This window comes from Stegodyphus dumicola, chromosome 9 (assembly GCF_044657685.1).
Source record: "Stegodyphus dumicola isolate Sdum_Otavi_A_Nest chromosome 9, ASM4465768v1".
Classification (NCBI taxonomy): domain Eukaryota; kingdom Metazoa; phylum Arthropoda; class Arachnida; order Araneae; family Eresidae; genus Stegodyphus; species Stegodyphus dumicola.
Genome location: NC_140776.1, coordinates 110,178,424 through 110,466,781, shown reverse-complemented (window position 1 = coordinate 110,466,781; position 288,358 = coordinate 110,178,424). Strand labels below are relative to the sequence as shown.

At 31.8% G+C, this 288,358-nt stretch overlaps 2 protein-coding genes and 1 long non-coding RNA gene across 7 annotated transcripts; all 3 read right to left on the bottom strand.

Moving 5' to 3' along the window:
- Positions 1-89,320: 89,320 nt before the first annotated feature.
- Positions 89,321-114,972, bottom strand: LOC118197993 (uncharacterized). The gene is made up of 3 exons (XM_085823116.1): positions 114,904-114,972; positions 106,284-106,639; positions 89,321-93,326 (listed from the first exon to the last, which is right to left on the bottom strand). Exons 2-3 carry the CDS (start codon positions 106,632-106,634, stop codon positions 92,907-92,909), a joined length of 771 nt encoding a protein of 256 aa, XP_085679242.1. The 5' UTR covers positions 106,635-106,639; positions 114,904-114,972; the 3' UTR covers positions 89,321-92,906.
- LOC118179849 (uncharacterized) lies at positions 109,356-218,359 on the bottom strand. Of its 5 annotated transcripts, none has more exons than XM_085823899.1 (5): positions 217,902-218,350; positions 204,038-204,203; positions 186,646-187,453; positions 179,232-179,367; positions 109,356-128,178 (listed from the first exon to the last, which is right to left on the bottom strand). In XM_085823899.1, the coding sequence occupies exons 3-5, from the start codon at positions 187,414-187,416 to the stop codon at positions 127,772-127,774; spliced, it is 1,314 nt and encodes a 437-aa protein (XP_085680025.1). In that variant the 5' UTR covers positions 187,417-187,453; positions 204,038-204,203; positions 217,902-218,350; the 3' UTR covers positions 109,356-127,771. The 5 variants fall into 5 exon arrangements, with proteins under 5 accessions (XP_085680025.1, XP_085680024.1, XP_085680027.1 ...); XM_085823898.1 differs by having other exon boundaries at positions 217,922-218,350; XM_085823902.1 differs by lacking the exon at positions 109,356-128,178 and adding an exon at positions 141,876-151,950 and having other exon boundaries at positions 217,922-218,359.
- Positions 218,360-243,480: 25,121 nt separating this feature from the next.
- LOC118204397 (uncharacterized) lies at positions 243,481-248,621 on the bottom strand. The gene is made up of 4 exons (XR_015043061.1): positions 248,440-248,621; positions 246,734-246,771; positions 245,038-245,091; positions 243,481-243,999 (listed from the first exon to the last, which is right to left on the bottom strand). It is a non-coding gene; the product is annotated as an uncharacterized LOC118204397 (long non-coding RNA).
- Between the last annotated feature and the right edge of the window lie 39,737 nt (positions 248,622-288,358).

Genomic DNA, 288,358 nt, shown 5'->3' with positions numbered 1-288,358 from the left:
AGTAACAAATCTGGGAGGTGCACTTTTGATTTGTTGATTTTCGCTAATCTTAATAAGCTTATGGACATGAGTAAGCCAAGAGATGGGATCAGAGGGTGCGTTGATCGTCATTAAAGATTTTAATTCTATAGGAAGGCCATCCGTCAGACCCTCCAAGATCATTTCATGAGTTAGATTTAATTTTTTACCAATATCTAATTTTTTGCGAAAATATTGCGTTATGTCCTCTTTATGATTGTACTTGTAATTGGCAAAAATCACCAAACGTAGTTAAAGTGGGGTCGAAAAAATTTTCCTTTAAAATTTGGACTAATTCCCCATATTTAGTAATTTTATGGCAGTTTTTGACATATACGCTAAGTGCATTACCTTTTAGATATCGAGCTACATTATTAAGCTTCCACGTTTCATCTTTATCTAAATGAGTTTTGTTAAAGTACTCAAGCCATGAATTTATATCCATATCATTCTGCGCGTCAAAGGGAATTATACTTGTTTCAGGTTCAGTGCTAGCTGCCCTTAATGAATCAACAGGATCAGAGAGGTTTTCATTAGCCATTATTCTTTTAATAATACTTTCATAAATAAAACTAATAATACTTTATAAATAAAACTAATAATACTTTCATAAATAAAACTAATTCAAAAATAATACTCTTTAAATTTTCCCAAAACAATATTAAAACCAAAATACATCCTTTAAATACCAAATTTAAAATACATTTATACCAAAATAATACTTTTTAAAATTTTCAAAATAAAAACACTATTATTAAATCAGTAATTATAACTCAATAGTAACATCATTTGCATCGCCAATCTTTTTACTAATTGCTTCTGTTTGACTTATTGTGACGAGAATACGAGTGATGAAATCGACACGAAAATACACATTTTTGTGCACTCTTGATTAGATTTTCGCAAAACACGATCAATCACCACACAAGCACAAAGCTCTCGAGAGCAACACAGAACGGCGTAGACGTAGGGAAAGATTTCCATCCTCAAAAGTAGGTCAACGGTAAGAGCACATTTGATGAACGACGAACTTTTGATGGAAACACAAATCACACATCACAGGGGGCAGAAGGATGCTTCTCTGGACGTAAAATAATCTGCAGTATACCAGAATACAAGTAACAGAAGGATGATTTTCTTGAAGCAAGAACGCCTAGAGAAAAATGTAGAAACATAGAAGTCGCACAGCGGCAAATTCATCTAAAGTGCGTAACATTTTATTCGTATAATCCTTCGGGTATTTTCTTTTTTTAGATAATCCCTTTGAAGGTGGTATCCTACCGGCTTTCTGAAATGTAATTTCTCATACATTATTTGTTTTGTGCAGCCGGGGCAACAGGAATGACACAAATTTTGGAATATAAAGTGGTAGGTTTATTTTAGCATCCATCTCACAAGCGTTCTCCTCGTAACTTGAGCAGAAGCCCTACTTATACATATGTGTGCGTCACGAGGCTCCTCCAATCAGCGATATTAATTGAAATCACGAGGTGACGCTCTCTTCTCATCAGGAGTGTTCTTAAGTACTTTATGTAATATGACAGATTTATGAGTTTGGCGATTTGGCGGGCGCCAACAGGTTAATATATTTTATACTAAAGAAAGGATTTCGCCAAAACTTAGAAACAGGGATGCAATTTAGGTAGAGAATCGCCAACACATTATTAAGCAATATTAATAGAATTTAATTTAATCAATTGATTTAAAAATATCATTACATATATATATATATTTATACATATTAAAGTGACCGATTGTCACGAAAAAGCGAGGAGTACAACTATATGTTATAGCACTCCCATATACTAAAACATTCCACGTCTACTCATTCTCGAGTTAATCGAGATACGTATCTCTTGAAACGAAAATACTTGCAAATACCGAAAAATCTCTTTGCTGAATTCATTTTACAATCCGTTATTGGAAAAAAGAGCTCCATACTTATTCTGTCCAAAAACTATGAAAAAAAATCATTTCAATTCATTTATAGTGGGTTAAATTGAGTCACAACTACAGAGGTTTCTTGAAACCTGGTACCCTAAAGTTTTTGCAATTACAGTTCTTACTTTAATTTGTACAAGGAATTACAAGGTGAGAGTTTCGTATCTTCCATTCTACAAGGCCGATTAACGAAATTTAGCTTGCATTTTTTATACCAGAAAAGCGCTTCTTTCGCAAACTTGTATAAGAGTTTTAACACAATATTAAAAATTATCCAAATTGAAATAAGAATTTATAATTGAACAAACTCGAAAAATAAAAATGCGAAAGGGAAAATATACAAATTGTAAACATATAACAATAAATCTCCTTTTAAAGAGGTCGCTTACCTAAAAAAAATTTTCTGAGTTACATGAAATTCGAATTCAAATTACAAGAATTTGTTAACTAAATTGTTCTTTATTTAAAATCATTCTCTGGGATCTGGATATACTTATGGATTACGAGAAAATGGAAACCCTTAGGGCGGAGTCTGAAGTCTCGTAGTTTTGCCTCAAATGCCAATATTTTATGATTCATGCAGTTTTTCAAGAATAAAGCTTTGAATATTATAATAAATCATAAATGAATATAAATAAAAGAAAGTCTTTAACACAAATGATATGAGAAGACGAATGATTAAAATTTTATTGGAGAGCTAAAAGTGTTAATTTTACATTTAATTTTTAATAAAAGTCTAAACTTTATAACTAGTTCGAAATTTTTTTGAAATGGTAATAATAAATGAAATTGTAATAAAAAATGTAATCAAAAATTTAGAAATAAGTAAATCAAATACAAAATTAAGATAATAATAGTAATAATATTAATAATAATAAAATTAATGCTAATCAAAATAAAATATTAAGGAGAAAGAAATATAAAATTTAAAAAGTAACAATAAGAAAACACAAAAAACATAAAAGTAAATATTAATAAACAAATAAGTAAAAATAAAATAGCATTTAAAAAAGAATATAATATAAACATAGTAAAAAATGCAGTAATTGCAAAAATATAATAAAAATAATTCTTAAGCTTTAATTAAAAGCCTTAATTTTGGCAAAATGCACAGTTTAGTCATAATTAAGCCACTCCCCAATTAGTATCCCCAATTAGTATTTTTTTATTAAATAAATATAGGTTCTGCTTATGAGCTCAGTTTTTCAGTCAGTCATCACATAACCAGTCCCTGGTCAGTAAATGTCCAAATTTATTCAATCAATGAGATCGTCTCTTATTTAGTCAAAGTCAGTCAATGTCCTATATTTATTCAGTCACTTCAGTCACTGGTCAATTAGTGTGATCGTCAGTTAGTCAGTCTCTCGTCAGTCAATGTACAATTTTTAGTCAGTCAATTAGATTGGTGTCATTTCGAACAAATTTATCACGAACATAAATTGAAATTATGTAAACTTAGATTTTGATATGATGCTTTCAACTGTTATGTTTATTTTTGATTTTTTTAAAGCGAAAATATTTCAGTAAAGCTTTTCTTAATTTTGAAATTGTGAAACGCTTGCAGGGCTGTGATGAAGGATGTTGAGTATTCTCGTCATCAACGTAGATAACAGCGACGGTATCAACGACGATATCAATAAGGCGTTCTCGAAATTCTTGAATTGGTTTCACTTCTATTCTGTCTACTTGATCCATTTTGCTATTTATTTCTGGTTCATTATTTGTGTTGATGAGATTGCCGAAATTGATGTCCCCTTGTGCTCCAAGATCGGTATGCGATACAATGCATTCAGTATCCAATGATTTAATAGAGGCATTCAAACTGGGGTTTTCCTGGTTGCAGATGGTTATACTGCTATTCATGCCTGTTTGATTACCTGAGTTATCAGGTTTTGGGTAATCAAAATTCCTTTCTGCTTCTTCATGGAGGTAATTCAATTGATTTCCATCACTTATATGGTAAACTTCAGTGGGATTATTATTGAAATCTTTGGCAAAACGTTCGATGTGGTCAGTGTCACTATCAATATGCAAATTTAGAAGATTATTATCAAAAGCTTCGTTAGGAATTTGGAGAAGATGGGTGTCATTGTCTATATCCACATCAAAGGAATCGTCATTATGTTCATGAATATCAGCACATGAATCAAAGAAATCTAAATTATGTACCTTCTTTCCGGCACTATAGTTGTGTTCATTAAGATTAATGGTATTTTCATCGTTACTTTTTCGAGTTTTCTCTTCTCTTCGAGGAAACAAAATGAAGGCAATCGCAAAACAAATAAGTATGCCCAATAGGCTGTCGATAAACGGTGTTGGTATAAAAACGTAACATAATACTGTCAACAAAAATAAGCCCATTTCTAAAAATGGCCCGAATTCGTTTTCAGCAGTAAAAATAACAAATTTAAGCAAATGTGATCCACACGTAAAATTTTAGCACCACTAGATTTGATATCTCTAATGATTATGGTTTATTAGCATTGTTAAAAAAGTATTCATTAACTTTGTTGTAATTCAACAAAAGCCTAAAACAATTATTAGTAACTTGATTGTTACAAATGTTATTAAAAGGATTCTTTGAATATGTAGCAATGAAAGATGTTCTGATATATAACTCTACTCATAATATAAAGGAAATTTCTGTGTGTATTTCTTTCGTTCATGCTGCGTGTTAGCTAATAGACCCAGAGCTACGAATTTGGAACATAGGTACACTGCTCAAAAAAAAAAAAAAAAAAAAAAAAAAAAATGGTACAGTCCTATATCTCCCGATCTACTGGGCCGATTGACAAAATTCAAATTGCGTTCTTCATGTCTTGAAAGCGCGACTTAGGGTATATATTAGATTTATATATAGCACTATTCTAACATAGCTATTTTGACACAAAATCGGACTTCTTCTGAAATAACATACCAATTTTTTTACATATTTCGATTCTACGACTCAAATTACGCCTAAATATGAAATTTTGTAAAATTTGGAGCGAAATTTACGGAGATATTCACAAATTTATGTTGGCACTTTTTTGTCAGTTTGCGCCAAGAATACTTTACTTGGCGAACTTCTTAATATATGGCAACCTAGCTTCCTTTTCCGTGAGAGGAAAAAAAGTCACCATCGTTCCTTTTTTCCAAATAATATTCTTATATTATATTTTTAATTATAACTCCTTATTTTAAGTAATTTTTTCTTTTTCGAATTTCATTTTAATTGTTTAAGTTGCACTTTTTTTTTTTTTTTTTCGAATAACTGTTTTAAAAATTTCTATTTACCTATTCGAACTGCGTAAATAAAGGTGCAGCGTTTATTTTTTTTTTTCAAATAGTTTTCTTTATATATATTTTTCGTCATAGTTATTAGTTTAGGTCATTTTTAAATTTTTTTACTTTTATTTTAATTGTTTGTGTTGCATTGTCTCTTCAGATAATTGTTTTAAAATTTTCTATTTATTCCTTCGAATTGAGCATTTTAAATATATTTATTAATATCAACTTTCCAGAATTTGATTTTATTTATTTGAACTACGTTTCTTTCGGAAGAATACTTTGTAACCCAGACTACGATGCGTTTGAAAACTGCATACGATATTAAAAGAGAAAATACAGTAAAGCACAGTTTTACACGCCTTTCAATGTTCCGTTCAGAAAAAATATATATAAATAAGAGAGATGTATAACCGATATTTTAACTTAGGATGACTTGCATACACTGCTTTAAACAGTTTTATCATTGTGCCCATTGCTTTACACAATTTTATCCTACATTTGGTTTCTTAAAATGTTATTCATATTTTAGTCAAATATTTTATTTTTGAAATCGCAAGAATCAAATATCATAATATTGAAAAGTTTTAAATTTAAAAAAATACGAATACTAAATTTTACGAAAAAATTTATTTTTCTTCTCTTTTTCTTTAAGCATTCTGAAAGTATATTGAAAAGTATCCAACTTTTCGAAACATTTTGGTATTTCTGACAATCATTTTAAATAAAGTTATCGCCTTCCATTTCATAAAGGCCCACAAACGGCCGAGCGGTAAAGTTGCTGAGCACTGGTAGTTCACTCCGGGGTTCGAACCCCGGTAAACGGGCTGTTTGCATGGGCGTTTTCGTGGATTTTCTCATGTGTACCGCGTATGACAACTGGTTTCCCTTAGAAAGTTCTTCACGAAGTATTTCGTCAGAGCCTTTATCAGTCTTTAGAGGCTAAACATTTTGAAGGTATGAGATGAAAGCAAAGACTGGTTTCATCAAAAGGTTTTGGTTTATTTTATTATGACAAAGCACACTACGGCTATCTGCCTAAGGGGACGGATGCCTTCCTGGAGGACTTTCTAAGGGAAACTGGCTCGCATACACGTTACACATGGGGAAAACCACGAAAACACCCATGCAGCCAGCCCGTTCGCGGGATTCGAACCTCGGACAGAACTACCAATGTTCAGCCACTTTACCACTCGGCCGCAGTTTCATCAGGAAGGGAAAAAAACATCTTTAGGTGATATCCACATACATCACTGGACAAAATCCTGAATCTTCAAATAATTCGACTGAGAAAATCATGGGTATCACCATTTATGATATGATATGATTAAGACACAATAACACGCCGAATAAATACTAATTCAGAAGTCAAACAACAAAAATCAGCGTTATATTTACAAAATTTTCACAGGACTAGTTTCGATGGTTTTACCGAACCACCATCTTCAGCTGCAAAACCGCAAATGAACAAGATAGGAAATAATGATTAGATAAGATAAGAAAGCCTGGACAAGAATAAGCAAGTGGCGCCATCTATTGTTGCAAGTGGCGCCATCAATAAAATTCCGAATTCTATACTCAAGGACCCCATTCCGGATATGAATTCCTGGGGTATTTATAGGATTCCTTGCCAGTGTGGTTTAATTTACATTGGCCAAACTAAGAGAGCCTTAAAATTTCGCGTCAAAGAACATGAGGCATATGTTAGAAAAAAGGAAGCACAGAAGTCTTCTGTTGCTCAACATTGTTGGTCCGAAAATCACACTTTCAATTTTTCTGCTGCCAAAATTATTCAAAAAACATCTTCCATTGGAGAACTGGATTTTCTAGAGGCATTTCACATTCATAATCTGTTCTTTAATTATCTATTCTGTAATAAATCTTTCTGTTCTAGTTAACGATCCTAATTCCAATCCGAATTTGCCTTCAGCTTTTAGAGAAATTATGTTTTAGTTCTGGTTTCGCCAACAGATGGCGCCACTTGCTTATTCTTGTCCAGGCTTTCGTATCTTATCTAATCATTATTTCCTATCTTGTTTATTTGCGGTTTTGCAGCTGAAGATGGTGGTTCGGTAAAACCATCGAAACTAGTCCTGTGAAAATTTTGTAAATATAACGCTGATTTTTGTTGTTTGATTTCTGAATTAATACGATATGATGCTCTATAACGTAATTTACACAACCATATAGTTTAAAATCAGTCGCTCTTCACTTTAATCTGCAATGATATCGTTTTGACTTTTCTGTTAACACAAGCTCAATTGATGGTATTTGCTGGTGTACACGTCCAAGTGTTTTCTATTTGAACACCTAAATTCTTTGAAGTATCCTGAAAGTATATTCGAAAGCGTCCAACTTTTTGAACATCTCGGTATGTCTGACAGCTAAATTTCCCTGCAAATTTTTGCTTACTTTTCTCCCTAATTTTCTTCTTTCCTTCTACAGTTATTTTCAGTGCTCACACAAGAAAATTAAGATTTTTCGACTGCTAGACTTCCATACATTTTGCATTCTTGTCAATTTTTTAAAATATCAATTATATGAATTGCGTTTCAGCTAAAGACAGCTTTTCATTTTCTAGTCATTTTAGCTATAAATAAAGTTTAAAGCGAAGTCCAAAGGATAAATATTTTAATTAAAAGATTTTTGCTAAATGACAAAGAAATAAAACAGTCCAGCAGGGTTTATTCTGTACCACAGAGTGACCCGATTCTTATATCGGCTGAAACAATCTAAATCATACTAAAGATCATGTTTTTTTTAACAGTCTATAACGCGAGAGAAAAATTAGCTTCTTAAAACATTCTTTCTAAGAGAATTAATATAAAAGATTATATTTATATATATATTTTTAAAGCTGGGAATTGAACCAAACTGTCAAACTTTTAAAGTTTAATTTACATGGTGGTTATTCAATTTGAAATGGTCATAAAAGGAAAACTACCGGACTAAATGTTATCAAACTTGGGAATCGTGTAAAGGAGGTTATGGGAATTTATTTTGGGCGGAAAAAAAAGAGTTCGAAAACTCACCATCAGGGGAAAAATGGCGCTGTATACAATACTGTTAAATGAAATAAGACACGAAAACATCTGTTTAAAATGTGTTTAATATTTTCCGAAACGTGTTACAAAGCATGTTCAATGTAGCGTCCAACATTCTCAACAGCAGCTCTTAGCATATCAGGTTTGGTTTTTGTTTGGTTTATTAGATTACGGCAAAGCACTCGAAGGCTATCTGCCTTAAGGGAGGGATGCCTTCGTGGAGGACGTTTTAAGGGAAACTGGCTCGTATACACGTTAAACATAGCATATAAGGAGGAATGTTATCAGTGTATCACATTTTTCATTTCTGCCAAATTGTTTAGATTATCACCATAAACAGTGCTTTTGAAATAACCTCATAGACAAAAGTCACAGAGGTTGAGGTCTGGTGGGAAGAGGGGAAATGTTGGCCTATAAGACGTTCATTCGTGAAATGTTGCCTAAGTAACTATGCGACACTCTTGAGGTGGTGCCCAGCCCTGCATAAAAATCGTAGTATCTAAAATGCCATGTTACTGCAGTTCATGTATCACGAAACATTTTAATATTGACTCTAATTGAGCTACAATCGCAGTGGTCCAGCTGTCGACTGCTCTTCAGAAAAAAGTGGTTCATTTATAAAACTAGCTGTCATTCAACAGTAAACGGTGTGAAATGACTGTTATGCAATCGAATGCAGTAGGAGAATGCAATGGAACTAGATAGATAACATGAGAGATTTCTTTGGCCCAAATCGATTAAAAGCGTTTTCAATCAGTATCTTCATGTTTTAGTGCCGAATTCAGGCTTAAAAAATTACAAATTAGCGATCTGTAATAAAACGATTTCCAGATTGTACGCACTTGTGAGAGTGATTTGCGATCTCACATTTTCTAATCGCTAATTCGTGGTTTTCACGGACGAAATTCTCACTCACAGGGATGGCGCACTCGACATTTATCGAATTTAACGCCTTTAAATGGTAATTTGTCTACTTCAAAGTATCTTAAGGGTATACAACATATTAAACCCGTTTAACAAAAGGTTAAGTTAGATTCCGACTTATATTTCGTTTAACAATATTGCATACAGCGCCATTTCCCCCCCTGGTGGTGAGGTTTCGAACTTCTTTTTTTTCGCGGAAAATAAATTCCCATATATAACCTCTTTTACACGATTTCCAAGTTTGATAACATTTGATCCAGTAGTTTTCCTTTTATGACCGTTTCACTGTGGTACTTTAATTATAACCACTCTGTATATTATTAAATTTTAATTTGAAGCTATGCGTTATATATATACCATGCGTAAAATTTTCGCTTTTATGGAAAAATAAAAAATTGAAGCAAACATACTTAGTATAATGGACCAAAACTGAAAACATTTCCCCTCCCTCCGAATATAAAATATTGAAATTTCGAACTTGAATTTATTGGATTATCGAAATATTTAATTTGACGTATCTTCTATGTCCTAGGTCCGACAACAATTCCGTCAAAAATTCCGAATTACTTAAGCTAAAGTAAAAGATTTAGTATATATTCACTGTATGTTAATAAAGTAATCAGAGTGTAATAAAAAAAGATTAGAGAATTTACGCTGATGTAACTTTTTGTCTGACTGCACAACATGTAATGGAAGAAAAGGCTTGTAGAGATATGTTTTTGACATGCCTCTAAAAGTAGATGTCATATTAATTTTGTCTCTTCAGTGTCAAAAAACGTTCCTTTGAGAGGCAACTTTAGTTTTTGGGAAAGAAAAAAAAATCACAAGAAGACAAATTTGAAGAACATGCAGGACGATTCAGTACACATACTTATTTTCCGAACACAAGCGGTTCTCCGACTGGTTATTGAATAATGAAAAGATGCATTGTCATGCAATACAAAACATTTGGAATACGTTTTCTGGCTGAATAACGTAAGTCATCTGCTTAATTCACATCCATTTACAAGTCAACTACTCGGGCAATTGCAGAATCGTTTTGATCCTGAGCTTGTAAGACAAACCTAATATCACTGGATTTAAACACTTCTTTAATCTTCCGAGAACGTTCCTTTTTTAGCTCATATTCCAAGAATATTAAGTGAATACAATTATTGCAAAAGAAATTGAATATTCATTTGCACTACGGCTTGGTAGTTTACTAACGAGTTAACAAAACTTAAATTCTCCTTTTTGTGTCTAAGAATAGAACAATATTTTAAATATTTAGAAATAAAATATTAAATTGGAGATTTAATTGGAGCCTCACCAGTTGCCTAGCATTTGAAGATTGTTAAATACTAATTGTTTGTTGCGAAGTCTAACCCAGGCTATATGGTTGGTTTTCGTAGTTTTTTAGGTTCTCTTTACAAAGATTCTCTATGAAAGCATCTTAATCAAATAGCTTCCATGTTCTTTCTAAGTTCAAATAACCAACTAACCTAGTTTAAGCGCGAATTCCAAGTGAAGTTACTAGTAAAATCCGAATACTCATTAAAAATCATGTAGCTAGCCAATCGGAAGTAACATGAAAGATACGGCGCCAATAATTGAAATGTAGTTACGGTACGCTGTTTCTTAACTTAGATGGTCATTTCTTAATTAAATAGCCCACCAACGGCCGAGCGGTAAAGACGTTGAACACTGGTAGTTCAGTCCGACGTTCGAATCCCGCGAACGGGCTGGCCGCATGGGCGGTTTCGTGGTTTTCCCCATATGTAACGTGTATACGAGCCAGTTTCCCTTAGAAAGTCCTCCACGAAGGCATCCCTCCCTTTAGGCAGATAGCCTTCGTGTGCTTTGCCATAATTAAATAATCCAATCTAATCCTTAATTAAATATAATTTATTTGTAAATTCTACTAGAACTGACGGTAAGAATTGAAGTGGAAATAAGTAATATGGTGTGCAATCTTGATTAATATAAAATTAAAAATATTTGCATAGAAAAATGTTTGCATTGAGACAGAAAGTTTTTTGAAATATTTGCAATTACTTTATAAGAAGGATTTATTAATAACCGTAATAATTACTTATTATATTACTGATGATTAGGATTCAGTTCTTGACAATTACATTCTAAATTAGAATTTTAAGGATATAAGGAAAATACGCTACGCACAAAAATACATTTTAGGAAAAAAATGAGTTGCTTTTTTAGGTTTTAAAACTTCTTAAATTCATTTAGTAAACATCGTATCCTTGTTGTTTATTGAATCCAGAATGTTGGTGTCGTTTATATAATTATTCTTACTTGTCCACAGAATCTGCTGACTTATCCAGCCATTAAGTAGCTGCAGATCGTTTCTACATATCCATTGAACTTCCAATAATTCATTCTCTAGAGGGTTGTATGTTTATATCATAATTTGACTTTTATAAAAAATGATTATTCTAAATATTATGTTTCTATAAAAATATATTGTGTTTAAAAATATGGATGATAGTATCAGCCGCTCTTTCAGCCACTTCAAAAGCAACAGTCTGCTTAGAAATAAATTATGCAGTTAATGACATAAAATTCAAATAAATATCAAACGAAAATTCTCAGTTTTAGACAATTCGATTTAAACGAAGTAAAGAAGCAGGCGATGAAACGCCGAAGGTAAAAATTTACTCTTACAAAAACTTACTCTTAAATTTTTTAAAAAAAGAAAAGATACGAAAGAAATTTAAAAAAAATAGTTAAAAATTTGAATAATATCATCTATAATTTAAAAAAATAGCCTTTCATATAGTATTAATAAATATTTATTACGCATCATTGAGGGAAAAAATGCCATATAATTAATTCTCCGTAAAATTTTACTTGAAGTTTAAGGTTAAAAATAGCTGTGGCAATTCAGTGTAACAAAAATCCATAGACCACATTTGGCGTTATTATCGCTCAAAAAAAAAAAAAGGTGCCAAATTTGAAAACGCGAAATTATGTAAATTCGTGTATATCTTAGAAAATTTTGAATAAAAAAGTCTAATTTTTTGCAGATACGCTTAAAAGTACACCTTCTTTAAGATGATGGTAAAAATTTTATAGGTTATAATTCAAAATTTTTTTAGAAAAATCTATAGAAATTATTTAAAAATAGAAATTTAAAAAATAAAACGCAAAAAATGGGTAAATTTTATTTGGAATGAACCAAAATTTCGACATGTGAAAGAAAAAATCAAAAAAGTTTAATAAAAAAAGAGATATTAATAAATATTTGTTAAATTCAATTAACATTGAGGAGCTAAACTTTTGAGAGCTAATATTTTAAAAACTATTCGTACGATTTTTACAAAGCTTGGTATTCTGGAATAATTTGAGTCGTAGAATCGAAATATGTAAAAAAAGTGGTATGTTATTTCAGAAAAATTCCGATTTTGTGTCAAAATACCTATGTTAAAATAGTGCTGTATATAAATCTAATATATATCCTAAGTCGCGCTTTCGAGACATGAAAAACACAATTTGAATTTTGTCAATCGGCCCAGTAGATCGGGAGATATAGCACTGTCCCCCTTTTTTTTTTTTTTTTTTTTTTTTTTTTTGAGCAGTGTACATGTACACAAAAGCCAGTATACCTCGAACAGAGTTTTAAGCTCAACAATATGCTTCCATAAAAAACAATACTATCAGACGTCATTCTGACATCATATCAGGCGACGACATTTCATACGACCATCATAACAGACATTGTGAACATTGAAAACCGAGTGAATAGAACATATCGTTTCAATTCTCTACATTCCTCAATAACAAGATATAATAAGTTGAGACAACATGGGGTTTTCAGAACGCTTGCCGTACTAAGGGATTCAGGGAATGGAATTAAGGTAGCTCGTGCGATGGTCACTTTCTCATCCAACAGATTATGACTAGAGAGCGGAAACGAGAAAGTGACTTATATTTCATCTTCGGTGAACCAATAGAACTAAATTATGCGTCTGCTTAATGCAGTTGGCTGAACATCCTTCTAAAACTTATACACATGCCTGAAAAAATTCATGACACTTAGAATCGAAATCTTTATTATCTTCACTGCTTATTGGGTCACAATCACAGAGTTAAGGGAAGTGGGAGTTTAATTAAACTATTCTTTTGTCTTTTCTCTAAAATCAGTGCATTGTTTTCAGAATATTATATTCGATCTAAAGGTCTCACATCGCTTTTCCTCCTACTCAAAACTTTCAATTTTTATTTACATAAAAAATCATAAACACTTTCGCTCACCAATTACCTAACATGAACGTATATTTAAGTTAGGTACATACACCCAATAAAATATCTGATGTGGCCACCACACGACTTCTCTGTAGGGACTATTAAAACACCTTCACTAATAACTGTAAAATATATAAAAATCTAAAACCTTTATTACAGTTAAAAACAATTTTTACAATTAAAACTAGAGTTTCTGCATCAAAACAAGCAAATCAGCCAACAGGCAGACAGACCAAAATTTTGGTATACAATATTGAAAGTTAATGTTTAGTCTCCCTATGTAAACGGACATGGAAGTTGGCGCACCAAATGACTTAATTCTCTAACTCTACTAATTCTTTCAAATGCAAATAAATGGTGGCCTCGTTGCTCCTACCATCACTTTTACATTGCTCATAAATCGATAGCTATCCCATGCACTAAAGTTGTAAAATCCGTAACCGCAACATAAGAACAACATAATTCTACCCCTTTAAAAGGCGAAAATGCAAAATTTACTAATAGATAAGAACACAAATACAGAGCTGAACGAGACGGTGTAACAGGACAGGAATATATATATATATATATATATATATATATACATGTTAAAGTGAACGATTGCCACGAAAAAGCGAGCAGTACAACTATATGTTATAGCACTCCCATATACTAAAACATTCTACGTCTACTCATATTCGATTTAATCGAGATACGTATCTCTTGAAACGAAAATACTTGCAAATACCGAAAAATCTCTTTGCTGAATTCATTTTACAATCCGTTATTGGAAAAAAAAACCTCCATATTTATTCTGTCCAAAAACTATGCCATGTTGCAACTCAACTCTTGCTGAGATCCGATTGCTGAGTGACGTCATCTCGTACTCTGAACTCTCGCTAGGGATCACCAGAACTCGGGACTAAGTCGCACGCTGCGTCGTGCGAACATTTAAACCTTTCATTATGTAAATACCCTGTAACCGTTTGCGTCTTCATTAAATATGTTTGTGTTAAGAAAGTTTATCATTTATGGATTATCCCTCTCAAGATTTTGCAGATGCACAACACAGAGGAATTTCAGCCCATTGGCCCTGGCCGAACCCATTGGAACAAGGTAAGCAGTTTTGTTTTACCTTGATTAATTAGTTAGAAGTAAGATAAAGAATATAAAATAATAATATTGTGGCGCCCAACGTGAAGCCATTGGGTTGAATTTGAACTGAAATTTAATAGATTTTGCTTAAGCAAAAACATGGATTTAGAAAAATTAAAAAAGAAACGATCTGCTATAAGAGCAGTAGTTACGAGGCTAATAAATAAAATAGAAAAGAAATTGCTAATGAGGGGGATAAAAATGTAATTGAAGAAACGGTTGCTCAGTTAATTAGTAAAGAAGAAGAACTAATCTTAGCGGATAATGGTATTGAAACTTTAATTGATGTACCAAATTTAGAAGAGGAGATAATGTCTAGAGAAGAGTATAAAAGTAAAATTATTATTTGGAAATTACGCGCGAAAAGATATTTAGATACTAATTCACATAGCGCTAATTCTACTTCATATGGAAATGTCACTGAATCGCAGAACAAAATTAAACTCCCCAAATTGGCACTGGAAGCATTTTCGGGAAAGGACGTGTGCAGTTGGCCCGGGTTTTGGGCACGATTTGAGACAACTGTACACGAAAACGAAAGTCTGCATGCAGTAGATAAATTCAACTATTTAAAGTCAATTCTTACTTCCGATGCAGAAACTGCAATACAAGGGTTGACGTCAACAGCAGAGAATTACGAAAAGGCTGTGAAAATATTAAAAGATCGCTTCGGACGCAAAGAACTAATAATAGATACTCACATGAACAATTTATTAACTCTGACTCCGGTTAAAAGGTCTTGCGATGTGACAGCACTTCGAAAATTATATGATCGTTGTGAAGTACAAATTAGAGGATTAGAATCGTGTAATATTTTACCGGATTCGTACAGTACCTTATTGTATCCGATATTAATAAAGGTGATTCCGAATGATTTAGCATTAGAATTTAATAGGAAATATGAAGATGATAATCAGACAAAAATTACGAATTTGCTCCATTTTCTAAGAAAAGAAATAGAAAGTCGACAACGTACAGGATTTTTAATTAAGCCAACAGATTCTGAAGTCACTGAAAAGAAATCCCATTTGGAAAATAAGCGGCAGTTTGGAGAACGTTTTCGAGACAGCGAAAGAAATCGGGATTATAATAAGGGTAGAATTCCTTCAGCGGCAGTGTTAAACACATCACTATCTAATAGCTGTTTATTCTGTTCTGAAAATCATACGTCAGATTCATGTCAAAAAACTGTGCCAGAAAAAAGGGAAGCGTTAAGGCGAAGGGGATTTTGTTTCAGGTGCCTCAAAAGACGCCATTTAGCTAGGATGTGCAAATCGAAACTAACTTGTGGTATTTGCGATCGGCGACATCATACATTGATACATTCTGACGAAACGAATGCGTCAGACAAGAGTCCCGTCCAAAGGGCAGTAGTCTCTTCTGTTTCCGATTGCGCAACAGCAAATAACTCATTTCTTCTGACAGCACGAGCTGAAATTATAAACACAGGCAATTGGCGCCAGCAAAGCGTTCGCTTGTTGTTTGATTTAGGATCGCAGCGAACATTTATTCGAGAGGACATCTGTAAGAAATTAAAACTTCCCGTCATTGGAGAAGAAAAAATAAAAATATTCTCTTTCGGCTGCACGACGTCTGAAGCGCAGAATGTTAAAAAAACCAGGCTCATTTTGCGTAATTAGAAGAATCGATATGAAATCAAAATAGAAGCTTTAATTATTCTTGTCATTAATGGATCACATATTCATTCCCCTAGAAATGAAATAGTTAATCATATTAAAAAACAGGGCATACAACTTTCCGATGAATGGGGACAAGGGAATAAACCGCCGAAAATTTCTTTACTGATAGGAGCGAATTTTTATTGGAAGATAGTTACGGGTAAGGTTCACAGACTGTCTAATTCCTTAGTAGCGGTTGAAACAAAATTTGGTTGGACCATTAGTGGAACCGAAAGGGCTTACGGAATTTCACAAACTAATGTGAATACGATGAAGGTTGTGGTTTATAATAATAAAGATACACAGAACGAATCACTGTCTAGTTTGCTGATGAATCTCTGGGAGCTCGATTCTATGGGGATAAATTATGATTCGGATAAGGAACTCGAATTAGAAGATAATTTAGTTTTCGATAATTTCAAAAGGTCTGTGAAGTTTGAAAACAATCGTTATATTGTGCGCCTTCCTTGGAATCATAATTCAAATGAGCTAGGAGATAATCTGGAGATTGCTAAAATTAAATTTAAGAGTTTAAGTCGTAGATTTCAGAATAATCAACAGTTCTATGACAGAAATCGCGAAGTAATTGATAGGTACTTAAAAGAAGGAATCGCCGAAGAGACTAACATTGAAATTGGACCAAAAACGTATTTTATGCCGCATCAAGCCGTTATAAGTGAAAACAAGGAAACTACAAAACTCCGTGTGGTTTTTGACGCTTCGCCACATGCGGAGAATTGTTAGTCATTAAATGACTGTTTACATTCAGGTCCTAAGATGTGTCCAGACATACTGGAATTGCTCCTTAAGTTCCGTCAAAATCGAATTGCGTTTACAGCTGACATCGAACAAGCATTCTTGCAGATGAAGACAGAAACGCAGTCAAGTTCCTATGGAACGATGGTGAATTAAATGGAACCAAAATAAAGGCTCTTCGTATGACAAGGGTAATTTTTGGAGCAACATCTAGTCCGTTTCTTCTCAGAGCAACTCTTAATGTACATGTTGACAAATACAAGTTACAGTATCCGAACGTATTTTCCATGCTAACTGAAAATATGTATGTTGACGATTTAATCGCTGGAGCAGATGAAGAATCAGAAGCATACCAGGAATCGTAACATATTAAACGCATACTGAAAGAAGGTGGATTTAACATGCGGAAGTGGAAAACGAATGAAACGAATTTACAAAGGATATGGAATGAAGAAGATTTTTCACACGATTCGACTTGTTCTAAAGTATTGGGATACATACGGAATAGGTCAAATGATACATTTTTGATAGAAATTGAAGAGTTTGTAAAAGATGCCAAAAGGATAGATAACATACCAACTAAAAGGAAAATCTTGAGATTTGTAGGCCGTTTCTTTGATCCACTGGGGTTTTTAAATCCATACACCAAGGGAAATCTTGAGATTTGTAGGACGTTTCTTTGATCCACTGGGGTTTTTAAATCCATACACCATTCGAGCTAGGATTTTATTACAAGATTTATGGGAACAAAAGATAGCATGGGACACTGAAATACCAGAAAATCTCAGAAAGAATTGGCAAAGCTGGTGTGATGAATTAACTCATATTTCTAGTTTGGAAATACCAAGACATCAGTTTTCAGGTGCTGGGAAAAGGGATATAAAGGATGGTCTACAGTTACACTGTTTCACAGATGCGAGTTAGAAGGCCTATGGGGCTGTTCTGTATTTTCGTTATTCGAAAAATGGAGTCATTCATGCAAGTTTCATTACATCAAAATCACGAGTAGCACATTTGAAAAAATTATCACTTCCCAGATTGGAATTGATTGGTGCTTTGATAGGCTCGCGCTTGTCAAAATGCATCCAAAAGAAACTTCGGGGCATTGATTTAATCGTATATATGTGGACTGATTCTAGTATAACGTTACACTGGATTAGAAGTGATGTGAAAAGGTGGAAGCCATTCGTTCAGAACAGAGTGAAGGAAATACAGAAGAATTCAGATGTCTTGAACTGGAGATATACGCCTGGTGAACATAATCCAGCTGATTTACTAACTAGAGGTGAAAATGTCAAACATCTGAAGCAGAATAGCATATGGTGGGAAGGGCCCACGTGGTTGAAAGAAGAAATGGAACACTGGCCAAAACCGAATTTATGTTCCACAAAGAACATTGAAGATTCCAACAAGGAACTAAAAAAACATCAAAGGAAGTTTTCGTAAATGCATGCGTTACCGAACCTTCCGAAGATTTATTTAAAACCCAAAATTACAGCAATTTACACAGAATTTACCGAATTACTGCGTGGTGCTTAAGGTTCATCAACAATATTAAAAATACCTCGAAATTATCAGGATGTTTGCAGGTTACCGAATTGGAAATGGCAGAAACTTATTGGATCAAACGTGTTCAGGAGCGAAATTTTACAAATGAAATACGGGCATTGAAGAACAAGGATGAATTAAGTTCAGAATCAAAACTAAGGTCCCTCAGTCCATTTGTAGACAAAAGTGGTGTAATTCGTGTTGGTGGACGATTAGAAAATTCAAATTTGGATTACAAACAAGCACATCCAATCGTGTTGCCCAACAAAGATCATTTGACTGATCTAATTATTCTTCACAGTCATCAGGTGGTAGGGCACGGAGGAATAGCAGATACTTTAAATCAGATAAGAGAAAAATTTTGGTTGCTGAAGGCTCGTCGAAAAATTAAAAGTGTTCTGTACAATTGCAATGTCTGCAAGATATTTCGAACTAAACCTGTCATGCAAGATATGGCACCTCTCCCACCAGACAGATGCCGAGAAGCCTTTCCGTTTGAAAACTCCGGGATAGATTACGCGAGTTCACTGTACGTGAAAAGTGGAAAAGAATTATCTAAGACATACGTTTTACTGTTTACCTGTGCTGTAACCAGAGTCGTGCATTTAGAACTTACGGCTGACCTTTCCACAGAAAAATTTTTGCTTGCATTTAGACGGTTCATAGCGAGAAGAGGTTTGTGCCGAATAGTGTACACCGATAACGCCAAAACCTTTAAAAGAGCGAAAAAAAATTAGAGCTATTGAACGAGGTGATGAAAAGCAATAAAGTTCAAGACGAGTTCTCTAAGCAAGAAATCAAATGGAAATTTATAGTTGAGAGGGCGGCATGGTGGGGAGGCTTTTGGGAGCGTATGGTTCAGTCTCTTAAAGCTCTTCTGAAGAGAATCTTAGGAAAATCATCCTTGACATTCAGGGAATTAGAGACAGTCATAACAGAAGTGGAAGCTATATTGAACTCCAGACCTTTAACATTTACATACTCGGATCTAGGAGAGCCAGAATCTTTGACCCCTGGTCACTTCTTAATAGGAAGACGATTACTATCATTGCCCCAAGGAAGCTCTAAATTAACTTCAACAAAGGAGAGTCTTACACGTCAATTTAGACATCAACAGATACTGGTAGAAAGAATCTGGCGAAAATGGAGGCAGGATTATTTGATGAATTTAAAATCTGCTCATCATTCCAAACTGGCGAAAACAGGAACCTGTTTGAATAAAGGAACTATTTCACGGCTGATGTGGAAGATGGGCATCATAATGGAAGTCTTTCCTGGGAGAGATGGCAAGGTGAGAGCCTGTGCTGTTAGCTTGCCCAATGGACATACGATTCAAAGATCAGTGCAATTACTATATCCGGTGGAGCTGGAATGTAATAAGGACAATTACCGCAATTGTCCTTCCGGGCGGGAGGATGTTGCAACTCAACTCTTGCTGAGATCCGACGGCTGAGTAACGTCATCTCGAACTCTGAACTCTCGCTAGAGATCACGAGAACTCGGGACTGAGAAGTCGCACGCTGCGTCGTGCGAACATTTAAACCTTTCATTATGTAAATATCCTGTAACCGTTTGCGTCTTCATTAAATATGTTTATGTTAAAAAAGTTTATCATTTATAGATTATCCCTCTCAAGATTTTGCAGATGCACAACACAGAGGAATTTCAGACCATTGGCCCTGGCCGAACCCATTGGAACAAGGTAAGCAGTTTTGTTTTACCTTGATTAATTAGTTAGAAGTAAGATAAACAATATAAAATAATAATATGCCAAAAAAAATCATTTCAATTGATTTATAGTGGGTTAAATTGAGTCAACACCACAGAGTTTCCTTGAAACCTGGTACCCTAAAGTTTTTGCAATTACAGTTCTTACTTTAATTTGTACAAGGAATTAGAAGGTGACAGTTTTGTATCTTCCATTCTACAGGGCTGATTAACGAAATTTAGCTTGCATTTTTCATACCGGAAAGCGCTTCTTTCGCAAACTTGTATAAGAGTTTTAACACAATATTAAAAGTTATCCAAATTGAAATAAGAATTTATAATTGAACAAACTCGAAAAATAAAAATGCGAAAGGGAAAATATACAAATTGTAAACATATAACAATAAATCTCCTTTTAAAGAGGTCGCTTACCTAAAGAAAATTTTCTGAGTTACCTGAAATTCGAATTCAAATTACAAGAATTTGTTCACTAAATTGTTCTTTATTTAAAATCATTCTCTAGGATCTGGATATACTTATGGATTACGAGGAAATGGAAACCCTTAGAGCGGAGTCTGAAGTTTTGCCTCAAATGCCAATATTTTATGATTCATGCAGTTTTTCAAGAATAAAGCTTTGAATATTATAATAAATCATAAATGAATAATAATAAACGAAAGTCTTTAATACAAATGAGATGACAAGACGAATGATTAAAATGTAAAATTAACACTTTAGGAGAGCCAAAAGTGTTAAATTAACATTTAATTTTTAATAAAAGTCTAAACTTTATAACGGGTTCGAAATTTTTTTGAAATGGTAATAATAAATGAAATTGTAATAAAAAATGTAATCAAAAATTTAGAAATAAGTAAATCAAATACAAAAGTAAGATAATAATAGTAATAATATTAATAATAATAAAATTAAAGCTAAGCAAAATAAAATATTAAGGAGAAAGAAATATAAAATTTAAAAAGTAACAATAAGAAAACACAAAAACATAAAAGTAAATATTAATAAACAAATAAGTAAAAATAAAATAGCATTTAAAAAAGAATATGATATAAACATAGTAAAAAATGCAGTAATTGCAAAAATATAATAAAAATAATTTTTAAACTTTAATTAAAAGCCTTAATTTTGGCAGAATGCACAGTTTAGTCGTAATTAAGCCGGATCCTTGGCTCCCCAATTAGTATCTTTTTTATTAAATAAATATATGTTCTGCTTATGAGCTCAGTTTTTCAGTCAGTCAAGGAGATCATCACATGACCAGTCCCTGGTCAGTTAATGTCCAATTTTTATTCAATCAATGAGATCGTCACTTATTTAGTCAAAGTCAGTCAATGTCCTATATTTATTCAGTCACTTCAGTCACTGGTCAATTAGTGTGACCGTCAGTTAGTCAGTCTCTCGTCAGTCAATGTACAATTTTTAGTCAGTCAATTAGATTGGTGTCATTTCGAACAAATTTATCACGAACATAAATTGAAATTATGTAAACTTAGATTTAAATATGATGCTTTAAACTATTATGTTTAGTTTTGATTTTTTTAAAGCGAAAATATTTCAGTAAAGCTTTTCTTAATTTTGAAATTGTGAAACGCTTGCTAGGATGTGATGAAGGATGTTGAGTATTCTCGTCATCAACATAGATAACAGCGACGGTATCAACGACGATATCAATAAGGCGTTCTTGAAATTCTTGAATTGGTTTCACTTCTATTCTGTCTACTTGATCAATTTTGCTATTTATTTCTGGTTCATTATTTGTTTTGATAAGATTGCCGAAATTGATGTCCCCTTGTGCTGCAAGATCGGTATGCGATACAATGCATTCAGCATCCAATGATTTAATAGAGGCATTCAAACTGGGGTTTTCCTGGTTGAAGATGGTTATACTGCTATTCATGCCTGTTTGATTACCTGAGTTATCAGGTTTTGGGTAATCAAAATTCCTTTCTGATTCTTCATGGAGGTAATTCAATTGATTTCCATCACTTATATGGTAAACTTCAGTGGGATTATTATTGAAATCTTTGGCAAAACGTTCGATGTGGTCAGTGTCACTATCAATATGCAAATTTAGAAGATTATTATCAAAAGCTTCGTTAGGAATTTGGAGAAGATGTTTGTCATTGTCTATATCCACATCAAAGGAATCGTCATTATGTTCATGAATATCAGCACATGAATCAAAGAAATCTAAATTATGTACCTTCTTTCCGGCACTATAGTTATGTTCATTATGGTTAATGGTATTTTCATCGTTACTTTTTGGAGTTTTCTCTTCTCTTCGAGGAAACAAAATGAAGGCAATCGCAAAACAAATAAGTGTGTCCAATAGGCTGTCGATAAACGGTGTTGGTATAAAAACGTAACATATAACTGTCAACAAAAATAAGCCCATTTCTAAAAATGGCCCGAATTCGTTTTCAGCAGTAAAAATAACAAATTTCAGCAAATGTGATCCACACGTGAAATTTTAGCACCACTAGATTTGATATCTCTAATGATTATGGTTTATTAGCATTTTTAAAAAAGTATTCATTAACTTTGTTGTAATTCAACAAAAGCCTAAAACAATTATTAGTAACTTGATTGTTACAAATGTTATTAAAAGGATTCTTTGAATATGTAGCAATGAAAGATGTTCTGATATATAACTCTACTCATAATATAAAGGAAGTTTCTGTGTGTATTTCTTTCGTTCATGCTGCGTGTTAGCTAATAGACCCAGGGCTACGAATTTGGTACATAGGTACATCTACACAAAAGCCAGTATACCTCGAACAGAGTTTTAAGCTCAACAATATGCTTCCATAAGAAACCATACTATCAGACGTCATTCTGACATCATAACAGGCGACGACATTTCATACGACCATCATAATATACATTGTGAACATTGAAAACCGAGTGAATAGAACATATCGTTTCAATTCTCTACATTCCTCAATAACAAGATATAATAAGTTGAGACAACATGGGGTTTTCAGAACGTTCACCTTACAAAGGGATTCAGGGAATGGAATTAAGGTAGCTCGTGCGATGGTCACTTTCTCATCCAACAGATTATGACCAGAGAGCGGAAACGAGAAAGTGACTTATATTTCATCTTCGGTGAAGCAATAGAACTAAATTATGCGCCTGCTTAATGCTGTTGGCAGAACATCCATCTAAAACTTATACACATGCCTGAAAAAATTCATGACACTTAGAATGGAAATTTTTATTATCTTCACTGCTTATTGGGTCACAATCACAGAGTTAAGGGAAGTGGGAGTTTAATTAAACTATTCTTTTGTCTTTTCTCTAAAATCAGTGCATTGTTTTCAGAATATTATATTCGATCTAAAGGTCTCACATCGCTTTTCCTCCTACTCAAATCTTTGGATTTTTATTTATATATAAAATCATAAACACTTTCGCTCACCACTTACCTAACATGAACATATATTTAATTTAGGTACATGCACCCAATAAAATATCTGATGTGGCCACCACACGACTTCTCTGTAAGGACTATTAAAACACCTGCATTAATAACTGTAAAATATATAAAAATCTAAAACATTTATTACAGTTAAAAACAATTTTTACAATTAAAACTAGAGTTCCTGCATCAAAACAAGCAAATCAGCCAACGGGCAGACAGACCAAAATTTTGGTATACAATATTGAAAGTTAATGTTTAGTCTCCCTATGCAAACGGACATGAAAGTTGGCGCACCAAATGACTTAATTCTCTAACTCTACTAACTCTTTCAAATGCAAATAAATGGTGGCCTCGTTGCGCCTACCATTACTTTTAGATTGCTCATAAATCGATAGCTATCCCATGCACTAAACTTGTAAAATCCGTAACCGCAACTTAAGAACAACATAATTCTACCCCTTTAAAAGGCAAAAATGCAAAATTTACTAATAGATAAGAACACAAATACAGAGCTGAACGAGCCGGTGTAACAGGACAGGAATATATATATTGTTCACTTCCACGCCTGTCAAATTAATTTCTACCTTTTCGTTGCCTTGCGTTGGCAACATGATTTTGAGATTTGTCGTTCGTAGGATTCGGTCGCTATAAGCGTAGCTGTCCTGTAACAGTTATAATTCTTATTTTATGCTTATCCGTACTCCTGAATTATTACTAAATGTTTACGTGTGAATGTTCAGTTATTAAATGTATTCAATTTGGTTTAAATAGACGTGAGTGACTGAATTTATTAAGTATGTTTAAAGTAGAAACTGCGTCATCCATGTCGGCGCCATTCTAATACGAGGTAAGTAATCATCATTTTGGAGGCACGCCGACGAGATCAGATCAAGAATTCGTCAGCAGTTCAAGTACAGATAAGTATCTACATTTTATTCTTGAAGTTTTATATCTTTTTTGTATTGATTTTGGTTTTGAACTCGAATACTTCCATTACTTATTATGGATCAAGCTACTGTCATTAGATTGCGTGGTAGGGCAAAAGCGGCCTTCACAAGGCTTCAGAATACTATTTCTTCCGATTTATCTAAAAATGAAGTAATTTTGCATCTGGAGAGCTTAGAAAGGATTTATTCAGATTTTGATAAATTTGATGCCCAATTACCAGAAGAACAGTCAGAAATTGAAGATTTTGAATCGAAGTATTTTGGTTTGAAACTTCAGTATCAAAATTTATTAGATGTATTAAATGCGGCTAATGTGCCAAATGTTACAGGAAATTCTAATATCAGTAACTTTAAGTTACCTAAGTTGAATATTCCTATTTTTTCGGGTAACTTTAATGACTGGATGAGTTTTAAAGATTTGTTTGTTTCAACAGTGCATAATACTTCTTTATCGAATATACAGAAATTTCAGTATTTAATCGGATCACTTGCTGATGAACCAGCTTCTATAATTAAACATATTCCGTTATCAAATAATTCTTATGAAGAAGCATGGGCAAAATTGCTCGCTAGGTACGATAAAAAGAAACAAATCGTACAATCGTTAATTAAAACATTTATGGATCAAAAATGTATTTCACAGGTTGATAATGTTAATTTACGGCTAGCTGATACTTCCGATGAAGTTATCAGAGGTTTAAAAGCTCTTGGTGACAAAGCAACTTCTAGGGATCCATGGTTAATATTTATGTTGCTTTAGAAGGTAGATTCAGAAACTCGAAAGTTATGGGCACAGAAAACAGCGGAAGATGATTTTCCAACATTGGAATCATTTTTTGAATTTTTAAATTTAAGGTGTTCTTCTCTCGAAATTATCATAAATAAAGAAGCGGAAGCTAAAGTTGTTGATAAAAATAGTAATGTTAGTTCTAAAACATTACAGAATTCTAAATTTAGTAATACTAAATGTTCGAAATGTAACGGACTTCATGCGTTATATAGATGCGTTAAATTTAAGAATTTAGATGTTACTGCTAGAAAGAACTTTGTGAAAAAACGAGGATTGTGTTTTTTATGTTTAAATTCACATCTAATCAAAAACTGTAATTCACAGTTAAAGTGTAATTTGTGTAATTCAAAAACGCATAATTTGTTGCATGAAGATATTAAAGCTAACAACGTACAGCTTTTAAAAGCGCCAAATGAACACGAAAGCCCTCCAGAGAGAATTTCGAATGAATCATGCGAGGGTCAAGGTCAGGTAGCTGTCAGTAATACGATTCAAAATTGCAACTCGGCGATTTTGCCTACAGTTCTCGCACTCGCATTTTCATCCAGTGGCGAAACTATCGAAATTAAATTATTATTGGATTCCGGAAGTGAAAGTTCATTTATTTCTGAACGAGCTGTTCGAAGATTAGGATTAAAAAGAACAAATCAAAGGTTACTTTTGCGTAGAATTGGCGGAGTGCCAGCTTCCAAAACTCGTGGTTTTGTTGATTTTAAAATTCAGTCAAAGTTAAATAATCAAGTAATTGATGTTAATGCATACATTTTGGATAGGTTAACTTTGCCATTGCCGGAACAAGTGATTAATGTAAAGCATATAGAATACATTAAATCTATTCCGTTAGCGGATCCGAATTTTGCTCAACCCAAAGAAATTGATTTGATTTTAGGAGCTGATTATTTTTTCTCCGTTTTAAGATGTGGCCAAATATATGGTTCGAAAAATGAGCCTGTAGCTCAAAATACAATTTTCGGTTGGGTGATTGCTGGGAAGGTCGGAAATAATATGGAAGGCCCAAAAACAGCAAATGCACACTTCATAAAGTTAGAAGATAATATAAATATTGATTACGAACTTAAACGTTTCTGGTAAATGGAGGATATTGTCGATGTTGGGAAGAAGGAATTTCTGACACCTGAGGAACAATTTTGTGAATCACATTTTCAAAACACTCATGCTGTTAATTCAGATGGGTGATTTGTATTAAAAGTTCCATTTTATAAATCGCATTTGAAGTTCGGTGATTCAAAACCGGCAGAAATTTCTAGGTTGCGTTCCATGGAACGAAAATTCAAAGATAATCCGGAATTTGAAAAACAGTATAAAGATTTCATACGTGAATATGAATAGTTAGGACATATGACTGTGATTAATGATGATTTATCTAACAGATCGGATACAGAAAAGTTTTATCTTCCTCATCATGCGGTAATTAAACCTTCTAGCACAACGAAAAAATTAAGAGTAGTTTTTGATGCATCCTGCAAATCTGAAAATGGTATATCATTGAATTCTCTTTTAGGGGTAGGTACGAAATTACAAAGAGATATTTTTGAGATTTTGATTAATTTTCGATTTCCTAAAATTGTTTCCACAGCCGATGTGGAGAAGATGTATCGTCAGGTGATGGTAGCCCCTGAAGATCAGAATTATCAATTAATATTTTGGCGATACAATTCCAGTGATAAAATGCGCACGTACAAGTTGAAAACAGTTACTTATGGTCTTTCCTCTGCTTCATTTTTAGCAACTCGATGTCTGAAGCAGGTAGCTTTAGAGTCTAAAGAGGAATCAGATGTATCTCGTATATTGCAAGAGGATATGTATATGGACGACTTATTGTCGGGTGCAAATACAGTTGATGATGCAGTATCTGTCTGCAAGAAAATATCTTCAATTTTACATGCACGTGGTTTTGATTTGAGGAAGTGGAATTCAAATTCTGTAGAATTCTTAACTGAATTTAAGGAACATTGTTCATTGAATTCTGATTTTGAGATATCTCCTAATTCGAGTTCGAAAGTCTTAGGACTTTTTTGGAATTCAACTACTGATACCTTCAGTTTTAAAGCTACAATGCACATCAACGCACCTATAACAAAAGGACGCATATTAGCAGAATCTGCTCGCATTTTCGATCCTTTAGGTCTCTTATCTCCTTGCACTACATTGATTAAAATATTCTATCAAAAACTATGGTTAGTTAAAGGCGACTGGGATTCAGTTGTTCCCCAGCATATCTCAGATGATTGGTTTAAATTTCAAGAGACATTCAGTCAAATCAATAATTGTGAAATTCCGAGATGTGCATACTTACAACGGACAGTGTTATCCAACTACATGCATTTTCTGATGCATCTTCGCAGGCTTATGCAGCAGCCATTTACTGTCGCCAAAGGTGCAATGGTACGGTTAAGGTTAATCTTTTGGTATTCAAAGACTAAAGTCGCGCCTATAAAGCAAGTATCCATTCCTCGATTAGAACTTTGTGCTGTGTATTTGTTGACCAGATTAATGCGATCTCTATTGAACATTTTAAAAAAGTTTGATTTTGAAATCTTTGCGTGGACGGATTCCAAGGTAGTTCTGTCTTGACTATCAGCTCATCCACGTAACTGGAAAACTTTTGTGGCAAACAGAACATTTCAAATCATAGAAGTGATACCTATTAAACACTGGAATCATGTTCCCTCTAAACAGAATCCTGCAGACATTGCTTCTCGTGGTATTGAACCTCAACTCCTACCAAATTGTACTTTGTGGTGGAATGGTCCACCATGGTTGCGTCAGGAAGAGGAAAAATGGCCTGAATATGAATTAAAATCTGAAGATGATGCTGAAGTAAAGGCCGAACAAAGATCTGATCCTATTTTTATTTCTCATATACGTGAATCGAATGATTTATTAGCTAATTTGTTCGAGCATCATTCTTAGCGTTGTAAAATTGTTCGTATTCTGGCTTACTGCCAAAGATTTATTACTAATTGCAAGAAGCATCATGTTACTCAGAACATTTCACGTAGTGGCATTAACTCCAGCTGCCTTATGCCGCTAACATTTCTAGAGATTCGAGTAGCAGAAAATTTCATTATTCGTTGGATTCAGAATCATCATTTCAAAGATGATTTACAATGTATTAAAGAAGAGAAACCTTTACCCAAGAAGAGCCAACTACGTTCTTTGTATCCATTCGTAGATAAAGATGGTCTCTTAAGGGTGGGAGGACGTCTTCGAAATTCATCTTTAGCATGTAACATCAAACATCCTGTCATACTTCCTTCTCGACATAAATTTAGCGAATTACTAGTGAAAGAACTTCATATTACTTACCTTCATGCTGGTCCTTCTTTATTATCACACCTCCTCAGACAATCTTACTGGATAATTGGAGGAAAGAAACTGATACGCAGTTGTGTCAACCATTGCTTAATATGTCATCGATTTAAAGCTGCTTCAAATCCGCAATTGATGGGTGACTTACCTGAACATCGTGTGACTTTGGAACGACCTTTTTACGCATCTGGTGTGGATTGCGCTGGTCTTATTACCATGAAATTTAATAAGGGTCGTGGCTCTAAAACAACGAAAGGCTATATAGCTCTGTTTGTTTGCTTGTCGACTAAAGCTGTGCATATAGAAGCAGTCAGTGACCTGACGGCAGACTCGTTTATCGCTGCACTTAGACGTTTCATTTCACGTCGCGGTGCACCACGGCACATTTACAGTGACAACGGTACCAGTTTTGTGGGAGCATGCCGAAAACTACAAGAACTAAATCAGATTTTGTCTTCCTTGTATGCAACGGAATCGGTTTCCCGAGAACTAACTAAGTCATCTATTGAATGGCATTTTATACCGCCTGCTTCGCCCCACTTCGGAGGAATATGGGAAGCCGGCATTCGCTCAGCGAAATTTCATCTGAGAAGAGTATTGAAAGAGACTGTTTTAACCTACGAAGAGTTGTCAACGCTACTTACCCAGATCTAGGCTATTTTGAATTCACGCCCACTTACGTGAACGATACTGATATTGACTGTATTAATGTTTTAACCCCTTCTCATTTCATTACAGGTGATACTTTAACTTCCTTTCCAGGGACCCAGATCATCGAAGATGGATCTCCACCGCTAGCTTGGCCTATAGGGAGGATCATGGATGTCCATCCGGGCAAGGACGGCTTAGCTCGCGTAGCCACTGTCAAAACTAAAACTGGTGTTTTCAAAAGTAGAATTAATAAACTTTCACCGTTGCCTGTGTATCAGGACTAAACCTGATAGGGTGGAAATATGTTCACTTTCACTCCTGTCGAATTAATTTCTACCTTTTCGTTGCCCTGCGTTGGCAACACGCTTTTAAGATTTGTCGTTCGTAGGATTCAGTCGCTAAAAGCGTAGCTGGCCTGTAACAGTTATAATTCTTATTTTATGCTTATCTGTACTCCTGAATTATTACTAAATGTTTACGTGTGAATGTTCTATTATTAAATGTATTCAATTTGGTTTAAATAGACGTGAGTGACTGAATTTATTAAGTATGTTTAAAGTAGAAACTGCGTCATCCATGTCGGCGCCATTCTAATACTAGGTACGTAAACATATATATATATATTCATATATATATATATATATATTTATACATGTTAAAGTGACCGATTGCCACGAAAAAGCGAGGAGTACAACTATATGTTATAACACTCCCATATACTAAAACTTTCTACGTCTACTCATTCTCGAGTTATTCGAGATACGTATCTCTTGAAACGAAAATACTTGCAAATACCGAAAAATCTCTTTTCTGAATTCATTTTACAATCCGTTATTGGAAAAAAGAGCTCCATATTTATTCTGTCCAGATACTATGCCAAAAAAAAAAAAAAAAATCATTCCAATTGATTTATAGTGGGTTAAATTGGGTCACAATCACAGAGTTTTCTTGAAACCTGGTACCCTAATTTTTTTGCAATTACAGTTCTTACTTTAATTTGTACAAGGAATTAGAAGGTGAGAGTTTTGTATCTTCCATTCTACAGGGCCGATTAACGAAATTTAGCTTGCATTTTTCATATCGGAAAAGTGCGTCTTTCGCAAACTTGTATAAGTGTTTTAACACAATATTAAAAATTATCCTAATTGAAATAAGAATTTATAATTGAACAAACTCGAAAAATAAAAATGCGAAAGGGAAAATATACAAATTGTCAACATATAACAATAAATCTTCTTTTAAAGAGGTCGCTTACCTAAAGAAAATTTCTGAGTTACATGAAATTCAAAATCAAATTACAAGAATTTGTTAACTAAATTGTTCTTTATTTAAAATCATTCTCTGGGATCTAGATATACTTATGGATTACGAGGAAATGGAAACCCTCAGGACGGAGTCTGTAGTTTCGTAGTTTTGCCTGAAATGCCAATATTTTATGATTCATGCAGTATTTCAAGAATAAAGCTTTGAATATTATAATAAATCATAAATGAATAATAATAAACGAAAGTCTTTAATACAAATGAGATGACAAGACGAATGATTAAAATTTTATTGGAGAGCCAAAAGTGTTAATTTTACATTTAATTTTTAATAAAACTCTAAACTTTATAACGGGTTCGAAATTTTTTGAAATGGTAATAATAAATAAAATTGTAATAAAAAATATAATCAAAAATTTAGAAATAAGTAAATCAAACACAAAATTAAGATAATAATAGTAATAATATTAATAATAATAAAATTAATGCTAATCAAAATAAAATATTAAGGAGAAAGAAATATAAAATTTAAAAAGTAACAATAAGAAAACACAAAAAACATAAAAGTAAATATTAATAAACAAATAAGTAAAAATAAAATAGCATTTAAAAAAGAATATGATATAAACATAGTAAAAAATGCAGTAATTGCAAAAATATAATAAAAATAATTCTTAAGCTTTAATTAAAAGCCTTAATTTTGGCAAAATGCACAGTTTAGTCATAATTAAGCCACTCCCCAATTAGTATCTTTTTTATTAAATAAATATAGGTTCTGCTTATGAGCTCAGTTTTTCAGTCAGTCAAGGAGATCATCACATAACCAGTCCCTGGTCAGTTAATGTCCAATTTTTATTCAATCAATGAGATCGTCACTTATTTAGTCAAAGTCAGTCAATGTCCTATATTTATTCAGTCACTTCAGTCACTGGTCAATTAGTGTGACCGTCAGTTAGTCAGTCTCTCGTCAGTCAATGTACAATTTTTAGTCAGTCAATTAGATTGGTGTCATTTCGAACAAATTTATCACGAACATAAATTGAAATTATGTAAACTTAGATTTAAATATGATGCTTTAAACTATTATGTTTAGTTTTGATTTTTTTAAAGCGAAAATATTTCAGTAAAGCTTTTCTTAATTTTGAAATTGTGAAACGCTTGCTAGGATGTGATGAAGGATGTTGAGTATTCTCGTCATCAACATAGATAACAGCGACGGTATCAACGACGATATCAATAAGGCGTTCTTGAAATTCTTGAATTGGTTTCACTTCTATTCTGTCTACTTGATCAATTTTGCTATTTATTTCTGGTTCATTATTTGTTTTGATAAGATTGCCGAAATTGATGTCCCCTTGTGCTCCAAGATCGGTATGCGATACAATGCATTCAGCATCCAATGATTTAATAGAGGCATTCAAACTGGGGTTTTCCTGGTTGAAGATGGTTATACTGCTATTCATGCCTGTTTGATTACCTGAGTTATCAGGTTTTGGGTAATCAAAATTCCTTTCTGCTTCTTCATGGAGGTAATTCAATTGATTTCCATCACTTATATGGTAAACTTCAGTGGGATTATTATTGAAATCTTTGGGAAAACGTTCGGTGTGGTCAGTGTCACTCTCAATATGCACATTTAGAAGATTATTATCAAAAGCTTCGTTAGAAACTTGGAGGAGATGCGTGTCATTGTCTATATCCACATCAAAGAAATCGTCATTATGTTCATGAATATCAGCACATGAATGAAGGAAATCTAAATTATGTACCTTCTTTCCGGCACTATAGTTGTGTTCATTAAGGTTAATGGTATTTTCATCGTTACTTTGAGTTTTCTCTTCTCTTCGAGGAAACAAAATGAAGGCAATAGCAAAACAAATAAGTATGCCCAATAGGCTGTCGATAAACGGTGTTGGTATAAAAACGTAACATAATACTGTCAACAAAAAGAAGCCCATTTCTAAAAATGGCCCGAATTCGTTTTCAGCAGTAAAAATAACAAATTTAAGCAAATCTGATCCCCACGTAAAATTTTAGCACCACTAGATTTGATATCTCTAATGATTATGGTTTATTAGCATTTTTAAAAAAGTATTCATTAACTTTGTTGTAATTCAACAAAAGCCTAAAACAATTATTAGTAACTTGATTGTTACAAATGTTATTAAAAGGATTCTTTGAATATGTAGCAATGAAAGATGTTCTGATATATAACTCTACTCATAATATAAAGGAAGTTTCTGTGTGTATTTCTTTCGTTCATGCTGCGTGTAAGCTAATAGACCCAGGGCTAATAATTTGGTACATAGGTACATCTACACAAAAGCCAGTATACTTCGAACACAGTTTTAAGCTCAACAATATGCTTCTATAAGAAATCATCCTCTCAGACGACATTCTGACATCATATCAAGCGACGACATTTGATACGACCATCATAACAGACATTGTGAACATTGAAAACCGAGATAATAGAATATATCGTTTCAATTCTCTACATTCCTCAATAACTAGATATAATAAGTTGAGACAACATGGGGTTTTCAGAACGCTTACCTTACTAAGGGATTCAAGGAATGGAATTAAGGTAGCTCGTGCGATGGTCACTTTCTCATCCAACAGATTATGACCAGAGAGCGGAAACGAGAAAGTGACTTATATTTCATCTTCGGTGAAGCAATAGAACTAAATTATGCGCCTGCTTAATGCTGTTGGCTGAACGTCCTTCTAACACTTATACACATGCCTGAAAATATTCATGACACTTAGAATGGAAATCTTTATTATCTTCACTGCTTATTGGGTCACAATCACAGAGTTAAGGGAAGTGGGAGTTTAATTAAACTATTCTTTTGTCTTTTCTCTATAATCAGTGCATTGTTTTCAGAATATTATATTCGATCTACAGGTCTCATATCGCTTTTCCTCCTACTCAAATCTTTTGATTTTTATTTATATATAAAATCATAAACACTTTCGCTCACCACTTACCTAACATAAACGTATATTTAATTTAAGTACATGCACCCAATAAAATATCTGATGTGGCCGCCACACGACTTCTCTGTAAGGACTATTACAACACCTGCATTAATAACTGTAAAATATATAAAAATCTAAAACGTTTATTACAGTTAAAAACAATTTTTACAATTAAAATTAGAGTTTCTGCATCCAAACAAGCAAATCAGCCAACAGGCAGACAGACCAAAATTTTGGTATACAATATTGAATGTTAATGTTTAGTCTCCCTATGCAAACGGACATGGAAGTTGGCGCACCAAATGACTTAATTCACTAACTCTACTAACTCTTTCAAATGCAAATAAATGGTGGCCTCGTTGCGCCTACCATCACTTTTACATTGCTCATAAATCGATAGCTATCCCATGCACTAAAGTTGTAAAGTCCGTAACCGCAACATAAGAACAACATAATTCTAACCGTTTAAAAGGTTGCTAGATAGAAATTTAAGAACCGCGCGTTTCGGCCTGTGTGCCTACTTCGGCTGTTAGTTGAATCTTTCATCTTCTTATTCAGAAAGTTTGCTGAAACGTCAGCTGTATCTTAGAACGCGGTTAAGTTAGTCACGTTTATAGAGCCTCGTAGGTAGTGACTTGTTATTTATTCATCCTGTTATTTATTTTTAGTTGTACATTTCTATTTTTATTTAACCGCCGGGTCGGCGTAGTTTGTGAGCATCAAGTGAACGCATCTGTAACTTCTAAAGTGGAATAAAAAGGGAGTTAAACCCTTCTTAAGAGTTTGTGTAATTTCCAGTTCATAGCAGTCACTACTATTGTTGCGGGCAAGTTAGGGCCACGCAACACCAGAACGTTAATGTTTGAGATAGGTGTGGTATTTCTTTTAATTTTAAAATTATGCAGAATTTTATTTTGTAGAGTCCTGCCACAACATATCGCAGTTCTTGTACAAATTATTTAGCATAATTAATATGGCCTTTTTGTTGTATCCACTTTTGAAGCATTCAAAAGGGGATACAGTTCTAAAGCCTCGACTTCTAAAGAATCTTCTTCAGCAAGGTAATTACGCCCTCTCTGTGAATCCAGCATACTCTCTATAATCCAATTCAGTTTGATTTCATATATCTTAAGAAGGCTTCTGTCTAATTCTTTGGTTGTTTGAATCAAAATATTCGGCTGGTTAGAGCTGGAGAGGGCTTGTAAAACCGAGAGACAATCAGAAATACATAGTAATTTTCCTATTACAAGTTATCGCTTTTTGTACCCACTGCAATGCTTTAAAAATTGCAAGAAGTTCCGCTTAAAAAAGAGTTACAATTTTCGAATTTAAATTATTCATCGTTTATTTCAATAACGCAACAAAAGCACAGCCCAATTTCTTCCCAATCCCGAACCCATCTGTGTAAATATCAAACTCATTCTCTTTTCGCCCAGTCTTATAGTATTCCAATGAGATTCTATTCTTGTGATGAATTAAATTCACATCTAGGGTTTTAAAAGGGAAACTATAATGATACAGTCGTCGATCTCGAGTATATTCAATGTTCCAATGCTTAATAAAAAAAATTTTTAGTAAAAATTGTATTGAAGTGCGGGCGGCAGAATGCCAGCTAACACACCCATGCAGCCTCCGTTGGAGCAGTTCTAAAAAGTTGTGTGATGGCCAGCTCCTCTGGATGGAATCTAATTTTGTCCTAATCCGCTGCACCTCCGATGCTGGAGCTTCCCAAGTACCAATACGCTAAAATACATTTTATAAAATCACATTTTTAAAGATCTTTCGTAACGTGGTGCTCTTTTGAGCCAGAATCTCATCTGGGAAGGTTCTCTTACAAAAATTGCAGAATAAAATAATTTTCTCTACGTACATATATAAAATGGTCAACAAATATAAAAAATATCTCTAAAAATCTCAAATCCTTAATTAGTTCAATTTTTTTTATTATAAAAAAGATGAGGTTTCCTTATGCTTTTACTTCTCTCGGGGAAAAATATACCTTTGATTTTCTTAAAGTTGAACTCCAATCTCTGTTTCTTTCTCCAGCTATAAATTATCTTTACAGCATTTTTTTCTCTAGCCTTTCGGGAGCATTCTCACACAACAAGCATTAAGTCGTCGGCATAGCAAAATATTTCCACATGGCCGGGGGAACTCCTTAATAAGTAATTCATTGATAACAACATTCTAAAGTAGCGGTGAGCTGCATGACCCCTGACGGCAACCTCTCTTCACGTCATATAACTTTTTACCTGTCTTACCTTACTTTTTTCGTTGAAAATAGTTTTGCAAAAGTTTCGAAATGTAAACAGGGACTCTTAATTTTAACAAAAGTTTTAAAGGTATACTCCAATTCACTGAATCAAAAGCTTTTTTAATATCAAAGAAGACAGCTACCACATGAAAAAATGTTTCTTTTCTTGAATATGGTTTACAAAATCATATAATGCAACATCAGCGGAGCGGCCCGTACGAATCCATATTGCCTCCTTGATATAATTTCTGAGGTCAATACATAATGGTAAAGTCTTTGTTGGTTGTGCATTAGCACTGAAGGCGTAATGAGTACGTTTCCTCAAGCACAGAATTAAAGAATCATAAGTCAAAAGATTAACTACGAATACTTTATTTAATAAAATAGGATAATTCTGCTTAACTTAAGCATAACAATAAAGTAATAATGTTCACAGACATTAAAACACTGAAGTATTGAAAAGAATAACTTACAGAGAATCATCATCAGTCCTAAATCATCAGGCTTACCTATATTATGCAATAAGAAAAATAAACAGTAATATACTTTGCCATCGTACCTGAAAGAGAAGAAAGTACTACTGGATTAGACCTTTGGCCAGGTACAAGTAGCTAGGGTGAAAATCAAATATACTGCATTGCACACGAGCTTTACTTTCTCTCGCCAATATATACCTTGGCGCACGTTCGTTTCGTATGCCTTTCGAGTTTCATTATGCAAAATACCTAAATTTATGCTAACAGTCTTTTTATACATAATTTGTCTAAAATATCAGGAACTTTAACAAAAAAAAAAAAAGTTCGTATACATTTTCCATCGTCTTTCCGAATTAGGAAAACTCTCCCAACATTTAGAGAAAATACGATATTTAAAATATTTATTGTATAAAAGACCCATAAAATCAGAATAAAAATCAAACATACTTTTTCCAATGATGGCTGTTTTTACATCTGTACGTGGAGCAGTTCTAGGTTTCAGTTGACTAATCACAATCTGGATCTCGGTTTCGAGAATTCTCCCACTGAAGCACAGCAATAATATTCTAATTTCACATCTTTTATATCAGTCACCTCAGGATAATCATCGCCATCATTTATATAATGCAATGTGATATGCGAGTGTGCTGCAACCCTCCTGGCCGATAATAATCGACCTTATGGTTAACGCTTCATATCCAACAAAGATTAAAATAAAAATACAGTTAAAAGCATCAAATCAAAATTCCCAATATTGTTCTGTTGCCATTTATAGAGTTTATCAAATCCTTTGCAAATCTAAACTCTTTCATGCAAAGGAATGTCTTTATGTTATCATGTTTATTTCTTAACATGTCGCAATAATACACAGTCTTGGACGAAATGTCGAGCATTGCCTTCAGGGCTACAAAAATTACCAAATCTATTATTTTGCAAACTAAATGTTTTCCCGGTACGCTGGGAAGTACCAGTGTCCAGTAATTATTTGACTGTAATCAATATCACATATTATTCTCATATTTTTAGAAACTTCAAAGTTCAACAAATAATATTTCCTTTTTCCCGAAATGCTTAATTTCTGTTTCCAGCAATCATACCAGAAATGCTTGATTTCACCAATAAGAGTTTTTTTAATGCCTGAACATCGAACGCATCCCCGGCGTTAGCCACAGGCGCCTCTTTGGCCAGCATGTCGGGACTCTCTCGTTGCCTATAACACCAATATGGGCTTTCACACAAATATGGATTCCACCTAGTTCATTTGTACTTCATAATATTTTCTCAACTTTTTCAAGATCTTTAGCATATGAGACCAAAATATTAGTATTATTAGCATCTGCTAGTGCTTTCAATCTAGATAATGAATCTGTATATATATTAATACATGTTACTACAGTCATGTTTTCATCAATCCATTTAAGAGCAAATACGATAGTAGCCAATTGCGCTTTAAAAACCGAATTGTAAGGTTAAAGTCTAATTTTTTCGTAGTCTATTTCTGTGCCAAACAAGTAAACCATATATACCACACCAATTCCACTGTCATAATCGGTACAGTCAGTAAATATATCCAATTATCCTACGCATACATTTGGTCTCTGATATTCTACTGCTTTTCTTAATGCAGGATGTATACTGTAAATATTAAAGTCAAAGACAAAAAAATTTATTATATGCAAGTGACAAGTGACGGAGAACGCCAGCACAATCCCTGTACCATAGCGGTTAACAGGTGACAGGTGGCGGAAGACGGGGACGCCCGGCGGAAGACAGTGGTAAACAGGCATATGACCCACGGCTTCCCCTATCTAGAAGCAGCAACTCGCTAGTCCCCCATGGAGCTGCATCGGGAGTTTATTGAAATTAATAAAAGTATTGACAGTGCAAACAAAGACTGATGAGTCATTGTATTGCATTGCGGTTTATTACACATAACCATGTCATAAATAAGCACGTGTATGACATAAAGAGAAAGGGTTAAAAATACAAAAACAACACATTAAACACATGAACATAAGGCGTAATTAGATACCAATATCTCTCACTCGATACATAAACGTTAAGCATATTGCAAATGCGTGATAGTGTTGTATATTGGGAATACTGAGGTATCTATAGATTCTATACTTACTATAAAATGTACAGACAGTGAGCAAAGGCTTAGAGATAAGCATGATACTTGATAAAATACATAAAATACATGCAGTACATTCATACAATATATGAGACACGAAATACATTTTAAAATACATGAGTCAGGAAATACATTGATAAAATACATGAAACATGATGCAACTTTAGAAATAGTATACAACACTAAAACTGGGGTATGCAGAGCAGAATGCGTATACAAAGGTATTAACAGAATACGAAATAGAAGATGGTGCATTAAAGATTTAACTACAATGATTATGTACATAATGCGCGGATGCTATTGCAAAGAAAATTTGAGTTTTATAGAATTTGCGCTGTTCGTACAAGTTACAAGAACAGATGTTATAACGAATGCAGATACATTGTTACAAGTGCAAGTGCTAACATTACATATTACGAGTTTAGATAATATATGCAAAGCAGAAGACATATATACATATTACAATTAAAGCATGTCAGAAGCAGCAACCAGAGTCGTCGTATCGTATCTAATTTATTTCTGATTCGCTGCAGGTCCGCGGCTTTCGAACCACAAGCTCCAACATCATATGATGTAATGGGAGTAATAACTGTTTTGTAAATTAATCTAATAATGTTACTTTTCAGTGCTAATCACATAGCTGAGAAATTTCTTTTATGATAATATAAAGACATTAGGTATTTTTTGAAAGCAGGAGTGATGAAAAACGAGCAACGCCTTCGCCGGGACTCCATCCACGGACCTCACGAATACAAGCCAAGCGTGCTGACTACTACACCGCGAAGGCATGCTAAGAAGGCGGGAGAAATACCTTACATACTCCCCCTTTAAAAGGACGACTGGGGATTAGGGGACCCAATCGCCAAATCCCAAATCTTTGTGGTGGAGAATCATCGTCCAGCACCGTTTTTAGTTAAGGTGCCACTGTACAGCGACATTAGGTTATTTTAAGCAGGATACATGAAAAATGGGTGTACTTTCGCAACTTGGAATTCCTCGTGATTGTTATCAGAACTTTTGTGAAAATTTCGGATATTATAGAAGAATGGCGTTTGAATAGAAAATTAAATATTACCAAAACCAAGGCTATGTTCTCGCGGGGAGGTAAACATACTAGATATCCCAGATTGCGATATAAAGGTGAGAAGGTAAAGATAGGAAGGAATTTAAAGTTCCTTGGAGTTATTTTTGATGATAAGTTACCGTTTAAGGATCATTTTGATATGGTCCATTAAAAAACGGATACTATTTTACAATTTTATAAGAGATCCTTCTCTGGTGAGATTTTAGCCATTAAGAGTAGAACTATGAAACAAATTTATGAATGTGTTATTGCTCCTATTATAATGTACGGCGTTGGAGCTTGGGGTTCTAGGGCGGCGGAGTTGCTGAGACTAAGGAACAAATTGAATTCTATCCAGAGAGGCTGGCTGCTGGCAATCACAAGACTTTTTAGAACTTGCTAATACGGAAACTGCTAATATACTTGCGGGCATTCCGTTGTCCTATGACTTTTATTATAAAATGTTTTTATTTATTTTTGAGATTAAATAAGATTGACTTTTATACATATACAGATGATATTGTTTTTAACACTGCTTTTTATATTTTTAATTGTCATCTTTTGCATCCAAGGAAAAGAAGATCAATTACTTTTAATAGATGCATTCCTATATTTAATGATATTGATGTCTATACGGATGGCTCGGGGTTGGAGGGAAAAATTAGCTTAGCATTTGTAGTGTTCTATCATGGACTGGAGACTGAACATGCGAAGTTTAAATTAGAAAAATATAATTCGGTGTATCAAGCCGAACTGATTGCTATACAAAAAGCCTTGGAGTGGCTTGCAAGAAATCTTAATGAATCACACGTAATTACAATACATTCTGATTGTATGCCAGTTCTTCAAGCACTCTCTGATCCCGAGCAGCAAAATTTAAATATTCAAATTATTAAAAAATTGGTGGTACAATTGGAGGTAAGGCATCAATTGAATTCTAATTGAGTTAAAGCCCATATTGGTTGTTTGGGCAATGAGAAGGCGGATGTCTTAGCAAAGGAGGCAACAATGAGTAATGATATTGAAACCATGGAGGTAAGATAGGAAGGAGTGGCCAACCGGCACTAAAAGTGAAGCACTGCTTCGAAGCTCCGGTCACCAGATGGGATGTTCTTTGTTTACATTCAGAAGCTCGCTTGAAAGTGTTCTGATAGTATTTCGACACACGACAGTTCCAAACAAATAGAAAAAGGGACGTTTTCACATGAAAGAAACATTCATAGTGTGATTAGATAATAGCAATTTATATAGTTTAGTGACATTTACGCAAAAATCACATCTTGGTTATTTTTCGATAACTAATAACAGCGATTTTGATTATGAATTTGTTTTATAAAATTCTAAGCTGTTGAACTATAAAAATATAAATTTTAACAAAAATGTTGCGCTTAAAGAATGAAAAATACCTTACGGTACCTTTAAAATTCTATACGTCTTTCGATACTCTTGATAGAGTATTCGCTACTTTTATTTTATGTTTCAAACGCCAAAATGTTTTAAATAAAATAATTTTTTTTCACATTCATATAGTATTGTAACACGTACCTTTTAAAGTTTTTTAGAGGAGAGGCTTTACTGTTGCTCATTTTAAACTCATCATTTTAATTTTATATATCTGAAAAATAATCCCTTTGGGCTTGCACGTTTTACTTATTTGGGTTAATTAAAAATAAAATATAGTGAATGCACAGAAATTAAAGATTTGCACATGCCAGAAATGAAAAATATGAAATATGTATAGGTATTTATGCATGTGCTTGCAAAAAGCATGTATCTGCCTTTAACAAAATACATAAATATTCATTAAATTATTTATAAATGTATTTGAAATGAGGAATTTATTCATTTATAAAAAACTGTGAAGAAATCTAATTATTAAATGTATCTAATTTATAATGATTATAAACGAACGGGCTGGCTGCATGGCTGTTTTCGTGGTATTCACCATGTGTAACGTGTATACGAGCCAATTTCCCTTAGAAAGTCCTCCACGAAGCCATCCCTCCCCTTAGGCAGATAGCCCTCGAGGCTTTGCCGTAATTAAATAACCTAACCTTTAAAAAGTCCTCCACGAAGAGACCCTCCTCTTAGGCAGACAGCTCTAGTATGCTTTGATGTAGTCAAATAAGCCGAAACATTCTGTTGGGGAAAAAGCAAGATTGCATTTTATCGTGAATAATTTCTAATGCAAAAGTTATACTTGTTACTAAGGAAAAAATTTATTTTTGTGCAAAATTCAGATTGCCTGAATTTTAACAATTCTCAGAAACGAAACACAAATAACAAGAAACTAAAAAAATATTTATAATTAATTAGGACATATAAACGATATAATCATTAAGCATATTTTTAGTAAGAAAGAATATTTTGTAATAAATAAATGAAAAATATATTTAATATTAAAGAATCCTCTATATATCTCTACAAAGTATAAAAATTACAAATATTTTTCAAGGTGCATGTGTATATGTACCTGATAAAAAGATTTACATTGTTTATTATTCTAGCGATATTTTTAACCAGATGCATATTTTCCGTGAAGCATTTTCCGGAGATTTGTTTCACCGATATACATTTTCAGGATATTTTCTTGGCATTCGTTTTACTCAAGTGGTTAGATTAAAGTGTTATTTTGTATGCTGTGAAACATAACTAGAATTTATTTTCATTCCATAGTTGCATCACATAAATTTTCGATTTCATGTAATATTCAGTTTCATAATGGCATTTTGAGATTTACTATACTTTTCATTTTTTTTTTTTTTTTTTTTTTTATTAAATGTCGTCTACAACTACTTTCAATAAAATACTGATATGTAATAGGTAAATATAACATACACGCGCACTCATGCTCACAAACATACATCACCATATGTATACACAGTGTTTTGTATGTGTGTTTACATATATAGTTTACATACAAAACCGTTTTAATAATTCCTACGAAAAATGTGATAAATTTTCACGAAATAAACTGCTTGCGCTTTCTATAGTTTAACATAGATGAAGATTTTAAAGTCTGAATTTAAATAATGATATTGTGTTTATATGTACTGTAATTACTGATGAAAGGATGTTTCTGAATTTAAAGCCAGGGTAGCTTAAATACTAACAGACAGCAAATACACAACATGAAATCAGTCTTTGGAAGAAGCAATAAATTTAGAATTTACGGCAGCTCCATTTCTCGTCATAGTTAACAAAAGGAACAAACTGAGAAAGATCAGAATTATAGATAGCGGATGCTTTTTTGTCCTTGCACAAAGGTAATGGTCACCCATACAAAGTAGAAAATGTACAAAGGTGGTAAGCTTTCAGTTCATTACACCCTGGAGGTATATTTACGTTGAAGTCAACTTGGAGATTCCGCTATTAGGTGTTTTTTTTTTTTTAAAGGGTAATATCTTTTTCAGCATATAACCAGAAATAAGAGTTAATGTTTTCATTACTTAATCTTCAAAGCTGTATAATTTGGAGCATCTGCTCGGAAAACTGTTAGCTTATTTTTCATCATTCATGAAAAAAATACACACCTGCGTAAATGTCTTGGAGAAATAATATCGTTAACAATTTTGCTACAAAGAATTTTTTTTTTTTTTGATTTTTTATTAACATCTCGATAATGCACGTAGTATATAAATACTTGCATTGTAACTCTTATATAGTTAATTACAAGGAAATTGCATTGTAACTCGAAAATACATTTATTTTCTCAAGAAGCTCCTTTGACCAAGCTATTTACTTGTTTTCTACCCTCAAAATGATTTTACTCTATAAAAGCCGAACTGCCTGATCTCATTCATCAGCCACTTCATCTATTCTGCTGTTGTGTTATCTGCTGCTGCTATTTCGTGCTGTTTTGAAAAGAAGCATATATGGCTAGTGAATCTGAAGAAGAAAGTTTATTATCTAACTCAGAAAGCGAGTTTTTATCTGAAACTGAAAGTGATTCAGATGAAGAGCAATTAAGCAAAGTGCGGGATTGGTGCAAGATAGACACTTCTAAAACTCAATCTGTTCCTCCTAAATTTCCATTCAGCGCTTATCCAGGTTTAAAAATGACCATAAAGGATGCGAATGATCCTTTACAATTCCTCCTTCTCTTTATTCGATGACGAAGTTGTAAACATTGTAGTTGAAGAAACTAATAGATATGCCTCCCAGTATTTGGCCGCAACTATATTAAGTCCACGAGCAAGAACACGCGCATGGACTGAAACAAATCCAAGTGAAATAAAAGTGTTTTTTGCATTGCTGTTATTGCAAGGAATTATGCAGAAGCCAGTGGAGAAATGGTTTTGGTGTGTGCGTGTGTGTATTTAATTATGGCAAAGCACACTAGGACTATCTGCCTAAGGGGAGGGATGCCTTCGTGGAGGGCTTTCTAAGGAAAACTGGCTCGTATACACGTTACACATGGGGAAAACCACAAAAACACCCATGCAGCCAGCCCGTTCGCGGGATTCGAACCTCGGACCGAACTACCAGTGTTCAGCTACTTTACCGCTCGGCCGCTGGTGGGCCGAAATGGTTTTGGACTCAAAGACCAATAATAAGCACTCCATCTATAGGAAAAATAATGACAGAGAGGCGATACAGTCTCCTTATGAAGTTCTTACATTTTGAAAATAACGAAACTTTCGACAAAAGTGTACATCCTCAGCCTAAACTGAAAAAAAAATTATACCTTTTCTGAAAGGCTGCGACAAAAATTCAAATACGCATATATCCCAGACAGGGATATAGCTATAGATGAATCTCTGCTGGGTTATAAAGGCCGCCTAGGTTGGAAACAATATATAGCGACTAAAAGAGCTAGATTCGGAATTAAAATATTCCAATTATGCGAATCGTCAAGTGGATATATTTGGAATTTCGTACTTTATACCGGTGAAGGTACTAAATTTGATCTGCGATGCGAACAATTTGGAGTTGCAACGAAAAGCGCAATGACGCTGATACATGATTTACTAAACAAAGGTTATAGCTTAACGCTAGACAACTTTTATACTTCACTTGAACTTTCGGAATTACTTATCGCGGGAAAAACAGATATATGTGGCACTTTGCGTGCAAATAGGAAAGGTCTTCCTCAAGAACTGAAATCAGGAAGATTGAAGAAGGGCGAAATTATGGCCTTTCAGAAGGGCAAAATATGCGTTCTGAAATGGCAAGACAAAAAACCCATTTCATTTTTAAGTACCTACCATGGTACAGATTTCGAAACTCTTTCGAAAAATGATAAACTCATACGAAAACCTACTGCTATAATTAACTACAATAAAAAAATGGGAGGAGTGGATAAAGCTGACCAGTGTCTAGCGTATTATCCAGTCATAAGAAACCAATAACGAAAGTATTATAAAAAGATTTTTCGGCATCTCTTAGATCAAGCCGTATGGAATGCTTTCGTCATTTATACGAAGTGTGGAAGCCTTAACAGGCATCTTGAATTTAGACTGAGACTGATAGAGAGATTAATTGAAGAGCATTTAAACACAGTTATCGCACCCAAATGACGCATCACAATATGGTAGCATCGTACGTTTAACTGGAAGACATTTTCCTTCTATTATTCCTCATACTGGTGCTACTCGAAACAACCCTTCGAGTAGATGTGTTGTGTGCAATAATCAAAGAAATGATAAAGGAAAAAGAATTAGACGCGAAACCAGATACTGGGGCGAAGAATGTAATGTAGGACTATGTGTTCACCCATGTTTTAAAACATTATCACACTGTTCAGGACTTCTAAATTATGGTATGTTTCTTCATTACTTTTACTTTTAAAGTGAAAATGCTATTATATTTTAAATTCATCTTATCATTTTCATTACCATAACTCAGATATTTAGATAAAGAACTTTGTATTTTTAGAAAATCTTAAAAAAAATTTTGGTTAGATGTATGCGAATTCAGTGAAAAGAAGAACTTTTAATTGGTGGTGAAACCCTGTCATTAAGTATCAAATCTGAGTGTAAAATATTTTAATTTTGAACGTATGTATTAATTATATCGTAAATTTAAAGATTATTGTAGAATATTGTCAAGCGTTAAATTTTCAAGAAATATGAGTCAAAGCTAAGTACAACAGTAAGAACTTTATGCTTTTGCTAGTTAAAGAATAACTATTTATTTTCCCATTTTATTTTTAATTCACAATATATTTCATATCATTGTACTCATTGAATGTACTTAGTTTGCCTTAGATTTTGCTGAAGTGTATTTTTGTTCCCTGTATAATTTTTTACTTCATTTTAAATATATTTTAAGTGTCATCATTAAAAATATTTCATTCTTTGTCTTTGATATTTACGTTATAAAAATATTAAATTAATTTTTGCATTATATTTTAGAAATGCTTTGCATTTTCATTTTAATTGAAAGTCATTTCACCATATTTATAATTGTAAATACTAATCTAATGAAACATAAGAAAACTTTTCATTATATTAAGCAAAATCTGCCTATGTACGATACTTAATATTTTTAGTGACTCAAAGAGATATAATACTTAAATAATAACTGTATCGTGTCAGAGCTCTATTCCTGGTAAAGCGGAATGGCTACATTAAGTATTTCGCGGTATTTTTTACATTTAACACGTATTTAACGAATTGTAATCCAAAAAATCTGCATGAAGGGAATTTTATACTAATTAGAAGCCAGAACTACTATATTTGACTGCTACTAAAATGCTTCAGAATTTTTTTTTCATTTGTTGGAACTTAAAAGGAAAGGTAGCAGCCTAAGTAACAATTGTTTTCTCATTCGTAAACATTCTTTGAATTATGATTTTAAGGTTTTGTTAAATAACAAATATTAGCGTATTAATTCTTCGCTTGCATTTCCTTGAAAATACATTTCTAAATCAATGAAAAAAGGCAACTAAATTAATAAGCTGAGTTTTTTTAAAGCTTTAATGTTATTCTTTATTAACAAGTTTGATATCGTAACAAACCTTGAACTGAAGAGGAGGCTCATACAAATAGCAATTAGGGCTAGAAGCATTACTTATATATATGTTAGATGCAGAAAGTTGCTCAAATCTCGAGGTAAGCTAAAAGGATAAATTAATGAAGGATGCTGTAAAAATTTGACGTAAGTTCCCAAATCAGTTGGGTTGGATTAGATCTGTAAATTACGGAATAACACATTGAGATTATGAGAGGGACTTCTTTCAAAGAGGGCGTTCTAAGGAGAACTTACTTAGGTTACTTATGAGAAAATAATCATAACCTTTTCATATAGGCTCTAGATTTTATTTTTTTTAAATACTGAAGCCATTTAGTCAACTATTCAGTCAACAAGGGATAGAAAAACCAATCGACATAAAAGTATATTAAAAAAGACATATATTTTCTAATTAGCCTTTGATTAATTCAGAGCGAAGTGTCAGATTTTGTTTAAGAAGGGGCTAACCAAATTAAAGATTCAATCTTTGACATGTTTTTATGTGTAAAGTACCATAGATATATACTAAATTTTTAAGCATGTATTTACACAATCTTACATGTTGCAAAACATATTTTGTGAATATCCATAATCAGTATGTAAAATATAACATATTAAAATAAATTAGTATTTTAGATAATTAGATTACATTTATTGATTAGTAAGGAAGCGAAACAACTTTCTAAATTATCGATATAGATAAAACCGACAATTGAAAATAAATTAATCACGAATCCAAGGCAGCAAGCAATACACAGTGCTAGTGTATTTTTTAGAAAGGAATTCTTTTTTCTTTAAAAAACAAGCCGTATATTCACAAATCCATCGATTGTTTCTTAAATATTTACGTATTAACGTTTGTAGCATTCTTCGTTGTGATTAACTTCATTTGAATAAAATCGGGTATGACGCTTTAGATCAGACCATAACTTATATCATTTCTGAAAACGTAAAAGGACTTGTGAACAGAAGAAATATTTCAAATGAACTAACAAGGATTTAATAGTTTTAAATCATTGTTGTTATTTTAACATAAATATTCACATACAAATAAATGACCCTTGAATTTTTTCTGTGTTAAGGTAAATATTTTTCTACGCTATGGAATTATTAGATTTGTCTCTGCTATATTAAAAACACTTTTTTGGAAACAAATGGGGGGCATTTTGTTACGATTTCCAATTTTTTTCTGTTTATTGGAGTTGCATGAATGAGTTGAATTTTAAAGGAGTAACCTTTAAAATGAGTGTATTGGAGTTGAATGAATGAGTTGAATTTTAAAGGAGTAACCTGATCTTTTAAAAAAAGACATAATTGTCTGTAATGTAAAAGTTTTTAATTCGAAGGTAAAATAATGTACAAATGAGAGAAGTAGAATCGACGCTCTTTACTTTTGTGCACTTTTCAGGAAAAAATAAGGACTGCGTTTCATTATATCTTATTTTCAGGAAAAATAAGATATAATGAAAATTAAATTGTGAAAATTTGAAAATATAACGCTGATTTTTGTTGTTTGACTTCCAATTTAATGTTTGTTCGGCTTGTTTTTGTATCTTAATTGAACAAAGCAATGTTGTTACTTATTAGCTCACAATTTAATTTATTCAATATGGTATTTTTGTAAAGAAAGAGTGTGGCTGTACATTTGGTAAAGTATAAATAAGCCTTTCATTTAATAATTATAAAAGTTATTAATTATTTAATAATTAATCATAAGAATATGAATAATTAAATATTTTTTCGGAGATATATTTTCCGGCGATATTTGTTTCTAGGAATCCCAGCATACATTTTTGAAGCATTATGCTCTAAATAAATATCTTGTTTGAACATAGCATTTATTGTTGACAAATCTCCAACCAAAGGAAATACCTTACTAGAGAGGATATTCAAACAAAAATTTTTATTAGAGAATAAATATTTTCGTTATTTTAATACTACTAATAATATACAAACATTAGTTTAAGTTCACTATAGTTAAGTGAATAAGATTGCTGGATGTTGGTAGTTTGTTGTTGGCAACCGAACAGTTTAGCTGCTTGTGGTCTTTATGATTTTCCCGATGCGTAACGTGAATTCAAGCCAATTTTATTTAGAAAATTGCCCACGAAGGTGTTCTCTTAAAGCAGATAACCCATGACTTATTAAAAACTGTAAAATATAATCTGTGGATATTTTCCGTTATACGATAACACGAAGAAAATGATTTCCTATACGAAACATATGATCAGCGCTGTTATTGCGCGCCGTTTAATTAAATGCATCCATCTTATTCCTTACAATTAATTTACCTTTTTCAAAAAAGTTTCATTTCAGTAAAATGTACTATTTACAATGTGTCATTTTATTTTGCTCGTTTTTTATGCAAATATTCAAATTCAGATAGATATTGCGTAAGTTCAGAAAGCCAACTAGTCTCCAAGCGGTAAGATAGCTGAGCACCGGTAAATTCTAGCGGCTGCATGGGAGGTTCATAGGTTTTTCATAAGTACAATTGATTGTGAATTAACAGTTTGTTTCCCACAAAAAAAATCTACCCTGAAGACTTCCTTTCCCTTAGACATATAGGTCCTGTGTGCCTTATCATAATCCAAAATCTTAAGCGTAAAAAACTTTTATTATAGCCGATGATGACGATAAAATATTTTCTATCTGATGTGTCAAGTTAGCATAATTGTATATTTCTAGCGAAAATTGTTTGGCTCATGTTACCCTATAATGAAAAAAAGATTCAAATCGGTTTTTAGCTTAAACAGTATTTTCATTATTAATTATATCACGAATTTTATCAATAGTATTCTTAGTATTAATTGCAGGCATGTATTCAAGAACATAATATACACAAAGCTGTGTCTAATGATTACGGCTAATTTTTATATAAAATTTTATATTATAAAAATTTAGGTTCATAGGTCAGCCATATTTGAAAGAGTACTTGTGTATTATAAGAAAAGAGAGAGAGAAATTTAAGAATCAAAAAATTTACCACGAAGTAATATAAAAATGCAATTAGAATACAAAAGAGTACAATACTTTTTCATGTTTTGTGGATATACTTGAAGATAGAAACATGTTTCAGCTGTATTCGTTCATCGGAGAAAAACTTTTCATATGAAGCTATTTTTTTCAAATCTTTCACTATACAAGTAATACAAAAGCAGTATAGGAATTTCTTCTCTTAATACCCAACCGAAGAGCTGAGGGGACGTACAATGATTAACATACAATGGGTGCCTTGAATTATTTTGCTTTACATGCAGTTTCCTTATATATGTAAAACAAAATAAATTTTCACCCATTCCAAGATTTCAAGAACTCACAGAAAGAGAGAGAGAAATATCTACAACAAATTTTATTGCTGTTTGACTGATTGCTTCGGGAGCAATAAGTCTTCCAACTCCAGCTTTCAAGCTTCAAGCTATTCAAATACGAACGCTTCTCAGCAAAGCCATTTGGACCGCATCTGCTTTGTTAAAGAAAACCTTTTGGGGGTAAAATCATAAACTTCATCGGGTTTTTCAAACAAAGCAGTCAGTAGTCCTGCTACTACCTGCTAACCTAGAGAAATTTCTCAGAAACTTTTGTTCGAAAAAAACGAGTTTTATATTTTTAAGAATTTCCATTCTGACAGCAAGATTTTGTTATTTTTCATATATAGATGAAAAGAAACTTATTTGTTTTTAATAAAGACGAAAAAAATTAATAAGCTTATTTAAATTTTTTACACAGCACCGAGTAAGGAGACGAAATTTAATTTTCTTTATATATATTTTTCTCAGACAATACTTTAGTGTTTTTCAAATTACGAGAATAGCGCGTTAGTGCATGCATTTTCAAATCAGATTTATTCAATTAATATATATGGATATGCCGAACAAGCACACTTTCGCACACATACACTGTATATTAGTACATACATAAAAATGAAATAAAATTTGAAAACAAGCAATTTAAAAACTACTGTATTGAAAAATTATTGAAAATTTGTTTTTACCTCATATTTTTTTTCGTTATATACATTTACTTCAGTTTTTTTATATGCAATTACTTAATTTTATTTTCTTATATGCATTTACTTAATTTTATTTTGTTATATGCATCTGTTAGTCTTTTTGAAAAATTTTTAGATTTTTTGAGTATGGCAAAGGAAACGAGATCTCTCAGCCGAAGGCAATGAATGTCTCCATGGAGGACTTTCTAAGTAAAACGTACTCATGTTCATGTTACACATAGGGAAAATCACAAAATTCAACCAGTTCGTTTTTATGGGTTCTAATATGAGTCGAAATAGCGATAATCAGATATGTTAGCCAGGAAGCCATTGATTGGGCTTGACAGATTTGGAAACCTAATAAATAGTATTTAATAAATATAATATTATTAAACGAATCGGATTTATATAAACCAAATAAAATTCTTATATCGAACACAACTAAAACTCGATATAACTTACACTAATAAACTGATGTGTAATAACACTGATAAATTAAAATACTAAACGGAATATACATTAATTCTACATAGATAATTTTTTGTAATATATTTCGCTGGGAATGTCTGGCCGCAAAATTCTGATTATATATATCCTTATTTTAAGGTTATCACATAATCTGATGGTTTGACTTTTACCTCAAAACACAAAGAATCCACAAAATTCAGTAAAATTAATAACTTTATTTCCCTGCTGAAAATTCTCTGAATCTTTTCAAATATAAAAGCACACGCGCCAAACAGTTTGCTTTAAATAAATATATGCAGCAACGAGAAGATGCGCTTTTGACAGCAACTCGTTTCGAAAATCGAAAATTTTTCTAAATGTAAGAGAATTGTCGCTTAAATTAATTTTTCATTAAACAAAACAAAAAAAAACAAAAAAAAAAAAAAAAAAAATAGAATCGCATATTATTGAAAGAATTTTATTGATAATTGAGATTCTGAAAACAAGAACATTGTTGTTATAAAAAACAAAGAAAAAATAAACAACATATTTCATTCAACGGGGGCCAAATTTGGCGCATGAACTTTTCAACATAAAAATATTTGAAGCATGTTATGGATAAAGGTTTATTTGATTATGGCAAAGTACTCGATGGTTAATGGTTATTTGCCTAAGGTGAAGATGCCTTCGTCGAAGACTGCCTAACGGAAATTGGCTTGCATACATGTTACACATATGGAAAACTAAGAATATCATCCTGGCAACCAGCCCGTTTGCCGGGATTCGAACCCCGGACAGAACCACCAGTTGTTCCGTTAGACTCCGCTCAGTCGCTGGTGGGCTGTCCGATAACGGAAAAGTTCAAAATTTCATATTAGAGGAAAAGTGGTAGCATAGTATAATTCGAAGTTATTGCCATTTCAGTAATGTGAAGAGATTCCAAGAATGTTTAATTATTTTATTTAGCTTATGACAAACTAAATAAAATATTTAAACATTCTTGAAATCGCTTCTCTTAACATACTGGTAGTTTGAACTGCATTCAAACCCCCGTGAACAAGCTGATTGCATGGGCGTTTTTATGGTTTTAACTTTTTGTAGTGCGAGATTGTTTCCGTTAGAAAATCTGTCACCAAAGCATACCTTCCCTTAGACAGATCGCCTTCACGTGCTTAATAATTTAACAAGCCAAACCAAACACAACCCGAGCGAGGACTCGTAGTCAAGGCACATCATCATGAAAAGCTAACTAAAATTGGCTCATATTCACATTAAACATGGGCAGCAAAAATTCGCTAAAACTGGTATGCAGGCAATCCATTCGTCAGGATTTGAACCCGCTTTAAACTATTAGTATTCAACGATTTTATCGCTACTTGGTTGGCGGCCTTTTGTAGTATCTATAAGAAAAGTAATCGCAAAGACACAATCATTGCGTACCGACGGATGAATTAAGTTCGGAATTTAAAGAATAACTTTCATTCGTGCTATTGCTGTTAGCATTGACATTTGGACAGATGTTAATTTATTTTAAATTCTTTTAATGTAATTAATTTATATCTTTAAATAATTGATCTTCTGACTGTAATTTTTTGTGCGGAGTATTAAAAAAGTATTTCTTAAAAAATACATAACCTAAAAAAGTATTTCTTAAAAAATACATAACCTAAAAAGGTATTTCTAAAATAAAGAGAAAACAAATAGCAGAGCAAAAATAAGATGCTTTTTATTGGAATTATAAACTATAGCTATTTTTTGAACGACAGTATCGTGAAGCACGATCTCCTGATCACGACAACACTCACTGTTGCCAGAACTTTTCTAAACTATATATTATATTATTATTATTTTTATTAACATACTTTAATACTTCCCCTTGTAAAAAAATAATAATAATAAATTAAAAGAAAAAAGTCACAAAAGTCCTATCTTATCACAAAGAATTAACAGTCTCGGTTTAAATAAAGGTTTAGTCATTATGTCAGCAACTTGCGCCTCTGTAGGTACCTGCTGCACAATGATTTCCTTTTCTAGAACTTTCTCTCGTGTGAAAAAGTGCTTGATATCAATGTGTTTTGTGCGTCGATGAAACTCCCGGTTTTGTGACAGTCTCACTGCAGTGGCGTTGTCTACTTGAATTACTGGAGTTTCACGTAACTTGGTTACATCACTAAATAGTCGCTTTAACCAAATTACTTCTCTAGAACATTCACTAGCTGCAATTACTTCTGCTTCAGTCGTCGAAGTTGCAACAACTGATTGCCTTTGGCTAATCCATGATATAGCTCCACCACTATATAATATCACTACTCCACTCGTTGATTTTCCTGTTTCTTGACAGCCTCCAAAATCTGCATCACTATAGCATTCTAGAATTCCTGGTTTGTATTTATTCTTGTATGTAACACCTTTAGTTAGAAAACCTGCTATGTATCTGAATACACGTTTCACTTTTTTCCAATCATCTTTCGAAGGATTTTCTAGGTAACGTGATAGAATGCCAACACAGTAAGCTAAATCTGGTCTTGTGCCTAACATAAGATACATTAAATCTCCTACAGCTTCTCTATAAGGAAAAATTCCCCGTTTGATTTATCTTCCTTTTTCTTTTCAGTTAGACCTTTCTTCAGGATAGGAGTTGACACTGGCTCTTCCATCCCAAATTTTTGAAGGATTTTTCTTGCATAAGCTTGCTGACTAATTTTAATACTTCCATCTTCAAGATGTTTAATTTCAAGTCTGCTGGTTTAGTTGTGATTCTGAATCTCGACTTCAATTCTCTGAGAAATTTTTCAGATTCTTGTAGATCTGTTGATGCTACTAAACCATCATCTACATATAAACATACGATTAGCTTCTTGCTGTTATTGTTTCTTATATATAAGTATGGATCAGCTTCACTTGTCTTGAAGCCCAGCTGTGACACAAAATCTCCAAAATATTTATTCCAGCAGCGTGATGATTGTTTAAGTCCATACAAACTGCGTTTCAACTTACAGACTTTCTTCGAACCGTCACTATATCCTTCTGGTTGCTGCATGTATATAGATTCTTCAAGTTTTCCATATAAGAATGCTGAACCGATATCAAACTGAGAAAGATGCATTTTCTCATTGGCTGCGATGCTCAAAACTGAACGAATAGTTCGTAACTTTGTTACTGGACTAAACGTTTGATCATAATCAACTCCAAAACGTTGAGTACATCCTTTGGCAACAAGTCTAGCCTTGAATTTATCAACAGATCCATCAGGATTCCTTTTGATCTTATAAACCCACTTGCATGGTATAGCTTTAGCATCTTTTGGTAATTTTTCTAAATTCCATGTTTCATTCTCTATCAATGATTTCATCTCTGAATCCATAGCTACTTTCCAATTAACACTTTGCTTACAGTTGATCGCTTCTTCATAAGATTCGGGCTCTTTAGAATCAATAATAAAAGCTTCACTTATCATTATATAATCTTCAAAACGCTTTGGCTTTTTCAAGTCAGCTCTATCTCTTAGGTATCTTGACTGTGCATTATTTTGCAAATTAATATCTTCACATTCTTGTCTTTCAAAATGTTCTTCTGATATATTTCCAGATATTTCTTTGTTGTATTCTTTTTCTGAATTATCTTCTTCACAAAGAAACTTTTCTGACTTATCTTTTTCTGAATTTTGTTGATGTTCAGAGCCAGAAATTAGGCTATCTTGATCTTGAATGGGTAACTGCACCCTTTCTTCACAATTTGTGAGCTTTTCGTTAAATATAATATCACGTGAACAGATCACACTATTGGTTTCTTTGATCCATAGTCGGTATCTTTCGTCTCCATCATAACCAATTAAATAAGCTTTTGTAGCCTTATTATCCATTTTCCTTCTTCTTTGTTTAGGAATATGGGCATAACACACAGATCCTACTATACGAAGATGCTTAATTCGAGGTTTCTTTTTAAACCATAGCTCATAAGGACTCATGCCTTCTACTGATGATTTTCTAGTTCTGTTTAGTACATATATGGCAGTGTTGACTAGTTAAGCCCACATTGCTGCAGGATAATGAGCTTCAGAATTTGAGTACTTAAATGTTCTTGCCATTTCGATTATTGTACGTATGTCTCTTACACTAGAGCCATTTTGTTCAGGAGAATAAGGTGCTGTTAGTCTTTGAGTTATACCTTCAGAATGCAAAATAGCACGCACTTTGTCATTGTCAAACTCGCCTCCATTATCGCTGAGAAATTCTTTGACTGAATGTAATAAAATTTTAGCGTGTGCAAGCATGTGTTGTAACATATTTACAACAGCAGATTTTTCCTTGATAAAATACCCATAACGAAACTTTGTGTAGCTATCTTTAAACACAACTAAGTATCTTTTCTTCTGGAAAGATTCATCAAAAGGTCCACAGACATCAGCTGAAATTAATTCACCAGGCTTGCTGGCTGGCTTTCTTATGCCAAATGGTAAACGGTGTGCTTTGCCAAAAATGCATGGTTCACACAATTTTCTTTCAAATGGGATTTTAATTCCTAATTCTTTCTCAAGCATGTTCTTAATGTGACGTTTATCTTGATGTCCCCATCTCTGATGATATAGCTCTAACAAGGAATTGTCTGCTTCAGCAGCATGCACTTCTATAATTTTATCAGGCATAATAGGTTCGATAGCTGCTTTGTATAAAGTACCATATACTTAAGACACAATAACACGCCGAATAAATACTAATTCAGAAGTCAAACAACAAAAATCAGCGTTATATTTACAAAATTTTCACAGGACTAGTTTCGATGGTTTTACCGAACCACCATCTTCAGCTGCAAAACCGCAAATGAACAAGATAGGAAATAATGATTAGATAAGATAAGAAAGCCTGGACAAGAATAAGCAAGTGGCGCCATCTGTTGGTAAAACCAGAACTAAAAACAGAAAAAACAATTTAAGGTGGAAATATTGTGCGATATGCATTCTAAAACAATATTTTCCTCCTTAAATTGTCTTTCTGAAAACCGTAACTGGTTTTATATGTAATATTTTATAAAAGGATTTAAAGAAAATTTAATCAGTTATTCTTTAAAATTTCAACTTTCCTTGAAAAGAAAATGTATTTAATGTGTTTCTTCTCAATGTATGCTATTTAGATTATTTCTTGACTTCCTTGTAGAATATTTACAAACAAATAAAGCTGATACATTTGATATTCAAACCATATATTTATTTATTTTGAAACATCTTAAAAAATCTGATGCGGACACCACATGACTTCCTCGTACGACAAATAAATGAAACGCAATTTTTGCTAAACTTCATTTAAACCTATTTCCTTTGAAAATGAGATATGATCTTCCATTTCAAAATGCCCCTTTGGCTCTGCCAAAAGCAATAAAAAAGGGAGGTGCACAATTAGATGTTATACAGATGCCCCATACAGAAACTTTCAACATTCTTACGGTTAACCGTTTTTGAGTTATGCGATATACATGCATACATACGTACAGACATACGTCGCGCTAAAACTAGTCATAAGTCCCAAATATAAAATTTCAACATTTTATGTTAAGTTATGCGACGTACGTACGTGTAAACGTCATGATGGAACTATTCAAAATGGAAATTTCCTTTGAAATATGAAAATCGAAATGTTTCGATTATTTACAATACTTTATTTATTTCTCACAAGTCAAAAAATTTTGATGCAATCTAAAGAATTATTTAAATCTAACACTTTAAACTGGAATAAACTTATAATATTTGACAATTAAATATAAACATAATACTAAAATAAGTTGCGAATAATTTGTATTCGAAAAATTGGAACACGAGAGAAAAAAATTCTCACAAATTCCCTTTGTATATTAAAAAGTATTTCCTCAGAAAATAAGGATAAAAAAATGCAAGATTAATTTTTCACCATTATCGAAGCAATTCCTTAAAGAAACTGAAAATTTAAAGCATTTTACGTAGTTTCTCTTACTGATGTATATTGACTAACTTTCTGTATTCGGCACACATCTTGATTTAAGGTACAAGTAATATACAGCATATGTGTTAGTGTGCAAATTATAAAGTAGCCAAATAGGAGATAAAATACTATTTTAGCAACCAGTCTCGTGACGAAGATACCATAGGGAGAAAAACTAATTTCACTCGCTAAATTCAACGGAGGGGAGAATTAGCTTAATTATATCCACATGGTAAGGGGGGCCCGCTTTTGAAGCAGTTTGAGTAAAAATGCTTGCCGCTTTTGTGACAGTCCTGGTAAGAAAACACGATTATTTTTACGTCGTTTCCTGAAAAAACCCGTAACGCTCGGGGGGTTAACACAAAGTATCCATCTGTCTTAACAAAAAATCATAATTTGACTTGTTTAATTATGTTAGACCACCATATTCGAAACTTCCATACTGGAATACAAGCACTCTTGTATAGACAAAATTTTTGGCCGACAAGTGGACGCAATTTTGAAAGAAGGATCAGTAGAGAATGTGTAATGTGTGCCAAAGTAAAACCAGCATTGCTGGATAAAAGGATGACTAACTTACCATTAGATAGACTAAATTCTTCTTTATCCTTTAACTATACTGTTATTGACTTCTGTGGCCTCTTTTTAATAAAATATACAAATCACAGGAAAGGCATATTTCACAAGAATTCTGTTGCAATTTTTGTTTGCCTCTTGACTCATGCTGTCCATCTAGAAATCGTTTCAAATTTGTCTACAGAGCCTTTAAACGATTCATTTCTAAAAAAGGGAAATGTGCATCCATATTTAACGACAATGCCCGAAATTTTATTGAGGTTAACAGTGAACTGAAGCGACTATATAATTTAGTGAAATATTTCGAGGAATCCTTAACTACATATCCGACATCTGAAAGGATTCATTGGAACTTAATCCCCTTTAGATGTCCTCATTTTGGAGGAATCTGGCAAGCACGTGTGCACGTGTTAAGTGGTTTATCTTAAATGTGCGATAGGCAAGTTGACTTTTACATTTGAGAAGTTTCTTACAATTTTGAACAAAACTGAATGAATTTTAAATGCGCGTCCAATATCTCCTTTGGCCAATGACACCAATGATTTAGAAGCATCTGCACCCGCACACTTTCCATTCCGGCAACCCTTACCATCTATAACTGAGTCTGCGCTTACTGATTTTTTCGATAACTCTTTGAAAGCTGGCAATGCACCACTAGTGACCCAACATTTGTGTAAAAGGCAGTAAAATTATTATATTAGTAATTTAAAACAAATATTTAAATAATATATTGCTAAAGATTAAGTAAAAAAGGACACTATAGTTGTAGTAAAAGAAGACAACATGTCAATTTTTACTTATTGAGTGAGTGAGTGCACCGCTATGATGGCTTCCGACCACGGACATGAACCAAGCGGAATTATATACCATCACGGCGGGGAAGACTCCAAAGTAACAAGGTTGAATATTACATTCTAATAGCAGTTTTTACATATTGATAACTGCAAGACACCAAGCGTAATTCTGGTTATCTGCTTTAAGTTCTGAACATTTGAAACATAATATTATCCACGGTTGTTTCTGCTTAGGCAGTGTCTTGAGATTTTCTCTATTTTATCAAGGGCTATTCCGTTTTTGAGTGTGTTAGATGTCCACATTGCCCAGGCACAGGCCGCTGGTTTCTTCAAGTGCCAGGTTCTTGTATGTGCACAATGGAAGTAATAATGGTCCGTGTCGCCTTCCTCTCCGCATTCGCAGAAAGGAGTATACCTAAGTCTGAATCTGTTCAGGTATACTGGGGATGGTCCATGACCTGTCAAGAACTGTGTTAGGCTAGCACAGTGGATCTTTATTTCCATGTTAACTTTTGGAACTAAGCGAAATGTCCTTCGTCCTACCTCTGCCTCTCTCCACCTACTTTGCTAATTTTGTAGCAGACTTGTCGAAGTTGTTCGCTTAATATGAGACCAAGGAAGTTTAGTTGGTCTTTCTAATATATCCGTGCAGATGGCCAATAGGTCAGCGGCGTCATTGTCTTGAATCCCTGTGTGAGCGGGAACCCATTTTAAAGTGGGTCTTTGCGAAATAGACATTGTCAGAAGTTGTTTCTGAATTCGGTATACCAAAGGACTCCGGCTGTTTTGACTTGCGATAGCCGCCAGACTTGATGCCGAATCACTGAGTATGGAGAATTTCTCCTCTTGACATGTGCTCGCATATCTAATTGCAGCACTGATAGCTAAAAGCTCTGCTTGGTATACCGAGTTGTTCAAGCCTAGTTTCCTTTTTCACTCGAATGTTACAACTTCATTTTCCAGTCTATAGAAGGCGCTGCCCGTACCGTTCTCAGTTTTGAAGCCATCTGTGAAAAGGTTATTACTGTTCCTCTGAATTGGTTGGTCGTTTACGCTGATACCGTCGGAGACATTAAAAGCTGCTAGATGAAAGTTATTGCAGTTGTTTTGCTCCTCATAGTCCGAGTGGTGATAACTATGACCCCAGAGTGTTGAAGTTTGACCCAGCCTGGTAACCCTTACGATAGCTGCATCCCTTTCTACTATCAAATCTAGGGGAGGAATTCCTGCTAGTTGTTGTAGGGCTAGTGGTTACTGAGAAAAATCGAAGAATTAATTTAAGATAAAGATAAAAAGGTAAGACCAGGGTTCGGCAAACTTGTAGCTGTGGTTTGCAAACCAGTCTACGAATATAGTAATTCAAGATGCCGCACAGTAGGAAATATTTTAAACAATTCGATTCCTGTGGCAATGCATGCAGATAAAGGGAACAGAGGACAAGAATGCAGATGTAGAATTTTATTGAATATTAATTATACATCATTTAAAGATATTTATTAACACAAAAATAAACAACATATACTATTAGTATTCCTTCAAAGTAAATAAAAAGTTAAAATTGTACATATATTATGTCTTTTAAACGTATTGTTTAAAGTAAATGACATAAGTATTTTTCAATGTATTTAAATAAAAAATTACAATATTAATGCGAAATTTGGCCCTTTACCGCTCTACTTAATATCGCAATATCTGGGGCATAATTTGTGACCTTCAATTTGACACATGAGTCTGAATATTAGTTGTTAAACAACTTGTTTGTTGACTCAAAGTGCTTTTTATATGAGCAAAGATTTATTCACACACATATGTGTAACCGAAAGCGGAAAGCAGGACATATGCAATTTTAGTCAAACAAATAAATATCTCCGGCATTGGCATCCAGCAGTTTAAAATAACTGTCAATTTATCGTTAGAGTTATCTTCCCGATGTTTTAGTAATTTCAAAAATTTTGCTTTCCATAATTCTGAAGATGTTAGTTCAATAAGTTCCATATCAAATTTTGACAAATGAAATGGGATTATTAATGGATCTTTTAAATCTAAAAATATAAGGAAGGAAAATATAGGCACACAAGCTTCAAACCCTTTGCATCTTTTGGAAGCTTCCTACTTTACAGCTTCAACGTAGGTTGGAAGTTTATCTGTGTATTTCCAAGCGCTTTACATTTGGTAAGTATTTATAGGTACTAGTATTAATATGCCTGAAAATATATTTAATTTTGTAGCAAAGAGCCTTTCTAGTATTAAAACAATTCAAGCACTAATTCAGAAGTCAAACAACAAAAAATCAGCGTTATATTTTCAAATTTTTCACAGGACTAGTTTTGATGGTTTTACCGAACCACCATCCTCAGCTGCAAAATCGCAAATGAACAAGATAGGAAATAATGATCAGATAAGATAAGAAAGCATGGGCAAGAATAAGCAAGTGGCGCCATCTGTTGGGGAAACCAGAACTAAAACATAATTTCTTTAAAGGCCGAAGGCAAAGATGGATTTGTATTAGGATCGTTAACTAGAACAGAAAGATTTTTTTGAATGTGAAATGCCTCTAGAAAATCCAGTTCTCCAATGGAAGATGTTTTTTGAATAATTTTGGCAGCAGAAAAATTGAAAGTGTGATTTTCGGACCAACAATGTTGAGCAACAGAAGACTTCTGTGTTTCCTTCTTTCTAACATATGCCTCATGTTCCTTGACGCGAAATTTTAAGGCTCTCTTTGTTTGGCCAATGTTAATTAAACCACACTGGCAAGGAATCCTATAAATACCCCAGGAATTCATATCCGGAATGGGGTCTTTGAGTATGGAACTCGGAATTTTATTGATGGGAGAATAAAGACCCGAAAGTTAAATTTCTGCAAAATATGCGCAACTTTATAGCTAAGTGATGGAAAGAAGGGAATGACAACAGAATTTTTATTAAATAATAAAGTAGTTTAGTTTGTTAATTAGTTAGTTTAACTTAGAATTAAAGTCCATTTAATAATTCACCGGACCAGGGGCTACAGCTGCTCAAAGTTTTTTTTTTTTTTTGGAGGGTAAGAAGGCGAGGCGGTGTAGGCTACAGGTCGTTCTAATCACCTGAAATCAAAAATACAAAAACGCTTTCATATAATGTGAAATCGAAAGTTAAAAATCTAAGCGACACACACCAAAAGATTAAAAAAAAAAGGAGGAGAGATTAATTTATTTTTACAAGTAATTTATTATAAATATTTATTACTGATATTTTAATGGTATTTTAGGCCCAAGATATGGCCAATGAATTAAAAAATATCTGTAGAAAATTTGAAGTCAACTGGTCAATTATGTTTTTCAGTAGGATGAGCCGCGGACGAAAAATTATGTTCCGAGAAAATTCCTTTAAAGTTTTCGATAGAAAAAAAGTAGTACTCAAGTAATAACTAAGTAGACATGCCACTATGTAAGCATAATCTGCAAAGCGACGAACAATATAATTTGCCTTCCTTCTCTGCTGAAAGGTAAAGCGTTCCGGCACACGTGCTAATGACCTGTGATCTTTGCCATTCAGAATGCATCAATATTGTTACGAAATGTAAAGGCGCGGTGAGATGGCTTCCCCGCAAAGCAGTTTTTAGGGTTGCCATAAAATAGCAAGGAGGACAGGGTTGCCACATTTGGCGAGAAATCGCCCATTTGGCGACAAAATTGGTGATATACCACGGACGGTTGGAGTACCTTCTGGAACGAATTCTTACCGGTTTAGTCCAGAATGTTCCCGAATACAAGCCGAAAGCTATATAAACCCTGCTGGTCCGCAATCAGTTAGTGTGTCACAGAGGGTGTGCCTCGTCGAGAGGGCGCGATAGTTAGTTACGAGTTAGTTGGTGTCTCGTCTAGCGAGTCAGTCCGTGCGGAGTCGATCGAGTTGACAGCCGGGCAGCGAGTGCCGAGTGGGTCGTCGAGTTCACCGAAGGAGAGAGAGCGTGTTGAGCTCCGGGAACGACTGAACCCAAGAGTAGGGAACCGTGCTCTGTGTGTCGTCGAGTGCATCGTGAGTTGTAGCGTGGAGAGTCTGGAGAGTACGTGGAGTTCCGAGAACGATCAAGAAGAGTCGGGAGCTTACTCCAGAAAGCAGAGTTGGCTGCTTTGCAGGAAGCTGTCTCCACCATGATAGCCTGATAACCTGAAGGCTGTGTTGCTGATCGTGTCACCGTGTTTATAATAGATCTTCGACGACTGTAAAACGTGATTTGGAGCTGTCCTGACAATACTGGCAAATAAAGTGTGTTTCGATTCTTCATAAAGTGTCGTCGTTATTCACTCCAAATCTACGAACCCCGTACGAATATGAAGGAGAAAATAACGTAACAACTGGTGTCAGAAGAAGAAAGAGAAATAACGTAACAATATGAAGATTCCATAGGGACTTTCAAGCCTGCAATTTGTGTTTACTACATTAAAATTCATTCTTCAGACATTAAATGGATTTCATAAGCAATAATAATTTGAAAAAGTGTCAAAAATTCAATTCTACATAACCATTCCCCTTTAATATTATCATTATTTGCAAAGGTAACGCGATGCAAAATTAAATCACCAACAATGATATGTACACCTTTACCATCTTTACAGAACAACTTCGTTTCCTTTCGTTTAATGAACAGCAATTCCTGCTACTGTTTAACAAAAATAAATATACTTGCGACTTTTACTGATCGTAAAAATAATTTCCGTGTTGTACATAGGCTATTTTTGCAGAAAATCTGTTCGTAATGTTAATGATTAACCCTTAACCGATAAATATCCTTTTTCTTTTAGCAACATTGCTGACCTAAAATTAACTCCACATAAGAGATGGCGTAGCTGGATCTTCTGGTACCTGAAGCAGTACCTGAGTTTGCCGACTCTCTTGATATACAAACGAATAATTACAAAAATGTCAGCACGACATCCAAAGAAATAAATGAAAACCCTACGCTTATTTCTGAGAAAAACTTTAATTTCAACATTTAAAAATTATATTATTATTTCGCTTGCTTTTTTGTTTGTTTGTTTGTTTTGTTTTGTTTTGTTTTGTTTATAGAAACATCTATGACATTGAACATGTTTATTTGATTGCTCCATATGCTGTTAAGTAAACAGTACAGAAAGATTCCGTAAAATGCGAAAGATACATTTGTAGTACTTAAATGTTTCTTAAATAACTTTTAATTCTTATGAATGTCACCGTGATAATAATTTAGCTGATATTCGCAATTCGCATTCGAAAGTTTCGAGGGAATAATAAAGGTATTTTAAAAGTATGTCGCTGTTGAAATTACGTTAGATTTTTTCAATACTTCATCTAGAACAAAAAGTCTTTTCCTTTTAGATTTAATTCCCTATGGCAATTTAGAATTTAATTATTCTTCATCTGCCTCGACAACAGGCGGCAGAGCGATAAAAGCCATTGAACATTGATTAATTTCTTCCGGGGTTCGAGTCCAGGCCGAACGGGCCAATTTCCATTATAAAGTCCTCTAGGGCGTATCCCTCCCTTTCCGTACAGTGCCAAATAGCACAACACGTAATAAATAACCCCTGTAAAATAATGCTCCACGCAAAAAATTTGCCACCCCCTGGCTACACCGCTGGTAATAAAGCCACACAGAACATAATTCAAAGATGTAAACAATACAACACATGTCCTTATTAAGTAGCTAAAATATTTCAAAACATTTATCAAACGCGTTGACAAAAGTTACCGTCAAAAAGTTTTGGCTGTTGCCCCAGACTTGTTAGTCTTAAAGTGCAAAATGTTAACAACAACAACACACAGACACACAACCCCCTAAAAAAAAAAAAAAAAAAAAAAAAAAAAACCTTTTGACACAAACCAGAATACAGAAAGAATAAAAATTCAAACAAAAACATAAAACACTATTCAACACTCTTAAAACAAGCCATTCAAAATAAATATTTTACTAAAGTCGAATAATTATCATGCCATACAAAAATTCGCCAAATTTGGCGGGCGTCTCTTGTGACAGATCTGTATCAATATTTCCAGAAGACACATTATTTATGGTCTTAAATTTTATCAGTGAAGCAATATCACATTTACATTCGATATGGAGTTTGCATTTCATTAAAATTCATAACCTGAGACAGAAATTCATTAAATGGGATACAAGGAAAAGACAAAAAAAAAAAAAAAAAAAAAATACTGTTGTACTGCTGAACTGCAAACGATTGTACTATGTCTATAAATAATAAAGTTTCATCAGCTTTGTGCATATTTAATTTAATGTCAACACACAGAACACCATTCCAAAACAAGCTTATTTTTAAGTATATGCACATTTAAAGAAATAAACTTATTTTTAAAATACACTATTATAAAGACGAAACAGGATTTCTTACTGCAGGAAAAATAGAACCAGTGTCAAAAACATAAATTTTTGTTCCTGGTATGAATACGAACATGACGATTGAAGTTAGACTTGTCTGTAAATCTTCTGTTGCAGAAAGGGCACAGATGAGGCCGTTCTCCAGTGTGAGTCATTATATGTCGTTTGAAATGGTCAGATTTGTCACAGGAGTAGAAACATTCACCACATTGATATCGCAATGGATTACCAGTCTTGTGACACATCCTAATATGCTTCGCTAATTCTAAAGCTGAAGAAAATGCTGCTTGGCAAGAAATACATTCTAACACACATGTTAAGCCTGGAAAACACAAATTAAAAGAAAATCAGAAAGCTAAAATACAGCTAAAATATACGCCAGTAATTATCAATACACATAGGTAAAAAAATGGAACTATCAATTCTTATAAATATTAACTATTAATAACAAACAACATAATGTCATAAATATTAAACAATTTTAAAAACTTCTCAATTATAATGTTGCATAAATTATTTACGGACTGCCAATATGATGATTTCAGATATCCACTACATAACTGCTCAATTATTATTACAGGACCATCATATACTGATCTTATTACTTATTTATTTAGCTTTTTTAAATTAACAAGCTGGCACATGGGAGGTTTAAGTCTTTTAATTCAGGTTGTGGCAATGCACTGTATTTAAATAGTAGAGTTTGTTGATTAAATTTCAAAGATAAATATCTTACATTTTGCCGAATGGAAACAGACTATAGCGCTGGAGATTGAAAAGTTTTATTTCAAACAGCGTTGAAAAAATGTCGACCTCGCGGACTGGAGGAAACGGCGTTTGCCAAAAGCAAGAAGAAAGGCGATGAGGACTTTGCAAAAAAAGCAAGATTAAAAGCAAGATTGCTAAAGAAAACAGTGTTGCCCCTGTTAGTTTTCTAAGCAGTGTTGCCCCTGTTAGTAATCGCTGAGTTTGTTAATAAAAAATTATTTAAGTCATATAAAGCATGAAATAAATCAAAAACAAATTAGAAATCCAAAATTCGGGTGGAAGACTATGTGTATTCAAAATCTAGGTGGCTGTAGGTGACACCAATTTTTCATAATACGACGAACATACATATATGCATATAAAAATGAATCATTATTTAATAGCAGAGATATTAAGCCTTTATTTTAACCCTAATTTCAGTTTTATAGATTGTTTTAGCTACTGAATTCCAAAATAATCCTTAATTGGTTTATAATTAAAAAATTAGACAGAGTTTTATCCTACGAAAATATTTTTCATTGTAAATTATTATTGCAATACAATTTAACATTAAGAACAAAATTGAATGAAGGATATTTAGCTTAGCATTTTAATGAAATTTTATTAATATTCAAAAGTAATAAATATAAAAAGAAAATTAAAAGAGTTCCATGGTTTCATTTTACATACTTATAATTTTCACAATACTTTCACTTTTAATGTACTTATGCTTAAACATACAGAGCGACATACTATTTTCCATAAAATTACAGCATCATATAAAACGTATTTAGTTCAGATTACATTCTTTAATTTAAATTTCTGGCTAAAATTTTCCTTTCATATAAAATTAACTATTCACAATATTCCACTACTCATAATTAAATATACTAATTTTTATTTACTTAATAAAGTAATAATTTTTAAAATTACAGTCAAAAGTCTTTAATTCGGACCTCAAAGCTACAAACTTTCTGCGCATCCCTAAACGGATAATGCGTATACGCATGCGCATAATACGTCTACTGATGCGCGTTTAATGTAACGGACGGTATAAGCTAAGCTAAAGTTATCTAATTATCTATTTCAGTTAATGTTGCAGATTGCGTTGTTCCTTAATCTTCGAATTGGATCCGGCTTATTATTTTTTGCAGACTGTTAGAGCAATTTTCTAAAAGTAAGCTTGAACTTTCGATTATGTCAAAAAGAATTTCCAATTCTGGAGCTGCCAAAGGATCTACAAAGCGAAAGCATATTTCAATGCCCATCAAACAAAAAGTAGAATTGCTGCAAAAAAATGGATAAAGGCATATCCTTTGTTTCTCTAACCATTCCGAAATTTTTTTTATCAATTTCACGCTGCTCTTCGGGGGGGGGGGTAATGTCGCGGCGCGCTATGAACTGGAAGTTGATCTGTCAGCACTATCCTTATCTTCAGGACAGATGTTTTTATTTTATTCGGCTTATAATTCCTTACTAAATGTAGTATTTCATCTCGATGTCCTCCGTTTGGTATGATTTAAATCAAATTCCTCGTCATTATAAATATCAGGAATACACATCAAATAGTTTTCTGGTTGCAATTTTCTAACTTTGACTATGCGTAATGACGCATGCGCGCGCTGAAAGAAATGTTTAATAAAGTAAACAAATAAATATTAAGCTTTTTTTTTTATTTTTTTTATTTTGATACCTTTAGATCATAATTGCTCTTTATTTCATAAATTACGGTTTCATATTTTTAATTTTACAATTTCTGCATGCCATCTTACCAGATTTAAATTGATGATCTATAATCCGGAAAAACCGATAATCCGTAATCGCCTAAGTCTCGAAGAGTCCGGATTAAAGACTTTTGACTGTATTAATTTTATATATGAAAGTTAGTACAGTAATAATTATTACAGAACTAAATTTTAAAAAATTAAAAAAAGCGATTAGAAAATAACTTTATTCTAACTTACTTAATCAAGACAGATTACTAACATATAAAATTCGAAACTACACTAGAAATGTAAAAAAGTAAATATTTAAAAAAATTGACTACATTTTTAAACCAATAAAAAATTTTATTATTATTAAATGGTTAAATTATAAAAATACATTAGAAAATAATTTTTAATTATTTTAAGAAAAACGCTTTAAATGATAATGCTAGAAAGATACATGATAAAGCTAAGGTACACCGTTATTCAAAGCTTATTCTAAAGTGAAAATATAAGCAGTTTACAAAGTTCTGCAAATCTCGCTTTAAAAAATATTTGCCTGCTGCAAATAAATTTTTTGTTCGTCCGTATATATTCACTTGATTATTTAATCAACTTTCAGCGTTTCCGACATTGCAGTTATTAGTGAAAATGTATTTCATTATTTTTCTATCATTATTACACCTTCCAAATTTTTCATTTGTTATAATTCCATTACATTGTTAATATTCTACATTATAGGCAGTGTTAAATACTAGTGCTGCTATTTATAATTGTTACTCTACAGGATAATATATGAAAATTCATTTTATTGAAGAAAACTAATTAAAAACTAGTATGCATAAATAAAAGTTTATAAAATCGGAAATACGCATAAATCCGGAATAATACTCCGAAATACACATAAATCCATATAAATGCAATTTAATTAGACAAGTAAAGGAACACAAAGAATGGTTGTGCAGGAAATGCTTCCAGGACTAATTTCAGAGAATAATTGTTCCGCCGTTTGCAATTAGATTTGTTCGTGAAACCTTTTTATCATATTATGATGTCTCATGAAATTCACCAGTATGCCTCATAATATGCTTCCTGAAATTTACAGTTTTTGAAGATAAGCAGGAACATTTTCAATACAATGAAAGGTCCTGGGTTTCGCACATTTTTGCAATGTTGTTTGATATGCTGCAAGTGTTATCTACTTGCTAAGTATTTATTTATTTTAATATAAGCAGGTCATCTTATTGTTATTCTAAAAATGTAAGGGCCAGTTACGTTTACTTTTTTGTCAATGAGAATGCCGGATACTAGATTCTCTCAACTTGCTTGAAAGAATATATGCTGCAAATAAAAACGTCGTTATTTGGAAATATTTTGTGCGTAATTTTTCTTTATTAAAAGAACCGCCTTTATGCAGCTTGAAGTTCAAAGAGTTAGATAGTTCAGTAACAAAAATTAAATAAATTTTCCAATTGCACCTTATGCTGAATGGCAAGTAACACATGCTAATACATTTTTACAATGCTTGAAAAATGAAAACCATGATGTTAACATACCGCTCTAAAAAACTGAAAAGAAATTAAATTTGTAATACCAAATTAAAAATATCACTATTTTCTAAAAGGATTACCCGCAAGAAAAATGCTTCATAAATAAAGAATAGTTTCCAAATCCCCACACATATACATACATATTTCCATATGGACATTATCCCGAAGCATTTCATATGCAGTTTAAAGTGATGTACAATTAGAAAGAATAATTTCTGAAAAACATTAAAATTTAAGAAACGGGTGTCGAGGGAGTTTGATTCATAATATTTAAAATTAATTACGACCAAATCTCTCAGATAATTCTTAAATTTTATACTGCACATATTAATTTCTAAAATTTTAAGAAACTCTTGAAAATTATTACATTGTTTTCCCATTAAATGAAATTTTAAAATTTAACTAAAGAATTAAAACATTTAATTTCAAATGTTAAAGAAATATATTGGATGTATTCTTTTTAACGCCAAAAATGACCCAAACATGAAGAAAAAACAGAATCATTTATGGAGAATCATTTTTCATTACAACTATTTTTGGAGTAAAATTTATTTCTGATTTTAAAATTTTCCTTTTAATACATTCTCTCCTTCACTAGTGCTGCTATTTATAGTTGAATATTATATATATATTATAATTGAACACTTATAAAATTTTTCGATATAAGTAAGAAAGTTATCAATCTGGATATTCAGAAAATCAATTTATAACATTAATGTACAATGGTATCAGATATGCTCACTATTTTGTCCAGCAGATTTTTTTTTTAAGTAATGAAAACTTAAAAAACATGTACGAAAATATTTAATGTGAATTTTTTTTGTATTTTGATTTAAATAATAATAAAAAAAATATTCCACATAATGATTTTGCACTGAACTGAGTTATTCTACAATTCAAATAATTAAGAATAAATGAAAAGAACTGCATAATTTTAGAACAATCAATTACTACAATAAAAAAGCATATCAATTCGCACAGCCTAAATGATTGTTATTGATGTATGATGTGCTATACTTTAAAATTTTAATATAGCTGCTTGTATAAGATTACATGTAGAAAGTAAAAGGAAATTCAACACATATCAATACTTAGTACATATCACATTTATTGAGATTATTTAACTGATTATAATAAAAAGAAATACAGGGGGTCATACACTCTGAAGAACATTATCTACTTATTAATTCCTAATATTTTAAAGGTTATTTAAATATTAAGAATGATCTCTCTTTATTATGGGGGGGGGGATTTCACACAACTGAATTTGGAATTACCTCTTTTTTATTATGGGGGGGGGATATCACCCAGATAAACATTTATACCAAGATAGGATATTGAATCTCAGTTAATAAATATCTTAACTGACAAATATTTTTTTTAAACATTCCATCAATGTATTGGGTCAGTCCATAAATTCGTGTGCATTTTTTGGTAAATTTTTAAGTAATATAAAAAAACACAATTTAACATTTCAATCAATTATATATTTTCCTCCATTATCTACAATGTCTCGCTATCTTACAGACAGCTTTTTTATGCCATTGCTGTAGAAAGACTCTGTTTTGATGAAAAAAAACTTGAAAGTTCCTTGTGTACATTCTGTTCAGAATTCAATTTTTTTCCCAGTAAAAAATTTTGCAAAGCACGAAATAAGTGAAAATCACTTGGGGCAATATCTGGAGAGTAAGCAGGATGTGGCAAAAGCTCCCAATTAAATTCACTAATTTTTTGCAGTGCTGTTCGAGCCATATGCGGTCTAAAATTATCATGATGAAACAACACTTTCTTGATATTCACCATTCGTGGGCGTTTTTCGATCAATTCTGAATTTAGACAGCAAAGTTGTTCACTATAAACTTCTGAATTAATTGTTTGATTTGATTCTAACAGTTCAAAATGTCCTGAATGGGGTTCAGCATCAATGCTGCTTTTTCCAACTTTAAATTTTTTAAACTATTTCTGAGCAGTCCTTACATTAATAGTGTGTTAACTATGTACTATTAATTTTTATCGCTGCAAACCTGGCAGATTCACCACACGAAAATAAAAAATGTATATAAGCACGTTTGTACTTATATTCATCTTCTATGGGTACTAAAATGCGTTCAATATTTACGAAAGTTGGTGATGAACTGAATAATATGTTAGTCAAATGATGACAAGTTTCAACAGGTTGAAAATTGTATTGTTTTAGTAAATGCGTCATAGTGAATTCCACGCATACTCTTAATGCGCAGGAACTTTTGGACTCACCCGTTAAATATTCTAAGAATTGTCCTTTTTAAATAATCTACACATATAGCAGTTCCATGACATTTCTTTGTTTTTAAAGCAATCTATACATTTTTTATTATCTGTTTTTAATTATAAAATAACAGCAATACCATTGATGCTGTACCAAACAAAAATGTTGTAATACTTTTTTCTGACAATATTCAATTCAGATTTCATTTTTTAGCATGCTAATTAATATATACATACTAAAAGAATAAAATAATCTATTTTCAAAATATCCAAAAATGAATGTTATGTATGCAAATATTGTCTGCTCAGTATTAAAGAAATCATTAATATATTTATGTTTCCTCTTTTTCACTATTGCTCTAAATTAGTAAACATAAAATAAAAAATAAAAGTGAGGAAAATATAGGCGTGAATACAGTATGTTTCTTTATGAAATTTATTAGTAGCAAGAAATTAACTGTACATAATATGTGGAATGCATTAAGTTCTGTTTTTTTATTTTGTACATGAATGTTTAGAAGTTGCATTATGTAATGTGAGCATTGTAACTGAATCTGATATTGTAAAATATGATTATATATATTTACAATGTGCAAAATGTGATCTTGTGTCTGACATATTACATAGCCTTTGCAATAAGCCAAATATGTTTCTTTAAATAGCAAATTAATTAGTTACTAAACACAGATTTGATACTAAAATACATACTTAATACTTCTAAAAGCAAAGACGCATAGTAAACAAAAGTTTCTCACCTGATGCTACAGAAGTACATGCAAATATTTATGATACATGAATAATCATATTTTAGTATGTGTACGGTGATATAAAAATATTAATATATTTCAGGTATATATAATAAACTTAGAAGTGAGACATGCAAATGACAAACATCTAACAATATATATTAAAGAGACAAAAAGATACATGTAATTAGAAATATTATACATTATAACCTCATTAAAATGAAACAAATACTAACTAGATATAATAAATCAGGCTACCTACCTTAGTTCGGTGATTTAAAATGCAATTTAAAGTATTATGATCTACCAAAAAGGAAAAAAATTTTCTCTCTAATGCAGTGAAATGACAAACATGGTAATGGCTGTTTCAGAGCAAAATATCAATTACTATTTTTTATTATGTTACTCATAAGTAAACTATTTCAGTACGCTATGAAATTATATTTGCAAAAGTTCAGTGACCTCGCATTCAAATATTACAAAGTAATTCAAGGTTAATCATCATATATTACAATATAGAGATAAACACGTTACATGTACATACATAGAGAGACACTGTAAATCAGAAAAATTAAGCTAGCGTCAAGATATATTCACAGCAAAATAATTTTACTCCAGACACAGAGCAATGCAGAACAGTCTTAAATCAGCACAGTTAAGCATTTCAGGTTTAAATAAAAAAAAGGGGTACTTACATTTATCGCAACCACCTAAGTAAAAGTAGCCAAATTTTCTCCCAAACGTGGCAACTATGTGCATAAATATTCCTTCGGGCAATCATGCTCATAATGATCCTTCAGTCAAAGAACATGGCCATTTTTGTAAGTGTTCTTTTTTCTGTATTGTAAGTTACACCGGTTTTTATAAATAAATGGAGTGTTTTCCCCCCTTAAATTTTAAATATGCGCTTGTGGAATTTGCCAGCAGTGGAAGAAACTATGGTAAAATTTCTGCAGGAATACAGATTTTGCTGCAAAATTTCTTAAGAGAGCAAAAAGGAGATTCGTTTGGTAGACAGCTTGTATTTTTTATGTTGGCATGATGGCGATTCCGCGTTTCTCTAAATTATTTTTAAGCGAAAACAGATAGCTGTATACTTGGGAAGAAGAACAGCGCAGAAAAATTACAGAAATATTTGGAGAAGAATGTGTTTTATTTCCCTTTAATGCATCATGTATTACATTTTTTTAAAATTATAATTTAATAAAAATAAAACTTGTATTTTAAACTGCTAAAGTTGTGTTTTCTGTTCATATGTTTATAATGTTTGCCGATTTAAAATAAATAACGATAGTTTGGGAACCTTTTTTTAGGGAAAAAACGTCTAATAGCGCCAAAGTCGTTGCGTTAATATGTAAGTACCGAAAACGTTCTTAATTCAGAAGCATAAATATTAATGATAATTAACATTAACAGCAAACATTTTAAACAATGGGTAACACTACATAACAAAAGATGTAACACTTAAAAATTATAATAAGCCTGGATTCCAGATTAATACTTCCTATCATAAATAGTACAAAGTAAATAACTGGTAACTGAGTCTGATTTCCATGTGAGCAGATGCTAAAGTTCTCTAATTTCAAGGGGGCCTACACATTATCCTGTAGTATATAAAATATGCAAAGTAATAGTAGCTAAAAAATATAAAATAAGAAGCAGGAATAAAATGTTAAATTTTCTGTTTTAGATTTTTATGCTCTTCACAAATCTAACACCGGGCCTTTGAAATTTCTATGAAATATGGTATAAAAAATTACAATTCTTTTCCTTTAAAATTATGATTTATAATAAGCAAAATGACAATCCATTAATCAAAAATAAAAAAATTAATTTTTAAGTAGATCAAGATACAAATACCATACAATGACCCATCAAAAGAAATTATTTATCCACATTTGAAAGAAACTGAATTTTTTCTACATTTTAATTCATATACTTGATTACTGAATTGCATTATTTGGTCATATCTGCATAATCTAAGTACAGTTCAAAGTAAAATAAATAAGATTTCTTTAGACTTTCCCTTTTTCTTCAGGTTCTTAAAAAGGAGGTGCAAGATTCTGATTTCATACCATGTACACCATAAAACCATAAAATAGAAATGTGCAAAAAAACGGATGGCAAATACTTTTTGTTTAAATAAATTTAAATAATATTTAAATAAAAAATATTAAATTATAAATTTATTTCACCACATTCGTCACATGAAATATAATTTACATCAGTAACCTCAATGGTGTTGAAAAAAATTAGACCAGGAAGGAATCCTTCATAAGAAGTTTAGCTTTGGACTTCCAGATTTGTAAATCAGGCCCTGACTGCTAAGTTTTTTAGGAAAACTCAGTGCAGTACTGCAGACATTTTGGAAATGATGTATGCAATCTAACACTTTTAGTTAGTTGTTTATTTTTTACATGCTGCCACTAAAACAGGCTACTGATTTAATCTTCCCTCCCCCTGCTAACTGAGCGTTCGAATGTAAAATCAGTTGAGTTTTTAGTTTACAAAGCAATTTAAATTTATTGATTTTTGAAGTATATTAGGAATTTAATTTAAATTTAATTAATTAATGGAATCATTTTCATTTATGTTATTTGAATTCATTTCCATATTCTGTAATGTATTTGATTAAATGACTCATAAAATTGGCATTTTCAAGGGCCACTCCAGCTTTTGTTTTGCAAAATTGGAAGGAATTTAAATTTAATGGAATCAAAAACTTAACCGGTTATTAAATTAATTAATGGAATCATTTTCACTTAAGTATTTTTAATTGTGTATATTTTCATATTTAAAAATAACATTGGTACCATATGAGAAATAAATACAAGAGGTGTCGCTAAACATGATCACGTTTGATAGCTATTTTCATAACATTAACCGATGAGAAAAAACATCCTTAAGGAATTTAACTAATTCCATGTAAATACAACAAGAAACACATAAATAAGTACTTTACGAAATTTCACTAGGAAAATGCAAAAATTTGTTTATGAATTGTACATAATATCTTTCACGCACTAGTTCATTTATAGCATAACATTTCTGAATTCATTTTATAACATTACATTTTTATTTCATAACATTTCTGGAAATTATGTGACCCCTAACTTTAATACCCTGAGGGAAATACTCATTCACTAGAAGAGAACATACAAACGTAGAATTTAAATTAGGCAAAAAAGCAACCTAAGTTCAGGGAAAGTCCCCTTTTCTTATAAAGGAGCAGGGGGGGGGGAATTCTGGAATTTTTTTTTGCTCTTAGATAGGGACCTGCATCTAATCATCCTTAAAAACGAGACATTCAAAATCTAAGCCAAAGTAAGGTTGCTTATTGCCCAATTTTAAATGGTTGACTAAAATCCAAAACAAGCTGTTAGACATTATAATCCCCTACTAGGGGATATTTTTCTGATTTTTAGCAATATTTATAATCTATATTGGCCTGATTTGGAAACTTTACTTCAATTTAAAAAATTATTCGACAACACTTTGATCACAAAACCTTTTCATCCACAAATAGAGATTTGTGTATTTCACTCCATTTGTTGTTGAATTCTAGGAGTTTCCATTTGTAGAATTGTATTTGTGTATTTTATACACAAGTCTTCTGCAATTCAACAATAATATCCTACTGACAACATTAACCACAATCACGTGAAGAGGTATTTACTGTTACAAACTAAAAAGCAGTACAGCAAGCATCATTACCAACACACTATTTTCAACTTCTAAACATGAAACAATTTAGTAAATGGGTCAAGGATTCACATAAAACATATCACAGAAAACATGCTTTTGTCTCGCATGACAGCGAATGTGTCTATTATAATTGGATTTGTTCCCAAATCCTTTTTTGCATAAACCACACAAATAGGGCCGTTCTCCAGTATGAATAATAATGTGCCGTTTCAAATAGTCCAGTTTGTACGATGAATAACTGCATTCTTCACACTGATAACTCACATTACCATTATGGATTTGTCTCATGTGTTTTGAAAGTATCGGACGTGATGTAAAAGATGTTTGGCATGTAAGACACTCTAATCCTCTAGCTACACCTGAAAATATAAGCCAATTCAACATTTAGGATTGCACAAGAAAGATGTATGAAACAATGCATGAAATAAATATTTTTCCAGTACTTTAAAAGTACTACTTGTACGTAGCAAATAAATACAACAATAATCAAATTTGATGAATGGTCTTAAAAATTATTATTATTATTTTGCTTAGATAAAAAATTTTAGATGAGTTAAAAATACAATAAGTGTTTCAATGATTCTCAACCAGGATCTTAAATTTCTCAAGATGGGGGAGTTAAATTACAAGTAATTTTACCAAATAATACTGACTGATTATTTTGCCTTTCCTTTTTTTTATTTACAAGCAAATAGTTATAAAAACATGTCTATTTTCAGAACTGAAAATTTTCAGTTACTGAGTATGTAACTTAGTGTAATGCTTATAAATTTACATTGATATTTCACATCAAGAAAGACAGGATTCTGTATTACGCTTTCTTCCCCCCCCCCAAAAAAAATTAATGAAAAATGTAAACAAGAAAATAAATGCAACTTACATTCCTATTTTTTCACCAAACCATAAAAATGTACTTTTTAATTAGTAGCATAACACAAACAAATACTCAAAAAAAGAAAGCATAACTTTCATTAAAGAAATGTTATTGTTATGTATTTAAATTAAAAAAATCAAAGCTAATGCTTCACTAATGTACTTTTTCTAGGATTAAACATGATTAAAATGTTAAATAAAAAAATTAAGTTGTATAATTAAAAGAATATAAACATACATATTAAAACATAATTTACATGAATGAAACTGATATGATATTGAAAATTATATGACTTGAATATGGACATTAAAACATGAAAAAACATTTATATTGTAATTATAGAAAAACTAACCTATTAATAACCTAGTATAAAAGTCTATAATAATTAAACTTGCAGTTCCAGAAAATAATAAAAAGATGGAGTGACAACTGATGTTATCTGCATTCATTCTCTCTACAAGTACTTATCTTGAAAATAATAATAATAAAAAAAAAAAAAAAAAACTGTCATGCACAACAGCAATGCTTTCAATAAATTGGCTGAATCCAGAAATTTCTTTATCAGTCTGTAGTTTGTTGTTATATTAGGTTCATTTTCACGACAAAAGATTGCGCGAAGCATTTTAATAGACTGTGCTCACCATTCTTGTAATTAGTTTTTACAATCAAAATTTGCAGTTACTTTGTTTAATGCTCCATGTTGACTAAGCTGCAAAATGAGCTGATATTGAGAAAATACCATTCTTGGCAGGTCAAATCAAACCCAAAATTCTTTCAGCGTAATATCTGCTTATTGTAAATATCTAAAAATATTTTTAATTTTTAAAAAATAGAGTATTTTTGTGGGCACATTAAATCTGGCACGTTGAACACCTACATTTTATGAGTAAAATGATTAAGACGTCCTTTGGTATTAATTTTCTATATTGAACTATTTTATATAGCTACTTATTTGAAATTTTCAGTTTATGTTTTAATCTGTAATGTAGATATTTATGCACTTTATACTATCAGCAACTCATTTTCGATTACATTTGTTTTAACCAAATATGAGCACAGCAATCAAGGCTACATGCAAAAGAATGAGATGCAGATTTAGAACGCATATGAAATACTTCTACTGTGATTGATGTGAGATTTTAAAAATATGTTTTAGAGTTTCCTCAGGCAAAATTTCCATTCGTACTCTAAACATGACAAACTTATTCACATCGGTTTCACAATTTACTAGTTTTTGAATTTATATCTACATAATCTGAAGTCTACAAATATGTCTATATGTACTCAAAAGCTTAAAATAAATAATGATAATAATTATAATAACAATGATAATTAAAACAATAATAGCAAAATGCTAATGACAGTATAAAGCTCTAAGTAATGTAATGCAAAAATAAATAAAATAACCATACAAGTAAACATAATTTTCAAACAGACCACACAGGATTCAGCATACGTCAGAATCCAAGGCACACTAAACATGCAAAGATATTTGTATTGTACTGAAATTTTAATTCTTTTTAATTTAAATAGGAACTTAACAACGTCTAATGAGAAAAGAAAGAAAAATAAAGCAACTGAACACAAGGGCGGTTTTAACATTGTTTATGGTAAATATTATTCAAAAAAAATATGTTAACATAAAAAATTAGGAAGCATGTAAAATGTTTTAAGTCTAATAATAAATATACTTATACTGTACAGAAAAACATAGAGTAAATCAGTGGTCTCAAACTTATGGCTCATGAATACATTTTATTTACACATATGTAGCAAAAACAGTGCTTTTAGCTTTAAAGACATAAAAGATATAAATGAACAATATGTGCATAATTGCTACTGAAGGAAAAAAGATAAGAATAGATAGGTTGGAGCTTTGTCACTGTATACTTGTATGTCAGATCATGTAACGAGTAATGCGGATGAATTTACCACGTTGATATAGTCAGTAAATTCCTGGTGTTGCTTCAGTATTCTATATTCCTTTTCGGTTTTCTGATTAAAGTAAATTATTTAGTAATTAATTCAACATACTGGAATTACCTGAAATAAATGTCAGGCTAAAATTTAATATTTAGCTGTCAATGCACTTAAATTACAACATATAAGACTTAAGATAGAAAATAAAAAATTTGGATTTTTGCTTCTGTGTCATTATTATTATTGTTGTTTATGTTAGTTTTGATATATATTCAGTAAACAAAATATAAGATTTATTTATTTATTTATTTATTTTTTTTTTTGTTAAAAATATTTTAAAATTTTATTAAACAAAATGTTCTAGCCCATCAACTCCTTTCAGATCGAGCATTCAGCCCACAAGCAATTTCAATTTGAGAGCACTGGTATAAATGATATATCTTATTTCCATAACGAATTTAAATTCTTATTAAGTGTAACTGCTATTTTTTTTCTCTAGCTGTTTTTCAGTTTCACACTAGGCAAATAATTTTAAATGAAAATTTACTACAGTCAAAAGTCGTTAATCCGGACCTCAAAGCTACAAACTTTCTGCGCATGCTTCAACACAAAATGCTTTGAAGCATGCGCGTAATACTTTTACGCATGCGCATAAGCGTGTACCATGCGCTTTTAATGTATAACGGACGGTATAAGCTAAGATAAAATTATGTAATTATCTATTTTAGTTAATGTTGCAGATTGCGTTGTTCCTTAATCTTCGAATTGGATCCGGCTTATTATTTTTTGCAGACTGTTAGAGCAATTTTCTAAAAGTAAGCTTGAACTTTCGATTATGTCAAAAAGAATTTCTGATTCTGGAGCTACCAAAGTATCTACAAAGCGAAAGTATGTTCCGATGTCCATCAAACAAAAAGTGTAATTGCTGCAAAAAATGAATAAATTCATATCCTTTGATTCTCTAATCATTCCGAAATTTGTTTATCAATTTCACGCTGCTCTGCAAGGGGGGGGGGGGACACGGCGCGCAAAGAACTGGAAGTTGATCTGTCAGCACTATCCTTATCTTCAGGGCAGATGTTTTTATTTTATTCGGCTTATAATTCCTTACTAAATGTAGTATTTCATCTCGATGTACTCCCTTCTTTGATATGATTTAAATCCAATTCCTCGTCATTATAAATATCACGAATACACATCAAATAGTTTTCTGGTTGCAATTTTCTAATTTCAACTATGCGTAATGTATGCTTTACACATGCGCACGTTGAAAGAAATGTTTAATAAAGTAAACAAATAAATATTAAGCCTTTTTTTTTTTATTATTTATTTTTTTTTTTGTAAATTTTGATACCTTTTAGATCATAATTGCTCTTTATTTCATAAATTTCGGTTTCATATTTTTAATTTATAATTTCTGCATTCCATCTTACCAGATTTAAACTGATGATCTATCATTCGGAATCGCCGAAGTCCGACGAGTTCGGATTAAAGACTTTTGACTGTAGTATAAAAGTAAGGGTTTAGACTCATCCCTCCAATGACATATTTCCCCTAAAATATGCATCTACAATTATGAATACGCATCAGCTTCATAATTCCGTCTGCCAATCAGTCAAAGAACTCGAATGAAACCAAAGAACTAATCCAAACTCAATGGATGAATGATTGACTGAATTCATAACACAGTAGAATCTCCTAAGGCAGTGGCCTCAAATTCAAACTGCGTGCGAGCCAAATAGACTAACTGACAATAGCTGACAAGCCGCAAATGAAATAAAATAAATATATAAATATTTTTTTTTAACTAAGTTTAAAGATTGTTCACTTCACATTTGTCAAAACATACATAATGATGCAAAAAAAAAAAAAAAAAAAAAAATTTCAAATTTTAAGTGAGTTTTTTTTTCCCCCTACTTATTTTCTGCTTAAAATTTTAAAGTTGGGACCTGCAAAAAATTTCTGTTGGTCACAATTTGTACATAATTCAAGAGTATTGACAGCTAAAATTAAAATTCTCAGATTGACGTTTATCCAGATAACTGAAATATACTGAAGTAACCACTTACTTAAACTAAAAATAAATAAATGAAAACCTCCCAAGAGATATTTTTTCATAACGCATACAGAAAAATTTTTTGTTTCTTACTACATCTTTCAGCTACATCTCATGGTGCTTTGATTTTCATAAAATTTGTAATCTTGGAGGAGAATTACTAGAATGTATCTTCATCACAAATTGTAGCTACTCATCATCAGTCTGGTTTTGTAGCAGACTTATTAATTTTCAATTATGGGAAAAACTATTCACATGTAAATGTATTCCCAAACAAAGTAATTATTCTTACTGCAAAATTAGAAGCTGAGGATATTTACCTTTCAACAAGTACTAATAAAAGTTAATTAAATCTGCATCTTCAAATTTTTGAATAAGGTTTGTATCACAGGGTAAATTAATTAACTCGATATCTAGATTTTCCAGAGCGCTACTGACATTCACTTTTGGTAATGAAAATAAAGTAAAATTGAACTCCAAACTACTGGGCTGCATAAAATTTCTTCCGCCAGTTTGAAACCAATAAGGTGTGTTTACAGCGTGCTTTCTAAGAATTGAGTGCCAAATTGCTTCATGTAGTCTTTTGATTACAATACAGAGAAAGGTGGGGATGAAAACAAAATAACAGTAATCAAAAGGTGTCTTTTCTTTATTCTAATACCTCAAGCATGATGAATTTAAGCACTAGTTAATTTTTAAATTGAAAACTGCAAAAATTCTGCAAGAAAGTTTGGAAAATGGGGGAAAAAAAATCAGTCCAAGAGAGCTCTATCCGATTTTTATATGTTTGGAAGTTTACTACAGCTGGAATAGGAAATAGATCTATCTATAGGAAATAAGTCCGAACCAAACAATTGGTTTGCTACAATATGGGTTTGACTGTTATAGTTTACAACAGTTTAATTTTTAAATTCCAATTTTTAACAAGTATGCTTTAGAATTTTAAGATACCACAATAATCCATCCCTTTTTTAATAAAGTTTTGTATTTTAATGCAATAATTACAGCATAATTTGTACAGTACAAAGTCTTTAATCCGGACTCGTCGGGACTTCGGCGATTCTGGATTAGGTTTTTTCCCGGATTATAGATTATCAATTTAAATCTGGTAAGATGGCATGCAGAAATTATAAAATTAAAAATATGAAACCGTAATTTATGAAATGAAGAGCAATTATGATCTAAGGGGTATCAATCAAAATTTACAAAAAAAAAAAAAAAAAAAAAAAAAGAAGCTTAATATTTATTTGTTTATTTTATTAAACATTTCTTTTAATGTAAGTTGTTTAAGTTGCTTCGTTTTTTGTGCTAATACTTTGTCTTTAATTCTAAAAACAGACATAATTTCTTGTTCAGTTCCACTGTTCAAGTCCTGTAATTGGTGTGACAAGAATACCGACTAAATTGTCAATCGAAATTTTTTCGTTTTCAATAACCTCTCTGTCACTTTCTTCACTATCGGAAGCAGTACATTGAAACATGCTTTCGCTTTGTAGAGCCTTTGGCAGCTCCAGAAGCGGAAACTCTTTTTGACATAATCGAAAGTTCAAGCTTACTTTTATAAAATTGCTCTAACAGTCTGCAAATAATAATAAGCCGTATCCAATTCGAAGATTAAGGAACAACGCAATCTGCAACATTAACTGAAATAGATAATTGGATAATTTTAGCCTAGCTTATACCATCCGTTATGCATTAAACGTGCATGCATAAACGTATTATGCGCATTCGTTTACGCATGTGCAGAAAGTTTGTAGCTTTGAGGTTCGGATTATAGATCATTCCGGATTATGGACGTCCGGATTAAAGACTTTGCACTGTATTTGTTAACACATTCATATTTCAGTGCATAATTAAAAAAATGTTTGGGAAATAAAAAGAAGACTTGTCAGTTTTAATTCCAATAATGAACATTAATCAGAAATGCTGTTCATTTTGTAATCGTCCGCCACCTTTTACATACTACGTTTAATTTTTTTTTTTTCTTTCTCCTCCCTTTCAGTCAGTTGTTGTTGCTCAGGTAATTACTGCAACAAAGCCTGCCTGGAGAGGGGGAGGGAGGAAGCAATATAACTCAACTTTGCACATTTCAGACATGCTTAGTCATTTCAGTAACAATTTATACAAAACAGTACATAATTTGATATGATGCTTTTAAGAACGAGAAAATAAAAAAAAAAAAAAAAAAAAAAATTTACCCTAACACCTTATTCTTCATGCACAGCAAAAGCATAAAATGTTTGCCCACGTTGTTGTTTTTTATTTTATAATATTACAGTATTTATTATTAGAATAAATTGAAAAATAAAGCTGAAATTTACATTTTATGGGATATACATGTATTGCAAATAAAATTTAAATGAAATGAACATTTCAAATGCTTGTTACAATACATAATTAATACATTATAAATGTTTCCTATCACAATAAACTTCACAGAGACATTCAGAGGATTTTTAATATTTATACAAATACCGAAAAAAATTGGATTACTGAGAAAATGTAAAAAAAAAAAAAGAGCACACAGATATTAAACATTTAAAATGCGTATACTTAACAATACATTTTAAAAAGAATGACTCGAATAAAAATTGCACTTAATAAAAATATTAATTTATTAGTTTCCTTTGCAATATGAAACTGTTCTCTATACACATTCTATACACGTTAAACATGTTCCGAGTTCCAGTACTTCTTTTGACTGATATTTTCATGTAAATTACTGATGCTACTAATAAAAATTAGAATGATTGCATTAGATCAGTATGAAATGAATATTACATGAAAAAAATTATCACCATTCTCATTTTTGATGCAATAAATTAAAAAATGCAGAGTAACAAGAGAAAACAGTTCAGCAGAGAATTTCAAATTGAAAAAATGTATCACTGCATTAAAATATATAAAAATTCCATACTAAAATTAAAAGATATTAAATGAGCATATTACATATTCAGAGCAAAACAAGAAACATAAATAAAAAATGATAAATGTTAGCTTTTACACTTTACTAAAAGCAGTTCCAACCATTTCAGCTTTTTAGTATTTCTTAATATTTCTAATAGCAATAAAATTGTAATAATTAACAAAATATTAGGGAGAATCACACCTATTTTTTGAGCGTGTTCAACATTTCGAAACTTGACCAATTGCTACAATATATGGGATGATTTAATGCATGGCATGATGTTGCTGCTTATTTCAAAGTACAGTCAAAAGTCTTTAATCCGGACTCGTCGGGACTTCGGCGATTCCGGATTATAGATCATCAGTTTAAATCTGGCAAGATGGCATGCAGAAATTATAAAATTAAAAATATGAAACAGTAATTTATGAAATAAAGAACAATTATGATCTAAAGGGTATCAAAATTTGCAAAAAAAAAAGAAAGAAAAAAAAAAAAAAAGGCTTAATATTTATTTGTTTACTTTATTAAACATTTCTTTCAATGTGCGCATGCGTAAAGCATACAATACGCATAGTCGAAATTAGAAAATTCCAACCAGAAAACTATTTGATGGGTATTCGTGATATTTATAATGACGAGGAATTTGATTTAGATCATACCAAAGACGGAGTACATCGAGATGAAATACTACATTTAGTAAGGAATTATAAGCCAAATAAAATAAAAACATCTGCCCTGAAGATAAGGATAGTGTTGACAGATCAACTTCCAGTTCATTGCGCGCCACGACGCCCCCCCCCAGGCAGAGTAGCGTGAAATTGATAAACAAATTTCGGAATGGTTAGAGAAACAAAGGATATGCCTTTATACATTTTTTGCAGCAATTCCACTTTTTGTTTGATGGACATCAAAACATGCTTTCGCTTTGTAGATCCTTTGGCAGCTCCAGAATCGGAAATTCTTTTTGACATAATCGAAAGTTCAAGCTTACTTTTAGAAAATTGCTCTAACAGTCTGCAAAAAATAATAAGCCGGATCCAATTCGAATATTAAGGAACAACGCAATCTGCAACATTAACTGAAATAGATAATTAGATAATTTTAGCTTAGCTTATACCGTCCGTTATACATTAAACGCGCATGCGTAAACGCATATGCGCATGTGTAAACGTATTATGCGCATGCAACGCAGAAAGTTTGTAGTTTTGAGGTCCGGATTATGGACGTCCGGATGAAAGACTTTTGACTGTATACTGATTTCATATGTATTGCTGCTTATTTTAAAGACAAAAGTAACACAGTAATTACAAGAAAACAAGATTACATTCTTTTCAAAATGCAAATGAAATTTCTTGTTTCTTTATGCCCCAAATTATTCCAGAACATTTTGACCACATATTGGCTAAACTTATATTTTTATAGAATTCTTACCATATGCATATATTATCTTTCTGAACATGTTTTAGAACTACCAACTACCAATTAATACCGAATCCATCTTTCAGAATTATCACTCTTTCATAGATCTAAAAACATTCTGACAGCAGATGTATATGCAAACTGATGCTGGCAACAGACACCAGCTGATAAGCTGACGATGATGTTTTGGATTTGCATATTTCCTGAACAGCAGAGATTTCTGATGATCAGGAACTCCAAAAACTTTATGCACACACACACACATTCATATTTAAAGAGGGGGAAAACTTCGCTTTTTTGGATTTAACATTTCTCAGAGAATTTTGAATTTTACTTGAATGAGTGAAGCTAATCAAAATTTGGATGACCAGTGTTAAATTTAAATTTCATTTCATACGGTATTTTCTCCATCCTTTCCACATACCTTCGTGGTGTAACCTGGTTGCATATTCGGGAGGTCCACTGTTTGAACCCCAGCGAAGCCACATGCGGATTTTGTCGGTTCCTGACACTGAAAAATTCTAAAAGATTCTTCAAGTGGCGCCTGAACTAAAAGATTGTGGCCAAAAAATCGTCACCACCAGGATTTGGTGACTGGGTCCCTTAATTCCCTGTCGTCCTTTAAATGGGGAATATATAAAGTATTTTCTCCCTCCTTTACAGATGCATTCATGGTGTAACTGGAAGCATCCTGGTTGCGCATTCGGGAGGTCGGGAGTTCAAATTCCATGGAGAGCAATTGCAAATTTCTTCACTTTCCTGACATTGATAGATTCATATGCAAACTAGCACAAACTGAATTTTACAAGACTTTAGAAGATGTTTAAAAACAAACACAGTTGAAATATACTATCATACATAACATGTTAAAATGATTTGTTTAGAATATGATAAACAGCATGGATTTTGCATTTCATTAGAAATGTAACATTATATGAGATAATTTTTCTTAATTATTCTTCTACAAGAACTGAAGTCCCCATTTCTAAGCAATTCAGAAATACGAACATAAACATTTACAGATCTGCCCATGGGATCTACTTAGTACTACACTATTTTTTATTATATAAAACATTTCGGTAAATAGTGTAGCATACAATGCATTGCTTTCAGTTATTTATTTAATTTTCAGATGGCACCACTAAAATTGGTCACTGCATTAATCACTTTTTTTTAGCACTGTGCCACAGTGCAGTTAGTATAATCAGCAGGAAAAACAAAGTTTCCATCAATTCTGCAAATGGTACTAGAACTCAAACAAGTGAAACATGTAGGGGGATTTTGAAACTAAAGATTCTACGCAATATGTGGTGCACACCACCACAAATGTTTTCACATTAAATTTGCGGAAGCAAAATTGAAACCGTCAGTTTTATTAGTCATTAAAATAATAAAACTGATGACTGCTTTTGAGCCGTGCTGCTGGGCATTCATAATGTACGTTGCTAAACGATTCATAAAAAAGGCCCTTTTAAGCGGTCACTCTTCCTTTTGTTTTTGTAAAATAGAAAGGAATTTAAATTTAGAGGAATTAAAAATTTAATGGCTTACTGAATTAATTAATGGAATAACTTAAATTTATGTTTCTAATTATTTGGATTCATTTCCATATTTAAAGGTACAGATTTATATTTAAAGGTAGATGCTACTTAATGTGACTGCAGTTAATGTTATCATTCCAATATAGTTACTGAATTGCCGAAATCTTGCCCGTCTGTATACGAAAATACTTTGCTTATAGTAATAAACAATTCAGTTAATGTAATAAAAATATCATAAATTGTTAAGTGGTACAGAAATGTCCAAGTAAGGGATTGAATTACCAAACAGCTTATATTCAATTTCAAATGATCTTTTAAAATTATTAAAAAAAAAAAACTTAGTCTGACAGAGATTTTGAATAGGTTTATCAATTTTGAAGCAGTCAGACATAGGTTCCTCTTCTTGAGTGGGGGGAATTCTTCAGGTACCCCTTTTCTTTCCTAGTTAAAAAAAAAATCAAAACAGGTTACTTTTTTGCCTAATTTTTAACTTTACACTGTCTCTTTCAAAGAAATATACCTCCAAATTTTAGGATTACGTATTTAGCTTTGATCAATTAATTTCGAGAAACTTACGAAAGTTTCATACACAAATTTTTGCTTTTTCCGGATTAAAATGCTGTGAAAGTACCCATTTAAATGCTTCTGGTTAAATGATATTACATTAGTTATATTAATACATTAAATTAGTTCTATTCTGTAGAACATTTTATTTCACTATTTAATATTATCAAAATAGATGTGGGCAAAGATGATCACATTAACTAATGCATACTACAGTGCTATACATCTAAAAATAAATAAACACCTAAAAGCTGATCACATACTATGTCATTACTAGAATTTTAATATTTTTTTTTCCCTAACAAATCAGAAACCTACTGTAATATGCAATTTCTGAAAATAAAAGATAAAACAATATACCACATAAAACAAGGTATGTACGGTACACAGAATACCTCATTAATCAATACAGGGCATAGCCATTTCCAGGGTTAAACTGACCATTTATCAAAAACTTTTCCATACAATTATAATATTATTACTGGAAGAAATTCAGCATTAACTAAAAATTGCAATGATCATACTTGGAAAAAGAAAGAAAGAAAGAAAGACGTGGAACATTTAGCACCTACATTCGAAGCATGCTTTTGGTGGATACCCTCCTATGAAACATAAATATACAACAGATGATGAAAATTCAGCACCTCCAAATTTCACCAATGAGTGATGCCATGACAACACCAAAGTCAAAATTAACTTAGCAAATCCATCTTAATACAAATATTGATAACTCTGAGAATAATAAATAATGATGGGCATTTGACAAATTACTCTGCATAAAAGAAAATATTTTCAAAATTTACAAAAGCAAAATTTATTTAAGAATCAAGAATTTGCATGCAGAACCAATTTTGCATTTTTCATTGATATTTCAGTATGAATATGCCATTTAAAATTAGCCTTATTTGCAAAACTTTTGTTACAGTACATACATTTATAAGGTCTTTCCCCTCCTGAAACGATCAGATTTGATGAGTAAGAACATTCACCACACTGATACTGCCAGGGCCTTGATAAATTTTGTATTTAACATTATTTGCATTTAACATGCTCACAGAGAGCCAATGCATTGTATGCTGATACTGCCAGGGCCTTGATAAATTTTGTATTTAACATTGTTTGCATTTAACATGCTCACAGAGAGCCAAGAGGGAAGAAAATGTTTGGCAATATACAACACACTTAACATATTCTAAATCATTCATTAAAAACAGAAATAAATATGAAAATATATACAGCTCAATAAAAATGTCTGAAGTGAGATATCAGTGCAAACATTAAAATTATTTAACATGAATTATGATTTAACAAGCTTTAAATAAAGATCTTTACTTTGGAAAACAAATATATTTAAAACACTTTGGGGGGGGGGCATTGAAAAAATGACAGCATGTCTCTAATTCCACCAAAATAAAGCTTATTTAAGAATAACTTATTTCACACATTTAAGTGCACTATAGCTTAATTTATTATCAGATATCATCAATTATATTCCATCAGTGTAGCTAGTAACATGGAACAAATCTTAGAGCACAAACTTTAGATACACTACATTTTTCTTTTTTTGCTTGTCTGGAACAGCAGTTATTTAATAGGATACCTTCTACAGTCAGAAACTGTCTCCCTTGGTTACTGGACATTTACAGTGCACATATTAAGTTAAATCATTAATACTAATGATACTAATTTGAAAAAATATTTTTTGAGCTTCATTTCTGAAATTTTTTTTCAATTATCTCATGAGAATTAAGAATTTTTTATGTCAATTCCAACACAGATGCTATCTAATTGTTATTGCATATACATGAAAGAATTCTTATAAAGTGTATTCAGCTACAATAATTTTATAACAGCACGTCTGCTTTCACAGACCACACTCACATAGAAAAGGACTTCATAAATAAAAATTTACATTACACATTTTACAAAAAATACTTTAAAAAGTTTATTTGTAATGGAAAAAAAAAAGGGGGGGCAGAGTCTAAAACCAACCTCTTTTTAATTTTGAAAATTATGTAATTAAAAATTGTTTTATAATTCATCAGCATAATTTTTTTTCGCAAAATAGATTTAATATTTCCCTAAATTTTAAAAATAGACTCCAAATAATTAGGATTGCTGCCTGAACCAGTCAAAACATTATAGTCCTAACATATCTTCACTAATCACAACAGGCCACATTAAAATCAGAAAACCAAATATATGCAATTTATTCTGCATACAAAAAACAGAAAATTATTGCTACTTTTAACTTCCTCACCTTGTTTAATCGAAAAAAGTTTTAAATCGCCTCCAGTAATGGGGAAAATAATAATAATAATAATTCTAGAATAATAAAAGATATTTTTTTTCTTTCTAAGACTGTATATGGTTGGTTCAGACATAATGAATTTAATGCACATTAAAAATTATTTAAAAGCATTAAATTATATATTTATAACAATGTTTCAAATGAAACAAACTTTGCAAGACACACATCATCAAAATTAATGATTTAGGTTTAAAATTAATATATTTTCATTCTTTTCTTATCGTCTTTCATTTCTTTCTTACCTTATATATATATATATTAAATACACAGGAGTGAGAATGAAAACTTACTCCTTTTTTTATAAGAAAAAAAGATGCTTTAAAAAAGAGAAACAAAATAATATAAAAAGCAGTGTTATGAAAATGGAATAATTTATTACATAAAACATGATGCATGGATATTAAATATACTCAATTTAATACAACTGCTCAGTTATCATTGGACAGATTCTTTTAAATTTTCTTCTCCAAAGAGACTGAAAATCATCTGACAACAACAAAAGCAAAATATAAAATCAAGTGCTTAAAAAAATTGAATAATTCTCTTTACATAAAGCATGCAAAAAATTAATAGAAAAAGTTATAATATCTATATAAGCACAGTGTTTTTAATTTTTCCAAAAATTCCGAATAATTAATTAAAAATATGAGATTTTAAATTCTAATTTTAAGATATAAAGTACATAAACATTAATTTATAATTTGAAGTACATACATACTTTCAAAACATTAGTCAAATTTCATTTAATGAGAATCTCTGAAGAGACAAATAACAAATTCAAACAATTTAATTTATAAGATTTTGACCTTGAAACAACATACAAGTGTCCCATTCATAGTTAAGAATCTCAGTGGTCACTTGAAAAAGTTAAGATACATGCAGTGGTGTAGCTAGGTTGGGGCGAGGGGGGGACATCCATCCTCGGGCACAGCATCCAGGGGGCGGCAAATTGATGATATACATTTCAGAATGAAATGTTTTCTATTTTTGGAACACAGAAAGGGGCGCAAAATTTTTAGTTGTCCCCGGGCACTGAAAAACCTTAGCTACGCCTCTGGATACATGAGAAGAAAAGAAGATCAGATTATCTCAAATGCTCATACTCCTTTTCCTTAAAATTAGTGCTAATCTATAGCTGAATATAATTTTTTAATTTTAGCTCATAAAACTACACATTATACAATTTACATTATACAGCTAAACAGAAATAGATACAGCTTTGCAAAATAAATAAAACACAAATATTCAAGAGAGATATCTCAGGCTAGAGCCATTTAAGTCAGTTTGAGACTCTAGCCATATTAATTTTTCAAGAATCATCAATGCCAAATGATTTTCCCTTTATCAGGGAAAAAGAGTATTGGAAAACATACAATGCTGTGGTTGGCTTTGAAATACATGGGGTTCTTAGCCTACACATTATCAGGCCTTGTCAAGAATTTTATAACCTATTTTTAATATTTTGGGGTTATTAGTTTTCTGGATTGATTTGCTTTTAATATTACAATATTTTATGTGAAATTTATTTCACATTTTCTCACAACAGGAAAAAATAATATTATCTAGCTTTTGAAATAACATTAGATTTATAAATAATTGTTTAAAATGAATAAGTACCATTATATTTAAACAGCTCATGAAATACACTGAATAAAACAGATAAAATTTATAAACAGAACCAATATATGTAAAGCAATACAGTAAAAGAATTCAATATTTAAATAAAACCAAAAATATCTCAGGATAAAAAATGCAATTGTATTTTAAATACTAATATCTCCAGAAAAACTTTTACAGGAATGAAATTAGAAGTTTGCTTTGAATTGTTGAGCCATTAAAATTCTTTTATCCATTAATTTAACCAAGACCTACATTAAAATAAATTTATAATTTTAATGCAATAGTGAATCAGCATTTAAACAGAAAATTCAAGCTGACTGTTTTGTACTATATGTGAGATTCATTGAATCTCAATTATATACGTGAGATTCATTGAATCTCAATTATCATTCTGGACATCTTTTAGGTCTACCAATTAATCCATAACTCATTTTCCTTTCACTGATCTGAAAATATACACAAAAACTGATGCTAGCAACCGATAGATCCCAAATTATATAAGTTGGCAGTGAAGTTTTGAATTTTATATTTCCTGGATGGCTAAATGTACAGAGAAAGGATTTTGATGACTAAGGAACTTAAAAAATTTCACTACTATTTACAATTAATACAAACAGCTTGAAGATGCTAAGGGGGATGCTAAAAATCAACTTGATGCTGATTTTTGATATTAAAAAATAAATTGAGTAATTTAATATTAATGGCAATTTTGATTTTATTAGTTTTATATAAGCAAATAATTGTTATCTTCCTAAATGATCCTCATGTGACACTTTGATGGGGAAAAAGAATTAACAAGAAGGATGAAAATATTTTAAGATGTATCTAAAATTTCTTAATAATAACTGCCCATGCAAATGTTCCTTTTAAAGAAAATTAAGTACCATTTTTTAATTTCAAACATGTTTCCTTTTTTACACATTCATTATACAAAGAAGTGTTTTGCCATATGTCTTATGTTAAATACATTTTTTCCATGTTGTATGAGTCTATTAAACCATACATAAATTATGACATAAATCTGTTTGCAAATGATAAAATGTTACACAACATATATAAATTTTAAAACTATATAAAACACCTCACAGTAAAATGTACACATCTAGGAGCTTGCAGAACATCAGAATCAATTTGGAATACCATGCATATGATTAGTGTTACTGTGTAACTATAAAATAGATTTAAAAGTGGATAATTTTTAACTTTTCACTCATACATATAAAAAAAGAAAACCTTGCTTTTTCAGATTTAACATTTTTTCGGAGAATTTTTAAATTTTACATGAATGGGTGAAGTTCATAAAAATTTGGATGACTCATCAAACTTCACTAAAATAACCAATGATAAACATGAATTTCATTTGACTGAATGTTTTCGAATGCAGCATAAAATAAACACAAAAATAATACGATCACCTATTAAATACATATATATGTCGCATAACTGGTTTATAAGCAAACTGGCACATACTGATTTGAATTTTACAAGACTCTTAACTAAGTATCTTAAAAATCAATAAGAGTTGTCATATACAGCATGTTATATTGATTTATTTATAAATGTGACAAGCATTCTGGATTTTGAATTTCATCAGAAATATAAGATTACTTGAGATCATTTTTCTTAATTATTCTTCTACAAGAATTGAAATGTCTATTTCTAAGTAATTTAGAAATAAAGATTTCCAGCAAAAGCATTTAATGCTGCAAGTAGTGAACATTTAAATATGTACTCGTGAGTTCAACATCTACTTATTATCCTACCGAGCAAAGCTTTTTGATAGTTTCATTTTCTTGAACAAATCAGAAACTAACTGTAACCAGCAAGTGCTGAAAATAAATGCTAAAACAAAGTATCACACTAAACAAGATATGTAAGGTGACACACACACTATGAATGAATATTAGATACAGCCATTTGCAAGGATAAACTGACCAATATTCAAAAAGTTTTTCATGCAAATAAAAACAATTCTGAAATACTGGAAAAAAAAAAAAAAAAAATCAGCATCAACATTATAATTCAAGGACATTGCTTGCTGCCCCCCCCCCAAAAAAAGCATTTAGCACCTACACTCAAAGCCTGATTTTGGTTCAGTTGCTGTATATTCCTATACAATAGAACATATGAAGTTCAACAGCAGATAATGAAAACTCACTACTGCTGAATTCCATTTACAGATGACAAGATTCCATACCTTAACTCAGCAAGTCCACTTGATACAGATATGTATAACAACTTTGAGAATATTAATTAAAGATGGTCAGTTACAAATTAATATTACATATTCAAGAGTCGTTTCAAAATTTATCAAAGCAAAAAACTATTTAAGATATAGTATCAAAATGAATAAACTTGTGTCTAGATAATGTGGATTTGCGAGCGAAACTTGCAGAACATATTTCGCATACAAACGACTTTATTTTAGTATGAGTCAGAACATGTCGTTTGAGGTTAGCCATATCAGAGAAACTTTTGTTACAGTATGTACATTTGTGAGGTCGTTCACCAGTATGTGTCATTACATGTCTCTTGAGATGACCCAACTTGGCAGATGAATAGGAGCATTCACTACATTGATGCCGCAAAGGGTTGTGATCATTTCTGTGACCCCATTTAATGTGTTTTGAGAGAGCCAAGAGAGAGGAAAATGTCTTACGGCAAGCGATACATTCTAAATTATTCATTAAATCTAAAAAAGAAATTACATTAACATAAGATAAAGCATTTAATAAACTAATTGTTTTAAATAAATAGTTTCTTTATTAAAATACAGTTTGATAATAATATCTCACGTGACATGTCAATGTAAAAAATCAAATTACTTCTCAACACAAATTATGATTTAACAGTTTTAAAAAGATTATTATTTTGAAGAACAAAGAAACAGTAATAAGAAACATAGGAAAAAATGTAACCTATTTTTATCCACAATAAATAAATAAATATAAAACAAAGCCAATTTAAGAGTAACCTACAGATTTATGCATATTATAAATCAATTTATAATTAAATATCATCAGTTATATTTCATTAAGGTTATATTCATACATGAGATAAATCTTAAAACAATTTTAAATTAAAAAAATGACTAAATTTTTTTGCTTATTTGGACAGCAATTATTTAACTAAGATACTTACTGTACTGTGAAAATGTCTCCCAGGTTATCAGATGTTTGCAGTGTACATATAAAGTTAAATAACTAACATTAACAGCACAGATTAAAAACTATTTTTCAAGCTTCATTTCTAATTTTTTTAAAATTATATCATAAGGATTTAGAAGCTGTTACGTTAGTTTCAAGAGATAAATTGTTCTTAGACATTTAGGAAAAAAAATCAAAAATTAAATTCTATCATAATATTTATAATTATACCACTAGTGCTTTCACAGGCCAGTCACATGGGAAAAAAAATAATTTATCCCCCCAAAAAAGTACATATATTTGACAATTAAAAGCGGTGGCCTAAAACTGAAATGAAAACTTTTATTATTCAAAACTATGCAATTAAGAATTGTACATAATTTATTAGAATAAACACTTGCTTTCACATAACAGATTTTATATTTCCCTAAACTTAAAAACTAAAAATCAGATAATTAGGACCGCTGTTTCAACATTATTGTCCTTACGTATCCTTACAGATCAAGAGACATTGTATAAAATTATAAAACTAAACATATTGTTTCACATATAAAAAAACAAAAACTATTATTACCTGTAATCTACAAAAATATGACTGAACATGAAATCTGACATCATAATTAAGAATTCTAGAATAAACAAACTAGATTTTTGCACCCATCTAGGAACTTGCCGGATATCAGATTCAGTTTGGAGTTCCACATACATCACTAACTTTACCGTGCAATTATAAAATCTTATAAATAGAAGCAGATAATTTACTTTTCTTCATATACACAAACATATTTAAAAGAAAAACTGCTTTTCCAAAGAATTTTGAATGACTCATCAAATTTCACTTAAATGACCAATGTTAAATATAAATTTCACTTGACTGAACATCTTAACGCCTTTGAATGCAGTACAAAGAAAAACAAGAATAACAATAAAAATGAACTATAAGTCATACAGTTGATTCATAAGCAAATTGGCAAAAATCGAATAGTATTTTATAAAACTCCAACCTAACACTTTAAAAATAAATACAGTTAGAAGTTACTATCACATACAACATGTTAAATTGGTTTGTTTAGAGCATGATAAACAACCTGGATTTTGCATTTGATCAGAAATGTTAGACTATACAAGATCATTTTTCTTAACTATTCTTCTATCAGAACTGAAAGGCCAATTAAAAAAAAAAAAAAAAAAACTTTTATAAGATGTGCTCATCGGTTCTACCTCTACTTATTACTCTACTAAACATAACATTTTGATTTTTCATTTTCTTTAAAAATTTATAAATACTCTAAACATGATAAACTTGTTTACTTCTTTTAGACAATCAAGCCCCTTTTTTAATTTAGATATACACAAAACATATATAAATCTGCTTACACATACTTAATAAAATACTGCAATGCTTGAACTTTTGCAAAAATCTATAATAGGCTATCATTTTACCTTTGAGTGATTGATATTCTCAACATAATAATTCTTCCCTTACTTAAAAACTGTCAACTATTTAAAGTTAGGAAATATAAATTAACATAAAAATACAATGATTATTTTAACTGTAATGGTATAGTGATACTTAATTACACAAAAGGTTTATTTAGACTTCTGACGAAATTAAGAAATAAAATCACTTTTTTTTAACATAAACACTATTTTAATAATTGTTTTTAATTTACTTTTTATATGATAAAAGAGACAAGAACTTATAATTGTACAACAAACCACATTGAAAATCCAAAATATGGCTAGCAACATAATTTCTATGCAAAAAAGCACAATTTAAAATCTTTAATGAATGAAAAATGTACGCGATTTACATAAAAATTTAATGAAATATTATTTAATACAGCCTTTTGAAGCAAATTATTTTAAAGAAATCTTTTTTCTCAATAAATAGTTCTTCCATAAATATTCTCTAGCACAATTTTGGGGTTTAAAAACACAAATTTTTCTATATTAGTTAATGACAAAAATAATTAGACAAAAGACCTAAAAAATGTACTAATTTGTCCCATTCTTCGAAGAAGAATATCCTAAAGTTGTAACACATTAATTGACTAGTATATGATAAACCTAAGAGCAGTTTCTTCATTAAAGCTAACAGAAAAGATTAAACCATTTTATAAGAAATTAGATAAATCCTCTTATCACATCATAAATCAAGTTTCAAGAAAGAATATAATCATAAATCATCTAAATATTCCCATACCAAATGGAAAACTTTAAAAAAATTTTATGTTAACACTTGAAAAATCTGAATAGAATACAGATTATTTAAATTTATATCTTATCTAAAAGTACAGCTATTAAAAATGCAAAATACTTTTATCTGAGTTTAGAATCAAATACATACAAAAATACTTTTTGCACTAGACTTCATTTATGAGTTTACATTACAGAATCAAAATTAACAAATTTACTAATTACTTTAATTATTTAGTTCATATAAAACCTTGGGAAGGATGAAAGATGAGCTATTTATATTATTTCAAGTAAAACAAGTTCATGTTAGGATACAGAAAATTTTTCCTAAAGATGTTTAAAAAAAGAATATTGTCTTTTTAATTGTCAAAAATTGCTAATAGATCTTGCAGTGAAGTTGATATTTGCCACAAACAAGTAAATAGATCTATGATTTTACTCCTCGCTGTCATTTGAGTTTGGCTCATAATTTTTAACTGTGTTATCCTATTCTCCATTCACATATCCAGAAGTGATAGCAATTCCATTTCAAAAGCCCTGAAAACTACCCTGGAGTAAAAATCTGACATAATTCCAAATACTTTAGAATATTATTACAATACACATGAATGCACACGAATTTTCAAACAATGTCATCACTGAGGCAAAATGTATAGCCTTTTTTAATTTATTAAGTGTTAATTTATGTTTCTCTACACCGTTTTGCAAAATTATCTATTTCAGTTTCTTAACATTTAAAAAAATATTCACTACATTTAGCTTGCTCTTTTTTAAGGTGGGAGAGGAGGATTAAATTCCAGGAATTAAGGCATTTCCCTTTTTCTTTACAAACAACTGAAAATTGACTGCAATCAGCAAACCATTTTGACACAGAAAATGACTTTTGACTGATAATGCTTCATGTGTTAGATTAAAACTGTGTATGTATATAAAAAGGATCAGGAGATGTAGATTAAAACTGTGTATGTATATAAAAAGGATCAGGAGATGAACTGCTAGTAGAAAGAGAACAATTTTGGTAAGCTGTCTAGCTAATCAATAAGTTATTCCTAAAATCCCTACCTACAAGGTCCTTAAGAGGGATTTTCTGATCCAATAAAATTTGGATGTATTTTTTGTCTAATGAGACTAAAGATTTCACAGCATCTAAGCTGTCAATTTTTAAAGATGTTCTACATTTTACCATAATATGACTCGCACAAGTAAATGCACTCTCAAAATTAGGTCTATGGAAGTAAATTTAAAAAAATGTAACTAGTTTTGTTGATAGTAGATATTGTTGTTTTCCATCTTTTTTTAGCCTGAAAATTTTAGCCCAAAAGTTTACAATATCAGCTTTCTTTGTTTGTTTGCTTTTGTATAAGGAAAGTATTTGACAGTTTCTGACGTTTTGGCCTAACAAAAGCATTTCCATCCTCTGAATTATATTTGGTAAACTATCTGCTAATTTCATCAAATCAATGAATGCAGTTTTCCACATCATATAACAGGATTCGAGAGATTAAATTCAATGAAGACAGAGTTCTTTAGATGAAGATTTTTTATTCATATAATCAACACATCCTATTCACTCCTCTTTTGAAATAGATTTAGGCTCCTTTTTAAAGCACAATAATAATAATAATCTTTCTAGAATTCCTAATAACTTTTGCAACTTCTACACCAATAAAATATAATCCCAGAAATTAATACTCAAGATTACTCTCTGTGATGATTGTGACCATGCCATGACATGATACATATTATTTGGATTACTGCACATAACAAAGATTATGTGTACATACAGTTTCTCAAATCTGGAAATTTCAGAGTTGAGAAAGTAAAAAATCCAGAATTCTAGATATATTTGCAGGCAGTTAATGAAACAGTTGCATGTGAATGCAGTTACTGTGATACATGGCACTTCTTATTTTTAATGTAGTTTTTAATCATTTAAAGAATCTATTTCTTTTTACCAGTATTTTATGTAAATATTCAGAACCACTGATTAGTGTTAATTTAATGCACATACAGGAGTGTCGCTAAGGGGGAGCAAAGGGGAACATCTGTCCTTGGGTGCAGCATCCAGGGGGCGCCAAACTAATATTAAGATATTTTAGAATGAAATGTTTTCCATTCTTGGCAAATAGGAGGGAGGCACGAAATTTTCAATTGTACTCAGGCGCTGGAAGCCCTAGCTACGGCTCTGTGTACATATTTCTGCTAGACAGAAAGCTGCTTATATATGATTTTGGTTATTTAAAATATGACTCTGATGAAAAATGTACTAAAATTTAATTAGATATTCCAAATTTTGTGTTCTTCAGTTAATTTCATTCTTTAATTTTCTTACACTTTTATACTAAGAAAATCTTAAGTAATGGAGAAAAGCTTTTATTTATCAAAGTACTTTGATGAACTTTGAACAAAATGAAAATAAAATTAATAATTGGTGTAAATACTACTGGGGGATAAATACACTACTGTACTATAAATGGATGTAAAACAAAATTAAATACTGATAAAAGTTGAATCTTCATAAAAAATCCTAGTATCTACAGTAGATTAAGACAATTCAGATCCGATAAAATTTAATAAGAAAAGTGATGCTGAAAATTACTAGTGGTGATTGAATGAAATTTGCTCACTGTAAGTTTTATTAATTTAATAAATTTTATTTATTGTTTGGGAACATTTTCCTTAGAAAAAGCCAGTTATTATTGCAAATGTAACTTGATCAGCATTTTTTCTTCTTTTTAGTTAGCTATGTTTATTAAGACAGTTTCTGTGTGGTTTTGTAGTTAATGAATTTTGCTTATTAAAATAGTCTTGAATTACTTAAAAACATTAAATAAAACTCAATCACTATATACAGTCAAAAGTCTTTAATCCGGACTCGTCGGGCGATTCCGGATTATCGGTTTTTCCGGATTATAGATCATCAGTTTAAATCTGGTAAGATGGCATGCAGAAATTATAAAATTAAAAATATGAAATCGTAATTTATAAAATAATGAGCAATTATGATCTAAAGGGTATCAAAATTTACCAAAAAAGAAGCCTAATATTTATTTGTTTACTTTATTAAACATTTCTTTTAACGCGCGGATGCGTAAAGCATACCTTACGCATAGCCGAAATTAGAAAATTGCAACCAGAAAACTATTTGATTTGTATTCGTGATATTTATAATGACGAGGAATTTGATTTAAATCATATCAAAGACGGAGTACATCGAAATTAAATACTACATTTAGTAAGGAATTATAAGCCGAATAAAATAAAAACATCTGCCCTGAAGATAACGATAGTGTTGACAAATCAACTTCCAGTTCATTGCGCGCCGCGACGTCCCCCCCCCGCGCAGAGCAGCGTGAAATTGATAAACAGATTTCGGAACGGTTAGATAAACAAAGAATATGCCTTTATCCATTTTTTGTAGCAATTCGTTTTTTGTTTGATGGACATCGAAACATACTTTCGTTTTCTAGATCCTTTGGGAGCTCCAGCAACGGAAATTCTATTTGACATAATCGAAAGTTCAAGCTTACTTTAGAAAATTGCTCTTACAGTCTGCAAAAAATAATAAGCCGGATCCAATTCGAAGATTAAGGAACAACGCAATCATCAACATTAACTGAAATAGATAATTAGATAATTTTAGCTTATAAATTTTATAATTTAGCGTCTGTTATAAAACGTTAAACGCACACGCGAAAACGTATTCTGCATTTGCGCAGACGCATATGCGCAGTCGTAAATGTCTTGGGCGCACGAGTAAAACGCCTATGCTCATGCGTCAATGCGGCGCATGCGCAGAAAGATTTTAGCTTTGAGGTCCGGATTATAGATCATTCCGGATTATGGGTGTCCGAATTAACGACTTTTGACTGTATATATATATATATATATATACTTATTTTAATTCTGCCTAAGGCCGTAAAATTTCTAGCTAAGCCACTGATTGAATAGGACTGGCACTTTTCCACATTATTGGCAGTACGACATTTTCAGTGTTTTTTTTTCCCCCCTTTCCAAAAATGAATAAAAACAAAATTAATTTATTTGTAGAGTAATTTATTTTAATGCTATATTCTTGATGCAGAGCTGTGTTTTTTTAAACTTTGCAATTGATATTATACTTGTTCTTAAAACAAACTGAAAAATACACCAGACAATTATATTTTAATATGATGCAGATAGTATCTGATTGAATTAAAGAAATTAAATACATGTTACAGCACACTATTAATACATAATAAATGTATCTATCATGATAAACTAAACACAGAAATTAAAAATATGTATTGTAATATATATTAATGTTGCAAAAAATTAAGATAATTGAGTGTGAACAAAGAGCATACAATATTTAATATTATTAAAAAGTGTGTTAACATAATGGAATACTAATAAAAGAATGGTTAGAAATAAAAACTCACTGTAGTTAATAATTTTTAATTTATTATCTACTTTGGCAATATAAAACTGCTCTCGGTACATATTAGAACACACTGAAGTTTCAACATTTTTTATATATATTATTATACACCTTACTATTTCATAAGATAATCATTATTCAACAAAAAATTATTATGATTCTCATTTTTAATGTAACAAATTAAAAAATGCCAAGAAACAAGAGTATAAAGCAATAAAAGAATTCTTAAGTTGAAAATTATATTACTGCATTAAAATATGTACAAATGCAACACTTAAATAAATGAGTCTTTTACACATTCAGAACATAAGAATAAATATATCTGTAAAAATTTTTAAAAAAAGTTATAAAATGCATTTATTTATTATTAAAATTCTTCTTATATATTGAAGTTGCAACATATAACAAAGCATTTTAATGAAAACTAGGAGTACACTGTGGGAGACAGTTCTATATGTCCCGTTTTACTGGGCCGATTGACGAAATTCAACTTGCGTTTTTCATGTCTCAAAAGCGCGGCTTAGGATATGCATTAGATTTATATATAGCATTGTTCTAATATAGTATTTTGACAAAAAAGGTCTTTTTCTGAAAGAATACACCAATATTTTTCCCATATTTCGATTTTCCGATTCAAATTATGCAACACTCCCAAGTTTTGTAAAAATCGCACAAGTAGGTTTTAAAAAATTAGCTCTCAAAATTTTAGCTTTTCAATGTTAATTGAAATATATTTCCTAATGTCTCTCTCTTTTTTTTTTATTAAACTTGCTTGATTCCTTCTTCTAGAATTCGAAATTTAGTTTCATTCCAAATAAAATTCACCCATTTTTTATGATTTAATTAAAAATAATTTTTGTAAATTTTTCGAAAAAAAAATTTTGAATTTTAACCTATCAAAGTTTTACCATCATCTTAAAGTAAATGTAATTCTAAGCATACCTGCAAAAAATTAAGAGTTTTTTATTCACAATTTCCTAGGATATACATGAATTTACATATTGGCACACTTTGAAATTTAGAATATTTGTTATAAGCCATAATAACGCCAAATGTCGTTTACGCACTTTATTAAAATTATTTGAAATAATAAACGATGATTTTTTCCCCCGTTCGTTTACAATGAAAAAAGAAGGAAAGAAAAATAGGTTGCTATAAATTAAGAAGTTCGCCAAATGCACCAGATTATGGATTATGGATTTTCCAGATTATGGATTTTCTTTTACTATTCTTGACGCAAACTGAAAAAAAAATGCGCCAACATAAATGCTAAAATACCGTTAAAAGGTCTCCATAAATTTCGCACCAAATTTTACGAAATTTTATATTTAAGCATAATATGAGTCGTAGAATCAAAATCTGGAAAAAAAAGTGGCATGTCATTTCACAAAATGTCCGATTTTGTGTCAAACCCTTATATTAAAACAGTGCTATATATGAATGTAATATATATCCTATGTCGCGTTTTCGAGACATGAAAAACGCAATTTCGTTAATCGGCCCAGTAGAAACGAGAGATATAGAACTGTTTTTTTTTTTTTTTTCTCTCTCTCTCTCTCTCTCTCTCTTTTTCTTGAGTGTACATTCAATCACACATGTAAATACTACTCTGTTCCAAGGACAGCCACAGCAGTCAACTTCTGATCATTAAAATGACTATCTCAGCCTTTAGTTTTTCTTAGTACCTTTAAAAGCTATAAAATATAACAAATTATCATATAAGAAGAGCCTTTTGAATGTGTTCAACAGTTTGAACTTTAATCAGTAACTACAGTACCTGAGGGAAGGCTTCATGTATGTGCATAAAATTAAGAAATGCTGTTGCTTATTTAACAATGGCAAAATAAATGTTTGACTTACTTTTCTTATCACTTTACTACTACATATTCATTACCAAAAGACAAATTTCACTCTTTTTAAAATGCAAATAAAATTTCTTGTTTCCTTGTGCACCAAATTACTCCAGCAGACTACACTTGAATTTTTGCAAAATTCTTTATATGGACATGTATTATTTTTCCAAACTTCCTCCTCTTCATTCTTCTAAACATCTTTTGGAACTACTAGGTATCATTTACTGTACGTTCTAACTTATTGCTTTTTCATAGATTTGAAAAATGTTTTGGAAACAGACATAAACTAATGTATACTAGACTTGAATGACTTTATATCAGATATATGCGTAAGATTAAAAATATGTAAAGGAAAATTCTAATTTTAATTCAAAACAGTCCCTTAAGTCTTTATCTGAATTTCACTGTTTTCCCCCTTCTGTCCTAAAATTAGTAACTGCTTATAATAAATCTCTCTAAACTGTGATATTTCTAAATTACTCCATATACAGTCAAAAGTCGTTACTCCGAACTCGTCGGGACTTCGGCGATTTCGGATTATTGATTTTTTCCGGATTATAGATCATCAGTTTAAATCTGGTAAGATGGCATGCGAAATTACAAAATTAAAAATATGAAACCGTAATTTATGAAATAAAGAACAATTATGATCTAAAGGGTAACAAAATTTACAAAAAGAAAAAGCTTAATATTTATTTGTTTACTTTATTAAACATTTCTTTCAATGTAAGTTGTTTAAGTTGCTTCGTTTCATGTGATAATACTTACTCTTTAATTCTATTAAACAGACATAATTTCTTGTTTAGTTACAAAGTTCCGCTGTTCAAGTCCTATAATTGCTGTGTCCAGAATACCGACTAATTTGTCAATCGAAATTTTTTTCGTTTTCAATAACTTCTGTGTCACTTTCTTCACTATCGGAAGCGAATTATAATGACGAGGAACTTGATTTAAATCATATCAAAGACGGAGTACATCGAGATGAAATACTACATTTAGTAAGGAATTATAAGCCAAATAAAATAAAAACATCTGCCCTGAAGATAAGGATAGTGCTGACAGATCAACTTCCAATTCATTGCGCGCCGCGGCGTTTCTCCCCCCCCTGCTGCAGAGCAGCATGAAACTGATAGACAGATTTCGGATTTCAAAACATACTTTCGCTTTGTAGATCCTTTACATATTAGTAAATATATATTGGAAATTCTATTTGACATAATAGAAGGTTCAAGCTTACTTTTATAAAATTGCTCTAACAGTCTGCAAAAAATAATAAGCTGGATTCAATTCGAAGATTAAGGAACAACGCAATCTGCAACATTAACTGAATTAGATAATTTTAGCTTAGCTTATACCGTTTGTTATACATTAAACGCGCATGCGCCAACGTATTATGCGCTTACGCACACGCATATTCGCAGCTGTAAAGGTCTTACGCGCACGCGTAAACGCCTATGCGCATGAGTCAACGCGACGCATGCGCAGAAAGTTTGTAGCTTTGAGGTCCGGATTATAGATCATTCCAGATTATGGGTGTCCGAATTAACGATTTTTAACTGTAATATGATTCTTACATAACAGTACTGATAAATGCACTTGTCATAAATGCGCCATTGAATAAGATTTCAGTTGTGAGTCAAAATCTTTTTATTAATATCCAGTAGGAACACTGGGAACCATAATTTTCACACCTGCAGTTCCAAGCCTTCATTTTTCCTGCTCTTGCTTCCTGTCCAGCTAATACACTCACCTCTCTATTTTACCAGTGATTTGTCAAGATACAGAATAGACAAAAATGTGATTAAGCATGGGTATGCAGATTTTGCTCATTTTCATGAGTAATTCTCAGTATGAATGTAATTCTCAAGAACTGTTTTACCCAGAAATGAAATATGTTAAATCAGTATGATGGCTAAGGCTTCAGCTGCCTATTAATGTATCTTTACATGCCATCAACATCTACAGCATTTGCCATCACTGAATTTATCTGAATCTTCTCCATCTAAGTCACTATCATATACACACATACCTGACATAAATCCACACATAAATGATGCAGAAAATAAAAGTTGATTAGTAATAAATACAAATTTAAATATTTTAAACATTTTAAAGTGCATATGCAAGACAGCAGAATGAATTGTTAATTCTGAGCTTTATGATTCTGAGCTTCACTGTGCAACTACAAAAAATAATATTTAAAAACAGATATTTTATTTTTTGCGGTGAAACACACATATAATTAAATAGCTAATTTTATTATTTATTAATTAATAGCTTATTTTCATAAAAATTTGAATTTTACTAGAATGAATGAAATTCATCAAAATTTGGATGAAGTTCAACAAACTTCACTTGAATGACCAATGTTAATTTTGAATTTTACTTCACTCAATGTCCTTGAATGCAGTATAAAAGTACAGTACGAATAACACTATGTTATAAAATAAAAAAAAAAATGTAAGTCATACACAGCTGATTTATAAGCAAATTGGAACAAATCAAACGGAATTTAAAAGACTGCACAAATCAAACTGAATTTACAAGACTAAGTAAGTACATAATAAATACAGCTAAAAGTTACTATCATAAACAACATGCTAAAACTGATTTGTTTAGAATGTGATAAAAAGCCTAGTTTTGCATTTTATTAGAAAGGCAATAGTATATAAAATCAATTTCTTTATTCTTCTTCTACAATAGGTAAAGTGCCCTTCTAAATAATTTACAAATAAGGATTATGGGGAAAAGCATTTAATTCAGCAGATAGTAAATATTTATATACCTGCTCATGGGATCTACTTATTACTCTACGATGTAGAATATTTTGAGATTTCATTTTATTTAACAAATTACAAAACTTACAGTAATATATGACACAAAATGGGTACCTATGTATTAACACAACCACCTTGGCACAATTTGGTGATTTTTTACGATGAAAAGGTAAAAGTTACTCAATGGGTGTAAGATGGTGGTTTTAATTATTATTATTTTTTAGAAAGATGTCTAAATTATCGATATTTATTGTAAGTAGACAGACATCAACTTATGAAAGGAAATCATATTTCAGCAATTTAAAATACAAATTTTAATTATTAAATAAAAATTACATGATATATTAAAAAATAAAACACTTACATTCATTTCCAAATCTTTCTGTAATTTTTTTTTTTTTTTTTTTCACTATTCTTCTCACTAAATTCACAGTGTTTTTCTTAAAAATAGATCACAGAACTGCACAGATTCGACATCACACAAACTCCAATCACCAGCTATTTGTAAAACACATCTTCTTACTACTTCCTTTACAGATTTTGCAGCAAAATTATGTATTCTTACAGAAATTTACTGCAAATTCTTCCATTGCTGGCAAATTCCAAAAGAGCATACTTTAAAATTAAGGAAAAAGTATTATGACTTGTTAAAAAAATCAATGGAACTTGGAATACAAGGGAAAAAAAAAAAAAAAAAAAAAGCACAAGGAAATAGCAACATTGCTTCGTTGAAGGTTTGTTATGAGCATGGTTGTCTGTAGAATGGTTATGCATATGGTTGCAAGAATTTGGCATGTGCAAAAATGTAGCAACCACTATTAAGGTGGTTGGATAACACATATATACCAGAAAGCAAATACTAAAATGTTTCATAAAATAAGGTATGTAAGATAAAAAGAACACATCATGAATAAATACAAGATATAGCCATTCGCAAGGTTAAAGTGACCAATATTCAAAAAAGTTTCTTCAGGAATACAGTAGAAATACTGAAAAAAAGAAGAAAAAAAAAAAAAAAAAACTCAGCATGAACATATAATACTGCTTACTTGCAGAAAAAGATGGGGAACATTTAATTCTAGAATTGAAGCATACTTTGAGTTTATGAAACAGAAAATCTCATGAAAAAAACTAAGCGCCTCCAAATTTCATTTACAGATGATGTGTTTAGCATACCAGCTTCAAAATTAACTTAGTAAGACTACTTGAGAACTTCGGAAATAATAATTAATGATGGGGAATTCACAAATTATTGTTATGCATAAAAGGAAATATTTTCAAAATTTATCAACATAAAAATTACCTAAGACATATCAAAATGAATTAACCTGTGAGCTGATAATAAGGCTTTGCAAGAAAAACTCGAAGAACAGATTTCACACACAAATGACTTAATTTTAGTATGGGTCATAAGGTGACGTTTGAAGTTAGACCTATCTGTAAAACTTTTGCTACAGTACATACATTTATGTGGTCGTTCACCAGTATGTGTCATTAAATGTCGCTTGAGATGATCTGACTTGTCAGATGAGTAGGAGCATACACCACACTGATACCGCAAAGGATTGTGATCATTTCTGTGGCCCCATTTAACATGTTTTGAGAGAGCCAAGAGGGAAGAAAATGTCTTACGGCAAGCAATACATTCTAAACCATTCATAAAATCTGAAAAATAAAAAATTAATTAACATCAGGATAAACATATTACAAACTTACTGTTTTTAATAGATTGTTGATATACAACTTGTTTATAGTTTTCAAGTGACATGTTAATGTGACATTTATAATTATTTTTAAAACACAAATTACGATTTAACAGATTTTAAACAAAGCTCTTTATTTTGAAGAACACAGAAAAAATTTTAATAATACTGAAAAAAAATTATTTTAACCGCACCATAAAAATCAAAACAAACGTATTTAAGAAGAACCTATTTGTTTCAGCATATTTAAGAACACTATAAATTAATTTATCATGATATACATATAGCCTTAATTATATTTCATTAGGGAAAATTTTAGATGAAAAAAAAATGACTTAATTATTTTGCTTATTAGGGACAGCAGTTATTTAACTAGGACAGTGATCAGAAAAACATGGCTCTTTAGCTACTTCAGTACGACTTTGCCACGAATCAATTACGACTATGTGTGGACAGGCATGGAGGAGGCACATGAGACAAGCTAATCCCAACTTGTCCGTTAGTGTGTAGTGGTCATTTGCCTGACATGACGAAAAGGTCTCACATGAGGGACGAGAGTACCTACTCAATGCATTAAGTTACTTGTATCTTTCATCCAGATGTAGATCTTAAGATATTTTTGGCATACATTTAATAAGTTGTTATAACTTTCTGTTGTTGATTTAATTGATATAAATATATGTTTTCGTGGGCCATCTATTAGACATAGATACCAAAAAGCAAAGAAAAATGGCCTTCCGATCTAGCTCATCACTCAATAAAAATTGGCGCATAGCAAAAAAGAAATACTTTACAACTAAACACACACACATTTGGCAGTATATATCTCACCAGTGATGTGATGCAAGGAAGAAAGCAGTTGGGGGGGGTCTTAAAAAGAGTCAAGAAAAAATCAAGTTATGCATTGTATAAGTTTAGACATTGCCTGTTCCTGTAGAGCAAAGCCATCATATTTCCTATACTTTACATCTTCTCCCCCCCCCTCAAAACAAGAAGCCGGGAGAGCAAAGCATTAGTACATTAGTGAAGCAAGAAAAATTTAGAGTATGAGGAAAGATATCCAGGACATAGCTAACAGGCTTTAACTATGCCCTATCATAACTCATGATCTTTCTCATATAATTAGAAACTGCTTAATTACATTATCTTATAATGGAACTTATAATTTATAAATAAACATATAATTTATAACTAAACATCTAATTTAGAACTATGAGACAATAATATATATAAGAAAATACTAAACAATAAATTAGAATCATAAAAGTCCTCAATTTTCTTCAAAATGTCCAATGAAAAGTGAAATTTTTTGTTTTAAAGTCCCTTCACAAAAATTGTTGAAATTGAATGAAATGCTTTTTAAAGTCTTTTGATGCCAATAAGTCTACAAGATAAAAATAAGTCTATAACACTATTTTCAATCAAGATGGTTCCATAGTAAGTTTTGAATAGAAGATTGTGAAATTTCATGGGGAACATCTTTTATATAAAACTTAGAAGATATACAATTTATGCGTAATGTACTACTTGCATTCATTCTTCTCATCGTAGGTAATTAACAATACATTGAGATATTTTAAAGGAATATTAAAATTCAACACAAAACATTATGATATAATACCTTAAGAAAACAATAAAATATAAATTTCTAATAATATGATGTAATATTTAATATGACAATAACACCTTGAATTTTTCCTGATAGTTGGGGGGGGGGTGCTTAAGTGCAAAACATAAAAAAAAAAACCTCCGTTGCCTAGTAAAAGGTAACTGGTTTTTGGCATTCTACATTTCATTAAAGTGTTTTGTAAAAATACAAACTTAAAATCTAATAACTTGTGTGATCAAGTTAAAGTCTTTTTTAGAATTCTGGAAGCTAGAAATGAATACAACCCTACAACAAGAAGAAAGAAAAGAAAATTTTGTTACAGAATTATGTAAGAAAGAGAAATCAAGAAAATTTCTGTTTTCTAAAACTATGTGAAGTATATGTTTGTGTATGTGTGTGGTAGCACTTCTGTGCTAAACTATGGTCAGAGGATCATGGCTGGTATGGAAAGCATGCAAAAACCCAAGCCAGTTTTTAACCATAGTTGACTCTCCTAACAATAAAATAAAAAATATAAAATTTTGAGGGAGTGTTAGGAATATTACCTAGGGGGCATCCGGTATGTGCTATCACTTACTTCCTCTCTTAGTACACATAGTGTAAAATAATGCAAGAAATACATAACGAAAGAAGTAATACACATAGTGTGAAATCTAATGTCGAAAAAAGTATAAAAACAGGGAACTGTCAAAATTCTACGACAGTAATTTTTGTTTAATTTTGTTGTGTACAAGTTAATATGTTTTGTATTTCCAAAATTACATCTTTCATATTTTGCTGCTGTAATGCTTTTTCTTCCACCCTATTCTCCCAACCTTTCTTTTGAAAAGGGGGTGGGAAGGAAATATGTAAGATATAACAAAATACGATAGTTGTTTAAAAAAATAATTGCCGACCTCAAAATTAACATTATAAATTTGGTGATCTGCTCTTAAATTCGTCGCTTCTCCCAGATTGCACATTTTTCTATCTTATGTAACGTTTTAATGCAGATACCTCTTGTCCAATCAAATTAATTGTAAACTAAAACTAGGAACTGAAACTTTAAGCTCTGTTGCTGGCAAGAGGCTTTTCATCCATGCTGTTGCCGCTTACTTGCTTAACATGATGGCGTACTTTAAAATGGAACTTATTGTATTCAATTATAATTAAGAAATATCTTGTCTGAAAAAAAATTATTTGATACACGTAAAAAAATAATGATTGTGATTCTTCAAGATCCGTTGTGCTAAATGCGTCTTCATGCTTTTCCACTCAACCACCTTCAAGCCACTACAATCTTTTCAGTCATCTACACAACATCGTAACTTGTTAAAGTTCTAAAGCCTTCTTCTACGCATTTTGGAAATATTACATATAGATGACTCCTATATTTTCCAAGCAAGAAGCAATTCTTTAAAAAAATTAATTAACCGTTGAGATATCACTATCTGCTAAAACAGTAAAAATGTCTTCAAATATAACTAATTAGCAATCTATAATCTATAATCTGGTTAAGCATCTTTAATTTGTTTCAAAATTATCAATAGGTGATAGGTGTTAACAAAGCATAAATGACACAGAGCATCTGTACGTCAATTTATTTCATCTGTATGTCCTAAAGATGAAATTTTAGGATAACTGCACTGAAATGTCGAATACATGGTGAGGATATTGCAAATGCAGTCATTGAATGTATGGAGAAACATCAAATTCCAATTGATAAAATTGTTTCAATTTTAACAGATGGGGCAAAAGTATGACCAGATAGGTTTTGCTTCTATTTTGAGGGCGAAAAGTAATCATGAGATACTTATTTACCATCGCATCATTATCCAGAAGCGCTTTGTGTGCAGACATTTCCACAAGAAATTTGCAGTATTAATGGAATTGATGATCAAGATTGGCAATACAATTGTTGGCAAATTTCTTTATAATCACCAATTTAAAGAATTTTTAGTTGAAGTGGAAAGTGAATATACAGATCTGCTGCTGCATAATACGGTACACTGGCTTTCAAGAGGAAACAATTTGAAATGCTTTGCTTCTTTAGTACAGTACAAAGTCCGCAATCCGGACTTGTCGTGACTTCGGCGATTCCGGATTATACATCATCAATTTCAATCTGATAAGATGGCATGCAGAAATTATACAATTAAAAATATTAAATCGTAATTTATGAAATAAAGAGCAATTACTACCTAAAGGGTATCAAAATTTACAAAAAAAAAAAAAAAAAAAGATTTTAATATTTATTTGTTTACTTTATTAAACATTTCTTTCAATGTAAGTTGTTTAAGTTGCTTTGTTTTTTGTGCTAAACGCGCATGCGTAAAGCATACAAAAAAAAAGTTTGTAGCTTTGAGGTCCGGATTATAGATCATTCCAGATAATGGACGTACGGATTACACACTTTGTACTGTACTAGAAATTAAAAGTAGCTCTTAAGAACTATTGTTTCTGTTGAGAAAGATGTTAACTATCCTGAATTAACAGATCAGTGGATCCAAAATTTTATTTCATCATAGACATTATATCTCATCTAAATAACTGTAAACTATAGAAAGGAAAAAACATATTTTTTTCAGTGTTGAAGAAGTCATTTCATTTGAAAACAAGTTATCTCTTTTTGCTCATTTTGAAAGAAAAATATTAATTCCTTTTCTAAGCCTGCTGAAACAGTGGCAAGAAAATAATTCGGTCATTGACATTTACTATTTCAAGTCAACAACTTTTAAATGAGGGAAGCTTTTCTACAAAGTTATCTGGAATTCAGATAGAGCATAAATATGCCAGCCTTATCTAAAAAAAAAAAAAAAAAATCTCAGCATAACTTAACAGAATTGAATTTTTCTATCTTTACTGCTGTTATTCATGCTTTTGAAATACAATTACTGGAGTTAAAAAAACAAAGAATTATGGAGCTCCAAATCCGAGTGCCTTTATGCTGATAAGAAACAAACCAAAGAAAAATAAGTGTGATCAGCAAAAATGATCTGCTTTGAAAGACCTAGAGAAAGAATATGTAATTTTCAGTATCTGTAATGCTATTCATAAATCATATGATCAGCTAAAAAAACTCACATTTACCATTATTTCACTCTTTGGATCAACATGTTCGCGCACAAAATCTTTTTCAAGCAAGAACCTTATTAAAAGTAAACCGAGAAATCATCTCATTGATGAAATCCTGCTTAAAATTAAATCAATGACATATTAATCTGACTCACACAAACTTATTAACTAACATATTAATCTGACTCGCCAAAAGATATGATGCAAGATCATTGTTCACATTAAATGCATGTTTTACCATATTTTTGTTTTAATGCTATAAATATTTTTCACAAATAAAAAAGATTATAATTATTGCAATATTTAGTTTTATTTAATGTTAGTTTCTGGTTAAAGCTGACTCCTAATAACATGGTTATTAAAAAGAAAGTTCTCAAAAGAAATCTTATTTGTTGTATTGTTGATCTTTGGATCTTCTGACTAATGATTTTGCAGACCACTGAACTAGAACTTCAACAATACTGAGAGAATGTCTCCCATGCAGAAGTATTTTACAAGCCCCCCCCCCAAAAAAAAAAACTATACAAAGTAGACACACAGGTAATGGGGAAAAAGGGAGGAGAGAGTCTAATATTTCTTCCTATTATTAAAAATATATAATCAAGAACTTTTGTATAATGCATTATAATAAACATCTTCCTAACAGTTTTATATTTCCTAAGTTTTAAAAATAAACTTCGTATAATTAGGATTGCTGTCTGAACAGGTTAAAGCAAATTATGGACTGAAAAATCCTTACCTACCAAGACAGATTACAAAAAATTAGTAAATCAAATGTATGCATTTTGCTTTGTACAAGGGGGGGGGGAAGAAAGAAAGAAATTATCTAAGCAAACAAATACGCTATTTGACCGAATACAAAATCTGACATCAATCAATAATTCTAGAATTCCTTTTTTTTTTCAATTTCAATTTTCATTCTAAGACTAATAATTCCGAATTTATAATTTACTGCTCAAACAATATAAATGACTTTACTGCAATAAGTGTATACAGTTATAATAATGTTTCAAATAAAAGAATCTTTGCATGACATAGCATTAAATTAAATACTTGTAAATAGGCTTAAATTTAATACATTTTCATTTCTTGCTCACCTGAAACTAAATTATAAATTAAATATGTATGTTTACTAAGGAGTTGCAATGAAATTTATTTATGCAAAGGATTTTATGAATAATAATATAAAAAATGTTATGGAAAAGGAAAGTATTTTACTACATTATGCATATAATGCACACATCCATATTATAAATGCTTTAATGGACAACATTGAACAAATGCACCGAGTTTTAATACCACAAGAAATACTGTCACATCTATTTCAGAAAAGATGATAATTAAGTTTTTATTATGAATATATGATCAGTTTGTAATAAAAAATATTTAACACTTAATCATTTTAACATTTAATCATATTTAACACTTAATAATATAAAAATCACATTATTTTTGGAAATAAAATTCTTATTCCTTAAAATTTATCGAATGAATTTAGTCTACAAAATTAAGGTATGAATTCAATGTAAAATAAGAAGTTGAATAGAACAATGAATAAACTTTTCCTAGTTTAAGTGAAAGCAGCCTAATGATGCACATAATTGAAATTCAAAACTAAGAGAAATAGAAATTTTGAAAGAAATCTAGTTCAAGTTCATCCAAATTAAAACACACAAACTATATTTACTCACAAAATCCCCCATTCAGCAGAAGATTCAGAAACTTTTGATTTAATGGTAACAATGTAAAACAGATATGCACATATAGTAAAACATGTTGTATACATAAAAGGGATATTTTGCAATTAAAAACATTTTTGAAATATAGAATGAAGTAATATTAATTCGGCTATTTATATATGCTTTTTAATGTGCTGTGTTCTTAATTAAAATCTTCTCTTTAGAAATGGGACATATCCCATAATTTTTCCTTCTTGAATTTTTTAGAATTTAGTAAAAAAGACAGTCTTTTTTTATATAAACTTAACAACTCTTAAGTAGTTCTATAAAATTAAGCATGATTACATAATGTAGTACTAGTTAAGATACCATAATGAAAGTAGTTTAATTAAAAAAATCAGAAAGAACAATTATTTTTATAAATTAAAATGCTGCATTCTGATTTCCCAGTTTCAAAGACAAAAACTTATATTCAGATACTAAATTCACTATCTTGAATTTAATACAAAAATAACATAAGTACATATAATAAAATCTTAAAAATTTGAGCCCTTTGATTTAAAATATTACATTTAAATACTCAATACAATATATTTCTGAAAAAAAAAAAAAAAAGTACACATCAACTTAATAATATTATACATTTAATAAATTGAAATGCATTCCCACATATTTTTAAAGCAACTGACATCTATATTATTTTCAAAAATTATAGTACACAATGAAATGACATAAGATATACGATCTATACAGTAATTATCACAAATGATACAAGATCTATACAGTAATTAATTACAGTTATCTGTTTCAGATAGTAATACCAACTATTTTTTATGTATGTGTAAAAATGTGTTTTTTAAGGTTTTGTTTCTGCATAATTTGCTGCATTCTGATTCCCCAGTTTCAAAGACAAAAACTTATATTCAGATACTAAATTCACTATCTTGAATTTAATACAAAAATAACATAAGTACATATAACAAAATCTTAAAAATTTGAGCCCTTTGATTTAAAATATTACATTTAAATACTCAATACAATGTATTTCTAAAAAAAAAGTACACATCAACTTAATAATATTATACATTTAATAAATTGAAATGCATTCCCACAGATTTTTAAAGCAACTGACATCTATATTATTTTTAAAAATTATAGTACACAATGAAATGACATAAGATATACGATCTATACAGTAATTATCACAAATGATACAAGATCTATACAGTAATTAATTACAGTTATCTGTTTCAGATAGTAATACCAACTATTTTTTATGTATGTGTAAAAATGTGTTTTTTAAGGTTCTGTTTCTGCATAATTTGCTGCATTCTGATTCCCCAGTTTCAAAGACAAAAACTTATATTCAGATACTAAATTCACTATCTTGAATTTAATACAAAAATAACATAAGTACATATAACAAAATCTTAAAAATTTGAGCCCTTTGATTTAAAATATTACATTTAAATACTCAATACAATGTATTTCTAAAAAAAAAGTACACATCAACTTAATAATATTATACATTTAATAAATTGAAATGCATTCCCACAGATTTTTAAAGCAACTGACATCTATATTATTTTTAAAAATTATAGTACACAATGAAATGACATAAGATATACGATCTATACAGTAATTATCACAAATGATACAAGATCTATACAGTAATTAATTACAGTTATCTGTTTCAGATAGTAATACCAACTATTTTTTATGTATGTGTAAAAATGTGTTTTTTAAGGTTCTGTTTCTGCGTAATTTTTACAAAAATGCAAACATAAATATGGCTGGAAATTAAAATAAATATAACCATGATAATGGGAGCTTATAACATGGTATATTGAGTTAGACACTTGAAAGGCACTAGCATCTTTTCACCTTAATCTGACATGCTTCTGAATTGAATAGTTGTAACTGGATGAAAATTCAGTATTTCCGTGATATTCTGAAAATTTACAAGAAAAATCATTGTAGATCATTAAATAAATGAAATATATGAAAACAATGAAAAAAGTTATATTATTTTGGTATTAACGCAACCACCTTAATAGAAGTTACCAAGTTTTCAGATTGTGCCAAACTCTGGCAATCACACGTCTATTAAATTCTTCAGTCAAGCAACATCGCCATTTTCTTATAAATTCTCTTTATTGTATTCCAAGTTATAGAGATTTTTATAGACAAGCCTCAATGTTTTTTGCCTTACACTCAATTTTAAAATACATACTTGTGGAATTTGCTAGCAATACAAGAACTAAAATAATATAGTATTTTGCTGCAAAAATCACAAAAGGGAATGACTATGAGGTGCGTCTACCAGATAGCTGGCATGCAATGGAAGTTATGCAATTCTCTTTTTTTTTTAAACAAAAACAGTGTAAAAAAAATTACAGAAGGTTTTCTTAAAAAAATGTGTTTTATTTTTAAATGTGTGAAATAATCATTATTTAATAATTAAAATTCATTTTTAAAATTGCTTAAGTGTGTTTTATGATAAATATTGATAGTTCAGCAACCTTTTCATAGAAAGTCATTAAAATCGCCAGCTTCCATCTAGCAAGTAACTAAATTCCATCTATCGGTAAAGGATCAACAGATTGCGCCAAGATGGTTGCATTAATATTGCAAGTACCGCTTTTTTTTAGCAGGCTTTAATGTATAGTAAAAGGATAAACATAAAAGCCTTAAATTTAAAGGGGTTAAATTAGGAACAACATACATACAATTTTAAACTAGCAAAGTAGAGTAAAATTTCCCAACACATCTCTTTTTTGTTTACTAGGTAATTATTGACAATATAAAATTTAAAAAAAAAAATGATTGGATAAAATAGTGCTGACGAAATTAAAAACATAACCTGGAAAAAGAAAGGAATTAGTCCACAAAATTATTCTGGAAAAGAATATCATAATATAATAAAAAACTTCCATTCCTTTAAATGATTTCTAAATTACTGCCAAAATCCCCATACAATATATTATTTTACATCTGCTTTCAACATCACATGGTTAGTTACAGAAGGCATAGAAAAAGAAATGAGTGTTAAATTTCATGATAAGATGGGCAATGTGATCTTGTTTATGTTAAGTAGCCTCCTAGGTCACCAGGTCTTACCCCTTCAAATTTTTATCTGTGGGAGTACATAAAAGAGTGTGTATGTACCCACCTATGCCTACTACTCTTCAAGACCTGAGAAACCGAATTGTTACAGTATGCGTTAGTTCAATAACTAGGGACCAGTTCTTTATGTGTACCAAGACACAGATTACCAATTTTTAATGTTTGTTGCTTAACAAATGATGCTCATGTTCAATGCATAAAGTAAAAGTTTGAACTTTTCTCTAACCAAAGATGAATCGTATGTGTCTCTATCTACTCTAGTTCATTAGAAATAACTTATTTTAAATGTGCTCCTTCTTTTTAAATAACTTGATATATTAAAATAAAAACTTATAAAACTTTTTACAGTCCACCAGAATTTTCTCACCATCTACACTTTGGAAACCACACAATAACAATTGTAATATAAGAAGCACAATTAATAATGCCACATGACAGATTAAAAAGGCTTAAACAAAGGCATAATGCAAGAACCTGAGACAACAGCATAAAGATTAAGAACTTTTGCATTAATTAATATGTAAAGAAGAACGTAAATTTAAAAATTGAAACAATAAAATTTTACTCCATATAAAATATATGAAAATTCTGAAACAAATGAAACTGTTCACTTTAAATTTCAGCAATGTTAAGAAATTACAAAACATGGAAATATAACAAAAGAAATTCAATGTGTTGCTTATCCTTCAACATTATGTTTTGAAATAAAGCAATAACTGTGTGAAGGTCAAACCATATAGGTAACAAATCAGCAGCCTCATACATTAAATTAGCATTAGGATTATGCACATATTATTACAGTCTGTCACATACATCAGTTGCAATTAACTGCAAAAATTAATATGACTATACCTATGCATTATTTATCAAGTTTCTCAAATCTATTTCAAAGCCAGATACACAATATTTACATTTGACAAATCTAGAGGAATGCCCACAGAAAAGCCTTCCTAAATAAATAAATAAAAGTAATTTTAAGCCCATAAATAATTCAATTTTCAATATTAATGATCCAAAGATTAAAAACAAATATCTAATCCATAATTTTCAAAAGTTTATTTGTATTCATTATTAGTATTTTCTCTAGCTAAAACCTTACTACAAACAGGAGTAAAAACTTAGTAGTAGTCTTAACAGTAGTTACAACCTTACTGTAACAGTAGTAAAAAGTGTCAATAAATTAAATTTCTTTGTGTAATGACCAAATACTATGTATCTTTGTTTAACAAAATGCAAAGTGAAAGAAAAATAATGCTATTAAATATATTACACTCTTTTAAATATTAATAATTAATGTGATTAAACTTGGTATGTAACATCTTCAAATATAAATACTCGCATAATAATGCAATGGCAATATGAGTCTCAATCATAAATAATAAAGACTGAATTTTGGAAAAAATACATGAAAATAAAAACATTCAAAAATTTAAATGAGGAATCTGTGTTACTACAAAATACATATAACTAAAAGTCTGTATATGTATGCCTGTAAACACATATGTATAGATATTTATCAAATTATATTTCTTCTGATTATGAGTGGCTTATATAAAATTAGATGGTGAAATCAAACAAAATATAAATTTTAATTTCTGCTGAAAATCTAATGGTTAATCTTTGGATTATGGTAACTTGGCGATTTTTTGGCGACCAACCCTGCTACAGCAACCTGCTAGTTTTTTTTTTTTTTTTTTGTTTTTTTTGTTTTTTTTTTTTTTTTTGTTTTTTGGACGCCATTTTGTTTTTACGAAGTAAAGGCATGTTTTTTTTTCTTTTTTACTCAACATTTTTTCCCAACAATCTGCTAGCCGAATTACGCTTATGCTAGAACTTTCTTTTATGGAACAAAAGTGCTTAATCATGATGAAGATTAGGTGCGAAATTGGAAGAAAGTGCAGAATCGCCCACTGCTTGCCGCGTTTTTATGAATTGCACATACACGGTATCATCCATGTACACGTCGACCTATTTTCACTTAAAAAAACATCCCAGAATTGCACAAAAATGGCATTGCACACACTCTTGACTTTATCCATGTACACAGCTAAAGTCGTAGCTAGTAACCTTTATCGCCTTACCAAAATGTCGCCAAACTACCTGTTACTATATTCAAAAGATTAGCCAATCTAATATTCACAGCTTGAAAATAATTCTTTATGTTTAGAATATTTAATAAACACACATTTTTTCAGATTATGTTACACATGACACAATAAAAACTATTATTTAAAATACGTAACTACTACCAGTCTATGAAAGATAATTGCATAATACACATTTAATAGATAGCAATTGATCAGACTACATAAAATAAATCACATATAAAGTTCAAATTTGTCTGTCAGGTTCTTGGTGGAACAGCGTAATTATACAATTCATATTTCACAGTATATGTAACATATTTATACTAAAAAATGTCTGAAAAGAGCTGGCAATTGCAATATTTGGTGCTCAAGTAGAAACTCAATGAATAAACAACTATAAGTAAAAACTTCTAGCTAAAAATTTAAACATAATGTTGGTCCAACTCTTCTTGGCAGCTATTAGTTTCACTGTTTCTTTGATACTTCACTATTATTAACCTCAAAACAATACAAGAATTATTTCTGCTTCAAATTAATACTGAACACATAAAAAGGCCACTCAGATGCTGAAAAACATGATATACATATTAATGCTATTCATCTTTTTGATAATTTCAATTTATGCAATATCCCTTTTCAATTATCCATGCAAGATGGAAAATTAACAAAATTACTTTATTATTATGTGTGAATTATCTTACTGTACAATTTACAAAAGCTTATTGTGACAAATACTGATAAAGGAACAAATTTTAAGTAAGACAAACATAATAACTGCATACACAGTATATATATACTTTTAATAACAATTAATTTTACTGAAGATTTATAATATTCTATTATAAATGAATTATTTCTATTATTAAATAATAAAGAATCCATACGTATGCTCCTCCCATTGCGGAAAAATGGCAACATCTAGAGCCACAAAATTTTGAATATTCCTGAACATAGGAACCTTAAAGCCCAAATTTTAAGATTCAATTTTTTTTTAATTTTACATTTCGTGTAAAATTATTAACAAGCTCAGTCAGTTAAAAACATGCTACCACTTGGCAAAGCATAGGATATTTATGTTTTAAGTTTAATCTGAAATCTCAACATTTTGAAAGAAATATGTTGCCAATCATCAAAGTGTGTGATACCTATCTTTCAAATTTAATCAACTCCGCAATCTCTTGCTACTACCTGAAACAAACTATTTTTAGCATCCTTGTGTCAGTGTGTTACCATTTGTTTAAGCATAAGTTATTTGAATTTTCATTCAAGTGTATGATACCTATCTTTCAAATTTAATCAACTCAGCAATCTCTTGCTACTACCTGAAACACACTATTTTTAGGATCCTTGTGCCAGTGTGTTACGATTTGTCTAAGCATAAGTTATTTGAATTTTCATTCAAATTTAATCATTGTTATTGGTTAACCAATTTAGCAATTTAAAGCCATAAGTACAATTTTTCCTCTGTTACTAATTATTACAAGCTGGATTAGGAAAATTAAACTAGCTGAACTCATTAAAATTATACGTTTTACTTTTTTCTAATAACTTGAAATCATAATTCAGAGAGGCATATAAATCCTAACGAAAACTTACATTATAAATCAATCATTATGTAAATAGGCAAAAGGAATGTAACTTTAGTAACTAGAAAAGATTTTTTATTCAAAATCTATATGTAACAATCAGTTAAAAGGTGCAATAAATTAGTTTAGAAGCCATATAATATTATTTTTCTTTGCATCATAAGCAAGCATTCAATCAAGCATATTTTTATTTACCTGAATGGATGATGATAGCAAGAAATAAAACTCTATTTTCCCCACTTGTTTTAAACTATAACAAGTTTAAAAAATGCTAAATATTAAAATAAATAAATAAATAAATAAAATTTGTAAGCCAATTTTAGATAAAAATATTATAACTGCAGCTACAAAAATAATAAAGTCAACACTTTTAAAACTTGCAGTTTAAGTTCATAATACTTACATACAAAATCTTTGAAAAGAATTCAAAGATTTTTACAGAAAAATCTTTATCTTTTCTCTTTTACCTATGCACAAAATTAAAATTTTCCTTTCCCTTTTTTATAATTTTTATTCTTGCTTTGAACAGAACTGCTTGTGGTTATCAAATGCACCAAATTTAGAAAACAAGTCATCACTAAACTAACATAAAACAAGAAAAATACATTTAATATTATTAAAGTTTCCTGAAAATAATTACTTTTCTCCCAGCTATTATAACGCAGTTTAATTTTTTAACCCTTTTTTATAATTTTTATTTTTGCTTTGAATAGAATTGCATGTGGTTATCAAATACATCAAATTCAGAAAACAATCATCGTTTAACTAACAATAAAACAAGAAAAAACATTTAATATTATTAAAGTTTCTTGAAAGTAATTACTTTTCCCCCCAGCTATTATATTGCAGTTTAATTTTTGAAATTTTGGTGAAAAACGTGTTTTGTATTTTGTTTTAATGAAATAAAGAGGGATGCCTTCATATCAGTGTGACACTTTAATTCAAGTCAACCACTTTAATAAAGATGAAAATCTTTACAACAATGGTCATGGCATAAAAAAGCATGCAGAAACTGATGATGAGTTTCTCGCCTGAAAAGGTTTCTAGGTAAAAGTATGATAATCTGGCATTTTTCATAAAGGTGCATAAATTCTTAAGCAAGTGAATGTTTCGTTTCAATAACTCATTAATTAATTAAGCACAGGATGAACTAAATATTTGGTAGCTTTATGAAAAACTTATAAATGCCAGATTGGGATAAGGGTGTCAATCAGAATAAATTTTTTAGGTTGCACTTCTTGGAAGAAGACTCAGGTATATCAATAAGATAAACTTTATTTTCCCGAAAATGAAAAACTGCTATACACATAAGATCAGAAAAGGCTGTATATAATTATGATTATTACCTAATCTTTTTTTAATCTGCTGAATAAAGACTACATATTTATTAAAAATATCTTCTATTAAATCTTCAATATTCTATCAAAGTATTCAGTTTTCCATATATTCTAACTAGCATTTTAAATATCTTATTTTATCTTCTTTCACCTGTGAATGTACCTATCAATTTGGAACATAAAAAAAGCATTTTTACTGTTAATATTGGTTTCAAACTGTCTTCGTCCTCCCCCCTTTACAATTTGATATGTCCTTTACTAGTGTTTCCCATATTTTTTGGAATCAGGACATATGAAATCTTTAAGGTTGCTCTCTATAAAAGGAAAAAAATGAATTCAAAAGTAAATTATGTTATAATGGATTAATAATAAATATGAGTAAATTCTAATGAAAACCTACTTTACAATTCAATACATTTTGCAAATATGCAAAAGAAATGTAACTTCATTAATTATAAAAGATTTTTCATCCATCTATGTGTAGCAGACTGTTTGGATTAATAATAAATATGTAGCAGATTGGATTAACAATAATTATGCAGTAAATACGGATTAATAATATATATGTATTTTACGTGCAGCAGACTGGATTAATAATAAATATGAACAATTATCAACAATAAATTACATCAATTAAAAATTATAAATTAATTCATAATTTAAACAAATATACATAATTGTAAAACAAAACACAAATATTCAAATATCTTTTCACTCATCAATAAAAATTATTTTACAATGCATACCATATTTTAGGACCCAACTATACTAGTTTATTTAGGCTTAAAATCTGGGTTTCCAGAAAAACAGGGTCTGCTATTTCTATAAAGGAACATAGATGCATGCCTTTATGGGAAACATTAGACTACCTTTATGGTAGTCTAATGTTTCCCATCAAGCAAGAAAATGATCTTCAGTTTGTGCATGCTACTTTACACCACAGCACCATTAAGAAGATTTCTGTCTTCAACCAGCAGATAACTGGCATAAAAATGCGGTGCCGTTATACCTGGGCATTGCCAGGTAGTGGTACTAAATAAGAATATTTTTTACTTATTTATCCTAGTTAAAATTAACTGCAATAAAAATCATAAATTGTCTTTCTTGCATAACGATCAAACATGGTAATCCTAGTTAAAATTAACTGCAATAAAAATAATAAATTTTCCTTCTTGCATAATGATCAAACATGGTAAACAGCTAATTAATCAGATTTTTCAAATGTCTCTATGGGTTACTGCCTCTGAATGACCCAGATCACTAGTTCCCAACCTTTTTTTGCCCCACGCATCCCTTTTCACCATATCTAGAAAATCAATCTGCCCCTCTTTTCCCAAACTTGAAAATACTTACACACTTATTTAGATTTAGATTATTTTCTAATGTGTTTTATAAATAAAAAAAAATTTAGAAAATATTGGTAAATACCAAAACTTGAATAAAAGGAGTTTTTTATAAAAAGGCTGAGTGCAATGGGAGGATTTCCCCTTGGTTGAGAGACCTTCACTCAGATGCTTCCAATTACAATATTTCAGAAGAATTCAGATAAATTTACAAAATTTTTAATCGCTATTATTAATGGAGAATCTGTATCTATGTACATGTACGGTAAAAATATGTAAAACAAAATTCTAAATTAAATTTGCAATATCCCCTTAACTCTTCAATTTAATTTCGATTTTTCCCTTTTTCTTCTGAAAACAGTAATTGCTTATAATAAACTTTTCTGGACGGTGTCATTTCTAGATTAACCCCATCATATGACTTTTACGCAACACTCTAATGAAAATAGTTTACATAAGCCTTCAACCAGTAATAATTTTAGAGTTTTATTAATTAGCTAATCAAAATGTACTGAAAGCAAAATTAAGTCATTCTGAACTAAGATTCTAACACATCACACTTCATTAATGCTCCTCGGCCTAGCTAGACTGCTACTTACTCCTCTTCTTACTGCAAAGCTATCAAAATTGTAAATATTTCAGAACAAGTAGGATTAATGTGCCAAGTTAGGCTGCAAAATATTAATTAAAATAAAAATGAATATTAATCTACCTTGGCTGCCAAACTTGCTCTTCAATTTATTCATCAGCATCTACACACTCAGCTTTTTCTACATACCATTATATGTATATATAAATATTCCTCGCTTTGTGAACTAATGGCCACATGAAAATCCACCAAACTTTCAACACACATTTCTCCATCTAACATGCGCATCTGGAAATGCAATTTTGATTAATTTTTTTGTTTTGTACAAATTTAATGAACTCTTGATTAAAATTCAGTGACTTAAAAGCTTTGTGCTACCACTCTGCAAAGTGTAAAGTATTAATGTTCATTCAATCAGAAAACTCAATGACACAAAAGAAGAGTCTTGCCACTGAGCAAAATGCCATTCATATGTCTTTTGAATTTAATCAACAACCTCAGTGATTTACAAGAAATGTGTTGCCCCTGCCAGAATTAAAATATTTTTGTCTTCAATGCATCACTGTGTTGTCATTCGGCAAAGTGCAAGATATTTGGTTTTTCTTTCAAATTTATTGTTACTAATTAACAAACTAAGTGCTTTAAAATAATAACATAGGTTAATTTCAATCATTTTTAATTACTAGCTAGACCAGTGAAATTACATTAGCCGGAATCATTAAAATCATTATAAATTTTTTTACTTTATTTATGGCGGCCAATTGGCAGTGTAAGTAGCCAGTACTGGAAATGACAAAGTTCTGTAACAACAGCTTTCTTATGGTCTTCCACAAGAAAACTTTGAATTAGTAAAATATTAAAAAAAGTTTTAATAACATAAATACAAAAATGTTCCACACCTTTACTTTAAAATTCACAAGTTTGGTAAGCACAAGAGGATAATTTGCCTAATGGTAAAAATATCTTTGCGAAGGAGTTTCGAAAAATTTTCATAGAGGTATTCAAAATAAATTTATTAATTTAAAAATTATTTTTCAATACCAGTTACTGATTGACATTAATAATTAGTTTTTCTACTAAACTTACAGAGCAATATTAAACAAAGATATTATTGGTTCTTCTGAAATGATCCTATACTGAGTAAAACATTATTCATTATTAAATTCAGAGCTGGTGTCAGAAAAATAAAAATTATGCTCCCTCATTGAATTTTGTCCATTACAGTAAATTTGTAGTCTATGGGAAACAAACAATAAATTAAGATTTTACGTTTAGAGAAACCCAGTGTTGATGACTCTACAAAATCTCTACCTTATTTTGGAAAATTTTGTTGCTGGAAAAACAGAATCAGCATGTAAGAAAATATGACTATGACTACCTTAACACAAATACAGAACAAAAATGTGCTTTTGTATAAAGAGGAAGTGCAGATCTTATAAACATGCAGTAAACACTGCTTAATCAGTTCATGGTTAATGCTATCATTCTATTGTTACTGAATTGCCAATGAACCTTTTACCAATGATTGCCATTTGCATATGAAAACATGGAAAATACATTACTTTGTGATCAACAAGTCAGTTAATATAATCAAAATATTACAGAACGAATTTGTCAAATTGAAGTAATGTTGCCAAACAATATATAAAATTGCCAAAGAAAGACAAAATAGAGGCTTCAAATGAGGTTGATATTGATTTCCTGAAAATCTACGAAATTTTAGAGGAGGCCAACAACAATCAAGTGGTTGACAGTTGAACATGCATGGGCAATCAGTTAGGATAATCAAGATTCCATTGATTTCAAAATCTTTCTTAATAACACTGATAATTATTTGTTCATGATATAAAGTAGTGCAAAAGCTGCAGTAAGGAAGAAATCATACAAGACAAATACAAGAGAAAAAATTATTTAATATATTAATATAATTTTTATAATTTAATATAATCTTAAAATTATTTAATACATATTTTAAAAATCAATGACATTTTTAATATATAAATTTTTATGCATTAAGTGCAATATCAAAAAGTAAAATGTAAAAGCACAAGAAAACACAGTAAAAAACACAAAGAATGCAAAACTAGAATGGGAAACAAGAAGCAGGTTGAATATTTTTGAATTAGGTGATTTAGAAATTAAATTAAGTAGTTTTATGCCAAATATAAAAAAAAACTGCATCAATACATCAACAGCAACAATCTAATTAATTAAAACAGAACTCTATGCAATTAGAGAAGAAAACTATTTAAAAAGGTTCGATGTAAAAAAAAAAGTTTGTGAATCTCTGAAATATAACAAAGAAACTGCCAAATTGCCAAATGGCACAACTATGATGCCATGTAAGGGATTAAGATACAAAGCAACTTGATTTTGATTTAAGGTAACATTTAAGTTTTGAAAGTGCATCTCAGAAAAGACAATAAAGAACTGTCTTAAGCATGCCAACCTTCTAATAAAAGATAAAATAAAAGAAGATGAAGAATTAAAAAGTCTCCAACTAACATGAATTGTCAGAACTTTATCCCTAGGATGGATATTGATGAAAACTGCAGATTCAATGACAGACGAAGATATCCACCTGTCACTTTCTGAAACAAATAAAACCATATTAAATGATAAACTTTCAGAAGATGATGATGAAATCGGTGAATTTCTTATGAATGTTGAGATGAGAGATACCCTCTGAGTGTTAAGATTAGGGATAGAGCATCAGTCAAACAATTTCCAGAAATACTATGAACAGTTCAAAAGTGAACTTGCATATAAAAATTCCAGACAGTCAACTAACTATTAATAACTTTATTCATAATTAAAACACTGTGAGAGTAAGTATTTATATGTTTCTAGTTATATTTATATTAAATTAGTTAAATTCCTCTGATTTAAAAAAATTATTTTCTCATTGCTTAGTGTTACCAAAATAGTCATGGACAAACATCATTCCATTAAGTGGTGTCTACTGTGCTAGAAGCAAGAAGTTGTGAAATATAAAATAGTAATTCTGAAAACTTGTTATGACTTACAAAGTTTAAAACATCTTAGAACGAAATAAAAAAACTTTTTTTAATGGAAACTTATTATTTTATTTACAGTCCTTAAATTATCACACTACAGTTATTTCACATATAACACTAATCACAGTTAGATTTACTGCTTAAAATCTATATTAAGTATAATACCATAATTTAGATTTAAATTAAAAATATTTCTGGATGTGTGTTAGAAGATCAAAATATTAATTATTTCTTCAAAAGATCAAACTTTTTATGAAGAAACATTGCACATCATCTCTAAACATGATTATCTATCTGAAAAACTCCTTCCTCTCAGGGAAAAAATATTTTTCTGGGACAAATCGCCCTAAAGAGATAGATTTTTTAAATTCATTTTTGTAGTTATAAAAATAAAACAAAGGTGAATAAAACTACTCATACTTTTTAGTGTTACATTCAGAACTTGAGAAAATGATTTACACCTCTTCACCCTAAATGACCATTCTTATAGATCCTTTAATCGAATTTTACAAATTTTAACCTCCCAAAAAATAAATAAAATCTCAACAAAATATGAAACACACACACATACAGTACAAAGTCTGAGATCTAAACTTACTGGGATTTTGGAATTTTTAGGAATTTAGAATATCAGCTTAAATCCAGTAAGATGATATGTAGAAATTATAGTTGAAACAATGGACGCAGTTGTGACCTTAAGGGAATCAAAATTTACAAATCAAGTTCAATATTTATTTGTTAGCTTCATTTATTATTTCTTTCAATGTAAGTTGTTTAAGTTACTTGACATAATTTCTTGTTCAATTACAAAGTCCATGTAATTAATTGTCAAGTCAAGAACTCTCACTAAACTGCTAATCAAAATTTTTTCATTTATTTCAATCGCTTTGTTACTTTCTTTACTATTGGCAATGATATTTTCAGCATTTAGAGCTATACTACAAATTTTAAGTAAATATCTTGCTTTAGCATAAAGCTTAACTAGCATACACTAAACACTATTGGCAATGTATTCTGAGATTCGCAGTTTAAGACATGTTTTTCCTTTAAATTTTCTTTAGCTTCTATCAAGTGCTGGGAAAGTTAAGTCTGAAATATATTAGTTTACAATTATGTCAGCACCCTGTATGCATAATGTCAACATAAAAAGCTATTATTATTATAACATAAAATGTTATTATATTCAGTTACTAAGTTTTAAATAAAAAACTGTTTTAGACATCTCTGTGTGAGGCATTTCTCAAGTTCCCAGGAATTAAGTCAGCAGATGATGGGGGGAGGGGGGAATATTGCTAAGTTGGCATCAGGATGAGCTATTCAGGAGTAAAAGCAGGGATGAACTTCGGTAATTTTTCAGTTTCAGATGTATGCCAAGCAGAAAGGCAGCCATTGAGCCAACAGATTTAAATAAATGATTATGATTCTTCAACATAAAGATGTTTTGTTTAGTGCCAAGCTGAAATTAAGAGTCAGAACCCTTCATATACATTACAATTAAAAAAATGTCCTTGATGCATGTGTGAAGCATTAAGCATATATTACAGCAAGATGCTACTTTTAGAACCTTGTTCTTTCTTTCTCTTTGCAAAAAAAACTGCTAGTGGTCTGGACATCCAGATATTGGATGCCTGGATTCTGGATTTTGTATATAAACTAATAATATGCAACTAATTTTCATCACTGAATCCAAATGAAAATTGAGTATTTTTAAATTTTGGTCGTCTTTCGTGACGACAACGTGAATCTATACTCTGCATACACTGTTTCCAAACATCTATTTCATAAATAGGTAGTACATTATAATATTTCATTACAGAACTCCTAATAAATTCAAGACGTTTCCTATCAAGAGCACTTTTGTCTTTCACACCTCGGCAATTAGATTCCCTTAGCTCGTCCGGTGAGAATAACATACGAGCTACATTTACAGCAAACTGGCATGGATTTCGACATCGCTGAAACACAGTACACAGATCATTTTCAGTCAGATATTCTTCGGATGCATCAGTAACTTGACTGCAGATAGTACCTTGTTGCACAAATGATGGCTTCACATCCACAATATCACAGTCTCCTAAAAATAAAATAAATAAATAAATAAAATTAAAATTTGAAAAAAGTGTCAATGTGATGTAGAAAATCAGATAACACAAATTCTCAGATTTAAAATACTATACATTTCTGACTAAAAATAACAACATTAAAACAGAAATCAAAGACACTTAAAATTCTTAATTTAAACACTTTTAGAAAAGAAGCCCAGAAAAAATTTATGATTTTATCTCAATAAAATTATAATATCCCCGCAAAAACTATCAAATGCTCTTTAAAATATTCTACACCAGTTGCCTCAAACTGGTGGCAAACGAATACATCTCAATTATGTATCTTTGTAAATATATGTTGTTGGAAAGATTTCAAAATTTACAGTATTTTCAGTATCATTAAAAACAAACATGAATAATGCAGTAGAATTATATAAATTGAGCTAATTAATTTACAGCAAGGCATAAATCTTATTGAAAGATTTGACAATAGAGATGAGATACGTTTTGTTCATACTTGTCATATAATAAGTAAACCCAGTTCCGAATTTTTGCCCAAAAAATAATCAAATCATAAAAACACTGAGTATTACGTGACATTTACACGTGACGTTGAAGAGCTTTTGTTCACAGTTGAAAATTAATAAGAAAAGAATCTGATTGACCGATAGCATCTACAATCTGTGCTGGAGATAATTTCCTGCAATTTGTCTCCACTGCACAGATATTATATAGAATTAATAAGAGACACAGAATAGGTGGTCATTAGTAATTATTCTCAAGTTTTGTCCCACTTGGAGAACTTTCAAAACTTGCATATTTTTAGTTTAAGTAAGCCAGGTAATGATTAATTAAAGATGACATAATTATTTGGAAGTGTCAGTCTGAAATATTAATATTTAGCTATCAATCTGTTTGAATTAAAGTGTAACCAACAAAAATGTCTTTTAGGTATCAAATGTTTTTCCTTTGCATTATTATTATTATTGTTGTTTATGAATATATTGATAAATATTTAGCATGCAAAGTTTTTAATTTAATTTTTTAATAAAAATTTTCAATCTGCTAAAAAGAAATCTGCCCATCAGCTGTTTTTCGTGCATTTAGCTCGCATGCAATTTAATTTTGTGACCTATACTGTATGTATTCTAGACTTAAATAAAGAATGATATATATATATAAATAAAATAATTATTTAAATATAATTAATTAATATTTAATACCAACTGTTATATCAAGTCATTAAATCAAATTTCTTCTTAGTTTAATTAAGAAAGTTTCTCCTGGTCCAGTTAGAGAGTAAATAAGCACAAAAACATTTGGAATATTTATGGAAAATCAATATTAGTACTCTTCAGATAAATAACTCTGTAATAAAAGTAAGAACTAAAATGTACAATGATATAATTTTCAATTTGTAAGGTATAAAATTTCCACTTCAGAAATTAAAATAATACTAACTTAGTATCAACTCTAAAAAATTAACAAACTGCATTTACTAGTATATGATGATATAATTATAATTAAAATTATTCAACACGTTTACTGTAAAATAACATTTTTGTCATGATAGATGAAAGTTCAGAAAGAATACACATGGACAAATACATTAGTGTTAACCCTTAAAAAGAAAAAAAGAAAAAATGATAATGCAGAAACAAAATAAAAATGCATATACTTTTAACAGTAATATGGTTTATTCGTAAGAGATGCACGTCAAACTGAACTCTCATGAATCAAAATCCAACTTTGAATTGGTCTTAATTTCAGCTGTTAAAGTTTGATACATCTTAAGGTGTAAGGGAAGATAAATTTCATACTTATTTTTTCATTTTAGACATTATTCATGCACATATTAAATGGATATAATGGAAAAATCTCTTAGCATCTGATAGCATCTGAGAATACCCCTAGGAAAACAGAATATTAGAAAGACTTTTACATAGTTTTTCCCCTGATCTTCATATTATATTTATACCTCGACTGCTTTGTGATATTTTATTTCTTGAATGCACTTAGAAAAATACAAATTTCTCACCCAAATGGAAAATAATCATCCATTCTATTTTGCAAATACATAATCTGAAACATGTATGAATGTTTATGCAGATGCACGATAAGGCAGCAGCAAGATAATGATTCCTAAAGACAAGCTGTAATCTCCCCCCCTGGAGTGTATCATAAGGCCTACATGCACATTCCATATTTTTAGATGGGCATGATCAAAACACCCTCATTCCTTCTTCTGCCTGGATTTGATTACCTTAATTACTGAATATTATTTATTTATATCTACAAAAATATCATGCAAAGCAATTTTACTGTGTTACAATTCATTAGCCTCATATCTACTTCAATGTTAGAATACCGCTTTCAGAGTTTTATAGACACTGCTTTGGAACAATCCCAGAATTTAAGATATTATACTTGCATATTGACCCCCCTTTTTGTTATTAATTTTATCATCCAAACATCAAGTGGGGAGAATTATGCAAATAACTCAATTTCCAAATGTCACAGATGAAATACAGGTAACTATCACAATCAATATTATTTCTTTAAAAGAAACCTACATTCTAATAAAAACACAGTAATATTAACATTACAGTATTTAATATCTTCATTTTTATTTTCATGTAACTTGAATCTCACGCATTCTTACTCTTGTCTCTGCCCCTCCTCAAATCATCCATAAATAATTACAGAAAATGAATGTTCAGTTGATGTAGCAAAATCATAGACCAAATGTCAGTTCATGTTTGTTTCACTGTAACAGGTAACATCTTGTGTCCAACTGGCATAAAGTTCAATAGTTAGAAGAGATCTTCACAGGTAGTTTGTGAATGCTTGCCTTTTAGCAAGATAAAAACAAAACCTACGAGCACAAATCTATTTAACATTTAGAGGAACTGAATTCATCGAAGAACGGGAGAGTTATGCATCCCATTCTTTTAAATTTTCAGAACCTAGCACTAAAAAACTAGGGGAAAAGATGCAAGGAAATAATGTAATATTTTAATACAATTACATACTTACTCATATAACTGGATGCTTATTTAAAAAATTAAAAGATTAAATTTATAAACTAAACACATTCATTCTACAACAAAACACAGAAACCACAAAAAATGAAAATTTAAATACCCAATACATAAACATTTATATCAATTTACGAAACATGTTTTCTCATCCAGTATCTCTTTAAGATAATTAAACATTAATATCAACTGCACAATCCTAACCAGAGGACAGTCTTTGACTTAATGAAGTACTGCAGGAGAAAACAAATGTTTTCATGATAAAAAGAAAAAAAAAAAAAAAAGTTAACACAATAGCTATGAATATTTAAAGTTTGGGTATATGCTTGTATGATAATAACATACTTAATAAGTTCATAGGCTTCATTAACTGCAATACAATTAATTTTATTCCCATTGTTTTACTTGTTACCATTACTTCAAAATTCTATTAAATTTGTTTTTACTATAATTAAACACAGTTATTAAATTATATAGAGAAAGTTAACTTCACCCCAATAATTTCATAAAAAATACAACTATCAAATTACCACTGTAAAGAAATAATGAGGATATAATATGAAAGAGAATTTAAAGAAACACACTAAATACAAAGCAGTATTGTAAATATCTAAGCAGTAGAAAACTATACACCAAAATAATAAAGTTTATTTTTCATTAAACTTTTAAAATTTGCAACAATTTCAATTTATTCTTTCAGCATTTTATTTTGCAATATCATTCTTATGACATCCCAACGATACTTGGATAATGTACTGCGGCTGGTGGCAATCCCCTACTTTCAGGGGCTGCCTAATGCAATTTTTCAGCAGGACAACGCCTGACCACACAGTGCTCGCATCTGCCAACATGCTCTGCAAGGTATACAGGTGACGGAGGACGGGGACGCCTGGTGTTTAACACAGGTAAACAGGCGTGTGTCCCACGCCCTCCCCTATCTAGGAATAACAACTCCCTGGGGCCCCGTGAGGCTGCCTCGGGAGTTTATAATACAGATCTAAAGATCAATACATGGCCAAACAGGGGCTGATGATTATTGTTTGACAATGGTTGCGTGACAATAACTTTGTGGGTGTGCATGGCTGTTGGAATAACGCAGATACATTAAAATATACAAAACAAATACAAGATTAGATACATATACAGGCAAAAACAAACAAGTACTAACAGATACGAACATAAAGATGCATTGATATTAAGATAAATATGAAGAGAGACACATATGTAAGATACAAGAGTAATAAATACTTATAGAGTCATATGTGTATTGCTGGTATCCTTGGGGTTGCAAATGTGCTGTGAGCACTTAAACACAGAGATGAAGCTATTAGTACCGGATGTAGAGTTATGGTGCCAGGAGTTAGTGTTAGAGTTCGCTGAAAGTACAGTCTGCACTATAGTTCAAATTTGCAAGAGTTCAGGCTACACTAAAGTTTAGTGTACACTGTGGTACTAATAGCACTAAATTTGGAGTTTGGCACAGTCACTAAGTTTTAATGCAATTGCTATAGGTTGGTACAGTCACTACAGCGCAGACACTATGTTAGGCACAGTAATTTCAGTACACAGTCACAATGGTTGCACAGTTACTATGACTGTGAACAAGTTTAAGAGAATTATCTAAGACACGGTGTAGGTACTGATGTTCACTGATGTAGGCTGCCTCGTTCAGAAGACGAACTGTGGCAAATGGTTAAAAGGGAATGGAGAGCCATCCTACAGGACACCATCCGCGCTCTTACTGACTCTATGCCTATGTGTTTATACCTATGTACCTCTACCTCTATGCTCTATGTGTTTCTTCGTGCATCGCTGTCCGCGGTGGTCCTACATCCTACAGAGCCGACGCTGTTCTCGCTCTGTATTCTGACTATCATTTTGAAATAAAGATCACTTATTGCTGCTTGCTGTCTCTGTCTTTTTCCCAAATTTCATCACTTTCTGACCACTTCTTCTTAGTGTTGCATTTTCAATGTCAAGCAGTGTATTTTGATTCATAGAGATAAGCTGGGCCAATTCTAGCAGACGGCAAGATGGTGCACATCACGTGGGCGGCCAAATTTAAGGGTGGCAAAATGATTATCGTGCATATTACATTTCTGTAAAGCGGCCAGTTTTAATTTGCACGTTGGCAGCCGATGGTCTAGAATCGTTACTGGTGATTAGAAAAATTTTTAAAATAATACTTCCATGTTAACAGAGAAAAAGCCAAAATTTGCCAAAAAAAAAAGCAAATAGTTGCCAACTTTGGCACCATAGCACAAATCAATAGTTATTGCTCAGATGCTTCTAAATTTTAAGAACCCCTACAATCACCTATGCAATAGTTTAAAGAACATGTATATACCTTAAAAATGCAATTTTAAGAACAGAGGTTTTCTTTTTTTCTTTTTCTTTTTGAGTTTACAGTTCGATCATGGGTCTACAGGATCTACGCACAATGAAGGTACGTAGGCTATTAGTTTCATAAAAGAGCATAATATATTACCAAGTAAACATCAATATTTCAATTTGCATGAAATGAAATTTTATTCAAGTCCATCGAAGTGCGCATGGCAATGCTCGAAAGACATCATGGAATCGTTAGGAAGGTGATAGAATTTTGCATGGAAATAGAATTTTGCATGGAAGAAATCAACATGGTTGTTACTACCGTTATACAATGAAACAATTCATCATCATCAAAGATGGCCAGACAATCCATTATAAGCCCAATGCCTTCCTTTGAAGATTATTCCATGATAACTCTTTGATTATCCTCAAAGACTGAAACAATCATTTAAGAGATATATGTGTCTATGAGGTACATAGTCATGAAAATAAAAAAAAGTGGAACAAGAAACAAAGGGTACAGCAAGACATCATCTGAAATCTTCCTTAGCGAAATTCATGCAATGGCATGTAGCTCAGAGTACAAAAAACATTCCGAAGCTATTTTTGAAGTAACTGTACACATTTTCCACTCGAAATAAAGAAAAAAAAAATTAAAATCTGAAAGGTTTCAGATTTTAAATTTCATCCAAAGGGGCATTTTTTTTAACTTTTGTGTGTTACCTTTATTTATTAAATATCATGTTCTTCACACTTAAACAATAAATTCTCCAAATTCCATTCAAAATCAAAAGCAATATTGTAAAATAATTTCAAAATGAGCATATCTTTAGAATTTCGAATACAGTCTTGCACATTGGAGAGAAAAATGTTTTTTTTCTGTACAATGCTGCCACTGCTCGCTTTGAAATCCTTGAGTTTGTTAATAAAAAATTCGTTAACGTTTTATAAACTAGGAAACTAATAATAAAACAAATTCAAAATTTCAAATTTGGTCTTTCAGATGCCCATATTCACAGGAGGATTACTTTATTCAAAATTTGATGTATGTAGGTACCCTTGTTTTATCACAATGCAAGAAACACACATACATTTATGCAGATTCTTCATTATTTAATTTTGTTAAATATAATACAGGGCGATAATATTTGGTGGCAATAATTTGAAAAGTGAAAAAAGACTTGTAGTGAATCAACGCAAAATGCCAAAACAAAATTAATAGTCCTTATGGGCAAATTGCCCCTTTGGACTAAAAAACGAATTGTATTAAATTACCGCAACCAATCTTTTTCCATTTTCACGCCAATACCAAAAAAATTTTACCCTGAGAAATGTAACCAAGACATTCCATTGGTTACATTTCCTTTTCCTAATTTAATTAAGATTCATATCCTTCCCAGGAGTTTGGTTTCCTCTAACTTTGATAAGATTCTACAACATTTATTTCCCATGTTTTATAATGGTTTTGTAAAGGAAAAAAAAAATCAAATCTCTTCCAGAATTTCAAAATTAAATGTACATAATTTAATAAAACCACACAATAAATTTGATTGCACAAAGCAAGAAAAACTGTTAAAGTGAACTTATTTCAATAATTAATTTCCACTCAATAAAAATTACAAATTTTCTGCTTAACTTTCAATGAACTCTCACCGCTTAACTTTTTAATTTCCCCTCAGTAAAAAGTATAAACTTACTGAAGAAAACAGAGTAAACAGCATTAAGGATGCTTTTATTTGCTCATTTTGATTGTATGTTAGTTTACTGTAATTCTAAACATTTAAATTCAGAAAGATGTATGGAAATTTTAAAAAATGAAGTAAATAAATCAGCAGTTCTATTTTCTGAATGCTTTTTCTTAATAACTAATAATTCGCTTTCATATTTATTCCCAAAGAAAAAGTATTAAAACAGAATTTTTAAAAATATTTTATGCAATGAAATAGTAATACATCAATAAGTATATTATGTTTAAATTAAATAGAGTGTTGATTATACATATAGCAAGTATCTTATTTTTAGATATACTTTTATATATGAAAGTGGTTTAAAATACAAGTGCTCCTCCTTTGTCTCTATTATTTTAATAATTGCCAAATTTCATTGAATTAAATTTTAAATGGTTCTTAAATCAAAGAACAGATAACAAGAATAGTCTGATATTGATAATATTCATAACGAAACAAAATTCGCGGATATTTTAGAAAATTTATTTTTGGGGTTAATATGAAATTTTACACATTACTTTGTACAAGTTCACACACACCAATTTACAATAAACTCATAAATCTTCTCACAAAAATCTCCATGCCTTTTAAATACTGAAATATGAAAAATGCCTCAAAAACTTCACTTTCTTGTCAGAATGACAAAAAAAGAAAGTAAAAATGTCAAAAAATAATATGATTGCATTTCAGTTCAATATCATCATGTATTTCGCAAATTCAATTCACCATGTATAAATAATTTATGTATTTCTTAGTAAAGCATATTATAGCCATCTGAATATGTATTACAGAACAATGGATGACTATTTTACTCAGGAAAACACAAAACATTGATTTTTTTCCCATTATTTATAAGAATATACTAAAATACTTTTACATAAAATACATTTAAACATGTCTACACACAAATACATGCACACATACAACACATAAGCCATTTTATACATACAGATGAGGGGGAAGAGAATAGTAAAATTTTAAATTTCATTTTGCTTTTTAATTCACAAAGTAATGCAATCCCCTCACCCACTTATTAAAGTTTTATGATAGGAAAGAAAAAGCAGATTAATAACATAAAAAGAAGTCAAAATTGGAATGGATCACAAATATTAGCTGATCCGTGTATAAACCAAGAGACATTTCTTCTTCAAAAATTTATCCAAAATTCAAGACCCATGTATAAGGCAAAATAGGGTGCACAGATTTTTCATGCCGGCGAGAGTGCACCAAACAAGCATTGTAAACAATGTCAAAAATAAAACAACTCATTTTCATAAAATGAGTATTCATTTCATCTATAATTTTTTTTTCATAAACCTAAGAAATACAAATTAAATAAAGTATTTAGTATATATAAAGAAATATAAACTTGATAAGTGCAATATTTGGCAATGATCACTCGCTCTCAGCTAATGGAAAAGTACCTATGCTTTCTGCAGGGTTAGCGGATCCATATATAAGCTGATTGTGTTAATTTCCAGAAATTCTGGGCTTCCAGAAAAAGAAAAGTTCCAGAAATTCTCGGCTTATACACGGAAATATTACAGTAACAAATTTTTTGTATAATAAATAAGAAATCAACATAAATTAAATTTGCCCACACTATAATCACAGCACATATAGTAAATGTTAATAAATAAGAAGCAATAAATGCCATTTCAATCATATAAAATATACACAAACATAGTTAAATAAATATTTAACATCATATCTCCTACACTTTACACATTTTAAACATATTTCTCTGCCTGCCCTATGCCCTATATGCTAAAAAGAGCACAGCTATTTTCTAATTTCCTAATAAATTTATGTATGCAAAAAACTGGAACTTGGATTTGGAATATAGAACAAAAACTGCTTTGTCAAAACAACTAATTGTGATATAATTAGAAAACAGAATGCACTTAATAATAATATATATATATATATATATATATATATATATATATATATATATATAAAGTAAAAAACCTATCTCTATTTTAAAAAAATTATTTAAAAATGTTTGCCATGATTTGCTATAGTGAAAGAAAAGTACTCACATTTTATCCCATCGACCATGAAAGCTGGTTACTGTCAAATCATGAAAGTCAGCAAAAGTAGTGCCAGTCTTTCCTGCGGAACTCAGATCTGAACTTCTGTCTGCAATTCTTACAATAAAACATTCATCAGTCTCACTGCATAATCCACCACACAGTCGCTGCTAAGTATTCAACACACTTTGCTTTTGTGCTTCGTAAAAAGGCTTTCATCAATTTCTGCTGTTTTGTTAGTTCTCTGTTTAGAACATTATGAATATAAACTTCCAGCAGATGATTATTCCAATCTATTTGTGTTCTGCTGGCCATATCCAGCTAATCTTCCCCCCTCCTTCAACACATGTTATTTCTCTGGACCAGTTGTAAATGAACTGCAGTGTAATCACAAACATGATTCTACAACCCTCAACCCCTCCCACTTTTTTTTCCAAAATGCAAGTAAAAAAAAAAAAAAAAAATGCAGCAATAAGAGTTAATTTATATCCTTGTTCATAAAAACAAAAGATGACTTATCGAGAATCAATTGGGGTTACATCAAACAAAAGTGCAGATGTTATGAGCATGTTGTGACATTGAGCTTACCTATAATTGGTGTTAAAATTGTGCGGCTTGGCAAAAGTTTGAAGGTCAATGAGATAATACATAAGCACTGAAAGAAACTTTGAAGCTAAATGAAAAGGAAGTAATTCTCTTCTATAATAAAAAGTAATAAGAATGTTCTAGAATTAATTTAATACCAAAAGCTTATTCAGATGCTTACTTATTCTAGAAATCAACCAATATCCTTTTTAATGTACATACATATAGTAATATAAAAAGACAATATACTATAGACCTGCCTAGCAAGAATTATTTCTGCCTTTGCGGCACAGTGTGCCCAGCTAAAAATTTCCTTCTATACGCACAGAAAAATTGAATGAAAAAGGATTTATATCTTACTCTGAACCTTCTTTATTTATACTAGATGGCAGCGCAATACAAACCAGTCTATATATTTTAGCCATGTTTAGTTTTTAAAGACCCTCATTTTTCAAAGAAATCTTTCAGATCTTTTTTTTTTTTTTTTTAAGGATATAAAAGGAATTGTTTGAATAGGAATTTCTCTGTTGTTTTTTCAGCTGTATGCTAATCTCCTTATTCTATATTAGCTTTAAATGTTTACCTTGAAATTTTGAGTAAAATCGAACGGCAAACATCAGGTGTGCCCAGAGTGGGATCACTGAGAGACTAGGACCAGACCAACAAATGTATCTTTGTTTCTCTACAGCTCTCCGGTCAGCTCACTCGCAATAGAAAGGTGGATCCACAACTGTGTTTCATTTCCTACTTTTCTCTTTGGAGGGGAGGTTTGGTTATCAACTAAGAAATTGGCGGGGATATTTTCTGAAGAGGAATTTTACAGTAATTCATTTTTTGCGCAATGACAAGCTTCCTTGCCGTTATTTGCTGGCATCCGCTATACAGAATTCACAATGTATTATGAGACTAGCAACTAAAGACATGTTGTTTGTTATTCCACTAAATTTTGTCATGTTGCAGAAGTTAAGCTATTACTGATTTCTTACATTTAGTGTGATTAGTACGGAAGGTAATTTTGTATGTTTGGAATGTATGAAGACCTATTTTGAATTACCACTAAGGTAAGATACAATAATGTAATCATGAATATGAAAAGAAAGGGCCAAAGTAGTTATTTTGCTGAATGCCTGTTAAAAGATGAACTTTTATAATAACTGTAAATATGAAATAAAAAACAAATTTGTAAATGAGATTAAATTAATTAAGCTCTCAAGAATTATTTGCCTAGGATGAGATATGCCTTTGTGGAAAGAATGAATCTGAAAAGAAATTTTATGATAACAGGTAACTATAAGATGAAATAGCAAACAAAAATACATTTGGAAATAAATGTAAAATACCACTAACTGATTATTGCACATTACAAAAACCTACAGCATTAATTTAAGCAGTTCATAAACATCAACACGAGTGAAAAAATAATGTTTGTTTTCCCATATGCTTTTTCAAGTCCCCAGTAAATACATTTTAGCATATTTGGCCACAAAGTTCACACCATATGCTTCTTTAAGTCCCCAGTAAACAACTGCTCACATAATTGGGCACAAAACACAATTTCACACATTCCACAGCACTTCACTTACAAATCCTGAAGTCTGAATTGTGAATGCATTGCCAAGCCAAACATGCATAGATGTTCTTTGGCCAAATGACGAAGGTTACCATGCTGAAAATACGCCTATTGCACATGCCTGAAGCATAAATCATGCTAGGGCTAGACACTACTGTAATTTTATCAGTTACTTGTTTGGTTTTTCTATAGAGCAGTTCTTTTTCACTTTTGTTCAAAGAAGTTTTGTTATTGTTGCATTTTGATAGTTTTGAGTTGTAGACGTTTATTTAATTTTATTTTATAGTTTATAATTTCTAATTGTAGATATAATATTAGTTGGTCTTTTTTTCAAGATTTTTAATTATTTTCCAAATGGATCGGTGAGGGCTAACCATTTCTAAAGCACTGAAAGTGCTACTCTAATTGACTTCAGATAGTAAATCTGATACGGATCCTGGTACATGTGCAAAACATGCAGTTGGGTTGTGCTTTTTCATAGCTGATGTCACTTTCCTTGAAAAGTACCCCCATGAAAAAAAATATTTTAGCCATGTTTAGTTTTTAAAGACCCTCATTTTTCAAAGAAATCTTTCAGATCTTTTTTTTTTTTTTTTTTTTAAGGATATAAAAGGAATTGTTTGAATAGGAATTTCTCTGTTGTTTTTTCAGCTGTATGCTAATCTCCTTATTCTATATTAGCTTTAAATGTTTACCTTGAAATTTTGAGTAAAATCGAACGGCAAACATCAGGTGTGCCCAGAGTGGGATCACTGAGAGACTAGGACCAGACCAACAAATGTATCTTTGTTTCTCTACAGCTCTCCGGTCAGTGCAAATATGAAATGTAAATAATGCAACTATCATATATCCAACTTACTTTTTTTCATTTATATGCATGTAATCATCATATAACCAAAAAGGGCTTTTTTAGAGGGGTGTAGAGCAGCAGGCCTCCTCGTGGCATACCCTGGGTAACACTAAATCTGCTATAGTATTCAAAATTTAGTGTTTTTTAATCGTCGGCAAAATCTCTTACTCTTTTGCGCATTTCCCAGCAATGCTCATTTCAGTACTCTTTTTGAAGCTCTATTGATTCAGTGCGTCCGCTTCAGGCACACCCACAGAATTAAAACGATTGAATGTATTACACTGCATAATTTTAACAAAAAGATGGAAGTCTACTTCAGTTAATTGCATTGTTTCAGAAATTTCTCTACATCAATTCCAAATCTGAATATTACTACTACTCTAAATTTAAAATATGTATAAATACAGATATAAAACTATAAATTAATAAACTGATTCTAATTTCAATATTTTGTTTTACTTCAACATTAAAAAAATAATGCTTTGTAATATTAATTTCTTTGATTGTTTAGAATTGTTTTTAGTTTTTTTAAGATAGCTTAGATTTCTTAGATTGCTTAGAGTTATATTTTCAAAATGTTCTCTCATTTTTAAATTTACAACAATTGCAACTTCCTACATCATCCAGCTTATTTTCTAATTATATAACAAATCCTGTCTAAAGTTTATATAGGTCTCATTTAAAATTATAAATAATCTTAAAAGATAAACTTAATTTTAATTATTTAGCAATAACAAAAATATTATTACTTGGCCTTTAGAGAAAGCAATTAAATTCTCATAAAGATTGTAGAATTTTATAAATAAAAAATTATAAATAGGAACAACAGCAAAAAGTAAAAAGGAGAGAAAAATTTCAAGGCAGTTTGAAATTTTGAGATTCGTAAAAGCTGAAAGGTATTAGGAAGGCAGTTCTCATTTTATATCTACATCATATTTGACACATGAGCTAAACAGACTTAGCATAAAATTTGAAATAAAATTCACTTGAAAATTATTAAAAATGTAAATTCCATAAAAATTCAAAATTTAGAATGAAAAATTCTCCACCATTTTACAAAGTATGATAATGAAATGAGGAAGAAAAGAACAAAAAAAAGAAAAGAAACTTATAAATTACTTAATCTTATTCTTGTTAGTCTCCAAAAATTCAAACAGACGTGCAAAACGGATATAATAAATAACATAATACGTTTTTCATTCATTTTTTTCCTTTTGCTTTCAATAATAAAAATATTATATTAAAAATGATAAGCTCATTACATTTGGAAAATTTATGTATATATTATAGTTGTTTTTATAAAGAGTTATATGATGTTCAATGGTATAATTTCATTATTCAAATATTCGGTATGGAGACACAGAGTTGGCATAAAATTTGTACCAAAAAAAAAAATTCTAATAAAACTAATTGGCAAATACTCAAAACAGACTTTAAGATAGAATAATTCAATTTTTAGAAAAAAAATAAAAAGCTCAAATTTGTTTTTGATTTGAAAATCAGATATACCTCATTACAAGAGAACTAAATATATGCAAATCTTAAAGTTTTTAATCTGAAGAACAAATGTATCCCAATAAAATATAAAAAAGTGTAATTGAACTTGCTTTAATACTAGCTCACAGACAAGAATTTTACCAGCAGGATAAATCATGAAAGATTTAACAATCAAAAGATAAAACATTAAAAAAGAGAGAAATCAAAATGCATAACAAAATATAAAAAATTAAAATGCAACTGTAATTTTTAACATAGCACAGCTAAAATTAAAAATTTACAGACAACACATTTGCACCCAGTTTTCATGTATCAATAAATTCAATATTTGGCAGCGAAATTTAAATTTGCTGCATGCAAAAACCACAGCTGGCTATAATGCCCCATATAAAATAACAGCAATAATTGAAGAAGGGGCAGGAGGAAAGAACTTTTAACGGGATGACTAATATAAACTACATAAAACAAAAACGGTAAGCAAAATGTTATAATCAAGGCCTGGATTTTGATGACTTTTTTAAGTATTTCTCTCTTTTAAAGTACTTTTTTTTTTAATATTTTAGAACATTATGGAAGCTTTTTAAAGCAATTTTTGGGCATTTCACAACATTCCGAGGGATATTCAGTAAGAAAACTCTAAAATAAAGTAACACTTGGAATGACATTGCCTCAACTCCTATGAAGTCATTTTTACTAAGCAGGTATGTCCTACTCATAAAAAATTGATTATGTAACCTGTTAATCCTATTTATCCCAACATGCTGTTTTCATATTTTGACTTAGGTGTTTTAAATCCAAAACTCCTAATCTAGTTTTGCCACTAATGACTATTGTAATATAATATGTTAAAGGACATGGCCTAAAGCATGCATGTACTATAGCGAACATTTTCAAACTGTGGATCACAAAATAAACAGCTTTGATGCAGATACTGCTTTTTAGATTTAAATTGCACAAAATGCTTTCTGCATAGATAAAATTGAAGGAAATTTTGATACATCACATCCAATTTTAATATCCCAATTTCAATTATTAAATCTTCAAAAGAGCAAAATATGAAACTTATCGATGCATAGGCGATGTTTTAAAAAGGCCAAGTCAAAGTTTCAAACACAACATTTCTTAAATTCTGCTTTAACTAAAAATTGGACTTCTAAATTATGCAGAAAATACCCTTCATCTTGACAGAAGAAGCAGACTCTTTTGAAACTAAAAAAGTGTTAACAATAAGGGATGCAGTATTTTTTTTTTTTTTTTTTTTCCAAAGTATGCTCCCATAACTGCAGCAGATGTTGAGAGAAGTTTCTCATGATACAAAAACTTTAAAACTGCTATGAGAGATCTCTCACTTATGAAAACATCAAGAAGCACTTAATAATTCAGTGCAATTATAACACATTTGTGTGTGACTGAAAACTCAGCAGAGAAATTAAAATTCAATGCTAAATTGAGTAAGTTTTAATCTATTTGGCAATTGTGTCATTTTTTATATTATTTTTTATTTCTGGGCCAATATTTTTTTTTTTTTTTAATTTTATTTCTTAAGGACATTGTTTTCTCGACCTAAGTGGACATTTTCAGTGAATGTTTAAGTTATCAGAATCCAGATCCTGGTTTTAACGATGTCTTTTTATTTATTAATAATTAATTACTCATATGTGCAGCATTAAAGGATCAAACAGAAGCTTAACAGTTATATACTAATAAGAACCAACAGTATTGCATAAAAACCACATCAACATTATGCTTAAAACAACAGAATGATGGTATCAGGTAAAAAGATTTTCTTCAACAAAATATACACATAATAATGATATAACTGACACAAAACACAAATAAATTAATTACTAAAGGCACACACACTACTTAATATCTTGTAGTTGTAATTTACAGACAGAGTTTCAGCAGACTATTTATATGCAGTAAAAGCTCAACTATCCAGCATTCAACTAACTGGAAAGCTCAAGTAATCAGAATATTTCAGAATTTTAGAAAAAAAATTCCCTCTGAAAAATTTAGTTAATGAGATAGTTGTAACACTATTATAGAGCACGAAATACAATTAACACATATGCATTGTCCCCAAACAGTGAAATTTAGCACCAATAATGGTTACACATTGACATCATAATATAATCATAAAATGTTCCTTTTTGTTAATTCAATTAATTCTCGAAATGTGGATTAATTTTTGTAAAGAATCATTTAAGTTTTATTTTCCCTGGCATTTTGAAAAAAAAATTATTAATATTTCAGACTACATTGAGTGGAGTATTTTCAAATTAAAGGATCCAGGTATCATCAAGAAGAGCCATGATACATAACTTTAAAAACAGATAAAATGGCGATATAATGTGAAAAATTAGGATAAGCAATTTAATTTTTTATATGCCATAATTTGCACCCCTTTATTATCTAGCCAAATAAAGAATGATCATCTGCTCATTTAAACTTCTGCTGAAATAGTTGGTGACATTTCCACCAACTTTCATGTTCGGTGGGATTTTATAATCAGATTGACTTTAAGATCTACACAATACATTCAACCTTTAAGTCTGAAATGCACTTCCACCCCCCTCCCAAACTCTTATACAATTTTAAATGTAAGCTTTTGGTATTCAAGTTTGTAAAAAATAAGATGACTGCTTTTATAACTTAACAGCAGAAATTTATCCTGTTAATTTGGCTTTTATAATTTAAATTTTCTTTTTTATATGCTCAACTACCCGGAATTTTTACATATCCAGAATCTGACAGTCGAGCTTTTACTGTATATTCTTTGAAAGATCCCTCACAAACATTGTTTTTAATACCTTGAGAAAAATAAATATTATAATGAATAACAGAGGGAGAAGGAAAGTAAGGACATAAAATATTCTAATATATTAAATCATGCTATTAACTAAATTCATAGAAACTAAAAACAATAATTTTCCTGACATACATTTTATCAATAATAAATAAAGAAAGAAATAACTCTTACAAAAAATTATGCATTTGTAAATAAAATACTTGAACACAAACATCTTGTATTTCAGATGACATCTAACTGTGCAGTGAATGAACAAAACACTAGAAACAGCAGTAAAGAGAAACATGTGCTAACTTCATTTTCAATGCAGTCATTACTATTGATGTCTGTAAATTTAAACATATTCATAATTCAATAAATAAAATAAACCTTTATTTAATTGCCCCCTGAGTGAGCTGCCCAGCCAATGGTTAGTGATGTGAACTGTTGTACTGTGGGCTCAGGTTTGAATTCCAGAGAAGGCATGGACGTTCATAAGGAGGCATACTATGCAGCGAGCTGAATGTCCTCTCAAGAGGTTGACAGTAGAAAAATAGAGATGTGAGACACTTTTATCACTTTCTGGATTGTTCTCTCTCAAAACTGCACTGACAATGAGGTGGGACTGGTGAAATTCTGGTGTCCTGTCCATTTCTATCTGTACCTCTACCTTGTGTGAACACTTAACTAGTGCCTCCAAAATTTTCACAGCTCTAAGTAGTTCACCTTTGATTGGAGCTAACCTGATTACAAATGTTTGCTTGCTTTATCAAATATGAAAAAGCATGCAACGGCTATCTGTCTAAGGCAAAGCATATTGACTAGATGAAAATTTCTTATGACAAATTGGCTTATATTACCATTATACATGAGGAAAATAATGTTTTTGCTAAAAGTGTATGATTCTATGTTTTTTAACCAATTATTACGATTTAAAAGTTTATTATAATTTCTTCTTACCTTATTAGAATGCAAATTAAGTTGCAAAATAGTACTCAACAGGATGCAAATTAAGAGTCAAAGTATTTCAGCCAAGGGTTTGAATGTGTTAGAGCTTCTGGCAGTCTTGCTTGCAAATTTTTATTATCACCAGCTCTACCTAAGTTTAGTCTAGCTTCAGTCATTCTGCTAGCCGACTTTAAAAGTGCACTGTTAATTACTTGAGCCAGCTTAGATAAATTATTTTTCGTGGGTAATCTTAGACTAAATTATTTAAATTTATGCTATTTTAAATTCCCGCAAGTGATGGAGTTCATTCGGTAGCACAAATACTGCCTCCTGTTAATTTTAAAGAGCAAATAAAAAGATTATTTTAAAACTTCATAAGACTTTGCAATTTGAATTCAGATTGAAGAGGTAACTTCCTTGTCAATCTAGTAGGTTCTGAAAGACATTGGTTTATGCATCTGTACAAACAGAATCCTACAACAGATGTATTAACAATGAAAATACATGGGTTGTTTTTAGATTTGATGTGTAGTAAATTCTACACTTTACACCCATATTATAACTCCTTCAGGACTTTCAGTGGTTAGTTCAGAACATCTAGCCTTATCTTGAACGCGTGATCATCATCTCTATTATAAAATAATGAAGAATTTGTATGTATATATGTATGCAAGCATGTATGTTCCTTGCACTGTAGAAAACTGACAGTACCAAATAATTTTAACATATATAGTCTTTTAAATCAGCTGCACCTCTAAACAAAAATATTGAAATTCAAATTGCTTTTTATTTCTTTCATATTATGTACATATTTAAAGAAATTCTAATCAATGAACTCAGTGATTTAAAAGTGAGCAATGGAATAAAGCTCGAAATAAAACATTTACATCTCCAGAGCACAAGACTTGCCATTTGGCAAAATGCAAGACACTTTACCTTTCAGTTTTAATCAACGGACTCAGATATTTAAAAGCAATGTGTTTCTTTTAAATAAAATACTTTAATCTTTCATGTGTCAGCATGTTGACATTCAGTAAAGCAAAAGATATATAACTTCCAAATTTAATCCGTCCACTGTAGATTAACAAAATAAACAACTTAAAAGCAATGAACTTAGTTCTTAAAAATACTTTTTGCACTTTTTTAATTTGACTGATTTAAATAAAAATGCATTTAAATGATGAGATGCATAATCAGAAATATTTTTATGAAATTAGGCTAGCTGGATTCATTTAAATAATTACAAACTTTTTCTTTAGCATAATAACTATTCTAAGCAGCTGGTCTAGAACAGCTATTCTAGGCAGGATTACAGTTATTTTAAACTATGTATATAGTTATTCTAGGCAGGCATAACTATGCTAGGCAACTGGCCAAGCAGGCGATTAGTCTTTTAAAAGAAAGAATTAAAGTAGTTTTTGAGTAGATATTGCTTTGTTGACAACAGAATTCCAGTAAATAGTAACTGCATTTCTAAACGGAGGCAGAAGTTTTTAATGAAGGTATGTAGGTTGTTTTGAAGCAGGAGAGATGAAAATTAGTAATGCCCTCATCGGGACTCGAACCATGGACCTCTCAAATAAGCGTCGAGTATGCTGACCACTACACCACAAAGACATGCTAAGAAAGAGGGAGAAATACCTTATACAATCCCCTTTTTAAAGAGCGACTGGGGATTAGGGGACCAAATCACTAGATCCTGTTGGTGAAGAATCATCATCCACCACCTTTTTCAGTTCAGGCACCACTGCAGAGTTATTAGGTTATTTTGAAGCAGGAGAGATGAAAAATGAGCAATACCCTTGCCAGGACTCTAACCACGGACCTCTCGAATACACATCAAGTGTGCTGACTGCTACATCATGAAGGATGCTAAGAAGGCGGGAGAAATCCTTAGAGGTACACAAAAACTTATCCTCTGGTATGGCGAGTGCTTCAGTGCTATCAGTGCTCATGGAGAAAACAGCTAAGTAGGTATCTTCAAAGGAAAAACGATTTCACTCTAGCTTAAATTACACTTCAATGACTGACATAGGTGAGCTTTATGGAAAATAGATAGTTTATTACCATTAGGTTTATAATTTGTTAAAGTAATCTTATCTAACACACTGCTGACAATTTATTTGTTTTATCAAAAGCAACGTTGGGAATAATAATATTAAAATGAAGAAAAATGATGTTTTCATATATAAGAGGCAAAGTTCTTAGATAAATTATTTTTAATGTCATCATTAATCTCCTAATAATATTACTGCATAAATTATTCTTAATCTTATTAAATCTACTAACAATGTTACTGGATTCATGAAATGAAAAAAAAAAAAAAAATCCACTAAACATGTCATTTGGTAAGTGATGATTTGGTATGCTGAAAGGGAAAATGAATTTGCTAGAATAGCACTACATTCTGTAACTCATGAAATAAATAAATCAAAAAAAAAATTAAATTAAACATGCCTATTTAAATCAAACATTTCCTGATGAACTTTTTACATATATAGGTTCTAAAGATACATTATTAGTCCAAAGGGGCTTCATCCCTGAAGGACTATTGTTTTCGTTTTGCAATTTTGGGTTAAATCACTATAAACGGTGAATCACTTTTCAAACTGTTGCCACCAAATGTTAAGAGTCCTGCATTATATTTGAAGAAATTAAATAACAAAAAATCTGCATAAATGTATGTATATTTCTCGCACTGTGATAAAACAACAGTACATACAGCAATCAAATTTTGAATGACATAATCCTCCTATAAATATGAGCATGTGGAAGACCAAATTTGAAATTTGGAATTTGTTTTATTGATTTCATATTTTGTAAAATTTTAATGAATTTTTCAGTAACAAACTCAATGATTTAAAAGTGCGAAATAGGAACACTCTACCGGGGGGGGAGGACCTTTTTTCCACACAGAACATGCGGAACTGTGTATCGGAAATTCTAAAGATATCCTCATTTTAAAATTGTTTTGCGACATTGCTATTGAACTGAATTTTACGGTTTAAGTGCAAAGAACATGATATTTAATATATAAAGGTAACACACAAAACGTTAAAAAAAAGCCCCATGGGACACAATTTAAAATCTGAAACCTTTCAGATTTTCTTTTTTTAAGATTTTTTTGTTTGTTTTAATTTTGAAAGTGCCATGAAAATATTGGGCATGGTGAAATCACAGTTGTTTGTAAAAAAATGTAAAGAACTAAAGAACTGGTAGAATCTGAAAGCACTATTACTGCTTTTCTTTCTTTCTTAGTTTTTTTTTTGGGGGGGGAGTGCACATTTACTGAGTAGTTAACAACATGAAATGAATAAAATGTAAACAAATAAAAAACTACATCATACTTTTCTTGCTTTAAAAATCTTATCCCTTACAGGATTAAGAGTATGAGTTAATCCTTTTAGGCTAGATATCTTTAACTCAACAGGATGTTCTGACACTTTGTTCCACTTTAAGCCCCTAAGCAGCATAACTACCTTTATTTGATCATTAGAATTTCTTGTTACTTGTAATATATTGGTTTATAATTTAAATTATTTTATTTTCTTACTTTCTTTCATTATGTTAAATATTATCTTAATAAATGAAAGTTTATGAAAATAGAGACTAAGGTAACTAATTATATAAAGTTAGGTAAAAGAGGAATTTCAAATGCAGTTCTTCATGAACAACTCCAAAATGCCATGCCACTCACTGGGTTAAGTAAAATAATTGTATGCCTTTCATGATCCTCATGCATTCTACAGTAATGCATTAAAATTGCTCCAGCTTGAGGAAGAGTGAGTGGTTCAGTATGAATGATAACCAGTATGACAGTGGTCTGAAACTTAAATTGCATGCAAGCCAAATGCATGATTTGAAAACAACAGATGACGGTTCACAATTTTTTTTTAAGAAAATGAGAATTTTTTCTCTGATAAGCATGAACAAAATCTGTATTTTCAAATCTTTGAATAAGATTTATATCACACTATATATTAATTAGCTAAATTTACAGATTTTTTTGTTGTGTATTTATTATTCATGTTAGTTTTTAATGGCAAGGAATATAATGTAAACCTGAATATAAAATAACTAAAATCTTGAAATCTTTGCAATACTAAAGGTTTTGGCTTCCCTGTTCCGAGAACTAGCTCACTACAGGTCGACTCTGCCTTCGGGCACGTCGTGGAGGTTCAACCTCCACTATTACCCTCCAGCAGAGCCGCGCACCACCTGGATACGTCACCAGGCAGCACCGGTCGTCAAATGCTCCTACCAGTCGCTCGGGCGAGCCCGTCGCAGCGGGACATTACCCAGCGACCCCGGGGGAAATCCCTACGGGTTACTAGCACCACGCCGCGCTAGGACGTGCCAGACTCCGAGGCCGGCCAATAAGTGACCTTTCCCAGAGCCTTCAGAACCACCAAGTTCATAAATTTTATACCCCCGTGGCCGAGACTGCCTAGGTACAGATCCTAGCCAGTAACTTCGCAGACTTCTCTATGTCGACACTGCACAACTGAAATGTATTTGCAGACCACATAAAACTTTTTTGGAGGATGCATGCGTCCTGTGGGCTGCCAGTCTGAGACCACCGGCCTACCATTTACAAATGGTAGCTCATTCAGAATACGGGAGAACCAACACACCATCACATAGCCATCCAGACTGTTTTGATCATTCAATGCTCATCACTGAAGCATATCAAATAGAATTCCAGAGATTTGTAACATAATCCATATTTTTTGATGATTTTATCATTTATGCAATTCAGAAATTTAATATTAACATTAAAATACTTTTACCTGTTTTTATACATATGTAAAAAACTATCTATTTTACTTTACATCAAGGTAATATATTTTTGACAAAAGTAAAAATTTTTCATTTTAATTTAATCTCACTCAGAATAAAAGTTATCAAAATTTAATGGATTTTTAATAAGGAAATAAAAAAATAACTATACAGGAAAACACAAAAAATAAATAAATATTTACACAATATGGCAAAAAAAGAATTACAGTAGAAGACCGAAAATCTGCCAATATCTGGCAGATCACACAGCATCTTAAATATCACCAATGGATTGTCTCATTCAGCAGTGATACAAGCTACCACATTTTAAGGATTATCATTTTTATTTCTATTGTTAATCGAATATTTTTTCCCACAGTTATCAAACTTGTGGCTATAACTAATGATTAGCCAAGAATGTTAATTTTAATAATCTTCCATTAATAGGGCAAATGTGTGCAGTCAAAATGCTCACAAGTGAACAAAGCAATACAATAAAAATAAAAAATTTATATAGCAAATTGCACTCAACACAGTGACTCTGCAAGTTTTAATCTAGTGACATTTTTTATCTCATTTTAATGAAGGAACCAAATCGATTTTATGATTTGGCAACTGTTAAATGATAAAGAAACATGCATTCAATTATTTCAGAAAAACGAATAATCAAAAAGACTTACTTCAAATAACCTTGATTATATATTTTTGAGCAGAGATGTGTATTGAATGTGTCGTTAGAGTTGTCACCATTCTTTCAGGTTACATTTTGCCCTAGCATTAACACCTGGCAATGATTGCTGCTCCTTTATGATAAAAAGTACCAGCAATTTTTTTTTTTTTTTTTTTTTTTTTTTTTTTTTTTTTTTTTTTTTGTTACAAGTAGAACCGAAAATACTTTTTTTTGGTCATATCAGAATGTCAGGTTCTAAATAAATTTACAATTTTTCTACAAATCATAGTGAAAAGAAAATGAATTTAGAACAACAAAACTGTGTGCCTTTTTCAAAAATAATGATTCTTGTATAATTTGAAGGAAAATGGGCTCAAACTAGAACATTCTTAAGTTTTAAAATAAACTACTGTAAATAAATATTTGGCACATAAATACTTTTTATATGACTTTTATTTTCAACATATTTAATACTTATTTCCCCACTAAAAAGTCACAAAATTTATGGTTTTTTTTAACCTATTTATTTACTTTCTCTCCCCAGCATTTTAAAAAAAAAATCTAAATTAAATAATTTTTTATTTATGACCTGAAATCCAGACAACTCTAAATTCTGTGCAACTTCAGAACTTAGGCTGTGCAGACTTTTGGTCTCCCACTGCAATTTTTTTACCAGTTGTACATTTGGTGCTAAAATGATATGAGTCTAATAAATATAACATATCCTGTAAATATTTTCATGTGTGACTTTCATTGAAACAGTTCAAACAAAGGAAAGGCTTTTTTGGACAGTCGTCACAATACGTCGTTACTTGTTTTGTAATTTTTCCTGCATCCTTAGACGATCGTTGAATACGATGACGTTTATAGCAGCCTACACAACGTCGCCTTTTTTTTCTGATAGGACCATCAGACTTCTTCAAACGATGGAAAGATTTCACAGAAGGTGTACTCCATGTGGAATATGAGTCTGAAGTATACACTAAAATATGATGAATTTTAGTGCTAAACACTCTTTAAATCCTTAGAATTGATAATCAAAATAATTGTGGTATTTTGTTTACATTCACAAACATATAATAATAATAAAAATAAAAAAAAGAAGGCTGAAGTTCATTTATTTATTTGTAATAAATGATATTTTTTTTACGTGAACCAATTAAGAATTAAATACTTTTCAAAGAGGCTTACAATAAATATTATATGATAAAAAGAATAAAACCTAAAAAATACAGTATAAGGTCCAAAATCCAGAAGTCCAATATCTGGAATGAACTCGTATCCAGAGCTTCAGACCACCAATCCAAAAAGCAAATAAATATATAAACAAAATTAAAATAACATAAAAATTTTCCCTTCTTAAGGCCCATTTCCATGAGGAAACATATCTCTGAGCCAATATATCTGGGGCACCTTCCTCAGACCGTCTACACAGGGAAACTTATCTCTGAGATGTCAGCATGTCTGTAGTATCTGCTTTGGAAGCCATGATTACCATGCATGACGGGATACATTGCCGCTGGAGACAGTCAATGAAATTGCATATGGAAATTACATGTTTGAAAAGCAATGAATTTACTTTCAGAGTTTTACTTAATGAATAATGCATGATGTGAATGATTTGGAGTATTTGTTATATTTCAACAAACTTAATTCATGATGAAATATTTCTTTCAGATCAGAATTTCTGATTTATTGATTTATAAATAGAATATTTTTCAATCTTGATACAAGTGATTTGCTACTGTAAGCTATGCATTTTTTTACCTCATTAGTTAGCATTAACTAAATATGCTAGGATATTCATTCCGGTTTAAGGGGATTATCATATTATTACGAAATGTCCAGCTGTGGTAAGATAGCTTCTCCGCAAAGTGGTTTTAAGGTTGCCAGAAAAGGGCAAGGGAAGGCAGGGTTGTCGTTTTTGGCATGAAATCGCCCATTTGGCAAAAAATTGGCAATATGCCAAAGACGGATGGGGAACCTTCTGGAACGAATTCTTACCGGTTTGGCCCAGAGTGTTCTCGAACACAAGACAAAAGCTATATAAACCCTGCTGGTATGCAGACTTTCAGTCAGTGCCTCGTATAGTGTGTTGATCATCAGTCTAGAGTCAAGTTGGTTGTCGAGAGTATTGCGAGTCTAGAGAGTGATTGTCGAGTCTATCGAGTGAATTGCGAGTTGCAGTGTAGAGGGTCTCGATATTGCGGCGAGTTCCAAGAACAACCGAACAGAGTCAGGAGCTGCACTCTGGTGCTTTGCTGTGAAACAGTCTTCACCGGTACAGCCTTATGGCTGGAGTCTCGAGAATACATAAGAGTTCCGAGAACGATTGAACTGAGTCGGAAGCTGTACTCTGGTGCTTTGCCATGAAGGTGTCTTCACCATTTATAGCCTGAAGGTTGTGTTGCTGATTATTTCAGTGCGTATGTCACAGTTTCTTGATGACTGTAAACTTCATTTTGGAACTGTCCTGAGTAATACTAGCTAATAAATTGTGTTTCCATTCTTCATCAAGTGTTGACGTTAATCACTCCAAATCCCCAAACCCGTACAGAAATATAACAATATTTTTATGCTCTGAGAAAAACAAGAAAAGCTTAGTTTATCATTGGTTTACATTTGATTCTATTTCTGATTTTCAATTGTTCATGATTTTTCAACATTTGGACTAGATTTAGCTAGCTCAATCATTTAAGGTATTTAGAGCATCATAAAATCTTTTTTTTAATTTTTTAATTACATAATTTTATACAAACTATATAAATATATTAGACTTTTACCTTATTTATTGAGTGCTATAATTTAAAATTTGTTTTTCTTCTTTCATGTACTTAAAATAATACTTTATTATGAATCGAATTATCAGCAATGTTATGTTATAATTATGGCATATATGAAATAATCGATTTATTTTCTGCTTCTTTGAAAGTGAATGATAATATTCACAGCAAAACACAGCAAAATACACACACATTATATCTTACAACTGATTGCTTTTCTTTCATGCTTCATTATTTTTTATTTTATTTTATTTTATTTATTTTATTTTATTTTTATTTTTATTTTTATTTTTTTTTTTTTTTTTGAAATTTACAGTTTTTATTTCCTTTTCATATTTTACCTTTTTAATCATATCTACAATTAACTGCTTTTTTCCCTCCTTCATTAATTTTATTAATTTTTAATTTATCAAGAGTACAAGTAAGTCCATTTTTTTATCAAAAATTGAGCATTAATTGTGAAAGTTTAAGTAATGTTATGTTTTAATTAAAGTACTGTCCATTGCTAGCCAATACCTTTTTCCATCTTTCTGGCAACACAGAGATACCACATCAGAAGAATATTTCATCTTTCGTAGCTATCCACAAATCAGCACCATTTTTGATACCTTCAAATGATGCAAAGCACTGCTCAGACAGGTCATGCATCATCAATCAAAACAAGTAGTAATTAGAAGGAGTAATGCCTGGTAAATACAGCGAGAGGGAGAAAACTTCTCATTTGAGTGTTTCTGAGTAGGTTTTGACTAGTGCTGAAACTTGTGGATAAGCGTTATCATGCAGGACAATAATTTATCATGTCTGGAATAGTAGTGGGCGTATTTTCTTTTAGTGCTTGTCTCAGTCTCATCAATTGTGTTCAGTACAGAGCCTTTGTAATGGTCTTCTTCGGATTGAACAACTGATAACATATGACACCAAGTTGATCCCACCATATACACACCATGATTTTTTTTTTTTTTTTTTCTAACCAACTTGGTTGTCGATGTTGAAGCCTGCCAGGTGGTTCCCATGATTTCATCTTCTTTAGGTTATCGTAGTGATTATATTTTTCATCACCAGTGACAATATGATGCAAAAAAACCTTTTGTTTATGCCTGGCAAGTAGCATTTCACGTGTAAAAATTGGTGTTCAATGTTTTTCGGTGGTTTCAGTACATATGGGACCTGCTTTCCTTACATTCAAATTTTTCCCACTAGTTTTAAATGATGTGAAATTCTTGTTGAGTCACATCTAATGTAAGTGCAAGTTCTACTTGCGTTTGGCACCAATTCTCATCAATTAATACTTCCTTTTGAAACCACTCATGCAACTTCTCGCACTTAATGTAGTCTTGCCATATGCTTCTACAAGCAATAGATGCTCCTTAGCTGCAGATTTCTTCAAATTAGATAAGTAAGCCAAAAGTTTCCACAAATAATGCTCATTCGGCTCTAAAGTTGACATTTTTGCATGAAATAGGTATATGATGCTGATACAAAATCGTGAATATTTCAAGGTTATGTTGTTAGCAGATACCCAGTGTTACGATATGGTGTTTAACTTCGGACAAGTTTAAACATAACTTACTGGTAATGCTATTTTTTTGTCAAATGGCAGACACCTATTTGCACTCCTCTCAGGAGCAATCTGCGACAACTGCTGACAGCCTTTGCTGCATTTAAAGAAGAAATAAACCAGACAAAGAATCCTTTAAAGAAGAAAAAACATGAAAACTGTTCAACAAAAGTTGGGAGGGGCCAACAATTTCATTAAAGAAGAGATGAAAGTGGGCCATGAATCCATTAAAAAAAAAGATGAAAGCTGTTAAAAGAGAGATGAAAACGGGCTGAAAAGACACTAAAGCAGATCAAGAAAAGTGGAAGGGGCTGTTTAGTGAGTTCAAGGAAAGACTGTAGCAGATCAAAAAAGAACTCAAAAAAGAAATTATAGCCATAATGGAAAACAAATTCTAGGCTGTGGAAGGCAGAATAGATATGGTTGAAAAAAAAGTTGTAGAAATTGATAATGAGTTTCTGCTGCTGTTGCCAAACAAGTTGATAGCCTAAAAACATCCATAATGAAAGATGGACACAATTTTGATACCTTCAAATTCATATATAAATGACAACCCGACCTTTATAAAACTCTCTACATATGATGGAAAGACCTAGAAGCAAGTGCACAAGACTCAGTTCTCTCTAGTGACAAACAAGAATGGATGGGATGCTATCTTGCTGCTTCACTAACAGCAGATGCAGCAGATATCCTTCAAAATCTAAAAAAGACTTTAGACTCTGAAGCTCTCTCCGGAGCACTAGAGCTGCGTTTTTGTGAGAAATGTCTAAAAGATTACAGCAGGTTTCAGTTGAAATCTTGGCAACAGAAGCCCATAGGAACAGTTCAGGAGTTCACCACAGATGTTGAAAGCCTGACACATCTTGCTGTTTAAGACTATCCATCAGAAGCAAAGACCTATCTCTGCAATACTTCATCGATGACAGCTAGAGTCCTGAGACAGAAAGCCCAGCAAATGGTAGATGTCAAAGATCCAAAAATCACTTTAGTGTACGCCATCAAATTCGGGGCAGCTCAGCAAACAATGCATAGAGAACGCCACCCAATCAGAGCTGCTCACGTCAAGAAGCTAACGAATCAACCGACAGTTTGTGTAGGTGATTTAATGAGGCAATTGAATGCCCTGAGATGGAATAGGAGTCACAACAAACCAGCCCTGAAGTGGTGAAACTGCAGAGGTTCAGGCCACGTATGAAGGAAGTGCAGAACATCCCAAGCCATGGGCGTTAATACTATTCCTAGAGCAAAGAACAGGGAACTAATTTGTGGCCATCTTGCAAGATTCCCATATATTGAAAAGTGCCATTTTAAAGCACTCAAGATTTCTGCAAAGACTGGTCACAATAATGGACTTTTCATCATGGGACATAAATGGAGTTACTTCCAGTATCACCATAAATAGAACAGCCACTGTTATCATCATCCGAAAACACTTGGTTGAACAATTGGAAGGTAAACGTATTAGGCACTGCCCTGAATTAGCCTCCAGACTATGTCAGGTGGTAAAACTGACATTGACAGAATGTTAAACAATATCGACGGAAAGTTAAACAACATCATGTTTGCAAGTTCAGCTTACCATCACAAGGCATATGTCACAGATATTACAGACTCGTGCATACTCAGATCAGACTTTCTAAGTAAATGCAATTTTTCCTTGGACTTTAAACATTACAAACTACATTCTACCTCTGAGGACATAACCCTGTTCAGCTGAAAACCCAGCATAGTTAAACACAGAAATTTCTTGTACAGCATAATGGAAAATCCTAAGAATTGTAACAGCCCCAAAAGAGTAATAATAACTTTGACACTTGTCAACCTACCATCATCATGGTAGAGTTACGAACACAAGTAATAAAGCAAAAATTGTTAGGAAAGGCGAAGTGGTTGCAGCATGTACTCCAATAACCTGCATTAAATGGACTAGTAGTCTTCCACAGTCTGTGTCTTTGGACGGCCTAAAATTGGAGTTATTGCAGAATGCACAATTAAGCAATGAAGAGAGGATGTTGTAGAAATGTGTTACAACAATCTCAAGATGTTTTCTCCCACTCACCTTCTGATGTAGGTCGAACCGGTTTGGCACAGCACAGCTAAAATGGCTGATTATCCAACAATCAAGAAATATCTGAAACATTTACGGACTGCTAAGCAGGAAGAGGTAAGAAATTGTCTAAAGGACATGCAAGAAAGTGACATTATAGAGCCCTCAGCAAATTCTTGGGTCACTTTCATAATCTTGGTCAAAAAAAATGATGGTTCAACTAGATTTTGCATTGCTTATCGTTGGCTGAACAATGTTATGAAAAAAGGCAGCTACCCTCTTCTTAGACATAATGATATTCTTGACACTCTCTCTGGACTTGATTTAATGAATATGACACTTGATTAGACGAATGGATACTGACAGGTAGAGACACTCTGATGATTAAGAAAAGAATGCATTTACTGAGCAATTGTGACAGTTTAAGGTGACACTGTTTGGATTATGAAATGTCCTGGCAACATTCTGGCATCTCATGGAGACTGTTCTGAAGAGTCTTCACTATGATGGCTGTTTGATATATCTGGATGATATGATCATCGTCAGAAGAAGTTAAGAAATGCATTTAGAAAATGTTATAAAAGTTACACAGTTATACAGTTATAAAAGTGCTTCTGAAACTGAAGAAAACTAATCTAAGTCCTGCCAAATATAAATTATTCAGACAAGAAGTGACTTACCTCGGACATGTCATCTTAGCCAAAGATGTCTGTATGGATCCAGAAAAAGTATTGACAGTTAAAGATTGGACACAAACTGACAGATACAAGCAAAAATTCTTGTGAACAACAGAATGTGAAGATGTATTTAACAAGCTAAAAGAAGATTTAACAGCTGGGATAATCCTGACATATCCTTGCCTGACAAACCATTTATTCTTGACATACATGCGAGCAATGAGTGTGTTGTGCTGTTTCGTCCCAAAAAATAAGTACATGTCACAGTATACTAGAGCAAGTGTCTATTTAAACTGGAGTGGAAATAAGTTGCTTGCCATGGTTAAAGCCATACAACATTTCCACCATTACCTCTACTGCAGAAAATTTCTGCTCCACACAAGATAACGCATCACTGTAGATGAATTTTGTAGGGAGAATTATTTAATCTATTTTTCTCATGAAACTATGTGATAAAATACTTTTCTCTTTTTAGTTCATTAATAATTTTATTAATTTTACCTAAAAGTCTCTTACAAATTATTTATTTATTTTTTTATTTCATCTTTTTAGTTTTAGTGACACATTATCAATTTAAGTATTCAATTAAAAAACAATTTTTCATTAATGAACAATTATGCTTTTACTTCCAAAAATTCTGTTATGTCAAATAACTGAATATCCAGCCAAAATACCAGAAAGTGCATTACATATCTCATATAAACTTTCTTTAAAAGGTTTTTTTTTTTCATTCTATCAAGCAGTGGAAACAGTAAAGTTCTAAGAATTTTACTTTGAAGAAACTAAAATTCTTAGAATTTAATGTTTAAGGGATTTTTCATACATTTCTTTATTTAACGTTACCATAAAAATTTTAAAAACTATGGATCAAATTTGGCAAAAACCACTTCACCACACTGTATTTTCACCTATAATGAGTGTGCCTGGAACATATTAGCTCCACTGCTTTCAGTTAATAGTTGAAAAATACATGGTAAAATTTTAACAAAACTTATAAACACCAAGTGTTAAAAAAAAATTATTATAAAAAGGTGGCTATTTTTAAAATACTCTATGTTAAAGTTGACTAACTAACATATATTACATGCATACATACATATATAGTATCACATCCCCCACACACACCAATGATGCCAAACTGGCAAGCCTAGGCATCCTTTTTTATTCTAATGCTTTCGCTGCTGGTCTTTGTTTTGTAGTTGGTTCAAAATGTTCTATATTTATTTCTTGGATTTCAATTTTAATCTTGCATTTTGTGAAAAAATGTACTTAATTATTTTAACACTGAGATTTATTCATATGAAATATTTGTATATATCTCTAACGGACTGATTGTGTGAACAATGAGTAAGTTTTGTATTTTTCAATTCTAATTTCAGTTAAAATTGTCTGAGTTTTTCCTTTAGAATTTTTACTTACACTGTGCCAGGGAGGAATTCAAAATTTTCAGCTGAACTGTTATAATTAAATACTTTAGAATGGTTCATCAGCTAATTTTGGATAACAGAAACACAGTGATTTTCAAGTGGAAAGGGGACCGTAATTGAGTATGTGGATTTAATTGAATCCCTCTTCTTTTGGAATTTTTCTGGTTTTTGCAATTTTTAGGTTTTAGTACTTCACATTTCTTTAATTCTTATTTTACATATTTAGAGGGTATTTTGAAATTTAATGGTATTGAATTCCACTTCTTTTGGGTATTAGTGAAATTGATTCAAAATTCCTTATTTTTTGTCTCTCTATATATATATATTTCCCACTTTCCAAAAATAGCATTCAATACATCCCCTGCCCACACAGTCTCTCTTTCTTCCCTTCTGTTCTACATCCCAGTTCGAATTCCAAATTACATTCTGAGTACAAGGAAAGTAACTGACATTTTGTTTATGATTTACAGCTAGCAAATATGCAAGTTAATTAAATTCCTTTCTGGTATTTAATGTAAATTATGTAGATTTTCATTATTTCATACATTCTTAATGTTTCATTTTTAGTCTTATGAGAATACATTTTTATACATTACTTTTTCATTATTTAATTATTTCAAAAAAGTTTGCATTGTTTTAATATGATCAAAGGTGAAAGTGTCAGGAAGTGATTTTCTCAAGTAAGGATATAAAACTCACTCTTTTAATAAAAACATTCCACTCACAATAATTTAATTATATATTCCAATTATGAGATTATATTTCAAGAAAGACCTACCGATTTCTTACTGCTTCTTAATTACCAATTTGAATAATTTAAAATCAGTCTTACTAAGCAGCTTTTTCAGCCTTGATTCTTACTTGACAAAAAGACAAAACTTTCCCATCTATTAATTATTGTTAATTGATTGGAAATTAGTTTGTTCCCCTTGAAAAATCAATTAATTTCCAATCAATGGCGATAATTACTTGTTTATTGGTAGGTTATTGGTTAAACTTTCACTTTTAATTATTCCATTTTAATAATTCAATTTTAAATATGCTAATGCATAAATTCATTTCTATACAATTCTAACTTAACTATGCTGTTTTCAAAGGATATAATTTTATTCAATAATCTACTATAATAATACAGTACAAAGTCCGTAGTCCAGACTCGTTGGGACTTTGGCGATTCCGGATTAGGGGTTTTTCCGGATTATATAGATCATCAATTTAAATCTGGTAAGATGGCATGCAGAAATTATACAATTAAAAATATGAAACCATAATTTATGAAATAAAGAGCAATTATGATCTAAAGGGTATCAAAATTTACAAAAAAAAAAAAGCTTAATATTTATTTGTTTACTTTATTAAACATTCATCATTTTGTCATGATCGTCACTTTTAGCATAATGAACCCTTTTTCTGTTAGTCACTGCAATATTCAAAAAGTTCCTTTTTCTTTTTGCTTATGTCATATACAGTTGACTTTCCAATGTCATACTCCTCGCATAATTTTGAGACGGATATGCATATAATTTTGAGACTTTATCCATTTTTTGCAGCAATTCCACTTTTTGTTTGATGGACATTGAAACATGCTTTCACTTTGTAGATCCTTTGGCAGCTCCAGAATTTGAAACTCTTTTTGACATAACCGAAAATTCAAGCTTACTTTTTATAAAATTGCTCAACAGTCTGCAAAAAATAATAAGCCTGAACAGTGCAATCTGGAACATTAACTGAAATGCCTTAGATAATTTTAGCCTAGCTTATACCGTCCGTTATATATTAAACGTGCATGCATAAATGCATTATACATTTACGCATGCGCGTAAAGTTTGTAGTTTTGAGGTTCGGATTATGGACGTCCGGATTAGAGACTTTATATGTGTGTGTATATATAAAATAAGTAACTGAACTATATATGAGATATAAAATAAAGTAACTGAAAATTATTACTGTTAACCATGTTTATTCGCATAATAGTCACATCCCCGTTTTGAAGCAGAAAAATCGTCAAAATATTTTCTCCACATAAAATTCGCATTCATGTATTTGACCTCAGTCTAGAAAATTATCAGCTGTACTCTTCCCAGAGCTAGTACTCATAATGGATTCATCTGTTCTGTCACTCCCATTGACATTCTAAATGCTTACTCCATGCCAAGATAAGGAATTGCCTGCTTTCCCTGGCAGGATGGGAGAGCTCCCTGAGGCAGGATTTCCTATCCCCCCTCCTTTTAAACTCAATCTTCATTAAAGAAAGTATGGACATGCTTTAAATTTACTGGGCTGCACATATCTAAAGTTACATAAAAAGAATCTTTGTCGATATTTTGTTTTAGGGTGAATTTTGTAGTGATGAGTTTTGGACGTCTTTTTTCCCCGCCTTGAATATGGGAAAGTTCAGAAAAAATAACAGTTATACGGTGGGATTTAAATTGAAGATTATTGAATATGCTGAAGAGAATGCAATGTAAGTGAAAAATTCACAAGGGACTGGAGAAAATCCAAACAATCACTACAAGAAACAAATGTAAAGAGGCGAGCATTCAGAGGACTAAAACACGGAATTTTCCCAATGATAGAAAATGAACTTCTTTCTTATGTCTGTGCATTATGAAATGAAGTATGTATTTCCAACACTTTGGACGGAAGTGAAGATGGCATTTGATGGAATGATGGAGATTCCTCAAACACCGATTCACAATGCAACAGTGATACTGATACCTTCAGTGAAAGTGATTTATTATGAATTATGTATTATGTTACTAGAATTTTTTGTCAAAATTTTCCCAAAGCTTATTTGTGAATTTTATGTCTATAAAAATAAGTTAGCAGCTAACTATAGAATTTAAAAAAAAATACCTTGTCAACTTATTTTAAAAAGAAGGAATCAATTTTAGATTCATGATAAAAATCTAAATTTCCTAGAGCAAGGAAATGCATAAAAAATGTGCCCCAAGATGGATTTGAAGGCTGGACTTCAGAATTTTCCTATAAATGGACCCCTAATGCAGACAAAGGCTGATGAATTGGCAAGTCGAATGGGTATTGAAGACTTTAAATGCAGTGATGGATGGCTTTTTTCAAGTCAAGGCACAGTATTTCTTGTCAAATTGTATGTGGCTGAAAATCTGATGTAAACGAACACATATGCACTTATTTCGTTAGCAAACTGCCAGGCCTTTCTCTACTTACTAACTACTACTAATACATTTAATGAAACTACATTTTTACTTCCTTTTACAAAGTAAAAAGGAAGTATTGTAATCGCACAAAGTTTCAGACATCATATTTCAATGCAAATATCCAATTTTACCACTACTGAACGCAATTTAACAGTGTTTTTGCAAGACATCTGTACGTAAGAACAGAATAATGGACTCTTTTTTCCAAAAAAAATTATACCACTAATTTAAAATGAATTCTGAAGAGAATTTTTCGTGGTGTCTGTGCATATGCACATATCTCGCATAACTCAAAAATGAGTAGCCTCAAGAATGTTGAAATTTCGTATATAAGACTGCTTTAACATGCAGATGTGCACCTTATATATTGGTTGAAATTGGCCACACCAAAAGTATATAAATATATGTATATATATCCACTCTGTTACTCTGCTCAGTGATCTCAGTTTCTTTATAATTATATGTACATTGTGCATTTTTTGCTTTAAAAATGATTATGTTGTTCTTATCTTCCGTTTAAAGTTTTTATGCCTTTAGTAAATCTGTATGCAATATTTGTAGAATTATCAACAATTTAAAGTTGTTTAAGTGTGGCTAGGCCTAATTATTTTTGCCATGGTGGCCATGGTGGCCATGTTTGTTTACATTTGAAACTTGGCAGAATAGTGATTTGTTGCCAATCTAGAGAAACTAAGCTTCGCAGCAACAAAGATAACACCTTTTTTTATTATTGTGAAATAAATGATGCTTAATCCATTTTAGAATTTATTCAAGGAAATAAGTGTTTAAGATTTACTTTGTAATTTTTAATATAAATATTTTGAGTTTTTATGTATTTTAGCCATGTAGAGAAGTGAAGAATTTTAAAGAGTGCATTTATTTAATCGTTGTTTATGAGCTATCGAAAATCTGTATAATTTAATATTTTGTACAAGGAAGTTACAGTGGATGGACAAAAATATGGAAACACCTTGTGAAATCCATGTTTGAAAAGAAAGATTGATTTTAATGAAATATGTAGGTGGCGCTGACGTTTTTTACTACTGATGCCACCTATACAACTTCGTAAATGTGCTAAACAGTTTAGTTGTTGTCGGAGTACTGTTATGTGAGGTTGTCATTGCATTATGTCAGAGTTAACAGACTTCGAACGTGGGCAAATTGTTGGAGCACGTATGGTAGGTGCTTCCGTAAGCAAGGTAGCCGAGGTGTTTAGTGTTTCAAGAGGTACTGTATCGAAAATTTATTCTGCATATTTGAAAAGCGGAAAAACATCATCTACTAAATCACAGCGCGGACGAAAGTGTGTCCTGAGTGATCGTGACAGACGATCATTAAGGGCAATTGTGACGAAAAATAAGAAGACCACAGCTGCAAAAGTTACTGCTGAAATGAATGTTGTGTTACCGAACCCTGTGAGTACCAAAACAATTAGAAGGGAGCTTCTAAACAGGGAATTGCTGGCTGTGCTGCAATTGAGAAGCCACTCATCAGTGATGCTAATGCTCATAACAGGAAAAGGTGGTGTTTAAGTCATAAAGCCTGGACTATAGAGCAGTGGAAGCAAGTAATATGGTCTGACGAGTCTTTTTTCACATTGTTTCCCACTTCTGGCCGAGTTTACGTCTGGAGAACGCCATCTCAAGCCTATAATGCAGACTGCTTGTTGCCAAGAGTGAAACATGGCGGGGGTTCTGTTATGGTTTGGGCAGCCATATCGTGGTTCTCTGCTAGCCCCATGATAACTGTGTCAGGGCACATGACTGCCAAGACTTATGTAAACATTGTGGCCGATCAAGTTCATCCCATGGTACAAACTTTGTTCCCCGATGGTGATGGTGTCTTCCAAGACGACAAAGCCCCTGTTCACACAGCTCACATTGTCCAGGACTGGTTTTCTGAGCACGAGGATGAGTTGTCCCATCTCCCCTGGCCACCACAGTCACCAGACCTGAATATTATCGAACCTTTGTGGTCTACATTGGAACGGAAAGTGCGTTCTCGTTATCCACCACCAACATCGTTATCTGAACTTGCCACCGTTTTGCAGGAAAAATGGTATAATATTCCCTTGGCAAACATATAGGAACTGTATTTATTAAATTCCGAGAAGACCGCAAGCTGTTTTGGATGCCAACGGGTTTCCTACACCATATCAAGCAAAGAAACATGTTTTTTTAAAGGTGTTTCCATATTTTTGTCCAACCCCTGTATGTGGTGTATATGTTACTGTGAAAGACCGAAATTGGAGAATGTCGACTTTCACCGGAAAATATCAACATTCACCAAATACGTCGGTGAAAGACCGAATATTTCACTACATTCTTGTATATTCGGACCCTCACTGGTGTATGTCGACAATCACAGATATGCTCTGGTGAAAGTCGAAAAGAGAGGTCATAAAGTGCCATAATAGTTTAAGTTGTTGCAATAAATAAGATTTGAATCACATAATTTAGTAAGTTTTTTATTACTGTTATTCTATTTTCTCATTTAGAACGTACTGTATAATTAAGTAAGTTTTTAACTTCTATTATTTTCCTTTCTGATTTTGAATGTATTGTGTGTTTTAGGTTCTCATGTTCTTAAGTTCTTATTTCAAGTCTCCAGTGTGTTTATTCGCAACTGAATTACGGAGAAGAAAATATAATATTGTTATATGTTCAACATTCACCATTAGTACATGGTGAATGTCGACATTGACTGGTGTAAGTCAGAAATAAGAGTATTTGGAAAATATTTCGAACATACACCAAGAGACTATGTGAATGTTGACATTCACTGGTGAAAGTCGACATTCTCCAGATTTCGGTGTTTCACCGTAACATATACATCAGAGTTTTTTCATAAACTCTTTCCAAACAAGACCTTACATTTTAAATGGGATGCTTGCGTAGGAAGTAAAAGCAGTAAACAGAGGATTACAGCTTTAGTTTTTGCTAATATGGATGGGAGTGAAAAGTTTAAATTATTAGTGTTTGGAAAGTCCAAGATTGCACTGTGTTTTAAAGGAATTCGAACACTGCCAATTGATAATGTATCCAATACAAAAGCACAGATGATACAAAACATCTTCAATAACTGGTGAAAAGGAATAGATAAGCAGTTTTAGAGAGAAGAGTGTAAAATTCTCTTAATTGTGGATAATGCAGCCTGCCACAATAACCTTCCAGAACGAATTCCATACAGGTTGAATATTTGCCACCAAACATAACTACAAAGCTACAATCAATGGATTTAGAATTCATCCAGAATCTTAAAACTAATTATTGTAAGAGACTTTTAAAACAAATCTCATTTTTACTTTAGACTGAGGCGAAAACTAAGACATTACTCTGCTGACAGTTATAAATGATCTATATGCCACATAGTTTCCTCTTAAAGAAAGCACAATTAGTAACTGCTTTCATCATGCTAAATTCATGCATGCCGAAGAGAACAATCATATCAAAGAATGCGACGATGTTGCTACAGCTTTTCTTGAATTCAAAAATTTTAAATGTGATAACGTTACTTTTTTCTGATTATGTAAGGGTAGATGAAGACTTGGAAATCTGTGAAAAAGTGAGCAATGATGACATGATAAAAACTATACCCAAAAGATGAAAAAGAAGAGACCTTATTGGATTCAGAAAAGACTATAGAGACTATAAATATACAGATATAATTAAAAAATATAAAAAAATTATAAAACATTATTTTCTAAAAAAAAAAAGGCTATATAAAAAATTTAATTTTTGTTAGCACATAAGCATTATTTCCATTTCTGTTTACCATGCAATAAATTCCTGAGAAGAAATGGAGAAACATTTGTTGTGAATAATAGCAATAAAGCCATTTAGAATGAAGAAAAAGGGAAGAAAGAAATTCTGCTGGAGATGCCAAAGTTTACATATCTCTAATGAAATACTTTCCCAAGCAATTCTAAATGCACGACAATTCAAATGTATTACAGTCCCTATAATCTGAAATGCCAGTCACTTTAGCTTCAAGATAATATAAGGCATTCTAATAAAAGCACTGGAGTTGATATTACATTTAATATTACTTAATTAGTGTCAGATTTAATATTTAATATTATTTAATTAATACTGGGGTTTCCAACAAAAGAGCCATTAGGTAAATGCCAAATATTATAACATACAACAGATAAATGCTCTGATTTAAGAATAAAATATAATGTATGGCATATGCCCTCTACGACTTGCTTCACACTTTCGACAGAATTTACAATTACTTTTCTCATATCTAAATATCAAGACTAATGAAACATTCAATTTTCTCTTTATTTATTATTTTTATTATTTGCTTCTCTTTTAAGTTTTCAACAAACCAGCTAAATTAAGAGCACAGTGATTTAATGTCTGCTGTCGAACCCGTGTTCTCAGACTTATTTATCAATCAGCCAACTCTTGTTTCATTAGATGAACTTTAATAATCAAAGATCGCATGATGCTTTCCAACACTCTGTACATAACACTAGCCATTCTTGTGATGAATTTTATAATCAAAACTTGTTTCCTTGTATACCACTCAATACCCATTAAACTGCAATAAACTGTTTAATGAATGTGATTGTGAAATGAGCAATGAGCTGTGAAATGAACTGACAGTGATAAATATGCCAGTGTTGCTAGGTTGAATCAACCATGGCCTTCTTAAATCGGATCATTTACCAGCTTTAAGTATGGAAAAGTATTTTTAATTTTTGAAGAACAAAGTATTCTTCTGGGATTATTAAATTTTATGTTTTAGTTATATTGAAATTCAAGAACCTTATATAGAAATTCAAGAATAACAACAACCCAAGTCAATAATAGGGAATGGCTAAAACACAGGCAAAGAATTTTGTTTCTCTGAGGTCCATTTTACATTTAGCAAGACTAGATATTTGATTGTACATTCATTTGAATGAAAATAAAATTCGGAAAATATATGATGCATAGGATAATACAAATTAAACAACTTTTAGTTTAAGTTAAAATAAGATGCCCAACAAATATTAATTTAGAAGTCAAACAACAAAAATCAGTGTTACATTTGCAAATTTCCACAGGACTAGTTTCGATGGTTTTACTCAACCACCATTCTCAGAATTAACTTTTAATTTATTAATAACAAAATATAACTTAATATTAATTCAAATGGACACTACATAATGAAATTATAATTATGTTAATACAAGTATAATTTTTATGAATTGTCATTGTGTATTAAAGATGAAAACATTTGAATTTTTGTGACAGAACAATGTTCACTAACAGACACATTTCTTCCTAAGCATCTGAATATTTTACACAGAAGAATAAATATTATAGAGCCTTAAATATTTTTGTTTTATGAAATATACACTTGCAAAACATATATGATAAAAATATTCCTATTTCCAGCATCACAAAATATTTTATTTCAAATTACAGACTCCAACATTTTGTTTCTAATGCAAGTGCATCGACAACTAATAATAACTACAACACAATGATTATTTTTTGGGGGGGGGCTGGTATTTGATATCATCCACTCCCAACTAAGCAAATGCATATCTGAACTAATTTTAAATCTGAAAATAATAATACATTTTATTTAAAGCCTTTAGTACTACATAATAACAAAATACTGCAACTTTCTATAAGTAACTATGTGTGTTTATGTAAATTACATCTTATTTTAGTTGCTATGGAAAACATTGATGCTAACTTTTGACCTGTAAAACAGAGTTCCTATCCCACACCCCTTTGTTTATATTTTTTCCCATTGCAATAAAATTCCTGTGGTTAAGTAAATAATAATACAGGTTGTTGAAATTATTTCTTTTTCCTCCGATGGAACCAATTTGTCTTTTATTAATTATCGTTTGTCGCCGACTAGGTCACGTGACTGGCAGCAGAGAAAGAATTTTATACACTCTTTTTACAGGATCTCTGTGGCTGTCACTGGAAGGCATGAAATAGGCTTCCTTATTCTCTGTTTTGTTGTACAGTGTGTACATATGTATATATACTTTTGTCTACCATTGGAAATAAAATTATATGCATTACGAAAAATAGAATCATGAATTCGTGATCATAAATGTAACAAGTTTTTATACATGTTTTTGGTGCCGAAATTCCCGGACCTTTACATATTACGAAATCAAAACTGAATATAGTTCTTGATATGTCCTGTGCTGGAGTAATGGAAGGATACCTGAAAATATCAGGTAAGCCATTTTCTTTTATTCTTGAAGTATTCAACCTTGAAAAATAATGATTGATTTAAATAAAAATATTGAATATTTATGTTGATTTATTGAAATATTACTTAAAAGAATAATACTTGATTGATGTTTGAAAAAAAAAAATAATTTATCTTAATCGAAGAAAATTTGTGGATTATAAATATTTTTTTTAAAGGAAGTGCTTGAAATATTGAAATACTGTACTTTAATGTTTATTTCAATTATTTGTTGAATTTTATAAGGTTATATCCCATTACTTGAAATATGGAAAATATAGACAAATTAAAGTCGAAAAGAGCTGCTATCAGATCTGCAATCACTAAACAAATAAATAAAGCAGAAGATTTGCTGGTAGCAGCGATTGAACGAACTGACAAAGATTCCTTGTTAGTGTCAGGATATTTTGTCAGAAAAAGAAAATTCTTTAAATGAAATTGATAAAGAAATAGATAAATTGATTGAAGATAAAGCTGAATATGAAAAAGAATTAAAATTGGTTGAAGAATACTCTCATAAAATTTTGAGTATGAAATCCAAAATTAAGAATAAGTTAAGAAAATGTAAAGCAGATACCGAAGTTAACGTAGTTCAAAATGTACCTGTAACTCTTGTAATCGAAAGTAAATTTGTTGCGGCAGTTATGTTGCCGAAATTAAATATTGAAAAGTTCTCAGGTGATCACAGCATTTATTTAGAATTTATGAACTGTTTCAAGAATGCTGTGGATAACAACGATTCTTTGTCAAAAATAAGTAAATTTCAATGCCTGAAATCTCTTTTGACAGGTACTGCATATAATGTTGTATCAGGGTTTGATCTCACTGATGAAAATTATGATGAATTCCTAAAACTGTTAAACGAAAGATATGGTAGGCGGGATACAATCATAAATTGTCATATAAAGAAAATTTTGAACTTAGAGCCATTAAAATCATCAAATAATATAAGGGGACTTAGAAATCTGTATGATAAATGTGAAATACATATCAGAAATCTCAAGTCAGTGGGGGTAACAACAGGTTCATACGGGCATCTACTTTTGCCTATACTGTTAAAATTGTTACCAGAAAACATGGTTCTAGAATTTCATAAGAAAAATAATACAGAAAATGAGTGTAAGGTCAATGACCTGTTGGAATTTATAAGAGAAGATTTACGTGCCCGTGAGGCCACATTATTAGTAAATAATTCTTCTAATAATAAAATACATGACACTTACACTAATTTTAATTCCAAACAAAAATATAATCAGAATGTTTTTTCTAAGAAAAGTGTTCCTTCGGCTGCTGCCTTGAACACTTCTATAAAAATATATTGTGTATTTTGTGATTCTTCAGATCATACAAGCTTGGGTTGTAAAAGGTATAAAGACCAAGAGAAACGTTTTAAATTAAAGAAGGGAGGACGCTGTTACAAGTGTTTCTTAAAATCACACCTGTCTTCTAACTGCAAAAGTAAATTAACCCCATGTTCAAAATGTGGTAATAAATTTCACAATGAGCTGTTCTGTAACAAATCAGAAAAACATGAAAGTCCTGAAAATATTAACGCAGATAAATCCACAACCTTAGTATCTTGCGTTTCAGAACAGAAAAATAAAACTATTTCTACATTACTCCAAACTTGTATGTGTCTCTGGTGGTGAAAACAGAATCCATGCAAGAGTTTTGTGTGCTAGTGGTTCAGAAAAATGCTTTATAAAAGAAAATTTAGTAAGGAAACTGAATTTAAAGCCTATTAGAAAAGAAAATTTATTAATATATTCATTTGGCAGACAAAAACCACAAGAATCATCATTTGATGTAGTTTCTCTTGAATTACAAAATGTTTCGCAACCAAGCAATACCATAAATATTGAAGCCTTGGTATTTTTGAAAAAATAACTGGCGCTACAGTCAAAATTCCAGACAAAGGTTTGATTCAACGCTTGAAATTGAGACAATTTAATCCTGCTGATACAGGGCATGAACGGGGAAATAACTATTTTACTAGGGTCAGACTTTTTATGGCAAATTCAATTAGGTATTGTAGGAAAAATTGGAAAACATTTATACATTGCAGAAACTATTTTCGGACATACTATTCAGGGGCAGATAGAATCAAAAAATAGAAAAATAAATTGTTGTAGTGTATCAGTTGAGAGTGAAAATGATGAACTGAAGAAATTTTGGGATTTAGAAGTCATGGGTATTGTTGAGAATAACGAAAAGAATTCTAGTGATTTAGAAATCATAAATGACTTTCAAAATAATTTGAAATTTAAAAATGGTCGTTATGAGGCAAAGTTACTATGGAGCAAATCTTGCGATTTATTGAGAAACAATCTTGAAGTGGCTAAAAGAAGATTTGCTAGTCTAGAAAATAAATTTAAGTGTAATGAAATGTTATTTGAAGAATACAACAATATTCTCAGGGAACAAGAACATTTAGGAATTGTAGAAGTATGCCCTGAAAACAGTTCGACACTTAATTCTTATTATATGCCTCACCATCCTGTAATTAGAGACGACAAAACAACAACAAAAGTACGCATCGTTTACGATGCTTCTTCAAAATCAAATAATGCTCTTTCTCTCAATGACTTTCAGGGCCAAATCTAAATCCAAATGTTTTGGACATTATTTTGAAATTTCGCGAAAATAGGATCGCCTTTTCGGCAGATATCGAAAAGGCATTCCTTCAAATATCAATCAATCGCAGAAGAAGACAGAGATTATCTGAGATTTCTTTATTTTAAAAAACTTGACAGAAAAGAGAGTGTAATTTCTTACAAAATGACAAGAGCAACCTTTGGTATAACTTGTAGTCCTTTCATCCTCGCCTGCACAATAAAACATCCCATTGATAAGTACAAGAATTCTAACTTTAAGACTTTTGAAATGCTTAACTTAAATCTTTACGTGGATGACCTATTTTCTGGAACGACAACTGTTGAAGAAGCGCTTAATCTATCAAATGAATCTGTAAAAATTCTTGCTGAAGGAGGTCTAAATCTAAGAAAATTCGAAACCAATTCCCTAGAGGTTAAGCAGAAATGGCTTGAGGAAAAGTTAATCTCTCTCAATAGTGACACTCCATGTACATCCTTAAAGGTACTAGGTTTAATATGGAATAATGATGAAGATGTCTTAGGACTAGAATTAACACCCTTACTGTCCTCTATTAATACTGACTGTACCAAACGTAATGTATTAAAAATAGCAGCCAAAATGTTTGACCCATCTGGATTTATCGCACCCTTTGTAATTCGAATTAAATGTTTATTGCAACAGCTATGGCTTCAAGGGGTACCTTGGGATGAGGTCTTTCTGGAGAACTTGAAAATGACTGGAAAATATGGCTCTCTGAAATAAAAGAGCTTAAAATGTTGAAAATTCCCAGATATTATTTTCATGTACCAAATTTAGACAGGGACACTGTTCAGTTACACATTTTTAGTGATGCTAATCTGAATGCGTATGGCTCAGTCGCATACTTGAGATACAGAACTGATGAAGATAAATTTGAAACTACATTTGTTTTGGCAAAATCACGTGTTGCACCATTAAAGAAATTAACGCTTCCCCGCCTTGAATTGATGGGAGCACTGGTGGGTGCTAGGGTTGCCAACTACCTGAAAAATATTCTACATATTTCAAATGTCATTTTATGGTTAGATTCGGAAATAGTTCTACATTGGATTAAAAGTACAGCTAAAAGATGGAAACCTTTCATTGCTAATAGAATTTCAGAAATACATGAAATTTCAGATCCTTGTTCATGGAGACATTGTGAAGGAAAACTCAACCCTGCAGATCTAATAACAAAAGGTTGTTCTGCAAAAGAACTGATAAATTCTTCGAAATGGTGGCATGGCCCTGCATTTCTTTTGTTACCTGAAAGTCAATGGCCAAAACCCAAACTATCAACGTCAAAATTACATGATGTATCAGAAGAATCTCGAAAATCAGAAGCTATCCTAGCGTGTTTGATCAAAACCGACAAAACTGAAAAGGTTCCACTCATGAATTTGACAAAATTTAGTTCCTTGAAAAAACTTTATCATGTGACTGCTTGGATTTTCAGATTTATATCAAATTTAAAGGTAAAAAGGGAAAATAGAAATTTTGTGGAAATTTCAGCGGAAGAAATCAGTAAATCTGAAACCTTTTGGTTAAAACAAGCTCAAGAAGATAGTTTCCCTGAAGTTATAGAGTCCCTAAGAGAAAACAAGCATATTCCAAAGGATTCAAAATTGCTTGAATTAAATCCCATATTATCAGATGAAGGTCTACTTTTGGTATGAGGTCGGTTACAAAAGTCAAACCTACTATTTAACAACAAACATCCAATAGTAATCCCTTCAAAACATAAATTAAGTGAATTAGTAGTACGAAACGCTCATGAAAAGGTTTATCATGCAAGAGTATCTGATACTCTAGTGCATATACGTGAAAAATTCTGGCTCTTAAGAGGAAAACAATATGTCAAATCAATCCTGAGTAAATGCATAATATGCAAAAAATATAGTGTACGTTCTTGGACAACAGGTCACTGCACCTCTTCCAGCGGATAGGGTTAATGAATCTCCGCCTTTCGCAATTTGTGGACTCGATTTTGCAGGTCCTTTGTATGTAAAAGAAATGACAACAAATATTACATATTATTGTTTACTTGCGCCACTACAAAAGCTATTCACCTGGAGCTCGTAAAGGGCATGAACACTGAAGAATTTTTACTTGCGTTCCGCAGGTTCGTATCCCGAAGAGGTCTGTGTTCCACGGTGTACTCGGACAATGCTAGAACATTTAAAAGAGCCGAACTTGAATTAAAGCAAATGTGGAAAGTGATTAACCACCCTGAAGTTAAAATATTTTATGCTTCGCATGGAATCGCATGGAAATACATTGTGGAATGTGCTGCCTGGTGGGGCGGTTTTTATGAACGTTTAGTTCGCAGTGTAAAAACTAGTTTTAGAAAGAACATTGAGAAATCATCTTTGACTCAAAGTGAATTAGAAACGCTTTTGCTTGAAATAGAAGCGATGATAAACTCGCGTCCATTAACATATGTCTTTTCTGATCTTGAAGAGCCCTCCGCACTTACTCCAGCCCACCTGTTGATTGGTAAACGACTCTTGAGTTTGCCAGCTGTAAGGAGGAATGACTTGAATTTACCAGGTTCCAGAGAATTAATGTTAAAACGTTTCCGTACATGAGAAAATCTAATAAATCACTTTTGGAACAGATGGAAAAAAGAATATCTCCTGTGCTTGAGATCTGCTCGTACCAGTAAGAAGAAACCATCTGCATTCAACGTAAATGATATAGTGCTTGTTCATGATGAAAACTTACCTAGAAGCTGGTGGAAATTAGGAAGAATAACCAAAACCTTTATTGGTAGAGATGGAATGATCAGATCGTGTGAAGTGAAAACTGGTAATTCGGTAATCAAACGTCCAGTGCAGCTATTGTACAATTTAGAAATTGATGATATCAGTAATTGCAATAATCAGTAACTGGTCAAATAATAGACTGAATGACTGATAAACTGATGATAGACAAAACAAAATATTCTTTCCCAATGTTTTCATTTATTCATTTTATTATTTTCCTTGGTTTAATGATTTGTGGTGATCATGAGAAATGTTAATTTAAATGTTTTGTTTTCTCTATAGTTTCAGAAAAAATTTTCTTGGTATTAAGAAATTATTGATATAATGTGACCTGCATATGTAAGTAATTTTTATTTGTTTCTTATATTTATAGTAATATTGTAGAGGTTAGTTAAATTTGTGATGAACCTATTGTTCATCGGGGGGGGAGTTTGTTGAAATTATTTCTTTACCCTCTGATGGAGCCAATTTGTCTTTTATTATTTATCGTCTGTCGCTGACTAGGTCACGTGACTGGCAGCAGAGAAAGAATTTTATACACTCTTTTTACAGGATCTCTGTGGCTGTTACTGGAAGGCACGAAATAGGCTTCCTTATTCTCTGTTTTGTTGTATCGTGTGTACATATGTATATATACTTTTGTCTACCATTGGAAATAAAATTATATGCATTACAAAAAATAGAATTGTGAATTCGTGATCATAAACGTAACAAGTTTTAGACACAGGTAGCCCTCCTACAACACGACATCCTGTAACATGGTTTCGCTATAACATGATTCATAAATTGCGAGAACCCTCCTACTACACAATTTTGCTCTAACACGATAAGAAAATTGCCTAAGCAATCCGAAGAAATTTAACAACTCCGTACAAAGTTTTTCCATATAGTGCAAAGCACCCACATAGTCATTTAACAAGTAAGAATCTTTGTTTCGTAAGTTCTGCCACTTGCCTTCCAAGATCCGGTACCTGTAAGAACAAATTTCCTCGGATGAACAAATGTCCTCAGACGACCTGTATGAACAAATGTTCCCAGATAACAATGAAGAAACTTCACTATCATAAAACATTAACAACATGAAGTCACAAGTGCTCTAAAACGCACATCCAGCACATTTGGCTCCCAAAATTTGAATCCTTGTCTCCATGGCCTGAAAACAAAAGTGTCTCACACTGCTGGTCAGCAGTCTGTATCAAACCATGGTGTGTTGAAGAATAACTTTTTCATCTTTAAGACATTAAATTTCAGTCTCCAAACATGTCCAATAAAAAAAAAAAAAAAAAAAAAAAAAAAAACAATGTTTAAGAGGAAATTCATTTCTTTAGAAGTACAGATACAAATCTTGGACTGTCTTTTAAAAAGAAAAAAGGCATCTCACACTGGAAAAAGTTTTAATTGGAATGAAGAAACAGTCTGGACTATTAAGTAAAATGAAAAAGAAATAAGCAGTGTAGTTGCTGCAGGATCTTCGACATCCGCAAAATGTGCAGTTTGCTCCCGGGGGCGCCAATAATTGAGAAGATGGAAAATGCATTCGGCATTTGAATTGATGATAGCTGTCAAAAAAAGAATTTCGTTGAATGGTAATATCATTAAATAAAAAGCACTCAAAATTTTCAAGCACATCAAAGAACATGGAGAACCAACCCTCTGTCAAGCCAGATTTTCTGGTAAGTAAAGGTTGGTTTGAAAATTTCAAAAAGCGTTTTGCAATTCATAGCATAATTCAAGGAGAATCTGCATCGGCTGATTATGAAGCTGCTAGAATGTTTCCTGAAAAATTTCAAAATATTATAGAAGAACAAGGATACACAGCAGTTCCAAATTTCTGATGCCGACAAAACTGGGCTTTGATGGGTACAAAGATGCCCAGTAGAATGTTCATATAGAAAAAAGAGAAAACTGCATCCTGATTTAAGGTGTCTAAAATTGTCCAACGCTACTTTTGTGCAGTATGACTTTGGACTTTATGACAAAGCCCTTGTTAGTTTATAGATGTTTAAACCCTTGTGTACTTAAAAGCGTACATAAAAACACCTTACAGGTATAGTGGAAAGTAAATCCAAGAGCTTGGGTAGCTGGGAATATATTTAAAGATTGGTTTTTAAATTGTTTAGTGCCAGACGCTGAACATTACTTCAAGGCAGAAAAAATTGAGCTTCAAGGCAGGCATTTATTACTATTAGATAATGCTTCATGTCATCCACAAGATTTTAATCATTCTAATGTCAAAATACTGTTCCTACCACCTAACACTATTTCGTTACTCCAACCATTGGATGAAAGCATTTATACCTTTAAAGCATATTACATACGAAGAGCATATCACATAGATTTTAGACATAATCGATTCAAAATCAATCAATGTAATGGAAGCTTGGAAGACATTTTCAATCAAGAACTAAATTGATATTGCATCTTTGTCACTGAAAGAACTGAAAACATTGACATTAAATGCATGTTAGAAGAAGATATGGCCCTCTTCAGTTGAAATAGAAAACATGCGTGAATAGTCAGAAAACGATATTAGTGGCATATTAGAAATGCTAAATCAATCGGAGGCAAAGATTTTGTGAACATGGCTATTGAGGACATTCAAGATTTCTTAGCAGAAGAAACTGACAAAGATTTAATAGAAATGGCATACGAAGTTGTAGATCAAATTGATTCTGAGAACACTACCATTGATGAAGATTGTGAAGTTAATAATTTAACATTAAAAAAACCAAAAGAAGGCCTACGCTTAGCCGAAAATCTCGAGTTATTTTTCTTGAGTGCAGACCCTTCCTCTGAAATAAGCTGAAAATTCAAAAGGGAGCTGCAAAACTGTCTGGCTCTATACCGAGAAATTTAAAACAACCCGGTAAGAACTAGTAAGCAAAGTAAAATTACAGATTTTTTAAAGAGCGAAGAAAATGCCAGAACTTTAAATGAAGAAAGAAATTCTGAAAGTGAAAGCGATCTCCTTTCACCGAAAAAACGTTCCCTGTTGATTATACTGAGCAATGACAAGGAAGAAATTTATTAAACTAAAGTTGTGTTAAAATATGTAATATTTTTTGTTTTGTGTTATACATACATATAAATTTTTAATAAAAAATTAAGTTGTTTATGTACAATTAAAAAAATTTGTTTTTAATAAGTTTTCGGAACGTAACCCCCTTTTTATACTGGCTCTGGGTCTCTTACAACACGGCATTTTCTAGGAACCTATCTATAATGTTATACAAGGGTTACCAGTAATAGAAAAAGTGTTACAAATTTTAAAAGAACTTCTCTAAAATTGTATGTTCCACACATAAAACAGAGGAATTTAAGAGTGAGAAGCCTTGCAAAATCCAGAATTCAATATAAAATATTTGAATAACTGGCTCACTGGGCTTAAGGTTTCACAGCAGCATATGAGATAACCACTTTAATTTCATAAGTTACTGAATGATGTGATTCCACATATTAATAATTACCAGCTATCTCATATCTAAAGATGACTGAGGAGTAGCTGAGAAAATCTTAGTTAATCAACTGAAATCAATAACAAATTACTGCCCACCATGTTTAGTTTAAAACTCAGAATTTTCAAATTATCAAATCTGTATGTTAACTATATAAGTGTCACTTAATACATCATAAAACTGATTTCAGAAAAAGAGCAAAGAAACATGTGTCCTAACTGAAGACTCATTATGCGAGACTAAGATGGATTTTGGAGGTTTCATTGTCTTACATTCGTATTCGAGGCCAGTGTCGCTGAAACACGCTAAATGCCATAAGTCTCATACTTTCCCTAAGCATTCACATATACGAAATTTACATTTATTATTTTTTTTTAATTGTACAAGGTGATACAAAGTCATTATACCAGCTGATATCGTCTTTTACATTCCCATTCCTAGGTTTCAATCATGTTTTTTACTTCGCTGTTTGAAAGGTTTTACACTTCTAGTTTTTTCTTTTTCTTTTTTTAATAGCTTGAAGAATACCGCTGATGATCCTGGGAAGAACATGTAAATGTGGCTCGCAAGAAGATGTACATCTTCTTGTGGTTAAGTTGGCCCACAAAAAGATGTAAATCTTGTGGGTTAAAATTTGATCTCACAGATTACCTATTGATTCAACAACTGGTCTGCAATCCCATTCCACATGACATTGTTGCTAAGGTGATAGCTAAATGTAAGGATATAAGAAATGCGGAAGAATCTGCAACTGCTGAAGCAGGTGTCAACATTTATGGAATCTATGGTGAAAGGTTTAAAGAGTACATGTCAACTTTCAAATGAGCCAGAGTAAGCCATCAAAGAAACCAGCAAATACTTAAAGTAAATAAATAGCATCCCTAAAAGCAATAAGTATCAGCAATTGCTCCATCATATGGCTGAAGATGATCCCGACTGCAGATTCCAATTCTGTGAATGGGATGTCGGAATGCAGATTCAAGACCCAGATTTCACAAGAACATCTCTTCTCAGATGAAGCTGTGCTTTACATTAGTGCAGAAGAAAATAGGCAAAACATGTGATACTGGAGTAAGGATAATACACTAGACCATCAAAAACACTAGACCATCAAAGGTCATAGACCATATTCATCTACACATGCCATTTGAAGAGGATTACACTGAGCATGTTCTTTGAAACCAGACTCATGACCTTTATTGTTCATACTCAAGCAGAGTAGTTCTGTAATATATATGAGTAAAAATCGCATGGTGACTTTTCCAGCACTCTGTATATCATTAAAAAATGACAAATATGTTAACATCAGCAGAAAATTTTGATTGTTATTTATAATGACATATTTTCACAAAAATTTTTTTAACCAAAAAAGATTCAGATTCTTCTCATACATAAGTTAGGAACAATATAAAAAACATGAAGCTGCACATAAAATAAAACTTGCATCATTTTTAATGTTAAAACATAAATTTTGATAGAAGAAAAATGGGCCTTACTTATGCTGTAAAGATTAATGTCAAAAAATAAAAGGAATACTAAACTTTACCTTCTGAATCATTCTGGTCTAAGATATGCACTGAACTTAAAGTGTCTGAAGGAGGAACAACAGAGATGGGTACAGATTCTGAACTTGAAATGTTATGTATTACTGGTTCACCTGAATGTTTTGAAGATGTTTCAAGCTACAAAAAAATACAAAATGAAATCAATACTGTAAATTGTAAAATAAACTGAATTTGTGAATATTACATGCTAATGTACTCTTATTTGTAACTGATATACCTGCCTTAATGAAATGTTAAAAGAACTATATCTCCAGTAATTTTTTTCTTATACCAGAATTATTATATTAAACCTTCATAAAAAACTACATAGAAATATTTGCAATACAATTAAATAATCTTTGAAAATAAAAATTAATTTTTTATTTTTCAAAAAATGAAAAAAATGAATTAATTTTTGAAAAATAAAAATAAATTAATAATAATAATTTTTTACATAATTTGTTTTCAAAAATTAATAAATTAATCATACAATTTTTATTTTTACTGACCAGGTTGAAGAAAAGTTAAGATTTCCTGCATAGTTTTGTCTACCTATTATTCAAAATGAATTTTCTTTTACTCAAAATACTTTCTGGTACCTACATATTTATATTGTTGACCATGACACTGTCACCAAGCAGCGCAATTTAGTGCCAATTATGGATAAATGTGACTTAACAACATGTTCACAACATCTGTCCTTTTGTTTCATGTAATTTTGATTGATTCTGGAAAAACTACCTTTTATTTTTATGAGCAAGGATATATGTTAACTGTTACTGCTCTTGATTTCTTGAATTTTGACAAAATTTAAAATTTAGGACCTACCTTCTATAAAAATGCAAGAGGTGGATATTTTCAAAGTCATGGGATCCTACCATTAAAAAAAAAAAAAAAAAAAAAAAAAAAAAAAATGTTTGTTAATGGACGTGATATGCCACTTTATCTGAGAACAGATAAACAATGGCAATGCAACATTTGTGACTGCACTCTAGCTCATTTACAGCTGGTTGAGAAAATTACCATCTATTAAACAGGGGAAATGAACAGCTGAATATGGCCAACAAAACAATAATGGATTAGAAACAATTACTTACAGAAAGTTTGTACTTAAAACATTCTAAGCAGACCTTCTGGGAAAACTGAAGGATCTAACAAAATTGATGAATGAACAAAAATGAAATGGGTCAAATACCAAATGTTTATTTGACATTGTTTGACACCAAATACTTATATGACAATTGTCAATTTGACATCATACAACACTAAATGTTTATTTGACAGATGTCAACTTTGACATCGATGGGTACCTACTATCATTCTCTAACTTGAGATTAGGGTAATAAATAGCATAATTACAGAATTGCACCATATTCTTTGGAAAAAAAGAAACCACTGCAAAGTTGCAAAAACATCTGAAGAAATAATTAACTCTCTTCTTATATACCGTAATTTCCGGAAGAAAAGCCGCATCAACGTAAACTCTGCACTCTAGAAAAATGGCAGGAAAAAAATTAAAATTACACAGAAACGCCACAGTAGATTAAATTGCACATGACATTGTCGTGGGCCATATAGATGCAAAATCTCAACATGTGTCCTGATATACGACATATCAGTTATGAAAAATGCATTAAATGAAACCATAACTCAAAAATAAATTAAAGGTAAGAAATGTTGAAAATATATTTACGTTCATGAATTCCTCCCCCCTCCCACAGAAAGAAGTCTAGAGCAGCTAAATCCTGTGAGCTTCACCGCTACTTGATTTAAGAATTCTGTGAAATAACCTTCTTCCAAAAGATGAGCAAATAATTAGAAATTCCGACCTTTTAAGACAAATTTCTTAAAAATAATTTTACAAAACTCTAAAATTTTGAAAGAGTCATCACGCTCACCTCATTTAGCTGCTCCAGACTTCTTTCAATGGGGATTTGAAAGAGAAAATACACTATCAACCTTATAACCATTCAACAATTGAAGGCCAACATCTGTTAAGAAATAAGCCATGAAACATTATGACATGGTGATAGTTTACTCCTTAGAAAGGACACATCAGTGTGAGAAGCAAAATGGTAGTTATTTAAATGATGTAATTTTTTAAAGTAATTAAATTTTATTCCAAGAAGTGTGTTTTCTGTTTAGATAAGAATAAATATATATTAATAAATAAATAAATAAATAATTTTGTTTTAAAATGGTCTAGTGACTTATTGGAGCCACTCTATATTAAAACTTTGATTTGAGCTTGCATAAACTAAACTATGTATTGAAATTCTTTATTAAAAATTAATGTCAGTTTTTTAATTACTCAATATTTTTCCCTCCTCCTTAAAGTTGTGGAAGTCTGACTACATTTATTATATTATTTGAGTCACTCTTTATTATATAACTCTTGCATCTATATAATTTATTAATCAAAACACTGCATATTTCATACAAGAATGCAGTCTACAAATTTATAGCATAGAATAACTAAATAAATTAAAATCATACTGAAAGAAATATTTTTATAATAACTGTTAACTGCTTTTCTTTTCTTCTGCAGCGTGCACCATAAAATTTTTTGATGAATGATTATGAGCCAACATTGCCAGCTATGTTGTTATTATATCTTACAATAATACTTTTATTTTCAAATCAAGTCACACAAGAAGTTTTCAAAGTTTTACTTTATTTTTTTGCTTATTGAAATAACTAATGTAAGAGACATATTTTTTATATTTACAAAAAAAAAAAAAAAAAAAAAAAAAAAAAAACCATCACAGTCCAAATAAGCTGATAAATAAAAGCATGTTTTAACATTAAACGTATCGAGTTAGCATACATATCTTTCTACAGCAGGGTTCTCAACCAGGACGGAATTTCACAGTTCCAAGGGAGATTCAGTCAGATTTTTATTTACCTGTTAAGCTGATTATTTACCTGTTCTACTTTTATTCAAAATTTGGTATTATAAGATTTTCTATATTTTTCTTGTTTAATTTATAAAACACATTAAGAAATAATCTAAATTTAAATAAATGTATATATATTTCTTTAGTTTTGGAAAAGAGAAGTTAATGATTGTCTAGCAGTAGTGAAAGGGATATACTATATGGGGGGAAAGGTTGAAAACCAGTATTTTGGAGAAAATTATTTGGTATGTGCCATCCTTTAAGGGAAAATATTCTAAGTAATTAATCGGACTAGAATGCTGACAATGATGACATTTCATTGAAAACAAATTATTCAATATTTTATGAGAACTAATATAACAAATGAGGAAATCTATAGTTACATAAATAAATAAATAAAACTAAGTTTAGGTCTTAAAAAAGACTAAGTTACAAGCATACTTTTCTAAAAACTTAATGTGTTTGTTTATTGACAACAGAAATATCTGTACACTAGACTTTCTATTTACATATCACATTACATTATGCTATTCTTTTAATCATTCATGGGAACTTAAGTATTATCAATATTTGTCATAACCTGGCAAACATCAAAATATAAAGGACACATCAGTGTGAGGAGCAAAATAGTAGTTATTTAAATGATGTAATTTTTTAAAGTAATTAAATTTTATTCCAAGAAGTGTGTTTTCTGTTTAGATAAGAATAAATATATATTATTAATAAATAAATAAATAATTTTGTTTTAAAATGGTCTAGTGACTTATAGGAGCCCCCCTATATTAAAACTTTGATTTGAGCTTGCATAAACTAAACTATGTATTGAAATTCTTTATTTTCCATACATAGTTTAGTTTATGCAATCTTTTTTATATAATTAAAAGTATATTTTAAATTGCTAAAGTGTGTTCCCTTTAGCAAATTTTAATTATGTAAAAAAGATTGCATAAACATTAAAAAATAAAACACACTCTTCTCTAAATTTTTCAGTAATTTTTTTTTTTTTTTTACCATTCTTCTTCCCCAAATACACAGTAATCTGTCTTCAAGTAAAAAAACAAAAGAATAATTGCAGAGACTCGATATCAAGCAAACCTTGGCAACAGTCACTATCCACCAAATGCATATCCTCATTGTTCCCTTTATAGATTCCGTGACAAAACTCTATTCTAGCAGAAACTGACCGCCGTTTCTCCATTTTCTGACAAATTCCTCAAGTGTACACTTTAAAATTAAGTTTAAAGCAAAAAATATCCCCATTTGTTTATAAGAACCATAGGAGCTTGAAATACGACAAAAAGAAAGCATAGGAAAATGGCAACATTTTAGGACTGAAGGACTCTTGAGTATGGGTGCTTAAAAAATGGTTATGTGTATAGTTGCCAGAGTTTAGCACATGCTGAAAATTTGGTAGGTTATACTAAAGTAACAGTGATAGCAAATAAGCACTGATTCATAAAGCTTGAAAAAGTGCCAACTCTTAACAGCTGTAACAAAGCATTCCAGCACAACAACATGTTACTTATCATGGTAAAAAACTGGGTGATTTAAAATAATAAACCCACTTCTTAATCATTTCTAATCTTTATATCTTATCTACTTGATACAATTTATACCTAACTAATAACTTTACTACACATTTATACCAGTGACACAGCATAAGACATTTCTAATATAATATATTGAACATCTCATTTATAAAATAATCATTCTCATGTCAACGAGCAACAAGGCTGCAACCTATTAATATGTGTTGTAGATGACAAACCATAAGAAGGAAAAAAATGGTTCACTGAATGTAAAGAATTTTAATAAGCAGTCCAGTTATTTACTAAATTATCTCTAAAATCTTTACCAGTAGGGTGATCAGAAAGATGTTTTGATTTAAAAGCTTCACATGTACTTTTATGTAATGAAAATGAAAAATATTTCACTGTCTGTACAACATTCAGACTATTGGTCAAAGATATTCTACAGTCTGAAATTTTATCACCCATATACACTGTAACAATCACAGTTTGTATAGGAATGTATGATCAAAAGTGAAACGTCGAAACACAAATCTTCATTTAGCCTGAATAATTCAGCTCCTGCTTGACTTCTCTACATAGACAAAAAAAATCTCTCAATAGATTTGATTTCTCTCTGCCTTCCATCAACAGTTTAAAAGATTTATGATGATATTTTAAAATGTTAAAAATCCAGACCTCTGGTTATATTCAGACCATAGTCATCTGTTTTTGCTCTATTCTAAATTCCAACAGCTTTTATAAATAAATAGTGATACTTTTTTGTATTAAATTCAATTTTAAAATATGTGCTTGCAGAATTTACGTGCAATGGAAGAAGTTATGTAAAATTTCTATAGGAATACATTATTTTGCCACAAAATCACTAAAGGAAACATGCTTTGGATCTGTTTGCAACGACTGTCATAAAATTTTCCCTAGAACAAAGGTGGGGGGAATAGCAGTAAATAGGTTCACTGATTGATTTGCAGAACAAATAACTAATCAGAATGCAAAATACCTTATTTGCTTGCATATTTCCTCCATTGCCTGCTTTTCCCCTTCCGTTTTGAAGCTTCTGATTTATGGTAATAATGTAAAACGCGTGTGCAAACAGGAAATTATTTTATGTCATCAAAAAGAATATTGAAATTGATAAATTCTTTGAAATAGAAAAATCCTTTGAAACCCGACTATCCAACATTCAACTAACTGAAAAACTCAAATATTAGAAATTTTTTATAATTTCAGTTCCTTTAAAGAAAAATTCCCTTCTGAAAAATTAAGCAAATGGGAGACTTGTTAAGCCATCAGAAAGCACATAGAAAACTCTTGAAATTGGGCTGAGAATTTCTAAAACGTGAAAAGAATTAAAAGACACAACTCCATCGTTGTATCCATCTTGTTGTTCCAAGACTTCATTCCTGTAATAGGACAAATCTCATATAAAGAAAAGTAGGGAATTACTATCAAAGAACTTATAATGGGAACTTTTATTAGAAGCTCTTTGTTACTATGGCATGGACGCATATGAGAGATTCTAATGTTAACGATACAGTCCTATCATTAACATTGATTATATGTTATGTTATGTTAACCAACTATTAGTTTATTTATTACAATTATTACACTTGCTAGTATACTTAATGTGGAGAATCACTAAAGTAACAGCCTTTTCAGTTTTATTAAATGCAATTCGGGCAAAAGTTTTAAAATTATTTAAAAAATTTGGTATTTAACATACTTTCCCAGTGACCATTTTCGGCAAACAAAAACTGTCAGCAAATAGTGTGGATACAGTGCCAATAATATAAAAGCAGAATGCCACAACACAATCACAAAATTTTCACCTTAGCTTTATGTGAACCAGATTAATTTTCAATAAGCTAGTTTAATTTTTGAAAGAAAATAAAAGTTAACTGTTATTTATCATATTTCTCCCTGGAATTTGGAAAATGGTTACAATTTTGGATTTCCCTTCTATGGAACAACATGGATTAAATAGTTATGGGATCCTGATATCATGAAAAATGAGTTCAAATGGAAATGATAAGCGACTTTATTTGAAAGCGATTAAACAATGGAGATGTGACATGAAAAATTATAATAAAGGATTTAAGTTTTTTATATGCTATATCCGTGATTTGAATCTGATGATTCTAATTAAATAAAGCAAAATATTTTTCCTATAATCTTCTACTAGAAATGACTTGCACATGTTTGGCGGTATCTCTGCCAACTTTCATGAATAAAGTATTTTATAATCAGATGAGAAGGGTGATGAAATACACCAGGTTTTATACAAATTTTATACATTGCATTTTATATGAATATGTCGTAGTTTACATGGATGAAATACACTTTTTCCAAAAATCCAACTTAATTTTAAATGTTGGCTTTTAATACCAAAGCTGATAAAAAAAACATGATGATTTTTATAATTTTAGACAGGAAATTTCTTTCTCCATTAACGTGGCTTTTCTGCTATGTATTGCATTTGTATGCGCTCAACTATCCGGAAATTTCATGTATCCCAAATTCAGCATTTCCCGAGCATTCTGGAGCTTTCCTGGTCGAGCTTTTATTATAGTAATATAAGTGTGTTATGTCATGTTTGTCACTTAAACCATCTTTTCAAATATAGTATATAGACATTTAAGTCATCTAGCTTTTCAGAAATAGCACAGACCATGTATTTTTCTCCTCCCAGTTTTACTCAAGGTAAAGTTAGTATCAAAAGAGGGGGGAAATATGTGAGTAAATACGTATAAGGTTGCCAAGTATGTAATAAATAGATTTTTACGAGACATCATGCTTTTTCTTCCATAAAAAATTGCCAAATTATACCAAGATGATTGCACTGATACACAAATACAAGAATTTGTAAAAAAAATTTGCAACTATTATTTTATTAACTTAAAATACAATCTTTAAGTATAAGTGAATATTAATTAATACTAAAATTACAGATTACATAAATGAACACAAACGCAATAAAATTAAAACTATACCTGTTCAGATGTTAAGCTTGTCTGTTCTTCCTTTAAAGATTCCACATTATAGTCATGATCAGTAACTGGATCTACTTCCAGTTCTTCACACACTGGCACAGAAACTGGCTTTGATGAGGAACTGCTAAGTCTCTTTATAGGTCTAGGAATAGTTAATATATTATTTGGCAATAAATTACTTGAATCTCCAATGTTTGATACAAAATCAATTGGTTCCTGGCTCTCAGGAGAAGAAGCTTCTTCAATTTTAGGAACAATTTCATCATTGCTGAAGGTGGAATCAAATGACCGTTTTCGCAAACGAATTCTTTTTTTTTTATGTGAAGGAGGTGGTGATTCTGGAGGCACTGTCATAGAGCTCATAGCAGTAGATGGATGAGAAGTCTCTTGTGAATCTGGATTCTCAGTCCTGTTGGAATCTTTACAAATTTCTGCAAGACCTTTTACATCTAACGTCTTAGCAGTTTTCAGCAAAACTTGTAAGTGGTCATGAGTTACATAAATTTTGCCTTTATACATAAACTCAATAATTGCTTTAAGAATATTATATTTTATATCATGCAATACAATGATAGGGTGCTTACATGGATTTGTTATAAACAAATTATGAAAAAACTTACTTCCAGCAGAAAGAATGAGTTTGTGAGCTTTAATTAAATGACCTTCACAAGCTAAAGTCACATCAACAAAGTCTTCCATAGACTTCAAACTTTCAAACATGGTTAACATATTTGAAACATGATTGTTCCACTTAAGACAAAACTGAGACATTGTGGTAGACAAAATAAGTTCAGGGCTTCAGCAAAATCTAAAATTAAGAATACAAAGAACTCATGTGATAAAAATACATAAAAAATTAACACAATAGGTGTTGCTCAATCAATCATGGTTAATGTTATCATTCAGAGAATGTTATCAAATTGCCAAAGTTCTGCTCGTTAGCGTATGAAAACATGAAAATCCACAGTTTACTATAAATAACAATTTACTTAATGCAATCAAAACTAATACTTTAATAAAAGTCACCAAGTTGCCAAAGTTGCAAAAGAGAAAGGAAGACTGCCAAGTGAGGTTATCAATCTATGTTATACTAAGGGAAAATCATAAAAACATTCTTCAGTCAGACAATTTATCCGGAATCGAACCCAGGTTAAATTACCAGTGTTCAGCAACTTTACTACTTGACCACTGCTGGGCCCTTACTAGTTTAATGAAGACCAATTGGGCTAAACAGTTTAATAAAGACAGAATTCTAAGTGGCCTTGATTTTACATTCCATAAAGTCGCATACAGTATTTTGAGCTCTGACATTTTGATGATGATGAGTGACAAATGATGATATTTTGATGAGTTGTGCTGCAAGAAGTGGCACACGATTGGCAAACACCAATGAACACTGATAGTTCAGTAAGGATTTGAATCTAGGCCAATTGCCTGGCTATATAAGTATTTTTGTGGATATCTCCATGTGCCATGAAGAATCAAAGTTTCCCTTATAGACTCCTTCACTAAGGCAGATAGACCTCATATATTTTGTCATAATTTATTAAGCAGTTTTAGAAAATATTTAATCTTTTTAATCATTTGTAATCATTTTATTCTATTTTAAACACTTTAAAATTAAGATGACTAGAGAAAAGAATGTAAAAGTGACAACTAAAACCAACTCCTAAAAATAATATTTTTTAATAAATAAATGTGTTTTAAATCCTCTAGAGTAAGATTCTAAAGAAACATAAGGTATCAGAAGAATCATAGAGCATAATCAACTGTTTGCAAATCAAAGCAAAATCAAAATGAAAGCATGAGATAGATGATTAGCAGGAAAACTTTTAAGGCTAAAAAAGCACTTAAGAGTTGATTTACGGACATTTATTTAAAACGTGGACATCCACACTATACTGACATTTTTTCTTTTTTTACCAAATTTTCATTCTCTTGAAAAGACAAGCATTTTTTAAAATTCAAATCTGTAGCTCCAGTGTTCGGACATTCCTGTACACAGTTTAAGCCACTGCTGCACAGTCGCAGCTAGGATTTTCAGCACCCGGAGACAAATGAAGATTTTATGCCTCCTCCTATTTGCCAAGAATGGAAAATATATAAAGCTAAAATTTTGTAACATTAATTTGGTGATCTTCTGCTTTCTGCCACATCAGTGGCAGAAAGCAGAAGAATTAGTCACAAAAATGGGAAAAGATTTTACAGTAATAAATGTCTACTTTAGCCAATAGAAGAAAAAAGTGCTTACAAGCACATAAATAATGGAGGAGAAATGATGATTTATTTGCTGCATACTCATAATTATCAACAGTGCAGGGGGCAGAGGGGGGGCATCTGTCCCTGGGGGCAGCATCTAGGGGTCACCAAATTAATGTTACAAAATTTTAGAATTATATATTTTCCGTTCTTGGCAAATAGGAGAAGGCATAAAATCTTCATTTGCCTCTGGGTGCTGAAAACCCTAGCTGCGACTGTGCAGCAGTGGCTTAAACTATGTACAGGAATGTCTGGATACTGGAGCTACAAATCTGAATTTTTAAAAATGCTTGGCTTTTCAAGAGAATGAAAATTTGGTAAAAAAAAAAAAAAAAAAGTTAGTATAGTATGGAATTTGTATCAGTAAGATATTATTTAGTCTGTTGGGCAGGAATGTTTAAAAAGTATTCCTATTTTTTATGTTTAGAGGTATGGTAACTCAGAAGAAAAGAAAAAAAAAAAATCTTGATGCTTTGAAAGAAGAAAATTTATTAATAGATTAAAGGCTAGTTGAAATGCATGGTTGATGTCAGTGATTTTTATTGAAGGCTTTCAAAACATGATTATGAACTAAAGAATGGCATCCTTCTCATGACAGATGAAATATAGCATAAAGACCTCTCTTATGGTTACTGAAGCTGTATACTGTAGCTATAATATAACCATGTGGACAAACAAGCGATAAAAGAGTATTATTTTCATATGATAAGATGATAAGTATCAGAAGCCTTAAACAGCTGATAGGCCAGAATTAAAATTTTAAATTTTGCTTATTAAATATTTATCAAAACATACATAAGCAAGAAATATTGCAAAGGAAAAAAATTAAAATTAATATTTATTTTATATTTGAAATCTAAAATTTGGTATCTGTAAGACATTTTTGTTGGCTAAACTTTGCTACACAAATATTGACAGCTAAATGTTAAATTCTTAGACAGACATTTCTTTCAGATAATTATAGCATGTTTAATTAATCAATACACAATTTTTTTTAATTTAAACTAAATAAAAATTTTTAAAAGTATGAAAACTTTCTAAGCTTTCACAGAAAATTTTGAGGGATTTAAGTGGGATAGAAGTTGAGAATAAATAATAACTTAATCTCTTTCTATCATTTATTAAATTTTTCTTTAATACATTAATGAAAATATGTGTTTGAATAATTATAAACTTCTTTCTTTCTTATAATAGCTTGACACTTTATAATGTTTCTATTTAGAAAAAGTTTGCAGGGTTAAAGACAAACAGCTAGAAATTTTCTTCATCACAGATTGTAAATACTGATCAGTCAACAGGGTTCTTTACATTCTAATTTTCAGCTGTGGAAAAGAAAAAGCTGTTCACATACAAATGGTACTCCCAAACAAAATGATAATGTGGCATTCTTAGTGAAAAATTCATAACTGAGCTTATTTATTTTTTGATCATTACAGATAAAAGTTAATAAAATCTGTATCTTAAACTCTATGAATACGATTTATATCACACTGTAATTACGTACCTTCATTTATAGATTTTCTGGTGCCTTACTCATGCTTGTTTATATCAGAAATGAAAGTAATATTAATTCTGATTTTAAATAAATAAAATCTTCGTAATTCCATATTTGCACCAAATACATAATAGAAATGTCCTCAAAGGCCACAAAAAATTGCTTTGTAGACTGCATGTGGCCCATGGGCCACCAGTTGAGACCACAGATGCTATGGATATAAATGGAAATCAGTTAGCAAATAACATTAACCTCCTTAAATGCACTGAATCTGCTGAACAAGTTTTGGAACTATGTCCCAGAAAGGATAATAATAAAACTGCTTTAAGCACGCCATTTTTTTAATGAATGATGTACACTCAAAACAGCTGAACACTGGTACTTCAGTCAAACTTTCGAATACCCATGAAAGGGTCGTCCTGTATGGGTATTTTCGCTATTTTACACATGTGTATCGTGTATGCAGTATTTTCTGGATGCATACAGGAATAGAGCGGGCCAAGACCGTGCAAATCTGCTGAATACTGGTAGTTCGGTCCAACTTTCAAATCCCGGTAAATGGGCTGCCTCCATGGAAGTTTTCATGTTTTTCCGCATGTGTAACGTGTATGCAGTATCTTTTAGATGCATATGCGAATAAAGCGGGCGCAGCCGGGTAAAATCGCTGAACACTGGTAGTTCGGTCCAACTTTCGAATAAAGGCCAACGGCCTGCCTCTATGGGTGTTTTCGTGATTTTCCGCATGTGTATTGTGTATGCAGTATATTCTAGATGCATAATTTAATAAAGCGGGAGGAAGCCCACGCAAAACCACTGAATACTGGTTGTTCAGTCAAACTTTCACTATGCTTTGTGAAAAGGGTTGTCCTGCATGGGAGTTTTCGCAATTTTACGCATGTGTATCGTGTATGCAGTATATTCTGGATGCAACCTTTAATAAAGCGGGCCCAGACAGCGCGAAACCGCTGTACAGTGGTAGTTCGTTCCAACTTTCGAATATAGCCGAAATTCAACATGGGAACTCAACATTGAACAATGAAAAGCGAGCTTCAGCCCGCTCAGCTGGCGGGCTTGCCCGCTAGTGATGTAATAAAATTTGAAGGAGAGGGCAGGGGAATCTGAAGGCTTTGAGATTTTACATTATGCTCAAAGGAACTTTTTTAATGTTTTGTGTCTTACCTTTATTTATTAAATATCTATTTATTAAATATTATTTACCTTTATTTATTAATTTATTTATAAATACAGTCAAAAGTCGTTAATTCGGACACCCATAATCCGGAATGATCTATAATCTGGACCTCAAAGCTAAAAACTTTCTGCGCATGCGTCGCGTTGACACATGCATATAGGCGTTTACACGTGCGCGTAAGACTAAGACTGCGCATATGCATGTGCGCAAGTGCAGAATACGTTTTCGTGTGCGCATTTTATGTATAACGGACGGTATAAGCTAAAATTATCTAATTATCTATTTCAGTTAATGTTGATGATTGCATTCTTCCTTAATCTTCGAAATAGGATCCGGCTTATTATTTTTTGCAGACTGTAAGAGCAACTTTATAAAAGTAAACTTGAACTTTCGATTATGTCAAATATAATTTCCGATGCTGGAGCTCCCAAAGGATCTACAAAACGAAAGTATGTTTCGATGTCCATCAAACAAAAAGTGGAATTGCTGCAAAAAAATGGTTAAAGGCATATCCTTCGTTTATCTAAACTTTAATGTTTGTTTATCTAAACTTTGTTTATCTTTAACACCGCAGCGCACAATGAATTGGAAGTTCATCTGTCAGCACTATCCTTATCTTCAGGACAGATGTTTTTATTTTATTTGGCTTATAATTCCTTACTAAGTGTAGTATTTCATCTCGATGTACTCCGTCTTTGATATGATTTAAATCAAATTCCTCATCATTATAATTCGCTTCCGATAGCGAAGAAAGTGACACAGAGGTTATTGAAAACGAAAAAATTTCGATTGACAAATTAGTCGATATTCTCGACACAGCAATTATAGGACTTGAACTGCGGAACTTTGTAACTGAACAAGAAATTATGTCTGTTTATAGAATTAAAGAGAATGTATTATCACATAAAAAACGAAGCAACTTAAACAACTTACATTGAAAGAAATGTTTAATAAAGTAAACAAATAAATATTAAGGTTCTTTTTTTTTTTTTTTTTTTTTTTTTTTGTAAATTTTGATACCCTTTAGATCATTATTGCTCTTTATTTCATAAATTACAGTTTCATATTTTTAATTTTATAATTTCTGCATGCCATCTTACCAGATTTAAACTGATGATCTATAATCCAGAAAAATCGATAATCTGGAATCGCCGAAGTCCTGACGAGTCCGGATTAACGACTTTTGACTGTATATGCTAAAATTGCTAGTCTCGCTTTGGAATCTTTGACAGCAGTTGGAGCCTTTTCTATAGAGGTTGCCAAGGTATTTCGCAGTACATATTGCCAGAAAAGGCCAGTTTCATCAACGTTGTAAATTTGTTCTGGAGATAATTGCTCACTTGTAATGAGTTCAATGAAGTCATCTGCAAATTGTTCAGCAGCTTCAATATCAGCTGAAGCTTTTTCACCTGAAATTTTTTATTGTCTTATTTCATGGCGATTTTTTAATTTGGTTAAGCAACCTGTCGAATACGTGCACTCAGTGCTTAAGTTCATTTCTTCATGAAATATTTTGGCTTGAGACATTAGTATTGGACCCGTCAATGGCATGCCCTCGATGCGACGCTGTCTGACCCATTCAATCATCACTTTGTCATGATGTCACTTTTAGCATAACGAACCCTTTTTCTGTTAGTCATTGCACGTAGGGTGTCAGAATCCTCAAAAAATTCAAAAACTTCCTCTTTCATTTCCGCTTATGTCATATAGTCTACTTTCCAATGTCATACTCCTTGCATAATTTTGAGACAGATATGCCTTTATCTATTTTTTGCCGCTGTTCGCGCCTTATGTAAAATTTGATTTTGTTCTCTGCAAGAGGGCGCCTGCGAGCTCCGAACTACCTGTATCTATTGTACGAACTTGTTCTTCACACAGTCTAATAAACGCAATAACGAACGTTTGTGTCTACTTTCCATCCACTAACATGGTGCGTCGAGCCGGAGCAATTCTTTGGATGATGTGTCAAGACAATTTTTAACGTTCTGGTATAGAAGGACATTTCGTGCAAGGAAAATGGATTTATATTTTGTCTGGATTGTGAAAACAGCGGCAGGAATATGGAGTCGATTTTAAAGCAAAAGCGAATCATTAAGGGTAAGTTGACTCATTTAATTTCACAAGTAAATGGTTTACAAAATCAAGAAAATTCTTTTTCTGCCATTGAAGTATACGAAAATGATGTTGGTGCATTAGGTGTTGAAGTGAACTGTTTAAACGATAACATTCTTGGTACTTGTTCTGACGCAGAGTTTAGTAAATATGAAATAGAAATGAATGAACTATTTTCCAAACTGGATGCATTAAAAATTACTTTAAAGGAAGAATCAAGAAAACTTAGAAATTCAGGCAAAGATATAATAAATGCTAATGCAAACGGCTTGAAACTTCCTCGCGTGGCATTGCCAGTGTACTTCTAATTATGTTGATTGGATATCATTTAGGGATTTATTTTTTGCCAGTGTTGGACATAATAGTACATTAAGTGACAGTCAAAAATTGCAATATCTTAAGCTTTCTGTGAAAGGTAAAGCTGCTGTTTTACTACAATCAGTTCAAATTTCAAACGCGAATTATGAAAAGGCATGGGAAGTGCTTACTGAACGTTATGAAAACAAAATAGAAATAATAAACGCAGCATTAAATAAATTAACTTCACAACCTGTTCTAAAACATGAATCAGCTTCAGATTTGCGGAGATTAATTGATACAACACAACAGTGTATTGATACATTAAAAATCCTTAAACAGCCGGTAGAGCATTGGGATACTATGATTATTTTTCTGTCAAAAGGAAAACTTGATCATAAAACACTAAAAGAGTTGACGATAGAGCATTCAAACAAGAAAATTTCTGCTGAATTCAAGCATTTTTTTTTAACAGAGCGAATGCTATTGCCTCTTTGGTGAAGTGCCAGAGGGAGATGTCAGTTTTGCCTTCTGAAATTAAAACTCGCGGTTCAGGTAGCAGATACGCTTTTTCTTCCCAACTTGTGGCTAATGTGTGCGTTCATTGTAAAAGTAATTCTCATTCTCAGTTATTTAAATGTGATAGCTTTTTAGAACTCCCTATCAAAGAAAAATGGGATATTATTAAAAGGAATAAATTATGTGCTAATTGTTTGAAGGATAGTAAAACGCATCCCATTTTTAAATGTCGTCCAGGCATGTGTAAATATTGTTCGAAGCCACATAATACAGTGTTATGTTCAAAAAATTCAAATGATGAAAAATGTCATATACCCATGGAACACGGAACTTCTGCTATTAGTAGCAATAACGGTACGGTGCCTGTCACGCAAGCAGTTTTATTGCCTACTGCGGTTGTTTATGTTAAAGATATTAATGGGGATTTACAAAAATGCAGGATGCTAATTGATTCAGGTAGCCAGGGCTTATTTATTCGGGAGCACTGTGTAATTTACTGCAGCTAAAGCGCACTAGTGCAAATATAAGTGTAAATGGCCTGAGCTCGCAAAAAATTGGAGAGGTTTCAGGTTCAGTTCAATTACAAGTAACATCGCCATTTTATAAAAATGCAAGCATTTCAGTTAATGCATTAATTATACCCAAGATCACGTGTGACCTTCCTCAATATCAAGTTGATAGATCTGTTTTGACATCTTTCAAACAATTGTGGTTGGCAGATACAAATTGCTTCCAGCCTGGCCCAATAGATATTCTTTTAGGCGCAGATGTATTTGGCAAGATAATGCTTCATGGACGTTTAACTGTTCCGGGTCATTCGTTAACAGCCTTGGAATCAATATTCGGCTGGGTCATTATCGGAAAGACTAAAAGTGTATCACAAACAATTGTATTTAATCATGCTAGTTGTACCAATGTTCAGCTCCAGCTTGAAAAATTTTGGAAATTGGAAGAAATTTCGGAGATAAAGCATTAAACAGAAGAAGAAATTGAGTGTGAAAATCATTTCAAGCAGAATTTTTCTCGTGATTCAATAGGTAGATTTGCTGTTAAGTTTCCATTTCGTAGATCTGGCAATGAACTTGGGTCATCAAGGGATGTTGCTGTACATCGTTTACAAAGCATTGAACGTCAATTTATTAAGAATAAATCTCTTTCCAGTCAATATCACAAATTTATGGAGGACTATCAACAACTTGGTCATATGGAATTGATTCCAGAAAATGAAATTGATGTTCCAGCTAATTCTAGTTTTTACCTTCCGCACCATTCAGTTCTGGATAAAAATGGTGATAAATTTCGAGTCGTATTTGATGGTTCTGCAAAACCTTCTAGCGGCATTTCTCTTAATGAGAAAATGATGGTTGGTCCACAATTGCAGACTGATCTGACAACATTAATTATTCGTTTCAGAATTCACAGAATAGCTATAACTGCAGATATAGAGAAAATGTACAGATAAATTATACTAAAAGATGCATACTTTCAGAGAATAGTCTGGCGTGATTCACTTTATAAACCAATTCAGGATTTTCCATTAACTAGGATTGCTTAAGGGTACTTACTGCATCAGCTCTGTACCTTGCGGTAAGATGTTTACAGCAGTTAGCCATAGATGAAGCAACTAATTTTCCTTTGGCTTCCAAGACATGTCTTAGGGACTTCTACGTTGATGATTTGATGTCTGGAGCCAGTTCACTTACTGAAGCTATAGAATTACAAATGCAATTGAATCAGATGTTGTCACGTGCAGGATTTGTTCTAAGAAAATGGGCTTCTAACAGCAAAGAAGTCTTGAATTCAATTAATCCAGATTTTTGCTTATCAAATGTTTCTTTGAACATAGACAATGATGATACTGTAAAAATGTTAGGTATTCTGTGGCATCCAGCTTCAGATATGTTTTTATTCAAAGTCAATTCATCATATCCTGAAGTCTTAACCAAACGAACATTACTTTCAATAATCGCAAAGACCTTTGACCCTCTTGGATGGTTGGCACCGATCACGATTCGGTATAAATTGATTATGCAAAGATTGTGGAAACATCAGTTGCAGTGGGATGAAAAGGTTCCTCCAGATATTGAATGTGAGTGGAAACAACTTACAGAAAATATGTTATTCATTAAAAGTATCAAAATTTCACGATTTTCGTTGGTTGAATCAGATAACAAGTTTCAACTGTGTGGGTTTTGTGACGCCTCAGAGAAGGCCTACGCCGCTGCAATTTATTATCGTTCTGTGTTAGATACTGGACAAATCAATGTTCAGTTGGTGATAGCCAAGACAAGAGTTGCAACACTAAAAAACATATCACTTCCCCAATTGGAACTTTGTGGAGCATTACTGTTGACTAAATTAATAGATTTCACCTGTAGGGCTTGAAACACTCCTCTATCACAAGTTTATTTTCATATTGATTCCACTATTGTATTAGCTTGAATAAGATCTCATGCAAGCCGATGGAAGACCTTCGTCGCCAACAGAGTAGCAAAAATCTGGACTTCGTCTTCTCCTGTCCAGTGGCATCATGTGAGTAGAAATGCTAATCCTGCTGAACTTGCAACGCGTGGTGTGTCATCATCTGCACTGGTTACTTCACTGTGGCTACGGGGTCCAGATTTATGGTATAATTTATTTCCCTTTCAGCCAGCATTATCTGCACCGCTACTGAATGATTCTGTGCCAGAGCAAAGATGTGCTTTACAGTTAACAAGACAGACCCTCATGATTTATTTTATAAATATTCTTCGCTCACTAAACTTAAACGTGTTGTAGCATTATGTCTGAGGTTTGTAAATAACTGCAAAAATTCAGAAGATCAGGTAAGTGGATTTTTAAAAACTAGTGAGTCAACTAAAGCTATGCATGTGTTAATTAAATTAATGCATTGTGTTGAATTTAAGAATGAAATTAACACTTTAGGCAGAAATCAATCATTATCTGGTACAAGCAAAATTTTATCTTTAAATCCATTTTTAGATAATTCAGGTATTCTCAGGGTGGGCAGTCGCTTGCGACATGCAAACCTTGCATATGGCTTTAGGCATCCAATTTCGCTTCCAAAAAAGCACATTTTAACTCATCTCATTGTTAGACATTACCATGAAAGACTTTTGCATGCAGGTCCACAACTTATGCAATCTTGCATTCAAGAACAATATTGGATCATAAATGGTAGAGCTGTTATCAGAGATTTAGTTAGGAAATGTATAAAGTGTTGCAAAATTAGAGCATCTGTCACTAATCAATTGATGAGCGATTTGCCGTCTAGTCGCGTTTCGCCTGCTCCTGCATTTTTGCGCTGTGGAGTGGATTACGCAGGTCCTTTTCAAATTAAAGCAAATAAAGGTCGAGGCTCTAGGTCATTCAAGGCATATATAGCTCTATCTGTTTGTTTTACAACAAGAGCTATTCACCTAAAATTGGTGACTGATCTTTCAGCAGATGCTTTTATTGCAGCTCTTAAGAGGTTCATTTTCCGCAGAGGCAAAAGCAGTGATATATAGTGATTGTGGTTCCAATTTTGTTGGAGCAAAACGCAAACTGATGGAATTTGAAAGGCTTGCTAGGTCTGCAACTTATAACCAAAATGTTAGCAGATATTTGGTTCATAATGGCATTAAATGGCATCTAAACGTTCCAGGTGCGCCACATATGGGTGGACTCTGGGAAGCTGGCATAAAATCAACAAAATACCATTTAAAACGAGTAGTTGGTGAGGCAAGATTGACGTATGAAGAATTTGAAACATTTCTCACACAAATAGAAGCTTGTCTTAATTCGCGACCTTTAACAAGTTTGTCTAATGATCCAAATGACTTATCAGCATTGATGCCTGGTCATTTTCTTATTGGTAGATCATTAACAAGCATTCCTGAACCAAATTACATTGAAGTTTCCCATCTCACTAGATGGCAACATATTCAAAATATGGTTCAACAATTTTGGAAGCATTGGCACAAAGAATATCTATGTCAATTACAACAAAGACCAAAATGGCTTTTGCCAACTAAAAATCTTCAAGTTAATGATCTGTGTCTCATAAAGGAGGATAACTTACCTCCAACTAAATGGAAAATGGGTAGAATTACTCAGTTACATCCTGGTTTTGATAATATTGTTAGGGTTGTGACTATTAAGACTTCAGATGGCATGGTCAGAAGAAATATTACAAAATTGTGTTCATTACCAATTTGAGTTTTAATTCATGTATTATAAATTAAGTATTATATCATGATTTTAATATTGTATTGTGTTTTAAATTTACTGAATTTTAACCACTAAATGTTGAAATAGTATTTCAAGGTGGGCGGCATGTTCGCGCCTTATGTAAAATTTGATTTTGTTCTCTGCAAGAGGGCGCCTGCGACCGCCGAACTACCTGTATATCTATTGTACGAACTTGTTCTTCACACAGTCTAATAAACACAATAACGAACGTTTGTGTCTACTTTCCATCCGCTAACAGCCACAATTCCACTTTTTGTTTGATGGACATCGAAACATGCTTTTGCTTTGTAGCTCCTTCGGCAGCTCCAGAATTGGAAATTCTTTTTTGGCATAATTGAAAGTTCAAGCTTAATTTTTTATAAAACTGCTCTACAGTCTGCAAAAAATAATAAGCCGGATCATATTAGAAGATTAAGAAACAGCGAAATCTGTAACATTAACTGAAATGCCTTAGAATCAGTAAAGATAATTTTAGCCTAGCTTATACTGTCCGTTATACATTAAACGTGCATGCGTAAAGCATACAAAAAAAAAGGTTGTGGTTTTGAGGTCCGGATTATAGATCATTCCGTATAATGGACGTCTGGATTACGGACGTTGTACTGTAATATGTTTTAAAGGTATAAACAATACTTTGATCCAATCATTGGAGCAACAAAGCAGTGTTAGGTGGCAGGAACAGTATTTTGGTATTGGGATGATTCAAATCTTGTGGTGATATGGCGCATTATCTAACAGTAATAGACCCTTAAAGCTCAAATTTTTCTGCCTTAGATAAATAATGTTCAATGTTTGGCACAAAACAATTTAAAAAACGAATCTTTAAATAAATTTCCAGTTACACAAGATCTTGGATTTGCTTTCCAATATACTGATACGGTGTTTTCATTTATGCCCTTAAGTGCACAATGATTTAAATATCTATAAGTACGGGTTTTGTTATAAAGTCCCCTGATGCATTACTTCACAAAAGCAGCATTAGACGATCTTTAGACAGCTTAAATTCAGGTGCAGTTTGTTCTTTTTTCTATATAATGGTTCTACTGGGCATTTTTTTCCATCAAAGCCTAGTTTTGTCGGCAAAGAAAACTTAATTGCTATGTATCTGTTCTTCTATAATGTTTTGAATTTTTTCTGGATACTTCCTAGCAGCTTCACGATCAGCCAATACAGAGTCTTCTTGTGTTCTTATGTTGTGAACTGCAAAACACTTTTTGAAATTTTTGAACCAACCTTTATTTGCCACAAAATATGGATTGACAAAGTATTCTGCATGTTCTTTAAGTGCTTGCAAATTTTGAGTGCTTTTTGTTTAAAGATATTACCGCCTAATGGAATTCTTTTTTGACAGCTATCATCAATCCAAATGCTGAGTGCCTTTTCCATCTTCACAATTACTGGTGCCTGGGGATGAGCTGCACATTTTGTGAACATCGAAGATCCTGCAGCAACTGTACTTTTTACTTCCTTTCCTTTTTTTTTTTTTAACAGTTACAACTGTTGCTTCATTCAAATTAAGACTTTTTACACTGTGAGTGCCTTTCCTCCTTTTAAAAGATAATCCAATACTTGTATCTTTACTTCTAAAGATATAAATTTCCTCTTAAATGTTGTTTTTTTATCTTTATCGGACATGGCTTAGGACTAAAATTTAATGTCATAAAGACAAAAAAAGATATTCTTTAACACATCATGGCTTGGCACATACTGCCAACTGCAGCACGAGACACTTTAGTTTTCAGGCCATGGAGATGAGAATTCGAATGTTGCAACCCAAATATGTAGGTTGTGTATTTTGGAGCTCTACTATGACCTCATGTTATTCACCCTCTGCAATAATGGGGTTTCTTCATTGTTATATGGGAACTGTTCTCTCTTGAGACAGTGTATTTTTTCTACTGCGTTATACTTTGAAGGTCATAGAAGGAAATGATTTTTCCCGTCACAGGTTATGAATTTAATGGTCACTCTCCACCACGTGGCTTGTCTCACTGAGGATATTTGAGTAAAAATATATTGACAGGTGCCAAAAAAATCAGAGAATTGTGCAAACAAGGCATTGTGCACTCCCTTGACTTGGTCCATGTACACATCGATTCACATTCACTTAAAAAAGGAAAGGAGCAGCCAAAAAAAAATATATAACCTTAACCAGCAGCTTCGCTGCCAGCCTTCGTCTGGCTTTTAAGCGTACCGGAAAAATGGCTGAAGGGAACACCTAACGTTAAATTTAAAAATTGCATAGAATTTTACTCTGCAGAACAACTTCACAAAAAAAAGTTATTACGTATATCAAAATTACAATGAAATAAGCAATATCCCTTAATTTTGAAGGTCATGGAAGGAAATGATTTTTCCCGTCACAGGTTAAGAATTTAATGGTCACTCTCCACCATGTGGCTTGTCTCACTGAGAACATTTGAGTAAAAATATATTGACAGGTGCAAAAAAAAATCAGAGAATTGTGCAAACAAGGCACTGTGCACTCCCTTGACTTGATCCATGTACACATCGATTCACATTCACTTAAAAAATCAAAGGAGCAGCCAACAAAAAATATATAACCTTAATAAACTACACTTTAAATCAAACAATGAAATAACATAAAAAAGGAAATTCATCTTAGCACAACACAAAGAAAATATCCATTTACCTTATTTAGAAATTTCCATGTCTATCCATCCCATCATTAAAATTCACCGCAATCATGCAACCAATTATGCCATAATAGGGTTTCCATAGCATTCAACTACTTAGGTTACCATAAATGAAACAGCAACATGGTGATAAATGAAACAACAACTTAGCAATAATCCAAGGGGCACCCTTCAATCTACTCTAAACAACATTTGTTCTTATGGGAACCAGATCTTGGAAGACAAGTGGCAAGACTTACTAAACAAGGATTTTTAAATGTTAAATAACTTAGTAGGTGCTTTGCTCAGAACGGAAAAATTTTGTGCAGAGTTCATTGAAGTTTTTGGGATTCTGTAGCCAATTATCTTATTGTGTTAGAGCGAAACTGTGTTATAGGATGCTGCATTGTAGGAGGGTTCTCACGATTTATGTATCCTGTTATAGTCAAACTGTGTTACAGGATGCCGTGCTATAGGAGGGCTACCTGTACTGGGGCGTTTTTCTTAATTTTTTGTGCTGCTGTTCTTACCATGTAAACAGCAATCTGTGTTTGCTAAAAAGGCAACAGCCCCACCCATGATTGCCCAAGAACAAACTTCAATTTTTACTTCAATGAAACAGTTGGGCCCACCAGCGGCCGAGCGGTAAAGATGCTGAACATTGGTAGTTCAGTCCAAGGTTCGAATCCCGCAAACGAATTGGCTGCATGGGCATTTTCGTGGTTTTCCCCATGTGTAACGTATATACGAGCCAGTTTCCCTTAGAAAGTCCTCCCCGAAGGCATAAATAAAGTATATAGATCTTAAACTTAAGTATATAGATCTCCAAATATACATACTTACAGTATTCTTAACCTTTTCACGTGGGCTATAGGGTCCAATTTCAAATGTATTTTGGCTATTTAGTCACTTATTTTAACTGAAAGGAACAGAAAAACAAACTGACAGGGTATTGCTTTTCCTAATCCATATTAAGGAGTAAATTTTAAATCTCCATAGTTTACTGAAATTTCTTGAGACACATTTAAAGTAGTGAACGTGCGGGACATATATGTCCCAGCCCCCGGGAAAAGGTTAAATGGCATATTTATTTGAAGGATACTAAAAGCTGATAATTACACAATTCATAAATGAAATATTTATTTGAAGGCGTTTTAAAGATAATAATTCAATGATTGCAATATAATATAAAAATGTTAATTAGTTTTGAAAATGTTCTTGATAAAACTGAAACACACTTTTACTTGCAGAAACGGTTTCAAAAAAAATTTTTTTGATATGCTATTTCAGACAAAATACATAAATTTATTTTTCAGGCTATTAAATAAAATCCATTAAATCGATAGGCTCTACTAACGAAAACTATGATGTTTTGATTTTAGCATATTATTATCTGCCTGAAATATTGTTAATATGGTACTTACGTATTAACGCAACCAGGCCAAAATTAGCATAAATCGCCAAATTTGGCGACCCTACTTACGGCAACCCTACGTGTTATATGTAGTTTTGTAAAAAGAATTTATTTGTAAAAAAAAAATAAATAACACTGGGCGTGTACTACCACAGCAATGGGTTTTCGGCGGAATTTGCCGAGAAAAGAAAGAGACTTTTTTGGTTACTGTACCTAACAGAAGCGCCGTTACCCTCATGGAAAAAATTTGCGAAAATATCAAGGAAGGAAGCATCATTTATTCGGATTGCTGAAAAGGATACAAGTGAGTTCGAAAATGCTGGATTTCTGCATGGAACTGTTAATCACAAATATAACTTTGTAGATCCCAACACGGGCGTGCACACACAACATGTAGAGCGCATGTGGGGCTCAGCCAAATGGCGCAACAAAAAAACAGAGAGGAACAGCCCGTCATCATTTTGACTCATACCTTATCGAATTTATATGGCGCCAAGCTCAAGCTGTTAATTGCGAAGACAGTTTTCAATCAGTGCTAAAAGCAATAGCCAAAAGATTTCCGCCGAAAAAATAATTCTGCAACTTATTCAAATTCGAAACCGGAAGGGTTTAATTGCTATTTTATATTTTAAAACAAAATAATATAAAAAACTGTATTAAAAATTATCTGTAATTAATAAATGTACATTTTCTTTCTATTCATACTTTTTTACTCAAACTTACAAATCGCGCCAACCTGGTTGCGATAATACGTAAGTACCGTTAATATATTTACTTCTTTGTATAAGGTAAAGCAAGTACTGCAAACAGGAAAAATTTTGGTTATCAGATTTCAATGGAAATACCCATTTTGACCATTCTTGAATTTATTTTGATTATTTCCTGTGTATGTCTGCTCACACAGACAGAATAAACAGAGTAAAGGACTTTATTCCAAAATGAATTGTAAAATGGATTTTTTTCGAGACATCTGTCTGCTAGAACATCTGTTGTGCACTTCTCTTTTTTATTGCAATATGGCAGTACTGTTACGTAGGGAAAAAAAATAATAACATTAATTACTTTTACTTTCAACTTTTAAATTGACTTCTTACTCGGTGCCATAACATAAACTAAAACTAAAGAACTCTGATAATCAAAACTTCTTAACTCTTTAATGTTTTGGAGGAAAACAGCACTTACTTTAAGTTAAACAAATTCACTTAAAACAACAACTCAGAAAGAATAAAATTTACCAGATCACTCTCAATTCTTTAAATCAGAGAATGAAAGCAAAATATCCTCCCTGGTGTTTTGGTAGACCCAAAGATTATTTGTCAGAACAAAATGTGAAAATGCATGTCCAAAACAAATCATCAATCTGTTTCTCTCACTAAAATAAAACTAATTCAGATATCCAACCTGAAAACACATAAATTTCAATACAAATATAAAGATAGCTCCAAAACACTTTACATTTAAGTACAACTCAGAAAACTTCAAAACACCACTGAAAGATAAGTCTCACATTAAGAAGTCTAATCACCAATTCAAATAAATTAAGTAAACCGATCGCATAGTCATAAAATACTAAAAATTGATTTTTCTACTACTGCAATAAGATTTACCCAGGTTCGAACTGAATAACCACGTTTCCGTAGGGAACACATAGGTGGTCTACAGTAGATCACAAATAAAACTCAAAAGATACATACAATAATTAAATCAATAAACACATTTATTTAATATTCCAAACATTATAATTTAAGATAGCTGGAGAGACTACCCCTGCAAAACATAATCTTAAAATTAACTCATTATTTCTCATCTGATCGCATATCTCTCATTACGAGTATGAATCACATTTAGAATATGGAACAATTTATCTTCTGACATTTAGTAAACCATTAAATTACTTGATATAATACAGAATAATATTACTTCATTGAAACCTTCTTTTTCAGAAATATTTATTTTCCCTCTAATTAATTCAAATTATAACTCCTGACAATTAAACATTAATAAAAAATAAAAATCTCTTTTACAGCTATAAATTGATTAACAACAAATATTCAAATTTTCATCTACATAAAAATGATAGTTAAAGCCTAGAATTTAATATTCCCAAAATCCTAAAGTTTAACTATTAAAGAAAAGCAAAAATGAAAATGGGGCCAAAAAAAAAAAAAAAACTCGCAGTTTTCGAAACACAAGGGTCTATAAAAGTAACTCGCCCACTTTAGCACAGATGGTTTAGATCCTCTTACGAAATGGCTCTCGAACGATTACATCTTGACTGCTCATTCTAACCACGAGATGAATAAGGTAAACCGTAGGAGAAATACTCGTTCATTCCTTTCTTCAGTGTCTTAGCAGCATCTTAGCAGGTGAAGCTGCGCTTTCAAGAAATTCGAAGATCGTCCTTACGATGTTCTCAACATTTGAAACGTTCATGCTTACGAGGTGAATAAAGGCAGGCATACAGACAAAATGGAAATGACTGCAGTCCACAATCTCAGCAATAATTTTGCTCCTTCAGCACGAACCTTCGGAATTAGAGCTGGAAAAGAAGCCACTCTCTTTTTCCATATTTTCATTCGAAAATCTGTATCTCTTTCAACAAGGAATTAAACGACTGTGAGGAGTCGAAGCCAATAAACAGCAGGAATGGGGGGGGAATTCGCCGATGTCTGTCATGAAGAGAGTCTGCCACACATTCAGACGGGTGCCCGCAGCAAGAAGCAAGGGGATTCGGTAATATATCTTCTGCAAACCGCGATCGACTCCCGAACGTTTTTTCTCCACTCCCTCTCAGAAGGTGAGTAAGGACTCGCTAAAAAAAAATCTCACAAAATCTTTTCCTGCCTCTCGTGCAATGGCTTAAGAAACCTCAGCTGACACTCACAACATAATGCCTCTAAACTCACTATTGGCTCAAACATTAAAATTAAAAATTATCCAATCTTAAACTAAACTTGAACTCCCTCTAACCAACTAGAACAGAGATGATAATTAACGACCAAAATTCAAAGAAATTCGGACTCTAACAAAATGGCATACCCTTTCCCGTGCAAACCAGAAAGAATGTTTTCAAACCCATAATTCTGTCAAATAACGCCACCCCTTAGAACTATTCACTTCATTCGACCCCCCCCCCTCCTCCCAGGGGAAGGAAACATAGCTGGCTACAACTGGCTGCTTCGTGAGAAACAGAAGTAAGAAAAAAACCTGCCTTTTTAACTGTAACAAACTCTTCAGCTAAACTTAAAAGAGCTTTGCCGTAATTGAACGAAAAGTTTAAACAATTCTAAATATTATACATTAATTCTTAAATAAGAGCATTACAAATTCATTATTCACAGTAAAATAATATAATCAGTAAGACTTTCCTATTCACACTAAAATAATATGTCATAATTGTACAAAACAAAAATAATACATAAAAAATTCATAACATTTCTTAGAAAAAATTAATAAAAATTACTTTTACATTAAACTTTTAAACTGCCTGTCTACTTAATTAGGTGCCGTGACATAAAAAAACTAAAACTAACTGCGTCAAAAAGCTAGGTGAGCGCAAACATAAAAATTCAGCTCTACTCAAAACATCATATTCATATAAGCATACACAAAATAGAAATTAAGTACATAATTCAAAATACACATATACAGGGTGTTTCATAGATCATGGGACAAACTTGGAAGGGTGGTGGAGTGTACTAAAACATTCATTTTTTGTATAGGAATGTAGGGTATAAAGTGACGGGTTAAGGCAGGAACTCAAAAAAACAACACGAGAGGAAAATGTGTTTATGTACAAAATCAATGCAAAGTGCTTCTTTGCAGCAATACAGTACTCACAACAATGTTAAAAAAAGTGAACACTAATAGTAATAGGAACTGCAGCTATGATTGGCTGGCAATGCAGCGGTAGAGGGCGGTAGTGAACGGGACAAACGACGATCCGATGCATCAAAGGATCATTTGCAACTCGGTCGAGAGTGATGGGCGAGTTTATGCACAGAGAAAAAGCTGATAGGCATCTCATGTATGGTACTGCTAATGGGAAAGGTAGAGCAGCACTACGGTTGTACCAGGATGGTTATTCTACGCTACGAGAGTCGACAGCAAGTTGTGGGCCGCCAGATGTCGCTGCTAGTGAAAAACAGGTCTGCCTGACATCCTATATTCTCCTAGTATGGAAGTTGTCGAAAGCGCATGAAAAAGTGTTGCCGTGTCGTCAATCAGGGTTATGCAGTTGACGTATACTAAGTAGACAATTGCTTTGTATGTGTTTCCACCGCTGTTTTTTTCATATTTAAACAAAGAATACGGTCGTAGATCTCTGAATCAGTGGCGAATTTATAGAAAATATGTTGATGCTTTTGCTCTGCCAGATGTTTTCATTGCATATTTAAGATTGCCAAAATTTATAGTTATTTTAATTTGTGATGAACTAAGAGAGTATTTGGAGCCACATTTAGAAAACAAGAACGCAATTTCTACTGAAAGAACGGTCATTTATACTATTCCTAAAATTATAGATATAAATTGTAATTATATGCTTTAAAAATGTAGAAGCTAATAAGTTTATCAACACATAAACCTTCTTCATTTAATACAAATATAGACATCCGATAAGCTTCTACTCGATTTATGTACAGCAATTACGTTTATTTTACAATCTAACAGTTGAATACCTTACGAACAATACTCTGAGCATAAAAAGGAATGTTGTTCATTATTATGCAAAATTCACACTACTGTAAAATAAAAATTTAAAAAAAAAATTATAAAACTATAAAATAGCTTTATAATATTTTTTCAGTAGCAGTACTACAACTAGTGTGATACTTTTAAAAATAAGTTTTAGCCCAGAAGGGCTATTAATTTTGTTTTGCTATTTTGTGGCACTTCACAATAAATATTTCAAATCATTGCCACCAAATATTATCGCACTGTATTATATCTAAAGAAATTAAATAATGAGGAATCTGCATAAATGTATGAATGTTTCTCACACTGTGATAAAACAATGGTACCTAGAGCCATGAAATTTTGAATAACACAGTCCTCCATCCTAATATAGGCATCTGGAGACCCAAATTTGGAACTGGGAATTTGTTTTATTATCTATTTAATATTTTATAAAGCACTTATGAGTGTTTGACTAAGAAAGTCAATGATTTTAAAGCGAGCAATGGAAACATTGTACGATGGGAAAGAGGGAAAAAAACATTTTCATCTCTAGCGCACTATGTATCGGAAATTCTAAAGATATGCTCTTTTTAAATTATATGATATTGCTGTTGAATTGAATTTTATGGTTTAAGTACGAAGAACATGATATTTATTAAATAAAGGTAACACGCAAAACGTTAAAAAAAGGCTCTTTGGGAGTAATATAAAATCTGAAGGCTTTCAGATATTTTTTTTCTTTTCTCTCTCTCTCTTTTTTTTTTTATTATTATTTTTTTTTTATTTTTATTTATTATTTTTTTAATTTTTATTTTATTTATTTTCTTTTTTATTTGTGTGTGTGTGTGTGTGTGATTTTATTATGATTTATTATGTTTCTAAGGGAGGACTTTCTGAGGGAAACTGGCTCGTACAGACGTTACACATTGGGAAAGCCACGAAACGGCGATGCAGCCAGCTCGTTCTTCACGGGATTCAAACCTCGGACCAAACTACCTGTGTTCAGCGACTCTACCGCTGGTGGACTTATTAGCAGAATTATGCTGCATTATTATTGTATTTGCTATAAGACTGAGGGTTTATTCATGGAATAGTACTTTTGTAATCTGAGTACTAAAAAATCATTGTTTCTTTGCAAACTTAAAAAAAAAAAAAAAAAAATACTGTTCATAGCAAAGTTCTCATTTTTATATTGTAAAAGAGATATTGATTATTATTAGTTTTCTATTAAATGTGTCGAAACGCTGGTTTGACAAGGACTTCAACTGCAGGAGACCTACACTGATTATTTTTACTTTAGTACTTGCATTTTGAAAATAATATTACTATCTTTTAATTATTTTCACAGAATAAAATCTTTTGAGAAAAAAGAATATTTAAAAAAAGCAGTTCTTATATATATAAGAAATTAAAATACCAGCAATGCAACATTAAAAAAAAAGTATTAGTAATTGTGTGACAAAAATTGCAATATGAATTAATCACATATACAGGATAGATTAGTATAATTTTGGTTATATATTTTATATTGAAAAAATATTTTCTTATTTTTTAAGTTATAATGTTAATTATAGAATAAATTATTTAAAATGAAACATTTTGATGCGTGTGTGATAGCTGAATGCAGCAGCGATCGGCCATACTGTAATAGCGAATGCATTTTATTTCTTTTTCTGAAAGAAATAATTTTCATAGAAAAAGAAAATAAGAAAAATTAAGAAAGAAATATTTTCTGTGTAATTTCTTAAGGAAATATTTTTCTAAAATTAACTGTAAAGTAAATTGCGTGAAAACAGTTTTAATGTAAGCATGAAAAAAAAAATTACTTTGCTATTAGATTGTAATGCAAATTAATCATATTATAATTTTTTATTATTATTATTAAAAGAAACAAGACAAATTCCCCATGTACCACATAGTATCACATGGGGCTTACAGAAGTATGAAACACAATACAAAATAAACAGAAGAGAAAACTGAAATAAAATTAAGGATGATTACAAAGTTTTACAATGAATTGACAAAAAGTGTTAAAAGCACTTCTCTCGGAAATAAATTGGTAAAACTCTGGAGGCCAGTTAATATTAGAATTTTTCAGTCCCAGTTTAAAGACTTTTTTTTCGCTCTCATATTTAGGACATAGAAGAAGCACATGTTCAACATTCTCCTCGCCGCCGAGGCCACAGTCACAGACAAAAAATACAAGATGTTTGACTTTTATATGACTAAAGCTAACCAGGACATTTAATTTCAAAATTTGCAATTGTTTATGTCATTTTAAACTTTCTCTGAGGGGTTAGTTAATTAAGTTAAAAAATTTTGAAGAAATAAGTGCAGCAAAAAACATGCATAATTTAATAGGAATATAAGAAAATCGTGGTGTTCAAATCAGATTTTCGGACAGGAATACCACTACTCCCCCCCAGAAGCCGCCACTGGTTTTAGGTACTTATGGAAACACAGTTCATTAGAACAATAATAATGCACGAACAATAAATTCAATAACATATAAAATAAATTTCAACACTAACTATTGATTATTCACTATAGAATGAAACAACTACCTCTGACTAACTAACTTTTTCTAGAGTACTAAATAATTCTTTTCTAAGAATTTTCTATGGGTAGAATTTGGAAAATGCTAACGCAGATGATGAAAAAGACTAAGAGTTAGAAATAACAAAACAGCTAATAACCTGTCTATCAAATTTCTCAACTGAAACTGAAGCACTTTTTAACAAACAACTGACTTTTGTTTCTTATTTGATTACAGTTGATTTGAAGTCGTTACTGCAGGTATTTCATTTTTCATTGGTTATTTTGATACAAAATGAATCGTATTTAACTGTCATTTAAAGATATTGTTGGAGATAGGTAATATATTACCTCAATATTATAAATGCGAAAATTTTGGTTACAATTAAGTTAAATTATACAAGACAATTAAGTTAAATTTTGAGTTCTTACGAAGCCATTATTTTAACCAGTGATACATTGTTTACAGCATGTTTGTTATTATAATAAAATTTAATACACAAACAAATTAATATTATTTATATTATATATTTTTTAAATTTAATATGCATATTTAATACGTAAACAAATGTATCATTTTTATTCATTAACAAATGCATGTATTCATAAAACAGAGTGTTTAAAAGGAGATATTAGTTTTTGAAGACAAAAATTGTATGTATTTTATCATAACTTTAATTTTTAGTAAAAAAATACGTTTTATACATTTCTCAATCAATATGTTTATGTTTCACCAGTAACATATAATAAATATCATAATATTCCCTGGTTTTTCAATACATGAATATTTTTATAAAAATATGAGGCTGATCTTTAGAATATGGTAACTGGTAGTTTGGCGACATTTTGGAGGCGATAAAGGTTACTACCTGGGACTTTGGTAATAATGTGAGCAGTACTCAGTTCCGATTACGCATTATTTTGTGTGAGGGAAATGAGAGATCATGGGATATGTCATGTGATATTAATGGACGAATTACAGTTCTTTAATCGGAAAAGGGGGGAAATAAGGAAAAAATCTGGAAATTTTGTATTTGGCTTTATTCTGTGTTGTGTGAAACAGTGTTCGTTAATTTTTGGATCCCATGGCCCTAACTAAAGTGAATTCGAAATGGGTATTTAGTGGGATTGAAAGGGATAGTAATAAGTGTTTCTTTAAGGTTGTGCGAGATAGAACTAAAGATGTTTTATTAAGTTATTTATTTTACCTGGTACCTTGCTGTGAACTATAAGTATGATTTTAAAGATTCTGAAACAGAAATAAGAAAAGTTTATCGGACACGTAATCAAGATTCTGAAGAAGATTAGGTAAGTTAGTATTTTTAATTATTTGAGGATATTATTTTTATGCATTGTTCTAAATGTAAGGTGGAAGTAAAGTAATTTGGTATTATTGGGAAAATTGTTATCAGCAATGATTTAGTTTAAAGTAATTAGGATTGTAAGGTAATTTTTATTAATTTAATGTATGAGCTCATTTATATTTTAAGTAGTGTTTTTGAATTTAATTATATTTTAATTAAATGATAGTTATTTTGTGAATTTTATGTTTGTAGGAATTTGGTATACGTTTTAGTTGAAGTAAACGTGCATGGAAATAATTTAAATATTTGACACTAAGTATTTGTAATGCTTGCAGTATGAATTCGTTGGTGACGTTTATAATATAATAGATGATTCAGAGGTAAAAGTTTTTGGATATTTTATTTATTTTATATGTGGAAATGTTCATATTTGGAAAGGGTATATACTTTTTCGCGATCAGGTAATTTCATATATGTTCTTTTTACCGGGTTTAAAGATTCAAAAAATTGTCATGTATTTTCGTGAAATTTTTCTAATTTATGAGAAAAAAGCAGTGTACATGGATATAGTGAAGAGTGTGCACAATGCCATTTTTGTGCAATTCTGGGATGCTTTTTAAGTAAAAATAAGTCGACGTGTACATGGTTTATGTGTATGTGTTATTTTGAAAGACGCGTAATGGTATTGTGCACTTTTTCCCACTTTTGCAGTGAATATTTGTCATGATTAAGCAGTTTTGTGGTTGATCTTTACAATATGGTAACTGATAGTTTGGCGACATTTTGGAGGCGATAAAGGTTACTACCTGGGACTTTGGTAATAATGTGAGCAGTACTCAGTTCCGATTACGCATTATTTTGTGTGGGGGAAATGAGAGATCATGGGATATGTCATGTGATATTAATGGACGAATTACTGTTCTTTAATCGGGAAAAAATCTGGCAATTTTGTATTTGGCTTTATTCTGTGTTGTGTGAAATAGTGTTTGTGAATTTTTGGATCCCATGGCCGTAACTAGAGTGAATTTGAAATGGGTATTTAGTGGTATTGAAAAGGATAGTAATAAATGTTTTTTAAGGTTGTGCGAGAGAGAAATAAAGATGTTTTATTATGTTATTTATTTTACCTGGTATCTTGCTTTGAAAGATAAGTATGATTTTAAAGATTCTGAAACAGAAGGAAGAAAAGTGTATCCGCCACATAATCAAGATTCTGAAGAAGATTAGGTAAGTTAGTATTTTTAATTATTTGAGGATATTATTTTTATGCATTGTTCTAAATGTAAGGTGGAAAGGAATTTGGTATTATTGGGAAAATTGTTATTAGCAATGATTTAGTTTAAAGTAATTAGGATTGTAAGGTAATTTTTATTAATTTAATGTATGTGCTCATTTATATTTTAAGTAGTGTTTTTGAATTTAATTATATTTTAATGAAATGATAGTTATTTTGTGAATTTTATGTTTGTAGGAATTTGGTATACGTTTAAGTTGAAATAAACGTGCATGGAAATAATTTAAATATTTGATATTAAGTATTTGTAATGCTTGCGGTATGAATTTGTTGGTGACGTGTATAATGTAATAGATGATTTAGAGGTAAAAGTTTTTGGATATTCTATTTATTTTATATGTGGAAATGTTGATATTTGTAAAGGGTAAATACTTTTTCGTGATCATGTAATTTCATATACGTTCTTTTTACCGGGTTTAAAGATTGAGAAAATTGTCATGTATTTTCGTGAAATTTTTTTAATTTATGAGAAAAAAGCAGTGTACATGGATATAGTGAAGAGTGTGCGCAATGCCATTTTTGTGCAATTCTGGGATTTTTTTTAAGTAAAAATAAGTCGGCGTGTACATGGTTTATGCGTATGTGTTATTTTGAAAAATACATAAGGAGGATGGTATTGTGCAGTTTTTCCTAATTTTGCAGTGAATATTTGTCATGATTAAGCAGTTTTGTTTGATAAAATTTCTAGCATAAGTGTAATTCGGCTAGTAGATTGTTGAAAGAAGTGTTCAGGAGATAAAAAGAAAAGAAACATGTCTTTACTTCGTGAAGACAAAATGGCGGCGGGGAAAAAAATAGAGAATTGCTGTAGGAGAGTTGGTCGCCAAATTTTCGCCAAAAAATCGCCAAGTTACCATAATGTAAAGATCAACCCACATGACATATCCCATGATCTCTCATTTCCCTCACACAAAATAATGCATAATCGGAACTGAGTACTGCCAACACCTCCTAGAACTAACTCAAGGCCACGGCGCATTTCCCAGGAGGAGGTGTGACGTCAGTGTCAGTAGGGATTGTATTTCATTTAACTCTCCTCACCCAGGACTGTGGTGGGTGGATTTCCGGAGTTTTGACGGTCACTTGGTCAGAAATCGTCCATAAGAACAGTCGACATTTTCTTTCTTTTTTCAGATATTTCTATATTATAAGTATTCCACTTTATTATTTGTTTTTCAAATTTTTGATATGGTTTACACATGCTGTGTACCTAACTGTAAAGGGAGCTATCCAAATGGTCCAAAAGTACAGGTTTTCTCTTTTCCTAAAGAGAAAGAATTCTTAAATAAATGGATAAAGGCGATTCATAGAAGCAATTTCAAGCCAACAAAATTTTCAAAGGTAAGTTGCGTTTTTTTTTTTTTTTTAATGAATAAGTTTATACTTATCTGTGCTTTAAAAAGTGCTTCTGTGTTAAGTATGTTATAATTATCATAAACTAAAGCGAGTACATACATTTATAGAAAGTAAACATATTTAATCTTATTGTAAGTCTAATAGTGATTATATATGTATGATGACTTAATCATACTATTAATTTAATTTATAGCAGATAGTACTGTTTATCATCATGCTAATCGTTCAATCTATAGCAGATGGCATTCTTTATCGTCATGCTAGTCAATTTGTAGTAAATAGCATCATTTACCAAGTTAAGTAAATTAAACAAATGTGTGACTTAAAAGTAGGATTAGATTAAATGTAGGATTAATAAAAATTCAAAATTGTAAATACATTTTGTATGTTGCAAAATGCTTACATTTAAATATCTCGATACATTTGTTACAGGAACAGCGTATTTATTAAAATCCGAAGACCTTGAAAAATCTTGATAATATCTCTGTAACTAATACCAATTTTGTTTCTGATGTTAATGCAAAAAAATACGCTATTTAAATTTTTGTGAGTTCATGCCTGATATTCTTAAAATTCACTTAATATAACATAAATCATTAAATATGAAGTTTTACAAAATCTTGTATTTAATTCTAGTTTAGATAATTAAATCCGATTATAACAATATTTGCATGCAAGTGTTTCGTATTTTTTGTAAGTAAATAATTAAATTTATGCAACACTTTATTTGACAAAAGATTTTTCTATCTAATTAGACATTATTCTTCAAAACTAGTACCTGTTTCACTTTATACAGTTAATAGATAAGTATGATTTTCTTTCTATTAGTCGTGAATAAACATTAACTTATATTGTTTTAGTGGCCGACCAGCGGCCGAGCGGTTAAGTCGCTGAACACTGGTAGTTCGGTCCGAGGTTCGAATCCCGCCAACGGGCTGGCTGCATGGGTGTTTTCGGGGTTTTCCCCATGTGTAACGTATATACGAGCCAGTTTCCCTTAGAAAGTCCTCCATGAAGGCATCCCTCCCCTTAGGCAGATAGCCCTCGAGGCTTTGCCATAATTAAAATAACCTAACCTGCATTATTTTATGCTACAAATTTAATGAAATTTAATAATGTATGCTCAGTTTAAAGCCGAAAAACTTAATGTATAAAAATTCTTGCTGATAGGTTTGTGCCCTTCATTTTCACCCTGAGGACATTTCAAAATGTACAGAATTCGTTGATGAAAGGACTGGAAGGAAGGTGACTGCTCCCTTATCGAGGTACAAATTAAAACGTTTTGCGATTCCTAGTATTTTCCCAAACTGCCCAAAATATATTTCAAGGGAATTTATCGTGAGAGAAAGCCCAGATGAACGTCGTAAAAGGGTAGAAAATAAAAATCTTCAGTGGGCTGTAACTGAAAGTATATCCCAGTTTCAGACGAATGAAAAAGAAAAATCCTTTTCTTCTTTTTCTGAATTTTTAGATAAGATGGGAAAAGAAAAGCTACCTGGCTCGTGGAACTGTATTAAAAGAGCACGGGAAGCTATCTTTTTAATTACTGAGCTAACACCGTGCCCTGAAATAAATATTTCAGCATTAATAAACGAAAAACTTGAACTTTCAGTTTACATTGGGAAAACTGAACTTAAAAAATTTAATAATTTAACTTTGCCAGCATCTGTTGGCAATGTAGATGAGGTAATTTCTATTTTAAACGCTTTGTTGTCGTATGAATTTAAAAGTGATGTGCAGAATTTAAGAATAAATTCTGTTTGTGAAACTTTAGAAAATTGAAGAACAATAGGATGAAAATAAGCAGAAAGCCATACAATTCATTAGGGAGCAATTAACATTAATTAATACATCCAAAGAAAACTTACAGTATTCTCCAGAGAGTATGATACTATTCAGTATTTTATGTACAATTTCACCCCATGCTTATAAATTTTTAAAGAGTTCTGGGTGTATTTTGGCTCCTCATCCTCGGACAATTCAAAGGTTATGCTCATCTTCGGTAGCTAATTGTATATTTTGTATAGCAGTATGTCGAAGCAATTTTTTTTTCAAAGAAATCGAATATATTGTCATACATATATACACGTATGGAAATAAAAATGTATGGCATGATATTTCATAAAGACTACAATTTAAATTCTTTCTAAAGATAGAAATGTAGTCTTTATGAAATATTATGCCATACATTTTTATTTGATAAAATGCAGTCTGTGATAAAAAAAAAAAAAAAAAAAAAAAAAAAAAGCAATATTTATCGTTCTCCGTTTACAGACAGTTTTGAATAATTCTGAATTGACTGCAAAGACAATTTCGATGATTTTCTTCTTTTCCTCTATCCTTCCTCTTTTTAGTTGACTGATTGAAAATAAGCATATACATATTATCTAAAGTATTTCTGTATAAATTGTTTCGAATTGTAATGTATAATTTAGTGCATCCTAAGGGCATTATATGTTAGTAATTTTATTCGGCACTAATAATGCAATGATAGTTGTGTTTTTCATTTGTTGTGTTCAATATCCCAGTTTAGGATTTGTTACATTTGTCTTCCACACAATACTGCTAAACCATGTTATAAAATTTCCCTGTAAAGATCAGAGGTTAGCTTAGATCTATATCAGACCTCTATCAGAGATTTGATATTTGCCATTTAAAATGCAAAATAATATGCAATTCTCTCTGTGCACCTAATGTCTCAAATAATTATAAAAACTTATTTAAATCGTTGCAAGCTTAGCGTTATTTGTTTCAAACATGAGTATTTATTATTATTCGGCAACATATGTCAAAAATAAGATATATTACTTATACTTATCAAAGATGTTTATTAGTCAAGGCATAAATTGTTGTAAGTATAATTAATACGACCCTTGACCAATAAACATCTCTGATTAATTATATCTGTTTTCAACTAATGATTTTATGTTGCTACATGATTCCAGGTAAATTAGCTTCATAATTTAAATCAGTTAGAATTTATCTCAATTTTTTAGGATCTATATCCTGCCTTCATGTCTTAAATTGTCTTTCTGTTTAATTATTGCGTACAAATAAAATTCCGATTCATTAAGTGTGAAATTTCTTTCGTTAACAAGAGTTTCTCAGCGATTAAATTTAGTAACATCAGTAATAACTTTTAATGGAATTAAAAATTCTAGTTATTCGTATTGAAAACATTCTAAAAATAAAAATCTCGGTTCTTCACATTCTAATGAAAGCAAGGTATTTTCCAGATTTATAAACGATGAGAATTAAATATAAAAATTTCAGTTTTTATATAAGCCTGTCAAATGGATATTTAAGAAGGCACCCTTAAAGTTGGCGAGGACGAAAGTATCCCTACTGCAGTGACGTCACGAACTGCGCGCCGTGGCCTTGAGTTAGTTCTAGGTGGTGTTGGTACTGCTCACATTATTACCAAAGTCCCAGGTAGTAACCTTTATCGCCTCCAAAATGTTGCCAAACTACCAGTTACCATATTCTAAGGATTAGCCTACACACAACCAGCTATTAACTAGAGTGTTAGAAAGGAAAATATTATAAAAAATTCATCTTCTGATCGATAATTTCTTTTTCACCCAAAATTATTCATTAGGCAATTTACTAAGCAGATGTAAATAGAAATGAAACAAAAAGATAAATACATATATATTGAAAGAATTATTTTTCACGTTTTCCACTGCCTAGAATATGTCAGAACGGAAGCAAATCAAGATATACAAAAATGCAGCTTCTACACTTTCAAGCTTAATCTGCACCGAATTTTGGTGCAATTTGCTTAATCTTGCATTAAAAATGAAACGCCTTTTTAAAAACAAATTTTTAAAAACCGATTTTTTTTCAACAATTGAAAACTGCTAATCTCAATTAAATCTATTTAAATACAAAATAATATATAGAAAACAAAGATTCCGATCCAAAAACACATACGTTAATATTAAAAAGCTTACTAGAAGCACAGTACTGATGATATGACCTCAGCAAGTATCCCCACGGTTCATAAACACTCATTAGCTGAAGGTTTCCATTCCTTGATTAGTACATTTTTAACCTGTTCTTTAAAGTTAAAAATATGTGCAAAACTTGTCAGAAACACTTGTCAGAAAAATATAAAAACCAAACATTCAGCATTACAATAAAAAGTTTAATTGTTCAGCAGCTTCATACTTGCAAGTAATATTTTTAAACAAGTGGTTAGGTTGAGGTTCTAACGTAAGGAGAGCCGCAGATGGAATGATGTATTCCTGAAATTTTATATTTCCTTGGTCCATCCCTACCATGGACATAACTTCATCATGTATTTAGATGGATAATCAGTTCTCAAAAATTTTTACCAATTACTAATATGGAACCAGTTTAAAATATTTCTTTCCCTCCCCAGAAACGGCTGAACATAAACTGATTTAAAATACAGGGTGACCTAAAATTCAATAATTATGTAGGTAAAGAGGTAAAAAACTGGCACACATGCATGAAATGACATCGGGTTTTTTGGAAGAAAGGAAAAAAAATTGCAAAAAATGGCCAACATATGGTGTTGGGCGCGTATTTCCAAACCCTACCCCACTTTTCGAATTTTTGACGTCACGGAAATATCGACTAGTTTTACCTGGCAAGACGGCGTATCCCACTTTTGACTATACGGCGCGCTTTCGAAAGAATTGTGGTGCTGAATAGAGTGTTTAGGTGGTAATTGTGAGATTTTCGCAATTTAAATTATTATGAGTGGAAATTTACGCAAAATCTTTAGTGAATGGTTATTTTTTATCGCCGTAGTATATCTGAGGAAAGAGGAGAATAATTCACTGCTAATGTATACATTAACAGTCTGAAAAATTTGGAAGGTGATACTCGGCAATATATGTGATGCATTCATCGCAAAATTCAGCTACGCCAGTAAAACAAACGAGAGTGTTCGAAAAATTTATCCACATCTGAAGTCACTGTAAAAAAATTGTATGTGTGCCAACACAGATATTTTAATAATAATAATAAACACTTGCAGAAAACTTCAAATCAAGGAATAAGAATTGCAGTGCCTCTGTGTGCTTAAAATCTACGAAGCATTCTGCAGACTTTTATGCCAAAATCAAGGTTGACAAATATATTAATAAATTTTAATGTTTCTTTTAGTAGTTTCTTTTGTTCCTTCAAAAGTATTAAAATAACTTGGACAGTTGTTTAATTGATTAAAACAGCAATAAAGTTCTTTTATAAAGATATACAAGGAACTTCATAATTATCAAAATATTTCATTGCTTTGGTGAAAAACTGAAATTTACTAAATTAACTAACTTTTATAACATTAAAATTTTTCGTAACTGTAGTATTATGCTCTGTTTTAAAAAAGCTTAAGGTAAAATCCTAGTATACGGTGCAGCCTTGGCGCGACTTTGAAAATTATCGCCAACACCAAAAATGATCCAAAGAACGTCTATATATATATATACTATACACTATATACTATGTGTGTATATACATAGCATATATACTATATACATAGTATATACTATGTTTAACTATATATTTTCTTTGAATGACCCGTTAACTACTCATCGCAATGTCCGGTTTTTACTGCTCATCATAAAGTCGCCAAAAGTAGCCAAATCCCGTGTGCACCGGATACTAGGATTAAACTAAAGCTTAAAAACTTTATTCGTTATACTTTAAAATATTTTCTTATTTATTTACTAAATGCGTTAAGAATTTCCATACGTGCTTGTGCAGTGTGATTGCATGTTTGTGTAATAAACTTTGATTTTCATGAACGAAAAAGAAATACAATCTCCGACTAAGTACTTTTTCGTTTTCCAGTTCCTGTGTTTAGCTGTAAAAGTAAATTCATTTCAAGTATGTGTCTATGCAATTTTGACAATGTAAATACTGAAATGATTGTACAGTAAAAACAACTAAAAAAATATCCGGAAAGCTCTTGAAATTTTGGATAGTCAAGCATATAAAAAATGAAATACTGTAATAAGTGAATGGAAGAATAAACTACTAGTTTGAACTCATAAAAACAGTTCATCTTATTTGTATCAACTTGACTATTTAATATTATGCACGATTTTGAAAAAAAATGTATGCTGCTGATCTTTGGAATATGATAACGGGTGATTTTTACAATGGTTGTTATGTGGATTAAGACTGCAAGTTGAGACTTTAAATATGAATAGTAATCTGAAAATTTGTAGTAGTAACTTTATATCCAACAATCTCTGCCTAATAACTTCCATATTTTAAGCAATTAAAATATATATATTTTTAACCACTTGTTATTAATTTTATAAAGTACATTCTATAATTTAAATTTTATTTACTTTCATCTATTTTAATGTTAGCCATTATAAATTTGATACTACTTTTTTAAGATTTCATAGTTGCTAATTAAACTTCCTTTACAATTTATTTAGGTATTTTATACATACATTTATATTTTATGTAAGAAAGGGATTTATTTGCAATAGATATATGGTGAAAATCATTTAACACAAAACTGAGGGGACTGAAATATTTTTGTGTGTTAAAGGATATTAATATATATATATATGTGTGTGTGTGTGTGTGTGTGTGTGTTCAACAAAATTAAGCTTATTAGAGTACATTTTATTTACATAAATATGTGTATATGCATATATTTAATAAAAATCAATGAAACAAAAACATCCACAAGAACTTGATAGAATTTAATACAAAATTTTCAAGTTTTTTGAAAAACAAAACATTATTGAGTTTTGGGAAAATAATCTGATATTTTCTTTGCATTGTCTTTTTTTAGCATCAAATTGTTCAATGTCAAATATTTTGTTATTCATTTCACCATTGGAATGTACGTCTGAATAACTGTCCATACTTTTTATGATGTTCCTCATTTCGGATGACGTGGGAACAGGAACTGCAAAATTCATTTTATTTTCGTCATCAGAATCTGCATCAATGATATTTTTTTAGCTTTAAACAAACTCCAAAATAACTTTGTCCGTCATAATTGAGGCTGTACACACATTATCATAAATTACTGCAATGAATTCTTCTGATAGTATAGTACAACAGTTCATTAATACAGAAACTTTCTCAAACATTTTATTAAGTGTCAGCTCAGTTTCACTATCCTACTTCTCTATTTCTTCTGGTGCCAAAGAATCTGATACTTTTGAGAATTGTGTATAATGAAAATAATTTCCATTCATCCTTGGAGTTGCTGAATTCCATGCAGTGCAACATATCAGCCAAACTCACTAATTTTTACTCGCACTGCCATGTACTCGTCACCGAATTCCAAAGCTAACTGATGAAAGATGAGATTTTTGTGTGGCGTTTGTAGAGGTGGAAGGCGAAAGTAACGTAGATAAACAAAACTGGCTCCTGTTGCAGGCTATTCCGAGGGTATTTCAAAGCCAAATTAGCCTCTTTTCTACGAAATATGTGAAACCACCTCTCTTTTATTTCACATCCCGCTTAAATCTCATCTGCGGTGCCAGTGTTTTCTGTATTTTGTTCATTTCCAGAAAAGATATCTTTTCGTGTTAAGAGAAACAAAATGCATGAAAATACATAGTAGTTTGTCGGGACCTTTGCATTATTTCGTGTTAACCGATATTTCGCCTTAAGTGATTTCACGTTAAATGTATTCCATCATATACAGAAGCATTTGGACTATGTATATACAAATAATTTTTTAAAAGGAAAATTTATAATCCTTCCAAAATTTTTCGTGCATTATGCTGTTAAAAATTGATTAGTAAATATATAAAAAGAAAGAAATTTAGAACAAATTTTTCAGAAAGAATAAAAATTGAAATTCAAATTAACTTGATAAAATCCTATAAAAGTCAAATATCAAATATTATTTTTAGACTAGTAAAATCTTTTTAAATTGTAAGATAATTTTAATGATTTTATTCCCCCCCCCCATTTTTCTTTGCTACTGCTGTTTGATAAGAGGTTCTAGTAAAGTTTTGAGTGTAGATTATTTTGAACTTTCAAAGATTTTCCATTGCAGGATTTTAATTTTTTCTACATTTTTAAGGGCATGTTTCCATTTTTTTTTTTTTTTTTTTTTTTTTTTTTTTTTTAAGATTCTTTTTAGATTAGAAAAACATTTTAAATTGGAAGATATTTTTAATGATTTTCGTTCGCTTTGAGGACTAGAATTTTCGGGTGAACTATTAAGATAAAAAATATATTGAAATGGTTTATTAACTGATTCTGAATACAGAAAAGCAAGGATTTTGTTTTAGAAGGGGAAATGTAATTACCGTATTTAACAGCATACAAGACACACTTTTTTTCCTAAATTTGATCTAAAAAAAGTTACCTGCGTCTTATACGTGAAGGACACAGGTTAACTTTCAATACTGAATGCTATTTTTAGCCCGGATAAAGTCTAGACACACATAACATTTTCTACATCTACATGTGTGTGGCCTTCTAAATAAGGGTGTGTCTTATATGCCGTGAAATACGGTAAATTTGACATACCTCGTCTTGACGATATTATGTTGAAGTTGGTTAGATTCCTCGCCTTTCTTGTTCTTTTATATTATTTTTTGGTTTTTCTTGTGATGGTGTATTTTAACACTTTGACTGCCGTGGGGGCCACCGGTGACCAGCACTCAACTTGGCTACAGCGCCGTGGGTGATACCGGCAATGCGACCGATAGTAAAATACATAATTAGAATAAATATCGATACTGATAAATTTTTAAATAGTACCATTGTTACTATAATGATTTGAAGAATGATAAATTGTAAAAATTTTAATTATAAATCGCAAAAATGGTCTACAGATGTTTTGGGGTCTTCGGTGACAAACAGCATGAAAAATGCATTAAGCACGATTATATATCACATAATAAAAATTTCAAGTCGGCGTCATGGGCAAATCACGTAAAATGAGCGCTGCAGTCAACGTGTTAATTTTTACATTTTAAAGTATTTTATGAAGATCATTTGAACTTCAATTTTTTAGTCTTTGTGAAAAGTTGGTTCTAAATTTCTTTATATATATATATATATATATAAGAACTCCTATACTCCTAGAAAAAAGTAATTTATATACAGTTCAAAGTCTTTAATTCGGACTCGTTGGGACTTCGGCAATTCCGGATTACAGATCATCAATTTAAATCTGGTAAGATGGCATGCAGAAATTATAAAATTAAAAATATGAAACAGTAATTTATGAAATAAAGAGCAATTATGATCTAAAGGGTATCAAAATTTACAACAAAAATAGCTTAATATTTATTTATTTACTTTATTAAACATTTCTTTCAATGTAAGTTGTTTAAGTTGCTTCGTTTTATGTGCTAATACTTTCTCTTTAATTCTATAAACAGACATACAGACATAATTTCTTGTTCAGTTACAAAGTTTCGCTGTTCAAGTCCTGTAATTGCTGTGCCGAGATTACCGACTAACTTGTCAATCGAAATTTTTTCTTTATCACTAACTTCTCTGTCACTTTCTTCATGCCTTTATCCATTTTTTGCAGCGATTCCACTTTTTGTTTGATGGACATCAAAACATGCTTTCGCTTTGTAGATCCCTCCAGAATCGGAAAGTCTTTTTGACATAATCGAAAGTTCAAGCTTACTTTTTATAAAATTGATCTAACAGCCTTCAAAAAATAATATGCCTGATTCAATTAGAAGATTAAGGAACAACGCAATCTGCAACTTTAACTGAAATAGATAATTAGATAATTTTAGCCTAGCTTATACCGTCTGTTATGCATTAAACGCATGCGTGTGCAGAAAGTTTGTAGCTTTGAGGTCCGGATTATAGATCATTCCAGATTATGGATGTCCGGATTAATGACTTTGTACTGTATTTATTTATCCCACACTTTCATTTTGAAACATTTTAGTACATGCTTTTCCTCAATATTTTAAAAGTTGATTTTTTGTTGAACTGAAATATGTAATATGGAAAAATTCTATCAAAAAACATAATTCAACTCAGAATTGAAACAGGAGATAAATAGAAATAATAATGTGGGGTATTTGATCCTCTTCCCCTAATAGTCATTTGAAACATTTTAGCGTGTTTTTCCATTCAGCTGAAACAGTAAAAATATAGAAAAATTCCCACAAAAACATAATTCGGCTGAGAAACAAAACAGGGAAAAAAAAAATTGGGTTCGCGTCAGGAAACTGATTGGTTTAAAACAGGGCTTCTTACACTTTTTTTTATCATAGATTTTTTTTAACGACCCCAAAATATTTACGAAAATTTTGTGGGACCCCATAAGCATTGTGAAAATCCGACACGCACGTGAGTGAAACTGTCAATGTTTTCACTTGACTGTAAGATAATATGGCAGCTTTAGGTCGTTATCTTTAATTTCTCATTTTAAGACATAAAACAATGTGAAAATTTTAATTAAGTAACAGATGAAATGACAGCGTCATGCGCAAAGCAAGTAAAATGAACATTTATATTATAAAAAGAATGCGTTGAAACATTTTTGTTTTTCTCTTTGTCTGTATTGTCTTGTCTTCATCTATTTTCAGATACATTGTGTAAAAATATTCGGTAATGGTAAAATTATTATATTAAGTTTAAGAAATACCAAAACTAATAAAATTTTTTGCGACTCCCTGCTGTAGATGGGGGTTGTGATCTACAGTTTAAGAAAGTTATCTGAAATAACGTTACAATATTTGATTTTGCTAGAACTTTAACTCAGGCCACAGCCAGTGTGGTTATGGCAAGTGTGCAAAATTTTGGAATTTACAGGAATATCAAGTAGCAAAATTTTTGGAATTTAGGACCCACAGAGATAGCATAGCACAACAAAATGTACCTTTTGAAGCTAGGACTCCAGTGCATGGTTATATTCTTGTCAGGAGTGTATGCCTGAATGCAGAGATGCATTTTGAGTCATCATCGCTAGGTCACCAGCCTACACAGCATTGTGCGATACGTCATTCATGTAAATACGGAATAAAATTGATTGCACTAACCTAATTTATGTAAATACGGAACACAATTACTGTAATTTTTGAATAAGAATAAAACACTTGCTTTCTGTTCATCTGAAATGGGATAGATTTTCTAGCAGTTATTCCAGCAGAAATTTAAAGAAACGGATCATTCTGTATTCAGTTAGATAAACAAATACACAAGCTATGAACATAACATATTAAACCGTAATTTACTTTTCACATTGGACAGCCAATGTTTATCAATTTTCATCATGTGAAAATTGATAAATATTGGCTTTCCCGTAAGTACTTTCGTACGTCGTACTTTCCCGTAATTTTGAAAATACTCTATTGCATGGTGTTCAGTTGAAGACAAGCCCGAAATCATTTTTTTTTTTTTTTTTCCAAAATGCAATTGATAACTTGTATTGTTTTTTTACAAAATTTAAACCTGGGAGTCATGAACAAATTTGTGGGGGGTCACCAAATCCAAAGATATTTATTTATTTGACAATAGAAGGTATATGGAATTTGAAGAGAACTTTGGATGTTTTTAACATTTCCATATTTAAATTTTGATTTTATTGCTTTCCACTTGATTTGTGTGTTATGCTTGATGATTTCCAAACAGGTTGAATCGAATTTCAATGCAACTGCATACGCGTAGCTAAGATGTAGTTTTTTCGACCATGTTAGTAGTGTCTTGCATGTAATTGTAATATGCATCATTTATAAACTATGTTTCTCAATTCTAATCAAATTTGTTGTCAAGTAAGCACATAACATTTCCTAAATATTGGAAAATTCAGTAGTGCCTCAAAGGATAATAAAAACAATTTTGTTTTAGCTGCAATTTTGTTCATGATGGTTAAATGACCCAAAATAGATACCCAATGTTCACAAGAGAAATGGGATGGGTGGACCAACATCAAATAAACTTAGAGAAAAACTATTAATGAAAATGCAAACAATAATGAATCCAATGGCTCTCTTTCTACTTCTAAAAAAATTGAGTAAATATCAAAAAGAGTTTATTTTATACTGTTTTACATGTTGCATTATTAATGGAAAATGAATATCCATTGTGTGTTCAATGCAGTGAAAACTTGGCACATGGAAAGTATGAAACCTGCGAAATTAAAAACACATTTAGAAACGGTACTTTTCCGTTTTGCCAGTGCAAACGATAAAGCTGCCAACAATGGTACAACTGATGCTAAACAGAATACCTTCACTGGCAACCTTTTACGCCTCATTTTCAAAACAAGTTGCAGCCATTTCTTATCAGATTGACTGTACTGGCATACAATTACATAGAATTTGTACAAGATAGTTAAATTTTATGCTCTAAGACCATTCATGGTAATTAAGTCAATTAGAATGGAATCACACTGCTCATACGAAGGCGAAAATATAGAAAAGACAAAATCACGGGTCAAATTCATCAATTCTAATGAGAATGGACTAGCGAAGTAAAGCACTGTGGTTTTACGTTTCTGAATAAACTATTCGTACGAATTGAAATAATTCTTGCATTTAAATTTGCATTCCAAATAAGGATTTAATTTGTCATTAATGTAGATAATTACTGAGAGAATTAGATTTTTGTAGCGTAGTTTACGTGAGATGAGATCACGTGATGCGAACCGACAGTTGAAACATGAAAACATAGTAAATTCTTAATGTCTTTTCACAAATTTATTGTCTTTATTTATTGGCTTTTTTACAAAATTTTAAAAGGTATTAAAATGTTTATGCCTTCAAAATAAAAAATTCTTAAAACTAACGTTTGTTAAAATTTTTTATGTGTATATTGTATGTTGTCGACAACAAAGTCTGCTTGGCGAAATTTGCGCCAGTGAAACGGAAAGTACCTCAGAAACTAAACATAAAGATTAAGTAAATAAATCTGAAGAATTTTTTTAAGGAATGAGCTAAGAGCATGAAAAATTAAAATATATTTTTGAAAAAATATACAACAGTTCCTGAGAAGATTTACAGGCATCTTAAAAGTTTCATATTTAATTGCAAAAAATTTAAAACCTCATACAATTGGAGAATCACTCATTCTTCCTTCAGCAATTAAAATAACATCATTTATGCATGCAGAAAAATAAAGTAATGATTTAAAAAGAATAGCATTAAAAAAAGATACCGTTTCTCACCAAATTTCTATAATATCAGACATTATAGAATACAAAATCCAGTCTTTGCTATAAAACTTGATGAAGCTACCGACATTATAAAAATGTCTCAATTCATCGTTTATCTGAGATACATTTTTGAAGACGACACAGTAGAATATTTTTTATGTTGTAATATTTGGAAAGGAAAAGCAACTGGAGAGAAAATATTTCAAATTATTGACAGACATTTTGAAACAAATAATCTTACCTAGACACTCTGTGTCGCAGTTTATACCAATGATGCTGCAGCATTAACAGGTAATTATAAAGGACTAAGAGGGTTAATAATGAAAATTGCTCCCCATATAATATTCCATCACTGTATGACACATAGAAAAGATCTTGTTGCAAACTGATGAAGAATTGGACATGATATTGCAGGGTTATTACTGCAATTAATTACATTAAAAGGCAAAATCCTAAACAGCTGTCTCTTTTTAATGCAATGTAATTAGATAAGTTCTGTATATGAGACATTATTACCAAAGTCAGTTGGCTTTCACACAGAAAAATAGCAAGACATATTTTCGATTTGAGAAATACAGTTTACATATTTTCGGAAGAAAAGAAACATACATCAGCAAGTTCATTCATTAATGATGATTAATTAGGAAAACTCAGTTACATAGTAGACATTTTCTAAAAACCTAAGCATTTTAATAATGAGCACCAATATTGAAACTTTTAAAACTAAGCTAATACTTTGGCAAGAAGAATTGAACTAAAACAACAGAAACATGTTTTTCAGAATTTACTAAAGAAAATAATACAGATTTCTTGTTTAAAACAACATATGATAAAACTGACAGAAATTTTGTGACCCATTTTGCCTTTGGTATTTTCAATTCAGTACTTACGTATTATCGCAACCAGGTTGGTGCGATTTGTAAGTTTGAGTAAAAAAGTATGAATAATAAGAAAATGTACATTTATTAATTACAGATAATTTTTAACCCCTTAACTGCCGCGGGCGTATATATACGCCTTGCTCAGCCGATGCGTTAACTTTGCGAATAATTTTAGGTGTAGCAGCGCAAAGCAAATGATAGCAGTTTGGAAGGACGTATATATATGCCTGGGGCAGTTAACGCATCGGCTGAGCAAGGCGTATATATACGCCCGTGGCAGTTAAGGGGTTAATACAGTTTTTTATATTATTTTGTTTTAAAATATAAAATAGCAATTAAACCCTTCCGGTTTCGAATTTGAATAAGTTGCAGAATTATTTTTTCGGCGGAAATCTTTTGGCTATTGCTTTTAGCACTGATTGAAAACCGTCTTCGCCATTAACAGCTTGAGCTTGGCGCCATATAAATTCGATAAGGTATGAGTCAAGATGATGATGGGCTGTTCCTCTCTGTTTTTTGTTGTGCCATTTGGCTGAGCCCCACATGCACTCTACATGTTGTGTGTGAATGCCCGTGTTGGGATCCACAAAGTTATATTTGTGATTAACAGTTCCATGCAGAAATCCAGCATTTTCGAACTCACTTGTATTGTATCCTTTCCAGCAATCCAAATAAATGATGCTTCCTTCCTTGATATTTTCGCAATTTTTTTCCATGAGGGTAACAGTGCTTCTGTTAGGTACAGTAACCGAAAAAATAATTCTGCAAAAAAGTAATTAAAGTATTTCAGGGCATTCAATCTAACCAGTAAGAAAAATAATTTCTTTATGAAAAACTACGGTTGATCTTTACAATATGGTAACTGGTAGTTTGGCAACATTTTGGAGGCGATAAAGGTTACTACCTGGGACTTTTGTAATAATGTGAGCAGTACTCAGTTCCGATTACGCATTATTTTGCGTGAGGGAAATGAGAGATCATAAGATATGTCGTGTGATATTAATGGACGAATTACGGTTCTTTAATCGGAAATCGGGGAACAAATGTGGAAATTTTGTATTTAGCTTTATTCTGTGTTGTGTGAAACAGTGTTGTTTAATTTTTGGATCCCATGGCCCTAACTAAAGTGAATTCGAAATGGGTATTTAGGCATTGCGATAAAGAGAAGTTTGCTTTTTATTTAGCGGAGGAAATATGGAGGAAAAATTCGCAGAAAAAATCTTTCAATAATTTTATTGAATGAATTAGAAAAGTGTATCCGCCACGTAATCAAGTTCTGAAGAAGATTAGGTAAGTTAGTATTTTTAATTATTTGAGGATATTATTTTTATGCATTGTTCTAAATGCAAGGTGGAAAGGAATTTGGTATTATTGGGAAAATTGTTATTAGCAATGATTTAGTTTAAAGTAATTAGGATTGTAAGGTACTTTTTATTAATTTAATGTATGTGCTCATTTATATTTTAAGTAGTGTTTTTGAATTTAATTATATTTTAATGAAATGATAGCTATTTTGTGAATTTTATGTTTGTAGGAATTTGGTATACGTTTAAGTTGAAATAAACGTGCATGGAAATAATTTAAATATTTGATACTAAGTATTTGTAATGCTTGCGGTATGAATTCGTTGGTGATGTGTATAATGTAATAGATGATTTAGAGGTAAAAGTTTTTGGATATTTTATTTATTTTATATGTGGAAATGTTCATATTTGTAAAGGGTAAATACTTTTTCGCGATCAGGTAATTTCATATATGTTCTTTTTACCGGGTTTAAAGATTGAGAAAATTGTCATGTATTTTCGTGAAATTTTTCTTATTTATGAGAAAAAAGCAGTGTACATGGATATAGTGAAGAGTGTGTGCAATGCCATTTTTGTGCAATTCTGGGATGTTTTTTTAAGTAAAAATAAGTCAGCGTGTACATGGTTTATGTGTATGTGTTATTTTGAAAAACGCGTAAGGAGTATGGTATTGTGCACTTTTTCCCAATTTTGCAGTGAATATTTGTCATGATTAAGCAGTTTTGGTTTGATAAAATTTCTAGCATAAGTGTAATTCGGCTAGTAGATTGTTGGAAGAAAAGTTCAGTAGATAAAAAGAAAAGAAACATGTCTTTACTTCGTGAAGACAAAATGGCAGCGGGGGGAAAAAAATGGAGGGTTGCTGTAGGAGAGTTGGTCGCCAAAAAATCGCCAAGTTACAATAATGTAAAGATCAACCAAAACTACATATAACACGTAGGGTTCCGTAAGTAGGGTCGCCAAATTTGGCAATTTATGCGAATTTTGGCCTGGTTGCGTTAATACGTAAGTACCTTCAATTCCAATGTATCTCTAAATGAAAAAGAACAATTAATTGATATTTTAAGTGACGGAACTCTGTGTTAAAGTTAAGTCTGTAACTTGTCAAAAATTTCAGTTATCTATTGGAAACAAATATGCCGACTTAAAAGGAACGAAAGTAAATTATTACGTTTCTTACATAAAATTGTACAGCAAACCTTTAGCTTATATTTAAAATTTCTAAAATTCTTATGTTACATTTTTCTGTTATATAAGCATTGGAAGTGGATTTCTCACTGAAATAGAAATAATTTTGCTATTGAATTAACATGGAGAACTTTTTTATTGAAATATTTTTTCTCTGTGACATTAATTGCATCTACTACAAACTAAAGATTAAAGAACTGTTTTTAAAACATTTCGAATTCGTTGTCATATTGATCTATGAAGCACTAGATTAGTGAGTTTTTATAATATTATTGACAAATATATTACATTATTGACAAATATAGTTTTTAAACAATCAAAAAATTTTCAGAGGAGATACGCGTGTTGGGCAGCAAAACATCTGTAATGCCGCATGAGAATCGTATATGAAATGAGCTGTAGTGAGAGAGAGAATCAGTCCCTTCATGACTTAGTCAATTTTCTATCCTCGCCACTGGATGTTGGGCACGGTGCATTTGTCACGTCAATCGTGTTCGGACCCTTTTCCTTCTAGGAAATGCATGTTCTGTTATTCAGACTGTCAGGGTAAATGTGACGGGTAGGAGGTACGCTGATATATTACAGAATAGCATCATCCTTAGTCTGGCTGATAAAGATCATATTTGTCAAATATGAATGTGTTTTCAAAGCGAAAATAAATAATAAGTGATAAAAAGAAAATTAAGTTAGAACATTCACATTTCTAACAAAGTAATTTAATCTTTATAATACATTATATTTTACAATGAATGATAACGCAAAATACAATGTGAAAGGTTATGCGAAGATTATGATAGTACCTAGAGTATTCAGCATTTCGTATAATCCTATTACCAGATAATAATAACATTAAAATAAATTTTATCTGAATGAAGTTTTCTTATTACAGAAACAGTCAAATTATGCAGTTACATAAACGAATGCACTTTTAGACAATATACTTAATACTGTTTACAAGTGCAAGCCAAAGTTCTGTTTATGTTACTTCTCGCCCTTCAGCGCATGCTCAAGAATTACCATCCAGGCGAAACTAGTCGATTTATCCATGACGTCAAAAATTCGAAAAGTGGGGACAAGTGCCTGGCCCCAGCCAGCACCCCTGTTCTTATTGGTTGCCGTTTATGACGTCAGGCTGAAAAGATTCCATTATCTGTTTCGTTTGAGTTATGTCAAGGGGAACTTATAACTACTTTGGATTTGGTTCTTTCCTGTGTTAATGTGAATTTGTGCAATGTAACAGAATATTTGCAATTAAAACGAACCTAACAGTACAAGAAAATATATCGGCACTTTTTATATAAATTGTTTAATCATGTTAATGGAATAGATGAAACTTTATAATGCGTAAATAGTGTTTGGCTAAGCAATCTGTATTCAATGCAATTCATAGCGCTATACTGATATTTAAGAAATGTATTTTATAATTTCATATAAAAGGAGACCATTAACAATATTTGCTTCGTCAGCAATATCAAGAAATAGCACTTAACTCTTACTGTGTAAATAATGTCTGCCGCAGTTTTCATGAATTAGCGGTTTTTTTTACAGAAAAGTGTTTTTAAAAGTGATATAAATGTAAAATTTAGTTCTTTCTTTATAAAAATGAACTGTTTGATAATTAAATAACCTTCCTTTCATTTATTGCTTGTTATATAGAGATTGCTTGGTATCAAAATTGTTCGTTAGTCAGATTAATTTTTTACTTTCTAATCCTAGGCATTAATTTCTCCTCATTTATGGTTAAAAATAAGATAAAGTGATAAGATACTTTTAAATCGAAAAATACTTATAATATCGTTTATTTGACTTTATCAATTGGAGTTATCATTCTGTTTTTTTATGTATTATTGTTTTGTTTCTTAACTTTTATATCTTATAAAAAGTGTTTATTGTCAAATGACTTCGATATTCGTCTAATGACCAAAATACTGCTAAACGGTTATCGACTGCACATCGAATTGCACCTTTTTTCTAATATTATGTATATTAACACTATATTTCTGAAGCTGCTTTTTATTTTTGTAATTTTTTCGCAAATATGGCAAATTATTCCATTGCTTCGCCTGTTTCAGCGCTAAAATGATCTCGAGCTCAAGCTTTTGGCGCATAAAAATGCTGCAGAGAATTCTTTTCGTCACTGTATGACATCAGATGTCGTGTCCAATAAGAGCTTGGGGTGGTGGCTGGGGCCAGGCGCTTGTAAAGTGGGGTAGGGTTTGGAAATACGCGTGTTGGGCAGCAAAACATCTGTAATGCCGCATGAGAATCGTATATGAAATGAGCTGTAGTGAGAGAGAGAATCAGTCCCTTCATGACTTAGTCAATTTTCTATCCTCGCCACTGGATGTTGGGCACGGTGCATTTGTCACGTCAATCGTGTTCGGACCCTTTTCCTTCTAGGAAATGCATGTTCTGTTATTCAGACTGTCAGGGTAAATGTGACGGGTAGGAGGTACGCTGATATGTTACAGAATAGCATCATCCTTAGTCTGGCTGATAAAGATCTGTTGGTAAGTATGACTTTTAGGCAAGATAATGCTCTACCCCATATTCCTACACATGTGGAAGATCTACTGCACGCATGCCCCGACTTACCACCCTGTAAGAGGGTCCCCCGCAGTTCTTGATCTGGCTGCTTTTTATAATGCTTACTTTCGGCATGAAATTAAAGTGATTCAAGAGTTAGATTCTGATCATTACCCTGTTTTGATTACCCTAGATTTTCAAAATCGATACCAAGTCTCAACAAATTGGGACTATTTTCGGTACAGCCACCCCCCTATCAAAATTTTCAGCAATGCGGACTTTGACAGGTGTATCAAAAACATGGAGTCTTTACTGAATGAAGCGAGAGCCGCGCATTCGAAACCTATCACACATCCGGGCGCTAGGCTCCCGCCGGATACTAAATCAAAAATTAAGTGGCGCAACTACCTGCGAAAACTTTGGCAGAGAACACGTGATTCCAGTATCCGTGCTCAATTTCGCAGACTACAGAACGAGATTAGGTCTGAAACCCGCTTAGAAACACTGCATTGAGCCCCTAATGACTGATGACGGGTCGGTTTGGCGCAAGGAGGTTAGAATAGAAGGAGGGAAGGTTCAACTCAAACGGTGAAGCTTGACGGCCATCTTCCTGTTATCACCGTGACTTGTGCAAGGAAGTCTGTCATTGCAACATTTTTTTCTTTTCTTTTTGAAGCATGTCAGCTTGTATTGCATATGGATGCACAAATAGATTCTCGAAAAAAATTCCGGGCATTATTTTTCACACGTAAGTATTAATTTTCTTTTTTTTTATGTAATATGACAACTATGTCAAAAAATATCACAATGTCATGTGGTTTTCTTTCCAGATGTGAAAAAAAGGACTTAAAATAGGTTATTTAATATAACTATAATCAAAATATATTAAATACATTTTAATGTTTCTGTTTTATAGCTGGTATCTTTGTTCCTTAAGATACAATGCTATATGGCAGGATTTAAATTGTATAATTTGAACGTTTTAGTTAATTCGTTTTATAACTTTCATGAAAAGTAAGAAATCATTTGTTACTATTTTTATTAATTGTAAAGGTGTTAAATAAAGCAATGCTTTTCTTTATATATTAATTATTATTCATTTTTTTAAGTTAAGATAAACTGTTCTGTTGTTAAAATTTTTTTGTATAAACTTATAAATTTCTGAGCAGTATAGTGATAAAATTAAGTAAAATATTTACACAATTGAACATGTGGAAAAATGTATCCAAAAACTTATATAGGTGTATTTCTGTAATTCAACTTAATTAAAGGCAGTTTCTTTGAGATTAATAAATATGAAATGCGCATAAAACTGAAATCAATGAATTCTGTTTTATTTTATTAAGATTTATTTTCTAACCTAAGCGAATCCGTGAAATATGCAGAAACAACATTTTTTAAAGGCTTTAATGTTATGCACATGCATTTAGATTTCGAACTATTTCTTAACAATTTGCTGTACATAGTAAATTATGGATATCATCTTTATTACTTTAAAACAAAAATTCAACAATAGCGGGGGATTTCATTATAAATTTAACATAATTTTACTGGAAAATAAATGCACGGAACAGCTTAGAAACACGTACATGTCACTGCCGTAATGCAATGTTTTGAAGTCACAACATGGACGCCGCTTTTTCGGCGGAGTTTCATTCCCCGATAGTGGAGGAAACTGCGAACCCTCCCTCCTTCTATTCTAACCTCCTTGGTTTGGCGCGCTGGTAAACACATTCCGCCCCTTGAAACAGCCAATGCTGACCAGATGGCTTTTACAGACAATGAAGAGGCTGAAGTTATTGTTACCATTATAGACATTGAAAAGGCTGAAGTTATTGAATTGTGTTGCCTTGCTACACAATTCAGTCCAAATAACGACGCCTACTAAAACCGTCCGGTTACACAAAGAATTAACAGTCTCGGTTTAAATAAAGGTTTAGTCATTATGTCAGCAACTTGCGCCTCTGTAGGTACCTGCTGCACAATGATTTTCTTTTCTAGAACTTTCTCTCGTATGAAAAAGTGCTTGATATCAATGTGTTTTGTGCGTCGATGAAACTCCGGGTTTGTGACAGTCTCACTGCAGCGGCGTTGTCTACTTGAATTACTGGAGTTTCACGTAACTTGGTTACATCACTAAATAGTCGCTTTAACCAAATTACTTCTCTAGAACATTCACTAGCTGCAATTACTTCTGCTTCAGTCGTCGAAGTTGCAACAACTGATTGCCTTTGGCTAATCCATGATATAGCTCCACCACTATATAATATCACTACTCCATTCGTTGATTTTCCTGTTTCTTGACAGCCTCCAAAATCTGCATCACTATAGCATTCTAGAATTCCTGGTTTGTATTTATTCTTGTATGTAACACCTTTAGTTAGAGAACCTGCTATGTATCTGAATACACGTTTCACTTTTTTCCAATCATCTTTCGAAGGATTTTCTAGGTAACGTGATAGAATGCCAACACAGTAAGCTAAATCTGGTCTTGTGCCTAACATAAGATACATTAAAGCTCCTACAGCTTCTCTATAAGGAAAAATTTCTCTGTTTGATTTATCTTCCTTTTTCTTTTCAGTTAGACCTTCCTTCAGGATAGGAGTTGACACTGGCTTGCAATCTTCCATCCCAAATTTTTGAAGAATTTTCTTGCATAAGCTTGCTGACTAATTTTAATACTTCCATCTTCAAAATGTTTAATTTCAAGTCCAAAAAAGTATACTGCTGGTTTAGTTGTGATTCTGAATCTCGACTTCAATTCTCTGAGAAATTTTTCAGATTCTTGTAGATCTGTTGATGCTACTAAACCATCATCTACATATAAACATACGATTAGCTTCTTGCCGTTATTGTTTCTTATATACAAGTATGGATCAGCTTCACTTGTCTTGAAGCCGAGCTGTGACACAAAATCTCCAAAATATTTATTCCAGTAGCGTGATGATTGTTTAAGTCCATACAAACTGCGTTTCAACATACAGACTTTCTTCGAACCGTCACTATATCCTTCTGGTTGCTGCATGTATATAGATTCTTCAAGTTTTCCATATAAGAATGCTGAACCGACATCAAACTGAGAAAGATGCATTTTCTCATTGGCTGCGATGCTCAAAACTGAACGAATAGTTCCTAACTTTGTTACTGGACTAAACGTTTGATCATAATCAACTCCAAAACGTTGAGTACATCCTTTGGCAACAAGTCTAGCCTTAAGTTTATCAATAGATCCATCAGGATTCCTCTTTATCTTATAAACCCACTTGCATGGTATAGCTTTAGCATCTTTTGGTAATTTTCTAAACTCCATGTTTCATTCTCTATCAATGATTTCATCTCTGAATCCATAGCTTCTTTCCAATTAACACTTTGCTTACAGTTGATCGCTTCTTCATAAGATTCAGGTTCTTCAGAATCAATAATAAAAGCTTCACTTATCATTATATTATCTTCAAAACGCTTTGGCTTTCTCAAGTCAGCTCTATCTCTTAGGAATCTTGACTGTGCATTATTTTGCAAATTAATATCTTCACATTCTTCTCTTTCAGAATATTCTTCTGATATATTTCCAGATATTTCTTTGTTGTATTCTTTTTTTGAATTATCTTCTTCACAAAGAAACTTTTCTGACTTATCTTTTTCTGAATTTTGTTGATGTTCAGAGCCAGAAATTAGGCTATCTTGATCTTGAATAGGTAACTGCACCCTTTCTTCACAATTTGTGAGCTTTTCGTTAAATATAACATCCCGTGAAGAGATCACACTATTGGTTTCTTTGATCCATAGTCGGTATCTTTCGTCTCCATCATAACCAATTAAATAAGCTTTTGTAGCCTTATTATCCATTTTCCTTCTTCTTTGTTTAGGAAGATGGGCATAACACACAGATCCTACTATACGAAGATGCTTAATTCGAGGTTTCTTTTTAAACCATAGCTCATAAGGACTCATGCCTTCTACTGATGATTTACCAGTTCTGTTTAGTACATATATGGCAGTGTTGACTAGTTCAGCCCACACTGCTGCAGAATTTGAGTACTTAAATGTTCTTGCCATTTTGATTATTGTACGTATGTCTCTTTCACTAGAGCCATTTTGTTCAGGAGAATAAGGTGCTGTTAGTCTTTGAGTTATACCTTCAGAATGCAAAATAGCACGCACTTTGTCATTGTCAAACTCGCCTCCATTATCGCTGAGAAATTCTTTGACTGAATGTCCTAAAATTTTAGCGTGTGCAAGCATGTGTTGTAACATATTTACAACAGCAGATTTTTCCTTGATAAAATACCCAAAACGAAACTTTGTGTAGCTATCTTTAAACACTACTAAGTATCTTTTCTTCTGGAAAGATTCATCAAAAGGTCCAAAGACATCATCTGAAATTAATTCACCAGGCTTGCTGGCTGGCTTTCTTATGCCAAATGGTAAACGGTGTGCTTTGCCAAAAATGCATGGTTCACACAATTTTCTTTCAAATGGGATTTTAATTCCTAATTCTTTCTCAAGTATGTTTTTAATGTGACGTTTATCTTGATGTCCCCATCTCTGATGATTTAACTTTAACAAGGAATTGTCTGCTTCAGCAGCATGAACTTCTATAATTTTATCAGGCATAATAGGTTCGGTAGCTGCCTTGTATAAAGTACCATATACTTTGCGAGTTCCAAAAAGCACTACTTGACCATTAACCTTTAACCAGCATTCTGTAACTGTTGAAATAAATTTACTATTCGGATTTCTGTCTTGAGCAGCAAGTAAAGAAAATAAATTTCTGTTTATCTCAGGGACATATCAAACATCTTTAAGGTAAATTCTTTGGATTTTACTACCAATAGTTGTTTTGACACATACTGCACCTTTACCAAGAGCAACTAAAGTTTCTTTTCCAGCAGCCTTGATGCTACAGGGACTATCAAACTTCATAAAGTCAATAAAGTATGTGAAACATTTCATGATATGTCTTGTAGCTCCACTATCAATCCAAAAAGATGTTCGATCAGTCTTAGCCTCTTCGTCAATGGACATCAGTATTACACTGCCTATATTTCCTTCATTGGCTTTCGTTAACCTATTCTTGGGTGGTCTTCCATCAGCAATCCACTGTTTACAATCTTTTACCCAATGTCCTTTCATTTTGCAATAATTGCAAATGTCTTCTTTTCTTGGTTTTCTTCTGAATTTGTCTTTTTTATATTGCTTTTGTTTTTCAGATTTTGACGTTACTAATGCCACTTGTTCATTTGTATTGTCTTTCTCATGACTTTTAAATTCTCTTTCATGAGAGCAAAGCTGTGCTGTTAATTCATCAACTGTTCTTTTGTCTTCACCCAAGAGTAACCAACTTGACTTAAACAAATGGTATTGTTCTGGTAAGACATCTAAAATCTTGCAATTGAGTAGCATGTCAGGTAACTTATTTTCATTTTTCTTTTCAAGTCCTGAATTCAACTCATTCCATAAGTTTTTTAATTTGGAAAGATGAGCCGCCATATTATCAATTTAATTCCACTTGAATTGAAAAAATTGCATGCATATATTATACAATTGATTTTCTGATGATGCTTCAAATAACTTATGTAATTCCAACCACACTTCTCTAGCAGTCTGAAATCTCATAACTTTTTGCAGAGTTTCTTCCGTCATGGAATTCGTTAATACCTTCATAGCACTAGTGTTTGCATTTTGAAACTACTTAACAGCTTCATTATATTTCTCTTGTTGAGCAATCGGAGCATCTACAGGAAGAATTTCTGGTTTCACTATAGTTCCTTCTACAATTTCTAAAGCACCAGGATGATAATTTAAAACAAATTTTATCCTGTATTTCCATATAAGCCAAGCGCTTTCACCTGATAAATGCTTTACTTGGACCTTAGATAATTCCATACTTTGATTTCTAAACAACTTTCGATCGCTATAACGAAAACAAAACACTTACTTGATTAGGCTTAACGAGTTCCGTTTCTTCGAGAAAACATCAATTTAAAACATTTGACGCAATATGGGAGCTTGCTTGACCCATAACCTAAAAATTATTTCTTACAAATACATAACCTAAAAAGGTATTTCTAAAAATAAAGAGAAAAACGAATAGCAGAGCAAAAATACGATGCTTTTATTGGAATTACAAACTATAGCTTTTTTTTTTTGAACGACAGTATCGCGAAGCATGATCTCCTGATGACGACAATACTCACTGTTGCCAGAACTTATCTAAACTATGGGGCGAATTCAAGTGCAACACTTGTCATGGTAATCGCACTTGCATTGCAAAACCGAATTCAAGTGCAACGCTTTTCGGACACGCCTACTGAAAATACGTCACTACCATAGAGGAATTTTGCGGCTACTCCTGACCTGCCGCAAACTCTTAACAGCGACTGTAAACAAGATGGCTGAAGTGATTTTGCTCAGACGTTTAAGAATTCGGAGAAATGCTGATCGAATCCCTTGGCATTTAAGAGACAGTCATAATGCTTTTGAAATGGTGGAGCGTGAATTCATCAGTTGATTCAGATTAAATCGGTTTGCTTCAATGAATTGAAACCTTTTCTGAAGGCAACTGCCAATGGATATTCTCTGCAAAAGCAGGTTTGTTTTTACTTCAGATTATGAAAACTGAAATACTTCTGGAAATGTTTCCGAATCAAAGACTATGCTTAAATGACCTATTTGAGAATATTATATATTTTTATACGTAAACACACACATTTTTAATGTTATTGTATCAGGATTCTTTCTTTTTCATCCCTTTTTTTTTTCGTAGTAATGATCGAAATCGTTAATTACTGCGAATTTTGGAATGCAGTAATAATATCACCATTAATTTATTGTTTTAATGGGGATGTTTTAATTACTCTAAAACGTAATCTCGGAGAAATTGTTTTTCTAACAGAAATTATGCATATGCCTGTCTTTGAGATATATATATATATGTATATATTTGGGATTAGTTTTTTGGAATATTATATATTTTTTCATGGTTTTAGATACGTGCATTTAATTTACATATGCTCTCAGAATTTCAGTGATATAGTAAATTAGTTTGCAGCAATAATTAATCTTTGATATGTATGCAATTAAAATTTCATTAAATTAACTTTATATGAATAGAGAATATTTGTTAAATTCAAATTTCATTCTTTGCAGCAATGGCACATGAGAATTATTTAAATTTAACTTTACTTTTTATTCTTATGAAACAATATATATATATATATTCTGTAACTGTAGGGGGAAAAACCATGAATTTTTCTCAGCTGTTTAAACAGTTCCCATGTATAAAATAGTATTTCATCCCCCAAAATATTAGTTAATTTTCTCCTAATGTATAATGTCTTGCCTGTTCGTACAGTGTGATTAATGTCATGGTAATTTTGGATACTTTCTATAGATCTTGCATAATAACTACACATGTAAGTTATATACACATTCATAAATCTCTTATGATATGAAAAGTTATTGCCGACTTTCACATAACTATTAATAACTTGGTGACTTACCTTACTTCCGTAGACCATGATCAGAATTAAATAAACTTATAAGGTTATCATAATAAATTACATGAAAAGCAGCATGACATAAATAAATACAAGGAAATTAAATGTATTTACTGTACTAATAGATTATTATATTACATGACATTGGTTTTGCCCATGTATAATGGTAATGAAAGCCAGTTTTCCATAGAAAGTCCTCTACAGAGGCATCTGTTTTCTTAAGCAGATTGCTTTTACCACATTTCAGTGACCTTGATTTAAGTATGAAACTGGATAATATTTTCTTTCTGCATGAAATGTGTTAACTGAGTTTTAGAAATATAAGCCATCTTACAGTTACTGTGATAATACTAATTTTTGGTACCTCCATATTATACCATCAACCATGAAAGTTGTGCTAATTACTGCTGTGGAATTCTGAGCCAGACATTTGTATACAGCAGTTACAACAAACCATACAACAGTCTCTCTGCAGAATACATGAAATAACCCTGCCGTGAAAGTATTGGACCCACTTCGTGAAAAAACATTCTTTCATTACTACTGTTTTATTTGCGGTCAAATTTTACTAAAAGCTCATTTTAGAATGCTATGAATACAAGTTGTCCACAGGTAATTGTTCCAATTTCTTACTGTTTTGTTCGCTATTTCCACATACAGTAGATGTTAATTCTTTCGACCAGCTGTAAAAAAACTGGAGTGCCATCACAAATGTGATTCTACCTAGCTTACCAAGAATTATTTTGGGTTACATACAAATGAAACCGCAGATGTTGCGAGTGTGGTGATGTTAATTTTTGTTTTGTCTTCATTAACCGGAAAAATAAATTTTCCATTAATGGTGAAAAGGTAAGAAATATATGATAATAAGTATAATATTATAGTCATTTCAAATTACTGCAAGAATGTTTCATTATTATTCACATAATAATAACAAAAAGCTATCTATACTATAATTATAGTGAAGTATAGATATTAAATAATACAAAATATTAAATAAATTTTAGAATCACCTATTTACTATAATTACTACAATTTAATAAAAAAAGGGTAGCTGTAATGTTTTTTTTTTTTTTTTTTGTGTGTGTGTGTGTTTGTTTTAAATGTTTTATTGTATATTTTTTAATAATGAAAAAACAGTGACATATTTTTGTTAAAAATGGAAAGTAAACTCCTTAAAAAGACTGATTTATTAATATATCAACTATATTTAATGTTAAGAATCTGTATATTAAAATTTCAGATGAAACTTTCTTTTGACTTAGGATTTATGTTTTTCTAGGTATGGAATGCTGGTCTGAGGGTTCTCTATGCTATAGGACAATGGCCAGGCAATACTCATGATGCATTTATATAGAGTGGACTGAAACAAAATCTAGATAGTATTTTGTCGCATCGTGCATATCTTTGGGAGATAGTGGATTATATTCCCATTTTATCACGGGAATATCTCTATAATGAGAAGCACAGAAAAGTTCGTGCAGCTATAGAGATCAAATCAAGATTTAGGGTACTGCATGATACTGGTGGAACACTATTGTATTCACAAAGCAAAATATGTAAAATGGTCATATCTGGTGGCCATTTTACATAATATATGCTTAAGGTATTGTGTTGAAAATCCCAAGATTGATGTGTTTGAAGATGATGAGTTGGTACCTTCAGAAAGTTTTCAGCATGTTGAAATTGCATTGCACAATGAATTATCTTTAAATTTTGAAACTCGATAATAAAAACCCAAAGTGGGCAACAATGAACCTCTGGCAAAGGTGAAACCCCCTTCGTTGATAATAAAGAATATATTATGAAAAAAATTACTTTCATAATATATTCTTGGGGACCCACAAGCCATGGTTTATATTTAAACCTGTAACTAATTGCACAACCCTAAATGATTTTAATTTATAATAATAATCCTAAATAATTTTATTAGTCCTGGTTTCAAATGCATACTGACAACTTTTATCATTATTGTTCTTCCCTCTGAATTTCTTGTTTCCATCATTTATGTTTAAAAACTCTTGACTACCAGAAATAACTTAATAGGCTTGATATATATATATATATATTTTAGTGTTGGGTATGCCAGTCATGATTTACAATAGTAAGTCACTATAAATTAGCATTGCACTTAATTTATCTTAAACTTAGCAATAAGATTTACTGCACCAAAATTCAGTTTCTTCCAAAAAGTCAAATGTTTCCCTTTCGTCCCCTTCCGTGGGACAAGATAGAAAATTTCCATGTGACAATACACATTTAATAGCATAAGAACTTCATGCTTATTTATTATAGTATAAATTAAAACTGACATATTCTGTCAAAGATATTTAAATGTATTTCCTAAAAACAATTATTTCACTCTATACTGTTTATGTCTTCTTGGGGGTGAGCAAAACAAATATTGGACAGTTCAATTTTCCTCCACCATTCCTGTGAGTGTATTCTTCGATTAAGCAGGGTTTTGCTCCAATTCCTGATTAGCATAATATGTAAAGAATAAACAGCTTATGATTTATGCCTCCATATCCTCTTGTATTATTTAAAGAACATGCATTTTTCTTTTAATTCTAGATTTTAAAACATTAAAGTAAGGGAAAGATTGTTTGCTGAATTTAGATTTATATCATCATTACGCATTCACTATAATAACTTACTGCATACTTACCTCAGTGGGTTTGCCATTAAAAGAAATACATTTAAGTAAAATCATGAGTGTATAATAAATTGGTTTTTCAGCCAAAAAAAAAGAGAAGGGGGAAAATAAATACAGTTTGATTCACTTACTTTTTAGTACGCGACTCAACATTGTTATTGTAAACTAGACATTAGCCATACTTTAATAGTTGTCATCTCTGTATTTTTAGAACTTCGAAATTAGAATGTCAATTTTATCTGCCATTGTTATGGAGCTGTAGGATATCGAATGTTATTTCTTCAATGATAAAAAGAAATGACATTTTTAATACCACATCTCATTCATATAACTTATTAACATAATTGAAAAACAATTTAATTCATTTCGTGTTATATCTGAAAATTAAAATTTGTAATACATTGACTAAAGATTCTTACAGGTCTTATTCCCATTTTCCTCCAGGAAAAAGATAATTGCTGTGTAAAATGCATAAATATTTTCACGAGACTTATAGTAGTGGTATTAGAATTATTATAATGTTCATGTCATATAATGGATTTGTGAATTTCTTTTAAATAATTTTTATAATCACAAAATTTTATAAAATTAAGAAAGTAGTAAATTTTACAATTAAAATATGAATCCCACACTGCAGAAATACATACAAGAATGAAAACACTGTAATATTTGAAATGCATGATTTATTTTTTTTAATAAATTAATAATTATATTTTGATTTTCTATGACAGCAGACTGATTTGCAACTGATTGCTTATACAAGTCACATATTTCACACAGTACATTAATATATTCTTCTGCGTTTTAATTATTTCCTTTTCTGCAGCTGTAATATCATCTCTCTTCCTTTTTTCTCTTCGGTCTCCTGCTTCGAATAGTTGAGCTTCTATCTGAGGGAAAATTTTAAAATATTCATTCAAATTCAAATATTCTTAATTTTTATATTTCATAATGTAAAACACTTTTTATAATTAATTAAACAATGAAACTTCTCTAAAAAGGAACAATTCATAATATTGATTTCTTTAACTTTCAATTTTTTTCCCTTTATAATTTTTAAGACTGTTTATAGATCAAGAGGATTTAATGATTATTATTTTAAATTCTTAAAATCTTGTTGTTAATAAAAGACATACTCTGTATATAATGTTCGTAATACAGAATTGAAATAACTTTTTTGTATGAGAAATATTAATTTACATCTGTTATAATTAATTTATACCAGCAGTTCTCAGCCGGTGGTATGCAAAGAAACAAAATATTTTTAACTATGAAATTCAAAAATCTCATAAAGAAAAGAATAGTTAATAGAAATTTCCTTTGATCGAAATTGACTTGAAGATTTGGAAAATGACACACTTGTTAACTTTTGGCTGAACCGAAAAAAAGAATTTAAAGGCATTTCAAATAAAGCTATCAAATTTGTATTGTCTTTTTGCACAACCTGTTTGTGTGAAAAATGATTTTTTCCATGTTAAATTTGAAATATAAATACTCATCAAAATAAAAAGTGGATCCTAATTTACCATTAAATGAAATAAGAGCAGACATAAAGAAATTAAATATTAAAGTATTATAACTGAAATTTTGATAATCAAGTGAATAATTAATTTAATTAAATTTAATTTTGATAATTAAGTAATCATCAGTTTTTAATCTAATAGTTCTTTATGTATACATATTTAATACAAAGAGTGTGCAAATGGCAATATATATTATATATATATATATGTTTTTAATATTTCTATTGAGGAATTGAAAAATAATCATTGTAAAATTAGTGGTAGTCTTAATGTTTTTCAGTTTTTGCTTAGATGGTACACTACAGTCAAAAGGTTGAAAACTGCTGATTTATACCATTAAAGTTTTTCTGTTGGGAGGAAAAGAAGAATGCAGAAAACATTAGATTTTATGTAATAGATACAAACTTGTCATTCCTAAATGCCATTGCAGATTTCCTCGTGATAAAGGTGTGGAATTTTCTAATGTAAAAAAGAAAAAAGCATAAAATAAGCACAATTTACTCAACAATCTTGACTGAAATATACAGTCAAAAGTCGTTAATCCGGACTCGTCGGGACTTCGGCGATTCCGGATTATCGATTTTTCCGGATTATAGATCATCAGTTTAAATCTCGTAAGATGGCATGCAGAAATTCTAAAATTAAAAATATGAAACCGTAATTTATGAAATAAAGAACAATTATGATCTAAAGGGTATCAAAATTTGCAAAAAGAAAAAGCTTAATATTTATTTGTTTACTTTATTAAACATTTCTTTCAATGTAAATTGTTTAAGTTTTGCTTCGTTTCATGTGATAATACTTTCTCTTTAATTCTATTAAACAGACATAATTTCTTGTTCAGTTACAAAGTTCCGCTGTTCAAGTCCTATAATTGCTGTGTCTAGAACACCGATTAATTTGTTAATCGAAATTTTTTCGTTTTCAATAACCTCTTTCACTTTCTTCGCTATCGAAAGCGAATTATAATGACGAGGAACTTGTTTTAAATCATATCAAAGACGGAGCATATCGAGATGAAATACTACATTTGGTAAGCAATTATAAGCCAAATAAAATAAAAACATCTGCGCTGAAAATAAGGATAGTGTTGACAGATCAACTTCCAATTCATTACGCGCCCGCCGCGGCGATCCCCCGCCGAGCAGCGTGAAATTGATAAACAGATTTCGGATTTCAAAACATACTTTCGCTTTAGATCCTTTACATATTAACAAATATATATCGGAAATTCTATTTGATATAATCGAAAGTTTACGCTTACTTTTATAAAATTGCTTTTACAGTCTGCAAAAAATAATAAGTCGGATCCAATTCGAAAATTAAGGAACCACGCAATCATCAACATTAACTGAAATAGATAATTAGATAATTTTACCTTATACGTCCATTATACATAAAACGCGCGAGCGAAAACGTATTCTGCACTTGCGCACACTCATATGCGCAGTCGTAAAAGGTCTTACGCGCTCGCGTAAACGCCTATGCGCATGTGTCAACGCGGCGCATGCGCAGAAAGTTTTTAGTTTTGAGGTCCGGATTATAGATCATTCCGAATTATGGGTGTCCGAATTAACGACTTTTGACTGTACATGCTTTCAGAGATAGCATAAAGCAAGAAAAGTTTACTCAACAATCTTGATTGAAATATACATGCTTTCAGAAATAATATACAAAGCATACTGCATAATCAAAGTTATGAGTTTATATACTATGAGATACTATACATGTTTATAATATACCACGTTCCTGTACACCTAACACCTCGTCCACAATTTTCTATACAATTCATTAAAGATAGTTCCTGAAACATAACTGACTTAAGAGAAACATGCATACTTCTAATTTATGCACAACAATTTGACAAACATTAATTTCAGGTAAAGAGCTACATGTATTATATCAAAGAAAGAATAAATAAGTGTAATTTGCCTTTATCCTACAAATACTTAAAAACATTTACATTAAAAAAATGAATTATACTTAATGGTAGCAAATTTTTAATGAAAAACAAAACAAGAGTTGAAAACTTAATGCAGTTTTTGTCAATATTTTACTCTCTTAAAATTTATATAAATGTATAGAAACTTGAAATTCATACCGCATTTGGCTGGAAAACTTGTGGTATTGTACTGCACTCTAGGGAAAGGGAAAAAGTATACAATGAAGCAATCATAAGAATAAAAGATATTTGCATATTATTGAAACCAGCTTAATAAAAGTTACCAAATTTTCAAAAATGTGTCAAACTCTGACAACGATTATGTATCAAAATTTTTCAGGTAACATGCTCATGACAATTTTTCATTCAAGCAATGTCACCATTTTCATATGTGTTTCTTATGTTGTATTTCAAGTTCCAATGGATTTTAGATACGAATAGTTGTTTTAGATTAATTTCAGATTTAAAATACTGCTTGTGGAGCTTACCATCAAAAGACGAAGCTGTGTTAAAAGTTCTGCAGGAATAGAACATTTTAGTACAAAAATTTCTAATGGAAACAACTATGAGATGAATTTGGTACATAGACAAGGCATGCAGTATCAAGTTTATGTAATTCTCTGATTTTTTTTTTTTTTTTTTTGAAGTGAAAACAGATCACTTGGCACAAGTGCTCAAAATTTAGACAAAAAATTTGTGGAAAATATATTTTTTTTAAACTATCACATAATTTTTATTTAATAATTCAAATTAGTATTTTAAAATTTGTTAAATGTTTTTTCCTTTGATATGTTGATAACATTTTGCCAACTTAGATAAATATTGATAGTTTGGTTATGCTAAAAGCAAGCTGCAAAAACAACGTATTTCTCCTGATAAGTATTTTTCTCTTTTCATTTATAAAGACCACCAAACTGATCCAGGTGTTTGTGTTAATACGTTAAGTACCAAAAAATATTGAAGAATGCACAATGAAAGATGGCAACCAGTATGGTAAAAGATATAATTAATATATGCAATGAAAGAAATCTTATTAAAAGACGACTTTCATTATCAGCAGAGAAGCATGACACAGTTACAGTAAAGAAATTAAGCTTTTGTTTCTGCACTTGTAGCTTTTAATAGCCAAAAATTGTTTTTTGAAATTTTATGAAATAAATAAATCTGAACATAACTGATATCAAATGAGAATGGGTCCAAACTTTCACTTAAGAAGCAGAAAGTGTATTGTAAATGCACAATATAATGAGCAGAACACAAAGCATAATTTATAAATTAACCTTTACTCTGGATGTATATATTACATTAATATCACATTAGAATTATCAGGGTTTCATATAATTTTTTATTTATTGTATTAAATCGAAATACCTTTAATTTCATTTTTATATTTTCCCAACGATGTACAGTATAAATCTAAAAATTGCTCTTAACTGTTTCATCACATAATGAATGTCTAAGGGAAGGAATGCCTGCGTGGAAGACTAAGGAAAACTTAGTATTCATGTTATACATTGAAAAAATGAAGAAAACACTCATGCAGCCAGCTTTTTCACCTGGATTTAAAGAGAGACTGGGATAGCGGTGTTCAGCAGGCTTATCTGCTTGTAGATAGATGGGCTTATTAATTACTATATAATTCAAGAACTAGTTAATTTTCATATGGTAAACATGCCTACTGTCACTGAAGAATCATGCATCTGCATTAAACAATAAAAATATAACACAAATTTGAATTTTAAATTAAACTTACTATTAGAAGAATTAAAACCAAATGCTGTAATTTGAAAATGGGAAAAAAATGTGGTTTATATTTGAAAAAGCAAGGATTTTTGTCTGAAAAGTAAAATATATTTTACACACACCTGTTGCTGTAGATTACTTTGGAGGGAATTTTCTATGGGATAAAATAAATAAAGTTGTACACATTAAAAGAAATATATTTCTTTCGTTTTCAGGACTGGAACAATTCGTTACACCACACTACAACGCAGTAAACACTTGACCATAAGCTCAGAGAAATCATGGGAACTGATGTTTTTTGTTTACATCGACACGCAGTCTCATTGGATATTGATGTAGTTTATCGGATAAGCTCTCCTGGCACGAGAGCAAACCAGCTCCCCATTGCAATTTTGACGTCATCAGTTACCAGAGCGGTAAAGCGTTGCACTTGAATTCGACTTAGCAGCCGATAGCAGGAACGCCTCTTGCGAGCTAACATTTGCAATTTATCAGAGCGTTGCACTTGAATTCGCCCCTATATATTATATTATTATTATTTTTATTAACATACTTTAATAGTCAAAACCCAATTGCTGCCTTTTTTTCACTAGAAATAGCGACCTGTCCACGAAAAACAGGATTTTGCTCTATAAATCAATGATAAGGCCAATTCTGACATATGCTAGCTCGGTATGGGGGCGCAGCAGCAATTACTAACAGTACACATATCCAAACTTTTCAGAATATTATCCTACGGAAAATTTATAAAGCTCCTTTGTTTGTTACGAACGAGGATATTCATAATGCAGCCAAAATTCTCCCAATAAATCGTTTTATACAGCGACTTTTGGCTAACTTTTTACAAAAGATTCCTTCGATCGGAAACCCCGTACTCCACAGTCTCCCTGTTTATCATCCGGGAATTGCATCGCCAAAAAAAGAGACCCAGAGCTACTCTGGAGAACGCATATAATGCGCTTCCTTTTCCCAAGAGGCGTTGCTATGGAGACGAGGCGCCTCGAAGAGTTCAATACACTCGTTCGCATCCCCCCGCTTGAGTGAATTCGCTGACCTTTCAGCTTCTCTCAGGGTCACTCTCTCTTTGTTCCGTAATCGGGCAATCTTACTTCTTTCAACCGTAAGCCGTTGTTACCAGACTCTAAGTACATCTTTGTTCCCTTCTTAAAAGGGTTCTAGTGCAAGGATTACTTAATTTAAACTTAATCTCATTAAAAGAATTTAATGCTTTTTTAGTTATCATAACACTTAAAGTTAATGTAATCTTATTATATTTATAAAAGTTTCTCCTCAGAGGCATTGCTGGCCGTGTCTCTTTAACTCAAACTCGCCTAACGTGTTCCCGCTTTTTCCCTACCCCAGACCCGAAGCACTTGCGACATGAAGTTTTTCGCCAGTGTTTCCGCTCTCGTATTGTTAACACCACATGATCATTGATCAAGGAAACATAGATGCTTTTCAAAATTCATAATGTAACCCCTCCAAATTGATTCTGGCCCTTATTCGACACCAAAATTACTAAATTAAGTCCTTCAGTGTTTTTACCTTTTTTCACTGTAGAAGGCAGTTACTCTTTTTTTTTTTTTTTTCTTAATTTAACATTTTGGTATTAAATTTACCTTTTTCCGGAACCCTCTTTTTGGAGATAAAGATAATTCTTTGATGATGAGGGGATAAAGGCTACATGCCTAAGAGCCCCGTAATAGAACCCTTCCTTGGCCCTTATGACAGGCGAAATACAGTTGGCATTGCAGCCAGTTATTCGCGGCTCACAGCGGAACTTGAAACTGACACGCCCACCTATTATAATTAGACTCTACGCCTGCCATGCTTTAGGCTCTTCCCTCTTCTACTGAATTTATATTTTCTTACCTGTCCGGACGGATCTACGTTTTGCGCGTTTTGGCATTAGTTCACAAAGCCGGTTACCCTGGCGATACTGGTACCCACTAGACTTGATTATAAGAATATAGTCATACTATATAAATTTTAATAGCGCTGTAACTATAAGAATATAAGAACTATAGGAATTATAATTTAAATTTAACACGGATTAAATGTGTTTTAATTTGTATTAATTACATATATACATGTCAGAAAAATTCCAGGACAAAGTTCGTATACTATAGAAAATAGCATTTACTGTGAAGTTGAACCTCTACCTGATTATTATCTTTATTTTTATGTAATTTAGTAAATCGCGATTGGCAACAGTTGAGTTTTTACATTTACGTTTTCGAGTTTGTTCTATAGTTTTTTTTTTCATTTCGTTTTAAGTAATGAGAACAATGACTTTTTGAGATGTTTTTCATGAGTATTTAAAAACTGATGAGTATTATTTTATGCCAATTATGTTCTGAGTATTGCTTTGAGGTGTCAAAGCTAAAGCTAACACTTAATTAGACTTGTAAATAGAATCGTAATATTAAACTGTTTGTGTTGTGACGAGATGTCTTTCATTGGATAATTGATTGTATACTCATTTTCCATCATAACTCTTCTGATATCGAAGTTAAATCGGGACATCTGGCGTCCGCGACAGGACTACGGCTGCATTTTTAAGAGTGAAAAAAATATTTTTATATTTTCTTTTATTCTTTGTGCATTATGGATATTGTTTTGAAAGATAGAAAGCAACTTCGAAGGTTGTTTACTCGAGCATGTAATGCTTTTGATGAGGAAGAAATCAAATTAAATCGTGCTGATAAAATTAATAAATTAAAGCTAATTGAAGAGAAAGCTTTATTAATGATAGCATGTGAAGAGAAATATAAACATTTGTTGTATTCTGAAAATAATTCCGATACCGAAATAGAGAAAGCGGTAGATGAGTCAGAAATGTATATTGATCGATGGAGATCTTTAAAACAGAAGCTAGAAACACTAGTGAGTGAACAATTATCTTCTAAAAATGAAAATTTGAACATTGTTTCGCAGACGAACACTTTATTACGTTACCCCAAAATAAAATTACCTACTTTTGACGGTAGTGTACGAAATTGGCTATACTTTTGGGGTCAGTTTCAAAAAACTGATGAGGACATTAATATCGATTTTCACGATAAATTTTCGTATTTATCTCAAGCAATGGAAAAAGGCAGTCCTGCTGAAGAATTAATTAAGAGCTATCCCTCAGGGGGTAATAGTTACGAAAAAGCTTTAAAACAGCTGAAAATGCGTTTCGGCAGAGAGGAACTATTGATTCAGGTATATGTCAGAGACTTATTAGTATTAGTTCTTCAAAAACAGAACACTTCTAAAAATTCATTAAGAAAATTGTTCGATCAACTTGAGAGTAAACTGCGATCACTTGAATTATTAGGTGTTACTAGGGAAAAATATGCTGCAATGCTTTTTCCACTAGTTGAATCATCATTACCCGAAGAAACTCTTGTTGCTTGGCAGCGCTATAGATCTGCTCATCGTAGAATTCGAGAAGTGAATTTAGATGATTCAGACGAAAGTAAAACTATAATTGAGAAAAGTGATTTAAAATGCATTTTAGAATTTCTACAAGCCGAAGTCGAAGCTGAAGAACGCATTTTTTTAGCCTCTCAAAGTTTCAACACATCGAAACCAAAAGCAGAAGTAAAACATAATCTTTCCTATGAGAAAAAGGTAATAGAGAACAAATGTAAGAGTAGAAAGTTTTAAATATACCTAGTGCAACAGACCTTCTAACTTCATCTCAAGTATCAAAACAGTGTATATTCTGTTCTAATTCACATTTTTCTGGAGACTGTCTAAAAGTAAGAAAAATACCTTTAAGGCAGAGGGGCTCACTGGTTCAACAATCTCAGAAGTGTTTTTTATGTTTGAAATCTGGACATTCAGTCAAGGATTGTAACTTGAAAGCTGGTTGCTTGTGTTGTGGTAAAAAACACCATATTCTTCTGTGTAGAAAGATGCACCAAATAACTATGTCAAAAAACGAAGAATCACCTGAAGTTGAAAAGAAAACTGAGATTAGTGCTGAAGTGGATCAAGCTCTTTCCAATTTATCTTCTACTCTGCACGTAATGCTTCAAACATTCAAAGTTATAATTAGAAGTAATGGGAAAAAACGCGTCGCAAGAGCTATTATCGATACTGCTTCACAGCGATCATGTAATACAGCTAAAGAAATGAACTATGAACCTCAAAATTGTGAATATTTACAACACTCTTTATTTGGAGGGAAGGACTCAGGGATATGCAAGCATGATGTATACACTTTATATTTATCGAGTGTGCATGGGAATTATAATTGCAACTTTAAAGTTCTTAGTCAACAAATTATTTGTAAGTCAGTGCCACCTACTCTCAACAAGCTTTGTCTGAAAGAGTTAGCAGCCTGTAATATAAATATTGTGGATGATTGTCAAAATCCTATTGAGATTCTTATTGGGGCTGATGTATCTGGAAAACTCATGACAGGTGGTCGTCGTGAGTTGCCTTGTGGTCTCGTAGCTATTGAGACCAAATTTGGATGGTCAGTTATGGGACGAATGCCGAATACTTCGAAAAGTGAGATTTCATCATCGTTCTTAGTTACATCCTTGTTATCTACTGTGGAGACCATAACAGATCTATGGACTTTGGATACACTTGGGATCACTGACCCATCAGTCAAGAAAAACCAGACTGAACTGCAAGAAGCTGCTCGGTTACATTTTCTAAATACAGTTCGTATAGTCGATGATCGTTTCGAGGTTGATTTGTCCTGGTTGGAATATCATCCACTAATAACAGACTATTTTGACTTAGAGAAGACTGGACAAAACTGTTAAACATCTTAAAATCGAGTCCAATTATGAAATTTATGGAGATGTTTTCAAGGAATGGCTAGAAGAGGCAGTAATTGAAGAGGCTGATAAAAATTATCAAGGGCAAGTTCTTTACCTTCCTCATCGAGAAGTTATCAAAGAGAATAGCACTACAAAACTCCAAACGGTATTTGATGCTTCGGCCAAAGTAAAAGGATTTCCTAGTGTTAATGACTGCTTAGAAAAAGATCCAAATCTAATAGAACAGCTTCCGAGGATTTTAACACGCTTTCGAAAAGAAGAGATTGGTGTTATTGCTGATATACGAAGAGCCTTTCTTCAAATAAATGTTTCACCTACTGATAGAGACTTTTTGCGGTTCTTATGGCTTGATAGCGATGGTCAACTGAAAGTGTACAGGCACTGCCGTGTAGTTTTTGGTGTAGCAAGTAGCCCTTTTCTTCTAAACTCTACTATTCAGCTTCACCTACAAACTGTTTTAGAGAAAATAGAAACCGGTGAATCCTTATATACGAAAGGTGTCATTAAAAAACTTATGCATAGTTTTTATGTTGACAATTGTGTCAGTTGTGTTAAAAATGAAGAAGAACTCAATCATTTTATTAGTGTATCAACTGAGGTAATGGCTGAGAGAAAATTTGAGCTTAGAGGGTGGGAGTTCAATGATATTAATGCTGACGCTTCTGCTGATACAAATGTGCTCGGTTTAATATGGAATAAAAAATCTGACACTCTAAGAATAAATACTGGTAGTATAAAAGAGTTATGTTTTGAAAAAGTGACTAAGCGCTTAATCTTATCTACAGGTCATGGATTGTTTAATCCTCTTGGTATGTATTGTCCTGTTATCCTTATCCCTAAGTTATTGCTTCAAGAAACTTGGAAGCAGAAGATAACATGGGATGAAGAAGTTGATACCTGTACGAGAACTACATTTTTAAAATGGTTGAAAGATATTGACTATCTGGAAAAGATCCATTTTCCAAGATATTTTGGTTCAAGGAGTACGAGTGAAAATACTTCAGTACATATTTTCTGTGATGCCAGTAAGCATGCTTATGCCGTGGCTGCTTTCATTCGTATAAAAACTTTGGATTCTACTAAAGTACAACTGATACAAGCCAGGAGTAGAGTTACACCAACTGGAACACCAACTATCGCGAGATTGGAATTACTTGCAGCTACTACAGCGTCTCGCCTTTCGTCCTCAAATTTGTCTGAAAAACAGAGTGAAGAAGTTTAGTTCTGGACTGATTCTTCTACTGTTTTAGCCTGGATAACGAGGGAAGAAGCCTGGAATGTATTTGTCCAGAATAGGGTGAAGGAAATAAGAAGACTAACAAATAAAGATTCTTGGAGACATATTCCTGGTTGCATGAATCCAGCTGATCTTCCGAGTAGAGGTTGTTCGGCTCTCTCCTTATTGAAATCTCAGTGGTGGTTAGGTCCAATTTGGCTTTACTTGCCTGAAGAAGATTTGCCTAAAGGTGACTGAAATTTAGATGAGACTTAGATTGTTAGAGAAAAGAAAAAGAGTATAGTTTCTTCTGTAACAAAATGTTTATTTTCTGCTTACTTGGTTACCAAGAGAGACTGGTATTACAGATATTTTTCCCAATACAAAAGGATAGTTAATCTAATTGCCTGGATCCTAAGATTCACCTCCAATTGTCGAACTGAAAAAACAGTGAGAAAGCATGGAAACCTTGATTCTGATGAAATTTTTGAGGCTGAGAAGTTATTGATCAAAATCGTTCAAGAAGATTGTTTTGTGAATGAAAAGGATGAGAAATTAAGAACTTTAGGAGTATTCAAGGATCAAAGTGGAATTCTCAGACTAAAAACTAAACTTACCTTTCGTGAGGATACAGAAGACTTTAAAACGCCAGCTATTCTTCCATCCAATCATGATTTCATGATTTTGTCATGAGACTAGTGCGATACTATCATGAGAAAAATGCACATGCTGGTACTCAAATTTTAATAAATATTCTACGAGAGAGATTTTGGATTCTGAATGCTCGTAAAACTGTGAGATCTATCATCAATCAATGCACAGTGTGTAGAAGATTTTCTGCAAAGAACCTAGAAACTTGTACTGGGGCTCCTCCAGAAGATAGATTACGAGAAGTAGCTCTATTTGAAATCTGTGGAGTTGATCTTACGGGACCAATAATCCTGAAAGGCAACAAGAAATCTTGGAGTTGTTTATTCACTTGCGCCATTTATAGGGCAGTCCATTTAGAGTTGGTTGAATCGATGTCTACTGAGAGTTTTCTACTAGCTCTTAGAAGATTTATAGCTCGTAGAGACGGAGCAGAATCATATACTGTGACAACGGAACCAATTTTGTTGGTGCTTCAAATGTACTTCAAGACTTAAACTGGAAGCAAATCACTGAAGACACATCTATACCACCAATTCAGTGGAAGTTCAACCCACCAACTGCCTCCTGGTGGGGAAGCTGGTGGGAGAGATTGATAGGAATTCTTAAGAAATTGCTGAGACGAGTATTAGGAAGAGCTTCGCTAACTTCTGACGAAATGAACACGACTCTCTGTGACTGTGAAGCAGTAATTAATTCCCGCCCATTGACATATGTAAATGAAAGTGATGCTACTTTAATGCCTTTAAGTCCATCTCTATTTCTGCAAGATAATCAAATAAGTGGTGTTCCAGATCTTGATGACATTGGGCATAAAAGTCTTAATAAGCGACTCAAATATAGAGAAAACTTGCAAAAGGATTTGAGAAACAGGTTTAGGTCTGAATATTTAGGAGCACGTATTCAAAAAGCAGGAAACAAAAAATCTGTGAAAGTGAATATTGGTGATATTGTATTGATAGGAAGTGATAACACCAAGCGAATCAATTGGCCTTAGGTAAAATAATTCAGATTCTTCCAGGAAAAGATGGAATTATAAGAATTGTCAAGCTTAAAACAGCTAATGGAGACTAAGACCAATTCAAAGATTGTATCCACTTGAAGTTTCCAACGATGATCCCATTATTGAGAAATTTTCAACCGCGAAGGTGGGAGGTGAAACCTGTGCAAATTCTTCCTTTGATAACGTGTGTGGACTTGAAACTCAGATTCAAAAGACTGAAGCAGGTCGTACAATCAAAGTACCTAAGAGGCTGGACTTATGAACTACTTATAATTTTCTTTTTGTAACTTATAAACTATTCACAATTTTCTTTTGTAAGTTAAATTTTTGAGGTAAAAATATTAACTTAGGTGGGAGGATGTGAAGTTGAACCTCTACTTAATTATTATCTTTATTTTGATGTAATTTAGTAAATCGCGATTGGCAACAGTTGAGTTTTTACATCTACGCTTTCGAGTTTGTTCTATAGTTTTTTCTTTTCGTTTTAAGTAATGAGAATAATGACTTTTTGAGATGTTTTTCATGAGTATTTAAAAAGTGATGAGTATTATTTTATGCCAATTATGTTCTGAGTATTGCTTTGAGGTGTCAAAGCTAAAGCTAACACGTAATTAGACTTGTAAATAGAATCGTAATATTAAACTGTTTGTGTTGTGACGAGATGTCTTTCATTGGATAATTGATTGTATACTCATTTTCCATCATAATTCTTCTGATATCGAAGGTAAAACGGGACGCGTAATGGCAGACCGCACATTGAGTTGAACAATGTTAAGCAAATTTCGCTTACTGCGCATGCTTGATAGTGTACCTTTGGCGCGGGGAGAAATATTGGCGACTAAGCAACCCTACGCTAGCTTATTCGTGATCACCATGGCTGTCGAGTGTGTTCGAAGGATGTTTACAACTGTAAAATGTTGTGCAACTTAGCTTATTAGTTATTTTAACGTCCATACCGATTGCACTTGCTTATTTTTCTAATATATCTTTCATTGTAATTTGTCAATAACAGTGCAATTAATATTTGTTAACATATGTTCGTAATAATTCGTTATTTAAATGTAATTTGTTTACATGTTATAATTCAGTAATTGTAAATTGGAGTATCTCGCTTAGTTTATTAGCGTATATTCGCGCTTTTATTTTCCCATTTCAAAGAATTTAATAACTAGCATTAAGGAATTGTAAAATTTCTTCAGTGTTATTTGCAAGCACTTGTTATATTCCTCAGTGTTTCTTTATGCATGTACGAATGGAACGTATGGTAAATCCTGAATTGTTTTTATTGCTTAAAAGTATAATAAATAAATTTTCAACTAATATATCCTAAATTTCAGTCTTTTTTTGAACGAAAATTTGTACAGTTCCAAAGGAATGTGCAGAATTTCATAGGTATTATATTTTACATTTTGAATGCAAACACTGCTTCACATTACTCCGCAATAATTTCAGCTCTCTAGTTGTTTGAGCAGTACAGCAAAAAATAGTATTTTAACACAGTAATTAATTTACATTTACATTATACTCTACGAAGATTTAAACGCCAGATTTGTTTACAATCAGATGGCGGTACCTCTACCATATACCGTATTTATCTTCTTTTCAAATCGCGCCAACATAGTAATTACGCAAATTGTTTTCTGGGCATGCGCAGTATGCGACATTCGTTTAACACTGTTCAACTCAATGTGCGGTCTGCCATTACGCAAACGGGACATCTACCAAGTAATGATCCTAGCTGCTAAAGTTAAATAATAACGAATCGACTGGACTGAATGGCATCAAGGCGAAGCTTTTAAATATCAATGGAACGAATTTAAATAAAGCAATCCATTATCTAATTTGTTGTATATAGACACAGGAGCAAATGCCCACTCAATAGGAAGAAGGATCTATTTGTCCTATTTATGAAAAAAGGAGACAAGCTAGAATGTTGTAATTACACAGGAATTACCTTACTGAATTCAGCATATAAAAATCTTCTCCATTATTTTGTATAAACGATTGCTTACCTATACTTCTCATGTTATTGAGAATTACCAGTGTGGATTACAGAGAGGAAAACAACAACTGATCAATTGCATTCTATTAGACAAATCCTGGAAAGAACTAAGGAATATAACATCGACACCACACCTTTTCGTTGACTTTAAAGCTGCCTATGACAGTATTAACAGAGAAAAACTACTTGAAACGATGTTAGAATTTAATATGCCGAAGAAACTGCTAAGCCTTACAAGGATGACTCTTAAAAAAAGTGATTTGTAGAATAAAAATTTCAACACATCTTTCAGAACCTTTTTATACTGAGGAAGGTTTAAGACAAGAAAACTTACTATCTTGCCTGATGTTTAATATAGCTTTAGAAAAGCCCATAAGAGACTCTGGAATAAACACGAGTGGAACCATCGTACACAGAACCATTCAAATGTTGGCTTTCGCCAATGACATTTATATCATTGGGCGATCAAAACGAGCTGTGGTAGAGGCTTTTGTCTCCCTTGAAAATGCAGCAAGAAAGATGGGCCTACTTATTAATGAAGACAAAACAAAATGTATGATTGCATCTAATAAAACTTTTGATTTATCCCCGTTGAAGATAAACAGTTATACCTTTGAAACCGTAAAACAATTTAAATATCTGGGCACATTAATCACAAGTTGCAATGATATAAAACTTGAAATAAAGAATTGAATATTTAGGGCTAATAGATGTCACTAAGGCCTTAAAAAATTTAAATCCAAACTAATCAACGTAAAAACTAAACTAAATTTACATAAAACTGTAATAAGGCATGTTGCCTTTTACGGAAGTGAATGTTGGATACTTAACAGAGCAGAGAAAGACCTGATATCAACGTTTGAAAGAAAAGTCCTGAGAAAGATCTTTGAACCGGTACAGCAAAATGGTATGTTGGGGATTCTCTATAATCATGAACTATATGGAAAATATTGGAAATACGATGAAACTGATAGTGTGAGAATCGTAAAGGCATCTCGTATCAGATACCTGGGCCGTGTGTTTAGATATGATGATGCATTTTCAACCAAAATAACAACCTTTCCCAGAATTGAGGGAGTAAGACGAAAAGCAAGACCATCCACAAGATAGATATATGATGTCTAGCAAGATTTAAGGTTAATTGGAGTTAACTGATGGAAGACTATTGCGCCGAAAAGAGTCATGTGGAGGAAACTTCGAGTTCATAAGCTCCACAGCCTCTTACTTGGCCTGTAAGAGGCTGTGGAGCTTATGAAGAAGAAGAAGATCCTAGCTACTATCAAAGTAGTTCCCTTGGCTATCTATACACAAATGCCAACGTTTCTGGATGTCTTGGAAAGCAAGTAGGGAAATTTTCGACTGCGATGCTTGCAAATTCGTATTCTTGATGAAGCTTTCCTTTCATACACTTTTTCACTCACGGAAACAAGAAAAAATCAAAATAATCTTTGACACAAATGTGGGATCGCGTTTTGATCTATCAAATAGTTTAGCAGAAATTCTTCGTCTTACCTCTTTCTTTTCATCTGTTAGTGACTGAGCGATGTTTCTGCTTTCCTAAATCTTCGCATAAAATCTTATGACACAAATCACGATTCAAATTCAGTTCTTCTCATAACACATGCACAGTTACATGACGGTCTTTTTGCAATAACTGCCTTACACACTCTACGTTTGCATCGGTATGTGCTATAGACGGGCGACGAGCTCTAGGATCTCTTGCACTGAATCTTTGCCTTCACGAAACTTTTTATGCCACTCGAAAACACAACTTCCTGAAAGTGCCTTGCCTGCATACGCTCGCTTAATCATGCTCCAGGTTTCACTAAGATTTTCCCGAATTTAACACAGAACTAAATGTTCACTCTTTGCTTACAATCAGCATCCATTGTGTCACCTTAACGAATGTGACAACAATCTGAACAGTGTGTTGCTAAGCACAACCCCACCACATAGTAAGTTTGCGAGGAAACATGGCTAAGGTCATGTCAAGTAAGAATACATACCAGGTAACATAAAAACATCATTTGTTCTTTTTAACATTGCAAAATCAGAAATAAAAAAAAATTGTCCTGGAAATTTTCTGACAAAAGATGTAATTAAAAAATGAAATAAGAATTTAAATGTTTCAGAAATGCATTTATTGCTTTCAGATTTCTGAGTTTACCACAGAATTATAGATTGATTAAATATAAAAAATAAAGTAAAAAAACTTGTGTTTTGCCAAATGAAAATCTTTTGTGAACTGTCAATGCTTGAGGAAATAATAAAAATAACAACAACAACAATAATAATAATCATCTGAAAACTTGAAAATTTTATATTACACCCAAAAATTCCCCTTTTTTTTATTTACTCACCCATACACGTTTCGAAAGCATTTCAGCTAACGTTCTTTTGGACTAAAAATATTTAAAAACGCCATATATTTAGAATTTCTGACAGACAGTCTTACGCGCTGGAGATAAAAATATTTTTTCCGTACAGTGTTGCCATTGCTCCCTTTGAAATTGTTGAGCTTGTTAATAAAAAATTGGTTAAAATTTCACAAAATATGAATTACACAATAAAATAAATTCCTAATTCGGCCTTCCAGATGCACATATTCGGGCGGGGAACTACGTTATTCAAAATTTGATCGCTCTAGGTACCGTAGTTTTTTCACAATGCGAGAAATACACATATATTCCTGTAGATTATTCATTATTTAATTTCGTTAAATATAAGCGATAATATTTGGTGGCAACAATCTGAAAAGTGAAAAAGAAATTTATAGTGAAGAGGTGCAAAATACTATTTCGGGACTAATAGCCCCCCTTTGGACTAATAATAATAACTAATATTTCGATAAGTGGGAGCACTTAATAGTTAAGAAAATAAAGCTTTGCATTTAGGTTTCCAAGCACGCTGTCTCAGTTTCTCGTAATTCGATTTATGTTACTAGCTTTATACTAATCAAGGATTAATAAACAGTGTTTTATTCAACAGGGATAGAGACTCAGGCACAGCAGCCTGTTTTCGCACCATTCTATTCGGATGAAAGATGAAACAAACTACATTTGCATAATATTTTTATATGAGTAATGCTGTTAAATAATATTTCCGTTTGCAGATGTAACGCCATTACATTCAGCAATAATTTGAGAAAATATTCGAAGTAGAGATAGTTTTGTAAATGATGCATATTATCCATCGAGCATTTTTAGCCCCAAAGGCTATTAGTCTGGGAACACAATTTTACGTTGTTTAAGTTTCACAGATAACTGAGACCCTGATATAGGAGGTTTACCTGTCACGTAACAGCAGTTGTACTTTTTCCATTATTCCTTACGAAACCGCTATAGCAACTTTTAAAGATACGAGAAAAAAATATTAAGCAAAGTGCATCGTTCACATCCAACCAAGCTTTTGTTCTAGCTGTCACTGTTTCTAGTCTTATAGCATCCGTGTTGATATTTCGTTGTAGTGGTCGGGGAATATAATTTCTGGAATTTTAGTAGCTAGCTTTAATCGAATAATTATCATGAAGGTTCTAATAACAAGTGGTTCGATGATTAAATATGTTTATCACTATTTACCGTTTGGCCTATGATGCCGTCTGCATGCTCTCACCTCTATGGGGATAACAATAGAAAGACTGACAGAAAAAAAAAAAATCGTCCTTTAAGGAATATGATTGCATCCTTTACACGAACGGACGAATAATATGGGTTATGGCGTGGATGATAATCTCTTAAAACGTAAGTATTTAATACGGGGAATTGAATAGGGCAAAGAATAGCGACTACTGCTGCGCACAATCAACAGCAAGAGATCGACATTTAACAAATAACTGCCAGAAGGAGGAAACTTTCTGCATGTCATCTCATGAATAGAGTGTGTGCATGGATCTGGATCGCAAAATGATTATTGCAATGAATCTGATATGAATCATAATATGATAATGAATGAACTATAATAGTTTTAATTAAATACTCCTATAATATCCATTACCATTCCTATTATTCAAAGTATAGTGTTAAAAATTCAAATCAAATATTTTAATTAAATACTACTATAATATTCAAATTAGAAAATCATTTTGAATTAGGCTATGAAAACTTGGTGGAAAATATTTCTGCAATAATCATTTTGCGCGATTAATCCGATTCTTTATCATATTATAATTCACATAACAGTTTTACATTCCATTCATCAAATGATTATTGCATTCATTAATATGATTAAATCTGATTAATATTCATCAGATTTCAATAGCTCCGCATTATCAACAGCAAGAGATCGACATTTAACAAATAATTGCCAGAAGGAGGGAACTTTAACTTTCTGCATGTCATCTCATGACTAGAGTGTACGTGTTAGCATAAATTTAGGTATTTTGTATAATGAAACTCGAAAGGCATACGAAACGAACGTGCGCCAAGATATATATTGGCGGTAATGCATGCCAAATAGCAAATACGCAAAGTGTAGAAAACATAACAAAACTTAAAGAAAATAAGTATAACTGAAAATTCACAGATTTAGTTTAATCAAGTTCTAAAAGTGTAAAATAAACATGAAAACACGCAAACGCAAGAATGGGTTATCGACTCAGGAGCCTCAACTCATATGACGAGTGATAAGAATTTTTTCTCTCAGTTAAATGACTCTAATAAACAAATAGTAACTGTAGCCAATGCTGCTAAATTAAAATCTTATGGTATTGGTGAAGGTTATTTTAAAGTTCAAAACTTAAAGGGTCAGGTTACACAAATAAAATTAGAAAATGTATTGTACGTACCAGGTTTAGATAGTAATTTACTTTCTGTTCAATCTGTTACGAATAAAGGTTGCATTGTTACATTTGGTAGTAATAAGTGTTACATAAAGCGTAACAATATACTCGTAGCCGACGGCAACGCTCAGCAAGGTTTATATAAATTGACTGTAAACTCAATTGACGAGAAAGCATACTTAGCTAATGATGTTTCATGTTCTAATACGAACTGTATACTAAAATGACATCAAAGATTAGGCCACAGAAATATAGATGCCATAAAAACACTTGAGAAAAATGATTTGGCAGACGGCACTAAACTTGGCAAATGCACTCATAGTGTGGAATGTTCTAATTGTGTAAAAGCGAAACTAAGTGAAAAATCTTACCCCAAAACTGGTTTTAGATTTAAAAATCCACTGGATTTAGTGCACACAGATGTGTGTGTGCCAATTGAAGTCAACACCTTAGGAGGGAAAAGATATTTCGTAACTTTCATTGATGACTATTCGCGTTATACTCAAATTTATTGTTTTACTTCAAAAGATGAAGTATTCGACAAACTTAAACAGTATGTTGCATCGACAACAAATAAATTTAGAAAGAAAATAAAGGTTCTCAGATCCGACAATGGTACAGAATACTGTAACGGAACTACTGAAAATTATTTAAAGAAACTTGGTATTTTTCATCAAACTTCGGTTCCTTATTGTCCGGCACAGAACGGCGTCGCAGAAAGGAAAAATCGCTCTTTAATAGAAATGACAAAAGCTATGCTAATAAACTCTAAATTACCGAAAGGATTCTGGGCTGAAGCAGCGGCTACTGCTGCATATCTTTAAAACAGGTTACCAACTAAAGCCACAGATAGAACACCATATCAATTGTGGAATGGTAGAAAACCAAACTTAAGTCACTTACGAGTATTTGGCTGTAAAGCATTTTATTATGTGAACAAACAAAAATGGCGTAAATTCGACCAGAACGCTTAAGAAGGAATATTCGTAGGATACGATTTACGAAGTAAGGGATACAGGATTTATGTAGGTGGAAGGAAAATAATAGTAAGTAGAACTGTTAAATTTGCAGAAAGCGCGTCTTTATCTGACAAACATGCAGAAAATAATGCTGAAGATTTAGAATTAATTCACTTCAATAACTTGCAAGAAGATGAAGAAACATCTCTTGGTGATGAATTTACAGAGGATTCAAAAAGTTCTGAAGAGTTAATTAAATGTGAAGAAAATGTAGAAAGAAGGGTTTCTAGCAGATCAACCAAAGGGGTCCCACCGGAAAGATTCTCTTATAAAGCAGAAGACGAAGAATCAATCTTACGTAAAAATAAAGATTCAGAAAGCTTTGAAGAAATTCTAAACTTACCAAAACGTGAACAAGAAGTTTGGATCAAGGCTATGCAAGAAGAAATACATTCTCTAAAAGAAAATGAGACTTATACACTTACAGAATTACCACCAGGAAAACATGCAGTAGGCAGCAAATGGGTGTTTAAGACAAAATATGATGAAACTGGTAAAAATATAAAATACAAAGCACGCTCAGTAGCCAAAGGATTTACTCAAAAATACGGCAGTGATTATGATGAAACGTTTTCACCAGTAGTGAAACACACTACGATAAGAGTTTTCTTAGCATGGGCAGCGTATAATAATGCCAAGGTACATCAACTAGATGTTAAAACAGAGTTTTTGTATAGCAACTTAAATGAAGAAATATATATGGAACAATCAGAAGGATTCGTGGTTCCGGAAGAAAGACATAAAGTTTGTAAATTACAGAAGTCGATTTATGGTCTCAAACAAGCAGCTAGGTGCTGGAATGCAGAAATTGAAAATACATTGAAGAATCTTGGGTTCAGTCAAAGCAAAGCAGATCCGTGTCTTTTCACAAAAGTGGTGCGTGATAAAAGAATTAATTTAATAGTGTATGCTGATGATATCCTAATAAGTTCTACAGAAGAAGGACTAATTCTTCAAACAATTAATGATTTAAAGAAACGTTACCAAATAACGCATCTTGGTGAAGCTAAATATTTCTTAGGCATGGAAATAAATCGCAAGGAAGATGGAAGTTATCTCTTATCACAGAAAAATAAAATAAATCAACTTGTCAAGCAATTTCAACTTGAAGAAGCGAAACCCGCTAGCGCACCAATGGAAACAAAGTATTATAACCTAAACTAGGAAGAAAATCTCCTAACTTCAAATGATAAATTTCGCCAAGCTATTGGAAGTCTTTTGTATATAACGTCTATCACAAGACCAGATATCACAGCTTCAACTCACATACTCAGCAGAAGTTGCAATAATCCACGTCAAAAGGACTGGAATGATGTTAAAAGAATCATTAGATACTTAAACACGACATATCCTTACAAATTTACTATCCTTACATAATATACTATCCTTACAAATTTCGTCGAGTGAAGAACCTAATATTACAGTTTATTCAGATGCTGATTGGGGACAAGATATTGAAGATAGAAAATCTACATCAGGAAGTGTTATTTTATTAGGAAAAAACTGTATTTCGTGGTTTTCAAGAAAACAAACTTGTGTTTCTTTATCCTCAGCAGAAGCTGAATATGTTGCACTATCGCAAGCTAAGCAAGAACTCTTATGGCTGTTAAAATAAACAGAAGATTTCAATCTACCCCAAACTCTACCGATAAAGATATTAAGAAGTAGTAGTGTTGTAGAATCTGAAAAATTCAGTTCGCGCACAAAACATATTGATACAAAAGTTCATCATATACGCGACTTGAATAACAAAGGAATAGTAAAACTTGCTTATCTTTCAACAGAGCAAATGGTTGCTGATATTATGACTAAACCAATTCCTAAAGCTAAATTTCAGTTTTGCAGGAATGAATTGCAATTAGTATGAGTTTCATCAGCAAAACAGGGGCAATGTTAGCTTAAATTTAGGTATTTTGCATAATGAAACTTGAAAGGCATACGAAACGAAAGTGCGCCAAGATATATATTGGCGAGAGAAAGTAAAGTTTGCGAGCAATGTAGTATATTTGACTTTCACCTTAGCTACGTGGAGTGTATTCGTTTAGTACTTTCTTTTTTCAAGTACCAAGTACTGTGTCGAAGTATGTTCGTGTTTCTTCTTCTTCTTCTTTTTTTTTTTTGCCTAAATAGGTAAGCCTGATGATATTTAGGACTGATGATGATTCTATGCAAGTTATCTCCTTTTCGATAATTCAGTGTTTTAATGTCTGTGAAGATTATTACTTTTTGTTATGCTTAAGTTAAGCAAAATTATCCTATTTTATTAAATAAAGATTTCGTAGTTAATTTTTTGACTTCTGATTCCTTAATAAAAACTGTGCTTGAGGAAACTTACTCATTACGTCTTCAGTGCTAATGCACAACCAACAGTATGCATGGATCTGGATCGCCTTCTTTGAAGGCAATTAGCTTTTTTGTTCGTTTGTGTTTCGACTTAGCTTTTTGATGATAGTGGAAAAGGAGCACTGTAGTTCCTTGGATTTCCTTCTCTCTGTGACGACGGTGACAGTTCAACCTTTTCAGCCCCTTTTTTTTCATATTCTGAAGCTGTTGCTGAATCAGTTCTGTCGAGGTGTGTGTATATATATGCTTGAACGCCAAAAATGGCAAATTATTCATTTATGCGTTAATTTCTATTATTTCGAATAGAAATTGACTATTATGAATTTGTCGGATATATATTATTGACGGATATAATATAACAATTTCTTATTAAGACTATTATAATAGTCAATTTCTAATTCTCACTAAAGCTTGTATAATAAGCTAGTAATTTCGAAAATCGCACCTGAAACTAAATTTTCTCAATGCTCCATTCGTTGTGAAGCTTTAGGAGCCTAAATAGTCCCCGAAAACCTGAAAATCATTTTGAATCAGATTGTGAAAACTTGGGGGAAAAGAATTCTGCAATTAAAAAAATAATTCAAATTTTTGGCGACCAGATGGCAATTTTCAAAAACCCCTTACGCAAATTAGTCAGACCTATAAAGAGCCTTGCAGTCAGAGCAAGAAAATCATTCTGCGTGCCTTTTCATTGTTAATCATTCCCTTACAGAAGAAAGATCGAGCTTTACTGGTAAAACTGTTTTATCAAAACAACAGCAATAGCTTAGCTGCACTTTGTAAATATCGTCGTTTAAAGTGATTGTGAATAGGGCCTATGTCGAAGAATGGTTTGAAGAAGATGATTATGAAATTAGAAGAGACTTGAGCTATGCGTGTGCTGCCAGGAAGAGGGCGAAAATTGATTGCGAATGAAACAGTCGAAGGAGTCTCTACTGCGTGGTTAAAAGAACATCGAGATCCCGCTATTCTTCCGCAACTGTTCGATCGGCGTCACGTGAGTTGACGATTCCTTGCTCGATAGTACGAAAAATTCTGTGAGCCATTTTAAAATGGTATCCGTATAAGATGCATATGGTGCAACCTCAAAATCACCAAACACGCTGTGAATTTGCTCGCCGATGTTTGACGAGAATGGATATTGACAACGCGTGGCATTGGAAAATTCTACAGTCAGATGAGACGCACTTCTCTTTAGATGGCGCTGAGTAATCAAAATTGCCGCATATGGGGTGCTTCACCTCCTAATATCCTGCATTAACAACCGCTGCATTCTGACTACGTGACAGCATGGTGTGAATTTACTGCTGATTTTAGAGCAACTTCCCGCGTTGAACGCCAGTCAAAGAACTGCTTCGTGCTAACTTTGGCGAGAAACTTGTAATATCCAAAGCTTTTAGGTATGCCTGTGTAGGGTTTATATTTATTTTAACTAACATTTATTTTAAGTTTAAACTATTCTTCCTGTCAAGCCTTACTTTCCCCTGGAACTGCCAATGCCAGAATATGTAAATTTTAGTAGAACGCGCAAGGATTCAAATTATCAGCGGAAGTATTATGATCTAAATAGGAAGGAAACAAGTTCGGTGTGTGATATTCTTACTTCACGAGCGCGAGCAAGCTTCAAGTCTGCTGAATTAGCAGCGGTGTTATAAAACGCGGTGAGTTAGTTATTTTAGAGAGCCTCGTAGTTAGAGTCTTGTCTTTAAGTTCTTTTCAGGTTATTATTTTTATTTGACCGCCGAGTTGGCGCCGTCTGTAAGCGTCAAGAGCACGCAATTGTAATTTATTACGTTGAATAAAAAGGGACTTAAACCCTTCACAAGACTCGGTGTTTTATCCAGTTTCCACAGTCACCTCTTGGTTGCGTGCAAGTTGGAGGCGCGCAACGTTACATTGGCCCCCGAACAATTATCGAACTGAAATGGCCGAAAATTGGATGGAAGCCGCTGGACAACACCAAGAAATGACAAGCCAGTTAGAAGGATTTGGATACCTGGTCCAGACTTTGAGAGCGTCAATCAAGCCAAACGTCCATTTCGACGGAAAAAATTCGGTGGCGGTATTTCTAGAAGGTCTAGAAAACCACTTTCAGCTCTACCCTGTTCCCGAAAGACAAAAAGTTGCCATCGCCTCATCAGCACTAAGAGGACAGGCCGCGCTATGGTGGAAAAACATAGGCAAATTTTTATTAGGGGAATTTGGAAGCCAGACATATATATTTGAAAATTTCAAAAAATCGTTAGTAAAGGCCTTCCCTATAGTGAAAGATCGCGCACGGCTGGAAGCCGAGCTATATAGTTTCTATCAACGGGATACAGCAGAATTGACGGACTTTATTCTACGAAAAATCAAGCTAACGGATATGCTGTATGGAAAGAAACCCGATGCGGAGATTATTGAAATAATATTACCAAGATTGTTACTGTGAAAGGGAGGGTCCAGACCTCGGAAGTTTTAAAAAAACCCTCAAATAGACATTAAATACGGTCATCGTAAAAAACTCACAGCTACCAATTATACAAGTCCTGGTTGGCGATGTACCAGTAGAAGCCCTCATCGATACAGGAGCAGAAGGAAATTTTATGAGTGAAAATTTCTTCAAAAAGAATTTTTATAGGGTACGATTATTTAAAACCAAAAATACGGAAATTATAGCGGCGCAAGGAAAAACATGTCACTGCATCGGGAAATTATCATTAAACTTACAGGTAAAAGAGGAAAGTCTCAAAGTATTAATTTTTGTGGTGAAAGATCTGCAACATTCTCTTATTTTAGGTATGGACTTTTTAAGGGCCGCGAGGGCCAAATTAAATTTTCAAGATAGTTTCGTGGTGTTGGAGATGGACCAGAGGGTGGTGGAACCTGTGGAAACACCGCAATTGGACCTTAGCCATCTGAATGACCATGAAAGTAAAGCAATACAGCAAGTGGTGAGTAATTTTTCTCATTTGTTTTCAGAAAAACCAGGAAACTGCCAAATAGTAACGCACAAGATTCAATTAAATGCCGAAAAACCTTCTAGGACTAAACCGTATCGTTATGATAAACAAAAAGACCTAATCATCGAAGAACATATTCAGGAGATGTTAAAGAATAAAATAATAACGCCCATAAATAGTGAGTACGCGAGTCCAGTCGTACTATGTAGGAAAAAGAACGAGTTTCCTCCTTCGGATAAAAGGGCTTGGAGGTTTGCTATTGATTACAGAAAACTAAATAGTATTACCAAATTTCCAGTTTACCCTTTGCCGGTTATAGACGAGATCATTAGACAGATCAAATCGACAAGATATATGTCTACTTTGGACTTAACGTCTGGCTACTATCAAATAGCTATGAGACCCGAAGATATACATAAAACCGCGTTTATAACAAAATCGGACACTTATGCATTTTTACGCATGCCTTTTGGGTTGTGTGGGGCCCCATCAACATTCCAGAGAGCTATGGACATTGTTCTAAAGCCTGTCCTAGGAAAATCAACTTTAATTTATCTAGATGATATAATTATAACGAGTAGTACGATGGAACAACACATTAATGATATAGAACAAGTTTTTAAATTATTAAAAGAGGCCGGTCTTACAATTAACGCCTCAAAATGCAAGTTCGCAACTAAAGAACTTAAATATCTCGGTTATAAAATTTCGCAAAAGGGTATAGAAACGCAAGATTCAAAAATAAAAGCTATTAAGAATTTCCCACCGCCCAACACCGCCAAGAAACTTTCTTCTTTCCTTGGATTATGTTCTTACTATCGATCTTTCATAAAAGATTTCGCTAACATTGTTGAACCACTCTCAGTAATCAAAAGAAAAAGGGCTAAATTTACGTGGAGAGCGGAAGCTAACACAGCTTTTGAAAGATTAAAAGAAGCGCTCATTAATGCCCCTGTTTTAAAATTCCCGGAGGGGGACGAAAACCTGGAAATTGCAGCAGATGCGTCAGACTATGCGGTGGGTGCGGTTCTTATGCAAAATAACCATCCCCTGGCATTTTTTAGTAAAACATTGAATCAAACTCAAAGGAATTATACAGCTACAGAAAGAGAAACATTAGCCGTATTAATGGCTGTACAGAAATTTCGAGTTTATTTCGGCAAATCGCCAGTAGCAGTCTTTTCGGATCATGCGGCTGTTGGTAGACTTTACTCGGGGAAAAATCTAACGCCCAGGTTAATAAGATGGGCTTTAAAACTCCAAGAATATAATATCACAATAAAATATAAACCGGGTAAGGAAAACAATGTAGCTGACGCACTTTCTCGTATAAAACTGGACGATGAAGGAAATGAACTTAAATGCGCTGTGTTGACTTCAAAAATTTTAGATTCTAGAGATACGGTTATTACTGAACTGAAAGCTGATCCTGAATTTGGAAATATCTATGCTTATTTGAAAGACCCCGAAAACTTTGAGCACACAGATATCGATGCGATAAGAAATACAGCAAAAAACTATGAAATAATAGATAATTTATTATTCTATACGAAAACAACAAACGAAAATCTTGAGTATAAACCAGTCATCCCATCCTCGCTTCGATTAAGCATTTTGAAGGAGTTGCACGAAGCAAAAACAGCCGGCCATCTAGGGGTTAGAAAGACTTTAAAAAGGGTACGCGAGGCGGTATATTTCCCGCAATTATACAAAATAGTAACGCCGTATGTCAGGTCCTGCAATCAATGTCAGTTAATAAATGATATTAATTACAGCCCGGCCGGGTACTTAAATAGCATTCGCGCTACATTTCCGAATGAAATTTTAGGTATAGATCTCCTTGGTCCTATTCCCCAGAGCGAGTTAAATAAAAATCGTTTTCTTTTAGTAATAGTAGATCATTTTTCAAAATGGACAGAAATTGTTCCACTTAAACGCGCGTCAGCCAAAACAGTCGCAGATGCATTCTTACACAGATACATTTTAAAATACGGTGCACCGATAAAAGTCATTAGCGATAACGGAAAACAATTCATTAGTCAAATATTTGAAAACATATGCAATGGACTTGGCATACGCCATATCAAAATGGTTCCGTATAGAACACAAGCTAACATAGCAGAAAGAGTTAATAAAAATATAGTAAAAATAATTCGCAGTTACGTGAGCACACATCACAAGCGCTGGGATGGCTACATAAATGAATTAGCTTATGCTTTAAGAACGGCACATCATGATACTACGGGAAAAACTCCAGCAGAATTATTCTTAGGCCGAAAATTAATTACGCCTTTAGATAAATTATTCTTTGTGCAACAAAGAGAGCAGGAGTTTAAACAAAAAGATGTGCAAAAGCTAATTGATCAGGCGCTTAAAACCTCGGATACGGCAAGAAATAGACAGAAAATATATTATGATAGAAAACGCCGTGAAGCAGATTTTAAAGTTGGGGATAAAGTATTGAAGCGGAAATTTTCTTTATCAAGTGCCCCAGACAATTTTATGGCAAAGCTAGCTCCAAAGTTTGAAGGCCCCTATGTAATTCAGGAAATCAAAGGAGTAGTCTTATATCTTAAGAACGAGAGAGGGGAAATCTGTAAAGCAAGTCCCGACCAGGTGAAAAAATACTATAATCCAAATGATTTTGAAATCCTTAAAAGTTTCTTGCAGGACTCAAGTCTAAACGAAATAGAAGGTCCAGACACAATAACAACTATTCCACCACCCAAGAAACAGAGAACTGAAGAGAGACCTAGCCCTTCTACAACCCGGACGTCGGTATCAAAAAGAAAAAATAATTTTCAAACTCCAGCGTTTAAGAAAAACAAGAATACAGATGAACCGCGTAAAGAAATCGTAGTAAAGAGAAAAACACCACCTACAAAGGATAGCAGGAGAAATTACACATCAAGGAGAACGCGCACACGGCCACAGAGTCAGGTGCCAGCAAGGCCGCCGTTCCGGAAACTGAAACCGCAACAGGAGGCACAAAAATACGAGGAACAGAAGAAATTCAAGAAGGACTCCAGACCGGAGGACGTCAAGACCAGCCGTCCCAGGGAAAAACGGAAATGCCAACAACCAGACGATTACTCCGCCAAGAGGCCAGCATGTAGAGGACGCAAAAGAAAAAGTGTGGACGATACTCGGAGGGCAATAAGGAGAAGATTGACATCCATGAAACCTCTAACTTGGGAACAATTTTGCCAAAAACGAATGACGGAGTTTCAAGCATCGAAAACTCAAAGATAAGTTAAAACCTTCTATAAATTTTTTTTTCTCTTTTGTTCCGAAATGTTATGCATAAGTACGAAGTTCTATGTTTTGACGAAAGTCAATATGTCTCGGTTGAGACTTAGTTTTGTTTTACTTTATTTAGCTAAGGCAAAAGTATTATTTTATTTAAGTGTAAAAGCTAAAAACAAGCATTTTCTGTTGGTCGAAAGACTAATTCTGTTATGTTAAAGCCAAAATTTGGCCGAAGATAAAAATAACTTCGTATTCTTGTACTAATAAGAATTTTAGTTTCAGTGCCGCCAGCTTGGCGAAGAATGAGTAAAGTAAAAATTTATTTTCTCTTATTCATTTTATGGTAAATTGTAAAAAGCATATGTATTAAAATTTTGTAAATGTACGTAAATACTTGAATGTTATGTAAAAGTAGAATTTAGTCTAGAAGCATAAAATTGTAGATGCTAAAAGTGAATGCTTAAAAGCAATGAAGTCAAAATTTAAGTATTAAATTGCAGATAAAGTCATGCTTTAGAGCGAAAGCCTGCATGTTTAAAGATGAATGAGGGGGAAGTTAGAATGAATGTGTTTTGTAGGGTTCTCCACCTACATTTCAATTTTTAAGAATATTAAAGTAGCTCATTGAGTTGTAGAATGTCGAGTAAGGTGTGTCTATTTGGTCGTTGAATTCTAACAAATCATGGTGGTTAGGGAAAGTGTTGTAAGACTAAAACACGAATATTCCTGTTTGACACCACACACGGTGGAGAGCCAGGGTAAAGTTAAATTAATGCTTGAAAAATTGAATGAATGTGAAGTAAGCAATAACTAAGAAAAACGAATCGTTAAAAACAAAAATTTATTGTGTCAAGAAAGTGTAAATTATAATATATTTAGAAAGATACTGATACTTATTCCTTTTAGATGCTGGAAGGAAAGACCAAGATTGATTGATGAAGTCCAGGGAAAGTTGCTGTAAGAAGAGAGCTTTATAACGATCAACAGAATTTAGTATACGATTTGTTACATAAGATTTTTTTTTGTGTAAACGAGGTTCTCGCCAGTTAGTTCAGAATTAGAGAAACTTACAACAGGTCGTTTGTAGGACCTGCTTCCAAGTTTTCCAAATTCTGGAAGCGGCAAATGTAGGGTTTATATTTATTTTAACTAACATTTATTTTAAGTTTAAACTATCTTTCCTGTCAAGCCTTACTTTCCCCTGGAACTGCCAATTCCAGAATATGTAAATTTTAGTAGAACGCGCAAGGATTCAAATTATCAGCGGAAGTATTATGATTTAAATAGGAAGGAAACAAGTTCGGTGTGTGATATTCTTACTTCACGAGCGCGGAGGTAGTTAGCGAGAAATTGAAGAACCCCGCGTTTCGGCCTATGTACTTGGCGGGAAGTAGTGTTAATCGTTCAAGCGAGCTTCAAGTCTGCTGAATTAGCAGCGGTGTTGTAAAACGCGGTGAGTTAGTTATTTTAAAGAGCCTCGTAGTTAGAGTCTTGTCTTTAGTTTCTTTTCAGGTTATTAATTTTATTTGACCGCCGAGCTGGCGCCGTCTGTAAGCGTCAAGAGCACGCAATTGTAATTTATTACGTTGAATAAAAAGGGACTTAAACCCTTCACAAGACTCGGTGTTTTATCCAGTTTCCACAGTCACCTCTTGGTTGCGTGCAAGTTGGAGGCGCGCAACGTTACACCTGACTTCCTCATTCACCCGGCTTAACATTAGAAAGGCTGAAACTTAGTATATACCTATATTGCCCAAAAGCAGACAAAATGATTGCATTGTAAAAGAATAACTAATGTGTACAGAAATTTGTTTAAAATTAAGTTTTAATATTTTTTATATTATTCCCAGTTATATTATCAGATTCAATGTTCCGCCTTACTTTTTTGGGAACATGCAAAGACCCTGACTCGGAACAGGGAGCTTAGTAAAGCTATGTTCAATAAATGAGGGTAGTAGACAAGATACACAGGAAGGGTATACGAAACCCTTTATTTTTCACTCTTTACAATAATTTACGTACTTCGGAATACAGAGACCAACTACTTGTGGTCTGAACGTAAGAATATAAAAATATTTAACTAAACTCTAACTTAACTTTGGAATAATAAACAAGGGGCTACGTGGAAGATTGGCCGTATATTAACAGGAAGCCGTATGTAGTACAGAGAACTGTTAACACTACAATACGTTTAAAATTATCAAGAGGATTAAACCTCTGGCCTGGAAGGCAACCAGCAACCGAGTAAAACTTCTAAGGCAAGCGGCCTGCTTCGACTAACTCCTTCCTCTCTCTCGCTTGGCAAAAAGCCACAACTTAAGTACTTGGCGTTCGCCAGACAAATTTGCATAAATCAGTTAAAGCTTTTAATTCTGGCCGGAAGTAGAAAATAAGAAGTGATAGTAAAGATTTAAAATAAAAATAAACGTTAGTAAGACTTAAGATCCTTACAATATAACAAGTTATTACTAAATATTAACAATAAAAAATTACTTTACATGGAAAAAATAATTTATGCATTATTATTTGTACATTTTTTTTTTTGCAAATGAAAGTGAAAATCTTTTTATGTGTACATTTTCCGCAAACATACTTTTGACATTTTTCACATATATTATTTGTTTTGTTGTTGTGGCAAAGTCGTACTTGACAAATTTTGCGTTTGCTAGAATGGTTTGCATTTGATGATGTTGCAGTTGATCTTTGTGGGTCTTCATGTTCTGATGACTTTTTCTGTTTTGCAGCTCTGCATTTGGTGGAAAGCTGTTCTGCTAATTGAAACAATAACTCATTTCGTTGTATTTCTATTCCCGTCGTTCCTTTGTAAAGGATCCAAGCATTTATATCAGCCAAACCTAAAATATAGAAAAATATTTGGAGGAGCCATCAACGAGAACTTAGCTTTTACTGTATATTTTCTGCCCATTTGATCCGTCATATCAACTCCAAATTTTGTACTGCTATAAAATTGAATAGATTACGGTAACATTTTTTTATTACTTTTATCAATTTTCACAAATTTCTTAGAACTTATAGCAGCTACTCTTTTATTTGGTTTGCTTTTATATATTGTAAGAACACAATTCTCTGATTTATATAGCAGAGTGGAAAAACGAAGCATATTATCCCTCGTTTGTTTGGCTGATTTGGGTTGTTTTCTTTTGTTTCCTCTAATAGTATCAACTAGAGTTGTTTATTTTTTGGTCAATAATTTTGTCGATGTTAGTGGAAAAGTTATCGGTCGTGATATTTCTTCCACAGCTTGTATATGGCTCACCAAGTTTCAGAACAACGTGTTCACTGAAATTTAAATAACAAGTACTACTTTAGCTTATTGAGAAACTGCAACTTATCAAGTATATGCCCAAATCGACAATTTATCATGTACTGGTATGTTATCATGTGACAGTAATCGGGAAAAAAATGAAAACTGTTATTTCAATACAAAGGGCTGAACTGGTCATATAAGAAATTTACTCAATTCAATAATAAGAGTCATTTGATTATTGAAATTTCCCAAGCAGTCAAAACACATATACTGGGCAACATAGGTATACACATATACCGGAATGAAAGAAGGGGGGTAACTACAATTATTAATAAACGAATTTATATGTTGTACAAAAAGTCACAAAATTCTAAGAAAGTGTGCCATTATATACATAATTGTTTTTCTAATTGAAATTAAAAAGCAATCAAAATGACTTCCTTAGGCAATCTAGTGTTAAATCCCTGTGATTTCTCGTTGTGGGGATTCCTAAAAGACAGTGTGTATGGAGCAGGAATTAGGATTTTATCAGAGTTGAAAGCCAGCTACCATTGAACACCCTATAATGTGCTTTCAACACATAATTGATGTGAATAAAACACACGTTAAGCGCATTATGTAATTAAATAAATTTTAATGATTTTGGGAGACGTTTTGTCCTTTTTAGACGCCATAATTTCCCCTGATGGTCAAAATGTGAACCACTTTTTATTGCAGAAATCGTTTCCTCATTGTCCATAGAACGTATATACCATGTTTCATAAAAATTCAATAAGTACTCGTAGAACGGGTTCTAGAGGGCTCTGAATAGAGTCACTTAAATTACAAGCACCCTGTATGTATGCTAAAGTTGTTTTTTTTCTCCTTTTAATTTTTCTTGTTCCATCCTGATCTTGTTCTCTAATTTTTCTGCTAATTAACTGTAATTATAACACTGGCGGCCAGAATTCTTCAGAGACAAAAATCTTTATTAAAATTTGTGTCTCCTAACCTTCATTTCTGCAAACTTATTTATCATTTCTTGGACATCCATTTTCTTAGCCATCTCAGCTTCAACGATCAACAGTGTGAAGTTTGACAACCGATCTTGTATCATGCGTATATTAAATATATTTATATTAGTTTCTCTTTTGAAAATGATCTGTCAATCTAGTTGTGATAACAGTTATCCGAATAACTACTTGCCCATGTCTTAGTACACTCTTTTGCGAAAAAATCGAAGCACCAAGAAGGTCTTTTGCGATCGTGACGGAATTTAGTATGCAAAAATATCTTGATCGAACATGCAAATGATCAAAATTTCAAGGCATATGAACAGGAATTGCGATCACAGCGCGCATTTCACAAAGTATAAAACCAGTAACAGAGGCGGAAATTTATCTTTTTTTGTTGCTGCCATTGTAATTCTGTAACGAAGCAACTAAAGATGCCATTACGACGATATCGAAGACCTTACACTCAACTAAACGACTTCGAACGTGGTCGCATTGTAGGGTTGCGTGAAGGTGGGTGGTCATACCGAGCAAGAGCAACAGGCCGCCACCTGCAGCGTACAGACATTGCTGTGCAAAGATGTTGGCAGCAATGGTCGCTACAAGGAAATTGCCAACAAAATGAAGTCTCTGGAAGGCCAAGGAGCACAGATGCGAGGCAAGATAGGATGATTGTTCCCCATTCGCGAACCACCCCAACGGTATCATTGTTAACTATTCAACGCACTACAGCCACGTCTATACCTCCCGTAGTACTGTCCACCATCTCATGGCGCTTGTCTGAGGCGGAGTTACGCTGACAGAGGTTTATAAGACGTTTGCCTTTGACCCCACAACATCGGCGGAGTCATCTGGAATGGTGTCGCAGCCGATCACCATGACTCTCATCACACTGGCATCGTATAGTATTCAACGATGAACCACGCTTCACTCTTGAAGCAGATGACCATAATGTTCGTGTCTGGAGAGGCCAGGGCCAGCGGTCCCAATCAGCCTGTTTTTTAAAGACATACAGCCATAACCCCAGGTGTGATGGCGTGGGGAACTATTTCTTATGACAGCAGGTCATCTTTAGTCATCCTCCATACATCTTTAACAGTTCAACGATATGTTGATATCATCCTGCGGCCGGTTGCATTACCCTTCATGGCACGTCATCCTGAGGCCATTTCCAATAAGATAATGCCAGGACACATACCGTTCACATATCTCCGACCTGTCTCCGTGCGGTTGATACTCTTCTTAAGCCAGCAAGGTCACCAAACCTTTCACCAATCGAGCATGTTTGGGACATGGCCGCCAGATTCGGGCACCATAAAATATCGCAGATCTGGAGTGACAACTGATGAATGCCCGGTAGAATGTGTCGCAGGATGACAATAGGAACCTCTATTATTCCTTGCCTCGACGAATTCAAACATGCATTGCCGCCAGGGGCGGTTCGACCAACTACTAATTTGAACACTCAATAGGTGATTGTGAGCCGTAAACAGGTACTATGACCTTGTTTTTTAATAATTTTATTATATGTGTATGAGCTATATACATATTCAATTTCATCAAAAACAACCATTTCCTTCATAGTGCCTCGATTTTTTTTGCAAAAGAGTTTATTTTACCATTGCTAATCTAGTTGAATCCTTCATGGATTTCTGTTCTGAAAGTATTTATAAATAATACATTCCATACTCTAACTGAATGTTTAAAAATGCAGAGCAGCATAAACACTGTCATTCTAAAAGATATTTCAGGATTTCCAAAACCGGTTCATAACTCATTAAAAATTGCTTTGTCATTTATTTTCAAATTCAGTTTCTGTGTCTGGTTTATTTTGAAGTTAATTTCTGAATTTTCTCCAGTAGGAATAAATTTAATGAATTCCTGTTGGTCACCTGTGTAAGTTTTCGAGCTTGTTTTAGTTTTCGTGAGTTCCAAAAATCTGATATCACAATTTTGTATTACTTTATATGAGTTCCAGGCTTCCACTTACGATTTACGAATGGAAGAGACTGTCGATACCGTTTCCGCTTATAATCCTTGGGGTAATTTTAATTTCAACAACATACATCTGGCCAACTGAAATAGGGTACGATTGACCCTTTCTGCGACTGCGTTTTTGTGTGGTTTGTACTCAACTCTAAGAACTGACTAAATTCCTTGCTTCTGAATTCTTTCAATGGATGTTATGAAATATTTTGCAAGGAATTTAATCAATATTTTGCAAAGAGTTTAATCAATCCTACGAATGTCACCTAAAGATGTGACATTCATGGGACCACAGTATCGGTGGGCACAAGTTCAAGTACGTCACGGTTTATTGCGTGCGTTTCCTCTGAAATGGTAAACTTGTTTCTTTGCATTTGGTACAAGTTTCACAAAATAGCGTTTCACTATTACATTTTGGAATCTTTAGATCATGTACCAACGTTTTGGAACGCAGTACTTTTAAGATTTAAGTGACCACACCTTTCACACCACAGTTTCCGTTCACTGTTTTAATTATTTGCATTACCCTTTGCAACATTTGAATCCTCGATTATATCCTATAGATTTACAATATATAGGCCATTTTGCTTCGTCGCATGCAAGAATATGCGTTTATTTTTCTTTTTAACCCACGCATGGTTATTTCTAAAGTAGACAGAATATTTAAGTTGCGTTACTAAGTTAATTGAAATTAAGTTTTTAGATGGGAACGTATAACGTGCTCTGCTGATACCATATATCTATATGACCAAATCTTTTCTCATATGAAAAATACTTTTGAATCAACAAAATAGTTGTTTAAAAACTGAATATTCAGAATCATGTGTCAAATTAAAAGTCACAAATTATATCCCTGATACTGCGATATTAAGTAGAGTGGTACTAGGACAAGGTTTGCACTAAAATTTTAATGATTTATTTAACTAGATTGAAGGAATACTTATATTTTATGTTGTGTTTTTAATTTTAATAAATATCTTTACATGTACAATTTAAACTTTTTATTTATGTTGAAGTAATAGTTTTATTTCATGTTAATAAATATCTTTAAATGATGTATAATTAATATATAATAAAACTTTAAATTTGTATTCTTGTTCTCTATTACCTAATTCTGCATGAATCGAATTGTTTCAAATATATCCTACTGTGTGGCACCTTGAATCATACTGACAGACCGATCACACACCACAGCTACAAGGTTGCCGACTCCTCGTTTACACAATCTAATGGGATTCAGTTCTCAGCAATTCAGCTTTACAATCGAAGCAAGCTATCATGGCATGATATAAGGATACCAGATGCAGCGTTCACATCGCAGTTACTGTCTACAGATGAGAATCGAAATTATAAATATTTGAACAACATATTTTGTGATTCAAATAATCAAAGTTCAGAATGCCAGAATGCAATTCGTTAAGAGAGAAAGCAGAAATTAATAAAGAAGGGAGGTTGTTTTAAATGTTTTAAACCTAAACACTCTTCTCGTTTATGTAAAAGATAATTTTTCGATAATGTGTTATATTTTGTTCAGAATGACTCCTACGAAAATAATTCTACAGATATTAATGACCGTGAAAACGATAAAAAAGACTGTGTTCTGACGCATAAATCTTGAATGCAGTTAGTTAATTTCCAAACTTTAGTAGTAAATCTTAGTGGGGATGCGATCGAAAAATATGCGAGGGTTTTTTAATAGATAATGGTTCCCAGCGATCCTACATTTTGAAGTATGCAGCTAGTATCATGAATAAGTGGTAAAGAAGAATTATTCCATGGTTTCTTTGAAGGTATTGAAAGGAAAGAAACTCATATTAACCCTTAGCCTGTCGAGTGATTTTCTGCGAATCCCTTTAAAACTGTCGCTAGTTTTGGATCGAACTTCCCGTAAAATGTCGCGAAAATAACCCTAAACCTCTGAAAATTGTCAAGCAGTTCTTTTGTTATTTCCCATCCCTCCCAGAATTTTACCTCAATGATTCCGCTAAGTGAGATTGATTACACTAGATATTGTTCGGTAGATGTGAGCTCTCAAGAGAATTGCAAAAGGCTAGACTCTCCGTGATGACCGTCTTAAGGGTCAGGGTACAGCTGCGAAACTTTCCTTCCCTTAAACAATCCTATCTCTACATATCTTCTCTACATATAATAAAAGAAAAAGTCTGTCTGTGTGTGTGCCTTTCGTTCGCGCTGCGCGTAAGCTAATAGACCCACGGCTACGAAATTTGGTACATAGGTACATCTACACAAGAGCCAGTGCACTTCGAAGCGATTTTTTCGAAATTCGAATTCGAATTTTTTTTATTTCATGTTTTGTGACGAAATCGTGTCATTTTGAAACATAATGGGCTATAGGAAAGCGAGATTTTACTCTACACACTCCATTTTTACATCGTCATGAAACGTAGGCACTTAGCTATTTTACGAACTTAAAATAAATTTCGTGTTTCAATAAATCGATTAAATACGAATTTATTTAACAAAGGGAGCTTAACACTTTTTCAATGGAATTTTTTCTAAAAAAGTTTATTTTTAAAAATGTACAGTTTATTTTTCTTTTATTTTTGGACACATTAAACTTTCATCCTTGCGAATGCTTTCACAAAAAGAATTTTGGAAAAATGATAATATTTTGTATTTTTAAAAGATTTTTTAAATGAAGCTTCCGAGTACACTTCTCACATCTCACAAATGTGATTTTGGCAGCAATTTTCCTGTCTTATTGTTGTTGATAGATTTTTGATGAAATCGCATCATTTTGAATAGTTTCATTCTTTTAGAAATATGGGTTTGGCAACAATTTTTCATCGTATTTCTTATGTCACTGTTTTTAAGAGACTGGCATATTTCATTGTCATTTTTATATAAATATAATATATTTTTATTGATTTTTTTTTTGATAAAGTTGTTCTGTGGAGTAAAATTCTGCGCGGAATTTTATGGTTTTTGAATTGCTTTCATGTTATTTTTTGCTTATTTCCCTGTCTATAAGATATTGAAAAGTTTTGCATGATTTTTGTTCTACGGAAAGTTGGTTAATTTTTTAATTAGGATAATTAATATTTGTATTAAGAGATATAGCTTATTTCATTGAAATTTTTTCCCTTGAAAATATAAGATAAAATATAATTAATTATACTTTGCTTTTCAGAATTTTTTGTTTTTTGCATTCCTTTATTTTATTTATTGCTCCTTTCACTGTTTTTAAGATGTTGAAAAGTTTTGACTGATTTTTTTAGGAAAAAAAGTTCTTAACCTCCTTTATACCATCTGAGTTCTTAAGATTTTGCAAAGGGAATTTGGTTAATTTATTTATTAGGATAATTAATATTTGTATTAAGGGATATTGCTTATTTCATTGTAATTTTGTTGTACGTAATAACTTTTTTTATGAAGTTGCTCTGCAGAGAAAAATCCTACGCAGTTTTTAAATTTAACGTTTGGAGTTCCCTTCAGCCATTTTTCCGGTACATTTAAAAGTCAGACGAAGGCTCGCAGCGAAGCTGCTAGTTTTCAAATAAATTGGTTTTAAAATTTACCCGGTTATATTTTAAATTATTACGCATTTTTAACCTAAGTAACCTAAACCTGTATGTCACTGATTATCACCGGAATTTCAATGCAGACTGATTAAACTGCTATCACTAAAATTATATTCTGACAAATATCTGGTGCAACTTTCATTCCTTCTGAGATATTGCTGAAACATTTCGTATTATTTCCGATTTTCTGTATTTTTGTCATTAATTAAAAATCTTTAAAACCTTCAGCATTTTCCTATATTCTTCAACTGCATGCAACTAATAATTATCTTAAATATTTTCTTTTTTCCTTAATTATTACGTAGTTTTAAGAGAGTTATAAGCGAAACATTTGGGTGTTTTTTAAGGGTGATAATATTAATATTAAATTTGCATTTTACTTTTTCATATACATTCAAGATATTCAGAAAGAGAATTATAACTTGAAACCGTTTTCAGTGTATCATAAATTTATTGATTCAAATTAAAAATTCTTGCTTTCCTGTCCAAGAAACACTAGTAAATTTTATCTGAAATAGGAAAGATGAGACATATTAATAACAAACAAAGAAATTAATTTGGAAGTCAAAGAACAAAAATCAGCGTTATATTTTCAAATTTTCACAATCTAATTTTCATTATATCTTATCTCGTTCATTTGCGCTTTTGCAGCTGAAGATGATGGTTCGGTAAAACCATCGAAACTAGTCACAATCTAATTTTCATTATATCTTATCTCGTTCATTTGCGCTTTTGCAGCTGAAGATGATGGTTCGGTAAAACCATCGAAACTAGTCCTGTGAAAATTTGAAAATATAACGCTGATTTTTGTTGTTTGACTTCCAATTTAATGTTTGTTCGGCTAGTTATTGTATCTTAATTAAACAAAGCAATGTTGTTACTTATTAGCTTACATGTTGTTACTTATTAGCTATAATTCAATATGGTATTTTTGTAAAGAAAGAGTGTTGCTGTACATTTGGTAAAGTAAAAATAAGCATTTCATTTAATAATTATAAAAGTTATTAATTATTTAATAATTAATCATAAGAATATGAATAATTAAATATTTTTTCGGAGATATATTTTCCGGCAATATTTTTTTTTTAGGGATCCCAGCATACATTTTTGAAGCATTATGCTCTAAATAAATGTCTTGTTTGAACATAGCATTTATTGTTGACAAATCTCCAACCAAAGGAAATACCTTACTAGGGAGGATATTCAAACAAAAATTTTTATTAGAGAATAAATATTTTCGTTATTTTAATACTACTAATAATATACAAACATTAGTTTAAGTTCACTGTAGTTGAGTGAATAAGATTGCTGGATGTTGGTAGTTTGTTGTTGTCAACCGAACAGTTTAGCTGCTTGTGGTCTTTATGATTTTCCCGATGCGTAACGTGAATTCAAGCCAATTTTATTTAGAAAATTGCCCACGAAGGTGTTCTCTTAAAGCAGATAACCCATGACTTCTTAAAAACTGTAAAATATAATCAGTGGATATTTTCCGTTATACGATAACACGAAGAAAATGATTTCCTATACGAAACATATGATCAGCGCTGTTATTGCGCGCCGTTTAATTAAATGCATCCATCTTATTCCTTGCAATTAATTTTCCTTTTTCAAAGAAAGTTTGATTTCAGTAAAATATACTATTTACAATGTGTCATTTTATTTTGCTCGTTTTTTATGCAAATATTCAAATTCAGATAGATATTGCGTAAGTTCAGAAAGCCAACTAGTCTCCAAGCGGTCAGACAGCTGAGCACCGGTAAATTCTAGCGGCTGCATGGGAGGCTTAGGGGTTTTTCATAAGTACAATTGATTGTGAATTAACAGTTTGTTTCCCCCCAAAAAAAAATTTACCCTGAAGACTTCCTTTTCCTTAGACAAATAGGTCCTGTGTGCTTTATCATAATCTAAAATCTTAAGCGTATAAATCTTTTATCATAGCCGATGATGACGATAAAATATTTTCTATCTGATGTGTCAAGTTAGCATAATTGTATATTTCTAACGAAAATTGTTTGCCTCATGTTACCCTATAATGAAAAAAAGATTCAAATCGGTTTTTAGCTTAAACAGTATTTTCATTATTAATTATATCACGAATTTTATCAATAGTATTCTTAGTATTAATTGCAGGCATGTATTCAAGAATATAATATACACAAAGCTGTGTCTAATGATTACGGCTATTTTTATATAAAATTTTATAGTATAAAAATTTAGGTTCATAGGTCAGCCATATTTGAAAGAGTACTTGTGTATTATAAGAAAAGAGAGAGAGAAATTTAAGAATCAAAAATTTACCACGAAGTAATATAAAAATGCAATAGAATACAAAAGAGTACAATACTATTTCATGTTTTGTGGATATACTTGAAGACAGAAACATGTTTCAGCTGTATTCGTTCATCGGAGAAAAACTTTTCATATGAAGCTATTTTTTTCAAATCTTTCACTATACAAGTAATACAAAAGCAGTGTAGGAATTTCTTTTCTTAATACCCAACCGAAGAGCTGAGGGGACGTACAATGATTAACATACAATGGGTGCCTTGAATTATTTTGCTTTACATGCAGTTTCCTTATATATGTAAAACAAAATAAACTTTCACCCATTCCAAGATTTCAAGAACTCACAAAGAGAGAGAGAGAGAGAGAGAAATATCTATAACAAATTTTATTGCTGTCTGACTGATTGCTTCGGGAACGTCTTCCAACTGAAGCTTTCAAGCTGCAAGCTATTCAAATACGAACGCTTCTCAGCAAAGCCATTTGGACCGCATCTACTTTGTTAAAGTAAACCTTTTGGGGGTAAAATCACCCCCTTCATCGGGTTTTTCAAACAAAGCAGTCAGTGGTCCTGTTACTACCTGCTGACCTAGAGAAATTTCTCAGAAACTTTTGTTCGAAAAAAACGAGTTTTATATTTTTAAGAACTACCATTCTGACAGCAAGATTTTGTTATTTTTCATATATAGATGAAAAGAAACTTATTTGTTTTTAATAGAGAAGAAAAAATTAATAATCTTATTTAAATTTTTTTACGCAGCACCGAGTAAGGAGACGAAATTGAATTTTCTTTATAAATACTTTTCTCAGACAATACTTTAGTGTTTTTCAAATTACGAGAATAGTGCGTTAGTGCATGCATTTTCAAATCAGATTTATTTAATTAATATATATGGATATGCCGAACAAGCACACTTTCGCACACATACACTGTATATTAGTACATACATAAAAATGAAATAAAATTTGAAAACAAGCTATTTAAAAACTACTGTATTGAAAAATTATTGAAAATTTGTTTTTACCTCATTTTTTTTTCGTTATATACATTTACTTCAGTTTTTTTTATATGTATTTACTTAATTTTATTTTCTTATATGCATTTACTTAATTTTATTTTGTTATATGCATCTGTTAGTCTTTTTGAAAAATTTTTAGATTTTTTGAGTATGGCAAAGGAAACGACACCTATCAGCCGAAGGCAATGAATGTCTCCATGGACGACTTTCTAAGTAAAACGTACTCATGTTCATGTTACACATAGGGCAAATCACAAAATTCAACCAGTTCATTTGTTTGGGTTCGAATATGAGTCGAAATAGCGATAATCAAATATCTTAGCCAGGAGGCCATTGATTGGGTTTGACAAATTTGAAACCTAATAAATAGTATTTAATAAATATAATATTATTAAACGAATCGGATTTTTATAAACCAAATAAAATTCTTATATCTAACACAACTAAAACTCGATATAACTTACACTGATAAACTGATGTGTAATAACACTGATAAATTAAAATACTAAACGGAATATACATTAATTCTACATAGATAATTTTTTGTAATGTATTTCGGTGGGAATGTCTGGCCGCAAAATCCTGATTATATATACCCTTATTTTAAGGTTGTCACATATCTGATGGTTTGACTTTTACCTCAAAACACAAAGAATCCACAAAATTCAGTAAAATTAATAACTTTATTTCCTGTTAAAAATTCTCTGAATCTTTTCAAATATAAAAGCACACGCGCCAAGCAGTTTGCTTTAAATAAATATATGCAGCAACGAGAAGATGCGCTTTTGACAGCAACTCGTTTCGAAAATCGAAAATTTTTCTAAATGTAAGAGATTTGTGGCTTAAATTAATTTTTCATTAAACAAAAAAAAAACAAAACAGAATCGCATATTATTAAAAGAATTTTATTGATAATTCAGATTCTGAAAACAAGAACATTGTTTTTATAAAAAACAAAGAAAAAATAAATAACATACTTCATTCAACTGGGGCCAACTTTGGTGCATAAACTTTTCAACATAAAAATATTTGAAGCATGTTATGATAAAGGTTTATTTGATTATGGCAAAGTACTCGATGGTTATTTGCCTAAGGTGAAGGATGCCTTCGTTCGAGGACTGCCTAACGGAAATTGGCTTGCATACATGTTACACATATGGAAAACTAAGAATATCATCTTGGCAACCAGCCCGTTTGCCGGGATTCGAACCCCGGATAGAACCACCAGCTGTTCCGTTAGACTCCGCTCAGTCGCTAGTGGGCTGTCCGATAACGGAAAAGTTCAAAATTTCATATTAGAGGAAAAGTGGTAGCATAGTATAATTCGAAGTTATTGCCATTTCAGTAATGTGAAGAGATTTCAAGAATGTATAATTATTTTATTTAGCTTATGACAAACTAAATAAAATAATTAAACATTCTTGAAATCGCTTCTCTTAACATACTGGTAGTTTGACCTGCATTCAAACCCCCGTGAACAAGCTGATTGCATGGGCGTTTTTATGGTTTTAACTTTTTGTAGTGCGAGATTGTTTCCCTTAGAAAATCTGTCACGAAAGCATACCTTCCCTTAGACAGATCGCCTTCACGTGCTTAATAATCTAACAAGCCAAACCAAACACAACCCGAGCGAGGACTCGTAGTCAAGGCACATCATCATGAAAAGCTAACTAAAATTGGCTCATATTCACATTAAACATGGGCAGCAAAAATTCGCTAAAACTGGTATGCAGGCAATCCATTCGTCAGGATTTGAACCCGCTTCAAACTATTAGTATTCAACGATTTTACCGCTACTTCGTTGGCAGCTTTTTGTAGTATCTATAAGAAAAGTAATCGCAAAGACACAATCATTGCGTACCGACGGATGAATTAAGTTCGGAATTTAAAGAATAACTTTCATTCGTGCTATTGCTGTTAGCATTGACATTTGGACAGATGTTAATTTATTTTAAATTCTTTTAATGTAATTAATTCATATCTTTAAATAATTGATTTTCTGACTGTAATTTTTTGTGCGGAGTGTATCTAACCCTTCCGTACACTAACTGTTTTAATTAATTTACACTCCATTAATTTTAAGAGATTTTATATCGATAGATTTCTTTCCAAAAATGTTTCAAGGATTACATATTTTTTCTTTAGATTCCAAAACATTTTGGATTTAAAATCTTAATAATAAAATTTTTAAAACAAATATTTCTAGAAATTCCTTCGGCGTATTCATTTATTCCATTTAGTTGAAGCTTCGAGTAGAATATCTTCCTTTCAACATTCATATAATTTTTATATATCAGTTCGCCATTTCTACGGAGCATAGAGCCACACATACGAGTACAAAACTCAGGCATGCTGAAAGCACAGTTTTAACATTTAAGAATGTAAAAAGAAGAATATACCATTATAATAACGCGCATTTGAAATACGAAGGCAAACAAGAAAGCTGGTTGCAACATTTTATATTTTTTCCTGACGAATCAGAAATTGTAATCATTTTTCAATACAAAAATAAAATATTTTACTATAACAACGTCGGATCCTGTTTGACTTTCATTTGTATAAAGTCCCACAAGGCAAACAGTTGTAAAACGATTTATCTTCTTTCGCAAACTTTTAGTCGGCACACAGATAATACATACCTGCTGTCTGACAAAGATACTTCACTCTAAGGACTTTTTCCTAAAGTGCTCTTTTCAAAGAGACTTCACACCCTATTAAGAACTTTGTGTCAAATAACAGCCGCCTGCAGAAAGGTAGGGGAAGGAAGACCAGATCGCGTCGTCTGAACACGTCTTAAGCAATCTTCGCGAAATTCGGGCTTCGTGTATACACGTCTTAAGCATTTTTCGGGCGATTTGAAATTCGTGTAAAGACGTCTTAAGCATTTTTAAAGAAACTCCAAAAACGTTTAAACACGTCTTAAGCAGTTAAAGGGTTAAATATTTAATTCGATCGATTAGCC

Excerpts from the sequence above, each read along its gene's own strand:
- LOC118197993 (XM_085823116.1), bottom strand. The coding sequence starts at position 106,634 with ATGAATGGTTTAGAATGTATTGCTTGCCGTAAGACATTTTCTTCCCTC. Across the intron at positions 93,327-106,283 it reads GGTTAATTCATTTTGATATG|AAAACAATTAGTTTATTAAA; the intron begins TCTTAGGTAATT and ends AACTATTTATTT.
- LOC118179849 (XM_085823901.1), bottom strand. The coding sequence starts at position 187,416 with ATGTCTCAGTTTTGTCTTAAGTGGAACAATCATGTTTCAAATATGTTA. Across the intron at positions 179,368-186,645 it reads CAAGCTTAACATCTGAACAG|CTTGAAACATCTTCAAAACA; the intron begins GTATAGTTTTAA and ends ATTTTTTTGTAG. Across the intron at positions 128,179-179,231 it reads AGACCAGAATGATTCAGAAG|GAGACTGTGATATTGTGGAT; the intron begins GTAAAGTTTAGT and ends TTTTATTTTTAG.